The sequence below is a fragment of the Astatotilapia calliptera genome, chromosome 12 (assembly GCF_900246225.1).
Source record: "Astatotilapia calliptera chromosome 12, fAstCal1.2, whole genome shotgun sequence".
In the NCBI taxonomy this organism is placed as follows: Eukaryota; Metazoa; Chordata; class Actinopteri; order Cichliformes; family Cichlidae; genus Astatotilapia; species Astatotilapia calliptera.
The window spans coordinates 37591867-37852382 of NC_039313.1; the positions used below are offsets into that span (position 1 = coordinate 37591867).

The following is a 260516-nucleotide window of genomic DNA, read 5'->3' on the forward strand; positions in this document are numbered from 1 at the left end:
TGACAAGTTTGACGAGCATCTTGACTTTTGGTCTTTGGATATTAACAGTCCTGGGTATGTGACTTCTTGTTTAACAGAAATGTTACAGAGAGCATTTGCAGTGCAGCCTTTAATTGCTAGTAATTCACATGTTTTTAAGATTTAGACATAAACCAGATGCCTCAGAGAAATCACTAATAACACTAAGGGCTGGACGGATTGTTCTTAGAAAGGTGTCTGTTTCTCATAAAGCCTGATTGTGTCTCATCCATAATTGTGTCCAAGAACTCTTTCATTCTGTTAGCAAGTACTAAAGCCATAATCTCATAGTCATCATTGAGCAGACAGATGGGTCTCCAATTATCAATAAGAAGTAAGTCTTTGTTTGGCTTTGGAATAAGTGTTATGAGACCCTGAGTAAGAGTAGGAGGGAGGATGTTATTCTCTACACTTCCTATGAAAAGCTGCAGTAAGAACGGAGCCAGGAGATTAGAAAATGATTCATAAAACTCTGCAGTCAAACCATCTGTGCCGGGAGATTTGTTGGCCTTAAGTGCAGAAATAGGATTACAAACGTCCTCCACAGTCAGAGGGCTGTCACAGTGACTTCTATCTTCCACAACAATAGTTTTTAGGTTTTTAATATTATTGAGAAATAGCGTTGAGACATATATATTCTACTTTTCTAAATGATTGACTATTTCAATGGAGAACCTAAATGACACAGACCCGTGTTTGTTATTACATATCTCTATTTTGAATGTGACAAGTCTATCATTGCCTGTTATTCATAGGTATTCACAGAGTTTTTGGCCTTTTTTCCCTCTATAACAGTTAATTGACTCTTTACAGTGGCCTGCTATGGTTAATAATAACATGTTCAGTCATGAGTGAAATCAAAGCTTTTCTTCACTTTAGCATTTAACATTCCCAACAATATAATGTGATACCTTAATTAAAACACAGCTAATAAAACACAATTTTCTTAATGCAAACATCAGTGACTCAACATTAGCAACCAAAGGGTTCAGTCTGCAGCTCACACTCATGTGAAGCTACAGCCTCCCCCTTTAGTCTCTGTCATCCTTCTGCTCCTGCACAAACAAAGCAAGACAAAACCTCCACCCTTCTTCTACAGGCTGGGTGAATTGTTGTGGACATTCACTAATCCTAAAGTCGGCACCGTTTTTGTCTTAGTATCAAGTCTAGATCCTGGTTACCATAAAAATTGAAGGGGTCTACAACAACTACCATCCTCCTATCTTTATCCTGGTTGCAGCAGGGCCGGGAAATAACCCTGAAGTGATAGGTTACCAGGCAGGGTACACCCCGGACAGCTCACCAGTCTATCAGATAGAAACACACAGCCGTTTACATTCATGGATAATTTAGAATCATCAGTTAACCTAGCTCTAATAACTGCCTGACTTTTCCTCTCACACTGGAAACCAGAATACCCAGAGAGAAACCACTGCAAACTAGCCAGACTGTGGCCTTGAGCCCAGGAGCTTCTTACTGTGGAGCAACAGCACTAACCAGCATGCCAACAATGGAGGAAATACAGGAAAGCTATGATTTCCTGTATTTGATGCAATGAAGTTGAATTTCGTACAGATCTTTAAAGCCTGAGGCAATCGTGTTAAACACACGCGAGATGCTCACGTAAATCCAAGAGCTGCCCTTTTTTGTTCCTTTTTTTTCTCAGTGTGTTCCTCCTTCAGTTTGTCAATATAAAATTGTACTTAGCAGTCAGTATAAGCTTTGAGTGATATAAGTTTGCATGTGACAGAATACTGCATGATGACCTTTTGATGACTTAGATTTGATAAATTCTTCCTCACAGCGATAAAAGCTGAACCAGCTGTGATTATTTCACTCCTGCCAGGAAGAGGAGAGCTGGACACTTTATCTGCACTAACAAGAAGAGAACCACACACACACTCCCTACACACTAACATCCCTCTGCCTATGAATAGATGTATTCACTGTTGTATTACGTTTGTATATAAATAAAGACAAGTGCAAGAACAGAGCGCACATCACAGGCCCCACTCTGGTGGGAGCATCTGTGATCATGCCCTTGCAAGTAAAAGCTGCAGCGTCTGTGTGTTTCTACCTTTAGATTCTCAGCTGAAGAAGTGTCTTTAGAATAAATCTCTTGAGGAGTAAACATGACTTGGGATCTGATGATTTTTTTAGATATCTACAGATCAGAAATTATTTTAATCACAACTTAATTTGTAGAAACATTCTTATTACTAACCAAATCTGAAGTGCAAAGTAAAATTATTTCTAAATTATATAACAGCATCCGGCGGTGTAAAAACGACAGCACTCTGTATATTAAAGCGAAGTGGGAAAAGGAGGGTAATTTGACAATTACAGAGAAGTGTTGGGCTCACGCATGCAAGATACAGTGGGCTACCACTGGGTCTAATGTTTGGCATGAATTTAGCTGGAAAAGCATCATGAGATTTTTCATTACCCCTGCTCAACAAAGATATCGAGGACTTGGTGATAAATGTTGGAGATGTGGGGGAGACGGAGCTAACCATTTCCACATCTTTTGGGACTGTAAAGATATTCGCCAGTATTGCTCTCTAATCCATGATCATTTACAAAATGTTTTTTCATTTGTTTTTCCTTCAACTTTTGAGACCATGTTTTTGTGCAATGCACCAGTGGATAAACTGGATTCCAACGACAGAAGACTCCTGTACATCCTTCTGGCCGTAAGTAAAAAGCCTCTTACGAGAAGATGGCTTAAGCCTGAACCACCAACGATAGAAGACTGGATCCATTCTGTACAAGAGATCTATACGATGGAAAAAGTGTCATTTTCTCTTAAACTTCCAGGGAATATGGTCTAAATGGACAGACTATGTTAAGCATATGAGGTGTGATTTTGTGTACGATGTTACAACCCTGAGTACTACGTAAACCTGGCTGCCCTGCTGCCTCCTAACCCTAGTTTGTTTGTTTGTTTGTTTGTTTGTTTGTTGTTGTTTTTTTTGGGGGGGGGGTTGTTTTTGTTTTTGTTTTTTTCTTCTTTTCTTTTCTCTTCTCTTTCTGTTTCTACCTGTGGCTCCCTATGTGTGTTTTGTTAGAGTCTTCCCAGTTTAGGTTTTGTAGAGTTTTGTGTTCAGCAATAAAAGCTGCCATTTTGAGTTCAGTCTTGTCTCCAGTGAGTTTGCGTTTGGGTCAAATTCCTGCCTGCACACAGCCGATCATGACATTATTGACCAAAGATAAGCTCACATGTCACCTCATGACACAGACACTTATTTCCACAGCATGCACGAGGACTGACAATAAGTGTCTATAAAGCCACTTCTATCTGCCACACCTGTGCTTCTGTCATGGTTGCTCTCCTCTCACTCTGTCATTTATCCACAGTCTGCCTCCCTCTGCTCCGTCAGCTGACGTCCTCTCTACACCACCTGCTGTGTTTTATCCTGCAAAAACACATTTAAGAAGCGTTGCACCGAGTAACGGGAGGAACTGCTATAAAATCCATTTAAAGGAGGTGGTGCTGAGTGCTGTGACTGGGGTCCCACCACTGACATCACGGGTGGAGGACATGTTGGAAAACTGCTACAAAGTGCTGTGCAGCCAGCAGAGCTTACAGTCTGTCCTGTGTGTCATACAGGCTCTCACACTTAGTGTTTCTGTGACACATTGAAGAGAAGTTTGTGTTGTTCACAGTTGTGCTTGTACTGAGTGACAGCTGACATGACCTAACAGGAATAATGTGTCTGTGCTGAATGAGAAGTAACACACAATGAAGTCTTGATGCATCTCAATCATCCAGGAAAGTGAGTCTGTTGCTTCTGTTCATCTGGACGCAGCGTTTTGTGGGAGAAACGTGTCGTCATCATCAGGTGACGTCTTCAGTCTCAGCTGCAGGTTTCAGTCTTACAAACAGGACATTTGCATAAAGACTGAAAGCAGCTGCAGGAACGATGGGCTGGGAGCTCCGTTCCTTCATCTTAATTATGCAGATTCTCAGGACCATTGATCAACAACCACTGATCCATGTCCATGAGTCCCATTCACAGAGATGTGGGAATGGCTGCAGTCACAGCATGTAAGATGGAAAGAAATGAGAAGTGTTTAGCTGAAGTGGATTTGATTTATGTTAGTTCTTTTTTAACTTGTAGTTCTACATTGGAAGATTATTGTGATATTGAAATATAAAAATAAATTTATATTCTATTATTTTCTCAAAATAAGCGTCACACTCGTGGAAGCCGGTGTAGCCGCCGAAACGCCTGCATTTATGGAGACTTTCAGCCGGTAGAATCAAACTCTGTTGGTTCGTTTGCACGATAATGTTAATCACACACACGCGCGCACGCACGCACGCACACACACACAAACACACACAAACACACACACACGCATGTACGCACGCACGCACACACACACAAACACACACACACACACACACACGCATGTACGCACGCACGCACGCACACACACACAAACACACACACAAACACACACACACGCATGTACGCACGCACGCACACACGCACGCGCACACACACACACACACAACAATTCTCACACTGGGGTTTTTGCAAATGATATCAGTGACCACAACCAAGACCACAAACAGCTTTTAAAGGAGATTTGAAGCTTTTCTGGCAGCAAGCTTCATGATTTATGGGACTATAACTGGAACAGAATCTACCTGATCACCAATGGTGACACTCCAGATCAAACCCTGATAACTCATAACCTACATGGTAATTTCAAGTGTGGGGGATGCATTAATTGTCAATACACCAAAAATGTCAAATCATTCAAAGACCCTATAGGTGACAAAGCCATTGCCACAAAGGGCTTTATCACATGCAGAACTAAAAATGTAATCTACATGATACAGTGCCCATGCAATAAGATATATATAGGAGAAACATCCCGCCCTCTTAAAGATTGAATTAATGAACACAGAAGTTCGATCAAGAGGAATGATTCAACCAGCCCTGTTGCAAGACACTTCAACGATAAACATCCAAATTCACCATTATTTTTCCGGCATTGAAGCCATTAAACTAAACCAAAGAGGTGGCAACATAAATTTTATCCGGAAAAAAAGAGAAGCATCTTGGATATTCCGTTTTAAGAGTCTGCACCCCAGAGGTATGAATGAGCATTTTTCTATCAATGAGGTTTTATGAACTACACCTTTTTTAAAAAGAATTATTTTAATTTTTTTATCCTAATTTTATCAGTTAAATTACTCTCACATGAGTAATGTTTATTCAAGTAATCTTGTTAGTTCAGCCAAAGAAGGAGTAGCGTGCTAGACATCTCATCTTAAGTCTACATTTTAAGTCTAATCTTTAGAGACTTTACAATTTAGAGACATAAATAAGGTTCTTTTAACAAATGTGTTCCCATGTGATGATGTAATCGTGTTTTCTAATTCTAACGTGCTTTTACCATTAAAGACTGCCCCCCTGTTTTTGTTTTGTTTGTTTAAAATCTGTGTGTATATTTATAGCATCCTTCTTATGCATTTCATGCACGTGTTATTTTCAGACATATGGGGGTTATGTCCCCCCCTCCTCATCATTAATGATCTAGCCCAGTATTTACTTGGGCGGGACTTAACCAATTAACCAATACCTACCTATTATATGTCAGCTGACCTATCTATGAAGTTTTGACTGGTTAATTTGAATTTTTTTCTGTTTCCTGTCTTGTATTTAAGCAATTCTTTACAATGTTTTACTATGAGCGTGATGAAGGCCACAAGCCGAAACGCGGTGGTCAATTATTAAAGTTGTTCTTCTTCCCTCAAGTGTTGCTGGAGTTCCTGCTTTTTTTATATACAAGTTATATGCCAGACAAAGGAGGAGGTGATCAGTGCAATATAAGGTGCAATGTGATGGGTGGTGGTGCACAGTGAGTGTCCAGGGTGCGAGGGGTCCTTGAGGATGACATTGCCAGCATATAAATGTCTCTGAGGGAGGTTAGTGTCGGGCCCAGGGCCGCTCTGCTGCCCTCACCACCCGCTGCAGTTTCCTCTTGTCCTCCACAGCAGCTGAACCACAGCGTGCAGCAGAAGGAGCTCCATGGTAGAAGTTCATTAGCAGTTTGTGATTAGCATTCTTGGACATACGTAGATCTTGTGGAGATACAGAAATTATTTTTACTGCAATAATATAACCTGCATTATTAACATTGCCTTAATAATATTACTTACAGGATTGATATTGTATCAAAGATGTTTGCCATCATATTAACCTTTTTCATTACAGGTGTAGCTATGATCATTTTATACACATTGCATATTTGTGCTCATTCAGAGTTGATGTTCAGTCTATTAAAGGTCTCAAGCTTTGTGAAGCGCTATGTCTTCACAATCCATTGTGTGGGTGACCTGGAACATAGAAGGCCGCGTACACGCTTGCAAACACATATAATCTAGAAACTTGCCAGGCCAAAGGTCTGGAATTCATTTAGCTTCTAACTGCATGTTAGTCTACTTGGTAACAGATGACAGGAGAGCAGTTAAGAAAGGGATCAGTCTTCAGGGACCATGTAGGCTTGAAATGTATTACCATGTATGGCAGGTGTTATCAAAAACTGAACTTTTGTATCTCTTTTTACACATTTAAGATGTACCATTGACTGTAATCGATGTATTTTAATCTGTAATTGACGCACGAGGGGGCGTAAAACCCTGATGCTATGAAATCATCATCTTGTGTATTCTTAGGGGGAGGCGTTTTGCTGATGTGATGCTGTATACTTCTTCTCCTGCGTGTGTTTTAATAAACTCATTGTCTGATTGCACTCTCCTGAGCCTCTGCTGGTGTGTTCTGTTGCTCAACATTTTTCGAACTCGAAACAATCTCAAATTAAAAACCAATGATTGATGCAAAACTCATTTGTTACTTTGGGTTTGCTAGTTTCAGTTTATTTAATATGAACTTTTAGTTATGTCATTTCTTCTTCAAGTAATGATTCAAGACAAAGAGAAGGTAATAAGGCAAAGACGTGGTATTGGCCACTAGTGAAGTGTGTGACTGTCAGGCTGCCAAACAAACCTCTTCTCCAGCACGTCACACTTGTGGAGCTTCCTGGAAACTGTGACTGTAACAAGAGCAGAGATCAGATGTGGAAAGGGCTCATTCAAGTTTAATTCAAATGTATCTGCACCTTTAACTTTATCTGCACCAAGTCTGATCTGTGTGATCATTCACATGATCTGAAAGCAACTTAAAATTCAAACATAGATCTTGGGGAAGAAACACTGACTCCACATTCACAGGAGACTGAAGACACAAAAATAAAAGAAATGAATCAGCCAGTTGACCAGTGTGCTTATTTTAGGAACTGTTTAATATTAGATTTTTCATAAACTCTGAGACATTGTAAGTACATTTGTAAATACACCCTCTAGTGTAAAATTTGTGTTGATGAAGATGAAACAAGGGTTGACATTTCAGCAAACAATGATCCCAAACACAGCCAGCTGGTTTCAGAGAGAGAAACTAAAGCTGATAGAACGGCCATTGACCTGAATCCTCACAGTTTATAGAAGGGGCCCTGTTGATGTGGAGAAACATCTGAGCACATGTGATGTGCAAGTTAAGAGCATTTGAGCATCTCATGGTGGTTACCTCAGAGACTATCTGTCACTTTGTGTAGAGCCACGCCCACAGCGCACAGAATACATGTGTTCGACTAATTTGTCCACCAGGAGGCATCTTGATGCTGTCATCATACACAAAGGCTTTTGTACAAAGTGTTAAACAAACTGCAGCAAGTGTGTTCAAGACTTTTTCCCTGTCTTATTTCTCTTTATTACACATAATCTATGGAAACGTGTGGTTTGATTACTTTGCATGTGTGGATTTGATGGGTTGTTGCCACATCTGGTGAGATTTTCATGTCAACAGAACCTTCTGAAATATATTTCTTTAGAAAATTGGTGACATTCGTCCAATACCCGCTCTAGAAGAAGCCCTACAGTACAGAGATTCTAAAGACTGCGAGGTGGCATCAGCAGGTATTGAGGTAAGGACAGGAAGAAAGTGGAAGGCTGAGAAGGCAGTTGAGGTGGCGGAGTCACACCTAAGGCAGAAAACACTGGTGAGGGTCTTAGCAACAGGGGGAGCAGGCTTGGGGTACTTCCCAAAGGCCCAGGTCAGCAGGGCACAGGGAAAGGAGAGACACCAGCTACTCCAGGAAGAGGTCCGAGCAGGTGTGGAGGAGGGGCGAGTAAGTCGAGCTGTAGGCCTTAAGCGGCAGAGAGCATGGACAAGGTGGGAGAGCACCTTGCAGCGCAAGGTCACCTGGGCAAACATCATGCAGGCAGACTTCCACCGGATCCGATTCCTAGTGCAGGCAGTATACGATACTCTGCCAAGCCCAGCAAACCTCCATCTGTGGGGGAAGAGCGAGACACCTGTCTGTCCCCTGTGCTCTGGAAGAGGGACCCTAGAACACCTCCTTAGCAGCTGCCCAAGGGCCCTGGCCGATGGTCGGTATCGTTGGCGGCACGACCAGGTGCTCAGAGTAGTTGCTGAAAAGATTGCCTCAGCAATCAGCACCAGCAAGCATCATCATGCTCCGAGGAAGGCAATCTCTTTCATTAAGGCTGGAGAGAAACCCCAGGTGCGCCCGAATTTAACAACCGGCCTCTTCAACACAGCCTCTGATTGGCAGCTACAGGCTGACCTGGGTAAACAGCTACAGTTCCCTCAGAACATTGCAAAAACATCCCTCCGTTCAGACATGATAATTATTTCTGAGGCCTCAAAACAGCTGATCATGCTGGAACTCACAGTGTCCTGGGAAGAGCAGATCGAGGAGGCCAATGAAAGGAAACGAGGAAAGTACTAGGAACTAGTGCAGGAGTGCAGGGGAAGGGGCTGGAAGACTTTCTATGAGCCCATAGAAGTGGGTTGTAGGGGCTTTGCAGGACGATCACTATGCAAAGTCCTAGGCTGGCTGGGCATGGCTGGGGCAGCCAAGAAGAGGGCCATCCAGGCTGTGAGTGAAGCGGCAGAGAAAGCCACAAGGTGGCTGTGGATCAAGAGGGCTGATCCGTGGGTAGCTACTGGTACGCAAGTCGGGGCCTGATCACCCCCAGCTGGGTCGCCTGGGCGAGGGTGTATGATGTTGTGAGACCCGAAACACCTGATGACCCCAGGATACATCACTGAAGATGCGTACCAGTGCATCCCGGAGATGTGTCTTTATAGTCTTTTATAGTTATAGGAAAGCTTGGCTGAGGTTGGAATCTGCCACACATGGAGTTGAAATGACAAAAGATGAGACTGAGAAAAAAATATGAGAAAACCGAAGCAAAAATCCTCCTTATATATGACTTTAATTATCCATAAAATCATCAACTACAACTATTGAACAGCGTATAAGTTAAAGTAAAAGCTTTAAAACCAAGTTAGTACAAACATCACTAATGTCACATAACTTTGTCTTGGGCAGTTAAAGGTGAGTCTGTCACGGTTCTTTGTGACCCAGCATTTTAACTTGTATTTTATATTGTGCTTCTAAGTCCTTGGTTGTGCTGTTTTGTGGGGAAACAGGAGATGTATCACTCCTCCTGTTTCCCCACAGCGTTTACACTTCAACCTGCTGTTGGTGGCTTTTTTGCTGTGACATGTAAAAGTCACAGTGGTATAGTGTCTCTTTAAGACAACCCAAGTTGAGGGTTAATGTTGTCATCGGTATGCGCCACTGCCCTCTCTGTGAATGTGTGGACATGTGCTTGCACGCTAGTGCATGAGGAGGGACGGATTTTATGTTTTACCTCTCCAGACACCTTTCTTTTGCAACGTTATGGGTTGTACGAACACTGTGCTATGTTTGTAAACACTATGTTTGTTAAGCTGCAGCCGTTCAACCGGGCTTATATGGTTGCCGAAGAGAAGGTCGATCGTGGCTCAAGAGTTGGCAGTTCGTCTTGTAATCGGAAGGTTGCCGGTTCGAGCCCCGGCTCGGACAGTCTCGGTCGTTGTGTCCTTGGGCAAGACACTTCACCTGCTGGTGTTGGCCAGAGGGGCCGATGGCGCGATATGGCAGCCTCGCTTCTGTCAGTCTGCCCCAGGGCAGCTGTGGCTACAACTGTAGCTGCCTCCACCAGTGTGTGAATGTGAGAGTGAATGAATAGTGGTATTGTAAAAGCGCTTTGAGCGTCTCGAAAAGCGCTATATAAATGCAATCCATTATCAGGTGCATTAAAGGACACACTGTGGAATTCCCAGTGTGAGTGTGTATTCTCTCTGTACCAAAGACGCCTCGTCCCAGTGGCCCCCAGGATTACAGGCCCGTGGCACTGACCTCCCACATCATGAAGACCCTGGAAAGGCTCATCCTGGACCAGCTGCGACCCATAGTAAGACCACATCTGGATCCCCTTCAGTTCGCTTATCAGCCTCGTCTCGGAACAGAGGACGCCATCATCTACCTGCTCAATCGTGTCTACACCCATCTGGACCAGCCGGCGAGCACTGTGAGGGTCATGTTTTTTGACTTTTCCAGTGCTTTCAACACCATCAGGCCGACCCTCCTGGGTGATAAGTTGTCAGCGATGCAGGTGGATGCTTCTCTGGTGTCCTGGATTGTTGATTACCTGACAGGAAGACCACAATATGTACGTCTCCCACAGTGTGTGTCTGACAAGGTGATTAGCAACACAGGGGCACCACAGGGGACTGTCCTCTCCCCCTTCCTCTTCACCCTCTACACCACAGACTTCAGCCACTGCACAGAGACCTCCATCTTCAGAAGTTTTCTGATGACTCTGCGGTGGTTGGATGCATCAGCAGGGATGATGAGACAGAGTACCGGGCTGTGGTCGACTCCTTTGTCACGTGGTGTGAGCAGAATCATCTGCAGCTCAACGTGGCAAAGACCAAGGAACTGATCGTGGACTTCAGGAAGACCAGGAAACACTTGACCCCTGTTTCAATCCAGGGGGTTAGTGTTGACATTGTCGAGGACTATAAATACCTTGGAGTACACATTGACAATAAACTGGACTGGGCTAAAAACACCACAGCACTTTACAGGAAGGGCCAGAGTAGTCTCTATTTTTTGAGGCGACTGAGGTCCTTCAACAGCTGCCAGAAAATGCTGAGGATTTTCTACGAGTCTGTTGTGGCCAGTGCGATCCTCTATGCTGTTGCATGCTGGGGGAGCAGGCTGAGGGTCGCAGATGCCAACAGACATAAACTGATCCGTAAGGCCAGCAATGTTGTGGGGATGGAGCTGGACTCCCTCAAGGTGGTGTCGGAGAGGCGGATGCTGTCCAAGATAAAGACAATGTTGGATAACACCTCCCACCCACTCCATGACATGCTGGTCAGTCACAGGAGCTCGTTCAGTGAGAGACTGAGATTACCCATGATGCACCACTGAACGACACAGGAAATCTTTCCTGCCTGTGGCCATCTCCTTGTACAACGCATCCACTTAACACACTGTTTGCTGCTACAACTACACATGTTTCTTTTCCAACTATTTATTTATAAGTGACTTATGTATGTATGTGTCACGGCTGCACAGCAGTCGTGTGGTGAATTGAGAAAAGGATCCAAGATGCAGGCACTGACTGGGGTGCGAGTGAAAATTTATTTGCAGAGGTGATAAAGTGACAAAACAGGAAGAGCAGAGCGGGGAGTAAACAAACCTAAACTGGGAAAACTAAAGAACAAAACTTAAACCAGACACTCATGGGAGGAGGAGCGAAATGCACAAAGAGAGATGGCAGAGAGACGCAGAATGAATACCAGGTAACAGAATAATGCAGACTGACATGGAGTTAAACAGACGACGCGACAGAGAGCACATGAAAACACAGGGCTTAAATACATGGGGAGTAATCAGGGAATGGGCCACAGGAGGGAGACACAGCTGGGAGCAATAAGGCTAACGAGACAGGGGAGAGGTAAAACTGAACACACTGACATGAGACATGAACTTTCAGAATAAAACAGGAAACTAACAGACACAGAGAACCAGACCGGACACTGAACTTGACAGGCAGACTCATGAGCAGACACAATAACACCATGGACAGACAGAGGGAACACAGAGAAGTGGAAGCAGGCAGGCAAAGAACAGAAACCTAACAAATGGCAAAATCACAACAGAATACACACTCTGAATGAACAAAAGCACAAGGAACACAAAACACTGAGTCCTCAGACTCAGGACCATGACAGTATGTATGTATATATATGTATATATTGTACTATTCTTAGTTAGTGTATTGTCTGTCTTGTCTTAATGTTGGTTTAAAATGGAGCACTGTAACAAAAAATAATTTCCCCCAGGGATCAATAAAGTATTCTGATTCTGATTCTGATTCTGATTTTGACTATCCTGCTAAGTGTTTTTGCCGCCTCCTCTCAACCACTAAACACAACCCGACATTACAGACACTTAGTAGTAGAACTGACACACAAAACAAAACAACAACTACACTAACTATATACTCTGCAACACACCCAGTGAGCTTGATTTGAAGTGGGTTTAATAAACACATTGCAATGTGGAGAGAGCATCCCAGTGAAACACCAGGACCATCTCTGTGGCCACCGCCCTTACATCTTATATACAGACACACAGACAAAGAACATCCACAAACTTTCACATGCTCACACACATGTAAAGTGGAAACAAATAAATCTCCTTTCTGACAGTTTCAGCACATTTCTTCTTCTCTTAGCTGCTCCTATCTGTATGTTTCAGCCTGTATTTTTGTAAGAACTATAACAGTGTGGACAGCAGGACCCTATGATTGTCTGTTATTAACAGTATTGAGTCTGAACTCTGTGGGGAAAACGTAAGTTGGAAGAACATTGTTATTCAATATTTAACCCCAGTGCGTGCATTATGATAGAAATGGACAATGAACAGGACGCTGGACGCTCCTTAGAGGCACAGGCTGACACTCGATGATGTCTCAGACAAATCTGTGCTATGGAAACAAAGATCGGCATCATTCACTTTCAAATCAGCACATTTTTGGAACATTTCCTCCGATTTCAATGTCTGAAAAAGGACTAAAAGTGGGTGGAGGGACCATTTTAAAAACATATATAAAAGTATTTAAAGCAGAAAATTCACATTGTTATGAATATAAACATTTTCTACCGTATAATTTTCCTACCATGTTGGAGCAGGAGGGTGGGTGACCCACCATCCTGTATTTGGACCTACTACATCAGAGCATCTGCGTTAAAATAGTGATGTCGCTCTATAATGAGTGACTTTGAGTTTAGTGAAAGAAATGTTCATTCTAATTGTAATTATGAACTATGTGCAGATATTCTTGATGCCATTACAACTGCTGAGCAGTACAGGCAATGTTTAAATCGCCACGCCTCACTGGAAGTGTTTTATTTGTGTTTTCTTTTAAGTGCTTCACATGTTAACTGTGTTGTGTTTCATACATGACTTCTGCTCTTTTGTTTCTTAGAGTTCTCGTTTCTACACTGTGAAGCCTGCATCAGCATTAAAGGATTTCTTCAGCCTGCTCGAGCTGCAGGTTCTTGCTTGGCAATAATAATCTTATGGTCGCCCGCTCGCTGTGTGTGCAGTTTCTTTCTCACAGCTCATCACTGGAGTGAATACTCACTCACTACTTAAGTGCATGGACGGCTGTTTATGTGTATCATAGATTTCAGTTATAAACCACAGACTCGTTTATAATGAAGCAGCTTCTCTGGTTGAATCCTGTCATCCTCCTGAGGTATCAGATTTCTCCAGAGAGCCGCTGTCTTACAGCCTCCGACTACCTACGTGGTCTCCGTTAGGGGGGGCAGAAGAGGCCCCAGCCCTCCATGCACCAACAATCTGCAACAGCTGATCCCGGGAAACACAGACGTTCCCAGCATAGAGACAGAATCTGTCCACTGTGATCTTAGTGTGTGCAGTACTGCAGATTGTGGGATAGATGTGATACCAAGTAAATGTATGGCCAGTATTGCTGATACCAATGCTGATACTATAAAAACAGCTTATGCAGGGGAGAGCAGTGTATCATAACTTATGACATGAATCATAAGTTTGCAACTTCTGCAGACGTTTTTAATGAATCACTGTGATTCTGCAACACTGAGTTAATAAAAACACACCTGTGAGCTTTTCATTTGAAACTTTTTGTAGACCTGAAAGGTCCGTGTGCCTGTCTGCAGAGCACAATGTATGAAATGTGCCTGAGACCTGAAAATATTGCCTTAACTGTTCACCAAAGCCTGCTGTATGTGACAGTGAAAGAATGATATCGATGCTTCAAATAGATTTAGACTTACAAACCGTTGTTTGAGGGCAAGTCAAGGCAGTTCAACTCTACTCAGTTATGGTGCATTATAAGCCATATATCTTTAATAATTTATATTTTAATTATGAACTATCAACACTTGAAGATGCCCCCATCTCCTCTGAACAGAACGGTCTAAGAATGACCGCTCCAGCCCCTACGGTTAGGAAATTATGGCCAGTCGTTTGACAGGAATCCATAAAACCAGGAAGATTCAAATTGAATATTCAGAGTGGTTGACTGACATCCTGTGTGTCTCTGTGCATTTGTGTTTCCATATGTGCTCATATTTCTAATTGTGTGTATCTGCTGGCTGTTCTTTCGTGTGTTTTTAAAATTTCTGCCAGTTTTTCACAGTTGAACAACAAGTAGTTTTGAGTGAACGTCACCTTATTCAGCTTTTTTCAGCTGCTCATTTTCCAATATTTCTGCTTAAGTTGTTACTTTTCTGCTGAATTGTCGTGTTTCTGCTCTGTTTTAGTTATTATGTTTCTCTTAAGTCACAATATTTTTCAATATTCAAAATGAGCAGATCCAGTTTCACTGGCATAGATACACACAGGCCACACGCTTAATAAGATAAGATAAGATAAGATAAGATAAGATAAGATAAGATAAGATAGAACTTTATTAATCCCTCGGGTGGGTTCCTCTGGGAAATTCGACTTCCAAAAAAAAGCACAGCAACGACCGAAGTTACAGTTACAGAACTGTTATATATATATATACACACACACACACACACACACACACACACACACACACACACACATATATAAATACAGAGACAAATATAAATAAAATATACAAAGGGGATAAATAGAATAAATAGGAATAAAAATAAAAATACAAGTGAATTGCACATTTCAAGTATTGAGTCTATTGCACTGTTGACTATTTACAAAAGTATTGCACAAGGTATTGTACAGTGAGGTGCAGAGGCACTACAGCTTAGTTGTTCCCCCCTCCTTTGTCCTCCTGTTTCCCCTCCCTCTCCCCTCCAGAGAGGAGTTAAACAGTCTGATGGCGTGTGGGACAAAGGAGTTATTAAGTCTGTTAGTTCTTGTCTTGGGGAGAAGCAACCTGTCACTGAACAGACTTTTCTGGTTGTTTATGGCCGTGTGCAGAGGATGCCCAGCATTGTCCATAATGTCCATCAGTTTCTTTAATGTCCTTTTCTCTGCCACTGTCACCAGAGTGTCCAGCTTCATGCCGACCACAGAGCTAGCCCTCCTGATCAGTTTCTCAAGCCTGGATGAGTCCTTCTTTGCTGTGCTGCTCCCCCAGCACACCACAGCATAGAAAAGTACTCCAGCAACCACCGACTGGTAAAACATCCTCAGGAGCTTCCTGCAGATGTTAAAAGACCTCAGCCTCCTGAGGAAGTACAGTCGGCTTTGGGCTTTTTTATACAGGTGCTCTGTGTTGCATGACCAGTCCAGTTTATTGTCCACCCACAGCCCGAGGTACTTGTACTTGTTGACCACCTCCACCTCCTCCCCCTCTATCTGAACCGGCAGTGGACCTTCTCTGGACCTCCCGAAGTCCACAACCAGTTCCTTAGTCTTTGAGGTGTTGAGTTGCAGGTGGTTTGTGTGACTCCATGCGACAAAGTTCCTCACCAGACTTCTGTACTCCTCTTCCTGATCATCCCAGATACACCCCATGATGGCCGTGTCATCTGCAAACTTCTGAATATGGCATAATTCAGAGTTGTAGCAGAAGTCAGAGGTGTACAGGGTGAAGAGAAGAGGGGACAGCACAGTTCCCTGTGGTGCTCCTGTGCTGCTGACCACTGTGTCAGACGTGATGTCCTTCAGCCTGACGTACTGTGGTCTGTCGGTGAGGTAGTCGGAGATCCAAGCCACCAGGCAGGGGTCCACCTCCATCCTGTTCAGTTTTTCCTGAAGCATACAGGGCCGGATGGTATTAAAGGCACTGGAAAAGTCAAGAAACAGTATCCTGACCGTGCCTTTTCCCCCATCCAGGTGTGAGTGGGCTCTGTGTAGGAGGTACAGGATGGCATCCTCCACTCCGACACCCGCCTTGTATGCAAACTGTAGTGGGTCCTGGGCATGTTGTACCTGTGGTCGGAGGAGGTTGAGGAAGAGCCGCTCTAGAGTCTTCATAAGATGTGACGTCAGTGCCACCGGTCGGAAGTCATTCAGCTCATTGGGCCGGTTCTTTTTGGGGACCGGGACGATGCAGGATGTCTTCCAGAGGGCGGGCACTCTCCCCAGTCGCAGACTGAGGTTGAAGACTCGTTGTAGCGGCTCCCCAAGTTCAGCAGCACACGCCTTAAGCATCCTAGGACACACCTTGTCTGGGCCTGCTGCCTTTCTGGGGCGAAGCTTCCTCAGTTGTCTCCTGACCTGATCCACTGTGACACTGGGAGATGTTTGGGAGGAGGGGAGGGGGGGAGATGTCTTGCTGCTGATTGGAGGAGGGGGGTGTCATGGTGTCAGGAAGGGGGGGAAGCGAGGGAGGCAGGAGAGTGGGGAGAGGACTCTGTAGTGAGGGTGAGGGTGGGGGGGTTGTGGGCTGGTCAAACCTGTTGAAGAAGTTGTTGAGTTCGTTTGTCTTCTCCACAGTCCCCCCCCACTGTGCTTTTCTTGGTGTTGTGGCCTGTGATGGTTTTCACACCATTCCAGACCTCCCTCATATTGTTCCTCTCCAACTTCTGCTCCACCTTCCTCCTGTAGGTGTCCTTTGCTTCCCTCAGGCAGCGTTTCACCTCCCGCTGTGCTGCTTTCATCTCCTCCTTCACTTTGCTCCTGAAAGCCTTCTTCTTCATGTTGAGGACAGCTTTGACTTCCTGTGTTACCCACGGTTTGTTATTAGGATAACACCGTACCGTCTTAGCATGGGCGACTGTGTCCACACAAAAGTTGAGGTAGTCTGTAAGACAGTGTGTCGCCCCCTCTATGTCCTCACCATGTGGGCTCAGGAGCACATCCCAGTCTGTGGTGTCATAGCAGTCTCTCAGAGCATCCTCCTTTTCTGGGGTCCATCTCCGGATGGAGCGCGTTGTGACAGGCTGCCTTTGGACGAGGGGTGTGTATTGTGGCTGTAGGTAAACCAGGTTGTGGTCTGACTTCCCTAGTGGGGGGAGGGGGGTGGCTCTGTATGCATCTCTCACATTAGCATACAGTAGGTCAATTGTCCTGTTGCTCCTTGTGGGACAATAATAGTCCCTGTTCACTCTATGCTCTGTGTGTGCGTGTCCTAAATTAAAGGTAAGAACACACACTCTGACACACGGATGCAAATATAAGTCATCTTTATTTATATAGCACATTTAAAAGACATCAAGTGTCGGCCAAAGTGCTGAACAGAGGGATGATATGGTGAAAAGAATTAAAATAGATAAGATGAAAACATCATAGAAACATTGAGACATCCGTATATGTTTGTAAAAAAATATGTGTACATGCAAATATGCACATCCATATACAAAAATGTACACATTCACACTCAAGCACACATATGTGAACTTAAACTACACGTACACGTGTCTACACATGCAAACATCATCCAATGAGATAAAAGAGCAGAATAGCTGAAACACAATAACAGAGGTGTCAGAGAGATCCTTGGAAAATAGGAGGGGCTTCAGATTGGATTTGAAGACTTCCAAGGATGAAGAGGATTTCATGAAAGGGGGACGACAGCAATGGAGAAAGCTGTCACCTCTAGATTTGAACTGGGAGCGTGGAACTAATGACAGCATCTGACTGGAGGAGCGCAGAGTTCGAGTGGGGCGGTGTGGGCTGAGAAGACCTGAAATGTAACCTGGAGCCATAATAATAAACGCACACGCAGCTGCAGAACCCAGCATTACTGGGTTTCTGCAGCTCCTGGTTTCCTGTTTAATACATTCACACAAGCAATCAAACGCTATGAATCCTTCCACAATGTTTGCAGTCACTTTGTAAAAGTTGTACAAAGGCAGTCACGGATCAGCTCATGATCTGGATTCATTGTGGCTGCTACACAGATACTTCTGGGTCACTTCTCTCAGTTAGGAACCTTCCTCACCAAACTGACTGTTGGACCACACCCCTGGTTTCATGAGAAATTGTTTCAGCCATGATTTCTCTTCCTGTATTTCAGAGTAAAGACTGAAGTGACAAATGGAAGCATGTTTAAAAAACACAATGTGAGAGAGACGTTGAGGTCCTTAGAAGTTACCCTGGGTTTTTCTGTCACCCTGCTAGATGTTACACACCTTGTTATTGGACTGGTTTCTACTGCTGGACTACTCCTGCGGAGAGTAACAATACTCTTACTAATTAGCTCCCTTTCACAGCTTTGGGGATATTTATTTTTGTGTTTGCAGCGCTGTGAGCCAGAACAGCGAGAGAAAAATCTGCAGCAGCGACGAGCTGAATGCTTACGTGAATCGCAGCAGCTGCACATGTGCTACGCTGAATTAGAGGATATCTTTGCTCTGGATTTCTATTTCTACTTTTTCATTTCTATATGATTCTTCTTGCATCTAAACAAAGATGATTCAATTTGCTAAATGTTGATGGCTCTTCGTGCTCAGGTGTAAATGAGACGTAATATTTGCTCTTGGTTTGGTTCTCCTGTACAGAACCTTGCAGTACAACAGAAACCTAAAAACATTATTTGTAGTTGTTATTCTTAGTTGTTCTGCTGCCTAAATACCACAGGGTCTGATTATGAAGTTATTGAGCTGCACATACTTTACGACCTGCTTAAGTTCGAGGTCACAGCGTCTGTAGAGCAGCTGGAACATAATGAAGTCTACAAGGTTAAAGTTTTCTCTTCAGTTATTGTTCTTTCTGCTGCTTGGTTTGATGGATCTGAGAGCTTTTGTTTTTATTATTGTTATTATAATTATCATTAATATTTTACTCTCTAGAAGCTTTAAAATAGTGTTTGTGTTTGAAAAAATTGATTTAAGAATTGAACAGAAACATCTGTCCTTCTGAAAATGGCCCAAAGGCACGGAGACAAAGTCAAAGGATGCAACCTGTAACTTTCTCTTCCTTCATGTCAGGACCATCATCCATGATTTATATAAAATGCATATAGCAACAGTAGCACTTTAGTTTGGACTTTATGATTTCTGTAACTGGAAAATATTATTTTGTTTAAAGACAGAAGTGACCGCATAGTTGCAACATCAAAGGGAAATATTAATTAATTAGCATCAAGTATATTATTCTGAAGGCATATTTTCAGGAGACACAAACAACCAAAAAAGCAAATAGGCCTACTCAATATTGTCCACTGCAGCACCATGAATTCAGATCAAGCAAAAACAACATAATACAGTAATAGAAAAAACACTATACTGTACACACAAAAAATCATGACAACTGTGCATACGTGGGCTCATGGATCCCGCCGTCTGTTGGGGTCTGGCCACAGGACCTCATCGACATCGCAAGCAGTGTCTTCTCCTGCTGGGCACCGGGGAAAATATCCTCTTGCATGTCAAAACCATCCATGGATTGCTGTCACCTGAATGTTGCCGCAGGCCTGTTCCATTGCCTGCAGAAGAGGCATGCGGGCATGTGGTTGGCGGTCATATACACGCCATCTCCAAGCCTAAAAAAATCCTCTATAGGGTTTAAAAATGATGAGTAAGGGGGCAAGTATACCACTTCAAATTGGCTGTGGTTGGAGAACCAGGCCTGGACCAGAGCAGCCCGATGGAAACTGACATGATCCCATATCACCACAAACCTGGGCTGATCTGCTCTGTTCTGTACAACTATATCATGGAGAGCATCTAGAAATGTGAGTATGTGTTGGCTATTGTATGGACCTAGTATTGCATGATGGTGCAGAAGCCCTCGAAGGCTTATGGCGGCACACAATGTGATATTTCCCCCGCGCTGCCCTGGGACGTGCACAATTGCCCTTTGGCCAATTACATTACGACCCCGTCATCTTGTTTTGCACAGGTCGAATCCAGCTTCATCAATGAAAATGAGGCTGTGCAGCTCCATCCATGGCCAAGATTCTCTGTAAAACAAAGAGAACATATCACTGCACTACAGTGCTACACATACAGGACCCTCACCCATCACACAGGTACCTGTGGAGCTCTCAGGATGGATCCATGTGGTACTGATATGGTACATATTCAGCTGCTGCTGGACTTCACCAATACTGTATTGTACATGTAAAGGACAGTTACACGTACCCGTACATATTCAGCTCGAAGTCCTTTGACCCCGTCACTGGTCCTCTCGAATGGGACTCTGTAGAGCTGCTTCATGGTGATGCTGAGTTTTCCCAAGATGCGTGTGATGGTGGTGATGCTCACATGGTTTATGTTGTTGAACACTCGCCTGTCTGCAAGTATTTGCTTTCGTAGCTGGTGGAGACGGATGGCATTGTCTGCCCTCACTAGGTCCACGACGGCGAGTTCCTGCTGTTGTGTGAACAGGCGTTGGCGTCCTCCCTCAGAAGGTCTTCGAGTCATTCTAGAGAAATACAATCAGAATCAGAATCAGAATCAGAAAGGGTTTATTGCCAAATGTTGAGCAGGTTTACAACATTAGGAAATTGCTGCGGTGCTTCAGTGCAAACATACTGTCATAAAAATATAAAATAAGAATAAGAATTAAAAGTGCTAAGTAGATAGATATATACATGATATATACATGAGTGCAGGTGGTGATCAGTGCTAAACATGGAATGATGCAGTGAACACAGCGTAGGGTCATGTGTTAGTGGTGCCAACAGTCATGTGGTTATTGTTCATGTGTCCGACAGCAGAGGGGAAGAAACTGTTCTTATGGCGAGAGGTTCTGGTGCGAATGGACCGGAGCCTCCTGCCTGAGGGGAGCAGGTCAAACAGACTGTGTCCAGGGTGAGAAGGGTCAGCTGAGATCCGAGCTGCACGCCCCAGTGTCCTGGAGGTGTACAGGTCCTGCAGAGATGGGAGTCTGCAGCCAATCACCTTCTCAGCAGAGCGCACAACACGCTGCAGTCTCTGTTTGTCCCTGATAGTGGCTCCAGCGTACCACACGGTGATGGAGGAGGTGAGGATGGACTCGATGATTGCAGTGTAGAACTGCATCATCGTCCGTGTTGGCAGGTTGAATTTCTTCAGCTGCCTCAGGAAGTACATCCTCTGCTGGGCTTTCTTGATGACGGAGGTGATGGTGGGCTCCCACTTCAGGTCCTGGGTGATGGTGGTACCCAGGAAGCGGAATGAGTCCACAGAGGTGATGGGGGTGAAATACAACCACATACTGTCATCGCTTTGCTTATTTTCTTACACTACTTTACTGTATATACTGTATCATCCACTGTACAACACTGTACTTCAATATAAGTAATCATGGTATGTTTCACAGAAACTACCACTTTGGCTGCAAAAGCAGCATTAGCACCCTGCAGTACGCTGTACACTTGATATGGTGATATACTGTAGAACAGTGCTATGAAAACCATCTGAGTAGAGTAGAAGGCAGAGAGGTGAAGACAGACCTGCTTTCTAGTCTGAATGTTCTTACAGTTTTTTCTGATTGCTTAAGCACATTTTTTGTAACTATTGGCTAATTTTGCAAAACTCTTCACACAAATAAGAAAACCTGTCACCCAATCATCAAAACATTGTAGTTCTCTTTCAAAAGCAAACACAGCTAGATTAACTCCTCACACCTTCGTAAAAATGGTGTTTCCGTATCAAACAGTACACACAAGCCATCATCTACTAAGCACACAATGCGCCAACTGCACACTGATGGTATGAATACAAAACACATCTGGCTTTTGCTTTCTCTGTGCACAAGGTAGGCTATGTCAGTTTGAGCTCATACTTCTGTCATAGATCCATAAGCATGGAGGGATCCAAACTTCAAGTACTGCTGTTTATTCAAACACATCAAAACAAACACAAGTGTTTATTTCCAAGTATAGGATTATTTGCAATCACCATAATGACTATATGGGTTACTTGGTCTGCAGTGAACATGCTTCCTCTGCCCCAGCATCTGGTCATCTAGCAATTCTGTAAAGTAACAATTTCAGTATTTTTACATCAGTGGTATTGGTGTGTTTCTCATTGGCATATGGCAGTGCTACAAATCTTTGTGCGAAGTGACTGTACTAACCGATTCTCATTTCAAGATGTCCTTATGGTACTTGCTACAGTGTAGCGGCTTGAGTTAGGCTGGACCCGTTGGCCAGCTACCCTCAGGGTCATTCCACGGTTGATGACATGGTCCACTATTGTAGCTCTGATGTCATCAGCAATTCTATTTCTTACTCTTCCTACCCTTCCTCTCCCCCCTCCTCATCTTCCTCTCCCCCCTCCTCGTCTTCCTCTTGCTCCTCCTTGTCCTTGTCGTCCTCTTCATCCTACTTCTTCACCTCCACGTCCTCTTCCTCGGCCTCCTCTACTTCTCACTCTTTCTGCTCCCTCCATTGTACTCCACATAGACAGCTTACCTGTATTATAGTGCTTAGGCTGATTGCAAAGTGAACTAATTATCTAAAAAGGTTTTCACATGTGAAAGTGTGCCAGACAGTTGGCAAATTAGTGTTAATGATAGCCATACATGTGTATACTTTTGCTAGGAGTGTGTTGGAAATTTGGTAATTGAGTGTTGTGCAGTGAATTGTGCCTACAGTTTTGCAAAGTGTGTGTTACAAAATTGCAAACTGAGTGCAAAGCAGTTTTTGTGCTTTTAGTTTTGCAGACTCAGTGAGTGGTTTTGCTATAAGTCTGAATAGTTTTAGAGATTGTGCTACAGGAATCACAGTTAGGGTTTAAGCATTCAGAAAAAACTGTAAGTAGAAATTTCAGGTATCTGTACTTTACTCGAGTATTTTTTTCCTGACAATGTTTTACTTTTACTCCCTACGTTATCGGAGAAATATCTGTACTTTCCACTCCTTACATTTACAAAGCAGACATACTTTTGATTTTAAGGGGAGTTATTTCATCACACCTTCAAACATCAACCTGATTTGAGCCTCAACAGCAACACGTGAAAGGCAGTCCTGTTCGTGTATTAATCACCAGAGGATGTCGCAAAATGAGATGAAAGAGGCAAAACCGTGTGAAATAGTCTGGGATTAAAGTGGGCCACTGTTTTTATTTCTTTTTCTGCACAGCACCAGAATGACTGCAGTTGCAGTACTTCAGCATCTGCCTGGCCAGCAGTGAACATAAAAGGATCAGTATTTTTTAAGTGACTTCTATCAGTTCAACAACCATCAGCAAACACAACAACTGTTTGTTTGCAGTTTGTCTCAGTGTTGTTTAGAGGCTGCATGATAAACAGGTTAGTTTGCTGCACTGTGGTGGAGTTAAACAGTGTGCTGGACTGTTGCTCAGCGGCTGCTGTGCTCACGGTCAGAGTTACGTTACATCAAGTGTAGCAGAGATTAATATGATCATCACCGCAGGTTCTCATCCCGACACTGTGACAAACCGTCAGTATGTTACATGTTGGGAATGACAATGCTCTGGATCTTTAGCTGATGATGCTGAGATTCGTTCACCTTCATACCAGCTGTATAGTGTCTAATATAAGACAGTATAAAGAGTATACTGTCAGTGTAGAGGACAGAAATCAGCCAGACAATTCATAAAACATCAGCTGGCATCTTGTTGAATTCAATTCTTTACATCCACAAAGAGCCGTGAGCAGCAGCACCCTGGATCAGCTGATCACTGAAGCTCTCGATAGAGACGACTGAGTTGTGATTCACAATCAGTCACAACATCTGACTTTAATGTTCCCCCACTTGCTAAACCCTGACTGTGCTCATTTCCCTGTTTAGAGGCAAAGTCACCCTCTACAGTGCACGCAGCAGAAAACAGATCTGAATGAGTCCTTCTTTAGATTCTGCTCATGCTCCATCTGACTGATTCAAGCTGAGGACAAGTAGAATTAACACTTAAACTGAAATAAAGCTTTTATTCCATCTACTAATATTATTTTAATATTACATTAATATAGCACAAGGTTCATTAAACATTCAAGGAGTTACTTTGAGTACTTTTCAGAGCCTGTACTTTCTCACTTTGGTTAACACGAGTATCCGTACGGACACTTTAGTCCAGAACGTCTGCAGCCTCTGCCCATCTCTCACAGCAGTGCAGCTGCCTGTTTAACACAGGACTGGAAACACTGGGCTGACTAACAAACTTCAACTAGCAGGAGCTGATTTGACGGTTTTAAAGCCACGATGCTGTGTTTCATGCATTGTTGCAGTTGGCTTTGTTTCCCCCCTGCATTCATTCACCAAACACAGGACTCAAACAGGCTCACATAGCTTTATTGGACTTGTGGAGAGGAAGCGTCTGTCAGGAAGCTTTACAGGAAACTGCGTCATTTCATCAATGCACCAAAAACCAGAACATGGCCTCACTGGAGAACTGCACTTACATGTGTTAAATGTTAAGCCAGTTCATTTTAACAGGCTGTGACCTGCAAAGGTATTTTGCTGCATAAAGTTTCTTAAAGATCTCTTTAGAAATAGCTCCAAAGCCTCACACTTCCACTTCAGTATAACAAACACAAGAAATAAAGAGAAGGCAGAAAATATACAGAAAAACCCAAAAACCCTGAAGAGCAGATGTGTTGGTGTGTAAAAAGAACTTGGCTAAGGAGAGGAAGACCAAAATGATGAAGGTACAATTACTGAACAAACTTTCAAACAGAGACGATCAAGTGGAGAATACTTGCTCATGTCTTTGGCAGTAAGTTTGGTGAATACGCTCTCAAAAAGACAAATACTGAGCTTCATTTGAAGATCATCAGGCCGTCTAAGGATTTATAGGATTGCAGCTTACAGAGGGGGCAGCACATGCTGGACCACCCTGTAGGTGCTGGGTCCTTTTAATGGACTGACTACAGTGATCAGGGTCACATGGTTACCACGTGACTTGCAGCACATCACACCGTTTCACCTTCCTCTCCAGGCACAGTCAGTTTAATTCAAAACCAAAGCAGCTGCTAACCTTCACACTGATTTTACAGTCATTCAACATCCTGCTCTAAATATTACAAAGCACATTACTCCAGTTCACAGACACGCGCACAGCATTTGTTATCTGTGCCTCCATCAGGTCGACGCGGCTTGTACGCTGTGTGGTACGGTGTTGTTTGCTCCACAGTCGATGTACTCGTACGTCTCCAGGGACAGCTGCTCATAGCGGGCCAGGCAGAAGACTGTCAGAGATATCCTGCACAGAGATCACCGTGAAAATCAACAAGCTGGAAACTGCAGACCTTCACAGCTGTGCGTCAGCCCGAGTTTGAAGACACTTCTCCCTCACCGACTCCCTGCTGGGAGCGGAGAAGAAGGATGGCCTACACATTTCGTTGTCACGTACAAGTACCAGCAAACATTCATGAAGACCAAAGCAGACTCACTGCTCCTTCAGGACCATCTGATCTGGCTGCTGTTGCCACATACAGCCTTGTATATGCAGGTAATCACTGCTGGCTACAGTCGGGACATGTTCATACCTCAGCTGTGATCGGATCGAACAGCTTCTGTGAATCTCTTCATGCTTAAAATGTTCAGATTTCAAATAATGTAGAACCAATTAAAACAGCCAAGAGCAAAGACCTACTACACCACACTGATAATATAAGCTTGTTAACATCTAACTTTAAAACTTCTTTATTGTATTTTCTGCACAAACTGAAGAAGACTACGAGCCTGCTGAAACAAAAGCAGGAGGATGTCATACTTACTGTAGGTTCACATACAGAATATGGACAGGCAGCGACTCTTTCTTACAGTAGTTACTGCAGAGGGAAGACAGCAGAGGCAGGAGAATGAAATGTTTTAGACACAGAACAGAAACAAACTGTGCACCAGCTGCTAAATGAGAGCGTGACACAGCAGAGCTGGATCATTTCACAGTGCAAACCAACCTTTGAACAACATTCACCACTTTCTACATCACCTGTGCAGAATGTAACCTTCAAACAGCGGACTGACGAATACAGATTTAAGTCTACAGAGAAAGACTCAGACTTGGATGCTTCGTGTCACACATCTGCTGTTAGACAGCAAATGCATTAGAATAGATATGATTCAGTGACCTCTGACCCCCCAGTAACCGCTCTGACCATAAATTCGTCCCACTTAGGCTCACCTCAAACCAGGGTCTGTCAGCTGGATGGGTATCATGAAGGAGTACTGCGAAGAAAGAGAGATGCAGAGTCATTCCTCACTTACTGTGATACTTGTTGAACAAAGTCTCAACAACAGTAATCTTCCTTAAATTAAAAAGCACAAAAATAACAGAAATCAGATCCATCAGTGAGGAAACACCGCTCTGGACAAGTGAAATGTTTCAATGTTCATTTTTGTTTCGTGAACAAACCAAATAAAGCCCTCATCAGTGACTGGGATATGTGAAAATCTGTTCTGGTTAGATGGAGCTCTCTCCGAATGTTACAAACACGTCACATGAATACAGCTCAGGTCAAACAGAGCCAGCTCGCTGCTGCAGTTACAGACAAAGACATCAGCAGTGCTCCAACAGCCTGCATCCAATCGGTTATCTGTCATTCAGCAGGATTCATTAAAGCCAAACATCCTTCAAATAATACACGTAGACTTTTCAGCCTCATACATCTGTCTCACCACAGTAACCATAACAACTAAGCTCTCACTGGATGCAGAAAAAGCCTCTGACCACCTAACCTGGACATTTGTCCTGAAAACACTGGAGAAACATGGCCGTCGTTTATCCGATGGATCAAAACACTACGATAAACCAAAAGCAGCAGTTGTAACAAACACCTCAATCTCAACAAATTCACAGAGGTGCTACACGAGGAAGAAAACACTATGTTTGCACCTAAAACTCAAACACCCATATGGACTTACCCCGACTTCACTGCAAATGGAAAACACGTCGCACACCTCTGTCGCACACCTCTGTCGCACACCTCTGTCACATGTTTGATCACGATCATTTCAACAGCTCATTGACAGGAAACAGTTTCTCCAACTCAAACACTCCACCAAAGCAAAGTATCAACAACACTCAGCTGGCACAACATCGCTGCAAGACAGCGTCACTGAAACTACAAAGTCACCAAAAACACTGAATACACGAAAACCCTCTAATGACAATGCACCGCACACTCCAATCAACAAACAGCAAAACGACTTCAACATCCACACAGACAGTCCAATCTGCACTAACAGCACCAACAATTTAAAATACTACAGTCCGCACACAGCACAGGACGCACACCACGGGACCGACTGACTCAGACATCTGCACACATCACTGATGAGCACGTTAACACATCCTGGTCTGACCACCAATACACAACTTCTGGAAATGGTAAATGGCCTGTATTTATAAAGCGCTTTACACATCCAGTCATTCACCCATTCACACACTGGTGATGGCACACCACCAGTTGTAGCCACAGCCACTGTGGCACTGACAGAGGCGAGGCTGCCGGACCACCGGGCCCTCTGACCACCACCAGTAGGCAACGGGTGAAGTGTCTTGCCCAAGGACACAACGACCGAGACTGTCCGAGCCGGGGCTCGAACCGGCAACCTTCCAATTACAAGATGAACTCCCTAACTCTTGAGCCACGATCGCCCCATGGAAAGAAAAGAAAAAAAAAAACTACCAAAACATCCCAAACCCTCGACCACAACATCCCGCTATGCCCCTCCGTCTGTTTACATGGTGATCTGGAAGAACTAAACATAAACTCCAAACAGATGAAAACAGTCCTGGCTGTGGCCCCGACTATCACCAGGAAAACAAACTGGAAAAAGCTTAGACCTCCTCACACAGCAGTATCAATGGAACAACAATCAGCAATACATAAAACCAATTTGAACACTTCATTCAAATCTAAAAGCTGCTGAGCTAATGCCACAGCAGAAATCATCAGCAGGAGAAGGAAACACGACAAACTCGCTCTTATTTATCTGCTTTTCTCTTCTTATCCTGCCTCGCTGCACTTCTACACAGAAGGACAGGTGTGTGCTCCTTCCTCTCAGCTGTGGTGACTGCATCACATCTCACCGTTTTCATGGACAGAGGTCTGACAGACACGACGTTCTTAATGGACACCGTTCCCAGCACCGTGCCAAAGTTGAGTGCCTGTACTGTCAGGTTGTAGGCCTGCACCGCTGCAAAGTTGTTATTAGTGATGTTCAACACGTTCTGCAAAAGAAAGCAAAGAGCCATCATCCCGTCCGTCCCTGCACAGCCTGACTGCTCCGTTCATCACAGCCGTCCCTCTCTGCTCACCGTGATGTTAATCTGCACGCCGTCGTGAGTGAAGTAAACAGAGGATGAACTGACAGCTACTGGAGACAGAATCACGGAGCGCGGAAACAGGAAGAACAACACCAGGACGCTGACCAGGAGGCACAGCCCGACAGACGAGGCCACATACAGCTTCCTGAGTGAGGACAAAACATGAGAAACACAAATGCATAACACAACAAGCATCAGCAGCTCTCTTACGTGTGTCTGGGCCTCAGCCTCTGGTCAGTACAGGCAATGACAGCAACCAGCTTGCTTTCCTGACCTGCAACACAGTTGGAACAAGGTTCTTAGATTAGAGAAGAAAGTGGGGCAGACGTAACGTTGCTGGGTTATCAAAGCAAACCGTGACCGCTCATGTCTGTGTCAGCCCTGTGGCACACCGCTGACCCCACTGGGGGGCTTCTCACCCTGTGACAGTTTTTCACACTCAACATGTGGTTTCAGTGTCAGGGTTACAGTTGGGTTGAGCTTAGGTTTAGGGTCAGGGTCAGGCATTCATTGTTGATGGCCACGAGGATATCAAACCAGACATGCATGTGTGTGTGTGTGTGTTCACTACCTCTGGGTATACGCCCGGTGCCCTGACAGGTGGGACAGTGAACAGTGTCTGCTGAGCTGCATCTCCTGCTCCAGCTGGTCCTCTTAGTGCTGTCCTTCTCACCGATAGGCTGGTTGGAATCTTCCTGTCCCGCCCCGCTGGGCTGGACACAGTCCTCGGTGACACCCTCACACTGGCTTGGAGCAGCTCCCATACCTAAAGAAACAAAAGATTACAAAACACAAGCAAAAAAAAAACTACCACACACACACACACACAGTACTGTGCAAAAGTTTTAGGCAGGTGTGTAAACATGCTGTAAACAAAGAATGCTTTCAGAAACATAAATGACTGTTTATTGGCCCCAAACGTACACTACAGCAGGACAACGAGCCCAAACACAAAGAACGAGCACTGAAGTGACGGTCCGGCCCCCACAGAGCCCTGACCTCAACATCGAGTGTGTCTGGGATTACATGAAGAGACAGACGGATGTGAGGACGCCTACATCCACAGGAGATCTGTGCACTGATGGGATTTAGATTTCTCTTTTGTTCATGTAGTGCACAGGTGTCCAACTCCAGGCCTCGAGGGCCGGTGTCCTGCAGGTTTTAGATGTGTCCTTGATCCATCACAGCTGATTTAAATGGATAAATGACCTCCTCAACATGTCTTGAAGTTCTCCAGAGGCCTGGGAATGAACTCATCATGTGATTCAGGTGTGTTGACCCAGGGTGAGATCTAAACCCTGCAGGACACCGGCCCTCGAGGCCTGGAGTTAGACACCCCTGATGTAGTGGGTGCGTTGGGTGCAGCTGGCAGATTTTCCAGAACAAACCAGGAGCGATGGGAAAAACAGCCGTCATCTGTGACAGTCCTGTAGTAGCTGGACTGTGCATGTGAAATTCCACAGTTTCAAATCATTTTCTGAATCATAAGGAAAAACTACTCATGCTGTGGAAGATGGGACCAGTGATCTGGATGTGCCAGGCCCGGAGGCTCGAGGCCTGGAAAAAGATGTGAGAGTGGATCACGTGAATCAGAGTGGGTCACGTGAAACGGAGTGGGTCACGTGGATGTGTGACTGCGCCCGTCAGTAGTAGTTTTTCGCTCAAAGCTCAGTGAATCAAGTATCACAGCGCTGTGTGCTCAGTGACACAGACGTGTTTAAACGTTGCTGTGACAGGTTTGAACGCGTGTCTCTGATGTCTGTAAGCGCTGCGTGAAAACGTCCCTTCTTAATATTTGAACACCCGGGACGAGTGTGAACGAGACGCCTCCAGCTCCGGGGCCGCTGCTACGTTACACAAGCGGAGCACACAAACAGCAGCCGCCTTTCCCAGCTTCTACCCCTCCTGCCCGCGACAGCACCGGGCTCGGGACGTACCTGGCCGCCGTGGGTCTCTGTTATGAAGCAGCCCGTGTCTGTATGCGCATTCCTGCTGCACCTGAGCCTCGGTTGGCTAATGGTCGATCACGCCGCTGACGTAAACACTTCCTGTAGCAGCTGGCTGCACTCGTTACGTGGCCTGTTATCGTCCTCTTACGGTTCTTTTTTATCCCAGAAGCTGGGACCCCGTGTGACCGCAGTCCGGAGCGGAATGTCACCGACAGGTCACTTCCCGTGTTTTCATTCGGAGCCGAGTCTGTGAGAGGAAGTGCTCTTCGTCAGTCTGACGTCAGTCACTACTGTTCACCTTTGTCTTCGTCACTGGACGCTGTTGGTCAAACTGACTGTGATCACTGGGCCATAATAAATGTGTCAGTGCGATTCTGGCTTTGGCTCATTTCAGCTGGTTTCCTGGTATAAATCTGGCGTTAAGCACAGGAAATGCACTTTCTATGGGGTTGCTCCCTTATTCAGACTGGGTCGCCACAGGGTTGCTTTTCCTCTGTCTCCTCTCAGCTGTGAATCTTTGATTTGTTACGTAATGTGTAAATCGTTCACCCACGCAAACAGACCCTGTTAGAAATCTTTGACTGTCAGTAAACAGCACATGGTCTGATTCAGTTGAGTTCTTCAGCAGTAAAGTTTTTCAATGTGATGAAAACATGTTCTGTGGCTTCGTTTTCTTCACACACGCGTTTACTGGCCCACGCTTGCCCACAGTGGGTTAGGGTGGAACCCACACTTAGGGGCAGCTGTGTCTCAGGTGGTGGGCTTGGTCAGTGGTCTGATCTGTGACTCCTCCAGGCTCCTGAACCCGTAGCTGCCTCCAGCGTCTCCATCACAGTGCGTGTTGTGGTGTGAAAGAAGCTGCTTAAGCGTAGATAAAAGTGCAGTCCACTTACCATTTACCACTCAGGCCGGAGTGGGTGTGCCCACGCGGAGTCCGTTTTAGTGTCTAATGAACAATTAGTTTATTTGAAATGACTTGTTGTGTTTATCAGTGAAACGTGGCAGCGTGAGAACAAAATCTCCCAGTGTTCAGAACATTGTGGGCATCATGTGGCTGCATAAAAAAGATTTATGTCTAAAGAAGAGGATTATTGCTAAAATTGGGAAAGCTCAGCCCTGTTGTGGTATTCGAATAAAGCCTCAGCTTTGTGCATCTTTGACTGTCGGGTAGGATCATCACAGTCAGACTTTAACTCAATGATTCATGAACAGCTTTGTTTAACACGTATGTGGCACTACTCACACTGCAGGACATGCTCTTCTCCAGCATCTAGCCTTACCTGATGACAATGCTGAGTACATGCTTTCAGTGAGCACTGCTGTGGTTGCTCCTGCTGCTTCTGCCTCCCCTGGTTAAATAAGCGATGTTCCTACTGAAAGGCGGCTGTAAGGGTTTGGCTGTCCATAGAGAATTTTCCCACTTTTATGAGGCCGTGAAAGTCAAGATCTTATTTCAACAGAATTAAAAAATCATAATCAGAATAATCCCAGAGTAGTATTTGATGCTACCAGCAGCACTGTTCCTCCTCCACCTCTGATGGACGTGAGATCCAAACTCTCCTCAGTTACTCTTTTTCTCTCCTCCTCAGCCTAAACCCGCCTCTGTCAGAGGTCACTTCCTGTTTAAAAAGGAGCTACAGTGTTACAAGATACTTGCTCAAAGACGCTCAACAGTCCCATCTTTGACACTGTGAAAGATATATGATGACATTCATCTAGCATGTTTGTTGCTTCTATTTACAGGTGACATCACAAACGTGACCTTTTTAGTTGCACGTGATGCTTCTAACACACGAAGCAGAAGCCTCAGGTGGGTGTAATGCATTTAATTGGAGACATTGATTTGTACATCATACAATATTCATAAAGTGCAACACAGAAAAAAGCAAAGAGCCATCCCCCGTTTTTCTTCCCCCATAAATACATCTTCCCCAATTTGAACATATTTCATCCAACCACAGCTTCTGGCACACATGACGACTCATTTCAGCACGATGACACACGGCACACACCTGACCTTCATTTGAAGCAGGCCACACTGAACCTGTGGCAGGACACTTTTATTCTTACCTTTCAAATTAATTACCTATCCGAGAGGGTGAAACCCGACAGCATGATTTATGAAACGCTAATATAAAAGAAATAATGAATGCCTAAAACTGATGAAAAATCTAAACATCCGTGCGAGACGTCCGGAGCTGTTTGAGTCAAAAACGTGGCCCAGTGTGGGGGCTGTACCTCTGGTCCTTCAGGCAGCAGCAGGAAAGACAAAAGTTAGAACAAACACAGAGCTCATGCTGTTCTTTAAATCGTTTCAACCACCCAGCATGTGACCTGCACGTCTGCCTCAGGCTCCACCCACACTGTTGCTTTCCTGTTGGACTGCACAGACATGTTGCATCAACCACGCACCAGTGCAGACCGACACAGACAGGGTACCATGTGACGTGAGGTGTAACGGCATAAAGTATAGAAGCACGCAGCGTATCGCACCACACCAACAAAACATCCGTTATTACAAAGTATGAGACTAAAACTGCAGAGCAGCTTTAACTAGCACACCTAAAGACACGCCGTCAGACTTACAAACAGCCTTCAAGCAGTCAAAGCAGAACTTAAACTAACTCAGCCCACTACTTTACTAATGAAGTCAGCTCAGGGTCCAGCTACGAGCAAAAGGAAGGAGCAGCGACCTTACTGTGCACACCTGACCGAGCCCGCCAACGTCTGCAGCACCACGTGTGTCTGGGATTCACAACAAGCGTGGCAACGAGCCCCTCGTGACCCGCACACCTCTTTGGAACTTTCTCTAGTGGATGGAGGGAAATCCATTTCCAAAGGTGTTACTATAGCTACCAAACCTTAATGCTGAAATCAAGTCGCCATCACCCGGCCCCTCAGCTGACCCTAATGAGCAGACGTACCACAAACCGAACAGGCAAGCACGTCGTGCCCGCTCGCCGTCCGCCCATCTTAAATCCTTCATCTGATAATGAACTTCGTCTAAAGCCACAAAACTGCGTCTCCATTCAAAACAGCAGAAGCATGTAAACATGGGTGGGAAATAAGAAGATGGGACGCGCAGAGGACAGGAAAGGAAGAACGTACGCTGCTGCTCATCAAGTTTAGCTACGATCGCTCTATGCAGAGGAACTGGTGTGTTTCCACAGCAGCTCTGGGTAAACTGGTTCTCCGCGAGGTTGCAGCTCTGAGTGCTGAACAAACCTGGTTGATTAGCTAGTTAACCATCATGCAGTGGGACAGTGAAGTCTGTTCACCACCACTGACTCACAACAGCAGTAAATCACACACCAGCTAACAGTCCGGCTCAGTTTCAGCTACACTGAGTGGTTTCCAGTGACTTCTCTAAAACAGGTGATGCACACATGTTGTATTTAGTGTATATGAGAAAATCCCTTTAGTTTCAGTGATGGACTAAAGTTACAGGACAAAGGCAACGCGCAACCAAAACGGCACGCTGCAAAAAGCTCATCACACACGTCGTTACCAGCATGAAGAGCGTCACTCAGATGATCTGGGCTGAGCACGTGTGCGAGTTCTGGGAAACCGACTCAAAAAAGGGGGAATGTGTGTTTTGAATAGCACGGCTATTTAAACATCAAAGTACTTCATTGCATTCATCATCACAAGTCACATCAACACGAATGTGTCGCAGCAGTCCTGCTCCTCCAGCTGGAGCTCTGGAAACACCAAAGGGTCAGATTTTATACAGTAAAGCCTCACACACACTACGTTACCTGACCAGTTCTGCTTACCTACAGTCAGTGTGATTATTTACAACCCGATAATAAAGTTATTAGTAGCTGTTGGAACGGCTGCTCAAATAAAAGAGAAAGAAGCAAACCTGCAGCTGACACTGTGCAGACGAGCTGTGTGGGCCTGCTCTGGGACACAGGCCAATGATATCTAACCAAAGGAAATTTGCAAACAATGCTAGCTTCGTGAACAGCATCAGCTCACTACCAGTCGAGCTGCTTGTTACAGTCGTCACCACAATAGGCAGAAACATGCACCACCAGCTGGTGTGATGGAGCCGACTGGACGAGGCGAACGAGACTCTGAGGAGATGAGATGACTTGATGCCTCAGCAGGACCATCAGCACGAAGCTGCATTTTCCTTTAGCCCAAAGATGTTCTGAGCGAGCGGGTTCGGTAGGCGACCTGTGAGAGTCTGCTGCTGTGGACTTGAGCAAAGGAAACGCGTGAGGGTGCCGTCTGTAGCTTTTTGGGATCCCTGCAACCAACAGGAGCAGGTACAGCAACCGTGGAGTTTCTGCAGCCAACACAACTTTAGCTCAGGTTTGATGGAAGCGAATGCTTTCACGCTTCACACTTCGTTAAAATCCATGATGTTAGCATGTGGTGTGATTCACATCTGAAGACCTAGAATGCCTGTTTTCACCTTTCTTAGACAGATATGCAAAGAAAACCTGCAACTACCAAGATCTACGCTGAAAGTACTAAAACTACAGACAGTGGGTGGGTGATGGTCCGCTGGAGGATCCAGGGCTGCTGGAATGTCCCCTGACAAGCTCATAGTATAATCCTCGGTCCAAAAGGGCAAATTAGTGGAGAGCTGAAAAGAAGGAGGAAGAGTTTGGCCTCCTCGTCATCAGTAGCGTGTAGAGTACCAGTCATTGTCGGTCATCTGAACGAGCTCGTTGACCACGTCCAGCAGGTTGTAGTTGTGTTTCTTTAGCAGACGCTGGTTCAGAGAGCGGTCTGCAAAACCCATCTCCACCAGCACGGCCATCATGGTGTCCTGGGTGGATGCATCCACTGGAGGCTGGGTGGAAACAAGATCGGATCAGTCGAGCGAGCCAGCTACTGATTACCGCACAGGCCTGAATGAGTCTGTATCTGAAGTGTTTGAAGGTCTGACTGCTGACAACATGCTGTGTACAATGTAAATAAAAGCAGAGTGCAACATGTCACGACTGCGTGGCGTCCCCTCGTCAGGAACTGATCGAGCATCGGGAGCACCGTCTGATCAGGGAGCACCTTCGCCAGCTGGCTCCTGCTCTCCTGGATTAGGGATGCAGCCCCAGCTTAAAAGCCTTTCCAAGGTAGTGCAATTAGCTTTGCATTGGACTGATTAATGTAAGTGTAGCCCCACAACTGTGTCGCCTACGTGTTGCATCGCTATCATGCAGAGAAAAGAGTTCAAACCTGGGCTGTGACGTTTGCTTCAACACTGGAAAATAGGCTTGAAACTCCAAAACACACAAATGTGAATATGGGAGAAAAAAGCTGCTAAATGTGTCACCTGTGTGGGGCCTTGTCCGGTGAACAGGGCTTTGTAGGCAGAGGCAGCTACTGACAGAGCTCCTTTCACCAGGCCGCCGGTGAGGCCTTGCTGCCTGAGGAGGGCAAACATTTGGAGAGTTAATCCTTTTGTTCTCTCTTATCAGTGTTTACGATTCATGGATGTGAATTTATTTATGAGCTGTCTGCAAGGGGAAAGGTTACAGCAGCAAACAGAAACCAGAAAGCATCCTTGGACTTCATGCTGCCTCCAAACTGTTAGTGCTCGTCATTCTACTCGGGGGGCCAAAACATTATTCTGCTTCTGTCTTAGTTGGCAGCTGGGATTTAGAAGCACAACGATGGGCCAGGCTCTCAGCAGAGCCACGGTGAGACGACTCCTGTACGTATGTGCGTCTGAGCTGACCTTAACCTGACCTCAGGCTGACCTGTGAGGACTCTGCCTGCACAGTCATACTTCGAACAGCACTGCAGTTCAATCAGCTTCATTTGAACCTTTGTACATTACTAACTTCACTTTCTGAGCCTCAAAGGCAGCGAATCGTCCTGTGAGCCTGGGAAACTCGGACAAACAGCAGCAGGCAGCTGGACTGGCAGCTTGTTACAGTCTCACTACTTTAACATGAAGACATTATTTAGCTTTTATGTTAGCGAGCAGATAATCTGCCTCCCGTCTCCTGGAAGCCTGCGTTTGTCCGTTTCTATTAGAAGCTACATTCAAAGTGATCGGATGATGGCGCGACTCTGATGTCTGAGATTTGTAGTATCAGTGGTGTGCACGCTCCATACTGAAGAGCAGATACAGGAAGTTGAAAAACAAACTGAAAGAAGCTGCATCATGTAGGCTCTGCACGATAAACCAAACCTAGCCAACGGATGGATGGACGAATAAAAACGTGATAGCTTCATTGTGCGCGTGTGTGCGTGTGTGTGCGTGCGTGTGTGTGCGCGTGTGTGTGTGCGTGTGTGTGCGCGTGTGTGTGTGCGTGTGTGCGCGTGTGTGTGTGTGCGCGTGTGTGTGCGTGTGTGTGTGTGCGCGTGTGTGTGTGTGTGTGTGTGCGTGTGTGTGTGTGCGCGTGTGTGTGTGCGCGTGTGTGTGTGCGCGTGTGCGCGTGTGTGTGCGTGTGTGTGTGTGCGCGTGTGTGTGTGTGCGCGTGCGTGTGTGTGTGTGTGTGTGTGTGCGCGTGTGTGTGCGTGTGTGTGTGCGTGTGTGTGCGTGTGTGTGTGTGTGTGTGTGTGCGTGTGTGTGCGTGTGTGTGTGAGAGAGAGAGAGACCTGGGGTCCTCGGGGTCGTTCTTCTCCGTGTCAGTAGCTTCAGGATCAGTCTGAGCGCGCTCAGGAGCTGCTTCTGCAAGACAGAACGATGCGATCACCGTGGACTTCATCAGAGTGGTACTGTGACTGAAGTGACAGCGAGACCCAGTAAGGAGCCTACCGTCCTCAGTCTGGTGCAGTTCTGAACCCTGCGCTCCTTCCTCAGCGCCGGCATCCTCCTCCTCTCTCTCTGCGCTGCTCTCTGGGCTGTCAAACACAAACATGTTTGCTTCGCTCATTTACTGTCCGCACAACAACAACGCCTGTGCCGCTTCATTAGCTTCATGACTCGGCTCGCTGTATTTGAATCTTGTTTAAATGAAGGAAAAATGTTTTTATATGATACGGCACACCATCTAACATATTTTGGTAGCTATTTTGTGACTGACAGGTGATCATTTGTACACAAGCAGGAAAGAAAGCATTAGTAATCTCCTTTGCCTGATAAAGGTCTAGCCCTGAAACGCTGTAAATGAATGGCGCTACTGTGGTGCAGATGTGGTGCAGATGTGGTGCAGCAGTGGAGCGGTCGGTCTGAGGAAAAGACCAGCTTTCCTGAGGAAACGTTCTCATGCTTACTGTGATGTGACGACAGCTTGAGGCGGGGTGACTACTTCAGGAGTCAGCGGCTCATCGTCCAGCGTCTGGGATGTACACAGCATATCGTTGGCACTGCTGGCTCCTGACAGCTCCATTCCTGGAGCCGCTTCATCCACCTCGTCCGCCTCCCCCTCTCCTGCGGCACTGTCCCGACGCTCAGCTGAGGGGGTATCTGGGTCTGTGTCGGTCTTGGCTTGGACGTCTCCGGGCTGGGACAGAGCAGAGCTGCAGCGGGACCGAGAACAAAGAAAAAGTGAAAGCACTGATTACTGTCCCACAGCCGAGGGTTCTCCCACACACTCCAAAGCCACGGCTCCTACCTGTACATGGACTCTCCCAGGGGCCGAGTGGTGTCAAAGCAATCGGGGAGGATGATGATGTAATCCTCGGAGGACGTGGAGGAGGAGCGACTCCTCATTACATCCCTCTTCTCCTCCTCTTCTTGCTTCTCCCTCACTCTGGGCTCCACACAGATGCTCTCCATGTGCGACTCCTCAGCTTCACCTGTGATGAGACCAAGGAAGCAAACGCTGGGTGTGACTGGCTGCTGTGCACATGCTGGGACACATGCTGGGACACATGCTGGGACACATGCTGGGACACATGCTTCACTCCCACTCATGACACAGAGGTTCAAGCTTCGCTTCGACTTCTGTCGTGCCCAAAAATGGCGGCAGAAGCTAGAAACATAAAAGAGGACCTGAGGGTGTGTAGTGTGTGGACCTGATGCGTAGCTTGATTTTTAGAAAGGTGCACAAGGTTTTAACACATAAGCTAGCTGGAGCCTAGCTTAGACTTGAAGCAGGAGCAAGACCATCGCACTTCTAGAAATCTGGACAAATTTATTAAACCCCCCAAAACGGGGCTCTCCAGAGACTGAGTCAGCTCCCAGCCAGACTGAAAACAACTTAAACATAAAAGCATCACAAAGAAAGAACAATACAGTATCCACAACAGCACCAGAGAGTAAAGCAGAGAAATGTGGATTATTAAAGGTCCAGTTCAGTTTCATTTACACAGCACCAGATCACAACACAGTCGCCTCAAGGTGCTTAATATAGTAAGGTCGACCCCACAACAATACATACAACAATCATATGAGCCCCTATGAGCAGCACTTTGGCGACAGTGGGAAGGAAAAACTCCCTTTTAACAGGAAGAAACCTCCAGCAGAACCAGGCTCAGGGAGGGGCGGGGCCATCTGCTGTGATTGGTTCTTGATTCATTTAAAGGAACATAATCATTTCTGTTAGTACACGACTTAATAAATTGATCAACAAATCGAGTCTTTCTATTTGTGGCAGCAATTTTCCAGCTTATCAATCAACCAAAGACCAGACAGACTGGTGCTTAGCCTCGTCCCCCCCCAGCTGTAACACCAGTGATCACCTATCGTCCACCTGGGCCTTACACACAGTTTGTCTGATTTCTCGACCGACCCCTCCCCTCTTGTTTCCTTAGCGTCTTATGTCAGGTGCATGACAGCGCCGTGAGGAGTAGCAAGCCACAGAAAGTTGGGATTTGGAAAACAGATGGAATGGATTCAAAGGCAAACGCAGAGGCTGCAGTGTGGGAGCACTTTGGGTTTAAACTGAATGACCGTGGTGAAACCTGTGTGAGCCGGTTTGTCGCCTTTGTTGTCAAATAGTAGCAACTAAACTGCTTCCTGTTAAACCCAGAATTTAAAATGCTGCTCCTCACACACGAGCTCTTCAATAATCGGCCCCAGTCGTACAAAGTGTTGCAATTAGCTGACATTTAAAGCATAAACAGCTGTTCCTCGACAGAGTCCTCCTGTTTGTGGTGAAGGAGCTCCACACAGACCCTCAACTGTGCTGTCACAGCACATGTCAGCTGGCTGCCCGTTAGCACCGCTGCCTGGGGTTTCAGTGGCGCCCCTCCTGCTGATGCTAGCTGAAAGAGTTTCCAGAGCTCCTCCCAAACACTGAGCTGACCATAAGCTGCAACCCAGAGCTTCAAGTCTGCTCCCGTACAAACCAAGGCCGCCATCACACCTCACTGTCCTTGAATCCAGCCCAGTCATACGGTGACATCTTCACTCAAATTAGACGCCGCCTCCACTTTATATACAGTCTGCAAATGGTCAACGCTCACCCCCAAACTGGTGCAAACAGCTGTTTCTCACAGAGAAGCTGCTTGAGTCAACATATCAACTTAAAAATGTCACCTGTGGCGGTGTGTTCGGGCAGCGTGGCGGTCCCGGCTGAAGCGTGGAGCGGCCCCGGTGCTGAGCTCGGGCCAGGCAGCACGTTCAGGGGCACAGACGTTGGAGTGGGCAGGGAGGCTTTCAGTGGGGAAGGGATGGACGCCTTCAGACCAACGAGGGGTTTCATGGGAGTCTTGGAGTTGCTAGAGCAGCTGTCGGGACTCTCCTCCATTTTCACCGTTTTACTCAGACAGGACAGCGAGGAGGAGGAGCCCTGAGCAGCTGGACGTACCACTGAAAGGAAACACGAGGACCACAGTGAAACACCAGCAGATCACGCTGCAGTCTGACGTTCCAGCCAGAACAGACTGTATGTGAACATGGACGCGTTCCAGCCAAACAAATGATCATTCATTTAAACGCACGAGCCGGCGCCGAGGGCGTGTCACTGACCTTTTCCTGTTCCTGGGCAGGATCCTCTCAGAGGTATGTGATCAGGGGCCTCCTCCAGGGTCATCGAGCGAATCACAGTCTCACAAACAAACTGAGTACCGCTGATGTCATCCTCCCCTTCCTCCTGAGCTGGGACTCCGCCCCCTTCAGCTCCAGGTCCTACCCCGTGGGGGACATCTGAGGACCAGCAGCGAGACAACAAATGTCAAGACACGCCCATTTCATTTTTGAACACAGCTGTATCAGCAGGACAGCTGCTCACAGTCAGAGAGCCAACTGCATGGCTGTGAACAGCTGGACAGTCTTAGAAGAAAACCTTCACCCCATTGCATGCTGGGAAGCCAAACAGGGTTTTTCAAGGGACCTGAATCAAGTCAGTCAGGTGCGGCTTCTTTAACGAGTACTTGTAGTTTCAACAGAACCTTTAAATAAACTGGGAGAACACTGAGGAGGATTGGGACTTCATTACCCATGATGCTATTGATGACTTCAGTCTCTTCCTGAATCAGACCCAAGGAGGGGCTGCCCTTGTCCAGCAGAGGGCCATCTTGAGACAGAGGGGACATGCAGGGTGTGATGTCTGGAGGAGAAACACAGACAGCACTGAGCTCTTACAGCACGTGGACTTTTACAGCCGGCTGACAGAACGAAGACCGAATGGCAGTTTTTCCAAAAGTGTAACATTTGCGGTGGTTTTGAAGCCGACGTGGGGAACACTTCAGAGAGCTTGGTCACCTGCTCTGTGTCAGAGCACTGCGTCTGGAAGCTGAGAGCACCGGTCTCTGATGTGCAGACTGAAATGTTCCAGCCTCATTCGTCATTTATTACTCTCCGAGTGTTTCCAGTGAATCAGCTGTGGGCTGCAGACACACCAGTTTAGCACCTGAACTGCACAAAGCCACAGAAAGCGGTGCGTCTAACCAAACTCAGTCTGCAGCTTCCCCACTCGATCAGGGTCACAGCACCTGACGCTAATCAAACTACGAGGTCAAAGAAACATGAACGTCTATGAATCACAGACGGCCTCCGTCAGTGTGTCGGGCCGATGCTGCCACTGCTCAGAGGACGCTGTGCTCGCCGTGTCTGAAAGAAATCTGCTGTCTTTGCATGTTACAGTTTGAACGTCGGTATTTGTGGTGCAACAGATTGTATCTGACTATTTTATTGTTCACATAACTGACGTGCTTGTAGTGCACACACGTGTCTCTTAACCAGGACGAGTGTTCTGGCTGTTCTCTTCTTACCAGCAGGCGTGTTGGTGGGGGCGCTCTCCAACTCTTGGACGATGTTGATATCCAACAGCTCAAAAGACAGAAGATCCTGACAAATGAACAACAGGTAACAGATTACAAGGCTAGTCTACAGGTCACCTGACCTGTCTCCAAACCAGTACAATCCAAGGCAGAGCCCCAGTTTATAAATGAAGATGATGATGTTTCAAATCATTTGTAACACGTTTCTTGTTAACAGAGGACTCAACTTATTGCTACATAAGTGCAGGGTTGTTGAGTGCCTGAGTCACTTTGCTGTTAAAGTGCCATCCTGTAGTAAGTACGAGTCATAGGCCACACCCCTTTCCTTTATATTTTACTGGGAAATGAGACTTTGCATAACTTCAGTGAATTTGAAGGTGAATGACGGCTCTAATGGCTCCACACACGCCCTGCCACGCCGCCCTGCTGCGCCGGATTTTCAGTCCAGTTCCTGTGTAATCTGCAAACCTCAGCCTCTCCCTGTCTAAGCTGGAGTGGACGTGAGTGTTTGTGTTTCGCAAACCAATCCAGCTGTCAGCCAATCAGCATTTGGCCCACAGTGAAGCCACGTTACGCTGAGTTTTTGGAGGAACAGATTGAAAAGCCCCTCCCACAGGCTTGCATAGGCAATTACAAAAGCAAACGGGGGTTGGTGTGACTCAGGTGGTAGAGCAGGTCGCCTACTAATTAGAAGGTTGGTGGTTCGATCCCTGCCTGCACGGACCAACTACACTAACCCCACGCTGTCACTCAGACGTAGCTGTATCTACTAAAAAGCTCTGTCACCTCATTCTTCATTTATCGCATCCACAAACTTGGAGGATCGTGTCGCTCATTTATTCTGATGACAATAAATTTGACTAAAAGTCTGTCTCCATGGAGACACGTGGACTCTGAATGTGAATTTAGACGGAAGCAGATTTACAGTTGTTGCTCGTTTGTCACAGTTCATTTCAGCCTGTATCATAAACAGATTACTAGGGATGGGTATCGTTTAGGTTTTATCCAATACCGGTGCCAAACCGGTACTTTTGAAACGGTGCCGGTGCTTAAACGGTGCTCAAACCGGTGCTTAAAGAATGGAGAACACAAACTTTGTCCAAAAACCTCTCATGTTCAGCTGGTTTTTGTAAAAAGATAACAATGTTAGCCTTTCCTGCAGCTATGGGGCATATATGGTATCACTCTTGGCTGGAAGCAGTGCTTAAACAATGGCCAGGACTCTCCTCTTCGTGTTTTTGGGAGATGTTGCTAACTCCGGGTCCGATAACTGGCACCACACCTGCAGCAGATGTGCACGGTGTGAGGTCTCGCAGCAAGCTATCAAATACGGCGCATTTCTGGGCTTTTAAAAAAAACGCTATGCGTCGCCAGGTGTTTCATCAGATTTGAGGTGTTACCTCCTTTGACAGTATCACAGTATCAGCTTAAAGCACTTGTTGCTGCTGAGTTTGCATCTTTTGCTGTGAAGTACAGCCAGACTTTTTGCCTTGGACATTTTTAATCTGTAGCTCTGCTCTAAAAGAACGTACGTACCTGGCCCCGCCTACTATCCTCGGAAACGTAAAATGATTGGCTAGAAGTGTATCACAGCTCAGGAAAAAAAAGCACCGAAATAAAGCACTGAAATGTGCGCTGCTTTTCGGTCTGGTTACTACCGTTTATGTCAGAACCGACACCGGTACCCAGCCCTACTGATTACTATCAAAGACAGAGCAGCACACTGACTGCCAGTGTGGACCAGTCCCAGTCTTCACAGGCAACAAGTTTACACAGCTGCAGTTACTTTGGTTGTGCTATGATCTGTACAAACAGATGCTTCACTGCACATTCATGGACATTTGAATAAACAGATAAAATATGAGCTATTATTATTCCAGCTTCATGTCAGCTGCAGTATACGTACAGTAACGTGATGTTAGCATACTGAAGTTTAGCTGCTAGGATGGGGAGGAGCATCACAGCAGGTTACCTGTGCAGTGAGCAGGTCTACAGACGGGATGTAGTACTCTTCTTGGTCCACTGACAACAACGGCTGTTCCCTGGAAGCTGCACACGCTTTCCCATCCTTGGCTACTGGGTTCTTGCCCTGCAGGCAAACATTCACATCAACCTCATTTGTGAATTTGCACATCCAGAAATTTATTTCATTTTTAAACCATCTAAACTTCAATTTGTTTTGTATGAAATTTACAAACCAACCATCCTTGATCTCACCCCAACCCTCTCACACCAATTAGCTAAACTGCAGGAATGTCTTACAGAGTTAAAGTTTGAATAAAGGTTACATCAAATGATTTCAGCCTCCCTGAACTGCATTCGTCCTACCTGCGGTGTGACACAGGGTGAAACCAGGATCCCATCAGCCATCATGGCTGCTGGAGCCAGAGGGTCGACCACGATGCTGCACCACACTCTCGGTCCAAACTGCTCCCCAGCGTGGGCCAGACGCCAGTGAGATGTGTAGGAGCCCTCCACAGTGGGCGCACACAGCGCTACGCTCACTATGCCAACCTGCACGCACACACACACACACACACACGCTTGTTTCAGTGCTTCACGAGGACACGTGCCACAGCTCGGTGGGATGTCTCACACTCACCTGTCCCGGCTGCAGGAAGGGAACTGCCACTTCTCTCCAGCGGTCTCCAGATCCCACTGCCAGGTTTCCCCACATAAACTTCAGCTGCAGGAACCAAACAAGACATAATATAATGGTTCCTTAGTGGGAGTTTGCACAGTGGACCAAAGCCTCCCACAGGTGTTGAGGTCAAAGAGCAAAGTGACGCTCTGTGGTCAGTAAATGTCAGCACTTTGCTGCTAAACGTGATGGAATAATGTTTGACACTATTAACACTGTTAAGGAGGGATTGGTTGGTCACAGTGAAACAGGGTTGCTGTTTGTTTACACGAAACACAAAGCACGGCTGAACTAAGCCTGTTCAAACACAAAGCACCAGGGATGAACCTGAAACTCATGAGATGTGACGACGAGCGTGGAATTTGTGTTAGTCAGTGATGACATTTCACTACAAAGGTTGGGTAATCACGCCGGTCAGTGACGCTCATCACCTGGGATCATGAGTATAGCTGTTTCTATGGCAACCCAGCCAACAGTTACACTTCCCCCAAAATGTAAAAAGTACATCTAACGGTGGGTCGAATAATATAGTTGCGTCACTGTGGCCAGCACACCGTCAGGTCACGTCTGTGCTGTACACACATGGACGCGTCCATGATATTCACGGCTCTGAGACGGCGAGCAGGTCTCGTTCTGGTGTAGGTGCTCTCAGGAGAATCCAAGCTGTTAATGAGCTGCTGTTTGAGACTTTACCTTAGTCTCAGCACTCCAGCTGAGAGTCCCAGTGTTCCTCATCTTCCAGTACTTGATAAACTTGGTCCCAGGACGCAGACGCGTTCCGTCAGGAAGGTTTTCGTCCAAAAACGCTGCCGTCATGGCAGGAACCACCAGGGGACAGGGGCGCTTTGGTCGCCTGGGCAACAAGAGGAAAACCCCTTTATTCAAATTCTTCATCACGTCTCACTTTAAACTCATTCATATCGTCATTCAGCTCCCATCATCCCAGAGCAGCGGTTACAATGGATCGCCTTATTGACTGCTGCAGTCTGCTTGCCATATTTTCCCACAGTCTATTCACTTCATTGCACTATAACAACCTAGGATCACCATTCATCTTTAAATGTGCTTCATCTTTTGGGGAAGCCGTAGTAGGTGGACAAAAGCTTTCAGGCTCACAGAAATGCATTTCGTCCACACCGACCCCTGACGAGCTGATAGCGCCTCGCTGTGACTCGACTGTGTGAGCTGATGTTTGAATAAAGACAGACTTTGTTTCTGGAGCTACTCTGGAATCACACATGAGGAGATCGACACTGAGATATTTGAAGTGCGTCCTGCAGCCTAACTTGGTTGGGACCTACTCTGGGCTGTTGTGCTGTGTGGCTCGAGGCTGCAGGAGGACGGGGGAGGAGCTTCCGTCTCGATGGGACGAGCTCCACTGTATGCCCCGCCTCTCCATCCTCAGCTGCTTCCGGATTTCCTTCACCTCGGCTTTCAGCAGGCGCTTCTCGGCTTTCAGCCGCTGCTTCTCTGCCTTTCGGAAACTGCGATCCCCCCGCCTGTAGAACCTAAACAACAATGGATCGAGATGAAGTAACATCAGCATTATGGGAATGTCTACAGCCAGGTGTAGCATTTCATACTGGATTCAGACAGCCCTGCATCAGCTCACACTCATACCACATATCTTTAAAACAAACATTCATGTTTTTAAATATTTAGTGTGTAAAGCTGATAATATGAAGCTAGTTTGTGCTTTTTGGTAAATATGAACACGTGTTAAAGTCCGGTAGCTGTGTCACACCTGCTGTGGTCTGGGGCCGGTGATCCGTGCTCCGGGATGGACAGGGGAGTCCTGGCTCTCACCAGATTGTGACTGGGATCGTGGGAGAAGCTGCAGGGCTCGCACAGAGTACAAGAGGTGCACACGCTGTGGAGTGAAACAGCCCAGAGGGATGAGAGGAAACGTGAGACTGCATCTAAAAACTGACACCGTGATGAAGAGCACGCACTCAGCTTCACAATCTGCAGAACACAGCCCATAAAAAAAGCCACATAAAAAAACAGCTGCTTGTTTAAGTGAAAATACATTATTAGTGCAAAAAACCCATCAAAGTTGTGGAGTTGTAAAGTATTTTGTCTCATGTCAATTATATCGTCAGTTATATCGATATTGCAGATGTTCAAATGCGTATCGTGATAAATATTTTGGGGCACATCGCCCTGCTCTGCTTGGTAACAACGTTTTGCAGCTTATTCATTTGTACACTGACAAGTGTTAGAGTTAAACCCAGGCCTACTGCGACACCGGGACAGCGTCTTTCACCAACAAAGATAAATCAACAAGCAGAATCCAAAGACTGAACTTACTCAACAACACATACCTGCACTGATAGCCTCCTCCAGTAGTCTGCCCCCTGCAGGACGAGCAGGGAGGAGTTGAGGAGGACGGAGCTCCAGGCAGAGTGGAAGAGGACACCTCGGGGACCTGCTGGGTCTCTGCTCCTCCTACAGCTTCCACTCTACCTCCACCAGCTGCACCAGCTCCTCCTGCTGCTCCTCCTCCCCCTCCCAGGGGTTTGTGGATGCAGCACTGTCCTGAAAACTCCCGACAGATCTTTTCCACTGCCTCACGAACTACCTGGTCCTTAAACTGAATGCAGTAGCGAGCACTTTAGTCATCAGTCGTTTAGCGGAGTTACTGCTATGACACTCATCAGGACGTTCTTACCTTCTCCATGTAGGAGGTGAACCAGGCTGGAGGAGTCTTGTCTTCTTCTTTGGTCCCTTTTACTTCTTTCATGATCACCTGAGCAACAAAAGAACATCATCTATGTGCATGCAAACATATGGGCGCAGCAGTGGATAGATGCAGTAAGAATGAAGCCTGTGCTGGGCTCTTACCATGCCCTGTTCTGGCACTGCAGCCTGGACCTTGCGACTGACCACCTGAGCAAGTGAAGGGCAGTGCTGTGGGGGCCTGAAGCCCCTCTTGGGTTCTGCTCCGCTGGCCTTGGTGGTGGCAACCCTCGTCGGCTGGCCTCGAGTTTCGTACACATTCATGTGCAGTCGGTTCCCCTGCCTCACCGCACTCTGGAAAATAAACACGCCGTCAGTTTCTCCGCTAGATTCGTCACCGGCAACACAAATGCTTCACTTAAGAAGAGCAGTAAGCACAGCGATACTATATCATAAGGAAGTCTTTATTTTCATGGGTCAAATGTAACTGCACAAACCATGAACGAAGAGAAACACCAGTAGGCTATTATTACTTTATTTCTTTATCAATTAAACAGATCAAAGTTGTGGAGAAGCCTGGAATCAGGATTGGGAAAGCTGTGGCTATCGACCCAAACATGTGGCCAAATGATCTCAATATAAAAGAGATAATCACAGATGGTAAAGACACACCCTTCATATCACATCACAATGAAATAGAAGCTTATGGCGGATGATAGCATGGGCGGGACGTGAAAATATCCTCCGTAAATCTGGAGTCTTCTTCATACACTAAGAATAACTGTGGAGTTCCACAGGGCTGCATGTTAGACCCAGTTCTGTTTTCTATGCCTTGTCCATCAATGAAGGTGGATCTGTGCTATACACAGGTCAGGGATCTGTGCTGGAGCTGGATGTGAGGGGGTTCGATACATCTTAGCTGACGTTGCAAAGTAAACAGGCGCTGCTTACACAACGAGCTAACACAGCACTCCAAGACACCAGCAAACAAACACTCCACAGAAGCTTTCCACGTCACGTCTGCACTGTAAAGGAACAGGAGTGTGGAAGCAAGGACACCACACTAACACTTTCTATCCACAGGCTACTGAACCACTGCCTATGTCCAACTGTTTATCCATAACTGGAAATTTGCACTTTTCGTACATATATACACCCTGATATCGCTCTGTATATATTAGCACTGTGACAGTGTTGCAACTACTCGCACTCTAACTTCTGTTTACACCCACATATAAGCTGCAGGATTCACAAAGCACTGTTTTACTATTATTACTTTCTTGTAGTCGTGTGAAGGGAGCCTGCAGACTAAGCAGGTGCTCTGCATAACCGTCTGTGTTCTGCAGAGCACATGACAATAAACTTCTTGAATCTTTAACCGTGAATGAGCTCACCTTCAGAGCCTCCTCATACTCAGCTGGAACACAAGCAGAAATGACCAACGTTAACATGAGTGCACTTTTATTTGGACTTTGTTTAATGTGTAGCATCATGTGACTGCCCAGGTGCACTTACCTTGGCTGTTAATGGACACCTGGAGGAAGAAAAGGAGAAGACGATTACATAAATATGTGCTAAGAATGCGTTACATGGAGGAACTCCTGGAGTTCAAGGATCGCTCCTTCATACAGGGCTGCTCACTTGTTAGTGAATCCTGGTCAGAATGTGAGCAAAGTGTTATAGGCACAACTTACCACAGTCATTCAGCTAGGCTACCACATTCTACTGCTGTAGGTTAGCTGTACCTACTCACTAATCTCACTTTGTATGGCACTCCTCAGTCTCTTACCTCCTCGTTCTCCTCATCAAAGTAGGTCAGCTGCAGGCTGCACAGGCCAAAGGAGCGCTTGACCTGTAACAGACAGACAGATGTTGCCACATCCAAAGTCAACTCTTATTTACTTCTTCACTGTAAATCTCAGACGTGTGGTGCTACACAATAGCTCTGAATGGCTGCTCTGCAAAGCTGGTCTGGCCCCAAAAGCTGGTTCTGTTCATCTGGATGTTTTCAGACTCGTGGCCCCTGATCAATGATCATGACAGTTTGCATATCAATGGTCACAAACTGACCCCACTGTTCCTTCAGTGGTGCTAGTGTCAGTCATTATGCAAATGTGCTGTTTATAAGGTTGGAAACCTGCAGTCACTGAAAACAGAAACAACCTTTTGGGATTTGCTCACCTGGACGACTGAGCATGCATCAAGACAACTACTCAAAACATGTCATTACTTCAGGACTCGACGGTTATAATTCTCTTCTATAATTAGGCTGGAAACATCTGGACCTGACCCAGAACACTGTAGCAACAGAGAGCCTCCCCACACTGACTGCTTATGAATCCATTACTGAACTTCATTCCTGGTAAGTCTTGAATGATGAGCCCATCATATCCTGCAGAGCTGACAGCAGCACACACCCACAGAGGGCTGCTGCTTACTTCTGGTTCAAAGCCAGTCTTACACACAGTCCTACAGGGTGAAAGGTCACACACTAAAACTGTTTTACATAGAAGAATTGTTTTTGCATATTTTGCACTCAACCAATCACAGCTCGATCAATGCTCGAGCAAAAGCCCACGAACGTCACCAGATGGTGTTTCCTGCCTTGATTCAGTTAATGTAACACTTCAGCTGAGCTCTGTGCACTGACACCGAGTGTCTGCACCTCAGTCACATCTTCGGCTGCATGAGTGTTTGAACAAAACTGTGGATTTATCTCCTGCAGTTTGTGTTTCACCCACACCCAGGCCTCCCCAGACCTGCTGACCGTGGCTGCCCCTCCTGAGCCTGATGCTGTCGGAGGTTTCATCCTGTCAGGACTGAGCTCTCTGATTACGCTCACACTGTAACACAAGTGCTCTCTCTTGACATAACTGTTATTGTGGTGTTATAGCAAAACAATAAAATGAAGTGTATACTTTACACATCAGGCACAGAGTGAACACATTCAGATCCATGATTGTAAATGAGGACGACATCACAACTGTGTGTGCCGAGTGCTTCAGCTGCTGAGGGACTGAGGGAGGAGTTGTTCCTGTATGTTTACTATCAGGAGGATGATCCCTCAGCCACAGGGACCAGGTCACAGGCCTCCATCTACGCTCCTGCTAGCTGTTCACATGCTCTGAGCAGCACAGTGCATGCCTTTGACACAAACACATATAAGCTCGTACTGTTTCACAGATCGGCATCAAATGAAAAACAGTGAATGCTAAACCTGTTGCAACAGTCTCAGCAGCCAAACGTCTGTGACTCAGCAGCACTCACACCAATGATGTGCTCCAGGTACAGCCGACCATGCAGGGCTCCGAGCCTGTTTCACCTTCTTGTTCCTGACTTACTGCATTTCCAGTCCCAGTCATATATAACTGGGCTCTTGCTCAGGGCTCCGTTACTCTGCACTGCCAAACAGATCTACTGCAGCTCTGGATATCTGCATCCTTGCAGTGCGTAGCTGCATTTCTGAGGAGGTGCATGTCAGACTCACAGATTTAACACAGTACACAGTAATGAGCTGAGCTCTGTCATTCACATCTATATTATCCTATGGTTATTACGCCACACGCCGAAGTCCTACACGTGGCAAATATTAGAGAAATCTGTGCGTGTATCTGAATTAAACCAACACTTGATAACAGATATAAATAAATGCAGCCAGGCTTTCATCCTCGGATCTGTCACTGCGTTACTAAAATGCACCAGCTCAGTGGAAATGCTTCCATTTGTTCCATTTTCTGTGGCAACGTTAGGAAAGCAGCATAACGTTAGTTACACATAAGGAGCGTGTGCCCGTGTCGTGCTCGCAGTGAGGACACAAACACAGCTCCTGCACCCCCGCTGCGTGCTGCAGCCGTGGAGTATCTTTGTGGTTGTTTCGTCTGTTTACTTCCTGCACTCGGAGTGAACCACTGCGCATGGCGGTGAACTGGCTACGCTGTTGCTGGTGGTGACGTTAAACCGCTGGGCAGAAAACGCAGGAATGTGTACGGGCCTGTCTGACGCGTTGCCCACTGTGACCCACGCAGAGCCTTAAAGGTCACGCAGTGATTTTTCTATTATTCGGCGTGTTTCGCTCTGACATGCACAACAGTGTGGCTCAGTCTGGAGGGGCGAGCACGTCCTGAACAGCCTAGTGTCTAAGCAGGGATCACGGCCCGCCCGTGGAGCTGCTCGAAATGAGTGCGGCCCGTCACGAAGCGGGCCGGGACACAGGTCTGCGCGACGTGACGCACTCCCGGTACTTCCCGCACACTGTCGCCGTCACACCCGCTGGGCTGGGCCGCTCACCGTGACGGCTCGGGCTGGAGTAATCCTCTCCGTGAGCACACAGCGGCCCACGGCACCTCTCACACGGAGGTGTAAGCGTTTGCCCCGTGTGTCTGTCAGCACCTGTGGGCCCCCTGAACCCCCATCCCTCCGTGTGCTGCGTGAGCGCCATGCGTGTGGCGTCGTGTCTGACAGCAGGCCTGCTGCTCGTCTCTGCTTACCATGGCCTCCATCGACTCCCAGCTCTTGGTCTCGGATCCCGACAGCAGGAAATTCTTGGAATTTCCCCTGAAATTCACCTTCAGGTTGATGTAGAAATCCATGGCGCCCCCCTCGGTGCTTTAGAGCATATTACACGCGACGTACACGGAGGGTTTTCCGCACCGCCGACGACTCTTTCTGGGTTAACCTCAGCAGCTCAGTCCACCACGATTATCCGTCGAGCTGTGAGGCGTATTTTGTGTTTACATCAGCGCAATGAACACACCCACTTTGCACCACGTGTCCGGAACAATTTCTTCTTTAGGGTGCCTCTGTGCCTCTGAGTTGCGTTACTGCCCCCTCTGGTTTAACGCCGCCATATTGGCTTGTGTCCGCGATGCTGTGGGCTCCTCTAACGAAGATAGAGCCACGAACTGGTTTGGTTCTGGGCGATGGCTCACTGCACATCAGCACAAAGCAGTTTCAGATGTACAGGAGCGTCATTAGAAGCTTTTTGATATGTTATTATTAATATTATTATTATTTCAAAGTCTTTGGGCAAAAAGAGTGTTTCTTCCCTCCATCCATCCTTTTCAGGGTCACAGGTGGCACTGTAGCCTATCCCAGCTGGGCAAGACGCAGGGTACACCCTGGACAGGTCACCAGTCTGTGGCAGGGCTAATGTAACCAGTGTTCCTGCGTTGTGTCTGATAAAGAAAGGTAAACGAAATAAAGACCTCCAAGTTATTAACTTGCCCACTCCAGCTGCTCTCCTACAGGGGAATTGTAGAAAAGGGCCTGCATTTATTTTTTTACATTAAACATAAAGTACAAACTTACATTTGACACAAGATTAAAAAAAACCACCAACACGAAATCCGACATACCTGATAATGAATGGTAAATGGTAAATGGCCTGTATTTGTATAGCGCTTCTACTAGTCCCTCCTAGGGACCCCAAAGCGCTTCACACACCCAGTCATCCACCCATTCACACACACATTCACACACTGGTGGAGGCAGCTACAGTTGTAGCCACAGCTGCCCTGGGGCGCACTGACAGAACGGTAAAAGAAAGAAAGACAAAGTAATTAACTTGCCCACTCCAGCTCCTACAACCAAATGCAAAGTAGGGAAGAGGGTTAGCTCCACCCACCACAACTCCCAAGCTAGCAAGAATTATCTATTCACGCTAGCATTAACTGTGCCTATAACACATATGTGGCACACACGTACTACACATTTACATTTACAGCATCTAGCAAAGTCAGGCACAATGATGACAATAATTGAACTAAAGACACACAATCAGAAACATCAGGGTGGCTAAATATACATTATATGTGTGTTGTACGGTGTCTGGAAAGAAATGACACCCACCTCTCCCACAGGGGAATTGTAGAAGCGGGGAGAGGCCAAAGGGGGGCACTGTATTTATAGGGTTGCACCAAAGAAGAAGAAGAATCCATGATAGTGTGCGGTCATCACTCTTGCCAATGCTGTAGACGGTATCGACAGTATGGGTGGCCGGAGGTACAGCTCCTGTGTCCCCAAGAGATGTCACAGACCCATCCAGGTCAGACTCAAGGGGGCCACTGACAACGCTCACAGCAGGATGTGCAGCGTCGTCATTCAAAGTTGTGTCCAAGGGCAAAAAGTTAACTTGAAGGAGCAGGTTGCGATGCACCTTGTCTGTCTCTGATACAGCAGATATGAAGAGCAGGATCCAAGTCGACTACCGTGTACACAACAGGTTCCCATTTGTCAGGGAGCTTCCTTTTCATTCTGACTCCCTTGTTTGCCAACAACACCTGGTCTCCCAGTGAAAGAGGCAGACCCTTCACCTTTCTGTTGTACTGGTCAGACTGGTGTCTCTGCTCCATTGTGCTGAGTTCCTGGGCTTAGAGCATGGCAGAACGCAGGTCATCCATCAGTGACTTGACATAGGTATCATAGTCACAAATGTTGTCATCATGAAGGACATCCCGAAACATGAGGTCAGCTGGCAACCTTGGGACCCTCCCAAACATCAAGTAGAAAGGTGCACAGCCGGTGGTCTCGTGTGCCGTACAGTTATACACAAACGTCATGGACTGTATCATCTGCGGCCATTTCTGCTTAGATCTGGGGGGGAGGGACCGTAACATGTTTCCAAGGGTGCGATTAAATCTCTCTGTGGCACCATTACCCATGGGGTGGTATGGTGAAGTGTGAGATTTGGCAACGCCACCCAAAACCAGAAGCTCTGCAAGCAGCTCGCTCTCAAAACTAGCTCCCTGGTCCCTGGTCCCAAAGCTTTTTAGCAACTCTCTTAGCTGTCTGATCCTGGCATTGGAATGCATGTGCTAATTTTGTGACGTGGTCAGTGTTTACAAGGACATCCACAGACTTGTTGTTGCTGTCCTCAGCTGACCAGAAGTCAATCTACACAAATCTACCTCATAAATCTCTCCATAAACTGCAGTTGGTTCAAAACACAGCTGCTCGTATTATTTCCAGAACTAGATCCACTGAACATATAACACCAGTTCTTAAACAGCTCCATTGGCTCCCAGTTCACCTCCGTGTCAATTTCAAGATCCTGCTTCTCACTTTCAAAGCGCTTCATAACCTCGCTCCTCCATATCTATCCGATCTTCTCCACACATCCTCGCCCCTTCGTACACTCCGCTCTTCTTCAGCTTCCCTTCTGTCAGTTCCACCTGCTCGCCTGACTACCACGGGACTCAGAGCCTTTAGTTGTTCTGCCTGAGACTTTGGATGCACTTCCACTTGCTCTACAGACCACACACTGTCTCACCACTTTTAACTCACTACTCAAAACCCATCTGTTTAGAACTGCATACAACAGATCTGTCTTAGGCCATTTTTACCTTGCTCAGTTTTTATATTTGCTTTCATACTTTTATGGCTGTTTATGTCTAAATTTTATCTACCATGTTTGCTATATATACATTATTCTTATGTTTTTTATGGTATTGTTTACGTGTTACTGTAAGGTGACCTTGAGGGTCTGAAAGGCGCCTATAAATAAAATGTATTATTATTATTATTATTACAAGTTGCAGTGGAGCACAGGTCTCAATGCTTTCCAACAGGGCCCTAGCTGCTGGCTCTGGGGTCTTGTTGGGGTCTCACATGATTGCACACATCCTTCTCCATATCATACCAGAAGAAACGCTGACGAGCCAAGGAGAGTGTGCGAGGTTGACTTTGATGACCAGCGTTGTCATGTATGCCAGACAGCACCATTTGTTTTAAGGAGTCAGGTACCACAAACTGGAATCTCTTGTGTTTGGTCAGTGGGTCCCTCACAACTCTGTAGAGGACACCATTGAGGAATGTGAGCTTATCCCATTGTTTTAGAAGCTGCAATGTATGTTGGTTCTCGTGATAGCGCTCATGTCAGGAGGGCCTGCGCTTACGGTCAACATAGCAGGCTACTCTGGAGATCACAGGATCTCTCTTCCAGGAGATCAGCATGGGATATCAATTTCTCACATGATTGCGCACATCCTTCTCCATATCATACCAGAAGAAACACTGACGAGCCATCACATGAGAGACATCACAGTCAGGTGGACTAATGGAGGTCAGGTGAGCAGCGCTGGTGAGAAGCAGACTCCCACTCACAGAGGGAGGACATGATAGAAGAGACGTGATCAGTTGACAGAGACACATCAAGCACAGCAGATGGTGGAGCACTGCGTATCGACTGAGGCTGACAGGTCAAACAGAAGCCATCTTGGACACTGGCATCTTTCACATCACTGACTTGCTCTAGCAGCTCAAAGTATGGCTCCGACAGGAGCCGCTGGGCCAACGGCCTCACAAACGGTTCCCTGCTCAGGGTGTCTGCCACGATGTTCAGCTTTCCAGGAACATATTTGATCTCAAAGCAGTATGGTGCAAGCTTAGAGACCCAACGCTGTTCACAGGCATCCAGCTTTGGCTTAGTCAGAATGTATGTGAGAGGATTGTTATCAGTCCAGACAGTGAACTGGTGACCCTTGAGCCAGTGGCTGAACTTATCGCACACAGCCCACTTCAGAGCCAAAAATTCAAGCAGGTGTGCTGGGTATTTGGCCTGGCTGCGGCTGAGAGACTTACTAGCAAAGGCTATAGGTCTTGCTCTCTCCTCACCAGCTGGCACCTGGGATAAGACAGCACCCAGCCCATCCATGGAAGCATCAGTTGAAAGGATGAATGGCCTCTCAAAATCAGGATGTGCCAGCATCGCACAGCTGAGGAGTGCACCTTTGAGTTCCTCTCTCCCTCCCGCTCTGTTCCTGTGCTACTGTGAGTGTAACTACCGCCCTTCCCCCCTCTGCCCAGCGCAAAGCACAAGGCTCGCGTGCAGAGTGAAGCGGAAAAAAGGGTGAGAGAGGGTGAGAGAAAGGGAAAAAAAACCCATGGCTTGCATCGTTCACTTCAAAGAGTCGGCTCTAAGAGCCGTTTCGTTCGCGACCGACACATCACTACTGGTCATTGCAGCTAGAGGGCACATTCTGGGGAGACCGTGGCTGGGTGGTGCATGGAGTTAAGGGAGGACGTGATATTTTCCCCAATTTGCTTTGCTAAATCAGTAATCAAGCTGCTCAACATGTCAGTAGTGACAGCTTGGGTGTGTGTTTGCCATTTGCAAGCAGTTGGTGTGGAGCTAGCTGCCCATCCATGCGGGCACCAATACTGCTGGCCTACCCCTCCCAAAACACCTTGGAGCAATCTGATGACCCCTCCCCAAACCAAAAGTCACATTACTCCCCGCAGAGAACAGATCAGGCATAGTGCTATCCACAGTGGCTAAATATACATTATATGTGTGTTGTACGGTGTCTGGAAAGAAATGACACCCACCTCTCCCACAGGGGAATTGTAGAAGCGGGGAGAGGCCAAAGGGGTGCACTGTATTTATAGGGTTGCACCAAAGAAGAAGAAGAATGCGGGGGGCTCCAACTGATAAAGAATATAACTACAGGCTTGAAGGTCCTAAAAGTCATGTATAACAGGAACGGGAACCCAGGACCTTCTTGCTGTGAGGCAACAGTGCTAACCACCATGCCACCCGAGTCTTTATCCCTTTTCACTTTTTTTTCACGTCCCAGTTCAAATCATTGTCAACATGAGGTGGTAATGAGCAAGGTGAGTTGTCAGGGTTTGTTGGAGATCTTGTCCAAATGAATGAATTTCAGGATGGCAGCGCTCGCAGATACACTGCCAGTGCAGTAAACGCATACCTGGATAGAACAATATCAGTCATGGATTGGCCTCCCTAGAGCCCAGACCTCAACACTATTAAAGCAGTCTGGGATCATCTTGATAGAGAACAGAACTAAAAGCAGAAACATCCAAAGAAGAGCTTTGAATGTCCTTCGAGAAGTCTGGAGAACTGTTCCTGAAGATACTTGAATGACAAAGCTGCCTCAGAGAGTTCAGACTGTGCTGAAGAATAAAGGTGCTCTCACGCAATATTCACTTTCACATTCACTGAAATTGTACAAAGTTTGATTGTGCCTTCTTTACTGTATTTGCAGGTACACTATAATCAGTGTTAATAATAAAAAATAATAAACTCTTAACCATTCTCTTACCATATTTACATTATTTTCGTCCTTATATCAACTGATATGAATTAGTATTAACTGAACAGTTTTATATGCAGTAGTCCTTCAACCTGTCACACGTTCTGTTGTTCCAGGGGGCAGCGTTACAGTTGCCATGGTTACAGGGTGCCGCCTCTCTGACTGTGTGTTTCCTGGGTGAGAGAGCGCCTTTTTGTTGTTGTTGATGTTGTTGTGCTGAGCTAATAGGCAGAGTGTTACAGGCATCGCCCTAAAGCATGTAGCCTGATGGGCAGTGTAGTCCGTGCTGTAGGGAGGATGGACTGTCATACCCGTGATGTGTCTGTGAGCGAGGGAGGGAGAAAAAGGAAAAGTACGAGCTGTCATCGAGCAGAAACGGGAGCTGGAAGCATGTAAATATAATAATAACCACTGCAGCCAAGAAGAGTAAGTACACTATTAAGACTCGACTGTACGCTGTGTTCCTGTTTTCCTCCGAAACAATAAGTTCTGTTGCAGCAGCCTTTCAACGTCTCTCTCCGTCTCTCGCTGCAAACTTGACCCACACAACAAAGTAAAGCTAGTTTTCAGCTACGAGCCCGACATAAACCCGACGTATTAGTCAGAGGTCCCTTTACTACGGTTCGGAGCCGCAGACCTTCAGTAACAGTAATAAATCACATGAATAGCACATTCATGTAGCTGTAAAAAGCATGATAATATATTAAGTAATCCAAAGTATTCAGAATACGTTACTCTCATTGAGTAACGTAACGGAATATGTTACAGAATACATTTTGGGGCATGTAATCTGTAATCTGTAGTGGAATACATTTTAAAAGTAACCTTCCCAACACTGACTACAATGCCAAAAGTGTTCGCTCTTCTTCCTTCACACACACAAACCTGAGTGACATCAGGGTTTAACAGGACGTTGGCCCAACCTTTGCAGCTATACCAGCTTCAACTCTTATTGGAAGACTTTCCACAAGATTTAGGAGTGTGTTTCTGATCTTTTTCCCAGAAGCACATGTGTGAGGTCAGACTCTGATGTTAGATGAGGAGGCCTATTTAGCACTAAATGATCCCAAAGGTGTTCTGTCAGGACTCTGTGAGAGCCGGTCATGTCCGAACTCACTCATTGATGTCTTAATAGAAGTGCTTTGTGCACTTGTGTGTAGTTATGTTGTAGCAGGAAGGAGCGATTCCCAAACTGTTCCCACAAATCATGAGCATGAAATTGTCCAAAATGTCTTGGCATGCTGAAGAGTTCCTTTCACTGAAACTAAGGGGGCGAGCCCACGCCTGAAACAAAACATCACATCAGAATTCCTCATTCACCAAAGTTAACAGTTCGCACAATGCAGTCCGATAAGCACAGTCTCCTGGTAACCACCAAACCCAGACCGGTCACTGCAGAGAGCACGTCTGCACTGCTGTATAATGCAGCGGGGCGGTGCTTTACAGCACACACACTTTGCAGTACGCTGGGTGATGTAAGTCATGGATGCAGCAACTCGGCAATGGAAACCCATTCCACGAAGCTCTCTATGCACTGTTCTTGAGCTAATCCTTTACTATAACAACAATAAACAACTTCAGTGAACAGTCCAAAGATTTCATGGTTAAGGCCCAATATTGATCCTAGCAACATCCCTAGAAGGAAGATTTCTATACTGATGGCAGTGGGCTCTTCTGAAGGACAACACCCTGATACAGCGAATTGTATCAATGAATCAGTGATATGAACATGAGCACTCACTGTTTTTATGGGGCTCAGGTTGTCATGGAATAAGGTGGGGACCTGTCCTGATTACTTTCAGTCGCATCTTGTTTGTTGTGAAATCCACTGTGAATATGTAAATGTTAGGGTTCCTGGGTCGTTGACTCAGTGGTTTCTGTTTTGTACCCTTTATTTGTGTTCTCTTGGTTTATTTTTGTGAAGGTTCTGGTTTCTGTTTTGCATTTCTATTTTTCCCCAGCTCTTCTTGGTGTTTATGTTGTTCTCAGGTTCTGGTTTCCATACTCCCTCTATTCTGTGTCCAGTCAGAGTCTGTGTCCGCCCTGGTCCCACGTCTCTGTTCCCTCTGTTGCAGTGCCTGCTTGTGTGTCTGTAAGTTCAGTCTGTGTTTCCTGTTTTACTTTGAAAGTCCGTGTCTGATGTTAATGCGTCTGGTTTTACTTCCTTTGTCTCGTCAGCCCTGATTTGCCCCAGCTGTGTTTCCCTCCTGTTTCCCATTCCCTGATTGCTCCCTCTGTGTATTTTTGGGTCCTTTTCCTGCCTGCACATGACAGTAAAGAAGCAAAACCACACACACTGGGTCATTGCCTCACATGTCTCTGGTGCTGTGTAAGTGCCCCACAGTGACTTCCTGTGAGGGTTTAAATGGTAGATGGACTCCCTTTCCACTCAGTTTGACTTCTCTGAGTACTTTTTTACTACTAGCCTCATTCATATAAACACTTTCCCCCCTATGCTCAAGTACTTTTAACTTAACATCCGCACATACAGCACTGTGCAAAAGAAGATCTGTGCTTAGTTCTCCGAGATGTTTGGAGCAAACTACCCGCCGAGTAAAAACTGTGCACGTGGACCTAGAAGAAGGCAAAGGGTGGTTGCACCAAACACTGATGCGATTTCTTTGGTTCATTCACTGCATTTTGTTGATTGATGAAAGTAAATGATTCACACTGAAAGCACAGTGCTGTGTGTTTGTGTTTAGTTTATCTTCCCAGGGGTAACTCATCAATATAACTAGAAATGCCTGCAGGAGGAGCCAGAGATCAAGACAGCCCCCTCATTTGCAACCACGATTTCCACACATGACCCTAGAACGTCACGTCATTAGTCAGTATCCGCTTCCTGAACACCCTCGTGCACAAACTGTGAGCAGCTCTGGTTTCCTGCTCTTTGAGGGGCTTCTGTGGGAAGCAGTTGTGGTGAAATCGCCCCCTGTGAGCAGCACTGTTTGCTGGATGCTGAACAAAAGTCGAACTCGACACCAGTCCGGTCATCAGTTATTCCTTTAATATAAAACAGTAACAGAAAGAATGAGGCCACACCAAAGATGCAATCTGGTTGAAGGACATGTCATTATTGTCACTGCAGTTGTAGATGTCTGTAGAAATCAAATCTATGTTCAACATGTAGCCTAAGACTGAGGTCTGCCTACACAGAATACCAAACACAGTTTTACACAGCTGGAGCTACGGCAACAGGTACACTACTCCTGAACGCAGGAGACACAGCAACATGAACCAGGCAATGAGATGAAGATGATCCACGCTGCACCTTCAAACCTTCATTTCTTGTCTTCCATGACAGTGTGAGTAAGGGCGCGAGGGAAGGAAGCATGGCAGATGTTGTGTTAGAGCAGACGAGCTAATTTGTCATGGAGTTTCTGACACAGGGGGACACGCTGTACACATCAGCTTTCCAAGTAACAAGTCCTCCTTTTACGGAGTGGAGATGAGTTTGTGTTTGTGAGGATAGAAAAGAGGTTGGCAAGAGTATTAACAAGGTTTACAGCAGTGACACTGTGGGAGTGTGTGGAGGACTTGGTCATGCAGCTCCACCTGTACCACCTGCTGTAAGAGTAACACACTAGAGAATTGCAGCAGCACTTCTCACAGAGACTTCAGTACATGTGATGTGCTGCTGACAGGATGAGACTGAATCAGCAGATCCCACTGCTGAGCCCTGTGAGGAGCATTTGGAGTAACTGGAGGGAATACACTAATTTCATGTGCACAAACAGGCTTTGGCATTAAAACGTGGTCAGTCTGTCCCAGTGAGGGTTTAACTGTCGCTGTCGTCGTGTCCTGTCGTAGGATGGTGTGTTTGCTGCGGACTGTGGTGAAGTGCATGGCGAGGTCAGCTGCTCGTTGGGGGTCCTCTGCCCGGCCCAGGTCTGGACTCAGTCCTCTTTGGCTTGGTGCTGTTCACACATGGTGAGGACTGACATCTGGAGCTGAAGCTGCATCTGCACTCACCGGTTCTGTAGAAGAGGTGGACAGAAAGACTTGAGTCTATAGCAGTATGGTAATAGGAGGCAGTGGTGCCTGCTGCGAGCGGGAAAGACAACCCTTTGGATAAAGCAAACACAAATAGAGGTAGGGAAAATACCAGGTCTTTGTTTCAGCTGTGAGCAGTGAGGGCAGCAGCTAGTGGCTCACACTGTCACTGCAGGTCTGAATCACAAGCTGTTGCTTCCCTTTGACCCGTGCTGCGATGCTTCTGTCACAGGTAAGCCTCAAAGCCGTGTTTTTGAAAACTTACACACAAAGTAACTCATTTGAAACAGTGTTGCTTTGGTCACAGCTTGGATTTCAATCTCAGCTGTATTTAAAAAGAACTGAACATGAAGCCAGAACAGTTTCAACCACAGCAGTGGTTGCACACTGGCTGCTTTAATATGTCACTGCCTTGAGGCTGCAGGTTACATCCACGTCTGTTATACTGTATGAGGTGAAGCGTGTGGAGTAATTTGGCACTAAAGACTTTGTATATATATTTTATACTGACGCCATTATAGCAGAGTTCTTGCTAAAGGATGGCTCATAATTAGTTCATCAATTCTTAAGCCGTGGCAAAAGAAAACTAATTTTCATCACATTATCTGAAAGTGTTTGCAGTTTGAACCTTTGTCCTTCCTTCCAAACATGGTGTTTCCACGTACTGTATGCACACAGTGTTCAGGCTTTTTATTCTGGGTTAGTGAGCTCTGTACCTTTATCAGTTGTGAGAGTACACACCCCCTCCACCAGCTCTTTGGCTTCCACAGCCAGCTGGAAGGCTGGGTCAGGAATTGGTGATGGGATGTCGGGGCTTTCCGTGGCAGGAGATGACCTGTTACTCCTGATATAGACAGACACACAAGCAGAAGGACAGTTGGAGCAGGAACTCGACTGCAAAGCTGTAAGGCGCTTGTAAGGTGAAGGTCGCGCTCTCTTACCCCCCTTCTCCAAATAGGCTGGGCGTGGTCAGCACTTTGTGGACGTTCTGTAAAGAGAGATAATGTGACAGCTGTAAGGCCGAGCGCTGGCAGCAGTAACACACACCGGGTCTCTCTGTGCTGTCAGGATGAAGCGAACCAGAGAGAAGAGCTTGATTGCTGGACCTCGTCAGTTATTAGTGTTATCAGCCACAGGCTGCACCTTCCCCTCGTTGTGTTTTTCAAACTGGTTTCTATGCTGATGGCTTTGTGCACACCCCTGTGTCTGACTGGTTCCTGCACCTTGCATCCTTCCACCATCACTGATGGATATGAGGAAACATCCACCCACAGCCAATTCTCCTCAGACAGATGTTGGTGGAACAGCCTGTGCAGCAGCTGGTTTATGGCTGTGGACAGAGCTGTAGCACACTTCCATCACTGGGGGCAGACTGACTCCATCAGCTTATTTTCCTGTCACTAGATTTAAAGACCAGATCTGGAAATCTCAGAGCTGCACATGCAGCCTCCACATCATCTGCCGCACACCATGGAAGGAAACGCTCAAGCCTTTGGTCAAATAATGCAACAGTTATGTACAGCTCTATGCATTTTCCTACTCCATCTAATAAATCTACAGGTTCGCTTAAATAGTCTTAACTGCAAAATAAACCATCACATGCACAGTGGCTGACATGGGTCCCATAATGTGTTTTTCTCTGACATTTACACTTGAATGTTGTCCTGGGGGAAACACTGAGCTGTTAATAAGTTTGAATGACGACATCATTTCTGTACTGGCACTCAGTTACTAATAGCATTTTTGCCAAACAACCTTCAGTCTGTATGTGTGTGTGTCTGCAGGGAAGACCAGGAAATACAAACAGGTGGCGAGCACATCACTCTTGTTGATTAACCACAACTAAAGGGAAAGATGGCACAAACTGCATCCTTATTATCACGGAAGCTAACGTGTGTGTTTGTTTGACAATCAGAAGAACCGACGTCTGAGACCATTCTGCAGTTTTGTGTGGATGCTCAGTTATTGATCGTCTTCCCCCTAACGTGGGATATTTAACAGCTTTAGCACATTAGCAAAGAAAGGCTTTGATGGAGAGGGGACGTCAGCTCCCCTCTCCATCAAAGTGTGTGCATCTCTTATAACAAGTTGTTGGAAAAATAACCAGCGAGAATGTGGTGATTACACTGTCACCTGCTTCAGTGACTACAGTTGTGTAGCGAGCTGTTTTGCTGCTTCACCACCTTCACTTTTCAACGATATTGAATCTCTTTGTAGATGCTGACAGTTAACCACGTCACGCAGCGCTCAAGCCTTTCATTCAGCTGTTTCAGTTTTTATTCATATATTTTTATGCACTTTTTCCTGAACCTGTTAAAAGCTTCTATTTTAGAGATACACAGTCTTCAGCTTTGATAACTGAGTTCTTATCAATCAGTATAAGATTATATTCCCCACATTAACACTCTGTAGAATTTGTATTTTTATTAATACTTAAGGCTGAATTGAGTGTGTTGTGCAAAACAACTGTAGAAAGCTATGATAACACTTTGAGAAGAAGAAGCAATGTTAACAGCTTCGAATCGCTGTCCTGTCCCAGTTCGGACCGAGGTTTAGCTGTGAGACCAATACAACACTCTGGTATACAGAGTGGACTCAGTCTGCTTCCTGCCTGTTCACAGCTCTGTGTGCATCCAAAGGAACACCAGTACCTGAGCAAAGCCTAGCAGTTTCTTGTTGGAGATCTCCAGAGTTTTCCTGCTCAGCTCAGACTTCTTCAGCTGGCAGTCGATAGTCGTCAGCCTCCTCTTCAGCTCGCCCACCTCCTCCTGACAAACACACCAACACACTCAGCTTGTGTACGTGTGTCACGTAGACAACTCTTTGGGTGCATGAGTGCATCATGTATCACTATACAGTACAATGACCTTTGACCTAATGCCTGAACATATTGGATGTGTAAGATGTAGAGTACTGTGAAGATGCATTTAAAAATACAGACAGATGTTCAGACAGATGTTTCCCCAAATTTCAAGGCTGAAATGAGGTTTTCTTGCTCTCCTGTCAGTGGCCCTGAACAAGGCTGTGGGCCACGACTCTGACATCATTGTACCTGCATGGACTCTGCTCCCCGTCTTTGCTTCTTGGTGGCCAGCTGGCTCTTCAGGTCTCTGATCTCAGCCTCCAGCAGCTGGATGACTTCTTCATAGTCCTGCTCAGCACTGCCGGCCTGCCGATGCACCGCCTCAGACGCCTGCAGACGACTCTTCAGGCGAGTGTTCTCCTCTACAGTCAGACAGGCTTTCTAGGAGAAATGACAGAAGGATTCACTCGCTGCCTTCAGTCTTCGTCCATGTTTTCAGATGATTCAGCTGCCAGTGAGACGTATTTTACATTGCTAAATACAACAGGATGATCATATGAATATGTTATTAGCTATTTCATTTTACCAGCTGAGAAATCTTTACATTCTTGGTTCTCATACTTAAACTGTCCTACGACATCGAGAAGCTGCACAACAACACCATTTCTAATCATTCATCAACTAAAAAACAGCCGGCATTATCAGCAGACTCAGTTTGATTAGTTTCACTACAAAAATAATTTCCATTCAACTTTGACCCCACGCTCATATCCCACAGTTATAAAGATGTAACTTGAGACTGCGCGTCTCCACAGGCTGCAGGCTGGCCTCTGACCTCTGAGGTCTTCTGCAACTCCTCCTCGAGGGTTTTCTTGCTGTGTTCCATGTCCTTCAGCATCACCTGCCAAGAGAGGCAGCAGATGAAGTGGCAGCTTCCTGTATGACTGTTAAAGACCCCACCTTTCCATTCAGAGGACAGACACACAACTGTGAGGAGAAAAAGCAGCTAAATCTTGGTGAGGTTGGGACGTTGGGCTTCGTCTGTGGTTTTCCCACTGAGTGTGTGTTTGTTGGCTAAGTGTGGAAACAGGATTCTATGTGTTTAGTTTTAAACTGCAAAACGTATTCTCACTACTTCACTTGGTAGCCAAAGAAATGCCACCAAAACGCCCGCTCCAGCCCTAGTCTATGATCCAAAGAGATGACTGAGACTAAGAGTGTAAATGTGCCTATTAAACCATATTTCTGGGCACTGTTGAAGGAAGCAGGTTTAGCTAGCCATGCCGAGTCAACTCTGAGACGAGGAAAACTCGTGTTTCCTGAACTTTCCTCCGACTCCTCCCATCCTGTTTATTCTCCAAAGTGGCTGTCAGAGCACGGAGCGAATTCAACTGCAGATTTTTAGAAACAGTTAACCTGAGTGCTTTTACAGTCATTCTGTCATCAGTATATAAGAACAACGACAGTAATTATGTCACTCATTTATTATCAGCTCAGAATAAAATCCATTTTTTCCATCGTTCTAACTCTGTGACTAATGCAGCTGAAATGCTAGTGCCAGTTCTGTTACATTATACAAGCATACATTTACACTGCTATGCAGATGACACCCAGCTCTATCTGTGCATGAAGCCAGATAACACACACCAATGAGTTAAACTGCAGGAATGTCTTAAAGACATAAAGACCTGGATGGCCGCTAACTTTCTGCTTCTTAATTCAGATCAAACTGAGGTTATTGTACTCGGCCCTGAAAAGCTTAGAAATATGGTATTATTTGACTGTTGGAGTTTTATATTATTGTAGGGTACATCCTCTATAGTGAAATTAACAAAGTTTTACAGTTTACATCATATATAGTTAATCTCTGTAATATTCTGAATATTATTCTGAATATGAAGCTACTCTCATCCGAGAAGCTTCATCAGTTCTAAGGTCAAATGGTGGAGAGTCCCAGATATAAACCTAGTGGGAGTGACCCCCCACAGAGGGACAAAAGGACCCCTGATGATCCTCTAATCGCCTGAGCCAACGTGGGAAACTGGGTGTGGGTCCCAATCAGCCAGAGTTTCGGGTGTGTTCATTGTGAAACCTGGCCCCACCTTATCATGCGAATTCCTGAGGTCAGATGGCCCAGGATGTGAGTGGGCATTAAGGCGTCTGGGAAGGGATCTCAAAACTGGATTATAGATGGCAGACAGTTGGTGTCGTAAACCCCGCCTCTGTTCAAAGATGGTCGCTCACAGTGGACATAGATGCTTCTTTCACTCCTCTTTCAAACCATCTGTCCTCTCTGTCCAAAATGTGAACATTGGCATCCTCGAAAGAGTGACCTTTGACCTTAAGATGCAGATGGACTGCTGAGTCTTGTCCTGTGGAGGTGGCTCTTCTGTGTTGTGCCATGCGCTTGTGAAGTGGCTGTTTGGTCTCTCCAATGTAGAGGTCTGAGCATTCCTCGCTGCACTGTACAGCATACACCACATTGTTAAGTTTGTGTTTTGGTGTTTTGTCTTTCGGGTGAACCAGTTTCTGTCTGAGCGTGTTGCTGGGTCTGAAATGCACCGGGATGTCATGCTTGGAGAAAACTCTCCTGAGTTTCTCTGATACACCGGCTACATAGGGGATGACAATGTTGTTGCGTCTGTCCTTCTTATCCTCCCTCGCTGGTGTCTGGTCTTCTTTTCTGTGCCTCTTTGCTGACTTTAAGAACGCCCATTTAGGATAGCCGCACGTTTTGAGTGCTTCCTTTACATGTGTGTGTTCCTTCTTTTTCCCTTCAGGCTTAGAGGGAACATGTTCTGCCCGGTGGTGTAGGGTCCTAATTACTCCAAGTTTGTGGTCCAGAGGGTGATGGGAGTCAAAGAGGAGGTACTGGTCCGTGTGTGTGGGCTTCCGGTAAACTTCGATGTTGAGTTTGCCGTTCTCTTCAATGTGTACAGCGCAGTCCAGGAAAAGCAAACAGTCGTCCTTTGTGTCTTCCCTGATGAACTTTCTGTTTTTATCCACAGCGTTAATGTGCGCAGTGAAGGATTCCACTTCTTGTGTCTTGATTTTGACCCAGGTGTCGTCCACATATCTGTACCAGTGGCTGGGTACTCTTCCTTTGAAAGAGCCAAGAGCCTTCCTTTCCACTTCCTCCATGTAAAGGTTGCTGCAATAGGTGACACGGGGGAGCCCATGGCACAGCCATGTTTTTGTCTGTAAAAGCCTTCGTTGTACTTGAAATATGTAGTGGTGAGGCAGAGGTCTAACAGTGTGCAGGTCTGATCGGGGTGAAGCTGGTCCTGTCCTCCAAGGAGCTGTAATGTGCAGCCATAATAAACAGGAGCACTGAGAGCGCACTCAGCCACGACACCACTGGAGTTAAAATGTTTGTTACAGCTCTGTGCCAGAAAACCACCAGGACAATGCAGCAATCGTCTGTGCTCTTACTCACAGTGATACATTTCACTGTAAATTTGAATCATTTTGTCACCATTTTATCGATACACGGCGACACGTGTAGGTGCCGATCATGGGCATCATTTTATGTGAGTGTGCTCAGAGTGTGACGCCCAGTTTAACAGAGACAGCTCCTGACCATCATCATGATACTCATCATCTCTAACTGGGGCTTCGGGTTTGTCGAGCCAGCTAAGGTAAATTAGCCTGAGTGTGTTGGACTTCATTCTTAGTAAAGACCACAGGACAGATACGAAACAAGACAGTAGACATAATAAAAGACACTGTGGGACAGAGGGAGACACAGTCAAAGAAAAGTAAAAGTAAAGATACTAAGAGAAAACATAACAGCTGGAAGTCCTCACCACTGACCAAAGAGGGACAAACAAAGGTGTGTTTTCACCTTGAGCTGTTTCATCTGCGTCTGCAGCTGCTTCACCTCAGTCTGAAACTGCTCCATCTCCTCACTGCTGTAGCTGCACTCTGATTCATATGTCTGCACGCGCACACACACACACACACACACACACACACACACACACAGTTAGCCCTTCATTTCTGGGTGGAAATTTTAAAATATTAGATTAATTGTGACTGGAGTTTGTTTTAAAGCTTAGATTTTATGCTATTTATGCCTTTTTTGCTGCTCTTTTTTAAAAGTAATTCTTTTAAACTGTATTTATTCTTTTTAAACTGTATTGCTTCTTGCACTGTAGAGGCTGGTGAGGAACAGTATTTGGTTTCAGGCTGGGTAACATCATACAATAAACTTCTTGAGTCTTAATTAATTACAGAGTCTGCTGTTTTGTGTCTATATGAGCGGCTGTGAGAGCTGCTTACAGGTGAGTGGAAGGCTGAGGTATCCATCAGACTAGCTGCTTCATGGTAGGAGAATGTGAAGGGACCCGTCTCCAAGCCCAGCTCCTCCAGGTTCTCCTGGAAGATGTTCCGGGTTGCCTCCACAAAGTCTGAGCCATCACACCAAAACAGATGGGATTCATTGTTTTAACAGAAAAACAAGGAAAAGCAAACAATCAGGGTCATGTGCACACACACACACACACACACACACACACACACACACACACACACACACACACACACACACACACACACACACACACACACACACGTGTCCTTCTGGGGACATCTCATTGACATAATGCTAGCTGCTTACCCTAACCATCAATGAATGCCTGACCCTGACCCTACCCATAACCTCATTGTAACCCTGACACTGAAACCACATTTTGAGCCTTCAGCACTGTGGGGACTGGCATTTGGGTCCCCATAAAGAGAGACACACACAGACACACACACCTTACTGTATATGAAATTATAGACTGGCTTCAACAGTGTTACAGGCTCTGGACCCTTTCACGTCTGTCACATGGCTCAGGGTGAACCTGCACTCATCTGTTAAAACCACGGAACACCAGTGGTGGACCTGCCACTCCTGGTATTTTGTGAATAAATGCCAGTTGGGCTCCATGGTACCGTACAGTGTGCACAGCACCCACTAGAGGACATCCAGCCCTCTGACCACTCTCCTTAGGATGCATTCACACCAGCGGCCTGCTGCAGGTTATTTTGTAGCTCTGACAGTTCCTCCTTGCACGAAGGAGCAGATGCTGGTCTAGCTCATGGCTTATGCATGTCCAGCTCTCCTCGAGTAATCTCCTGTCTCCTGGAAGCTCCTCCACGCTCTTAAGAAACGTTCTGGAAACAGCACATATTGATGTGCCATCTTGGCGTATCCCCTCATGCTACCAGTAGTAACACTGAGTCTAGCCTAATGCGACACTAGTGAAAAAACAGTCAGAAAAGATGAGGAGAGAAAAATGTCAGCGACCTTCATCTGTAAAGTCACTACTGTCGCCCCTCTAGTGGACCTGTTGTTAATGTCAACGATACCAAAGCAGCTCAAACTGATGAACAACTGCAACATCCCAAAGGTTAAACTGTTGATGCTATACTCTGATTAAAAAGTGTTCCTTTACATTTTGGGATTAGTGTGTGTCACAAAAGCATAAAAGAAAAGCACTGACAACAACAGCGAGCCCAAATATCCAAAGACCCTCCGCTGGGTCAACGCTCCAGAAGCCAGACACGGGATCTCATGTTTGACCTGCAGTCTAAAGACTAAGCTGCCTGTACAGTTTAATATCATGCACACCCTTTATCATCCAGTCCTTTCTGTCAGTGAGCATTAACAGGTACACGCAGGTGAATTTAGCCCTACGATGTAAACGCTGGCCCTCCAAACGACTGGAAACATGTAGTCACAGCTGGTTACACAATCTGACATTTTACACAAGTGACACAACCAATAAGAAACATGCTGCTGTCACATGATTTGACAGGACCTCAGCACAGATCTTCCACCCAACAGCTGACACGACTACAAATGTGTGCGGCTCATATCAGTGAGTGTACGTGTGCTGCTTGCATGCACGTCACCTCCATAGGCCACGGTGCCTTGTGGGTCTGTGGTCAGACTCTGTCGCAGCTGCTTCTTCTTCTCTTCTGTGACATCCAAACCAAGGAAGGACAAGGCCTAAGAGAGACAGGAGCATGAAGCATGAAGCATTGTATGCTGTCATCAAACTGCACTCTGCATATCACACTTTGTTCTCCAAGTAAAATTATACTTCATTACAAATATTAGCCTAAAGTTACTTCACAAAGCATCTGCAAAGAGGACGCTTGTCTAGGAGACATACTGATACACCTGAGCAACCAGGACAGGATGCAGTAGAAGAAAGTACAAAAACTGCCTACATACACTTTGAGTAATGTGTTTTTCATAAATCGATTATAGAGTTCTTTAATTAGCAAATTCACCGCAGTCATAAAGCAGACACTGCTCTGTTCAACACGTGTGTAATTCCTTTGTTTTCAATAGAGTTTTGTACACTGCCTGTTCGTTTTCCTTTGCAGAGCCAACAAATCAGGACAGAATGTTGCCAGTGTTTAAACTCACTGTGTCTCTAATCCCTGGATCAACATGCCCAAGCAAAATGTTGGCAACATTAAAATCAACCTAAATAACAGTAACAACTGTACAAAGAGAGAGTCGTAAAGCTGAAGGGACAGAGTCTGCTGACAGGGTAAAAATAATCCACATGCAATGGAGCAGGCAGGGCAGGCCTGTAAGAGGGAGATTAATAACTGGATGCATAAAGATGATGGGCTGGGAGTACTGGGATACTGTGGGTCCAATCTGAAGTCAAATCTGGGTTCGGGCTGAGGCCAGTTTCTATTAGTTTCTGATGACTGAAAGTGATGAGTGCACTGCAGGAAGAAGCAGTGAAAAGGCGAAATAACATAGGAAAAGGTGCAGAGTGGGTGGGAGCTATACTGAGTAATACCAAAATCAGGAAGAGAATGAAGCTCACTGAGAGAGCAACTGCAGAAGATGAGAAAGGTGACGCCGTGGTTAACGGTGGTCCCTGTGGTAATCGGAGCACTTGGAGCAGTGACTCTTAAACTAGGCGAGTGGCTCCAGCAGATCCAGGAACGACATCTCTGCAGGGAGGAGCGCAGACTCTCAGGCCTTTGGTAGAGGGCCCAAGCATGAAGGATAAAGAGCACCCAGAGGGCAAGTGGGGGACATTAGTGCACACTAATCCATCCAAATCATCCATTATCCAGGTGCTCCGATCACTTCCATGGCCCAGGTGTGTACAATCCCGGGTCGCTCTCAGGAGCTCAGTGAATCCCAGCGTGCTTCCATGATAGGATGCTGTCTGCAATCATTTCCTCACTACTAAATATTCCACAATCAACTCTTAGTGGTATTACACAGAGGGGAACAATTGGGATAGACGGCAACTCAGCCACAAGCGGCAGGTCACGTAGAAAGTGCCTCTCTAGCAGCCAATCGCTTAAAGGACCAAAACGACCTCGGTCCACCACATCCTGCCACGGTGGTGTTTCTGCATGCAACGCTTAGCGTCTCAGCCCTGAGCTGCTGCAAATCAGACTCATAAGGGAATTTTCCAGGAAGCTGACATCACTTCCTAGTTCGTTTCTCACATACCTGCTGGTAGGTATTCAACACTGTCGACCAGGATCACCCACAAACCTCGATCCAGTTTCTGACTTCAACAACATACACCTTTCAACCACCAACCATATATGCCTTCACATGTGTCATCGCTCTCACATAATCTGTGTGATTTCTTTAGTATGAGTGTCCACTTAACTGTGTATCAGGCAGCATAGGTCTAAAGAAGCCTACCCGAGCAGGTCAGGACTCACCAAGTCTAATTTGTCTGATTTGAGGCGAATGTAAGGGTCCAGGGTTATCTTAGGTTTTGCTCCTGTCGGGGATCTCTGGCTGGTTGAACCTGGAGAAAGAAAATGAAGAAAAGAAAATCAGGACTGACTTTGGTTAAAAAGAAAAAAAAACGAAACCAGAAGTTTGGGTTGTTTAAAAAAATCCTTTCTTAAGTAGACTGCGTATATACACACAGATGTGTGGTACATAGAACAAGGAAGCACTAGCTCAGGGGTCGGCAACCTGCGCTCTTTAGCTCTGCGGCTCCACGTGGTTTGGAAAACAAAGTATTTAACTGAAGTGTATTTTATTTGTGTTAGTTCGTTTTTAACTTGTGCTTCTAAATTGGAAGATTATTGTGATCTTGAAATATAAAAATAAAATGATGTTATTATTTTTCATCTCTCACAATAAGCATCACATTCACATAAACCATACCAGCCGAAATGCTGTGCGTTTGTCGAGACTTTCAACCCAGGCAGGCCAAGTATGGATCCTCATGCATCCACATACGTATGTGAGCAGCTCCTCCATGAACTATGGTAACAACAAACACGCTCACGCCTCACAGACGACAGCTTACAGTCCTTTTTTACAGCTTTGTAATTCATTTAAAAGAGACCTTCACCTGGGTGCATCTCCTTTTTGCTGTATTTTTTAAGAGTTCAAAATGTGTTCATTACATAAATAAAATGTAATTTTCTCTGTAGCACTTCATGGATTTCATAAGCAACACACCTTAGTTGTCTATACAAAGCATAAAGGTAAAAAACAATAACAGTGTTATCTTCATTTTAGATGTCAGAAAGTATTTGCGGCTCCCAGTGTTTTCTTTTCCGTGGAAACTGGGTCCAAATGGCTCTTTGAGTGTTAAAGGTTGCTGACCCCTGCACTGGCCTCTTAACAGAATACTGAAAGTGTAATTAGGAGTGAGGAACAGCAGGAGAAATATCGTTATATAATCTGTCATATCAGAGTTGAATAGACAACCTGATGTCGGTGTTGCTGGTTTAAAGCAGGTCTTTGTGACTGTGAGCGATGGTACAGGGAAAAGCAGATGATTAAAAAGAGAGGAACTGAAGAAAAGTGGATGATTATGTAGACGCGAGGGGAGGGAGCAGCCAGCCATTCATATGATGCGTTTTTCTGTCCCAGATTTGAATGGCTGCTCTGCTCTTCTGACTTTAAACTCTGTTTACACTCATGTTACTGTTTTACATTGTCTTCATAGTGTGGAGTCATTTTGTAGATTAACTGATTTAAGAGGAGTATTTATCTGAAATGTTGTCACAGTGAACCATATTTAACCTGGATCATAATTCTGGAACATTATATTTTGTGTGTGCGCTCACCTCACTACAAAGTGCTGACATCTGTCACAGCTAGCAACTGGCTTAGAGGCTGGCAGGGAGTGAAATGATTAGAGTACCTAGAAAATAACCTTGGCTGGGTAATCCCAGCCAATTGGATTGGGAAAGGCTGTCCAGTGGCTTTCGGCCGAGAGCCACGAGCAGCCCTATGACACTACAGCTGCTGGTCTGAAGCAGTCCTTCAGTATGACGACAACTGGACTGCTTCAGATCGTTTTCAGTTTCCTTTGGCAAAGTGATGTTCTGCTGAGAGGCATTTGTTGCACCAGAAATAAAGAACAGCAGACATAACGCGAGCCAAAAATATGTTGAAATGAATATGAACTGTGAATACGTCCATTCACTTAAAGACTGCTCTTATCTGTGTTATCTAAATGTTTCTATGTAACATGCTGAGCCACCGCATGCATCAGTACAGCCTCACTGATGTGAGATCCAGTCTCCACTTCTCTGGCTTTACTTCAGGACTGAGACAGATGTTCAGCTGAACTGTGGTGACTGAAGTGCACTAATAAGAGTCACCATTTCATCATTATTTTCATCCTCACAAAACTATTCAGTGATCAATATTTACAATGTTTAAAAGTAGAATGGGAGGCAGAGCCTTCAGTTTTCAGGCCCCTCTTCTGTGGAACCAGCTTCCAGTTTGGATTCAGGAGACAGACACTATCTCTACTTTCAAGATTAGGCTTCAAACTTTCCTTTTTGCTAAAGCATATAGTTAGGGCTGGACCAGGTGACCCTGAATCCTCCCTTAGTTATGCTGCAATAGACGTAGGCTGTAGAGTGTTTCTTCTTCAGTCACCATTTTCATGAACTATGTATTGAATCATTAGTTGATGTTAATCTCTGGCTTTCTTCCACAGCGTGTCTTTGTCCTGTCATCATCCTCCAAACCCAGCCAGTCACATGTCCACCCCTCCCTGAGCCTGGCTCAGCTGGAGGTTTTTCCTTTTAAAATCAAGTTTGTCCTTCTTGCTCTCGCCAAGTGCTTCCTCTTGTTGGAGTTTCCTCTGTGTTAAAGCAGTTTGAGGCGACTCTTTGATGATTTGGTGCTACACAGATAAAACTGAACTGAACTGAATCAGGAACCCCCCCGCTGTGATCTAGCAGTACTAACCACTGACCCACTGTGCATATGAGTCAAATCAATAAATGACAAAGAAAAATCCCTCACGTGTTGGTGCTGGCTCTGTGCTCAATGTGCATATGTGGCTCCCTTCCTGATGCTGTCATCAGCTTCCTGATGACATTTGTTTTTCTGTCTTCTCGATACTTTTTCACACTGTGCATTCTTTTGCTAAACATTAGCCAAACATGTGTTTTCAGTGTAGCAGAGTTTTTTATTTCCAGAGTTTTTGTTGAACAGCGGAGCTCTTAGTCTTATACCAGAGGTTCCCAAAGTGGGGGTGGCGCCCCATATGAATTAAGAAAACGAACGCTTAGACACTGCTAGCATAATGGACAGGCTCCCGGGGGGGGGGGGGGGCCACAGCACTGTAGTCTGAGTGCAAACACAGAGGTCTCACCTGAAACATGAATATCTGGAGGACAGATGTCAGGAGAAGGTGAGGAAGGTGGGGCTGGCTCCTCTGCACAGATCTACACCAATAACACAAGGAAAATAGTTAAATAGAATTCCAATACTAATGACCAATGAGTTAATTAGTGTAGCTAATAATTTTGCTGTCCCAAAGGTGGATCCTGTTCATCTAGACGTAGTGTTTTCAGTGGGAGAAACGTTTCATCCAGGTGACGTCTTCAGTCTCAGCTGACTGCAGGTTTCAATCTTATAAACAGGACATTTGCATAATGACTGAAACCAGCCCACTGAAGGAACAATGGGCTGGGAGGTCAGTTCTTTGATCATTAATATGTAAATTGTCATGACCGCTGATCAATGGCCATGAGTACCATTCACAGAGAGTTGGGGAATGGCTGCAATCACATCATTGTAAGATGGTGACAGATAGACCCTTAGGCCCCCTCCTCGATTCAGAGATGGTCTTTCCCTTATTAGATTTATTAGATTTAGTAGCTGGTAGTAGCAGAACTGGGACTGAAGCTAGATGATGCAATGGTCTAGCTCCAGTTCTGGCTGTCTCTATATTGACATTAAACACAACAGTTCTAAGTTCTTTGTGGTAACTGTGGACCAAACTCTATAAATGAGAAAGTAAAGAAATGAATTTCTTCCAACTTTCTTTAACCTTCTAAGACCTGAACTCTTCCATGGCATGCATTTTAATTTCTCTTTGATATTTGGGCATATTGGGGCCCAATGAATGTAAAAATAAAGAATTACCAGATTTTTTTTTTACCTTATTTTTGCTTTTAAGAAAAATCAGAGCCACATCTGAGGATATTCGTTTACAATTGTGATAGAACAGCAGCAGCATAATGTCCTCGTAAGTAGATATCAGGCCCTTGCCGAGCAAAATTGAGTATTTTGGTCTAAATAACCCAAAATGTGATGTCCACATATGTGGACGCCAGGCCCTAGGAGGTTAAAAATCATAATTATTTAATTCAACATTTTACATGTCAGAGAGTTTGAACTGGCTACAGTTTCACTTTGTAAAATCACTCTGATGTTGACCCACTTTATGTAACATGCTATATACTGTGAGAAGTACAACTACTCTTTAGTCAATAACGGTTCATTAATCAGTGTGTTTATTGGACTATGTTTATTCCTCAGTTATACCAAAGTACAGCGGCCTTTTCAAAGTTATTTGGTTGATCTTTTAGCATTTTTTTGACGACATTAGTACAATATGAGACTTTAGCTCAAAGAATAAATGTAGTCTTAACCTGCAATTTTTGAAACAACATAATCGACTCAGCCAGCTGACACATTTAAGGACACCTGGTGTTTTTTGTGTTTTTGAATGAGGATAAATAGCAACAGTAACTCTGTTTCCCAGAGCTCAGTCAGGTTGTTTCTTTTATCCTGCAGTCGGTGTGCTGATATAGGTACAGAAGATACAACTCTAATCTTTCTTTTACATGGAAATCCTGCTTCTTCTGCAACTTCTGGTTTGCTGTGAGAATAACAGGCCACTTCTTCTATGAATGACCTGTAGGAGCCGTGTATGTGGTGGAGCTGACCTCGGGTGATCGGATGTGGACTTTTAAGCGTCCAGAGTTGTAGCTGTTGCCCGAGGCTCGCTGGAGCCCATTGTGAAGAGACGTGCTGCTGGGAAAAAGTCCTTTACCCGGGATGAAGGCTATGTCCACAGCAGTATCTTGGCTAGAGACAAACACATAAGCATGTGATCAGTGTTGGCACACAAAGCGTGGTCCATGTATGTGGGACATTTTGTTTACCCATTTACAAAAACACATTCAACTTTGGGCTTAAAGTGTAGTATCAGCTTTGACACTGTATTTACAGGTGGGTCTATGGCAGTTTGTGTAAAAGTCATTTGGTTGCAGTCTTTAACAAAGCTTAAATCAGGTTGCTTTTTCCAACCCAGGATCGAAGATGCTGTAGAAGATAATGTTTCCACAGTATGAAGGTTTCTGCACAACTTTATTTATTTAAGTATTATAAGTTATTAGCTTAAACTGTTACAAGAAAAACTGTTAATCCTAAAAGAGTGATATGAGCTTTTCTCAGTTTGAACTGATTTTAATGATCTACATGTAACCCAGTGAACTGGAGAGAGTGTATATCCATGCCATCACACTGCTTTATGTCTTTTACAGACAATGTTTTACACTTATACTCATCATAGTATCCACCATCCTCTTTACAATGTGTCCAAAACCGTGAGACTTTTTCTTAAGTCTAATCTGGCCTTGCTATTCTGATCACTGGTTTGTGAAGCTGTCCTGCAGTGCTGTTATCTAGCTGCTTGATGTAAAAGGCCACCACTCTTGCAAAAAAAAAGCCTTTTACATGGATTTCCGTGTAAGGGGAGGGATTTCATCCCTTCATATAATGTCAATCTCACAAATGACTTTTTGTTTTTTTTCATAGAATGTGCTAAAATCCTGAATCATGTGCTCTCACTGTCTGCCTGGTTTCCCATAATTTCATTGTATATGTACAATGACAATAAAGGGCTATTCTATTCTATTCTATTGTACTGAGATGTCTTTTGACTTTATGCTCTGTGCTTCCAACTGCAGGTGTCACACTTGGAGTCAGTTCCAGACCTTGGATCTTATTTCTTTATGAGGAAGCTTTGAAAATCTATCCTGCCTGCATCTGTCAGCTGTCTAACCCTGTGTGTAGGAATAACTCTGTTTCAGTGGGTACTGCAGTACTTTTGTTTGGTATATCTTTAAACTGAAACTGGGAAAACATTCATTATCTGACTCTAACTTAATATGTGTTGGAAAACAGTAAAAATAACAAAGAAATCATGTCAATGTCCAAAAACACACAGACACTAAGATCAAAACTGCTTATACTGTAGCACTGTGTATACACTGGCTCATTGTTCCACACTAGACTTTGGTACATTCATTTCTAACATGAACACCACTCACCTGAATTTCACTTTGTTTAGCATGCTTTTGGCCTCTTCATGTGTCACACCAATCAAGGACTCCTTGTTAATAGCAATGAGCTGATCTCCCGGTCTCAACCGTCCATCCTGCACAACAGGGAGACAGTTTTATTCCCACTGAGCAGGAGGCTACAAGCCCTGTTTCTCCTTATTTAAAAGTACAATAAACTGTCAGGGCCACTTCTAAGAATCAAAGTACTTATCCAAGTCTAGTCATTATCAGCTCTTTTCAACTGCAGGAACATAACTGCAACATGTATTTCAGTTCAATCCAATTCAATTTTATTCATATAGCACAAAATCATAACAACAGTTGGCTCAAGGCGCTTTGTTCTGTAAGGCACGATCAATAATACAGACAAATCAAAGAAAATTCCAACAATGATGATGACCCCCTAATGAGCAAGTGCTTTGGCAATTGTGTGAAGGAAGAACTCCCTTTTAACAGGAAGAAACCTCCAGCAGAACCAGGCTCAGGGAGGGGCGGGGACCAGATAGGGGAGAGGAGAGAAAGACAAGCTGAGGAAGAGAGACAGATATGAATCATAACTAATGATGAAATGCAGGGAGGTGTATAAACAGGTGATGAGTGAGAAAGGGTGAGAGCAGGAAAAATCCATCATGGGAGTCCCCCAGCAGCTTACACCTATTACAGCATAACTAAGGGAGGATTCAGGGTCACCTGGTCCAGCCCTAACTATATGCTTTAGCAAAAAGGAAAGTTTGAAGCCTAATCTTGAAAGTAGAGATAGTGTCTGTCTCCTGAATCCAAACTGGAAGCTGGTTCCACAGAAGAGGGGCCTGAAAACTGAAGGCTCTGCCTCCCATTCTACTTTTAAATACTCTAGGAACAACAAGTAGGCCTGCAGAGCGAGAGCGAAGTGCTCTAATAGGGTGATATGGTACTACAAGGTCATTAAGATAAGATGGGGCCTGATTATTTAAGACCTTGTATGTGAGGAGCAGGATTTTGAATTCTGGATTTAACAGGAAGCCAATGAAGGGAAGCCAAAACAGGAGAAATCTGCTCTCTCTTTCTAGTCCCTGTCAGGACTCTTGCTGCAGCATTTTGGATCAGCTGAAGGCTTTTCAGGGAGTTTTTAGGACTTCCTGATAATAATGAATCACAGTCGTCCAGCCTGGAAGTAATAAATGCATGAACTAGTTTTTCAGCGTCACTCTGAGACAGGATATTTCTAACTTTAGAGATGTTGCACAAATGGAAGAAAGCACCCATCCATCCATCCATCCATCCATCCATTTTCTTCCGCTTATCCGGGGCCGGGTCGCGGGGGCAGCAGCCTAAGCAGAGAAGCCCAGACCTCCCTCTCCCCAGCCACCTCTTCCAGCTTATCTGGGGGAAAACCAAGGCGTTCCCAGGCCAGCCGAGAGATATAATCTCTCCAGCGTGACCTGGATCTGTGCCGGGGCCTCCTCCCGGTGGGACATGCCCAGAAAACCTCACCCAGGAGGCGCCCAGGGGGCATCCTTGTCAGATGGCCGAACCACCTCAGCTGGCTCCTTTCGATGTGGAGGAGCAGCGGCTCTACTCTAAACCCCTCCCAAATGGCCGAACTTCTCACCCTATCTATAAGGGAGAGGCCAGCCACCCTTCGGAGGAAGCCCATTTCTGTCGCTTGTATCCACGATCTCGTTCTTTCGGTCTCTACCCACAGCTCGTGACCATAGGTGAGGGTAAGGGCGTAGATCGACCGGTAAATTGAGAGCTTCACTTTTATACTCAGCTCTCTCTTCACCACGACGGACCGGTACAGCATCCGGATCATTGCAGCCGCTGCACAAATACGTCTGTCGATCTCCCGCTCCCTTCTCCCATCACTCGCGAACAAGACCCCGAGATACTTGAACTCCTCCACTTGGGACAGGGTTTCATCCCCGACCTGGAGTGGGCACTCCACCCTTTTCCAGCTGAGGACCATGGCCTCAGATATGGAGGTGCTGATTCTCATTCCCACCGCTTCACACTCGGCTGCGAACTGTTCCAGTGCGAGCTGGAGGCCATCACCTGATGAAGCCAACAGAACCACAATATCTGCAAAAAGCAGAGATGAGATTCTGAGACCACCGAAGTGAAAGCCCTCCGCCACTTGGCTACGCCTAGAAATTCTGTCCATAAAAATTATGAACAGAACCGGAGACAAAGGGCAGCCCTGGCGGAGCCCATCACCCACCAGGAACAAGTCCAACTTATTGCCGGCTATGCGAACCAAGCTCTTGCAGTGGTCGTATAAGGACTGAATGGCCCATAGCAATGGGCCAGACACCCCATACTCCCGGAGCACCCCCCCACAGGACCCCCCCGAGGGACACGGTCGAATGCCTTCTCCAAGTCCACAAAACACCACCACCACCCCGGTCTGCCAGTCCACAGGTACTGCCCCTGATCCCCAGGCAACATTGCAGAGATGTGTCAACCAAGACAGCCTTACAACATCCAGAGCCTTCAGGAACTCGGGGCAGACCTCATCCACCCCAGGGGCTCTGCTACCAAGGAGTTGTTTAACTGCCTCCGTGACCTCGACCTCAGATATTGGCTGTCATCCCCCTCGTCCCCAAACTTCCGCCACGGAAGACGTGCCAGTGGGATTAAGGAGGTCCTCGAAGAATTCCTTCCACCGCCCGACAATTTTCTCAGTCCAAGTCAGCAGCGCTCCACCAGCACTACACACAGTGCAGTTGGAACACCGCTTTCCCCTCCTGAGTCACCTGACGGTTTGCCAGAATCTCTTTGAGACAGTCCGAAAGTTTTTTTCCATGGTCTCTCCGAACTCCTCCCACACCCAAGTTTTTACTTCCACCACTGCCCGCGCTGCATTCCACTTGGCCTGTCGGTACCTATCAGCTGCCCACAGGCTAACCAAGCCCGGTAGGACTCCTTCTTCAGGTTGGTGGCTCCCCTCACCTCAGGTGTCCACCATTTGGTTTGGGGTTTACCAAAGCGACAGGCACCAACCACCTTGCGGCCACAGCTCCATGCAGCGGCTTCGGCAATGGAGATGCTGAACATAGTCCATTCGGGCTCAATGTCCCCAGTCTCCCTCGGCATGTTGTTGAAGCTCTGCCGGAGGTGTGCGTTGAAGATGTCGCGGACTGGGGCCTCTGCTAGACATTCCCAGCACATCCTCACTGTACGTTTGGGCGCGCCAGGTCTGTCCAGCGTCCTCCCTTGCCACCTAATCCAACTCACCACCAGGTGGTGATCAGTTGACAGCTCAGCCCCTCTCTTTACACGAGTGTCCAGAACATATGGCCTCAGGTCTGGTGATACAATTACAAAATCAATCATCGACCTGTGGCCTAGAGTGTCCTGGTGCCACGTGCACTTATGGAAACTCTTATGTACAAACATGGTGTTCGTTATGGCCAAACTGTGGTTTGCACAGAAGTCCAATAACAAAGACTTCTGTGCAAACCGTCCGGCTCACTTTGCACCCGACCCCTACGGCACCTCCTCAGGTTAAGATCTGGGAAGCCGTTCCTCCCAATCACACCCTTCCAGGTCTCACTGTTGTTGCCCATGTGAGCATTGAAGTCTCCCAGTAGGACAACAGAGTCCCCAGGAAGAGCACCCTCCAGTGCCCCACTCAGGGACTCCAATAAGGCTGGGTACTCTGAACTGCCACTCGGTGCATAAGCACAGAAGGGAACAAACACTCTCGTCCACTGGGAGAAATCCCAACATACCAGCAGCAAGCAGAGGGGATACCAAGATACCCACCCCAGCCCGACGCCTCTCACCAGGGGCAACTCCAGACTGAGACAGAGTCCAGCCCCTCTCCAGGAGACTGGTTCCAGAGCCCAGGCCATGCGCTGAGGTGAGCCCGACTATATTTAGCCGGTACCTCTCAACCTCACGCACTAGCTCGGGCTCTTTCCCCACCAGAGAGGTGACATTCCATGTCCCAATCGCCAGTCTTGGTAGCCAGGGATCGGTCCGCCAGGGCCTCCGCTCCTGGCCACCGTCCGGCTCACTTTGCACCCGACCCCTACGGCACCTCCTGCGGGTGGTGGGCCTGCAGGAAGATGGGCCCATGTCCCTTTTTCGGGCTGTGCCCGGCCGAGCCCTATGGACTAATGCCCGGCCACCAGACGTTCACCCTCGGGCACCCTCCCCGGGCCTTGCTCCAGGGCAGGGCCCCGGTAACCCCATCGCGGGCAGGGTGAACTGTTCCCTTGATGGGGTCTTCTGAATCGCTCTTTGTCTGGTCCCTCACCCAGGACCAATTTGCCATGGGAGACCCTACCAGGGGACAAAAGCTCCCAGACAACATAGCCCCTGGGATCCCTGGGACACACAAACCCCTCCACCACGATATTCTCATTCTCAGAGGGGTGGAAGAAAGCAGTCTTACATATTTGTGTAATATGTGCATTGAAGGACATATCCTGGTCAAAAATGACTTCAAGGTTCCTCACAGTGTTACTGGAGGCCAATGTAATGCCATCCACAGTAAGAATCTGGTTAGATACCATATTTCTAAGATTTTCAGGGCTGAGTACAATAACCTCAGTTTGATCTGAATTTAGAACTTATGTTATGCCTTCTAATGTTACTGTCTCAGGGAAGCATGTATAATGTAGACATTTACTAGCCGGGACCACATACTCATTTTAGGTTTGACAGCATTTCTAGTAAACAATGAGAGAAAGAAAACACGAACGAACAGCTTGTAGTGGGGGAGAAGGGGGTCATGTATAGACAAAGAAGGGGTGTGTGTGAAGGTCCTGCTCCTGAAATTCAGAAAAATGATCTCCAAGAACTAGTCCTAGCAATGAACCCTGTGGAACTCCATATCAGTTTGGATCAGTTTGGTGGTGAGGATGTCTGGTAGTAAGGTGTTGAAGGCTGAGCTGTAGTCAAAGAAGAGCATCCTCATGTAGTGCTTCCTGTTCTCCAAATGGCTCAGCGCTCTCTGAAGGGTGATGGGAACAACATACTCCATGGACTAATTTGCACAGCAAGCAAACTGGTGGGGGTCAAGGGAGGGGGTACAGTCTCTGATTTGCTGAGACACTATCCGCTCAAAACACTTTATGACTAGTCTGCATATGCACGCCTCAATTTCTTCTTTCTTATTCTTATGGATAAAGCATGAGGAAAGCGGAAGAGCGAGGAAAAGGAGATTAAACGGTGCTTCATTTCTCCTCTTCCTCTCTACTCATGTTTCATTCAGTTATCTCATGGCCTTCCACTCAGAGATCAAGGAGGGAGGGCTCAAGCAAGCATGCTGAAACTGAATGTTGACAAAGATGATGGCAAAGTCTCACTGTAGGAGATTTGTTAGCTGTAAGTGTAGTTTGTACGTCTTGTTCTGCAGTTTGTGTAAAAAGAAAGGTGATAGGACCTTTAGCTAACACAAACTGTAACACAAACTGCGATTTAAATAAGCAAAGGCTTTGCTCCATGATGGCATGTCTTCCACTTCATCACACCGCTCATCTTTCCCTCTCATTGCACTTTAGGTTTATTTGAGGCTGCTTTCCTCTTTTCTTACCCGGTGACAGTCTCCTCCTGACAGGACCTCCTGGATGAAGACTGCAGGGCCGTCAGGCCTGTTGGAACCTCCTCCAATAGTGATGCCTAGACTGCCGGATCGTGCTATTGAAATAAGTTGAATCACCCCTTCACCTGGATGACTAAGAACACAAAGACACGGATAATCAATTCTGGAAGTTAGGAAAAGGGGTCTGTGGTACACCTCAACTTACAGGACCTGCTTCTAACAGCTGGGTGGAAGACAAGAACTAAAATTGCGTCCAGTGTTACTGGCAACTCGGAGGGTTTTTATTTAGCTTGAGTCCACACCTATAGCCAATTTAGAATGAGATCAACCTAACGTATAAGCCTTTGGACAGAAACACAGGGAAATGATGCAAATAACACAATAAAGGCTGATCGCAAGATTCAAGAGTGGATAATGGCAGAAGTAGTTCCATGGTTAAGAAAAACAGCTTAACATAGTTCAGGGACTCACTCGAGGATTTAGGTGTATCATTGGCAACAGTGTACAATCAAGAGATGAATGAATGAAATACAACAAGGTGCAAACCACAGGTTACACTGGAGGCCAGATTAGACTTTGACAGAAACAAGACTTTGCTCTCGAAATGGAAAAACAATGTCTTTGGACAGATGAAACCAGGATGAACTCTGATCACAACGTTTGAAGGAGAACAGAAAGGAGAACATGTGTCCATCATGGCAGAGGCAGTTAGAGCATTGGTATACATCAGAGTCAAAGCTTTGTTGTCAAAAACCATACGTACACATCATACACAGGAATTTGAACTCAGACAGACTGAGACTGATCACAGATAAGTGCAATTCATCTGCAATGTGTCTCTTTGCAGTAGGGGCTACTCAGATCAGCTGGTTATATTCTGGGTTTATCCCTACATAAACCAGCAGCTCTGTCATGATCTGTGGAAGAGTTTTGTCAGTTCTGTCTCCAGTCACAGCTTTCCTTGTGTGAATGGAGCCTAAACAATCTGGAAAAAGTCCTGCAGCTTCCCAAAACACAGATACGATTTTCTTTTTATTTTCTTGTTTCATTATTAAGATGTTCTGACTTTAATTACATTAGCCCTGCTGACATCTTCCCTTAATGAAAAGTGGTTCACTTTCAACCACTTTGTTCATCCCAACCTAACCAACCAGAACTCATTATTTTAGCTCCAAGACTTCTTGATGGTCGGGTTGACAGTGAGCCTGTATTAAATATGAACTCTTACCTGAGGGAGCGCAGCATGGGCCCACTGTTATTGTACATACTCTGAGAGCCTGCTGGGCTCAACAGCAAAGGACTCTGGGAGCGTGACGAGGAACCGGATGATGTGCTATCCAGGTAGCGACCTCCTTTGGATTTGAAAAACAAACAAACAAAAATTACATGAGAGAGATAACCCAGATTACAGTTATTTTAGGAAAGGGCAGTTAGCAGTCCAGACTTTCAGCTGCTCCATTTAGCACACAGCAGATCATCTGCCTCCATCTCACCCTATCCCAGCATCCTCCTCTGTCACACCGGCCCTCGGGATATCCTCCTTCACTACATGCATGAGTCTGTGAGGTCTTCCTCTTTTCCTCCTGCCTAGCAGCTTCATCTTCAGCTTCCTTTGTCCGATATATCCACTCTCCCTCCTCTGCTTGTTTCCAAAACCATCCCAAACCCCTGAACTCACTTCCACCCACTCCACCTCACTGCCTGTTGCTTTGGATGCTTGATCCCTGTATTTAAACTCACTACCTTTGCACCTTCATGGTGACCTTTCCACCCATCTCCCTCCATACTCCAGTATTCTGTCTGGCTTGTACAGACTTTCATTAGTCCAGTCTCCAGAGCATACCTCCACCTCTTAAGGCTCTCTTCCACCTGCTCTCTACTCTCAATTTTCTCTGCAAAAATCAGGATCACGTCTTAGTCAGTTTGCTCTTTTTAAATTAATTTCCATAAAAGTTGACTCGTAGTATGTCTTCATTAAATTGCCCCATTTTGCATTTTTTCCTTTTAGAACATTATTTCTACTTGAGTCGCTCTTAATTCCTATAAATATTTAACACGAGCAAACTGGTCTCATACTACGCATATAACAAAGTGTTCCCTGTTTTTAGAACGTTATTTTTCTTCTAGTTTGTACTTGAACCCTAGCTTAAAGACCTCAGTGCAATGTTTTAGCATCAGTGAGGGCTGTTTAGATTAGCACACCAGACACCTCACAATCAAATTTCTCCTCATAAACAAGTGTTTTTACACCAAGCGAGGAGTGGTCCATGCAGCCTACAGCAGCAAAGCCAACAGCATGGACCAGCTCATCACTGCTGTTAGTGAGGATCTTTTTCTCGCTGTTCTTGTGTCTCTAGAGAGACTTTCAGGCTCTTGCAGTATATTCCTGTGAACCATCCATACTAACAATTCTTAATGCAAACCACATTATAGTGCTATCTCTCTTTATTCTGGAGCTGAAGCCTGATGTGTCAGCAGCACTGCTCACATGCTGGAGCTCTGTTTAACAGCTCTGCAGCAGCTGGCTGCCTCCTCTCCAAGTCAAACAGATGTTGGTAAATGTGCACTTGTCGTAAGGCATTTTAAGGTCGACTTACTCCTTCCTGCCTATAGGCAGAGTACTCTGACTAAAATAGAACGGTTGTTTTCTATTTTCGTTTTCAAATGTTAAAGGTCATGTTGGTCTTTGCTTTAGAAATTGGACAACAGTTTGAAGAATATCTGAAAGTATACTTTTTAAACACAAACTGATCAGGAAAATAATACCAAATAATAATAAAATAATATTTGCATAATCAATAGAGTGAGACATGACTTTCTCATGGACTTTAAGGCCATTTTCCACTGTTTCCATGGTGTGACTGCTAACCAGGCTCCCTAAGAAACGGACAGCACTGTTGAAAAGCTGCATGTTAATCCAAACCACAACCACCAAACACCATCAAGTCATTGGTTCAGGTATGTGGATGACACCAGGGTGAAAATTGAATCTCAGGACTTACCACAATTTACTAGATCACATCATCTCAGTGGACCGACACATCAAATTCACCAGGGAGGATATGAAAAGTGGCAGGTTAGCCTTCTTAGACTGCAAGATTTCCATCAGTAATGGGGGACATCTAAAAGCTGATGTGTACCGTAAACCTACACATACGGACGCTACAACACAGAGCAAACACCATCCCCACTGACACAGCAGCCAGGGAGGCAGAAGAACATCAAGAAGGCCCTGAGTAAATGTGGTTATCCCAGCTGGACTTTTGTCAAAGCTGGGAAGGCTCCTAAAGAAAGCTCCAGCCGATCCAGGAGAGAAGGACAACCGCTGCCCAAGCGAAAACCTGTAGTGAGCCTGTATGTGTCAGGAGTATTGCAGCAGTTGATTTTCTCTAAAAGATGCATCTCTGTGGCTTTTAAACCCCAAAACATGCAGCAGTAAAAATCAGTCCACCCGGCACAAACAGAGTATGGTGTTCCTAGGGAGCATGGAAACAAATGGCCTTAATGAAAAAAGTCCATCAGAAAGTGACTTCTCAGTCTATTGATTATTGTTACCTAATGACTGAGCTTTCTGACAGAGACATAACAGAGAAAAGCTGTTTTGTCTCTGTCAGGAAGGCAGTTTGATCTACTGCAAAGACTGTACCGTGTTGTCTTCATCCAAAGCAGAGGGGCAGAGAAAAACATGCTTCTCTACATGCAAACACATTATTACAGCAATACTGTGTCACGTGCATGACAAAAACACTTTGTTCTAATGCAAATGCAGCAACAGCTTTCTATTAAGAAAGAAATGAAAATGAAAGTGGAAATCACCAAGCAGAGCTAAGCAGAAACATCCCTACCTTGCTGGATCGGAGAGTTCCGTGTTGATCCAGTGCTGCCATTAGATCCATATTTCTCTAGCAGATCAGCAAATTCTCTCCTTTTCAAGAGAAACAGATGTTGAGACATGACAGGATGACTGCATGTTACATGTTAAAGCCAATGATGTTGTAATGATTTGTGTAGACCTGGACAGCTTTGCTTTGGGAAGTGATATAGGTACATATAAGCTCTTTTAAGTCATATACTCCAGGAAAATCACAACATGTCAGAAACAATTCAAATGAATGGCAGGCAATCATTCTGCTGAGTACTTTTTGCAGCCCTTCTTTATACCCAAAAACATCAGGACACTGTGTAAAACGTAAATGTAAAACAGAATGTGATTATTTTTAGGCTTCATCAATACATATTTTATCAAAACATAAACATATCATATTTCCATTGAGAGGTTTTTATATTTCATGAACAATATGAGCACATACTAAATTTGAAGGCAACAAAACAACAAAGTTAGGTCAGGGTCACGAAATGCTGGACAACTCAAAAGAAACAGCTGCAGCTAATCATGTTAACTGGTAACAGGTCAGCAGCATCATTGTGTAAAGAACAATAGAACAATTTTAGAATAAGATTGCTTTAATGACACGTCACAGTTATATTAGTTAACCACAACTAAACTAAAAAACTAAAACTAGGTATGAAAAACAAAAATGAAGGCCTTCATATTTGAATACTGCAGCTATTAGAACAGCATTGCTTCTGAACTGGCCTCCCTGCAGTCCAGACCTTTCACCACCTGAGAACATTTAGAGCCTTATGAAATGAAAAAGACAAAGAGAAGAGCTGAGACTGTTGAGAATCCTCCTTAGCTCACAGACCATTATGGAAGCAGGGATGTTACACAGTAGTGATGTTCGATTCGTGAACGAATCGTTCAATACTCGAGAATCACTTTACTGACTCGTGAATCATGATTCACAAGCCCAACTGACTCACTGACTCATCCCTGTTGCTGTTAGCAAACTAATTCCATTAGTAGAAATATATCTAGCTTATAATTAAAATTGTGGGGGGAAAAACAACAGCCAGTTTCGTAACAAAAGCATTTCTGCTCTGAACTGGAAGAAAAAACCCTGAGTAGAAGCTCACATCAAGAAAATAGCTCCTCGGTTCAGAGTAGCATCGCGCTGCTAACATGCTAACAACACATTTGAGCTACTCACCCCCTCCCTTCCTGTGCTGAATCATAGAGCGAACGAATCACTCAGGACTCACTCACCCCCTCCCTCCTGGCTCACAGCTTCTTCTTCTTCATGGTTGGCAACCAATGTTAAGGGGCATTACCGCCCCCTGGCTCACAGCTCAGTGGACATTTAGATGAGAAAATATATATTTGACACACTTAAGGAAAATACTAATAAAATACAAATAAACAAAATAAATGTTTATTAAGCAATTCTGTGTCTCTGCATGTGCGTGCGTCTGCGCGTGTGTCTCTGCATGTGCGTGCGTCTGCGCGTGTGTCTCTGCATGTGCGTGTGTCTCTGCATGTGCGTGTATCTCTGCATGTACGTGTATCTCTGCATGTGCGTGTATCTCTGCATGTGCGTGCGTCTGCGTGTGCGTCTGCGCGTGTGTCTCTGCATGTGCGTGCGTCTGCGCGTGTGTCTCTGCATGTACGTGTGTCTCTGCATGTGCGTGTGTCTCTGCATGTGCGTGCGTCTGCGTGTGCGTCTGCGCGTGTGTCTCTGCATGTACGTGTGTCTCTGCATGTACGTGTGTCTCTGCATGTACGTGTGTCTCTGCATGTGCGTGTATCTCTGCATGTGCGTGTGTCTCTGCATGTACGTGTGTCTCTGCATGTACGTGTATCTCTGCATGTACGTGTGTCTCTGCATGTACGTGTGTCTCTGCATGTGCGTGCGTCTGCGTGTGCGTCTGCACGTGTGTCTCTGCATGTACGTGTGTCTCTGCATGTACGTGTATCTCTGCATGTATGTGTATCTCTGCATGTGCGTGCGTCTGGGTGTGCGTCTGCGCGTGTGTCTCTGCATGTACGTGTATCTCTGCATGTGTGTGCGTCTGTGTGTGTGTCTCTGCATGTACGTGTATCTCTGCATGTGTGTGCGTCTGTGTGTGTGTCTCTGCATGTACGTGTATCTCTGCATGTGTGTGCGTCTGTACGTGTGTCTCTGCATGTGCGTGTATCTCTGCATGTGCGTGTGTCTCTGCATGTACGTGTATCTCTGCATGTACGTGTGTCTCTGCATGTACGTGTATCTCTGCATGTACGTGTGTCTCTGCATGTACGTGTGTCTCTGCATGTACGTGTGTCTCTGCATGTACGTGTATCTCTGCATGTGCGTGTGTCTCTGCATGTACGTGTATCTCTGCATGTACGTGTGTCTCTGCATGTACGTGTATCTCTGCATGTGCGTGCGTCTGCGCGTGTCTCTGCATGTACGTGTATCTCTGCATGTACGTGTGTCTCTGCATGTACGTGTATCTCTGCATGTGCGTGCGTCTGCGCGTGTGTCTCTGCATGTACGTGTGTCTCTGCATGTACGTGTGTCTCTGCATGTACGTGTATCTCTGCATGTACGTGTATCTCTGCATGTACGTGTATCTCTGCATGTGCGTGCGTCTGCGCGTGTCTCTGCATGTACGTGTATCTCTGCATGTGCGTGTGTCTCTGCATGTGCGTGTATCTCTGCATGTACGTGTATCTCTGCATGTGCGTGTATCTCTGCATGTGCGTGTGTCTCTGCATGTGCGTGTATCTCTGCATGTGCGTGTGTCTCTGCATGTGCGTGTGTCTCTGCATGTACGTGTATCTCTGCATGTACGTGTATCTCTGCATGTGCGTGTGTCTCTGCATGTACGTGTATCTCTGCATGTGTGTGCGTCTGTGCGTGTGTCTCTGCATGTACGTGTGTCTCTGCATGTGCGTGTATCTCTGCATGTAATGTGTCTCTGCATGTACGTGTGTCTCTGCATGTGCGTGGTATCTCTGCATGTACGTGTGTCTCTGCATGTACGTGTGTCTCTGCATGTGCGTGTGTCTCTGCATGTACGTGTATCTCTGCATGTACGTGTATCTCTGCATGTGCGTGTGTCTCTGCATGTACGTGTATCTCTGCATGTGTGTGCGTCTGTGCGTGTGTCTCTGCATGTACGTGTGTCTCTGCATGTGCGTGTATCTCTGCATGTAAGTGTGTCTCTGCATGTACGTGTGTCTCTGCATGTGCGTGTATCTCTGCATGTACGTGTGTCTCTGCATGTACGTGTGTCTCTGCATGTGCGTGTGTCTCTGCATGTACGTGTATCTCTGCATGTACGTGTATCTCTGCATGTGCGTGTGTCTCTGCATGTACGTGTATCTCTGCATGTGTGTGCGTCTGTGCGTGTGTCTCTGCATGTACGTGTGTCTCTGCATGTGCGTGTATCTCTGCATGTAAGTGTGTCTCTGCATGTACGTGTGTCTCTGCATGTGCGTGTATCTCTGCATGTACGTGTGTCTCTGCATGTACGTGTGTCTCTGCATGTGCGTGTATCTCTGCATGTACGTGTGTCTCTGCATGTACGTGTATCTCTGCATGTACGTGTGTCTCTGCATGTACGTGTATCTCTGCATGTGCGTGCGTCTGCGCGTGTCTCTGCATGTACGTGTGTCTCTGCATGTACGTGTGTCTCTGCATGTACGTGTGTCTCTGCATGTGTGTGCGTCTGTGCGTGTGTCTCTGCATGTACGTGTGTCTCTGCATGTGCGTGTATCTCTGCATGTAAGTGTGTCTCTGCATGTAAGTGTGTCTCTGCATGTACGTGTATCTCTGCATGTACGTGTGTCTCTGCATGTACGTGTATCTCTGCATGTGCGTGCGTCTGCGCGTGTGTCTCTGCATGTAAGTGTGTCTCTGCATGTACGTGTGTCTCTGCATGTACGTGTATCTCTGCATGTGCGTGTGTCTCTGCATGTGCGTGTGTCTCTGCATGTACGTGTATCTCTGCATGTGCGTGTGTCTCTGCATGTGCGTGTGTCTCTGCATGTACGTGTATCTCTGCATGTGCGTGTGTCTCTGCATGTGCGTGTGTCTCTGCATGTACGTGTATCTCTGCATGTGCGTGTGTCTCTGCATGTACGTGTATCTCTGCATGTGCGTGTGTCTCTGCATGTACGTGTATCTCTGCATGTGTGTGCGTCTGTGCGTGTGTCTCTGCATGTACGTGTGTCTCTGCATGTGCGTGTATCTCTGCATGTACGTGTGTCTCTGCATGTACGTGTGTCTCTGCATGTACGTGTATCTCTGCATGTACGTGTGTCTCTGCATGTACGTGTGTCTCTGCATGTGCGTGTATCTCTGCATGTACGTGTGTCTCTGCATGTACGTGTATCTCTGCATGTACGTGTGTCTCTGCATGTACGTGTATCTCTGCATGTGCGTGCGTCTGCGCGTGTCTCTGCATGTACGTGTGTCTCTGCATGTACGTGTGTCTCTGCATGTACGTGTATCTCTGCATGTGTGTGCGTCTGTGCGTGTGTCTCTGCATGTACGTGTGTCTCTGCATGTACGTGTGTCTCTGCATGTACGTGTGTCTCTGCATGTACGTGTATCTCTGCATGTGTGTGCGTCTGTGCGTGTGTCTCTGCATGTACGTGTGTCTCTGCATGTGCGTGTATCTCTGCATGTAAGTGTGTCTCTGCATGTAAGTGTGTCTCTGCATGTACGTGTATCTCTGCATGTACGTGTATCTCTGCATGTACGTGTGTCTCTGCATGTACGTGTATCTCTGCATGTGCGTGCGTCTGCGCGTGTGTCTCTGCATGTACGTGTGTCTCTGCATGTACGTGTGTCTCTGCATGTGCGTGTGTCTCTGCATGTACGTGTGTCTCTGCATGTACGTGTATCTCTGCATGTGCGTGCGTCTGCGCGTGTCTCTGCATGTACGTGTGTCACTGCATGTGCGTGTATCTCTGCATGTACGTGTGTCTCTGCATGTGCGTGTATCTCTGCATGTGCGTGTGTCTCTGCATGTACGTGTATCTCTGCATGTACGTGTATCTCTGCATGTAAGTGTGTCTCTGCATGTACGTGTGTCTCTGCATGTGCGTGTGTCTCTGCATGTGCGTGTATCGGCTGCATGTACGTGTGTCTCATGCGATGTACGTGTGTCTCTGCATGTAACGTGTATCTCTGCATGTACGTGTATCTCTGCATGTACGTGTGTCTCTGCATGCTACGTGGTGTCTCTTGCATGTACTGTGTGTCTCTGCATGTACGTGAATCTCGGCATTACGTGTGTCTCTGCTATGTACGTGTGTTCTCTGCATGTACGTGTCACCTGCATGTGCGTGTGTCTCTGCATGTACGTGTTTCTCTGCATTTACGTGTATCTCTTGCATGTGTGTGCAGTCTGTGCGTGTGTTCTCTTCATGTGACGTGTGTCTCTGCAATGTACGTGTGTGGCTCTGCATGTACGTGTATCCTCTGCAATGTGTGTGCGTCTGTGGCGTTGTGTCTTCTGCATGTACGTGTATCTTCTGCATGTACGTGTGTCTCTGCATGTACGCGTGTCTCTGCATGTACGTGTGTCACTGCATGTGCGTGTATCTCTGCATGTACGTGTGTCTCTGCATGTACGTGTGTCTCTGCATGTGCGTGTATCTCTGCATGTAAGTGTGTCTCTGCATGTACGTGTGTCTCTGCATGTACGTGTGTCTCTGCATGTACGTGTATCTCTGCATGTGTGTGCGTCTGTGCGTGTGTCTCTGCATGTACGTGTGTCTCTGCATGTACGTGTGTCTCTGCATGTAAGTGTGTCTCTGCATGTGTGTGCGTCTGTGCGTGTGTCTCTGCATGTACGTGTGTCTCTGCATGTACGTGTGTCTCTGCATGTACGTGTATCTCTGCATGTACGTGTATCTCTGCATGTGCGTGCGTCTGCGTGTGTCTCTGCATGTACGTGTGTCACTGCATGTGCGTATGTCTCTGCATGTACGTGTATCTCTGCATGTGTGTGCGTCTGCGTGTGTCTCTGCATGTACGTGTGTCACTGCATGTGCGTATGTCTCTGCATGTACGTGTATCTCTGCATGTGCGTGCGTCTGCGTGTGTCTCTGCATGTACGTGTGTCACTGCATGTGCGTGTGTCTCTGCATGTACGTGTATCTCTGCATGTGTGTGCGTCTGCACGTGTGTCTCTGCATGTGCGTGTGTCTCTGCATGTACGTGTGTCTCTGCATGTGTGTGTGCGTCTGCACGTGTGTCTCTGCATGTACGTGTGTCTCTGCATGTGTGTGCGTCTGTGCGTGTGTCTCTGCATGTACGTGTGTCTCTGCATGTACGTGTGTCTCTGCATGTGTGTGCGTCTGCACGTGTGTCTCTGCATGTACGTGTGTCTCTGCATGTGTGTGTGTCTGTGCGTGTGTCTCTGCATGTACGTGTGTCTCTGCATGTACGTGTGTCTCTGCATGTACGTGTATCTCTGCATGTGTGTGTGTCTGTGCGTGTGTCTCTGCATGTACGTGTGTCTCTGCATGTGTGTGCGTCTGCACGTGTGTCTCTGCATGTACGTGTATCTCTGCATGTGTGTGCGTCTGCACGTGTGTCTCTGCATGTACGTGTGTCTCTGCATGTGTGTGCGTCTGTGCGTGTGTCTCTGCATGTACGTGTATCTCTGCATGTGTGTGCGTCTGTGCGTGTGTCTCTGCATGTACGTGTGTCTCTGCATGTGTGTGCGTCTGTGCGTGTGTCTCTGCATGTACGTGTATCTCTGCATGTGCGTGCGTCTGCACGTGTGTCTCTGCATGTGCGTGTGTCTCTGCATGTGTGTGCGTCTGTGCGTGTGTCTCTGCATGTACGTGTGTCTCTGCATGTACGTGTATCTCTGCATGTGCGTGCGTCTGTGCGTGTGTCTCTGCATGTGCGTGTGTCTCTGCGTGTGTGTGTGAGTGCGTGCGTGCGTCTTTGTGAGAGAGAGACATATTTAGGCTCAGTCACCTTCAGCTGGCTGTTGTTGTGATCTCAGAGTCATGGATTGAACTGAACTTTGGGTTAGTTTGTGTTGCCGTCTGTTCTCTTTCACTAAAACATGAAAACGTGTTTACAGAATGCTTCTCACAAAGCACAATGCTGCAGATGAAAAGGCTTAACTTATCAATAAGTGTTTTTCCTTTTAACTGTAATTTGCTGACGGTAAGCAAACAGCACATGCTGGGACACTTCTGGGTTGTATTTGTGTCGGTGTGGGGGTGTAGACAGATATAAAGATAGAGACGAATAATCCCGACTCCCAGTCCCCAGCACTACTGCTGTCTGCCCGCCAGCTCCTCTGGGCTGCAGGGTAGTTAAAGCACACAGTGCAGATTAACATACAATGCTCATCATCCAAAGCATCGTCTCCGTTAAGCTCTCCCCCTCCCCGACTCTGCTGTCACATCCTCTGCGCAGAACACAAAGAGATGGAGAAGGGAGGATAGAGTGGCTCAGGCAACCTCACTGCTGACACAGCTTGGCCTCAGAGAAATAGGTACTACACTACACACAACATTGTAATTCTACATATCCACCCTGTATATGAGGACTCTGCCAGTGATGACTTCAGTCTGGCATGTATCTTCTCCAACAGCCGAGGTATAAATCCCAACTGTCACGCTGTCTTCACTGAACACGCAGAATATTGCATTTTTAAGTAAAGCTCATGGCTGACACTAGTGTGCAAAGTCTCGCTGTTTAAATATGCAAATCCTCTACTACCTTTGTCACGGATCACGTTGTGTGCAGTGGATTTGAAGGGAAGACAAGGCCAATGCTGACAGCTGGCACTGACCTTGTTTTCACTCAGACTGGCCATAGTCAGATTAGAAAGCTGGTTCAACACTAATACTACCAGCCAGGAGTAATGCTAGTATGGTACTGTCAGCACAGTTCAGGCATCATGTGTTCCACTCATTTTGAGCTTGTTATTCACGAGTTGTTTGAGTGGAGCTGGTGTGTTAAACAAAAGGAATAAAAATGGATCCATCTTTTTTGGTGCTAGTTTGCTTTGCACATGTACCCCCCCCAAAGCAAAAACAAACAGGCCAGAAAACACTGCTGTTCAGGCTGCAACTGGAACACCCACAATTTCTTTTAGTTCAATGTCATCAAAAACTGTTTTTAGTCCATTAGATCTGACCCAAATTGAGCCCAAGACGAACGCCTTTTTTGGACATGTATCCCTAATGTAACCATAACTCTGTGACAACACTGGCAGATGCCTCAATAGTGAGACATGAAACCCACTCAAAGAAAGTTGTTCGTTGCTTCTACACCTAAAATTCATTTGGTGTCATTTGGTAGTGGTTGAGTTTGCTTCAAGATGCTGTGTGATTTCACTGATTTCTATAACGGATTCAATTCTGATTCACAAGGTCTCAATTTAATTCAATTTTCAGTCAGAAAGATTATAATTCTGATCATTTATCAGCACATATCCATATTTTATATCTATGTATAAAAAGAAAGCTGACACTGTGAGACTTTATCAGAGGTGTGAGCATCACAGCGGACGACATCCATCCATCCACCCATCCATCTTTTTCCGGTTTATCCGGGGACGGGTCGCAGGGGCAGCAGCCTAAGCAGAGAAGCCCAGACCTCCCTCTCCCCAGCCACCTCCTCCAGCTCGTCCAGGGGAACACCAAGGCATTCCCAGGCCAGCGGAGAGATTAAAATCTCTCCAGCGTGTCCTGGGTCTGTCCTGGGGCCTCCTCCCGGTGGGACATGCCCGGAACACCTCACCCAGGAGGCACCCAGGAGGCATCCTTGTCAGATGCGCCTTGAGGCGACTTTTGTTGTGATTTGGCATTATATAAATAAAATTGAATTGAAATTGAGATGCCCGAACCACCTCAACTGGCTCCTTTCGATGTGGAGGAGCAGCAGCTCTACTCTGAGCCCCTCCCGGATGGCTGAACTTCTCACCAACCACCCACCCAGGCCACAGCGGATGCCTTTGTGTCAAAGTAACTGATCAGACGAGATCGGGCGATCTCAGGGTGCTATGGCTGTGATCTCAGAAGCTAAGCAGCGTTGGGAGAGAAACATGAAGGCGACTTTCCTGGCCTGGCTTTTTTTTTAGCAGATAACCTTAAAAATATTCTGCAGTAGAACAAAAACTGAAGAAAAGCATGAACCAACATTTGAACATCACCTGATGCTGCTGAAGTGAAGCAGAGCAAAGTTACAGAGGTTTGATTAGAGACACAGCTAAGAGAGTTGCAACTTGGCATCATTTGTAAAAGTTTATATTTTTTTGGTATTGAACAGCAGAAATGAGACTTTCTTGTCAAAGGTCATTTAAAAAACAAAAAAAACAAAACAGCGGGCGACAACACTGCACACAACAGTAGACTGGTGCAGAATGCAGAAAACAGATTTTTGATGGTAAACTAGTCTTGAAGTACAGAGAGAGCTGTGCAGGAAGTGTGATTTCATTGTGGTGGAAGCAAAACAGTAAGAGAGAATTCATGATGATGGTTTTCAAACGTGAAGCGTAGTTTGATCTTCTTTTGCTGTTGGTTCAGTGAATTTTAGTCGGAGAGTAACGAAACCTGCTGTTAAAGTGAATTGTTAAATGCTGTCATTTTTATGCTTACCATCTCTACATTGTTTCAACTCTGTGATGAAAGGAATTCCTTTGTCCCCCTCCCCAGCCTCTCGAGGTCCCTTCACAAGCACATCCTTGTGAAGGGTTGTTTGATGTTTGGTAAGCTTCCTGCCCTTTTTATGGCTTCACTGTGTGAAGGAATTGAACCATATATTGGGTGTGGGGGAGATTGCCATTTTATGACTAAGGATGTTGTTAGAAACAGTTGGAAGTAGGAACACTGCGGAGGTAAGGAAGGAACACTGCCAGAGGTAAGTGACAGAAGTGACGGGAAAAGGTAAGCGACCCATGTTGTAGGTGACGTCAGACGCCGGAGATTTGGCGGAAAAAAAGCGGATGGTAGCGTAAAATTTAACAAAGTTTCTTTAAGCTTCAGTATTACCAAATAAACTAACCAATTGTCATATAACTAACAACATCTGTTCTATCATCTCTAACACCCTGGAGGACAACGGGGAGAGTTTAGACGCTCTCCAAGATTACATCGACCGGTGCTTCCAAGATTTAGTAATGAAGAAGGCCCAGAGTGCATCTTCTCCGGCCAAAATTGAGACGCCGTCATCGAAGAGATGTCGCCCGGCAGACTCCCCCAGCATAACATCACCTGCTGGCAAAGACATTGCAGACATCCTGGAGTCAACGCTACGGGAGTCGGTCAAATCTCTCACCAATAACGTGACCCAGTTAAACATAGAAAATAAAAAAATAAAAGAGTCCGTTATCGACCTACAAGCCCGTAGCATGCGAGACAACCTTGTGTTTTCTGGTATTCCAGAATCTGCCGGAGAGGATGGGGAAGCAACGGTGAAAAGCTTCATTAAAACCCACCTGAAGCTGCCAGAGGACACTGTAAAGAACATTGCCTTCGAAAGAGTGCATCGCTTGGGGGCCGTGAGGTGGGAGACCACGTCCAATTGTGGCCAAATTCGGCCAATTCAAACAGAAGGAACAGGTGAAGAGTCGCGGCGGAGCTGAAAGGAACGGACTTCAGCGTGAACGACCAGTTCCCCAAAGAGATCCTGGAACGACGCAAGGTCCTGTTCCCAGTTCGACGTAGCTTCATCCAGAGAGGCTCCCGCGCTGTCATCGCCGTGGACCGGCTCGCCGTGGACCGGCTCTACGTGGACGGACAGCTCTACCGCGACCCCGGCACCACTCCGTGGTTAAATTGACTGCACTCCAGATAAGAACCTGCTTTAAGAACTCTTTTCTTATTCATTCACACTCTCTCCTTTAACATGGGTTTAACCTAGTAATATCAGTATGATGTCATAGCAGATATAACATCGTCACCCTCCATCATTGCTTTAATTGGAATGTTTCCGTTTCTTTTCTTTTTTTTGTTAACGCTCACCGTTCTCGTGTTTTTTTTTTCCTTTCTCTTTTCTTTCACTGCTGTGATCACCTACTTCCCCACTCACCTACAAACAACACCCTCTATTTCTGCATATTCACACACCACGATCACGCAAACACATGCGCTCAACGGCAGCACATTTACACCAGCCTCACAGCGCACACAGACTTATAGGACACACACGCAAGCCACGCTTGTTCATATTAGTGAACATTCACACACATAGTCAGACTTATGGAGCCTTTCACCACACATTTTTCTTTCTCTTTCTATTTACAAACAAGGGATGTTTCCACATTCTCTCCACCTGTCTAAACGAAACACCCAGCGTACACACACAATTATGGGAACACTAAGGTTTGTCACATGGAATGTAAATGGAGCTGGCAACAGAGGAAAGAGGTTAAAGATATTTTACCAGCTTAAAAAACTACAGGCAGATGTTGTTTTATTAGAAGAAACTCACAGACCTGTCACAGGTTTAAACGAACTTAAAACACCTGAGTTTCCTAACGTGTTTGCAGCCTGTTATAATTCTAGACAAAGGGGAGTAGCAATTTTAATACATAAAAATGTTAATTTTACAGTACTCGATACAGTTATAGATCCAGAGGGCAGAATCCTTATTATTAAATTATCAATATTTAACAAAAAGCTATGTATTGTAAGTATATATGGTCCAAATGTTGATGATCCCTCATTCTTTCACGTTTTTTTCAGTGCACTCTCTGAACACTTAGATGGCACACTTGTTCTTGGAGGCGACCTCAACCTTGGACTAAATGAAGACATGGATAGGCTCAATACAGCAGTAACTCAGCACAATTGGCAGTCCACAAATATAATCAAACAGTATATGAGCGACTTTGGTCTTTGCGATGCATGGCGCTCCCTTCACCCCACCAGTAAGGAATATACTTTTTTCTCACATGTCCATCACTCTTACTCTCGTCTGGATTATTTTTTGGTCAGCAGCTCACTGCTGAGTGACATTTCAGACACTGAGATTCACCCTATAGCTGTCAGCGATCATGCTTCTGTATCTTTAACACTAATACATAAGAAGAACGCTACACCAAGTAAAAACTGAAGATTCAATACATTGCTGCTCAAAGATGAAGACTTTATCAAATATTTTAAAAAAGAGTGGACTTCATATTTAGACTTTAATGACACTCCCGAAACATCAGCTTCTGTTCTATGGGAGGCAGGGAAAGCTGTGATGACAGGTAAAATAATTTCTTTCTCATCACACAAAAAGAAAGAAGAAAACAAAAATATTCAGGAACTAGAAAAAAACATCAAATCCTTAGAAGAAACCTACGCGTGCGGCCAAGAATAAAGAAATAATGAACAAAATACGCAAAACAAAACTAGAATTAAATTAAATTATTAATAAAAAACACAATTCCTAGTACAAAGACTTCGCTTGCAGAATTTTGAACACAGTAACAAATCAGGTCGATTGCTAGCTAACCAGTTAAAAATAAATAAAGAAAAAAACTATATTGGGTGTTCAAGATTTATCAGGAAACACAATATATGACCCTGGAAGAATAAACAACATTTTTAGGGATTTCTATGAAACTCTATATTCACCACAAATAAACCCATCTAAAAATGAAATTGATCAGTTTTTTGAATGGCACTGGATTCGCCACTGACATCAGGTGAACTCCAGGAAGCCCTGATAAGTATGCCCAATAATAAGGCTCCAGGTCCAGACGGCTTTCCTGCAGAATTCTACAAAGAATTCTGGACAATTCTGGCACCAGTATTCCACGGAATGTTGCAGGAAATCAAGGAAAATGGCAGACTACCACCAAATATGAATTCTGCCAACATTAGTCTCCTGATAAAACCAGGCAAAGACCCTTTATTTCCCTCAAGCTATCGTCCAATATCCCTTATAAATGTAGACCTCAAAATAATCTGCATAGCTCTCTCAAAAAGATTAGAGAAAATAACCCCCCTCTTAATTCATCCTGACCAAACTGGTTTCATAAAAGGTAGGCACTCATCAACAAACGCATGTAGATTACTTAATTTAATAGACTACTCATACAGTAAAAACCCCCACTCTCCCCTTCACTGTTTGCAATTTTTATTGAACCACTAGCAGCAGCAATTAGACAGAATTCAGTAATTAAGGGCATAAAATGCAAGAACGTGGAACATAAAATCAGCCTTTATGCGGATGATGTGTTGCTTTTTCCCCAAAACTCACAAACCAACCTTTCTGAGGTAATTACTCTAATAAACTGGTTTTCAGGTGTTTCAGATTATTCACTTAACTGGTCAAAATCTACAGTTCTTCCAATTAACTGCTCCTTCCATAATTCTTCTTCTGCCCCACTACAATCTGGAAATATTAAATATTTAGGTATTAATATCTCTCCTAAGCTTTCAGACTTAACTAAATTAAACCACATCACACTTCTAAAGAAAGTAGAAGGCGATCTGACTAGATGGAAATCTTTACCCATATCACTCATGGGAAGGGTCGCCACTATAAAAATGATGAACTTGCCAAAAATAAATTACTTATTTTTAATGATCCCTAACAAACCATCACAAGATTGGTTCAGATCTCTGGATTCGTATATTTCTAAATTCCTTTGGAAAGATAAACCCCCGCGTATCATCTTAAAAACACTACAAAGAACCAAGGATAAAGGAGGATTAGACTACCTTATTTTCAACAATATTTCTTAGCCAACAGGCTTCAGTTCATCTCAGGATGGTTAAAACGTACCTTCTTAGATGAGCCCTGGCTAGATGTTGAACAGGCACTATGCAATGATCTAGAGATCTCAGACCTACCATTTATCAGCTCAAACATCAAAAGACATGAATGGTTCAAAAGCATCAACATCAGTTCTTCTCTGACAGCATGGTGGGAGTTTCTAAAAATAACGGAGTCTTCATTAATCCCATGCAAACGTACACCTATCTGGAATAACCAGATAGGCGCCATCACCTAGCGGGGGTGGGGGGTCATTGTTTGGTCCCGCCTTCGCCATTGTGGTTGATGTGGAGGTAGGGACGGGCTTAGGGCGTCTGGAGAATCCCTAGGGACGTTATCCCTGGAGGGCTTAACCCAGGGGTTGTGGTCATAACCTGGTTAGTGGCTCTGGTTGCTCTTAGAGGGTGTTCTCCTTGTGGCTGCGTGCAGCAGGGCTGGGGAGGGTCTGTGCTGGTGGACGTAGGTTACTGGCCTGGTAGCCTGGCTGCCCCTGAGTAAATCCGGGGCAGGCGTGGGGGCTTGGGGTTCGGGGGTGCTTCGCCTCCGTGCTGGGGCTCTGGCTGGGCCTTGGGGGCTTAGGTCCCTGTTGGTGTGTCGCCGAGATTGTGGGCGGGTGGGTGCACGGGGGCTCAGCCTTGGCGCAGGGGGCCTCTGGCGCATCTGCCTAACTGGGGGGCTCTTTAACTGACAGGGAGTTTGTTCCATCCTTGCAGGAGTCCACTCTGCAGGTGGGGGAGAGTATAGGAGAGGTGGGGAATAAACTTAACCTGGGTGTCTACTGTCTTGTGCAGTCTGGGAGATGATTAAATGTTAGGGTGGGTACAGTTTCCTCTGTGGTGGGGTCAGGTGGGCTGCCCCGGGTCCTGTGGGGTTGGGTGATCCTGCTGCCGTAGGCCCAGATCTTGATGGACGTGGGCTCCCTTGCCTTGGTGGGTGCCGAAGGACGGGGGTGCCTATTGGGGTCAGCGGGGGAGCTGGCCCCAGGGAGGGGCATCTTGCTCCTCCCTTCTTTTCCTCCCCATCCCAGGCTGCCTCCCTCTTCCCGCTCCAACGCACCCACCCACTCTAGTAGGGCCTTGGGGTGCGGGTGTGTCACCAGGGTGCAGGGGAGGCATCCCCCCCCCCCCCGTCCCCTTCTGGCAACCTGTGCCTCAATTTTATTCCACAACTCAGACATCCACATTACTCACAGTCTCATAACACATACATATAGGGCCTTGAGGGTGGGCACGTTAACGGTGTCCAGTGGACGGTCTGTGTATTCAACCCCACCTCTGGCGCCGGTGCCCACCTCTCAATTTTAAATCCATGTAGACATTGAGGGTTCTCGGGAGGGGCCGTGCTAACACCTGCTGCTCTCTGGCAGCAGCACCATGCTCTCCCGTGTTTTAAATCCACCTTGAGCGAGAGGGGGGAGGTATGGGGTCTTCACACACCCCTGTTCTCTGCTGGCCATCTGGGCGGGGGGGGGGGGGCTGGGAGAAGGTGTTGGCCGTCCGATTGGGATCTGGGATGCGGGGCCTCCCTGCTGCTGTGGAGCCTGGGGCGGTCTGCTTGCCTTCACCCCGGGGGAAAGGGTAACATCTCCTGGGTCTAGGTGCCGTTTCCCCCTCCAGGGGTGAGGGTACCTGGACCTGGGGTATAGAGTTTGTTTGGGGAGTGTGATTGTGTGTACAGTGTCCATGTATGTCTATCCCTACGTTGAGTGAATGCTGAGTATTTGTATATGTGTGCATGAGGGTGGTAATGCATGTTTGTGTCTGTGTGTGCCGGTTTGTCTGTGTCTATATGTCAGGTCGGGTCTTAGACTCCACCTCTCTGGGAACTCCCAGGCCCTCCAAGGCCTATCTCCCCTCACCAAACTCCCTGCCGGTAACTGATGCCCTCAGGGGTCGGTACGTTGGTGGTTCTTGGTGTCCGGGGCTGGGCGCTCAGGTATGTACCAGCTCACTCCCGGTGACTACTTGGTGGGGCCTGGTGCCTGTTGGTCGGTCAGGCCTCTTCCTGGGGCAAAGGGGGCCCTCGGGCCTCCGGGCCTGCGGCTCGGTTCACTCTGGCACAGCTGGCTGCCGGCAGGGCCGGCGGGCACGCCACTGCAGCCCCCTCTGGCTTCTGCTCCGTGGCTACTGGGTGACCCCTCATCTGGGGCTCTCCTCAGCTCTTCCCAGGAGGGTGGCACAGATGCCCCTCCGGTGGTCCCCCTTGGGCTCTCGCACTCTGGGGCCTCTGGATGTCTGGAGGCTGGATTGCCTCCATGCCTGCTTCATGCCCTGGGGGACGGGGCTATGGCTCTCTACATCCTCTAGCACAGTGGTTCCCAAACTTTTTTTTGCTGGGCCCCCCTTTGTTTTACAAGAAAAATGTTCGCGCCCCCCCCCCCCCCCCCCCCCGCGTGCAAGCACACGCACGCGCACACGCACGCACACATCCTCCAACCACACACAACCATATTTTGCTCCATTGCGGTTTATTTCACACCTCAAACATTTAGTAAACAATTAAGCAAATACAAGTAATCTGCAATAAATTACAGGTAGTAAGAAAATAAACTACTAACTCTTTTACGCTACGTCCACACCTACATGGGTATTTTTGAAAACGCAGCTGTTTCGTCCACATAAACGACGTTTCGAATCACCGAAAACTGAGATTTTTTTTAAAACTCCCTTTTTGCATTTACGTGTGGACGAGGAATACAGAGTCTGCTCTAGCAGACCATTACATGGGGAAACCTTTTGAATACAAGCGCGCTGATCCACACAAGTGTGCACACGGGTGTTCACTGTTCATAGACATAAACTACACCTCTATCAACAACATTCAGTATTTAGTATTTACTGCTGTTTACACTTAGCTAGATTAACGTGATGGTGTTGTGTTTAGTATGTTGCTCTGTTTTTTTTTGCTTGTTTTCTCTTCTTCTCTTTTTAAGTGCCCTTTTTCACTAAAAAAATAAATAAAATAAAAACGTGGATAAAAACTTCATCCTTAATAAAAAAGAAAAAAAAAGAAAGAAACAGTTGGAAGTCACTCACACAGAGAGACACACATTCTCACATACTCACTCAAATACACACACACACACACACACACACACACACACACACACACACACACACACACACACACACACAGTGCCTTGTCTTAGAACCATTTGGGGGTTTTACGGTGGGAGGTGCTTGTGTTGTATTGTAACTGTCATGCCAATAAAAGGCAGCAAGAGGAGGCCGTTGTTGGGGTCAGTCTACGGTAGGATTCAGAGAGCTTTCTGAGACACCGGCCGGGGCCTCCCTTGCTAGCAAGTAAAAGAAATTCGTCTTGTTTTTGTCGTTAACAAGAATACGTTTCTAAACTAGCGGGGCTTGTGGAAACACAGACCCAACACCTGCAGCATCAGAATCTGTGAGTAGAACGGGGGGGCTCCACGCTCTGTGTTTACATTTTTGAAGGGAACTTGTTTACCTGCTCTCATTTACTGTTTTAGCTGTTTGGTGATTGTTGAAACAGTTTTGTGAGCTTTAACCTGAGATTCTGGCATTTCTGGTAAAATACATAAATATTTAAAAATCGATTCAGGATTTAATGAATGCATTATTCAAAATGAAATCAGGGAAATTGATTTTTTAAACCCACCCCTAGTGACACCCGGGGCGATCGTGGCTCAAGAGTTGGGAGTTCGCCTTGTAATCGGAAGGTTGCCGGTTCGAGCCCCGGCTCGGACAGTCTCTGTCGTTGTGTCCTTGGGCAAGACACTTCACCCGTTGCCTACTGGTGGTGGTCAGAGGGCCCGGTGGCGCCAGTGTCCGGCAGCCTCGCCTCTGTCAGTGCGCCCCAGGGTGGCTGTGGCTACAATGTAGCTGCCATCACCAGTGTGTGAATGTGTGTGTGAATGGGTGAATGACTGGATGTGTAAAGCACTTTGGGGTCCTTAGGAACTAGTAAAGCGCTATATAAATACAGGCCATTTTACCATTTACCACCCCTGTCCACAAAGTGGATTTTTTGTTTGTTGACAGTATAAAAAAGGGATTCTTGATGGACCAGATACATCGGCCTGTGGCTGCATCACTAATCCAGCCACAAACCACAGGCACTTGCTCTGCATTGCCAGCACTACAGAAACGAAACTTTGTGGCTTAAGGAAGGATTTAATAATCAACTCTCAAACCTGCTGGGAGTTTGATTCCCTTTAAACAGTTGTACAGGTGCAAGTTCATGGTCTTTCTGTAGGCATCATGAAATGCATCCAAATACTCCACTGCTCGACTAGACAGCAAGGCCTGAGAACTGATCATTTAATAGCCTGGCTCCCTCACATCACTCACAGAACCTTTGGGCCCTCTACAAAAGCAGGACCTACAGTAAACCAAGACAGTACTCCTTTTTGAACAGCATTTAGGGGGCATTACTGCTGTTTAGGGCAAAAAAAATGATTTTGACTACCACACACAAGCTCATTTTTATAGTCTGCAGAGAAACAGTGGCATTAACACACAGGACTGTAGACAGACTTCTGCTTACTTTGCTTCCTCATCTCTGGCTACAAGAAGTCGCATGTGATTGGTTGCAGAGGCTGCTCTCAAGATATCCACAGCTCTGTGAAACACATGCAAACACATTTACACAGATTGTCTTCCAGCATCACTACTGTTAACATGAGAGCAGTGACTTTAGCAGATTACCTTTCACTTGTGACACCTACTAGGCTGTCCCCATTCACTTCCAAGATCTGGTCCCCTGGCATCAGGTTTCCTGTGAAAGGTTAAACACAGATTACATGCAAGTGCAGAGGGGAGCTGTCAGCTGGACAGCAGTGGTTCATTTTGGATGTTTCTTTCTTTCGGGTTGACCCCAAAACGTGTTATATCTTTAAAGAAAGTGTTGTCAAGAGAATGAGCTGCCAGGTTAGTTATATATAATGCAATATAATATTATATAATAAGCTCAAGTTATTCATGCTCAGTTATTTCTAAATCAATAACAATTATCCATTACTGTATCACGTTTGTGTAATCGAAGAAAACCTCCGTTTTGCTAGAGTTATCTGATTTTTACTCTTCTGCAAACGTCTTAGAGTAAGTTTAAAAAGAACATAGAAAACAAAATACAACATTGTTCACTTCAAATGAAATATTACCCAGAAAGTGAGCTGCTTGGCTGAGGTTTTCACTCTCAGAGTGAGTCCTTGTTCCATTATACGAGCTTCTTTCAAAGTTTTGTTTCGGTCATGGATTGGCCTCCCCAAAGCCCACACATTACTGAAGCAGTGTGAGATTATCTTGACAGAGAACAGACCAAAAGGCAAAAACATCCAAAGAAGAGCTTTGAATGTCCTTCAAGAAGCCTGGGGAACGATTCTTGAAGACTACTGAAAGAAATGACAGAAAGCTGCCTCAGAGAGTTTAGGCTGGGCTGAAGAAGAAATATTCCCAAATAGTCCCTTTCAAATTCGCTGGAACTAAATGAACTCTCTTTTTGCCTTATATCCTATAGGACCCATGAATGTGTCTTACAGAAAAAGGGATTTATGATATGAAGTCCATCCAGCCATGGGGGGTGGCTGTAGCTCAGGAGGTAGAGCAAGTCATCTACATCTACTTAGTGGTTTGATCCGTGGCTCCACCCTAGTCTGCAGGCCAAATATCCTTGTACAGTAAATGAGAACAAGAAGACTGTAGAGAGTTCCACTGGGATTAAAGACCATCCGTTTGATGCTGAGGACTTTGATTCTGCACATTGTGTGCCGTAGTCTGAACCTGCTCATGGTAACATTTATCTGGCCACTTCAAAGACTGTGTTCACTGAGTTAGATGTCTGACAGACATGCTGAATGGTTATGATGGATTTTTTTCCCTCTAGTGACACCAAACATGCTGCGTACCTCAGCTTTAAACCAACATGAGACTCAGTTATGAGTTAAACAGCAACATCTTGCACATTTTAGTGTGAACTCACTTGGAATTGACATGAAAATCTTAGTGAGGAGTCGGGGATGTGAACTGTGAGCTCAGCTCTTCTGACTGCAGTTTAAATGTCAGACTGGTGGGTCAGGAAGAGACCAGCACTGCGACAATACAGCAAAACCCTTTGATCTGTATACCAGCAACTGAAGAAGAATGTGGCCTAACTAAAGTCAAGCATATGTGGTGTTCTGGACAAGCTGTAAGAAACAAACAACAATTTTTACAGACACTTCTCTCTTTGCCCTATATCCATCATTCATGGTGCGATACACAAAAAGTAGGCCAAGACAATCTTGTGGTGTATATTATTCATGTTTTAATACTCACAGGAGATATGCTCCAAAAATACTTGTTCTCACTGCAAAGGTCTTCAGTCAGGCCACTGTCAACGTTCATTTCTATTCTTTGGCTTTTGGAGTCATTCACATGATCTTCATGAATGGGAAAATTTAGCACAAGGGCTCGCTAAATTTCTACATTATGTAGTAAAGGCACAAACAAAGGATTTGTGCATTTAAAATAACACCAGCACTGCTGCAGACTGCATGCTTGGTCTCAACAGACATGTTCAAGGTGTTGCTGTGAAATATCGGAGGAGATAATGGAAATGTCCACAAATAACTGCTGTACTGTTATGTGGCTTTTCTATAGGCCAAGCCAACTTGGTCCTCTTCACCTCTTTTGAACTTTCTGGGAAATATTCAGGAATTACCCATTCAGTAATACTGCTTCACATAGAGCCTATAAATGTTCAGTCATTCTCCAACAGAGATGTTGGAGAATGACTGAACATTTATAGTCCCACAAGTATTTTCTCTTTTTCTTATCGCCCCAATTCAGAGGCGGAAGTCGAAACTTTTACTGCCTTTGTTCTAGAAATATTATCTTCTGTGTTGGGGGTCAAAGTAACTAGTCTAAATTCAGACTGTGCTGTTCTAGCACAGTCTGACCAAAGGTTTCTGGATTTCAAGTCTTACCATCAGTTGAAGCAAGGCCACCTGGTAAAATCCGTTTGACGTAGACTCCAAACTCCTCTCCTGTTAGCTCCTTCACTCCACCTATCACTTTAATTCCTGTAGAGAGAGAGATAGAAAAAGAGTACTTTAATGGGTTTTCCAGTGTTTCTTTAATGATTTTTTGCCCTCCAGCCACTTTGTGCCTTGTAAAAAATGATGACAGTGGAGTCACTGCCTGGAAACAATGCATCATAGGGAACACTCTGATTTCCAGGTTAATGACAGTCCTGCAAAAACCTGCTCAAACACAACAGACAGAGGTTCATGTCTCCTGGCACACTGTTGTCAGATTTCTTCCATCTATGACCTGGTTACATTTCTTACAGCTCAAAGGGGTTCATTTGACTGACGGGCTTCCCTCTGCATTATTGTCTTTACCCTTGAGGTGACTGCTCTTATGATTTGGCATTATATAAATAAAACTTAATTGAATTTCTGAAACAAAACGAGCTGGTTGGACTGTGTGCATTTAGACTGTGTTTTCCTGTCTCTGAAACCTGTGCCACTGCAACCACTAAGCATAGAAGAAAGTCTTTATGACCAGATCAAGCTTTATGTAAAGCACTCTTACTTTAATGCACTTTCCCCCGTACACTAAATCACCACTCCACCACTATGTCACTGTTCCACACCATTTCCACAGTAAGAAGCAATTCAATTCCAAACAGAAGAAATGCCCCTGTGGGCCTGTGAGCTTGAGGGTCCTGCTCAGTATTTTACTGTTCCTAGGACAGCATCCTTCTGGACAGAGATCTCCAATGTTGTTCCTGGGATCTGCTGGAGCCACTTGCCTCGCTTGGGAGTCACTGCTCCAGTTACCACTGGAACCACTGTTAGCTTCACCTTCCACATTTTTCGAGTTCTTCTCTCAGCCGGTGGTACTTCTCCAGCTTCTTGTGTTCCTTCTTCCTGACATTGCTGGTATAGCTACTAGAGATGGACTGATCCGATATTACGTATCGGTATCAGTCCATCTCTAATAGCTACATCTATTACTGCGGCCATCTCTGGTTGTCCACCACTACTATGTCTGGTTTGTTTGCCATCACCAGTTTGTCCATGCGTATCTAGAAGTCCCACAGGATCTTAGCTCAGTCATTCTTGACCGCCCTAGGGTGCGTCTCCCATTTTGACCTTAGGACTTCCAGGCTATACTCGGCACTGAGGTATTCACTAAGCACGCGGTCAGTTCTAGTCATCTTCCTGATGTACTCGTGGATGTTCGTTGTCTCATCCTGGACTGTGGTTCTGACATTCAGTAGTCCCGGGCCTCCTTCCTTCCACTTAGCGTCTCAGGATGCTGGACTTGGGGTGAAGCCCTCCATGCCCGGTAAGGAGCTTCCCTGTCTTATTGTCAGTGGCTTCTATCTCCTCGTTTGGTCACCTTATTATCCCAGCAGGGTACCTGATCGCCAACAGGTTGTAGGTGTTGACAGCCTAGATCTTGTTCTGACCATTCAGCTGACTCCTCAGGACTTGCCTGACCCTCTGCAGGTACTTGGTGGTTGCAGCTTTCCTAGTCTTTCCCATTTGCCTGTGGGATCCCCAGGTACTTGTAGCTGTCCTCAGTGTCTACATGTTGCCTTCTGGTAGCATGGTCCCCTCTGACTACCTTCCTTCTCTTGTTACCATCAGACTACACTTCTCCAGTCTAAATGATGGATGGTGACTTGTGCTATTGGGTTGAAGTTGGCCTCTAGTGTTGTACACCACATCCCCATTGAGTTTCTGATGAAGGCTTTTAGGGTCCCGTTGATCTTATATAGTTCTAGGATCCATGTGTAGAGCATCGAGTCATAGGCCTTCTGGTAATCAGTCTCAGGTGACTGCTATGTCTACCAGAAGCCAGTGTTTCTCCTCTGGTATTCTTGCTCATGTGTCAAGCCATGTGCCTGTTTATCTTAGCTGCTATGATGCCTGACAGGAGCTTCTATGTGGTACCGAGGCAGGTTATTGGCTGGTATTTGGATAGGACCAGTCCCTTCTGGGGATCCTTGGGGATCAGGACCTTCCGGCCTTCTGTTAGCCATTCTGGGTGCGTTTCATCCTTTAGCAGCCTCATTGAGTTCAGTCAGCTTCTTCAGCCAGTAGGCGTGAATCATACTGATCAGATCAGCTGATTAGTCTCAGTGATGGTTGCAGTAGGGATTGTCTATAGTGCTGCATTCAAGTGCTGCTTCTAGTAGACCTTCAGAGGGTAACTTGTGTAATCTTTCTAACTGGCTACAGAGGACCCAGGTTTCCAGCTTCGGCATGATGCAAAGGAGCAAAACTCCAATGTGGATAGAAAACGAATAATAATAATTGTAATAATCTTATCACTACCAATTAAATGTAAATAATTTAAGCAACAGTAACTATAACTGAATCAGTGGACAAAATGATTCCACGTTCATGTGTTTTATGCACACTTTACACACACAGCTTCTACAGCTCCAACAGCCCATCTGATTCCTGCACGTGGATCTTTCATCACTGCACTCCACAGAAAATATAGTAGAGTTAACGCTGAAATCAGGCCTTCTTTAGCTTAAGGCTTCCACTGGCCTGCTGGAGCCAACACAGAGTGTTACAACTAATTGGGTCTGGAGTGAAGGGCTCAAGTTAATTATCGCCTGGTGGAACAGTGGGGTTTTAAAGTTCCTTGTCTCAGTCCTCCCATCCTTTTATACTCTTCTCTGAGGAAAACAGTTTCTTGTTCTTTTAAGCCTCAAAGCAGTCTCCTCCCCTCATCTATCATCAGATAAGAAAAACATGCAGCTGGAGCAAATATGAAAGACTTGCATCCCTTGTTCTTATTCAGCTTTGCATTTACTTTCCGAATCATTACTTCCCATTCACAATGAGTCAAGGGCATATTTCTTACACAAGAACTGAATGTCCCAGATCTAAATAAAATGTGGGGTTATTCAGTGTGATTACAAGAGGTTCTTAAAATGGTTTCTTATTCCCCAGATAACACAAGAACATGAAATATAAAATGTCTGTTGAGTAGGGAGAGTGAGTTTTGAAAACCGTCTTCTTTAAAGCACAAGCTGCAGATACTGCCAACATGTCAACAAAATGAACTGTGACGGACACGATTTTCACTGCAAACACCATCCCCTGCCCACAGGCTGATGCTGTGCTGCTTTCAGCTGCACTAACAGAGAGATTCAAAAGTGCTGTCCTCCATATGCGATTGTATGCTACAGTGTGTACAGCAGCCCTTCTCCCTGCTGAAAGCTACATGTGTGCACTAAGGAAGCCTTAAGACTTTAATATATGTATCAGAACACTGTATTCACCTGCATGTGCTCAGGTTGGATGGGAATTAGTTGCTTTGCTTCTCACCTGCGTGCACATATTGATACACAGGTTGGCTTTTACGCATCTTCATTCTTCAGACTTTTTGGCTTTCCAGTAAGTCAAAAAACCTTTGACACTGACACATATGTATAAATACAGCACAACCAATTACTTAAAATTACTGTTATGCCAAAAGCATAACTGGATAGAAAATAAAACCCTCACAGTGGCCAGTTCATGACCGATGGTTATGGACTGGACTCCTCAAAGCCCGGACCTCAACATTATTGAAGCAGTGAGGGTCATCTTAAGAGAACATCCAAAGAAGAGCTTTGACTATCCATCAAGAAGCCTGGAGAACCATTCCTGAGGAACACTTAAAGAAATGACAGAGTCAGAGTCATGCTCAGTCTGTCAGCTGCCTGAGAGAGTTCAGGCAGTGAAGAACAATAAAGGTGTTCACACCAAATATTCACTTTCAAATTCTCAGTAAATCACTGGACCCATTTCTCATTTTCCTAGCCAAATATATATTGCATAACATACATGTACGCACTTTACAAAAGCATATAAAATGCACACAAATTGTGTGCATTTCTTTTATTTGTCAAAATAAATGAGAAAACAGAGCTGCCCTATGTACTCTGACTCTCTGAATTCTGTTATTTAATATTTATTACTGCTTTAAATGTTACATTTCAAGAATAATTATAAACTGTATGTTCAGAACTTAAACATATTCAGTTTTATTTATATACTGCCAAATCACAAGTTGCCTCAGCAGTGCACACGTTCTTTATGCCATCAGCTTCTGCAAACGTTACTAAACATCAAATCATGTAAGACATCATCTTGGACATGTCAGCAATAATAGAGTAATACAGTTCTGTTCTGAGGAGATTTACACAACCTCATGAATATATATGTGTGGACGTATAAATATGGACATAAATATATCTATATAAAGCAGTTTTGCTTCACTGTGATGTTTGGCAGCTTGACAGTAGTTGCATTCATGGACATGAGTTGTTTTTTCTTGCTTAGGCACAAGTTGCAGCAGCACAGTGATAGTGCATAGTAGACAGTGGAAGTGGAGGATAAAAACAACAGCAGCTCCTGTATTCTTAACCCCACTCAGTTAAGTAGGTTATGGCTTTGACCTACTTCCCCTGCTTGGCAAACACAGTGATCTGTAGCATGATACCTACTCTGCAAATCCCTTTAAAACGCAGACTAATATTATTTAATCTACTCATTATCATGCTCCATCGCCAGTGGTTAGTGGAGGATGGTTGAATAAGGCTATGTAGATGATTCAGACTTGGTGTAAAGAACTGAATTCTGTTGGGTCCAAAATGTTGTTTTTTTATTAAATCCATGGCTTCATCTCAGCTTGTATGTGTTTGGTCAACTATTGGGTATAAAGTGTCAGACCACTACGTCCTGTGAGGGGAACAGTTTCTCTCAGAACTCAGGTTATGTTGACACACCTGCAGAAAGCACGAGCTTTATTCACGAGGACAAGTTTTTGTCCGAGTGTGTGGCCGAGCCTGAAGTGGATGTCGTGCTTGGAGAAGCTTCTCCTCTGATAAACCTGCTACACAAGGGATGACAATGTTTTTCCGTTTGTCGTTCAGTTTCTACGCAGCTGACCTTCTTTCCTATGCATCTTTGCTGATTTGACGAAGGTCCTGTTGGGATAACCACATGTTTTAAGAACTTTCTATCCATGCGTGTTCCTTTTCTTTCTCTTCTCTCTGGTGTTGCAGGGTCCTGATTACTCCAAATTTGTGTTCCACAGGATGTTTGGAGTCAAAGAGTAGGTACTAGTCTGTGTGTGTGGGCTTCAGTGTTGAGGTTTCCATCTTCCTCAATGCATACAGCACAGTCCAGAAATGGCAAACTATTATTCTTCTACTTCTTGGGTTTTGATTTTGACCCAGATGTCATCCACATATCTGTGCCGGTCTTTAGGGGCTGTTCCTTTGAAAGAACCAAAAGCTTTACTTTCCACTTCCTCCTTATAAAGGCTGGCTGCAATGGCTGACACTGGGGAGCCCATGGCACATCCATATTTTGATGTACAAACCCTGGTTGTATGTGGTGGTGAGGCGGGGTGAAGCTGATTCTGTTTTCTATGGCGCGGTCTTACTGTAGGTGTTGGTAAGTTTTTGTTTGCCATATGTGGAACTTCCAAAATCGTTCTTCTCCTTTAATGTCTTATGGAAATTGTGCTTTGTCCACAAACTAATGGATCACTAAAGTCAACGTCATTTCATGGACATTTTTTTACTAAATATGTTACAGTACAGTACTGGCTACTTTTTAAGTAATCACTATTTGAATGCGGATCCTAAGTCAGACGTGAGCTGTGTAAGCAGTCAGACAAGTGCGAGTGAAAAAAATGAAAGAACTTAAGTTGAGCATCTTATTGAAGTTAAAGAGCCAGAGCAACATCTACAAGCAGCAACACATGTGACCTCTGCAAACACAAAGGAGAGTAGTCGAGTGTTGAGGTGTGTGGGGACAGAAGTATGAAAAGACTTACCTAGGCCATTCTCACAGTCTGTAAACTCCATGGAATGAACAGCCCGGTCAACTCCGTATGGACCCATTAGTGTCCTGTTAGAGGTCAGTGGATAAAAAGGAAGCAGGAAGCAGGGAAAGGAAAGAGAGTGAGGGAGAAAAAGATGACGAAATAGGAAAAAAACCCCAAATCTAACTATTTTTTTCACAGGCTGCACTGCTACACAGTCAGAATCCATCCATCACATAGGAGAACTATAGTATTGGGAACTTAACCTCAGATAGCTTCTCCTGTCTAGGCCTGAGACTTTGTCACCACACACAAGGCAAGGAGTGTGTCTTCAGTGTGTGCTGCAGATACTTCATTGTGAAAATTAGTCTTCTATTCATGGTACTGTCAAAAATCTTTCTCAAATTATGAACACAAAAGAATTCTTTCCTCACACTGCTGTTTGAAGACAAGACCAAATACAGCTGTGACAGTAGCAGAGGAAGCAGAAATGAGACGGCAGCATTGGGTAACTCCAAAGCATCTTGGTAAGATCCCACACAGTGAGCAATTCTCTGAGAGATAGGGCTGGCACACATGTTGTTCGTCTTATGCAATAATGCTGCACAAGAGGACTGCACACTGCAGCTTTCCCCTTTTCCCTCTTTACTAATCCTCATCTAACACTTGCAAAGCATCCCTTTGCTTCCCTCATTAGACACTACTAAAGACAATGCAGAATACTGCAAATGAACAAACCATAAATGTCACTTTTTTGGTATCTGGAATGATGTCTTTTTAGCACTTTATTTTAGTTTGCAGTTCCCTTCCTGTCTACACCCAAATGACAAAAAGGACTATCAATATTTTAGCTGCAGAGGGTTCGCCACTGCTGTCAGTAACAACAATGAGGCTGAACTTCGAAAGAAACACTGGCTGATAACACAAAGATGCAACGTTCAGGATGGAGCTGGACCTTTCAAAATCATCTGTTAAGGATGGATATACAGTCTCACACTAGAACAGCGGGATTCACTGTTGATTTTTGTATTTTTGTGGTTTGGATTCATTTTACTGCTTTGGGCTGTCTTTGATTAATGGTCATGACAATTTGCATATTAATGATGAAGAAACTGAGCTCACAGCCCGTTGTTCAGTGGTGCTAGTTTCAGTTTTTAGGCAAATGTACTGTTTATAAGGTTGGGGAAACCTGCACTTGGATGAGTGACGAAACGTTTCTCCTACTGGAAATGCTAATTTGTATTTGTATTCCTTGGACCAGAGAGCGGGTTTCCACTTTGCTACAGTCCATTTTAAATGAGCTTTGGTCCAGAGAATCACTGATCATGTTCACATATGGCTTCTTCTTTGCAGGGTGGAGCTTTAACCTGCATGTGTGGACAGCACAGGAAGTGTTCCTGAGCCCATGCATCGATTTCCACCACACAATCGTGTCTGTTGTTAATGCAGTGCTGCTTGAAGGACCAAAGATCACACAAACAAATGAAAAAAAGAAAATGAAAAAAATTGTGAAACTGCACCACAGTTTGTTGGCAGTTTTTTCATCAGCCTCTCCACGACACTCTTTTCATACCCAGTTGTGTTACTTACTAGTTAACCTGATTAGCTGCTAAATGTTACTCCAGCTGTTTCTTTTGAGCACCACTTACTTTTCCAGGTTTTTGTTGCCCTGACCCAATTGTTTTGAAAGATGTTGATGCCATTTTCATGAAATACAGTCCTGAACAAAACTGTAAGACCACTTGAAAAATGGCAAAAAATCCTATTTTGCATGTTTGGATCTTAACGAGGTACCAAGTCGAGCTTCAACATGCAACAAGAAGGAATGGGAGTGACACAAAACATTTTTTTGAGCATGCAAACAATGCTTAAACTGAAACAGGCTGTTTTACAGCTGATCAAAGTTTAGGACCACACCTCCAAAAAACCTGTAAACCCACCAAAACAGAAATCAATGTTGCAAACATGAACTCAGTAATGAGTCGCTCCACAGTGATTGTTGATCACTTCAAAAATTCGTTGTGGCATGCTTGATGCAAGTGTTTCCATGAGGTGAGAGGGAACATTTCTCCAAGTGGTGAAGACGGCCGCATGAAGGCATCTACTGCCTGGATCTGTTGTCCGTTTTTGTAAACTTCCCATCCCCAAAGGTTCTCAGTTGGATTTGGATCAGGGGAACACACAGGATGGTCCAACAGGGTGATGTTATTGTCCTAGAAGAAGTCTCTTGTCCTGCAGCATTGTGTACTGTAGCATTGTCCTGTTGATAAACCCAGTGGTTACCACACAGACGAGGGCCCTCAGTCATGAGGGACGCTCTCTGCAACATCTGGACACAGCCAGCAGCTGTTTGACGCCCCTGCACCTCCTGAAGCTCCACTGAAGGAAAAAGCACCCCAGGCCATTATGGTCCCCCCTCCACTGTGGAGCGTAGAGAACACCTCGGGTGGGATCTGCTTGTCATGCCGGTAACGTTGGAAACCAACAGGACCATCAAGGTTAAATGTGTTCTCATCAGCGAATAAAACTTTCTTCCACCTTTCAATGTCCCATGTTTGGCGCTCAAAGTCCAAACAGTCAGTTCTGTGGCGTCCAAGGACACGAGGCCTTTGAAGACCTTTCTTGTTTTGGAAGCCCTTCAGTCTGAGATGCCGTCTGATGGTTATGGGGCTGCAGTCGGCACCAGTAATGGCCTTAAATTGGGTCGAGGATCTTCCAGTGTCTTGACAGCCAGTTGGATCCTTCGGCTCTGTGCTGGTGAAGTTGTTTTGGGTCTTCCACTTGACTATTTTGTTCCATAACCCTCAGGATCATTTAAGAAATTCCAAATGACTGTCTTACTGCGTCCCCACCTCAGCAGCGATGGCGCGCTGTCAGAGACCCTGCTCATGCAGTTCAACAACCCGACCACGTTCAAAAGGGAACGTTTTTTGCCTTTGCCATCAGAACGTCATGACAGTGAGACTACCTGACAGAAAATGATGAATCCACATTTTAACACAGATTTGGCCTTAAGGCATGTGGACCTAAACTTTTGATCAGCTGTGAAACAGCCTTTTTCAGTTTAAGTGTTGTTTTCAATAAATTGCATGATCCAAAAATGTTTTGTGTCACTCCCATTCCTCCTTGTTGCACGTTGAAGCTCTACTTGGAACCTTGTTAAGATCCAAACATGCAAAATAGGATTTTTTGCCGTTTTTCAAGTGGTCTTAAAGTTTTGCTCAGGACTGCAGTAAAATGTTTCAGCTGAAACATTTGATGCTTTCTCTATGTTCTATTCTGAATAAAATGTTTTTACACCACATCCCAACTTTTTTGGAATTGTAGTTGTACAAAGGTCACATTGGCCAGGAGTTGGAAAGCAGCCATGATGGTTCACGTAACATCTCCACATATATTTTAGAATGCAGCTGGTAAAATCCACAAAGAGCATTAAACCTCAGAACCAGCACGGGTCAGCTGATTAGTCATTTCCTGCCACTGAACAGCTACAAAGGTTCCCCCCTTTCCCCAGTCCCAGTTTAACCCTCAGGTCTACAGGTGTACGGCAAGCTGAGTAATTGTCCTAAAAAAATTGAGTGCACTGAGTTATATCACATTCAGACCAATACAGTGGCAAAAGCTAAACCCATAGGCATAACCACAGACAACATAAAAGATGGATGAGGCCAATGTGAAATCACCGACTGCTTGTTTCCAACCTGGATATGGCAGTGAGGGGTGGATCCAGCCATGAAACCACCCGCTCATTGGTTAATGCCTTGTGTGTTTCCAGAGGTGACAGCAGATTACCCATGTAACACTACAGGACATACAGTTTTTATGCAACTATAGCCGTTAACCCTTGCTGGCCTTTTGAAAAGAAAGGTATGATGGCGCCTGTGTTTGGCTCTGCCGCTGCCGGGTGCAGTTTGTCGCGCTCTGCTACTTTTGTGTTATTTTTTTCTGCTCTGCTGTTCTCACTTAGTTTTAACGATGTATTGGCTGCCTTGGTGTATGATCGTCTGGCTTTGCTATCCATCCAATCCTCTATGGTGCCTCACAATGTCTCTTCATCCTCCGCCGGTATTTTCCACCCGCCTCCATCAGCTGGAGCCTCGCTAGGCACTTTCGGCGGTTCCTCTAGACCACGGAGAAGGAGAGGGAGAAGAGGAGGTATTTGGGTAAAGCTCAGGCTTTACTGGCGGCGGGGTTTGGCTGGTAAGAAACGCCGAGCAGACCTTGTCTCCTGTGCTCGGAAAAGCTCCATGGAGGGGGACTTGTCTTCCACTTCCCTGTCTGAGGAGGGTTTATCCAGACTCTTCTGCCGTCTGGCCCTTTATTCCCTCGGTGAGTGGATTCTACGAGCGTGATGGCTCAAACGTAGATACTCAAAAGTAGTGATGGGATTTCCGGCTCTTTTTAGAGATCCGGCTCTTTCGGTTCGGCTCACTAAAAAGAGCCGGCTCTTCAGGTTGTTTTGTTGCTTTAATTAATTTATTATTAACAATAATATAAAATTATGCACAAAAGGAATTACTAACGTAAAAACAAGTGGTTTTATTTATATATGTTTATATATAAATATATGCGGTGGCCCCTAGAGACAAAACACGTACAAACTCCAAAACACATTTCTAGCATGAACTGAACTTCCAAAGCAGAGCTACTAGATCACTTAAATTACACAATTGAAAGCATGTGTGTATTGTTTGTATATTTATACACAGGCACTCATATATATTCAAATAATTTAAAAAAAAGTTCATTTACCTGTTATTACCACACACCAAATCCGGTCGTTGGTACTTGCTGGCTTGTGTAGCCACTAAGTAACAAAGGCTCAACACTGCGCCCAGCATCCTGGAGCACTTCTGTTGTCTTTTGTACGTGTTTTGAGTTTTTATATGCTTCTGAGTTTTTACGTGCTTCGGAGTTTGTACGTGTTTTTACGTGTTTTTGGAGTTTTTACGTGTTTTGGAGTTTGTACGTGTTTTTACGTGTTTTGGAGTTTGTACATGCTTCAGAGTTCGTACGTGATTTGAAGTTTGTATGTGCTTTGTCTCTAGGGGCCACCGTAAATATACTTTTATTTATTCACTCCACATAAAATGTAATAAATAAATCATATAATACAAAAATCAACTATTCACATTTCAAGTTTTAACTATTTAAATTTTCAGCTTTTTCCTTTCACAAATTTAAAGTGAAAAGAACACAAAACACTGCAAACCACAACACAATTAAATATAAATTATAATATGAAAACTAAAAGAACATGCATATTCTCTGTCATATGGACCTGCATGAATAAACTTTCTCAATCCTTTATCATCTGCAACCGAAAATAGTTGTGGATGATTACTATACCTTTCTAATGTTGTTGTCCCTGCCTCTCTTTTTCTCTCTCTGGCTCTGTTCCTGTGCTACTGAGTGTAACTACCGCCCCTCCCCCCTCTGCCCAGCGTAAAGCACAAGGCTCGCGTGCAGAGTGAAGCGGAAAAAAGTGCGAGAGAGAGGCTGAGAGAAAGAAAGAAAAAACAAAAAACCCACGTGAGGAGCCGGCTCGCGTCGTTCACGTCAAGGAGCCGGCTCTAAGAGCCATTTCGTTCGCGAACGACCCATCACTACTCAAAAGTATCTATGTCCTGTAACTCGAGCCCCTGCAAATACTGAGGCTTCTACCTCGCTGAATATGGCGCTTTTTAATGCTCAATCTCTGTCTAATAAATGCCAAAAATGAGCTCACTCCACAGAAACAGCCCTTCTTAGGGTCTCAAATGACATTTTGATGAGTAATGATGCAGGAAAATACTCTGTCCTACTTATGTTGGACCTCACATCGGCTTTTGACAGTGTTGACTACCACATCCTCCTTGAAAGGCTTCAACACTGGGTTGGTGTATCTGGAACTGCCTTAGAGTGGTTCTCCTCATCTCTACATCACCGATCCTTTTCTGTGATGGTCTCTGGTTTTAGGTCATCCTAAATTCACATGTGACACCATTGCTATCTCAGCTTCACTGGCTTCCTGTGGAATTTAGAGTCCATTTTAAGTTCCTGGTCTTGACATTCGGAGCCTTGCATGGACTGGCACCAGTCTACATCTCTGATCTGCTACAGCCATATGTCCCTAGCAGGTCCCTGAGGTAATCAGATCAGGGCTTACTTGCTATTAAAAAGACTAAGATGAGAACTAAGGGTGACAGAGCTTTTGCCACTGTGGCCCCGAGACTGTGGAACTCTCTCCCCCAAACATTAAGAACTGTGGACTCAGTCGTTGTTTTTAAAAAACAACTCAAAACTCACCTTTTTAACTGTTTTTGATTAATTTTTGCCTGTTTTATATTGTTTTTTTTCCTTTTATTATTTGTTATCTTATGTGCAGCACTTTGTGACACTGTCTAGAAAGGTGCTGTATAAATAACATTTTATTTATTTGTTTGTAAGGTTCATACAGTCTATGGGCATGACCGGAGTCACGAATACACTCGCTGAAGCTTGGTGCCATTCAAAAAACTCAGTGGTTGTGTTGTTAGACACACATGGATGAAGTATAACTTGTGGCATGAGAAACATATTGTAAACATAACTGAAGCAGCTCCACACTGCCGACTGCATCATTCACCCTAACGGATAAAATGTCGATGAGACAAGCTTCCAAACGTCTGTCAGTAAATGTTCCAACTTTGGTAAAACATGGATCATCAAATCAGCAACATTTACAAAATCAATGAGCCACACAGTAAAAGCACAGACTGAACATTAAATGTCCACAATGGAACCCGCTAATGAGAGCCGATAAAGTGCCTCATAGAGGCTCTTTTCAAAGGAAACTTGGGACGCACTTGGTCTCTGATGTGGAGCTCATCCGTTTGTAGCGCATGCAAGAAAGATCACTGCATCATTTCACGCGGAAAACTAGAACATATCGATAAGCCTGAGAGAAGAGCACGAAGCACAGCTCCGTGTGAGACACGAAGCAGATCCACGCGCCTGTGTTACAGACGGACAGTCAGCGTCACGGTTACCAGAAAAAGACCGAGAAGACACGCGGTGTGTTTGGTTTCCACGGGACAGAGTTATGGTTAGTAAACGCATCTCCGTGTTTCCAGAGTTCAGCTGTCAGCATCGTGTCACCGCTGCTGTCACACAGACTAACCTCTACCTGCACACGCAGCCGCTCGCCTTTACCTGCTGATGATCACCGCTCCTTTGTACATGACTGAAAACGTTGGCATGTTGACATGGAGCCCGGTTCTCCGGTGAGACAGGCGGAGGCTCGGTCGCAGCGTTCAGCCTTCAGCCAGCAGCCACATGATGGTGCACAGGCACTAATTCCAGCGAAGCAGCCTGTGCGCTCCAAACATCTCCACCTTCAGCCACACGGTTAATCTCTTACATAACTAAAGTCGGCGGAAAATGAAAAAAAAAAAACCCTCTGGGGCTGGAAATGATTCGGTGGTTTGTTTCGCACACATTTCTCACCCTACCTGTCATTTTCTCTTGCTGTGGCTGTGCAGCGGCTTTATTTGTTGCTGGGAACAGCTCCATTCAACGGAATCTGCCTTTCCCCCTCTCTCTGGATGTTTGTGCTACTTTGATGGTAACGTGTTTAATTGTGTTTGGCCTCGTTACGCGTGAACATGAGTCTTTCCATAGATTCTACCCACACTTCCATTTGTATCAACCACAGCTTCTTTTAAGACGATATTGGCCACTGCGCTAACAAGTTCTTGTTGAGCCAGAGAGGAGGGGCTTACGAGCCTTTAAACACATTAATGCACAAGTGCCCTGCTCTCCATTTAGGAACTGCAATTTAATCCCCAGATGACATCCATTACTCTGCCTTCATCTTTAGCATTCAGACCGTCTATGCTGTCATCTTCACTACTCAAACAACGATTCTTCATTTTGGCTTTATTTTGATCAGCTAATGTTACAAAAATGCGAGAAAGAAAAAGAAAAGTTACCACAGTGCTGTCTCAGCTCAGTGCTGCTAGGAAGCTTTTTTGTTAGAGACAGCCTCATCCATGATCCCTAAAATGAATTTAATGCAAAGACAAAATCAATCAATCAAATGGAGGCAACAGCGCTTAAAGATGCAACACTGGTGACTGTAACTGAGCTGTTTCTTGTGTGTTTCCACCCAGCAACATGACTGTGCCCCTCCCACCGGACACAGGTAAAACCTGCTGAACCTGCCTGTGTTTGAATTCACTGTTACACTACATTCATAAATGGGGGAGCGCTCCAGTGTACACTCTGTAGCTTCTTTTTGATTCAGTTTGGTGTGTAACTTTTCTAGATTTGAGGTGTAATTTTCTATCAGTAAAATATCCTCACTGGCAGGTACAGCACAAGTGGAGGTTTGAATAGAAAGAATACACTAAGTATATTTTTTAAGGTTCTTGCTTCTAGAATTTCCTGACATTGTTATTACATGTAGATCCTTACAGTGTCATTTGCAAATTGCCCAAAGGCACGTAATAATTAGAAAATACATAAACATTTTTCTCATATGGTAATTCTAGTTGCTGAAAGTTACCCCCCTACACGAATAAAGAAATGCATGGTGACTGGTCAGTAATTACACCATTATTTGTGTGCTGTATTAAAAAGTGCTGCCCCCAAATAAACGTTCTGAGTGACACGGGCGTGAGGCTGCAGGAGGTCTTTGACACAAACAATAAATAACAGGAAAATTCATAGGAACGTTTCCTGGAGCACCGGGTGCTGAGATATTCAGCTTCAGCCTGAGACACTGAAACAGCTGAAAACCTGAAAACCTACCTGGCAAATCCTAGAGGCACTTTGAGTCTTTGAAGCATGTCTGTGCTGTGGTGCAAAAGCCTGGATGTTAGCTTGTGGTTGTTAACATATGCTCTGCATATTTCCAATCACGATGCTCCGCAGCTGCCAGCAGATATGGAGAGTACCAATTGATGAAGTGATGATAAGCTTATGCACACAAATCCATACAGCACAAGCACGTGCTAAATATAGGCCTCTGTAAGAAGGCTGTTCAAATACTCCAGGCACAGATCAGACTGTATGACACACACGGAGTTGCTTACAGCTCAGTGGGGTTTTCTTGCTTTTGTCTGCTTTGCTTCAGTCTGTATGGCTATTACTTCACACTAAAGCTGCCCTAATTATCTTTACATATTTTCTCTTTCATTCCTGCTTCTTTACATTTTCTTCTTAACTCTTTGAGTTCTAGCTACTGTGCATACTAACGTTTATTAGTTCTTAACTTCACATCTGTCTCTGAGCTTCTTCCTTCTTCTGTTTTTGCATTTAGCTTTACTTCCTGCCTGTGACTGTGTTGATTGTGTGCACCTGTGTCTAACCACCATTAGCATTCACTTTATGTGTATAGTCCTGTATTTGCCTCAGTGTGTTTCATATACAACCTGCATGTCCCTGGAAAGTACATTTAAACTTTTAGTCTGTACAACATAGATTGTTTTGAGCGGAGTTTTGTCCATGTTAGCATCAACACAGCCCGGGTCCATGTTTATATCTGTAATTTTGATCAGAAATTGATTAAAACAAAACAAAAACAACAGATAAACTAAAGACACCCAGATTTGTTCAGCAAAAATAACACATTGATGATGTTTGAAGCATAAACCCTATCACTGATGTTACCATTACCAGCACTAAGCTGCTATGTTAGCTTAATGTCCCCTGTCACGGACCCGGTGCCGGGGACTCGGGGTTCGTGAACAGTGTGGACCTTTATTGTTATTAGTGTATTGGATGTATGTTTGCTGCACTGTGCTCTTGTGTTCCATGCTGGTGTGTGTGTGTGTGTGTGTGTGTGTGAGGCTGGAGGATGAAGGACAGCCACCTGCAGGCCTGATGGGTGTGGCCCTGCCAGCTGCTGGTCACGCCTAGCTTACCACACACCTGCTTCTGATCAGGATCGTCGGGGGAGCTACTTAACAGAGCGATGGAGCTTCCTCCGGCGCAGGATCGTTGAGTTAGACTCCATGTCAGTGTTTGTAGTGCTGGTCAGTGTATGCCTGCTGGAGTTGGTGCCATAACGACTGTGTCTGTGTTTTTTCCTCAGGAGAGTGGAACACAGGACTGCAAGACACACGGGGTGTGTGAAGGCACAGGGGCAGAGAGCACGGGATACCAGCACTTGGGAGAAGACACGTCACGGGAGTCGAGGGAGCACTTTTGGAGATTCAATGTGTGGTGTACATTTACCTCACTGTAAATAAACCCACTGTTCATTTCATTAAGTCCAGCGTTTGGGTCCTTTCTCCAACATCCCCCACGGTCTGCCCCCCAGACCGTGACAGTCCCCATTGTGATTCAGATGTCACTGATGGGGTAAAAAGCCAAGCTATGAACTAGAGTTTCACATCCAGGTCCATGTTTGAGGCTTGGCTGTACGGAGATCCCACATCGCCTGCATGGGTTCATTAGACACAGTAAATAGCTGTGCTCAGTGGGGCAAGCAGGAGCCCAGAGAGAACCAGCATGGCAAGTTTGACAAATGAACCCAGGTCTGTAACTTAGAAACAGTTATCCTTATTACTGGTGCAGTATGGGGACTAGCCTTCTCTGTGCAGGTGACTAAGATTTAAACCAGTCAGCTGATATTAGGGTGTGTTATAGTACAAGGTTCTGTCTGTCCATGAACAAAATGCCATAAACAAGCTAAATTTAAAACCAGCTGTCGAGCAGATTAATCTGGCGTGGATCCACATCATATTTTTTAAAAGGACAGCAGTGTGGTTATCGACCCTGACGCTCTCTGAATCCTGTTCAGACTACACGCTGGATTCATGAATTCAGTCCGTGCCGGTAAATCCAACTTTTAAGCTTTTAAAAAACTGATCCGAGCCCAGTCTGACTATCACATGGACTCGTATGTGATTACACATTTAGGTTTACAAGACCTGGTTAAAGATATTGTTATTAAAACAAAAAGGAACATTTCTGTTCAATCTATCAGTTTTTCGGTTCAATAAAACAAACCATTATTACAGTGACAGCGGAGATACAGTAAAAACAGTTCAAAACTGTTAAAGCAGTGAGTTGTCTAAAGCCAGGACAAGGTTTGTGATGTTTTCCAGTTGTTGGGATTAAAGAAGCTGGAGTCTTTCCAGGCCCTTACCAAACCCTGAGGTCTTGTACTGACTCCAGAGGCAGGCTTTGGGAGCACAGATGTAAGCTTGGCTAATGCTTGACTGCAGTCGTAGCCAACCTGAGATTTGTCTCCAAATGTGAAGCATCTCATCCTTTAGAGCCTGCACCAGGCAAGGCTTCACAGTCCCAGACACTTTCCACAAAACACAAAGAGACACGGTCCTATCCCAGTGAGCAAAGTGGAAATTGATTTAAGCAGCTGATTAAAGTAACAGGCTCTCATCACTAACTCCCCTTTCCACGCTGCACACAGTGTAAACCAGCGTTTCCCAACCACTGTGAGAAATGATCAGGTGTGCCGTGGAACATTATTAGTACTGGCCAACCTGATTGGTGCTCTAAGCGACGGCGTGAGTAACGGGCAGAACAATGACGTTCTCTTCCACTAGAGGGCAGTACAACCACCTGCTCTAATAAATGTGTTGCCAACCGGCAGTAAAAACAGAAGAAGACGAAGAAGAACTTAAATAACAGTCATGCTGTGAGACGATGTTTAAAAAGAAAAAGTGTTCAGTCTGACCTGGTCCTGGAGAAAACTCGACCCAGATGAAGGCCCTAGCATGAGTAGTGGTCAGAAGGAAGCAACAAAGGTATACTGGGACAAACCGAGCCAGTTCTGCTATATTTGGTGGAAGAATGATCCGTATGCTTTGTGTGACATGTCTGTTTGGTGGTGTGCTGTGGGATTTTTCTAATGTGAAATATGGGCCGTGGCTCCAAAAGCCTGGGAAACACTGGTGTAAACACACTGCATGCTTCACTAAAACATCCCATTAGATGCAAAGTTGCACATCTGAGTCATAAAAGAGCTGGGACATCACTGCACTTCTTGTTGCTTCTCACAGTGTTTTATTGGTTTCTTTTTTGCCTGGGAGCATGAGCAGCTGAGCGAGTATGTCAGCGATGTGCGCTCTCCTTTGTTTATACATACGCACACACTGTTGTGTCTCTTTGTGTCGTCGTTTCCCAACAAATGAACACAATGTGAGTCTACAGAAAAGAAATGATTTTATTTTGTGTTAATTATCTAATGTCTTTGGTTCCATCGTGTTTGTGTTCTTCTGTAACACCAGAATTAAGCTTTTACTTTATTATGTATGTCTCTTTATAATGCTGTGTAATGTTGCAGCACACATAAAATAGTATGTAAAGCCCCCACATCTCTCCCAGGAGTAACAAGGAACCTTTAAGCTTGACAGAAGTAGTTATTTGAATTCTATTTTTCATTACATGTATCTGTTTAAAGTGAGATAAGATATCACATAGCCTGTTCACCTGTGTGCAGGTCAGCTTTGTCAGTCACTTCCTGTCTTACTTTATTGTCTGGTGTTTTATTTCCTGTCTGTCATCGTCCTGACTGACTTCAGCTCCGAGGTTCCCCAGGTATCTCCACTTCCCTTCTTACCTCCTGTGTATCTAAAGTCACTTTAGGCTCAGAGTGTCTGTGTTCATTATCCCGACTCATGGCTGCTTTGCATAAGCTGTGGCACTTTGGATTCTATTTTTTGCCTTTGAATTTCTGAATTCCACCTTAATAAAGGTTGTTTTGTCATTGAAATAATAGCTCCAGGACAGAATAAACGATGGAAGACAACAGCAGCTCAACCCTGATAACTTACTGTAGCTCATTGTACCAGTGAAAGGAAGAGAAAAAAAATCATGGATGACCAAGGCCTTACATGGGACTAATCATCAGCACACGGAGGAAGTTGCATTGTTGTGTAGTTAGACGAGAGGAGGCTCCAAATCCAGGACATGAGGCCACGATGAGTAAAGAGCTTTAACCTGGCAGAAGCACAATCTAAAATGAAACAAAAGCCCAGTGTACAAACAGAGGAGCTTCTAACTAACACACAAAGTACGAGAGAGCAGTGGTGGGACCAAGTCATTGTTTTGCAAGTCTCAAGTAAGTCTTAAGTCTTTATCCTCAAGTCAGAGTCGAGTCTCAAGTCACTGGTGTAAAAGTCGAGTAAAGTCACAAGTCTGAAACTTTGAACTTCAAGTCCTTTCGAGTCTTTAAAAAAACAAAAGAAGAATGTTGCAGTTATGCTAAATGTAAATATTAGACCATGTGATTTTTAAATCTCTGTTTTTCTCAACACATGACGAAATAGTGAACTTAGAAAATATACACAAATTGTGAAATTGCACCTCTTTAAAATGCAGCTCAATTAAACCTAGCTCCAAGAATAATTTTCACCGACAGTTCTGAGATAAGCTGCATGTTATTCTTGGATGCGTCCGGCTTTAAAATAGCAGGACAACACACACATTAAAGTTAGTTGAGATCACAAAGTTAGATGAAGTCAGCTATCTCATCGTAGCCAAAGAGAAGCACCACCTACCGTTCTTTATGCAACTTCAACTGTCGGACAAAGTTGGAAGTTGTTCCATCTCTGTCTGTGATTCTCTTCTTGCATGTTTTGCATATTGCATTTCGTTTTTTTTTGTTGACTACTTCATAGTTTATGTACCTGAAAAAAAAAACTCTTTGCAACATTTTTGAGTGTTTTTTTTTTCTTCTTAAAAAAATCTGGTTAATTTGATTGGCTGTGCTACAGCTCACGCACACATACGTACGGAGTGCGGTTTGAATAAATGAATGAATGAACTGAATTAATGGTGCAGTTGGTTGTTGTCCCATCTTCACTGGGAAATGACTTGCCTGCTCTGGACTCTTACATTTCCTCTCATATCCATGTTTCATTGGTTTGTTTGTTTGTTTGGGTTTTTTTTTGCATATTTCTCAAATGGCAAAGCAATGTTTTGGGTAATCCACCTAAATGAGACTTGTTCACTTTCATCAGCAGCTGAATTGCATAACACATGGAATCCTGCATGTTTTAATCTAATAGCGAGAGCAGCTTAGCAGTTCTTCAAAGCATCTTCCAAAGATGCTTTGAAGAACTTCAGGGTTCTTTGAGCCACTGGACTAAAAGCAGCAGGCTGCGAATGGCTTTTGTCTGTTTGGTGAGTTTAATGTTGAGATTCTGGTTTTTTTTTTCATTACATTATTTGAAAAAACCTGTTAAAAGCAAACTTTTATACCTTTGATTCATAATGTTTGCACTTTCGGCATGTCAGCATTCTTTTGTCTTCCATTAGAGAGTCTGTCTGTTAACTGCTGGTGAGTTGAAGTATTAAAAGAGATTCATGCATGTAAACAAGAGGTCCAAAAGTGCCTATATTGTTCTTGGAGGAACTTTTCGAAGAACAGGAAGTGTCTCCCTTGTTATGTACAGCAATCAAGGATGATGATAACTGTTATAAATGTACATGTCCTCCTGAGATGAGCCTGACCACAGCAGAAACGCTGTGAACACTCACAAGGAAAACAGCCAGACTGCAAACAGACAAAGGTGAAACAGTGTTTGAGTAAAGAAAACTGGAACTCCAGACAGAGACCATCACAAAAAAAACTGAAAATGAAAACATGAGCTTCTATAAAAAGACGAAAATCCAACACTTTGTCCATCAAAAAGTTTGGCCCTCAGTCCTGAAAGCTAAAACATCTGACAATAGAAAAGTGAATTCAAAGAGAATTCATGTTGACAATACATCTCTAGCATAGATGCGTATGTTGATATCCATGCAACATTACATGTGACAGTTCTGTTCTGTGCAGCCACACAAACAGTTTCATCTTCTTTTGCCATGGCAACGACCATTTGCCTTGGAACTTTAATCACTAAATCCCCACAGTGGGTCATTATCAGATTAGGAGATTATCCAATCCACACTGAGAAATCAAACAGGCTGGACCCAATCACTGGGAGACATACGCACCCGTGCTCCACCACACATATTTGTACATCTTTTGTTATCATGATGGCATGTGCATGTGTGTTTATGTGTATAACAGACAGAGTGAGAGAGACAGCACGAGTGTATGTAACAGAAAGAGACAAGGAAAACTAAAAGGATGGTTGATCCTTGTCAAGTATTTCCAGTTACAAGGCTGCCCCCTACAGAAAGGGAGCTGCACTGCATTTTCTGGAAGATCAAAGTGTGGGAGGATACCATTACTGATGTATATGTTTGTGCAGTTGAGTGGCGTGCATGGCCGCTGTCACAACACCTACAACGTGGCCCTAAGAGAACCTTGAGGCATTTCACCAAGCAGCTCTCAGTGACTCTTTCTGCGATATTCATCCACATATTGTTTAAAAGTAAGCACACTGGCCAAACTACGTGTGGGGGACGTGTTATTAATGCTCATTAAATATGGTGATATCTGGTACACTATCTCAATGTGTGGCAGGGGGACAAGAGATAAAAACGTTTCCAGTCCCACATAAAGTGGGACACACACCATGTGTATACTGCACCTGCACACGTTTCCACAACAGCAACAAGAAGACATGCTGGTTTTCCATCATATATAGCCATCAGTCAACAGGAGCATACGGCTGATAGAAGAAACATATTCAATTACAGTGTTGGTCAAGTTTCTTGAAAAAAGTAATCAGTAACTAATTACTGATTACTTCCCCCAAAAAGTAATCCCGTTACTTTACTGATTACTTACTTTCGAAAGTAATTAATTACTTAGTTACTTTTTAAAAACATGATTTACAACCTGAGTAGGTGATAAAGTGATAGATCTTTCAGCCCAATTCTACTTCCTGCATAATCCATCATACAAAATGTAATCAAATGGAAAAGTCTCTTTTTTAAACTTGTTTTATCAGTTTTAATCTTTTAACTTTATGGATCAAGCAAACATTTAATTATATGCAACATTCTCTGACTTGAATAAATTAGTTTAACATTTAAACCTATTTTCTGCACATTCCAGCTCATAAAATAAAATATTTTTTGTGTTTACACTCAGTCTTTCAAATAGATGCAAGTGAAACACAGCAGAAAATAAATAAAGTCAAAGACTCAGCGGTCCTGTTGCTCTATTTTCACCTGTAAAGCAGGAGTGGGGCAGGCGGAGGTTTACCCTGGTGCAGGTGTGCCGCGGTCAGTGGAAGAATCCGCGAGTTTCTCTGTGAGTTTCCCATTACGTCGTAGCTACTCGGTGCTTGTTGGAAGTTTAGGGGTTTTTTCGCTGTAAAAAGAAGTTTTCTTCCCACGCACAACGGACACTAATGTTTTTGTCACTTTTTATGGAATCAAACTCAAAGTAAGGTCAGTACTTCCACGCTTTAAACGCTGCACGCTCATACTCTCTCCCACACTCGATATGTGATCCATTGTTGATCTGCACACAGCTGCTGTCACGAACGTCGCACTCGCTTACGTCACTGTCATGAGACATTCTCGCAAAAAAATCATGGTTTTAGTAACGCAGTAACGCAGCGTTTCTACGGGAAAGTAACGGTAATCTAATTACCGTTTTTGCAATAGTAATCCCTTACTTTACTCGTTACTTGAAAAAAGTAATCGGATCCATCTCTGTTCAATTCAATTTTACTTGTATAGAACCAAATCACAACCACACTTGCCTCAAGGAGCTTTATATTGTAAGGTAAAGACCCTACAATGATCAAGAGAAAACCTACAGAATCATATGAACCCCTAAGAGCAAGCACGTTAGCGACAGTGGGAAGAAAAAAAACTCATTTAACAGGAAGGAACCTCCAGCAGAACCAGACTCAATGAGGCACAGTGATCTGCCATGACTGATTAGGAGTGAGGAGAGGCAGCCAGGACAACAGACACAGCGTGGAATAGAGCCAGAGATTAATTATAACTGATGATCAAATGCAGAGCAGTGTTTAAACACATAGTGAGTGAAGAAGAAAGTGCAAAGTGCTCTGTAGGGGTGATAGGGTACTATGAGCTCCATTAACTGGCTTACTCGCTTTAATACAGATTTTACTTGCTGTCAAATTGTGTTTTTTTATTTTGTTGTTTGTGGTTGTAGTTTGCTGGTTTCTGTATTTTAATTTATTAGAATCTATTTTAATCTACTGTTTTATTGATGTCTTTTCTCTTTCTAAGGTGACCTTGGGTTTTGGCACCCTCAAATAAAATGTATTATTATTATTATTATTATTATCAATGTTTCATGGTATGTTACGTTTAACGCTAACATGAGGTTGATGTCTGGCTTTGAGTGTGTATGGCTGCTTGTCTGTGCTGCTGTGTGTGTTATATATGAATGAAACGCATGGATTCATAACTACAGATATGGGAGGCTGACCGGCCGGACTACGGAGGCTGGAAATTGATGGGTGCAGCTCTAAAACGAAACAAAAAACAAGGAGCACAAGAGTCCAAATACACAAGAAAACAGTTCAAGAACACAGGAAAATAGATCAAAAACAAAACCAAACTAGAGCTCAACAAGAGTCCAAGAAAAGTTCAGGGGGTCGACCCGGGGGTCGACAACACAAAGACAAAGACAGTTCTGGAGGCCGGCCGTGCACACGGCAACGGCGGGCCAACAGTTCTGGAGGCCGACCACTTGGAAGGCAGTGGTGCCCACTGAGCAGGTCCGGAGGTCGGCCAAGATGCCAGCGGCGGCGACGAACTCTTTCCGGAGGCCGTCCCTGAAGGCCATGATGCCAACTTAGAGGCCCGGAAAACGGCTGGCAGAGGCGAGGCGGAACGGGTCGAGCTGGCTCTGACGGTGGTGTGGCAACCGCAGGACCAGGCGAGGCAGGACCAGGCGAGGCAGGACCAGGCGAGGCAGGACCAGGCGAGGCAGGACCAGGCGAAGACGAAGGCGGAGCTGAAGCTGGACCAGACGAAGACGAAGGCGTGGATGAAGACACAGAGACTGGACCTGACGGCTGCGATGCTGCAGGCGGTGATGCTGCAGGTGGTGATGTAGAAGTCGCGGGGGATGATTCAGCAGATGACGGCTGAACAGACTTCCCCGGACCGTCAGCAGATGTGAGGATGTGCTGGCTGGGTCCTCCAGGACCCTCAGCTAACGAGGCGTGGTGCTTGGTGGGCTCCTCGGACCCTCCAGCAGACGTGGCATGAGGCTGGACGGGCTCCTTGGACCCTCCAGCTGACGACACTTGAGGCTGGCTGGGTTCTCCCGAACCCCCAGCAGACAAAACTTGAGGCAGCATGGGCTCCTCAGGCCCTCCAGCCGACGAGGCAGGACGCTGGCTGGGTTCACCTGAACCCCCAGCTAACATGGCTTGAGACTGGACGGGCTCCTCGGGCCCTCCAGTGGAAACAGACACTGAAGCAGCAGGTACGGAGATCTCTGCCAGTGTGGACACTGGCTGGGACTGAGCAGCACAGTGGCTAGAATCAGGCAGCAACAGTGGGATGCAGTCCTCAGAGGGCTGAAAGTGTTCCCCAATACACTCAGCAGAGGACGGAGGCGGACGGGTGAACTCACTTGAACTCTCAGGGGGTGCTGAGAGCTGAGACTGTTCTGGTGAGCTCTCCGGTGAGGCTGCTGGCGCTGGCGTCTTGACCTCTAGGGGTCCAGAGTTGGCTGGTGACTGACACCCAGCCTCTGGGAAGGCCCTTGAGGGAGCAACTGTCTCTGACATGGCCAGCTTAAGAGAACCAGCAGATATTGTGGTGAAGTGTGTTCCCTGCTTTGAATGAGACAGTGAAGATAGGGGCTGAGTAAATGAGCTGGCAGACAGCTGAACTGGTGGCGACAGAGCAATAGGCAGCGAAGCGGCTACAGACTGACCTACAGGTAGCGGAGACGATTGTAGTGGAGTCCTAATAAGTGGTGGAGTGGCTGACTGACCTGAGGGCAGCGCGGCTGCTGGCTGAATTGAGGGCAGCGCGGCAGGCCTGGCATTTGACTGGGATGGAAGCGAGGATGGGACAATGGAGCGGACACAGTCATAAACATGGAACGAGGGTTCAGAACAGGCAGTCTTAGAAGCTATGGCCATGGGTGAGAAATCATTGTTATCCTCAGTAGAAACACAAAAAATTGCCCCAGAAACCACAGTCACAGAAGCAACAGAGTCAACAAAAGTGTCCCTTTCACTCACCACAGCCAGCTGCTCTGACATTCTGAAATCCGGCTGTGGGGTGCCGCGCCGGCGGCACGAACATCGCTTCCTCCGTGGAGACGGCACGTCCTCCATTGAAGCAAGTGGGCGAGCAGTAGCGGCGGGGGGGGATGTAGGTGAAGCTCGTGGAGAACAAAATTCTGCACGAGCGGATGTAGAGAGTCCAATAGCAAGGGATAACCGGAAATAAGGTGTTGTAGGTTGGCTTCCACCGAGTAAAGAGAGGCTTCTCCCTCATGCTCTAACCACTGGTAAATTAATTTAGAAGCAGAGTCGATAACGGCCTCCTGAAGCTCCCTGGGTGGGGTGACTGCCGCTGGATCCATATCTGGCTGGTCCGTACTGTCACGGCGAGTGAGATAAGCCGTATAAAAATAATAAACGAGGACCCAATTGCAGGCAGTCGTGAAGATGTGAAGGTGGTTTATTGAATAAATGGCAAAGGAAAAAATGGCAAACGAAGACAAACTAAACTATACTGGAAAACAACTAAACTACAGAGCACAAACCTGAATGAGAACGAGCAGAGGAGAATGACGATGGACAGCAGGGAGAACACACGGGTGAGACATGGTGGCTACACAGACGGACCAGCAACTACAATGACAGAGGACACGACTTAAATACACAGAGAAACACAGGGGAATTACACACAGCTGGGAATAATCAACAAGACGAGACAGAGGTAAAACTGAACACACTCACATGAGACGCAGACCTTCACAATAAAACAGGAAACGAGAACACTACACCAAGACGCAGACCTGACACTGAGACAGACAGACAGAATGACACATGGAACCTGAACTAAACTAAACGTGAGATACAACCGGGAACAAATCCTTAAACATGAATAAACAGAAACATAGAATTCTAATAATAATAATCATTATAATAATAATAATACTCATAGCGCCCAAAACCACAACAAACATTCAAAAATAAACTAATCAATCAAAACTCAAAATACTGGGTCAAAACTGACCCAGAACCGTGACATTGTGCCAAAGTTTGGATTTTTGTGTTTGGTGCATTTTTGTATTCTTCTCTTGAGTTCTGTATTAGGAGTTTTAGTCTTCTTGACTTTCATAGCTGCTTTGATTTCATTGTGATTCCTGTTGTCTCTACCAACCTCAGTGTTCCCCTCTCGGTCTTGTTCTAATGTTAGCTCCTTTGCGTCCCAGGTTTCCTACTTCCTGCTCTGAGTATGCTCACATAAAAGAGGGCATTTGATTTGCATCTAATTTCTCTTCCTCACAAAATCAGTGACCTGAGCACCATCTACTCCAATCAGACACATTATCAAAGGAACGGGTTATGGGAATCTATTATAAAAAAGCAACACTTTCTGCAGTTAAGAGAAGAAAGCAATGCTGTGACCGTGTAATTCATGCATAATGCACCTTCTGTGTGCATGTATATGTATACATATGTATATTTAGTGTGTACATGTCTGTACTTATAGAATCTATTATGTCTTTGAGGGACGTACCACTCAACGGTTTCCATATATAAATGGCAATTATGCACTTAAAGCACACTGTAAATAAGAGAAGCAGTGCTTTTTAGACAAAGCTCTGAGCATAACTTGCAGCTTACCAGGTTATGTGTTCAGCTACATTACCAAGGTGATTTACCTTGTAAAAAGAGAGCCAGCTGCACCAAAAACAGACTTGAAGCTCCAACACAGTTATGAGCTGCCATGCTGTGCTCAATATAATGACCTTGACACAAGAGTGAATGAAGGACACATCTTACCAATGTGTCAGACAAAGATGATAAGACCAGGTGACTAAATGAGAGCATGTTGTTTTCCTTTGTCACAGCAAAGTGATGTCTGCTGCCACCAGGGGCCTGAATTCCACAGGACATGAGTTGCGAAACCTGTCAAAGTGCATCCAGTCACACCTGTCACAGCCTGGGGTCAAACTCACAGTGAAGATAGGGTGAAGGACATCAGGTCAAACAAACAACACAGAACTATATACAAAGGTTAACCAACAGCTTCTCTAAAATGAGACAACTTAATGATCAAATAACTCCTGAAGATTTTATTTGAATACATGATTTTCAACATCATCAGCATCTTGCGCCTCCCCTTTCTTCTTTATATTTTTCTTCCAAAAAGCCAGACTTTCTTTTATTTATTCTGAGTTAACTTCAGTAGTTCTCCAGCTGTTTGTAGTTTTCACAGATGTAATATTATCTACAGCTCCTCTTAGTACCATTGATGTTAAGTTAGACTCTTTTTCTCCAATTGATCTTTCTGAGTTAACTTCAATAATTACTTCCTCCAAACCATCAACGTGTCTTTTAGACCCCATTCCTACAAAACTGCTCAAAGAAGTCCTGCCATTAATTAATGCTTCAATCTTAAATATGATCAACCTATCTCTAATAATCGGCTATGTACCACAGGCCTTCAAGCTGGCTGTAGTTAAACCTTTACTCAAAAAGCATCTCTAGACCCAGCAGTCTTAGCTAATTATAGGCCAATCTCCAACCTTCCTTTATATCAAACATCCTTGAAAGAGTAGTTGTCAAACAGCTAACAGATCATCTGCAGAGGTTTATTTGAAGAGTTTCAGTCAGGTTTCAGAGCTCAGCACAGCACAGAAACAGCTTTAGTGAAGGTTACAAATGATCTTCTTATGGCCTCTGACAGTGGACTCATCTCTGTGCTTGTCCTGCTAGACCTCAGTGCAGCGTCCGATACTGTCGACCATAATATCCTATTAGAGCGATTAGAACATGCTGTAGGTATTACAGGTACTGCACTGCAGTGGTTTGTATCATATCTATCTAATAGACTCCAGTTTGTGCATGTAAATGGAGAGTCCTCTTCACACACTGAGGTTAATTATGGAGTTCCACAGGGTTCAGTGCTAGGACCAATTCTGTTTACATTATACATGCTTCCCTTAGGCAGCATCATTAGAAGACATAGCATACATTTACACTGCTATGCAGATGACACCCAGCTCTATCTGTCCATGAAGCCAGATAACACACACCAATGAGTTAAACTGCAGGAATGTCTTAAAGACATAAAGACCTGGATGGCCGCTAACTTTCTGCTTCTTAATTCAGATCAAACTGAGGTTATTGTACTCGGCCCTGAAAATCTTAGAAATATGGTATCTAAGCAGATCCTTACTCTGGATGGCATTACCTTGGCCTCCAGTAACACTGTGAGGAACCTTGGAGTCATGTTTGACCAGGACATGTCCTTCAACGCACATATTAAACAAATATGTAAGACTGCTTTCTTCCATTTGTGCAACATCTCTAAAATTAGAAATATCCTGTCTCAGAGTGACGCTGAAAAACTAGTTCATGCATTTATTACTTCCAGGCTGGACGACTGTAATTCATTATTATCAGGAAGTCCTAAAACTCCCTGAAAAGCCTTCAGCTGATCCAAAATGCTGCAGCAAGAGTCCTGACAGGGACTAGAAAGAGAGCAGATTTCTCCTGTTTTGGCTTCCTGTTAAATCCAGGATTCAAAATCCTGCTCCTCACATACAAGGTCTTAAATAATCAGGCCCCATCTTATCTTAATGACCTTGTAGTGCCATATCACCCTATTAGAGCACTTCGCTCTCGCTCTGCAGGCCTACTTGTTGTTCCTAGAGTATTTAAAAGTAGAATGGGAGGCAGAGCCTTCAGTTTTCAGGCCCCTCTTCTGTGGAACCAGCTTCCAGTTTGGATTCAGGAGACAGACACTATCTCTACTTTTAAGATTAGGCTTCAAACTTTCCTTTTTGCTAAAGCATATAGTTAGGGCTGGACCAGGTGACCCTGAATCCTCCCTTAGTTATGCTGCAATAGACGTAGGCTGCCGAGGATTCCCATGATGCATTGAGTTTTTCCTTTCCAGTCACCTTTCTCACTCACTATGTGTTAATAGACCTCTCTGCACTGAATCCTCCTTGTTATTTATCTCTGTTTTTTCTTACTTTTTATCTTTTATATATTTTTAAAATTCCCCTCTTGCCCCCCTGCAGGCGGACTTTATCCATCAAGCTCGGGTCCTCTACCAGAGGCCTGGGAACTTGATGATTCTGTGCAGTATCTTTACTGTTCCTAGGACTTCTTCTTCTGGACAGAGATTTGAATTCAATTGAACTGAAAGCCTTTATTATCATTATACATAGTATAACGAAACAAAAGTGCACACATGCTTTAAAACATTATAAAAACTATACAATAATTTAACTATACATTTAATATAAGTATAAATACACACTGCAGTACTGGATGACAGAGACAGACAGGCAGAGAATTGATGATATTTCAGTGCAGATTATTTTTTGTGCAAGTTTAAGTAGAGTATGGTGATAGCTTTAAGGAAGAAGCTGTCCCTGAGTCTGTTCTGGCCCGTATGGATCTGAAGCGCCTGCCAGACGGCAGTAGGTTAAAAAGATGGCAGCCGGGGTGGGTAATGTGCTTCAGGATGTTTCTGGCCCTGCTGAGACAAAGGGAGTTATAGATGGCAGACAAGGAGGGCAGAGGGCAGCTGATGATTCCTTGTGCTGTGTTTACTACCCTCTGTAGTCTCTTCCTGTTTGCCTCCATGCAGCATAGGTCAGCAGGCTCTCGATAGTGGATCTGTAGAAGGTCACCAGCAACTGGGTGTTTAATCACTCCTTCCTGAGCACCCTTGGGAAGTGTAGCCACTGCTGGGCCTTCTTGACTAGCGCCGTGGTGTTAGCTGACCAGCAGAGGTCCACAGAGATGTGGACACCAAGGCATTTGAAGGACTCCACTTGCTAATATGGTATATGGTAGCAACTTGAAGCATTTTCTTGGCACACTTTGTCCTCCGTAATATCAACGAAGCATTGTTTACATTCCACAGTCCGACCTGAGTGTTGCTGCTGACAGTGTATCATCTTCTGATGGCTGCTTCCAGCAGGATAACACACCATGTTAGAAATCCCATATCATGTCTAACTGGTTTCAGGAACAGGACGATGTTCACTGTACTCACATGGCCTTGAAATGTAGTGAAACTACAACAACTGTATGAATATCATCATCATCATCAACTATCAACGTGGATCAAATTCTCTGAGGAATGTTTCCAGCACCTGCAGTTCTGAAATTATAGCAAGAAACCTCTGACAGAACCAGGCTCAATCTGCCGCAACTCACTGAGGGTGAGGGGAGAACAGCACAAAGACAGACTGTGGAAAAGAGCCAGAGATTTATAATAACTAATTATTAAAGGCAGAGTGTTGTTTAAAAAGGTGAGTGAAGAAGATCAATCAGTGCATCACGAGAAACCCGCAGAAGCCTATAGCCGGTGCAGTGTAACTAAGGACGGATTTAAGGTCACGTGATTCAGCCCTAACTATATGCTTTATCAAAAAGGAAAGTTTTAAAAGTAAAGAGGGTGCCTGTCTCCTGAATCCAAACTGGAAGTTAATGTCTGAACTCACAGTACACAACTGTGAAACCATCCTTCCCCCCAAACAACGACGCATGAAGAACTGAGAGCGAGACCTGCACTTCTCACTAAGCAGGGAGACATTTATTTGTTCCATGTATAATCTAATATTGGATGTATTATCTCTATTTTTCAGAGATGAAAAATAGTCTTTTCATCTTTTCCAGTGCACCCATGGATTTTTTAAGTCCATCTCCTCTTTCCACAAGTTTCAGCTGTTTTTTCGAACATCCAGACGATTAAAAATGAAACTACCTTAAAAATCACACCTCCATCTGCCTGGTTCTGTGTTGGGGGACTTTAATGGGACTCAAACACTTTTTTTACTACTGAAAAAAAGGTTTGAGTCACCTGATAAAAAAAGGATACCAATACAAACCTGTAAAGGCCCCCTTGCATTATATCAGTGAGGCAGACATTGTGATATCTGAACAATACCAGCTGGATGTGTGTGTCAGAGAAAAAGTACCAAACATTAGTCTTGTGCTCAGCAGTGTACCATCTGTCTTAACATTCTGTTTCCAGGAGCTGCAACTGTGATTTACGCTCCATGTGCAACTCTTAACAAGACAGAAGCTTCAAACAGTAAGAGAATACAATTGGAATTTAATTAAAGCACCAATGCTGATAGGTAATCTGATTACTCTCCACAAGCACTTCAGCACTCAGCAAAAGCACTTTCGCCTGCATGACTGAACCTGCTGGTAACAGCAGTTATGTCACAAAGACAGCAGCCATAATGACAGCAGACTGCTGATGTCTTGGAGTCCTGAATGATGACAACCAGCGTTAATGATGTTCTTCTTACTTCATAACTTTATAAACAGAATTGACCCTTTGACCAAACGTATGCATACTCATGCACAACCAACTTTCCATGAAAATGACAAAATGACAACAGCTGCTGTTTACATAAGCACTCTCGTGTCTGTGATAACCAAGCAGATAGAGGGGTCTGTTTCAAATAAAGCCAGAGCTGCCGTCAGCCTCACCAATGTCCTTCTTCCTACAGCTTCAGTACGAGAAATGAAACTTGGTCACACAAAGGAGACACTACACTGATGATTACTGTCAGTACATGCTAAAGTACATGTACATGTGTGGATGCCAGCTGAAGACAAAAGGTTCAGCTCTAACCAGCTCAGTGACAGCTGTACCAAAATACACAATTTTCAGACGCTTGTAATATCTTAAAAAAACCACATAATTTTCACTGGAGATTTATATTATTATGATGATATAAATCATCAGTTGTTTCCTTTTAACATTAATTAATTTCCAAGCAACCCAGACTGACCGAACTCTGTCGTGGGAGCAATGTGAAGATGCGTTTTCCCTGCTTCTGTGAATACTTCCTCTGAGCATCACCTACCTGGTCTTAATGGTGGGGTTCATCCTGAGAGGAAACAGTCCCAAGTCTATGTCTTCGCTGTCAGGGTTAAACTCTAGTGCTCCTGAGACATAAATCAGAAAGTAGTCCCAGAGCTCAGGCAACTTCTGAGAGGAGAGAATCATGAGGGAAACTCGAGGGAGGCTCTGTTTTGGAGAAACAACTAGCTAAAGATGGGTGTCATCCAGAGTGGGGGGCCCACAGCAGCGTTCTATCACCTCCCTTCAGCTTGCATTTAAGCGTTCCAGCTGATCCAGCTTCAATGTCCACTCAGCAAATACATTTAGCTGACTGACTCCTTCCCTCGGGACATAACACAAGCACAAAATGAACCGTTCCTCTCCAAACTGCACCACGTCCTCCACAAACAGGACCGGATAGATATATTTATCTGCTTTCCTTTGGAAAACTCAGGAAAATGCTAAAGGTCCTTTTTATTTGGAATGTTGTATCAGTGTAGTCCAATATGACATCTGACAAAGAAAATAAAACAGTCACTGTCACCTCATACATGCTCTCACATTTCACCGAAACACACAGTGTACATGTTGTTAGTGTCTGCTTTGGCTGTTTACCTGTTTATTTCAGCTGCTTATTAAGGCTTTAATTAAGAGATAAACGTGACTATTCTCTGGGATTATTAAATCACAAATATATGGAGGAAGGATAAAATGTGAGGATTGTTTTCAAGGAAGCATCTGTTAGACTGGCAGGATGGCTCTACCTGGTCACACGACCAATACTTAGCTGGAGGACCAAATGAAATCATGCTTCTACAGTAATTTCTGATTATTTCAGGGAAAAAAAAAATCTCCGTTTAATGAGAAGCATCCATGAAGAGGACCGTGGTGATTTTATGTTATTCTGAAAACAACAGCTTTTCTTACCGTGCCTTCTTTGCCCCTGACAAGTCTGTGACTTTGACCTCAAAGCTGGCTTTTCAAGTTCTCGCGACCTTTTCTGGAATTTATTGTTGGAAATTTAGATTCACCTTAACGTCACTTGCCCGATCAGTAATGTTGTATGAACACAGGACAAAACTGTCGCTCGAGTCTTCACATTTTAGTGATGCGTTGTTCCAGTGTGAGATTGAACGCAGCGTAGGCGTGCGCGTCTCCTACCGTACTCTGCGCACAGGAGAGGCGCACAGCGCCCACTCTCTAGTCCGTGCCGGGTGCACACGCGCTTGTTCACGTACCAGTAAATGAGCGACAGTCCGTCGAAGCGCTCGAGCTCCCTGCCGCGCTCCTTCAGCAGAGACATGCTCTCCTCAGTGTGAGCCTGCGGTCCGTGCGCTGACTGTGGGGCTGTGTCAGCACTCACCCCCTCACATCAGTGGTGTGGACAGGTGGGGCTTTTCCTGCTGACTGACCGCAGCCCGTCTGTCTGACTGCTGTCCTGCATCTGTGAGTGGGTTCGACCCCTGCAGCAGTGACGCTGCTTAGGAAAAGTTGTCGGGTCGCCGTTGACGGGAGAAGTAGGCTAGCCGACTGGACCAGCTCACAGCAGTCAAATTACACACGTAATACATGAGCGTTGACAACTCTCTTTTACTTTTAGAAAGCCTTAACAAAGGCAGTCCAAAAAAGATGTATGGATATAAAGCTGAATTATTGCGTGGTTTAGATTTGCAGCATACCTTTCGGTTCAAAATGTATGTATTTTTTATTTATGTTTTAAGGTTAGAGCAGTGTCTCTTTTACAATATCAAAGAAAGTGCAAATATCCTGGAAATTAGGGCTGACGCTATCAAATTGTTTCAGTAATCAAGTATTCTACCAATTATTCCATCGATTATTCGAGTAACTGCAAAAAATACTTTTGACTTATTAATAAGCAAAAATTGTAGAACGATCAAGCGTTAGTTTTTGTTACAACGTTGCTTTATTGAGCGTGCAGTGACCAGTCAAAACACAACAACCCTGAAAACGGCTACATACTCTCACTGCTGAACAGCCTACTGCTGTAAAGTTATTGCAGATGACGTAAAGCTGCCGTACACCTTGGCTAACATAAACCCATATATGGCGATAATAAATATTCCAAATAGAAAAAACACAGGTCTTTCAAAATGAACTGCTCAGTGGTTTGCATTTTAGAAACTGCAGTGTTTTAATAGTTTAACTGCATACAGCATCTGTCAAAAACGAAACCATTTCATTGTAGTTACGTGCCATGTTAAAATGTAATTGTTTAAATAAAACATTTTCTCAAATACAAAAATAAATAAATAATCTAAAGTAATGTCAAATAAAATGTGCTGTACATGCAACCTAAACTTGTGCATAAAAAAGCTACTGTTTCAGTACCTCCACAAACACAAGTACAAGCTTAAACACCAGTGTTGTGCCAAAAAGTGAATGTGGGAATTTAAACAGTTATAAATATTTGTTGGCCTATAACAGGGCTGCCCAATCCCAGTCCTCGAGAGCTACTATCCTGCAGCTTTTAGATGCATCCCTACTCCAACACAGCTGAATCAAATGGTTTGATTACCTCTTCAGCATGCCATCGTGTTTGGCAAAGGCCTGATAACAAGCCATTCAGTTGATTCAGCTGTGTTGGAGTAGGGATGCATCTAAAAGCTGCAGGATAGTAGCTCTCGAGGACTGGGATTGGGCAGCCCTGGCCTGGAACCTCTCAAATATAGGACAAACATATCTCTCATGAAGGATATGAAGTCGTTTTGAGAACATTCCAATTGTAACCCATTCCTAGCAGGGTGAAGCCTGGAAGCGTCATGTCCCCGTGTCTCCCCGGCTGACTTTGTTTTTGTTTTGCTCTCCCGTCTCTTCCCTCGGCCGGGCCGGTGTTCATTGCGGGCTCCCGCCTCTGGCCCCCGCGCCTGCGCTCATCATCACATCTGCTGCCGATTCCAGTGGATTAAAGCACTACTTAAGATGGCAGACCTGTGTTATTCTTCGTTGTATCGTTGAGCTATCGGCGTCAGTCAACCTGCAGATCCGAAAATCTGAATCGTGAGTTTTGTGCGACTTTTCAGCCACCATTATAAGTATTACGAAACCAATATCGAAAACAGGCACATCCTTGAAGGGGTGAAAATCTCTGTCATTATCCACGGGGGTTGAGGGCCTCCGCTCCCATCTCCTCTGGGCCCTTGATGACTGGAGGTTGGCATCCCAAAGGAGGCGCTGAGTCCCAGGAATAGAAGGCCTGAATGTTCACGACATGAAAGACTCTCGCGTCTTTGACGATTTCAACTTAGCTAACCTGTAGTTGTCATGGCTATGTGCAGGCAGGCAGGGAAAAGGACCCAAAAGGACTCACGGAGGCAAGGGTGAAACTCAAAACAAACAGCTTTATTGCCAGTTGCAGATTGAACAGGAGACAACTACACTGGGAAAACATAAACTGATGGGCAGGCAAACAGGTTAACGGAACACAGTGAAGGCTCCCAGATGGAAAAGAAACAGGAAAAACTTATAAAAGACTTGCACCAGCTTTAGCTTGCTTCATATAATGAATCATATAAGGCTTATATGATTTACTCATGAAAGTTTCACACAAGACAGATACAAACTTTATAAGATTTATATATATCTTTTCCATATGGGTTGTACGACATGACAACGAGCAGGGGAAGACGCAGATACTAAATACAAGAGGTGAACAGAACTAAGTGGAAACAGCTGGGAGACACAGCTGACGCTGATTACACTGACGAGACAGGGAGAGCACAAACAGAACACACTGACAAAAGACACAAACCTTCAAAATAAAACAGGAAATGTACAGATTGGACTCAGAGATGCGGTACAGACAGAACATAGGGAACACATGGGCGGACACAAAACAGAGGGAGCGCAAAACCAAACCTCTTAAGAACCAAAGGGTGTAAACCCAAACGCACAATCAGCATAAACTACAACAAAGGATGATAATAACAACAACAAAATAATAGTAATACAAAATAAACACAAAACGCTGGGTCAAATGACCCAGTACCGTGACAGTAGGTGACCTCCCTGAGCTTCTGTGGCTGTTTTGAGATTTGTTTGTGGATGATACGCCGTACTGAGGCACTGGGTTCACCCAAGAATGGAGAGAACAAGCTCAAACAGTTCACTGATGAATGGTTAACCTCTGTAGGAGTAACTAACTAGTAACTAACTAACTTGAGCTGTCATCTCCCAAACTGCACATACCTCAATCCACTTAGCAATAGTCCACGAACACCAGTAAGTAGACATTACCCAAAATGGTGGAGGAAGTAAGCCCACCCCTGTGGATACCCGCTGGCTTACTGTGACTGGGCTTGATGAGTTGATAAACTTGGCAAGACGTGACGTAGCCCTTGCACCGAAATCTTAGACCAGAAGAAACAAGACTGCATTATGGCTAAGGTTTTAGAGATTACCAGATGACAAGTGGTGGGGGGTCATGATAGTAACCACACAGTTACCCAGGAGAATCATAGAAGCATAAAGCTTCAGTTTTGGACAAAGGTGCGAGGTGTCATCCAAGTTCAGACGAGGCGACAACTGCAGGTCTCTGAGCCTCTGTTCTGTCAGAATTTCCATAGGGGCACCCTCAGGAGCAGGCAGACGGTTGCGAGACACAGCATCTGGCACCCTTTTGTGCACGCCTGCCTTATGTATAATGGTAAAGTCAAAGTCTGTGCCAAGAACACTGGGCCAAGTGGTTGATGTTGTTGGGGCTTGCCATCAGGTACCTGAGGCTGTTGTGGTCGATGAAGACTGTGACATGAAGCCCCCTGACTTGGGTTAGAAGTGCCCCAAGTGCCCTACTTTTTGCATAAATTAACTCCCGTACACTGCTGCTGCTTCCCTACCATCAGCATCCTTCTGCATTAAGGCTACTCCTAAGCTCAGATCACACACATCTGTATGGATCAAGAAGGTTTGGGTGGAGTCGTGAAGTGACAGGATGGGCACTGTCATAATGCTCAGTTTTAGCAAGTCTACTGACTTCTCACACCAGTCTGTGTCCTCCCTGTTCAGAGCATGCCCTGCTGTGTGATAACAGCAGTGTGATAACTCGTTAGATGGAGAAACTGTCATATTTGCTTCACTGAGGATGGGGTTATAAACTCTATCACAGAAATGTGGGACTGAGAGAGACACTGAAGTTCAGGCTTTCCACTCCTTACATCTGATAGAGGGTGAGGTCTTAACAACCAGCCCTTCATGTTTAAAATGTCAGTGTGATAACAGAGTGTATCTGTATTTGCTCATTGTAAATCATCTTCATTCTTAACCAAAAATATAATAAAAAGATGTTGTCAATACATCCATTAAACGTGATTTGGCATGAAGTGATGTAATGGTTCAACACAGAACCATAATTCACATGTGATTTTGCTGATATTGTAGCTAATTATGCTTAATCGCTTACTCCTGATCAATATAAAATCATGTATGAATTCATCCAGTATGTTAACTAAGAAAATATAATCCATGAAATCACTGAGAGGATGTAGGATGGGAGGGAGTGAGCTAATGTTCATATGTAATGTGATTTTCTATGACAAGAATAACATAGAAAAAAGTACATGCAATGAAGTGATTTGAAAGTTTAAACGTTTGTTTCATTCATGTACATGGAAAAGTCAGGTGGTAAGGTTTGGCTGGACATTGGGTGATTAGATGTCAACAGCATGACTGGACGTCACAATGGGTGAGGCCAGATGTCACCTCTGAAGATGTGATGTCGAGAAAGAGTGACCAGATATAAAAGTCAGGTGAAGAAGGACACAAAAAGAAACAGATTAAATAAACAAGTGCCTAAGAATTAGAAACATTCCTCTGAACAGGTGGCTTGTTGTACGTCTCCAAAATGAAATTATGTTGTCATATATTTTTCTGCTGTGACTGGCTTCTGGCTTCAGTGGTGGGATGATACTCAAAACGTCCTCAAAGAGATACCACAGTATGTCTTAGCAAACTGGCCAGAAGAAGCTGCTGACCCCAGTTATGTGCATGCAACAGACCTCAATATGTGTTTCCTTGTACCTGTGATGACACCTGGGTAGAGGTCAGCACTACACACCTTCACCAACAACTTCAGGACTTTTTTACAAACTTTCTGTGGCTGTGGTTGCTGTCTGTCGATGAGTGAAACAACAGACATTTAAACGTTTGGGTGGGGGGTTGTTTCTGTATTAAAGCACTCACAGGTCAGAATTTGTATCCTCACAGTGGATGGAATTGATAGCACATCTTTGGGTATCTCCTGAACTGTTTTCCTCCTCCGTCCTTGCACTCAGAACATTCTCCATACATGCACTATATGTTTTCTATGTCACATGTGATTTCTTTCACAAGGTCATCCAGATTGACAGTGGTGTGTCATGGTGCGGGGAAGTGCGGATTTTTTCCACAGTGCTGGGCTCCACCTTCAGGCGGAGACTCCAATCAGCCTTCACACCTGACTGCAATCAAGTCACCGGCATTTAAGACCAGCACTCACAACAGACCTCTGCCAGATCTTCAGCTAACCTGTGTCAGTGCCAGGCCGTCAAGCTCTCATGATGAAATCCTTTAATGTTTGCAATTTTGCTCATAGTGTTTTCTCTCTGCCATAGTTACCTGCCTGGTCATCAATACAATACATTCCATCCATCCATCCATTTTCATCCGCTTTGTCCGGGGCCGGGTCGCGGGGGCAGCAGCCTAAGCAAAGAGGCCCAGACCTCCCTCTCCCCAGCCACCTCCTCAAGCTTATCCGGGGGAATACCAAGGCGTTCCCAGGCCAGCCGAGAGATATAATCTCTCCAGCGTGTCCTGGGTCTGCCCCGGGGCCTCCTCCCAGTGGGACATGCCTGGAACACCTCACCCAGGAGGCGCCCAGGGGGCATCCTTGTCAGATGCCTGAACCACCTCAGCTGGCTCCTTTCGATGTGGAGCAGCAGCTGCTCTACTCTGAGCCCCTCCCGGATGGCCGAACTTCTCACCCTATCTCTAAGGGAAAGGCCAGCCACCCTTCGGAGGAAGCTCATTTCTGCCGCTTGTATCCGCGATCTCGTACTTTCGGTCACTACCCACAGCTCGTGGCCATAGGTGAGGGTAGGGACGTAGATCGACCGGTAAATTGAGAGCTTCGCTTTTACACTCAGCTCCCTCTTCACCACGACGGACCGGTGCAGCGTCCGCATTACTGCAGCTGCAGCCCCAATCCGTCTGTCGATCTCCGGCTCCCTTCTCCCATCACTCGCGAACAAGACCCCGAGATACTTGAACTCCTCCACTTGGGGCAGGAATTCATCCCCGACCCGGAGTGGGCACTCCACCCTTTTCCGGCTGAGAACCATGGCCTCAGATTTGGAGGTGCTGATCCTCATTCCCGCTGCTTCAAACTCGGCTGCGAACCGCTCCAGTGCGAGCTGGAGGCCCTCACCCGATGAAGCCAACAGAACCACATCATCTGCAAAAATCAGAGATGAGATTCTGAGGCCACCAAAGCGAAAGCCCTCCGCCACTTGGCTGCGCCTAGAAATCCTGTCCATAAAAATTATGAACAGAACCGGAGACAAAGGGCAGCCCTGGCGGAGCCCATCACCCACCAGGAACGAGTCCGACTTATTGCCGGCAATGCGAACCAAGCTCTTGCAACGGTTGTATAGGGATCGAATGGCCCGTAGCAATGGGCCAGACACCCCATATTCCCGCAACACCTCCCACAGGACACCCCGAGGGACACGGTCGAATGCCTTCTCCAAGTCCACAAAACACATGTAGACTGGTTGGGCAAACTCCCATGCACCCTCAAGTATCCTGGAGAGGATAAAGAGCTGGTCCAGTGTTCCGCGACCAGGACGAAAACCGCATTGTTCCTCCTGTATCCGAGGTTCGACTAACAGACGAACTCTCCTTTCCAGCACCCTGGCATAGACTTTCCCAGGGAGGCTGAGGAGTGTGATCCCCCTGTAGTTGGAACACACCCTCCGGTCCCCTTTCTTGAAGATGGGGACCACCACCCCGGTCTGCCAGTCCACAGGTACTGCCCCTGATCTCCACGCAACATTGCAGAGGCGTGTCAACCAGGACAGCCCTACAACGTCCAGAGCCTTCAGGAACTCGGGGCGGACCTCATCAACACCAGGGGCTCTGCCACCAAGGAGTTGTTTAACTGCCTCAGTGACCTCGCCCCCGGAAATTGGCGGGTCATTCCCCTCATCCCCAGACTCTGCTTCCTCCTCGGAAGACGTGTCAGTGGGATTAAGGAGGTCCTCGAAGTATTCCTTCCACCGCCTGACAATTTTCTCAGTCGACGTCAGCAGCGCTCCGCCAGCACTATACACAGTGCAGGTAGAGCACCGCTTTCCCCTCCTGAGACGCCTGACGGTTTGCCAGAATCTCTTCGAGGCAGCCCGAAAGTCTTTTTCCATGGCCTCTCCGAACTCCTCCCACACCCGAGTTTTTGCTTCAGCCACTGCCCGAGCCGCATTCCGCTTGGCCTGTCGATACCTGTCGGCTGCCTCCGGAGTCCCACAGGCTAACCAAGCCCGATAGGACTCCTTCTTCAGCCTGGTGGCTCCCTTCACCTCTGGTGTCCACCATTTGGTTTGGGGATTATCACCACGACAGGCGCAAACCACCTTGCGGCCGCAACTCAATGCAGCAGCTTCGGCAATGGAGATGCTGAACATGGTCCATTCAGACTCAATGTCCCCAGTCTCCCTCGAAATGCTGTTGAAGCTCTGCCGGAGGTGTATGTTGAAGATCTCGCAGACTGGGGCCTCTGCTAGACGTTCCCAGCACACCCTCACTACGCGTTTAGGTGCACCAGGTCTGTCCAGCATCCTCCCCCGCCACCTGATCCAACTCACCACCAGGTGGTGATCAGTTGACAGCTCAGTCCCTCTCTTTACCTGAGTGTCCAGAACATATGGTCGCAAGTCTGGTGATACGATTACAAAATCGATCACCGACCTACGGCCTAGAGCGTCCTGGTGCCACGTGCACTTATGGAAACTCTTATGTTCGAACAAGGTGTTCGTTATGGCCAAACTGTGATTAGCACAGAAGTCCAATAACAAAACACCGCTCAGGTTCAGATCAGGGAGGCCGTTCCTCCCAATCACGCCCCTCCAGGTCTCGCTGTCGTTGCCCACGTGAGCGTTGAAGTCTCCCAGCAGGACAACAGAGTCTCCAGGTGGAGCACCCTCCAGCACCCCACCCAGGGACTCTAAGAAGGCTGGGTACTTTGAACTGCCACTCAGGGCATAAGCGCAGATGACAGTCAGGACCCGTTCCCCGACCCTAAGGCGCAGGGAACAAACCCTCTCATCCACTGGGAAGAACCCCAACGTACATGCAGCAAACTGAGGGGATATTAGAATTCCCACCCCAGCCCGCCACCTCTCACCAGGGGCAACTCCAGACTGAGACAGAGTCCAGCCCCTCTCCAGGAGACTGGTTCCAGAGCCCAAGCCATGCGTAGAGGTGAGCCCGACTATATCTAGCCGGTACCTCTCAACTTCACGCACAAACTCAGGCTCCTTCTCCACCAGAGAGGTGACATTCCATGTCCCAATTGCCAGTCTTGGTAGCTGTGGATCAGTCCGCCAGGGCCTCCACTCCTGGCCACCGCCCGGCACACAATGCACCCGACCCCTACGGCACCTCCTGCGGGTGGTGGGCCTGCGGGAGGATGGGCCTGTTACCTGTGGTAATGCAATTTATAATTTATATATTCTGTATTCAGTTATGAAGGCTCTAATTGTTGCTTGCGAGCTGCCGTTTAGATGCTTGTATGTGCCCGGGGCTCTTGATGGGTCTGTATGCAATGATGAGCGTAGCTGCGGGAAGTTTATTGGGGTTTTTTGTTGATGAGTGAGTATAGGGGTGGGATTTAATAAGTTTAGTAAGTTTTCTTCGTCCCACTCCTTTTTCAGGCAATTTTTGTTTTTTGTTTTGTGCATTTTAATATAGGTATTTGTTGTGCCTGAAAATGAACAAATAAATGAATGAAAAATGAATGAATATGCTCTGTCAAGGACATGTAGCCTAATTGGCCAGCGAACCTGAACTGTCTGAGGAGGTCAACTGTTTCTTTTTGATTAGCTTCTAGGTTTGCCTCCACAGCTCCAGCAAAGGTTCTAGTAAGCAGTAGCGGTTTTTGATACGGGTGACACGGGCGGTTGCCCGGGGCGGCATCGTGGTGGGGGGCGGCATCACGGGCATCGGCAAAAAAACTAAAATAAAATTGCTCGTACTCATGCCAGCGCATACTGGGGATGGCATAGGCACCGATCGGTTTTCTATCACCCATCTGCTGGCAGTAAGGGAGCCCTCCATCTGCGAGGTGCGCCTGCTGCTTGCGGTACAGGGAGGGGAGGGCAGGGCGGCGGGGGATTTTCTGGCTGGCTGGAGCAGCATCTAATAACCAACTCGCAAAATAAAACAAAATAAAAACAAACCAACAAACACGAAAACACCTAACATTATGATACAGAGGGAGTGTTCACCCAGGGCGCCAAACGGGCTAGGACTGCCACTGCTAGTAAGTAAAGGACCATAATGGCATTTACCTTGCCAAACAGATCAGGCTGTGCAGTCCTCTTGCCCCTCCGGTCTATGGTTCTCCAGGGGATGTGGATCGTCAAAGAGGCCTTAATCATACAGCCCCTCCCTAAGAAGTTGCCATCATCCAGCTGCTTCAAAGCCCTTTTGCAGCTCCGGTGACTCTTCTAAGCAGACTTTTAAGCTTCCAGACTTCTGCTTGTAAGTTTTCTGCTTTAAGGTTAAGGCCAGTAGGGGAGGGATGATTGTCAGGCTGGCTACCTCAGCTTCAGAGTCACCATCATCGTCCTCATTCTTCTCATTATGAGCTTCTCTCTCCCGAAGATCATTATGGCGGAGTGGAAAGAGCTTTCACACAAAGTGTTTTTGAACCCTCAGATGCTTTCAGGTCTCACAATAATGTCCCTCTTTATGAATGCTATCAAAGTCACTAGGGCTCGACTACATTTGTGGCCACAAGGATCATATGGCTACAAACGGAAGTACTCTTCTGTAGGCAACCGTTTTAGGCACAGACTGACGCTCTCCCAAGCATCTAAATATTGTCATCTTCGCAAAGTGTTGCACAGAGGTGGGAAGTTACAAAGTACAAATACTTTGTTACTGTACTTAGTAGAATTTTCAGGTATCAATCCTAAATCATTTCTGTTTGTGTAATAATGACCAGGGGATGTCGCATAAAAAGAGTAAAAAGAGGGTTTTTTTAAATTTTCTTGCAGTAACACCAGAACAACTGCAGGTGTCCATAAGTTTCGGTTGCAGTACTTCAGCATCTAGCTAGCCCTACAGAAAACAAGCAACCATGCAGGCAATAATGCCTTTTCAGTGGCAGGTAATTTCAAATGGAGCAAACACACAAACTGTTTGTGTGCAGTTTGTCACACAGTGTGTTGCAGCTAAAGGCGCAGCTGCTGTATTTCACAGGGAGAGAAAAGACAGAGAGCTAACTTTTGACACAGATGGAGAAAGATAAAAAAGCCAATATTAGAAGATGATTACCATTATGCAAATGTACTGTTTAAAAGGTTGGAAGCCTTCCATTTAGCTGAGACTGAAGAAGTCACCTGGAACAGTGACGAAATGTTTCTCCCACTGAAAACGTCCAGAAGAACAGAATCAACTTTTGGGAAGGCTGAGGGAGCTTTGCACATGGAGCCCTGTCAGCTCTGTCGGCATGGAGGGATGCAGGAAAGCGTAAAAAACATCACAGTTCTAGAAGCATACAAAAAAGGACTAGATTGATTATGATGTATGTACAGTAATGCAGATGTAGCATAAGGACCTGACAAACTCGGCATTGCAGAGTAGTGAATGTTTATTTGCACCATTTCTTTGTCAGTCTTTGTTAGCTCAGCATTCAATACCATCGTTCCCTCGAAGCTGGACAGGAAACTGCAGGATCTAGGACTGAGCAGCTCCCTCTGCAGCTGGATCCTTAGCTTCCTGTCTGACAGACGCCAGGTGGTCAGACTGGGCAGCATCACCTCATCCCCCATCACACTGAACACTGGTGCTCCACAGGGGTGTGTACTGAGCCCTCTCCTGTACTCACTCTACACCTACGACTGCACAGCCACTAACAGCTCCAACATCATTGTGAAGTTTGCGGACGACACTACAGTGGTGGGTCTTATCACCAACGGTGATGAGACGGCTTACAGGGAGGAGGTCAGCGCCCTGACCAACTGGTGTCAAGACAACCATCTCACCCTCAACGTCGCAAAGACAAAGGAGTTGATAGTGGACTTCCGGAGGTGCAGAGAAGTACACACCCCCATCACCATCAACGGCGCTGCTGTGGAGAGAGTGAGCAGCTTCCGGTTCCTTGGTGTACATCTGGCTGAGGATCTTACGTGGTCAGTACACACAAACAAAACAGTGAAGAAGGCGCAGCAGCGCCTCTTCTTTCTCAGGAGACTGAAAAGATTCGGCATGAGCCCCCGCATCCTCAGGACCTTCTATCACTGTGCCATTGAGAGCATCCTCACTGGATGCATCACCACCTGGTATGGCAACAGCACCGCCTACAACTGCAAAGCTCTCCAGCGAGTAGTGCGGTGCTCTGAACGGATAATTGGAGGTGAGCTTCCCTCCCTCCAAGACATCTACAGGAAGCGCTGCCTGAGGAAAGCGGGGAGGATCATCAAGGACTCCAGTCACCCCAGCCATAAACTGTTCAGACTGCTTCCATCAGGAAGGAGGTTCTGCAGCATCCGGTCCCGTACCAGCAGACTGAGAGACAGCTTCTTCCATCAGGCCATCAGACTGCTGAACACTTCATAGACACCTCAGCTTCACTACTTGAACTTCAACATTATGCACTCCATACTGTACAGTAATGCCACTGTTTTGCACATATTCAACTCTGTATATTTTATATATTTTATTATTATTATTATTATTATTTTATTTATTTTTTACTATTTAATTTGTAAAAATGTGTATATACACACACACACACACACACACACACACACACACACACACACACACACACACACGTAGGAAAATATTTAGTATACACATCCAGAAATGCATACACTATTATATATTGTACATATATTTATTAGTTTCAGGTTGGCCATTCTTGTATTTTGCTCGTTTGTGTTGTTGTGTTTGCACATCTCTGTTGCTTGTGGGGCTCGCACACAAGAATTTCACTCGCTTGTGCTGTGCCAGTGTGCCTGCACATGTGATGTGACAATAAAAAGTGATTTGATTTGATTTGATTTGATTTAGTGTAGCTAGTCAGCTGCCTTCTCTTGCTTAGATGATGGAGATCCCCTGTGGTGGTCAGCCTCCCCCAACACCACCCCTGAACCCACTGCTCCACCCATCCCCTGTAACTGATCCACAAATCACACCCTGCCACATACCCCCATCATCTCCCTCAGGCCAAAGAGCCATGCAACCTAACCTATTACCCACCCCCGCAAGCAGGACAGGAAATCAGCCATGACCCTCTGTAGCCCTGGCCTATGGACCACCTTGAACTTAAAAGGCCAGATATCACCGGGGTTCCCCACAGGGAGTTTCTTCACCTGCACGAATGCCACCTGGCTCTGCTCTGTCCACCGGACCAGATCTGGGGCACCATTTCAGCTGAGGGCAGTCAAGGGGCTGGTAAGTGCTGTGAAGTTTTTGGCTTTAGGAGATGGATAGGATGTAATGGCTGTTGTTTTCTTCATATGAGGGTGCACCTGCCCACATCCAAAGAGGGACCCCTGGCACTGTACCTCCCTCCATCCAACCACACACTTCTCGGGTTTGCTAAAATGTGGTTCGACCTCTAAACAAGCTGAACGGAAGTGTGACAAATTGGTACAAACTGTAGGCCGTTCTTTTCCTCAGACATCGGAGACAAGGGAATCTGCCAGTAGCTCTGATTTTCCATGTGCCCTCTAACTGGTTCTGTGTACTACTGTGCAAAATATGTCCCATGGCCAAATGACAGAGATATATAGTTGTTTTTTTCCAGATCAAAGAGACATTTTATTGACTGAATATTTCCTGAAGATAAATCAGCCTGGTCTCTCTTCTAGCAGTTGCAGTTCCTGCTATTTAAAACATACTGGCAGCAAATTAGAACTGAAAATAAAAATCTTTATAAATTTTCTACATCAACAAGTTTATTGTTTCTATGGAGCATATACCACTATTCCACTTAAACTCTGAAACTTTCCTTTCCTTTCTGGGGCGATCGTGGCTCAAGAATTGGCAGTTCGTCTTGTAATCAGAAGGCTGCCGGTTCGAGCCCCGGCTCTGACAGTCTCGGTCGTTGTGTCCTTGGGCAAGACACTTCACCCGTTGCCTACAGAGACTGACGCTAATGCCCGGCAGCCTCGCCTCTGTCAGTGCGCCCCAGGGTGGCTGTGGCTACAATGTAGCTGCCATCACCAGTGGGTGGATGACTGGATGCGTAAAGTGCTTTGGGGTCCTTAGGGACTAGAAAAGCGCTATACAAATACAGGCCGTTTAATATTTCCTGAGACCAGCACACAATCCCAACTTTGTCGCAATGCTCCTATTTGTTTGACCACATGATTCCAGATCTCAGTATTTACATGAACTATTGTTACTAAACTTGGACTGTTTGTCTTATTGTCCATTCATTTACCTAAGCTTAAGTCCAGTACTTCTGTTATATCTGCAAAGATTAGGAGTTAAGCCTCAACCTATGAGGGCACAGGATGAGGCTCGCATGGGATTCATGAAGATCAAAACTAAACACACTCAATGAGTCTTAATGACATCATTCTGTCAATCATCACATGTTTTGGAGAAATCGTCGTGCAAACAAGGAAAGAAAAGTAAAAAGACTGTTAAAGACAGCAGTGTGCTGCTCAGTGTGCTTCAGAAAAATCTCTGTTAACATTTGTGTTGCTCACAACAAACCGATGTATAAGGCAAAGCATGCAGAGGAAGGTTTACTGTAATAACCACACAGCTGTTGTTGGACTCACCTTTGTTTTTTGCTCAAAGATGTGAAACTTTGCACGTGTTTGGTTGACTTTTAAGCTTTCTAGGAGTTTCTCAAGCAAAGCTAGAAGCTGGCATAGAATAAGACTTCTTTTTTTTTTTTATTTTTTTATTTGTGTCCCGTTTGGATCTTTAGCATCAGAATTGTTGTCTTGAGGCCAAGAAAGATGCCAAGCGGATTTATTTTACCAAGTGGATCATCATGGCCTTGCCATATTGGTCCATTTGTTTGACCTTTATTATAATTATGAATTTATTTTATTTTCAGTTGCTACAAACGGGACAGACGTGACTGGGGGATAGGACAGGGAGAAAGAATGAAAGAAAGAGAGGGAGAGAAAGAAAACCAAAGGGGAGAAGAGACGGTGAGAAGGGGGGAAGAAAGAAAACAAACAAACAAAACACCTGGATCACCTGTATGGAGAAAAAAAACCAGAAGAGAAAGCAAACAAAAAAAAGAGCAACATAATAAAAAACAGCACCATCACAAGACTTCATTTTTTATAAATTTAAACATATATATTTAAATGAAAAGACTATATGTGTTTTCCTTCTGTTTATCACATATTTATGGGCAAATTCAGACCAATCGCATGCATGTTTAAATGATCCCCTGCTGAGCAGCCTCTGAACTATAAAGAAACTTGATTTTATCCTGCTGTGGATTTTGTATCTTGTAACGCTGGCGTGATGTTTTACTGTGAGTCTGGAGTTTTGGTCATAGTGAACCTGCATAACTCCTGCTGTTTGTGAGATACTCGCACCAGAAGCATCAGTGGGAATAAAAAGGAAATGGAAAAACATGTGTAATGTGAATTGAATTGGGTCGCGTCTAATTAATTTTATAGCTTTTCACAGTATGCATGTATTCCTTATGGTGGCACAGTGTGTGTCGGGGGTCTAGTGAGGATGAAGTCGCTGGAGCTAGTGATGAGCGATACCACTGATTTCCTTTCCAATCCGATACCAAGTAAAAATAAGGGTGGTATCGACGATACTGATCCAATACCGATACTTTGTACAAAAACGTATTTTATTTATTTATTTATTGTATCTTTAATTGTATCTCAAATCATTGTGATTACAGGACATCAGATTACTTGTTCTTATCATTTAATAATGCAGAATTCATCATATAGAAATGAAAAAACTGAAGTTGTGCCTATCTGAACACGTTGCCTGCCTGCAGCACTAAAGGACTCCGTGAGAGACGTCTGTCTCGCCCTGGCAGCACCTGTCCCTGTCCTCCTCTTCAGTTCGCCTCAGCATACGCTCGTCTTATTCTGTGATATGATTTACTGTGAGGTGTTTGACGAGGTCAGCGGTGTTGCCACAACACTTCACTTTCTTGCCACATGTATCACAAACCGCGTCTCGGCTGTTTGTGGAGGTAAAACACGTCCACACATGACTCCGTTTACACTCAGCCAGTGTTGTGAGTGCGCACGCCAGAGGCTGCAACACATTTATGCAGCCGTGTTTCACACATGACTATGAAAGGTGGAAGAGGACGTAGTTCCTTCCAATGCAGACAATCCGAATGTTATAGTTTCTTTCCGCTGTGTTCCTGTTAATGATAAACTACAAATTTACTAAAATATCGATATTTTAATGTGAGAATCGATTCTAGAACATAAATGACTGGTATCAGAGGAATCGATATTTCAGTATTGATCTGCACACCACTAGCTGGAGCACCAAATAACATTTGATGTTGAAAGCAGTGTGTGGCTCTCTCTCTCTCTGCTAATAGGAGTGAATGGAGATCGCCCAGCAGTCTCTGTCTGTCTCACGTTCTCGCAGTAATCATTAGAATAAGATATTTATCTGGTATTGATATATCTATATAATGTTTATTGACTCTTCACAGTCCACATCAAAATTAATAATGAGATATTGAGGATACTGTTTTCCTTCCAAAGCTGTCATTCAGTGCTGACGAGGCCAAATGACTCCGGATAATAAACAGTGAATCCTTGCGCCTGGCTCTACAAGAAGCAGGAACCTAACCCTTGTCTGGTCGTGGTCACGTGGCCTGGGTGTTTTGACCCACGCCTTGAGCAGTGTTTGCCAGATCTGCGCTTCTGACGCTCGTGACAGTGTTAAACGTCTGTTTCGAGGCTGCCGGCCTCATGCCCGGATCAAGGCAGCCAATCCAAGCCTTCAGTTTCTGTACCACGTGATTTTGAAACGCGGAAAAACACCTAAGACCTTTGGTTCCAGTCTCGGAGCGGAGGTCCGGAGATGATGAGGCGGGCCGTGGTGCACGTGTCCGTGGGCTTCCTGCTGTGTGTCGGCCTGGTGAACACCGGCCTGTTCGCGGACGTTGACGTGGACCTGAGTTCCGAACACTACGCGGAGAGGCGGGTCGACGGTCTGCCCGCGTTCTTGGCGATGCCCTGTAACTGCGTGGTCAATGTGGGTTACGTGTGCGTGGGGCTGTACTGGCTGCTGTGGCGCGGGGACGGCGCTGAGTCGGAGCGCGCCCGCTACCTGAGGCACGTGTTCGCCCTCATGGCCGTCTTTTACGGCCCCGTACAGTGGACGCGCCTGGCCATGCTGCGGCGCGCTCCAGCCGTTCTCGACCAGTGGCTGACTTTACCGATCTTCGCGTGGGTGCCGGTGTGGATCGACTTTATCGAGAGGCGGACCGAATGGCGCGCGTCGCACGCGGCGACGCTCGAGCTCGGCTCCGTTCTCAGCTACGGACTGGCGATCGCACACCGACGCGGCTTCGACACGGCGCTCGCAGGTCACGTGCTCTTTGCGGTGTACAAAGGGGTTGACGTGCAGCGGACGCACGGAGATGTGCGCACGCGCAGACACCTCGTGCTGGCTTTGCTGTCGTGTGCAGGCTTCGTGCTCCTGAAGCTGCTGGATCACCACCTGGCTCAGTACCGCCTGTTCCAGCGCTTCACCGGACACTTCTGGTCCAAAGTGTGCGACGTGCTGCAGTTCCACTACAGCTTCTGCTTCCTGACCAGGCTGACGAGCAGAGCGCGGGCCAAGACTGAGCCGCAGCAGCAGTGACAGCCACGCAGCATCCACGCAGCATCCTCCAGCTGGGAGTTCATTCTGTCTCATTCCACACAAGACCACATCTTCACCTCAGCATAACTCTAGATTCTGTTCAGCTTCAATACTTTAGTTCCACATAAATATTGATTCTCCCTGAGCTACAGGAGCAGCTGCAGCATTCGATGTGCCCCAGCCACGTGGCTCCAGCTCCAATCAGCTGTATCTAATAATAGAAAAATGAGCAGAATGATGCCAGTGGGAGGGCAGAACAAAGAAAACCGCTGCTCTCAGGAAAAGGACCACCAGGATAGCCCCCCGGACTTTTGTGGACTCTTGAGACCAAAGATGACCACTGCAGTGTAGCTGAAGTAAACATGTGACATTAAGCTTCACCACCCCTTAGGGCTGCTCTGCTGGAGGAGGGGTGAAGGATTGCTGCTTACTTACAATGTTCAGTGGTGCACATGTGCAATCTGAGTTAAAATAAAGAAAAGTACACATGTCTGTGTGTTGTTTAGTCTGACTGTGACTTACAGACCATTAGTACCTACTCGGATCGACTCGGCATGGTTCGGCTCAGTTTTCAGGGTTTCCCATTATGTCACAGTATGTGGCACCCCTCCTCACAGGGGCGGATCTACAGGGGCAGCATGTGCCACCCTAGTTTTGCATATGTCAGTGTTGTTCATTAAAATAAGATAGCACCCCCCACCACCACTTAAAATGGTTCAGCCCAGAGCCTTTTCACATCTTACACTGGGGATTGATTGCGTGAGTGTTATTCACCCTCCGGGGGCAGCTATTGGTGTAAATGTACCATGATTTGGCAGCACCTGTGATTTGGTTATTTAGGAAGAGGGGAAAGTTTTGGGACAGTGGCGAGAGAGCGATATCGACAGCGACTTTTGAGTTGTGAGAGATTTGTGACGTTTAGCATGTAGTTAGTGTGTAGTGTAGTCATGAGCTTTGTGTGTCAAAACAATGAGGAAAGCCACCAAAGGCAGACGGCAGTGGAAACACTGGACTGATGCAGCAGCTTTACTCCTGTGCTGTTCTCCTCTGTCTTGTGGCCGACAAACTATTTTTTGCACTGGCACAAATAATTTGTGGGGCACCTTATTGTGACAACTAATTGTTCTCTAATTTTAGTGTTAGTAGTATTTTTAAATAGCTGTACAAAAAAATGCCAGATGTATTATTTTTAGGTAAATGGTTAAATATAACTTTATTTCTAACTTAATCTACAATTTATATTTGCATTTCAAGTTATGAAAATAATTCAATAAACATGTCTGTGGTTTTTACAGTAAAAATAGAACTTTCTCCTACTCGGTTTTTATATTTTTATGTGATTTCAGATCAATTGTGTTAGTACAGTATGTCAATGAAAACATTACTGTAAGTTCAGACGTGAGATTGTGCTGAAAAGAATGATGCCACAGAAGGCACGAGAAGAAAATTTAAAGGTGAAATACAAAGTAGTGAAAAGTGGCCAATGGTACCCTGGACCCCAGAGGTTTAACCTGAAAAGTCAGGTTTCTGTTGATGACAGCGCAGATTTAGAGGTAACTTTGGGTTCCCTCTTCTTCCTCTTGCACAAAGTGCAGTTAGCTGCAACATCTTTCTAAATTCTTCTTTTACTGTCATTTTCTTAAACTGACAGCCCATCAAATACGTGTGTCTACTGTCCATTTTTATAGTTGCATACTATCCTAATAACAGTTCCAAAGTTATTTCTACAGAGAATTTACTGAAAATTAGAAGCTCTATTGTGCCACATCAAACCTACAAAGGCAAAGTCATTCATTACTCTGTTAAAGACTCGTACTGGGAGACATGGTCAGTGCAGTTTAATGTCAGAGAGATATTCCTGAAACTGCTGGATAAACAGACACTCACTCAAGAACGAGTAGCACAGTTGAGGTCATAAAGGGCAGGAAGTTAAACATCACTATACCATCTGACATGCTGGGGAGGGGAACAGAAACAAGGGAATGTCTTCGATCATGCTGTTTAGGACAAGGCTTACAACTTAAAGCACAACAATGGCAACATTTAATGAAATCACTCTAAAATATAAGACATTGTAACAAAAAAGAAACATTGATGAAGCGTCCAAAAAGCCCCATGGTGAGTAAAATCCCAGAGAGAGCGCAGCTTTCACACCTGATCAGCGTGCAGCGTGCTTGTATGAGCGAGGCTTGTTGTGTAAAGCACTTTGATTTCTCCTGGAGAGTAGAAAGGTGCTGCATAAGAGTCAGTCCATTTACCATTAAAAGATGTATGGATGTTCTGCTTTGTCATTTCATAGACTTGGTCACTGGTACTTTCTTATTATAAGGATGCTCCTGCTCTGCTCCCATTCTACCTGCTGGCTCTTTAAAACGTGTGGGAAGTTTTGTCTTTGGTTCCAAGATTTCTTCCTTCTGTCTGTCCCCAGAGTTGGAAAAAGAGCAGTGAGATTTGCAGGCCTGCCCTCGTGCAGCATCAAATAAAACTTAATGAGCTAGTCTTACAAAAAGAATTGTACAGATTTATTTAACAAAGCTTGTTTATTTCACAAATTAATAGTAAGACACAGAAACTCAGTATTGATATGGATTAAACCTGCGAGAGCGAGTTACTCACAGCATGCATTACAAAGCGAGCACCTCATTGTTGATGCTGCTTTGTTTGGTGACCCTGTGTTTGGTTGGTGAGTAGGTCTGTAGGCCTTTAGACTGCAGGGTGACTCAGGGGAGAACCACTGATAACGCATGTTTGCATTAGGACTCCAGCTGCATTTGTTGTTCTGTTTTTACATTTTGTTATCTTTAAAAAGTAACCTCATTGGTTTTTGTGCTGTAATTAGTAATGTGAGTATTTGGTAACAGAAACAGAACTAATGCAAAGTGAAGCTTTTTATTGATGAGAATGCACCATGAGATATGTGTGTGTGTGTGTGTGTGTGTGTGTGTGTGTGTGTGTGTGTGTGTGTGTGTGTGTGTGTGTGTGTGTGTGTGTGTGCTGGTTTGGACACACACTGTGACTGTGAGCACTAATGGCTCTGCAAGGCTTAGTGCTGTGAACTGACAGAGCAGCAGTTTCCTGACTGCAGGGATTTACCCATGCTAGCAGGGCTTTAGGGGTCTCGTTCTCTCACCCTCTCTCTCACACACACACACACACAAATATCTATATCCAGTTTGTATTTCCTGAGAAGGCGCCTTGATATTTTCTTGATGTGTCTCTTGCAGTCATGCTCCATTTTAGTTTTGACTGAAAGAAACAGGGGCTGCAAATTGATATGTTTCTTTTTTGGAGTTCCACAGGGTTCAGTGCTAGGACCAATTCTGTTTACATTATACATGCTTCCCTTAGGCAGCATCATTAGAAGACATAGCATACATTTACACTGCTATGCAGATGACACCCAGCTCTATCTGTCCATGAAGCCAGATAACACACACCAATGAGTTAAACTGCAGGAATGTCTTAAAGACATAAAGACCTGGATGGCCGCTAACTTTCTGCTTCTTAATTCAGATCAAACTGAGGTTATTGTACTCGGCCCTGAAAAGCCTAGAAATATGGTATCTAAGCAGATTCTTACTCTGGATGGCATTACCTTGGCCTCCAGTAACGCTGTGAGGAACCTTGGAGTCATTGTTGACCAGGACATGTCCTTCAACGCACATATTAAACAAATATGTAAGACTGCTTTGTTCCTGTCTTCCTGACAGGGACTAGAAAGAGAGAGCAGATTTCTCCTGTTTTGGCTTCCTGTTAAATCCAGAATTCAAAATCCTGCTACTCACATACAAGGTCTTAAATAATCAGATGCCCTCACCCGTTGGTGCATTGATGGTTCTCGGTGTCCAGGGCTGGATGTTCGGGTTTGTACTGGCTCACTCCCGGGGGCTGCTTGGCGGGGCCTGGGGCTTTCCTCAGCTCTTTTCTGCTTTTAAGATTAGGCTTCAAACTTTCCTTTTTGCTAAAGCATATAGTTAGGGCTGGACCAGGTGACCCTGAATCCTCCCTTAGTTATGCTGCAATAGACGTAGGCTGCCGAGGATTCCCATGATGCATTGAGTTTTTCCTTTCCAGTCACCTTTCTCACTCACTATGTATTAATAGACCTCTCTGCATTGAATCATATCCGTTATTAACCTCTGTCTCTCTTCCACAGCATGTCTTTATCCTGTCTTCCTTCTCTCACCCCAACCAATCACAGCAGATGGCCCCGCCCCTCCCTGAGCCTGGTTCTGCTGGAGGTTTCTTCCTGTTAAAAGGGAGTTTTTCCTTCCCACTGTTGCCAAAGTGCTGCTCATAGGGGGTCATATGATTGTTGGGTTTTTCTCAGTATGTGTTATTGTAGGGTTTACTGTACAATATAAAGCACCTTGAAGCGACTGTTGTTGTGATTTGGCGCTGTGTAAATAAAGTTGAATGAAACTGAAAACTTTTTTATATATGAGGCTGTTTGTATTCCTTGCTTTTTTATACTTTCCCAGAAGTTCTCTAGTTTATTGTTTGAGTTTTGTATGTTGTTTCCTATTGCAGTTGCATTTTTATTCTGTTCCCTCAGCACTCCCTATTTAATGCTTTTGTCTCATTTCCCTGTTTAGGTCATGCTGTATCTTAAAAGCCTCTGTTTGGATGTGTTCCTTGTTGTGTTGCGCTGTGTGTTCCAAGTGTTTTTCCCGATATTCCCAGCCATGGAGGGCCCACAAGCCTATATATTCTAAGGGGGAGTGGTCAGTGATGATTGGAGCAGACTTCAATGGACTGGTGAAGAGAGCAGAGATGAAGAGGCATTGTATCAAGGACAAGAAATGCAAAAGGACAGATGGAGTGAGTGGAATTGCATCTGCGATCTGGGAGAGGCAGTTCAGAACACAAGTCATGATCAGTAAGCAGCAGTATGGCTTCATGCTGAGAAAGAACACTACAGATAGTAGAACAATATGAAGAACCATACGTATGAACCCCTTTACTCTACACAGGCCTCTGGGCTTCAGTGTCAGACGTTGCATCACTTGTAAAAGGCCTCATCGGTTCATGCTCCTCGTTAAAGTCTCGTACTTACCTCAGTTTCTTTGTGCTTTTAGTCACCTCGTCCTACCATCACCACTCACCTGCAGCTCAAGATCCTCTGAATGCTGGTGTCCACAGCAGGGCTCTGGTTTTGTTGCTGATTCTTCACCTCTCAGGTTCACACCATTCACCATTTCCACCTGCATGTCCTCCTGACACCGTCTCTTGTGGATCTCTGGAAAAACAAGGATGGAATCTTCTCACTTGCTCAGCACTCTAGGAGCTCACCTGGCTATTCACCTGCCCCAGAGCCTTTTACGCTTCACCTGCCAAGTAAGACTCCAATATCACCTCTCCAGTCTAGCTCCCCCTGCATCATCTCTAACCACACTCTCCCTCTGTTCACAGCTTACCACGCTCACTCCCTCGCCCTGTGTTTGAGTGAATAAAACTAGTTGAAGGTCCGTAGAAGCAAGACAGAATACATGAGAGGGAGACAGATGTACCAGCAAAGAGCACAGGTAGTGAATAATTTGAATACGTTTAAAAGCCTGAGATAATCCAAAGCAACAGACAGTGCACAAGAGACGTGAATAAGGGAACGTAGGCAGGGTGGAGTGGGTGGAGATGGCTAAAGGATAGCAGCAAGAAGGAAAGGGAAGGTAAGAGGCGGGAGTGAGCATGATGGATAGGATTAGAAATGAGTCCATCAGAGGGACAGCTCAGGTTGAGATATTTCGAGGCAAAGTTAGAATGGCGAGGCTGAGATAGTTTGGACGTGTGAAGAGGGGGGAGAGGGGGTACATCAGACAAAGGATGATGAAGATGGAGCTGCTAGGCAGGAAGAAAATCTCAGATAAGACTCATGGATGTAATGAAGGAGGACATTCAGAGGGCTGGTGTGACAGAGGATGCTGGGATAGGGTGAGATGGTGGCAGATGACCTGTTCGTGACACCTAAAGGATTTACGGCAGTAGGACAGCAGCTGAAATACAAGTAAGCAAACTGTTTCCTTCATTACACTGTCTTATTAAAAGTTATATGAGGTTCTTAGAGTCAGTTAAAAAACAGCTGCAATTATCAACAGAATGTGAAGAAATATGAGAAATCCTATAAAGACTTGTGTTTTGACTGAGAGCAGACTGGGAGTATGTGGTGAGTCTGACAGAAAGCTGAGCAGACACACAAATGGCCTCTTTCTTCACTTTTAAAGCATATTGAGATACATGAACAACACAAAGCTGGGCACTGTGTGACATGGCTAACTGTAAAGTGGATGATTCAAAATATTAATTCAAAATGAAGGTGGTATATTAGCACAAACGCTGGTTAAAGGCAGTGGCGTACATTCAGTCAGTCGAGTGATTTGTCATAGAGGCTAATCTGGAAGCGCTGCTACAGGCGTCCCTGCTCACCTTTGTCTGTGTGAGTAAACAGGAGTGCCCGTCTCCATCATCAAGGCTTTCTTTGTTAATGTGCTAAACAAATAAAGTTTTTACACTGCACTGTCACTCCTCTACATCACACATGTTGGCCAAGGCTAATACGTAAACTTTGGCTACAGTGAAGCTTGTTTCTTTGCTAATGCTAGTCCTGTTTGCACACAAAGCACAGATAATAACTGATCTCAGAGCTGTGAAAGTAGAGCCAGTGCCAGCTTGTCATGCACTGCACAGTAGTCTCCCATCAGCCCCTGTCAGAGACCAGAGGATTACAAACCAAAGTCAGCTTGAGAAGCTTCACAGACGCAGCTTTACTTCTAAGCACTGCTTGCAGCCACAAGATGGCAGTAAAGTAAAAGATGGATGCAAATTGGTGTGTAGCTTTGAGGTGAAAGGAAAGAGACTTTCACTGTTGTATGTTTAAAATGAGAGCTGAGTAGCTTTAGTTTGAGAGGGCCATCTGCTGCTCAGGAGGTTGGCAGTTCAATCCTTGGCTGCATCAGTTGGCCTGCCAAAGTATCCTTGGGCAAGTGTAGAGGTGGGAAGTGATGAAGTACAAATACTTTGTTACTGTACAGTCAAATTTTCAGGTATCTGTACTTTTCTTAAGTGTACAGATACATTTACTCCCCACATTTTAACACAAATATCTATCATTTCTACTCCAAACATGCTCGTTACCTTTGCTTTGACACATTCGAGAGGAGTCATTATTCCAAGTCACATCAATCTAAGCCTAAAAGGTAACATGTGAAAGGCAGTCCTAAAAGTGCATCAATCACCAGGTGTTATTGCATACAAAGTGATGAAAGAGGCAAAAACATGTCATTTATGCAGCACCACCAGTGCCTTTTTGGCACAACACCAGTACGAATGTAGATGTCCATAAGCTGTCACAGCACTGCAGCTTGCCCCACAGAGGAGGAGCATAAAGGGAGTAAGGGAGTCACAGTTTATATTACCATTTACTAATATAGTCTCATCACATTAATAAAACACATATTTGTCATTGTGTTGCTATGTTGCCTGATGTGCTAATCTGATGCTGATCATTACACTAATGGAGACAGGAGGAATGTTTACAGAGAGGACCACATATTTAAGGGCAGGGTGGAGTCACCTGGTTCCCAACAGACTATTTGAATAATGCGAAGCAGCAAAGGGTGGAGCAGAGTTTTGAAGTGCTTCAGTGTGTCTGTGACAATAGGAATAGATGTGTAAGTGAGCATGTTTGCTTAAACCTGAAAAGTGGCACACCCCTGTCCCTGATGAGCTGTAGCTGCACACGCCCATCACTGTGTGTGTGTGTGTGTGTGTGTGTGTGTGTGTGTGTGTGTGTGTGTGTGTGTGTGTGTGTGTGTGTGTGTGTGTGTGTGTGTGTGTGTGTGTGTGTGTGTGTCAGAGACAGCAGACAGCAGAAAGTGTCACAAAGTTTCTCTGTCTGTGTCCCATTCTGGAATTCAGATGGGTGTGGTTTCATCTCTCTGAGTATCGGGACAGGGTGAGGTCCCACTTTTTGCACTTTTATTTCATTTTTGATGCATTTGTAACCCCTGATATGATTTAATAAAAAGTTTACTTAACTGGTGTATGTATATATATATATATATATATATATAGGGAGTACAGAGTTGGGAGTTTGCCTCGGAAGGTTGCTGGTTCGAGCCCCAGCTTGGACAGTCTTGGTCGTTGTGTCCTTGTCCTTGTGTCGTTGGGTCCTTGTCCTTGTCCACTTCACCCATTCTTATTCTTATAACAGTTGATGGGTACATGCTACTTCGGTAGTGCTGTCACGGTCTGTGGATGCAGACTGTGTGGAGGTGAGATGGAATCTAATAAGGCTGGTAGAAAAAAATACAAAACAAAGTGCAAAGGCAAAACTAAACAAAACCCTAAAGTGGATAAACTAAAATTAAACACAGAAACACCCTGAATGTGAATCCTGGACCTGAGACACGGACTCCTGGAACATTAGTCATGGGAAACACACAACCTGACATTGAGAGACAGAGGACTTAAATAGACAGAAGGGAAACGAGGGAAGTGAAAACACATGGGGAACACAGCTGACACCGTGTTGGTCAAGTTAATGAAAAAAATAATCAGTAACTAATTACCGATTACTCCCCCAAAAAAGTAATCCCATTACTTTACTGATTACTTATTTTCAAAAGTAATTAATTACTTAGTTACTTCGTTACTTTTTAAAAACATGATTTACAACCTGAGTAGGTGATAAAGTGATAGATCTTTCAGCCCAATTCTACTTCCTGCATAATCCATCATACAAAATGTAATCAAATGGAAAAGTCTCTTTTTAAAACTTTTATAGTTTTATTAGTTTTAATCTTTTAACTTTATGCATCAAGCAAAAATTTAATTATATGCAACATTCTCTGACTGGAAGAAATTAGTTTAACATTTAAACCTATTTTCTGCACATTCCAGCACATAAAATAAAATATTTTGTGTGTTTACACTCAGTCTTTCAAATAGATGCAAGTAAAACACAGCAGAAAATAAATAAAGTCAAAGACTCAGCGGTCCTGTTGCTCTATTTTCACCTGTAAAGCAGGAGTGGGGCAGGCGGAGGGTTTACCCTGGTGCAGGTGTGCCGCGGTCAGTGGAAGAATCCGTGAGTTTCTCTGTGAGTTTCCCATCACGTCGTAGCTACTCGGTGCTTGTTGGAAGTTTAGGGTTTTTTTCGCTGTAAAAAGAAGTTTTCTTCCCACGCACAGCGGACACTAATGTTTTTGTCACTTTTTATGGAATCAAACTCAAAGTAAGGTCAGTGCTTCCACGCTTTAAACGCTGCACGCTCATACTCTCTCTGCACTCGATATGTGATCCATTGTTGATCTGCACACAGCTGCTGTCACCAACGTCGCACTTGCTTACGTCACTGTCATGAGACATTCTCGCAAAAAAAATCACGGTTTTAGTAACGCAGTAACGCAGCGTTCCTACGGGAAAGTAACGGTAATCTAATTACCGTTTTTGTAATAGTAATCCTTTACTCGTTACCTGAAAAAAGTAACGCGTTACTGCCCATCTCTGGCTGACACAAATCAACACAACACCACAGGGAAGCAAAACTAAACACACTGAACATGGAACACGAGACTGTCAAAATAAAACAGGAAACGCAGTGAGACGTAGACTGTGACAACACGAGGTTGACAGAGGGGTCGAGGGGACACGGGAGACAAAGACACGACTAAGACACACAAAGAACGAGGGAGACTTAAGCACGACAGACACGACCGACTCACACACAGTGAAGACATGGCATAGACAACAACAAGCTAAACCGACAAGAACTAAACCGGGAAACCAAACTTAAACACAGAGCTAACTGAATCCTAAGATATGTAATTATATAAATTAGAACATAATACAAAAAAGGCACAAAACTCTAAATATTGGCTCAAAATGACCCAGAACCATGACAAGTGCACCCTTCAGTATAGAAAACACAATGACCATAAAAGGTCCTTCTCCTAGATCTGTGACAACAGGGCTCAGATTAAAAAGCTCCCAAAGCAGGTGTTACATGAAGGCAAACACGGTGATTGTTTTCAAATGTTCTGCTTTATCATTATTATGTGAAACCAAACCTTGACAGTGGTGGAAATATTGACATGAGTACAGAGAAAACATTTGCCTTTTACTGTAATGTGCTGACTACTACCAATTTACCAACATTACCAGAATTTATCACCATTTCTCTACTGTGCTGTGTTCTCGATCCGTCTGTGTTTTCCACACCTGAGTTGTGACGTACTTCTGAAGTAACACCCACACCCTCAGTTTACAGGTTCCTGACTGAAAAAGCCTCCTGGTTATCCGTGCAGGGTGGAAGCTGAAGTAGCCAGGTGCCTGGACCCTAGACCCCAGGGTGCTCCCAGAAGACACAGGTTCACCGCCATCCGCTGGTTTATTCAGTGGAATTGTTTTAGGAATGAATTCATTCATTTGCACTACTATGAGTGGTGAGTCCAACTTTATTACCCATGTCGTTGTCCACGGGAAGACAGCAGGACTCATGAGACGCAGGGTTGGGCCCCAAGGACAACTTCGCCTGTGCTGCTGGCTCCGTCATGATCGCCATCTACCTCTGAGCAGCAAAGCACTGATGTCATAATGAAAAAAGCAAATAAACAATAAAATATACAACAAATAATTTATAAAGCAGCCTTTAAAAACTATCAAAATGATAAAACCACAGTCTACACTTCTTAAAAAGAACACCTCACCACTGCATGGCACCACACCTGGCTTCACCCACGCATTTGAAACTCTGTTGGTGTCATACCTGTCATTCCAGCAGAGCGCCACCCTTCCTGAATGTGACAGCCATACACACCTGAAAGTGTCACACCTCTCTGGGGAATGTGGACTGTGGGCCTGACAAAGGCATGGATGTTTTTCCTCCTCATACCTGCAGTGCAGTGTGACTGCAATATAAACTGTTTTATCATTCAGCGGGTCAGGTTTCTGCTTTCTTCTCAAATCTCACTTGACTTAACCATGCATGCTTTGTCATCTTGGTTTGTCATGCTCATTTAATAAGGCCTGGCCCTCCTCTGTCTGTTACAGCAGTGTTGAAGAGCATTCAGTTCTATGTAGCAGCATAGTTGGGCTCATGACTTAAACTGGTCACAGAAATGCAGGTGTATTTATTCCTGTACATGGACACATCCTCTTTTTCCTCGCTATAGTCAGCAGAACTGAACCAAATGTCTTTATATATGCAAGACGTATGTATTAGAATCCTGTGAGTCAGGTTGTGCTGTGTGAGGCAGCAGGGTAGGACCTGCAATACAAACAGATGCAGGGCTGAACTCACTGCAGCTTTGTTGCTAAACTTCCAGAATAATATAGAACTAAAGCTGCAGACAATATATGCACACAGGAAATCAGGGCAGAGAGGAAACGCCAGGGGAACACGGCTGGACATAATCTAACTGATGAGACAGCAGAAGCAAAACAGCATGATGCACAGAGGACAAATGGCTATCAGAATAAAACAGGAAGTACGAGAAACACACACTGAGACTCAGACACACGACTTTACGTGGGAAGACAATAGCACATTTGGCAGACCGAGCCAAGAGACCGAGAGCAGTAAGAGAAAGTGAGGGACAGGAAGAGAACGACAGAGGCAGACACGAAAAGGAAGCAAAACAAACATGAGACAGAGAGGGAATAAACAGAGCAAACAAATGAACCATTAACAGGACACTAGACACAGGAGGACAGCGAGCACTGAGGGAAGATATATGTCTGTGTATAACAGAAAAAGACTACGACAAACCATCCAAACACCAACCAGCTGTAGAATTCATAATAAAAAAACTGCACTACAGCGGTCCCTCGCCACAGTTATGTTCTCAAAGTAACCTGCAATAGCTGAAACCTGCACAGTAGACAACGTTTTTTTTTTTTTTACAACTATTATAGATGTTTTAGGCTGTAAAACCCCTCACTACACACTTTATACACTTTTCTCAGACAGGCGTGAACATTTTCACACTTTTCTCTCTTGTTTAAACTCTTAAAGTTCAAACCGTTGTAGAAAAATAAGTCCAGTATTATAGAATGAAAGCAAAGGCATGAGCTGTTGCCTTTGACGGTGCAAAACTTTTGGTCAACATTGTTGTTTGTTGGGGAGGAAACATACAAACATACGGTGCAGCACTTCAGAGTCACACTGCTGGAGATCGAAGCTTGAATGAAGACTGGCGACGGAAACGGAGACCCTCAGGCGGCTGGTATATTTACTTTGTGCTTTCAGTGTTTATATACCATTTGCATTACTTTTAATGAGACTTTTGATGAGACTCCATATATTAAAAAGCTTCAGTTTTTACTTCTGCTCTCTCAATAAATGGTAAAGAGTCCCAAACTAGCTTCTCGTCCTCAGCAGACTTGGACGAGAGCTGCTCTCTCGCAGCCGGCCTGAGATGAGGAACCGTACAAACATCTGTCACCTGGCTGAGGTGGCGACAGAAAAGCAGGATGGATGGAGGACACTGTGTGGACTGCTCTGTAGAATATGAGAGAAGCAGCTGTTTTATTCTCTCCTTCCTCACAAAGGTCAAAGGTCAGATAATCAGGTGATTCAGTAGTCAGAAACCTGATGTAGCTGAAAACCTGCTGGCATGGGGGTGTGGTCTCTTTCCTCACCTAGCCTTTAATAATAATAATAATAATGGATTGGATTTATATAGCGCTTTTCAAGGCACCCAAAGCGCTTTACAATGCCACTATTCATTCACTCTCATATTCACACACTGGTGGAGGCAGCTACAGTTGTAGCCACAGCTGCCCTGGGGCAGACTGACAGAAGCGAGGCTGCCATATCGCACCATCGGCCCCTCTGGCCAACACCAGTAGGCAAGTAGGGTAAAGTGTCTTGCCCAAGGACACAACGACCAGGACAGAGAGCCCAGGGATCGAACCAGCGACCTTCCGGTTACAGATGCGATTCCCAACCCCCTGAGCCACGGGGGCGACCGTGGCTCAGGGGGCGACCCCCGTTTAGCAGCTAAGCAAATACATGCGGCTAAGCTGACCCTGAAGCTTAGTGTTTCCCCGGTGCTCAGTCACACGTCTCTCCTGACTCATGCCTGTGCATATGATCAGAATGCCGTTGTCCCAGTCCAGCAGCTTAGACAGACATTCCAGTCGTGGGATACTACAGCATTACGCCCTGCTGGGATCCTGCAACTCTTTGGATACTTTAGCAAAAGCTACGGGTCATTTTCAAGGACGTACGGTGAACATAATCAAACCACGACAGAAATAAAGGACGAGACCTCTGAAATAAGATGTGTAATGCTGCACAGATGCTCGTTAACAAAACACACCTGATAACAACACAATGCATCACGTGTCAATGCTTTTACAAGCAAACTATGAAAATTGCAACTTCAGAACTGTTACTCTATCATTTATCTTTCAAACATCTCTGAAGAGAACATTTACATTTTTACTTCACTTCCCAAGGCTGGGGAGACCTGCTGCTGTGTGCCATGACATCAGCACGAGACCAGAATAACTAACTGAGAAACATGGAGCCCGGGAGAAAGATCAGGGAGACAGAAACAACCATACATGATGGACCACGCAGACTGGAATGAACAAGACCTCACAACCAGGAATGATGAAACCAGGAAGAACAAGCAAACTAAACAATACTAAGAAACGTAGAAACATTCGGATGAATCGTTGATTGACTCTTGGAGTCATCTTGTTAGTCCGGACTTCGCTGAAGAGGTCCACCACTGTCCCAACTTTTCTTCTTGTGTGGATAACGGCTCTCCTGTGGTTTCCTGGATTCTTAAAGCTTTACAAAGGGCTTTGTAATTCTTTCTACCCTTACAGATGTCAGTCACTTTATTCTAGACTTTTCTTCAGATAGTGGCATGATGTGCTGCTTTTAGAAATCTTTTAGCCTTTTAGGTCTATTTAGGTGATTTCATGATTCATCTGGCAGGAATCTGGCCTGGGTGTGACTGAATTTAGCTTTCCAAAAAAATGTGGTTAATCTCACACAATTCATGATTTAACAAATGGGGGAATTCTTTGTTCCACACAGGACAGGAGGTTTGTGTGGGACGAGCTTCTGTCCCTTAATGAATGACATCATTAATTTGGGTTGTCTTTGTGCAACGATGATCCCAAACATGTAAGTTTGACAGATATGCAAAAAGCCATGCTGAAGGTCACATTCTGATAAAGAAAAAAGATCAAATGAACTGGACAGACTGGCCTAACAGCTGAAGGCTCTGCCTTGTCTAGGAACCACAAATAAACCAGCAGTCTGAGAGAGAAGGGCTCTGTTTTAGATAATATGGTACTATGAGGTCTTTGAGATATGACAGGAGCAGGACTGTGGTCTTGGACATACTAATTCTCATTCCTGCTGCTTCACACTCAGCCCTGAACTGGAGGATGGTGGTGAAAATGGAAACTTTCCATCTAGGAAATCTGTCATAAGTCATGAAAAGTGACACTGTAAGGGTTTTTTTTTTTTTTACAAAGAAACTTTAACAAAACACACTGAACATTTCAAGAACAATAAAATCAAACTGAAATGAAAGTGAAAAAAGAAACAAAGAGAAACCAAATAAACTCAGCAAAAATTAATGAAAAATTTAATTACTGAAGGGAAGACTGAAGATACTGTGAGTTCAACTCATACTCCCAAAGTTATGAATATGGCTCTTATTTTACATTAATCAGTGCAACTCTTAATCTGTGTCTCGGAGTCAACAGGCATATGTCCTTCAATCTGCGTAAGGCAAATATGTTTGTGCGATGTCTCTAATAAGGAATATCCTCTCACAGCGAGCTCAGAAAACTAGTTCATTTACTTCGAGGCTGCACTGCTGTCATTTGTTACTCTCAAGATGTCCTAAACACTCCTCTTATCCACTGCATGTCCTTGTCCTGTTGTCCTCCCTTCATGCCCAACTGCAGCAGATGGCCCCGCCCCTCCCTGAGCCTGGTTCTGCCGGAGGTTTCTTCCAGTTAAAAGGGAGTTTTTCCTTCCCACTGTCACCAAAGTGCTTGCTCTTGTTGGTGCTTTCTCTATATTGTAGGGTTTACCTTACAATGAGGCACCTTGAGGTGGATATTGGTGTGATTTAGCTCTACATAAATAAAACTGAATTGAATCTTTGAGAATTTGAGCCTCCTTCAGTCAAAGCATCCTTTAAACTGAGGCTCATTTTATGGAAGAACAAGAACTCACATGATGGCAAATCTGGCAAAGTCACAGTATAACAAAGTCACAGTATAACTCATTTTCAGTCTCACACTGGGGGTTAAATTCACATACAGGAAAAAGGTCAAAATACATTTGCTTCTAGTCAAATTGCTGACCCGACTCGCCATCTTCTACTTGGAACCCTCTACGACTGAAACCAAACTGCTGGTCTTTATCTGAAGACTCTGAGAGAAGCTATGCAAGTGTGGTGGGGACCCAGGGCGCTGGTGGGAAATGGACTACTGGCCATCAATTCCATCATCTCACGTCCAAGACGCCGATTGACATTGCAGCGTGGAATGTCAGAACTGGTCACCATGTTGGGCAGAAGGAGATCATCGCCCGTGAACTTTCAAAACTCAACGTCTCAATAACGGCCCTATCGGAACTTCGGCTGACTGGAACTGGCACTGTCTCCTTCGAAGTGCCAGCCATGGACGAAAAGATGACGTTGTATTACTCGGGCAGCGACAAAAGAGAAACCGGAGTCGGCTTCATGGTACACCATCGGTTCTCTGCGAGCGTCGTGGCCTTCCAACCCATATCTGACCGTATCGCCGTCCTAACTGTCAACGGTACAATCAAGCTACACATCATTGCGGTCTATGCACCGACCGAAATGAACTCCGACGCATCTAAAGATGATTTCTATGATCGCCTGCAAGACGTCCTGGACTCCCTACCTCAAACCGGCATGATCATGATCGCCGGCGACATGAACGCCCACGTCGGAGAAGACCGCACTGGCTGGAAATCGACGATGGGAAAGTTCGGCCATGCAAAAATGAACAACAAAGGGCTACGATTGCTGTCATTCGCCGCCGCCAACAGACTGGTCCTCGGGAGCACGCTATTCCAACACTCGCTCAAGTACCGTCTGACATGGCGCAACCCAAGAGGAAACGACTCGGCGCTACTCGACTATGTGCTCATCAACACCCGGTTCCGATCATCCTTGCAAGATGTCCGGGCGATGCGCGGACCCGACTGCGGCTCTGATCACTATCTTGTCCGTGCCAGAGTGCGCCTGAAGCTCCAACGAGCGAAGAAGCCGACACCCAAACTGCCCAGGCTGGGCTGGCATCACCTCAACAACAATGACCGCTGTCAAGAATTCCAGATCGCATTATCGAACCGCTTCGCCCTCCTCCCCCTGAGCGACGATGCCAACAAAGAAGAGCAAACAATATCGGAAGTCATCTTGGACTGCGCCAAGCCGCTGTGCCCACCCGCCCGGCGTCGCACACAACCGTGGATCTCGGACAAGTGTCTCGACCTGGTCGTTGAATGCAAGAAGGCCAAGCTAACTAACTTTGAAAAGTATCATCGGCTAAACTGTGAGGTGCGGCTGAAGATGAAAGCAGACCGTGAGGCGTACTGGAACAAAGTCACCGAGGAACTTGAAAATACGGCTGAACGACAAGACTACAGGGTGTTGTACCAGACAATACGTAGTCTCAGTGGCAAGTGCAAGACGATGAATGATAACATCAGGAAGGTGGATGGCTCGTTTGTAAAGTCAACTGCAACGGTGGAAAGAATACTTCAATGAACTCTACAATCAAGATCCGCCCCAAGGTCCGGCTGCAGCGCCGCCCATCATCGACCCTCCTAAGGTGCCGATGTCTGATGCAGAACCAACGGTAGAAGAAGTCAAACTCGCAATCCATTTGCTAAAGAACAACAAGGCCGCTGGCCTTGATCATGTGGCGGCAGAAGCCCTCAAAGCTGGAGTAGAAGTCCTCGTCATACATCTACACTCGTTATTCAAACTGATCTGGACATCAAATATGATACCAGCAAATTGGAAGAAGGCGGCTGTCATTCCTATCCTAAAGAAAGGCGACAACCGAGAATGTAAAAACTACCGGGCATCAGCTTACTGTCCATCGTCGGCAAGGTCCTTAAGAAAATAATTCAATCACGCCTTCAAAAGCACTGTGAGATGACCAGCCGGGAAGAACAGGCCGGGTTCCGACCCGGACGAGGCTGCAGCAACCAGATCTTCACCCTACGTCGACTCATGGAGGAACGGATCAGATGTGGACGCCGAACAGTCATCATCTTCATTGATTTCAAGTCTGCGTTTGATTGCATCGACCGGCCAGCCTTGTGGAGGGCTTTGGCAGCCGAACACATACCCGTGAAGATCATCGAGCTACTACAAACCGCCTACGATGGCTCGACCAGCCAGGTACGTATTCATGATGAAGTGTCCGAAGAATTCCCCATCATGACAGGGGTCCGGCAGGGCGATGTGGTGTCACCACTGTTGTTCAACATCGTCATCAATGCGATAATGCGCAAAGCATTCAAGGGCCGCCGCGGAGTCCAAGCCTCGACCGATCGATTTATCACCGATCTAATGTTCACTGACGATAGCGCCATTTTTGCCGAAGATGACACTGAGGCAACTCACATCCTCTATGACATCGCCCGGCACTCCAAACTGTACGGCCTCAAGGTTAACGCCGAGAAGACCAAAGTCCTGACCACCGACAGCTCACCAACGATCGTCCACCTCGACGTTGTGCAGATCAAACAAATCCAACAATTTCAATATCTGGGGTCCTTCGTCGAGGAGAAGAAAGTGGCATCATCAGTAGAGATACACTCCAGAATTGGGCAGGCGGCGGCAGCATTCGCTTCCCTGCGCTGGTGCGTTTGGAAGAAGAACAACATCTCATTGGCGACAAAGATCCACCTTTACCGAACCCTGATCCTGCCCATTCTACTTTACGGCGCAGAAACGTGGACAATGCTCAAACACGACCTGAGCAAGCTCGAAGTTTTCCAAATGCGTTGCCTTAGATGCATTCTCGGCGTTTCCCTTCGTGACCGTCATTCGAATGATACCATCCTCACCAGCTGCGGCAGCCAACCGACGATCGGCGACCTAATCCAGCACTGCCAACTCCGTTGGTTTGGCCACATTTGTCGAATGGACCCGAGCCGCTACCCCCATGGCCTACTCTGGTTGACCCGCCCCACCGATTGGAGGGTGCATCGAAATGCACCAAAGAAGACATGGATGAAACAAATCCAGGATGATTTGAAGGCCCTTCGACTTGACCTCGAGCAGGCAAGAACCATCGCCTTAGATCGAAAAGCTTGGAAGATAATCGTTGGTCAAGCAAGAGAACCTACGACACCTACAGCAGCGTAGTGGTTGCGCGGCAGACCACCGCCGCTGGTCGCCCGCTAAGGACAAGAAGAAGAAACTCTTACTGGAGCATCTGAAATAATGCCAAGTGTGGTCGTTCACCCTTTTTCTTGGTTTACAATAAAACATGCTCAGAAGGCTGCTTGAAATGGACAAATTAATGAGATCCACCCAGCTGTCAGAGTGCTTCCAGGTTGCATTTTGCACTAGAGGTGTAGTTGCAGGAAGAGCTTGACATGTTGTTCATGTTTAAGCGTCTCTGTCTCTAACTCTCACCCTGTCAGCAGAGGAATGCTGTGGTGACGGGGTGTCAGACGGGTTAGTTAGTAGTTAGTTAGTCAGGTGTGGAGGAAGTTGTCAGAGGGTGAGTTGGTGAGGTCCCAGACAGGAAATGGGCTCACAGGAGTAACATAGAGCAGACAGTCTGGTCAAAACTGAGTCCTGGAGCTGTCCTTACGTACTGGCTGCTGCTGAGGATGGTGAGGTGCAGGTGGTCTGACTGAAATGTGGGAGGTCCAGGCTCCACCCAGGGGTGGGGCAATCCCTGCTGGACTAAAAATGTTCACACCTCAGTAACATCATTATGAAATTACAGCCATAGCCATGAATGAGGTCATACATTTTTGTTACACATGTAATCTACCTGGCATTGAGCGACTGAAAAGAAACTACAGTGCAAGAAAGACAATGGGTCACGCAGAAATAAATAATCTAGGGAAGGTTCAAATGATAACTTTGCATCTAACAAATGATATTACAAAACATGTAGCAGTACTGCCCCGTAGCATGAAGGCTCTGCCTTTGCACCTGATGCTCATGCTTGTCATTTATGGAGCGAGGGTGACGGGTCTCTCTGTGTTAGCCCTGTGAAAATACTGGATGGAAACTGATAAGTAATTCATGATTAATTTCATCTGTAACATGAATGGAGGTGAAAAGAGGAAAAAAAGGCTGTAAAACATCAAGAGTCAAGAAAATATGATTGTAAACATACAAATGATTTCATCTTACTTGAAGTATTCTGGAACTGGAACTCCGAGTTTATGTAAAATAGAATAGAATAGAATAGAATAGAATAGAATAGAATAACCCTTTATTGTCACTATACCTGTACAAGGAAATTGTGGGCACTCCACACCAACTGTACAGGAATAAGCTATAAATAGTAAGACAGCAGGAATATATACAAAACACGGGGAATATGTACAAAACAAGAGAAAGGCCCACAATAGAAGAACAGGTTGAAAGGATTTGGTCTGAGGCAAGTCTATGTGTGAGTGGCCTGAATGATAGGGGTTACTGAGGCCATGGCTCAGACTCATGGGTGGGCAGCGGTGGGCTGTGGGGCCATCGTGTTTGTTAAGAATCTAAACGGCCCTGCTTGTGAGTGTGTGGTGTGGGGCCTGATTATGAGGGTGGGGTCCATTATGAGTTCTTTTGTTTTAAGGATTGTGGGACTGATGCTGGAGAGAGAGAGGAGGTGTGTCGGGTCATGTTTACTGTCCAGTGGATTTCCAAACATGTCAGTGTGACACCTGTGGGTCATTTGCCACATCAAGAGAAATTTGGCAGTTTTCATGAAAGGGAAGAAGTGTTGAGGAAAATGACACACACCTACACACACACACACACACACACACCTACACACCCACACACACACACACACACACACACACACCTACACACACACACACACCTACACACACACACACACACACCTACACACACACACACACACACACACACCTACACACCCACACACACACACACACACCTACACACACACACACACACCTACACACACACACACACACACACACACACACACACACACACACACACACACACTTGTTTAGGACCACATACTCATTTTTATTGATAACAGCTTTTATTTTCCAGCCCAGCAGAGGAACGACACGTCTTCATTCCAGAAGGATGGAAACACCGACTGTGTTTGAACACTGTGCAATCCTTACAAAGCTTTAAACAGGAAAAGACTAAAGTGACAGTGTTAACACAGGCCAGGACTACATTCAGCTGATCTTCACAAGGCAGACTGTCCATAATCCCAGGTAAAATAATACTTGCTATTTCAGGTGAGTTACTGCAGGTTCTAGATCACATGTGTAAGTGAAAGCAAACGTCTTTTGCTCTCTGGGTGCAAACTGTAATGTACTAAAAAGGTGCATGTTACTGATGAGCTGATAAAGCTTTCCATCTGAGAACACCTTTGGTTCCTGGCCAGTGAAACTTGAATCAATGTAAAGGCTAAGGCCATGCTAATGTTCCTGTTACCACACAAAAGTTACAAACTTACACTACAACAGATGAGAACACGTTATCAAACCTCTGAGCTTTTACAGCCAAACTATGAAGGGAACGATACTTTGTTTCAAATAATCCTGCACAAACCATTACAGCTACTTTACTGGCTCTTTTGAACATGTAATGCAAAGCAGAACTATGCTAAAGACTAAGACAACATTGTACTGGTTCTTAATGATCACTTTTCTACTCTGAGCACTCAAAGCACTTTACACAACATGCCTCAATCACACAAGAGCTGTCATCTATAGTGCTTCCTATCTCACATTCACACACACTCATAGCACGATGGATGCATCAGGGAGAAACGTGGGTTAGCACCTTGCCCACGGATATTTGGCACGCAGACTGGAGCAGACAGGGATCGACTCACCAACTTTCCAATTAGTAGGTGACCTGCTCTTACACCTGAGCACACCTCCCACATTGTACTCCATTATTAAGGAGTATTATTATTATTAAGGGTCAAAACTGCTGCTTCAGCCTTTTCCAGGTTTTCAGTTATTTTAATCTTTCACTTAACTCCCAGAACTTTATTGTAGTGCAATTGAATATTAGCTTCAGCCACAGAGTGCATCTGGGGTGGTTGTGCCTCAGTGGGTTGTCTACTGACAGATAGATAAGTTGCTTAAGTGTAGAAAAAGCACTTGTATGTATGCGTGTGATTGGTACTTTGAGCGCTCAGTTAGGGTACAAACGTATCGTCCATGTACACAGTGGTAACACTCTGGCAACATCTAGCATCTGTCTTGTTGGGTTAGTTCAGTTTTCCAAAAAATGAGCCAAACGTACAGTCACGTAAAAAGAAAGTACAGGACATAATGACAACCCTTTATTCCTTAGTGGGCTTTACAATGACGCAACATCAAATGAACAACAGCACCTTAACAGCGACTTTTACTTTTAACCACTTTAAGGCAAAACGAGTGTGTGAAAAACTAAGGCTGTACAATGCTCGGAGAAAAGGCCAAAATCCAAAAGCTGCATGTCACAGTCTTAATGCCTAAAGGTTAAAGTTCATGACAGTATGATTAGAAAGATACCAAACAAGTACGGCTGTTTGGAAGGGCTTCCAGGAAAAAGCCTCTTCCCTCTGAAAGGTGGCAGCAGGATTACCTTTGCTATGCACAAACCTGGACACCAAAGTGGAATTGTTAGTCTCTGATGCACAGAGAGAAACTCAGACTGCTTCACTGGTTGCCCATAGAAACCAGGATCAACTTTAAAATCTTAGTTCTCACGTTTGCATCCATAACCTTGGCCCTCTATCTCCGCTGTTTCCTGCTCTCTCAAGTCTTTCACTCATCTTGTTGTTCCTTCTGCTCGTCTCGTCACTGTGGGGCGCCGAGCTCTCACTCGCTCTGCTCCTCGGCTGGAGCTCGCTTCCTTCAGTCTTAAGAAATATAGATTCCCTTATTTAAGTCACAGCTCAAAACCTACTTGTTTAAACTGGCTTACTCGCTTTAATACAGATCGTACTCGCTGTCAAATCTTGTTTATTTGTTTTTTTCTTTTTAATTTGTTGTTTTTTGTATTTTAATGTATTAGAATCTATTTTAATCTACTGATTTATTGATGTCTTTTTCTCTTTGTAAGGTGACCTTGGGGTTTTTGAAAGGCACCCTCAAATAAAATGTATTATTATTATTACCTAACACCACCTGTCACCATGATGGAGGAGGTGCAGCCACAGGACCTGGGAAAGCAGTAACTGAGTGGACCATGAACTCCTCTGTATAACAAAGTATTCTGTCCCACAGCCAAAGCTCGGACCAACCTAGGTCACCAACAGGACGACGATCCTGAGCTCAACAGCAAACCGACTGAAAAAAGTCAGGGTTTGGCAGCAGTCCAGACGTCAAGCTGACTGCAGACAGCTGTCCATAAATAAACACCTACAAACCTCCAACAACTCACTGGAGGTTGTATTCAGGAAAAGGGAAAGGTGCACTTTTTTCTATAAAACTGGATGTCAAACAGAAAACAAACTAACAAATAAAGTGAGCTGAATCAAAAAGTCGAAAACTAAAGTGTGGATGTTGAAATGCCTTTACTCTGTATCTGAATTCCTGCAGTCACACTGTCACTGTCGCACACACAAACACAACACAGCAATCACACAGAGCACAGTGTCAAGTCTGACTGGTTCAGCCAGAGCTGTCCTAGCTGCCACACCCAGAGCCAGTCATGCACACAGGACAGGTTGTATTTTCAGATACATACTCTGCAGGAAAAGGCAGTGAACAGAGATCCAGCTGTCTGAAACTGGCTCTGATTCGCAGTGACCCCAATACTAAGGTCACTGAAACGACCTGTAGCAGCTGGGGCCAATGATCAAACCTGCACATGCCACTTGGCCAGAGATCTGCAGAATATGAAGAAACACCTTCAACTTTGATGTTCCACAAAGTATTTCCAAATAGTTTTTGCTTTATAAAAGGGAACATTGTGCTGCTAACAGAGGTCACTCCCCTAACACCCAAGCGTGGCTGCTATGAGTCAAAGCTAAGATTTCCCAGCACTTTAAATAACTTGTGGGTGTGCCAGGCCTGCAGGTGTGCTGCTGATGTTTATATGAAAGAAAGAAATGAGAAACCTGACCAGGACACCCCGCTTTTACACAGGCCCGTGCTGCAGTGGCCATTCTGCAGCTGGCACTGAGCTTTGATACAGCAGCTGGTCTGCTGCATACCTGAGGCAGCCGTGCTGGTGTTACAGGTGCAGCACACAAACTGCTGATTACTCCCAACTGAAACTTTGAAACGGACGCGCCTCGTTTTACTGTAGAATTCATTCACTTTTTCAGTGGAACACACAACGTGTTTGCGTGGGTGTGAGAGGGGAAGGCTATGAAGGCGGGGCCTCGCTCTTTGGACCCTCCCACCCCTGGCTGCTGACAGGTAGAAGGTCAGGCTGGAAGCGCTGACTTCATTGGCTCTGGTACTCTGAGCTGGGACGGCACGCTCTGATAGTGAGAAGGGCGCGTGGACATATCTGACTTTGACACACAGCGACGCAGCGAGCGCGCGCAGCCGAGACTCACCTGTACTGCTGGGTCTGTTTCTGTGGAAAGCCGCTGACAGGTGACCTTCATCATGCTGAAGAAAAAGACCAAGTCCACCACGATAACGCAGCCGAAACAGACGTAAGTAGGAGCTTGTTCCTCTGCGCTCGAGCCGTTCAGAGCGGCTCGCGAGCTTCATCTGTCCTAACTTGTAGTGATTTCTACACGATCAGCGGACTCACGCCACATCTCAGACAAAAGGATGGTTAAATGATCACACCGGGGTGAGCCCGGCTGTGCTGAAGCTCGGAGTTTATATGCGCGTATCGTATTACTTGTTTGTGCACACAGAGCGGTCTTAGCGCAGCGCTGTGCGCTAAACCAGCAGCAGATGGAAAGAACGCGGAGCTGTCCGTCCAGGCGCTTTAACACAGGCTCGGATCATTGTGTCCTGATGGATCGCGGGATGTAAACGTTCTGGTGGTGTCTGTATGAGCTACAGTCAGACGGGCAGGGCCGAAACTCGGCGTTAGACTACATAGTTTGTGCATTAACTGGAGAGTGGGTGTGGCCGATAAGCCCTGGTTAGTTTGCGGTAACTGGTTCGATAAGTTTTCTGCTGCCCTCCTTAGAAACACAATGTGAGAGGAATTCCTTGCAGCCTCGCCCATAATGTCACTGCACCAGGGCCAGTCACTTCAGCTGTTGTACTGGCGTGGTCCAGGGTACATGCCGTGGTGAAAGTGAGAAAGTGAGCGTGTTAAATCATTACAGAGCGCTGGCTTAGAAACAGCACAGCCAAGCAGCAGGTATCGGTGAGAGATGTTTGTCCTGCTGCCACACCTGCGCCAACAGCAAAGGAGTCTTTGTTTTGGTGTTGTGGCGTCATGTTCGTGTGAAGCATGTGTTTACACCAGCACAGTGATTCGTCCGTCTTAGTGCATATCGTTCATTATAGTCACTCGTGCCCTGTGATAACCACCAACAGATTGCAATGGAATCTGAGTAATGCAGCTCCACCCCTCTTCATGCTGCTCTTCTTGTTCAGGTGTAGGTGTGCGTGTGTGAAGGATGAGCCAGGTTTTAAGCCAAAGCCCAGCAAACAGAGACGACTGTAAAGGCGAGGCGGCGGAGCTGGGGCTCAGACCACCGACCTTCCAGTTGGTTAACAACATGCTCAGCACATCTCAGTGTACACACAGAGAGGAAAGGGCTCGGGGTTTGCAGCGATGCTTTAGTGTTAGCAGCAGGCTTCCACACCCTGTGTGACCTAATGCTGGAGCGTTCTGGTTCTGATTTAACCAGCTCCCTGTGGAAACACGTGAGTTGTGTTTGTTGAGCGCCAGATCCTTTTCAGAACTAACACAGCCTCAGTGAGAACACTGTGTTAAAGCCAGCGACCTCCCCAGGACCCAGAAACACACAAAACAAAGCAGAGCAGCTTAAACTGTTGGAGCATTGCAGATCAGCACAGCACTGCTTCTTGTTTGGTGATCTGACACTGTGCACTCTTTGGTGACCACAGCAGGGTGAGCTCACATCTGTTCTGGATTCACAATGAAAACAACGCTCCACTTTTACACAAGTTTTATGCAACAAGTGGTGCCAATCATGCAGGAGCACAGTACAGACAGTACAGGCGTTCATGTTCCTGTGTTCTCACGTATTTGGTGTTGTGATGTTTAGAAGACGAGTGTGTAAAGTTGTAGATGAGACGTCTTCTTCATGTTTGTCACTACAGTCAGAAATCCCCCTCAGTCTGTTGGGTGTTGTTTTGGATGAGCTTGCCCAGAACAGCTCGACAGTGCGCACCAGTTCAGACTTGTTTGTGTTAAAGTAAAAATCAGCTCAGGTTTGAAAGTACTGCATCGAGCATTATGTAACGTGTGCGTGTGTGTGTAACAAAAACTCGCTGGGCTAGTTTCCCCCATTTTAGGGAATATGTCAGCTACCTAATGGCAACTTATCCACTGAGATCGGAGATTCACAGCATTCACAGTCAGACTCATGAGCTCTGATGTTATCAATCAACACACTTTATTAATCCCTCAGGAAACGATGTGACTATAGTTGCTCCAAGACAACAGCAGTAACAGACTGGACTAAATTAAATAATCCAACTTATTACAAAGTTACAAGTATGAGAAGTGGCTCTAATATATGAACAAACGGCTCAATTATAAGCATCCAGAGTATTGAAGAGATTAACTTTATACGACTGACGTTTTACTCTGAACTGTAAAACTTTCTTATTTTGGTGTTTTCACCGTAGACGATGTACAAACAGGTGTAACTATCGCACTGTGTGCTACAGTGATGGATGCCTCAGATGGAGGAGCTGTGCAGGGAGATGACCACAGGACTGATTTCCTGTGTTGTTCAGTGGTGGCTAACGTTTGCGCCGTACTGTAGTGAGTTGTGCTCATTTTCACCCAAATTGTCACCGGTCATTGATTGCTGTCTGACACCAGGTGTGATGGAAACATGCAGTGAGATGATGACTCGTTATCACTCTGTGTAATGAACAGCACAGGTACTGTACAGAGTACTCGCTGCTTTCCACTTAAATCCACAATTAAATCTATCGAGAAGGTCAGCTGGGTCCTGGATCACCTGTACGAGTAACACGATGTCAGTTTCTGTACAAACATGTCGCTGTTGAAACTAACAGTGCACAGCAAAGAAGTCCAGTACATTTATCCTGCATTTGTTGCCCCATTCAGAACTCTGACACTGACTACATTTGAACTCTTTACATGCCTTGGCACTCTTTGCTACTCGTGATGGGTTCCCAGTTTGTCAGATCTGCTGGTTTAGTTTTAAACCACGTGCTCTGCACTTCTCTGATGCCTCGTTAAAGTACTAACCCTGGAGTAGTACTTTAGTGATGGGGCTTGCAGTGCTGAACACTGACTGATCAGTTCTTGGTGTTTTGTATTTCTGAAAGCGTCGAGCTGCTGTTCTGCGGCTCATAATCGAAGGGGTTGAGCTTGTTACGAAGCCGCTATTTTCAGCTTCTGCAATTATGATATATGTTCCATCGAGTGTTACAGAGTTGCTTCACAGGGATCCAGAAAAGCCTGTGTGTGACGTCATTAAGGATGTCTCTGTGTGTCGTCTCTCAGTGCTCCCAGCACAGAACTCGCCACACTGATCGAGAAGCTGCAGAAGAATGCTGACAAAGTGGAGAAGAATATCTACGATGTGGAGCAGAACCTCAACAAGGTAGAGTGCTGCAGCAACGCTCATGTCTCCAGTCAGTCCAATCAGCTTCATGTGTGCTGTCAGCTATAATTACATATGTATCAGCCTCTTTGAGAAATAGACCACAGCTTATTTCAACATGGAGCATGTTAGCCGTCATATAAAAACCACCGCAGCCACACGTTAGTGCCCATCTGAGCTCAGAGCCACAGCACTGTCATGATACACTTTCAGCTTCTGTCTATTCAGCTGAAAGGCTGGCAGTGTTTGGCTAACTCCACATGACTGACTCTTTCCTCACAGGATGTGAGCAAGATCAATGAGGGGAAGCAGCCCCTGTATCAAGAAGACACCAACAAGAGACTCCTCAATTCTCTGGAGCTGCTGAGTGGCCTGGATGAAGACGTCGTCAACGCCAGACGCCTTCAGCATCCGCAGGCTGAGATGATCGCACAGGAGTGAGTGAACGCTATTTCACGCTACGCAAACCACCTTAGTTGTGCCTGCTAGTGCATGATGCACACAAAAGCTTAATGTTAAGTCATGAATATTCACGAAGACCTGAGGAAGACCTGGTTACTGTTACCTGCTGGCTCTGTTACCTAAAATGTTGTGTTCGCGTTTCTGTGTGTATTCAGCATGAAGCAACTGCGTGACAGAGTGACGAAGCTGAAAGAGGAGCACGGCCACATCTACCACCTGGTCCGCACTGAGGGCAAGCCCAGCATCAACTGGGGCAACATGATGGATGAAAAGCTGGTAAACAAAAACCCAGCAAACATGAATTCAAGCCACAGTGTGCAGCACTCGCTGCTAGGTCCAGCACGGTGTTACAGAGGAACGCCTCGTTAGGTCTTTATGTCAGTGCAACAACTGAGAAACTTTCAGTTACTGAGGGAACACAAGCACGCCTTAGCTGTGTGTGCACATGGTGCTTACATGCAGCAGGTGGCTCGCACGCTGCAGATCACTGTCACTGTGGGTTAGCAGGAGTCCTGCTTAAACAATGGAGTCAGGTATTTGTTTGTACAGTGCACAGGTGAACACAATAAAAGTATTCCATGTCTGCATGGCAGAAATTTCACATCACATGTCTGCAGAGGGTGTTAGACATAGGTCACTTTTTAGACGTTTCATTTCAGAAAAGTGGAATTCATTCATGATGCACACCATGTGTCTCTGCTCAGGACAACCTGCAAAACAAGGGCTTTGGCCAGGACCTGCCCTCTGTGGAGAACGAGGTGGAGGAACACAACATCTTCCACAGTGAGGTGGAGGCTCTGGCTCCTCACATCTCTGCCAGTGGAGACAAGGTGACATGATGTCAGAATCAAAGGTTTGCACAGTTGGACGTCCTGCGTCGGTTCCTCGCTGACCCTCTGTGTGTCTGCTCTGCTTTGTTCTGCAGGAATACGTCAGCAGCCTTCAGTCAAAGTACAACAAACTGCTGGTAAGTGTTCGTTTCTGTGTGTATGATATATGTGCGCTTTTGTGTAGTTTCACTGTGATCCATGGTGAGTGCGGTGTATGCACACAGCATCCAGCCGGCTGACAGTAGGGCTGGGTATCGTCACTGATTTCTAGAATCGATTCGATTCGGGAAGATTTTGCCTCAGACAGTCAGAAATATTATAATTCTGATCACTTATCAGTACATATCTATATTTTTATATCTATAAAAAGAAACCTGACACTTGTGAGACTTTATCAGAGGTGTGAGCATCACAGCAGAGGCCTTTGTGTCAAAGTAACTGAGGATGAAACGCAGAACAACATGAAGGCATTTTTCCTGGTCTGTGTTTTTATAGCAGATGACCTTAAAAATATTGTGCAGTCAAAAACAAAGCGAAGCAGAGCAAAGTAACAGAGGTTTGATTGGAGACATCGCAAAGCATTTTGCAGTTTTGCATAATTTTAAAAAGTTTTAATTTGTTCAGTATTGAACAGCAGAAATGAGGCTTTCTTGTCGGAAGTAAGAAAAAACAACAACAACAAAAAGCAGCTGCCAACACCAGCAAAACAGCAAAGGTCAGAGTGAATTGGTAAATAAATGGTAAATGGCCTGTATTTATATAGCGCTTTACTAGTCCTTAAGGACCCCAAAGCGCTTTACATATCCAGTCATCCACACATCCACACACTGGTGATGGCAGCTACATTGTAGCCACAGCCACCCTGGGGTGCACTGACAGAGGCGAGGCTGCCGGACACTGGCGCCACCGGGCCCTCTGACCACCACCAGTAGGCAACGGGTGAAGTGTCTTGCCCAAGGACACAACGACCGAGACTGTCCAAGCCGGGGCTCGAACCGGCAACCTTCCGATTACAAGGCGAACTCCCAACTCTTGAGCCACGATCGCCCTCATGACGACGTTTATGTGAAGCGTAGTTTGGATCTTCGGTCAATATTGTTTGGAGAGAGATAAACTAACTGCTTCAGAATCAGCGCAAAAACGACGTAAACACAAAACGCCGATGCTTCAGAGTCAGCGAGCTGTCGGCTTTCAGCCCCGACGGCGTGTCCCTGTGCGTGCCGTCGGGTGAGAAAGTCACATCTCACTGATTCTGATGCGTCGGCGTTTTGTGTTTACGTCTTTGTGCAGAAGCCGTGTTCCTGCTCTCATTTACTGTTTTGTTGGTGGTTGTTGAAATTTGGTGAGGTTTAACCTGAGATTCTGGCATTTTGGGCAAAATAAATTTATATTAAAAAATCGATTCAGGATTTTAATGACTCAATATCACGTTATCCAGACCAGAATCGATTTTACTCGATAAATCGATAATCAAAACCCAGCCCTAGCTGACAGTAGTGCTGCTGACACACCAGCCGGTTCTCCACTGAAGTGTTTTATCTTTAGCAAAAACATGAATTTGTTAACAACTCAAGAACTTGATTTTACTACATGAAATCTTTTCAGCACCTAGTTTTTGAAAAGATTAATAACAAGTAAACTCTGACTGTAGCACAAGTTGTTATCATTCATACAGGCTGGAAAGGCCACTTACAAAATCAAGCTCATCAGATTCATGCTAATTATATTAAAACACAGAATCATATCGTTTGAATTCAAACGCAAACAAAACTTTCCTTGACTCGTCCAGGCGCTTGTAAAAACCTCAAATAAAGCTGTTGGTGACTAAGCTTCCTGTTCCTTCGGCTAGGCTAACTCCAGCGCTCGACAGCGCAACCTGATGAGCCTGCGAGACTACATGCAGCGCTGCACCAACGAGCTGTACTGGATGGACCAGCAGGCAGAGGAGAGGATCAAATACGACTGGAGTGACAACAACCTGGACTACCCTGCCCGGCAGAGGCAGTACGAGGTAGCTGTGGAATTCACACACGTGCACGGCGAGTGAAACAAGCTCAGCTCGCTCAGCAAATTTGTCTCAACCAACAGAATTTCATCAGTAAATGTCTGGAGTCCAAGGAGGGCACTATCACCAAGCTGAACGATGATGGAGAAAAGCTGATTGCCTCCGACCATCCAGGGAAGAATGTTATGGAGGTACCCACCATCCGCACACTTTGACTCTTTCATAGTGCGTTTCTGCCTGGGCCCTGGGTCCACGGGAGTCTGCGGTAGAGCAGGGTCATGTTTTAAAGACAGCGGGGCTTCAAGGCGCTTTTCAGTCCTCACACAGCAGACGGATGATGCGCTTCTCGTTTTGTCTAAAAACACTGTTTGTGGGTTGGACCCAGTTGGCATACGAGCAGCTCAGGCAACAAATGAGCTGCTTCCACTTGTTATCTCACAGTCTGTTATGGGCAACGTAAGACGTTCATCCTTCAGATGGATGTAAAAAGGGGGGAAGAAGCCATACTGGTGCTTCTTATTGTCTCATTATTAACTCTGTTGCCGCACATCTCTATAATGTTACGCATAAACCACGTTGTTGTCAGGCTCATATGGAAGCAGTCCACGCTGACTGGAAGGAACACCTGAACCTGCTCATCTGTGAGGAGAACCACCTCAAACACATGGATGAGTACCACAAGGTCAGTGTGACAGGTGACATGCACAGAGACGCATTTAAAGAGTGAAGCTCATCTGTACGTGTGTGTCTGCATGCAGTTCCACAAGGAGGCGCGCGACACTCAGGACCTGCTGAAGCGTCTGGACACGGAGATCAGCCAGAAGTACAACCCCGAGTTCAAAGACATGTATCAGATGGAGGGCCTGATCAGGGAGCTGGACGTGAGTTCTTTTATCTGCACATAGACCGTAGCTGATAGCATCACTGACTGCGTACGGTGACGACACGCTTGTGCGTTTCTTGTGTGCAGGATGAAGCCAAGGCCATCGAGAACTTTGACGAGCGGGTTAAGGCTCTTCAGAAGCGCAGCCTTCAGGTGTTGCCTCTGAAGTACCGCAGGGAAACACCCCAGAAGCTGATCCCTGTCGAGGCTCTGTGCGAATTTGACACCGATGACGTACGTACTGCGTCCTTCACACGTAATACTGAGACGATAGCGGCGTGATCCAGTGACGCGTTCTAACTGTTTCCCCGTGTAGGGTCAGATCGTGCGGGGGGAGAGGTACACTCTCCTGCGGCAAAATGGTTCCAAATGGGACGTGAAGGATGCGGCCGGACACAAGATCACTGCCCCGGGCATCTGCTTCATGTTCCCCCCCACCGACCCGGAGGCTGTGGCCATCGCCGACAAGTGAGTGTGTACAAAGGGCTTTCTAAACTCCTTCGGCCGATGAGGGCATCTACAGCTGTAACAGTATGTCGTGTGTGTGCTGCAGCCTGACCGGACAGCAGAAAGCTATCAAACAGAAGATGGCAGCCACCAAGGGAAGTCTGCAGAAACGCTTGGACGAGCTGAAGAAGACGAGCGGAACTGCAACCGCTACAGGTACGCATGACGCACAATAATATATTAGCACCACAATTAGCCAAGTTAGTTGGTTATGACAGACCAGCTGATTTCTAGTATAACCTTCCAGTGTGCTGGTGCCTCTGACTCACACTGTTTGCTGCCAGTACACTCAAATATATGCAACTGCTCTGCCTTCCCTCCAGGTGAAAGGCTGCCCTGGTTCTTAGAGTTAATGACGTTGCTCTGTTTGTCACAATAATCCTCACACTAGGAAACTCGCATAACCGCAACATGCTCTGTTTTTCTCATCTATTCAAGCAACTATGTTAGTGAAACCTTCACCAAAAATATGTTGAGTTTTTCTCAAATAATAAGATGACGTTGAGCCTTTGTTTCTTCATAATTAGGACATAGGATCATGAGGAACGTGCAAACAGACAGTTTGTAGAAATATTTGGTGTGAGCACCGCTGAGCACAGCCTGAACTCTCAGCTTTCTATCCAAGCATCTTCAGGAACACTTCTCCAGGCTTCCTCAAGCTGTTCTCTCTCCTCTCTACATACAATAATAATTTAATCACTGCACTAGAGCTGACTGATGTTTCAGTCCAGTTCTCTGCAAATTTGGATGATTTCTTGCTCAGAACACCAGGACAGAGTGGGGCAATCCAGATGTGGTTTACCGTCTGCTTTTGTGTTCGCCTTGTTTCTTCTATGACACATTTGTTTTTCTCACACACAGTAAATCTGAGCAGGCTACATACAAAAAGGACACACACAGAATAGACATGTTGCCTTCATGACACAGTGATATAAACTGTTGTTTCTGCCACTTCTTTTCCATCTGTTAGTCGAAACTTTGGGTTCTTGAGTTACTCAGAAGTAACTCAAAACTTCAAGTTGCTCATTAAGTTGAAATTTTGAGTTTCATAACCATGAAGCATGAAAAGAAGCTACTATAAATCTAAACGTGCTGCTGGCTGGAAGATTTCAGATCAAGTGTGCGTGTGATGAATATGTTTCCTGCCCTCTCACACTGCTGCATGTAGCCTCAGACAAACAGGAACAGCAATGCCGCCAGCTGATGGCTGGTCTGGATAAGGTTGTCAGTGACCTGGACAAACAGGAGAAATCCATCTATGCTCGAGTGCGCCCTCCGCTGGAACAGAACAGGACACTGCAGGACAGTACTGACCGCCTGCAGGACATGAAAGTAAGAACGTCGGCTTTGTTCTTTGGTTTGATATTAAAGCTGCTTCTCTCTGCTCGGTTTAGCCCACCAAGCAAAGAGTGTGTTTTTGCACTGTGCAACTCACCAGTACACGTTTCTCTCCAGGACATTGCTGCTGCTGTCAGAAGGATTGAACCAGAGAAGTCTTCTAAAGTGCAGGAAGCACAGAGCTTCTTGGTCTCAAACCCAAATTGTGCCAGCACATCTCAACTTCACAGCAAGGTGGATGAGGCCAACAAGAAGTACACCAAGGTGGAGCAGCTTCTTCAGTGCTCTCAGGAGAAGTATGTGACCTGGTTATTGCTTTCAAAGTGCCATCAGTGCAGCAGCATGCCTCTGCTTTTTCTGTTTTCAGTGTGCTCAGTGACAGGCATTTTTGAACTTTGCTTTAGGCTGAAGAATTCCAACCAGCTGGAGTCATCTCTGCAAAATGGAAAAACCTTACTCTCCACCTACGAGAACAAGCTGGCCAGGGAGGAGGTTGCTCCTGCTGACGTCTCTTCAATGGAGAAAACCCAGCGGGAACTTGCAGTAAGATGGTCTTATATCAGAACAGAATTTATTCACTTTTATATGAACTGAACTGAAAATTGTTGTTACTGTTTCAGTTTATGTTCCTTCATGTCCAAACTGCCACACGTTCACAGACAGGTGACGTGACTGTTTACTGTAGGTTGTCTCAAGCAGTTTGTCTTTTGCTGCCCTGGCAGGATATCGGAGCGGACCTGCGGTCACAGAGGACACTGGTCTCTGACACAGAGCAGAACCTGCGTCTGGCCAAGAGCAGCTGTGAGAACATGGCCAACAAGTTCCAAGAGCACTGCCCTGACATCGAGAGGCAGGAAGCTGATGTCCAGAAACTCAACAAGAGATACAACAACCTCAACCAGCAGACTGACTCGAGGTAAGTTGGGCAGGAAAGCACGTCAGTAATATGTAAAGCAAATACAGCGCAGGACGTCATCGACAGCCAGAAATGTCTAGCACAACATCACCTGCCCAAGGTGCATGGAGATAGCGTGAAGAAGCACTACAGAACAACTGTATTACCTGACCGACGCTCTGGCTTGTGACCATCAGGGTCCCTGAAGCACAGACGGTCATTTCATATGTAAAGACAATCTCTGATGATATGTTTTGGTTTGTTTGTGCAGGGCTCAAAGCTTGCAGAGAGCCAAGATGGCGTACAAAAACTACCGCAATGATTATGACAATTTGAACAGCTGGCTCTCTCGTGTTCCAAATTACGAGCCCCGTGACACTGATGACCCAAAACAAGTGGAAACGAAGCTGAGAAATCAGAGGGTATGAATGCTGAGCAATAACTCTGCATATTTCTCGTTACACATGAATGTTAGTGGCACTTAACTCTGCTCTTTTCTACAGAACCTGTTATCTGATATAGCGAGAAAGGAGTCTGATTTAAACAATGTCTCCAAAAATGCCCAGCTGTACCAGCAAGCTGTCAAAGTCAGTTTTTCTCCATTGATTTTTTTTTTTCTTTATCATATGATCTTTTAGAAAAGTTAAAGGTTTGATGTTGGTTTACTGATTTACTCTTCAGGACTATGAGACTGAAGCTGAGAAGTTCAAATCTATCCTTGATCTTGAGGATGGACTTGTACCTCAGACATACAAGAGGAGCAGATTGGAATCACCTGCAGCAATAGTCAAGGCAGAGGTAAGGCACAGCATGCACGGTGAAGTGAAAATACACAGCACAGTTTAAACTTGTGTTGCTAACTGCTATGACCAACACAAGTCTTCTAGCTCAGAGCTCATTTTCAGCTGGGATACAAATTAAAACAATGAATAACCAAAAGCAAGAGAACCTGATATATCCTGAAAGAATCGTGACCTCAGAAATGTTCCAGTCTTTTATTGGATGCATTTCAAACTACAGTTTTCTCTGGTACTCTCAAACAAGCGCTGAGATTACCCTGATGACGCAGTTATCGGGTTGTTTAGACAAGCTGAGTTCGGACACAAACATGGTCAAAACAACAGTTAGTGGGGATAGGTTAACTGATTAATCCAAATTGTCCATCGGTGTGAATGCGGGACTGAATGGTTGTCTGCCTCTATGTGTTAGCCCTGCGACAGACTGGCGACCTGTCCAGGGTGTACCCCGCCTCTCGCCCAATGACAGCTGGGATAGGCTCCAGCAGCCCCCACGACCCTGAAAAGGATAAGTGGAAGCGAATGGATGGATGGCATCACAAAACAAGGAGCTGGTGATAGACTTGCAGTTGTGCAGCACCTGTGACGATGCTAAAGCAGCTTAAATAATGTGCCCTGTAATAAATTTGAATTGAATCCCAGCCTACAGCATGAGCTGAGCTGTAGGCCTGCATTAAGATCAGCTGATCTGCTGGCATTGTGTTATTAAATACTAGAAAACACAGATTTACCAATAACAAACACTACACAGTAGCCTGCACAATCCGAAATGTTCAGGATTAGAGAACGGTAAGATGGGTACGATTAACATCAAAGTGTTCCACTTACCTGGATTATATCCATCCATCTATTCTCCTCTGTTAGGGTCGTGGGAGGTTGGAGCCTGTCCCAGCTACCATAGGGCGAGAGGCAGGGTACACCCTGGACAGGTCGCCGGTCTATCACAGGGCTAACACACAGAGACAGACAACCATTCACACTCACATTCACACCTACGGGCAATTTAGAATTACCAATTAACCAAACCCCACTAACTGCATGTTTTTGGACTGTGGGAGCACCCTTATCTTTATAGGCTACTCTGTAGTGTCTGTAATTAGTAATGTTTTCTGGTAAAGGTTATTTAGGGCGGGGGGGGGGTGTGTATTTACAGTGGGAGCCAAGATGTTTTACACTGGGACTTGAATGCATTTTCCATTTGTGGATCTGGCAGCGTTCAACTTGTCTCAAAACCCCAAGTTGGCATGCGATGTGATCTGTGTACGCATAGCAAGGTTATCGAAAAGTAAAATCATCTGATTCAAGACGCTAAATGATCTGAATGTTTTTGTTTGTATGTACGCATTTGTAAAATTGTTCGATGTTTGGTCAAACGTAGCACACTCATGCGAGTCCTCAAAAGGTTCACAAAATTATTGTACACATTTGCAACCCCTTTGAGGAACATTTCTCTCCGTGTAGACAGTATTGCCATTGCTGCTGTGACATCCATTGGTTTCCTCAAGATGAATTTTTTCACTATTGCCATCTTGGTTTAAAAAAAAAAAAAAAAAAAAAAGACAGATGTGATAAGGAGGGTCATGTCTGACTGAGAATCCATTTCCTCATTGACATGTCAATCACAAGCTGTACAGATAATCATCCATTCTGAAATGCGGTGTGGCCAATATTTACGCACAAATATAAATTGTTGAGGCACTTTGACACCGGCCAGAAGCAACATCAATATTTATACTGTCTATGGGCAAAAGGTATCTACAGGAAAAGAGATGCTTCTTGACACAAACAGACTCGTGCAAATTAACAACCACAATCCTCAGCTTAAGGGCATAAGCCAAAAACCCCTACAGAAGTTACTGTATATGATTTTCATTACATGTTATTTTATCGTTTGCAGGAAGCAGCTATTGAGGCAAAGTTTACTGAGGTGAATGCTGTAAATAAGCAAAGACTGCAGAATCTGGAGTTTGCCAACAGTCTTCTGAGCCAGGTAAACTATTTTACATATCATTGCTACATAAACATAAAAACTACAGTAATAATAATGATTATTTTCTTTCTATAGCAATCTGAGACTATCCAAGTTACAAATGTCAAGTCGGTCCAAGCCAATGCCCCTGGTGAAGAGCCGTGGAGAATAAGAAAACAGCTAGACGATGAGATCCATAGGCGGGAGCAACTAGAAAAAGAAATAGAGACCATTCAGACTGACATTTATATGCTTGAAGGACAAAAGCCCCAGGATACAATTGTTAAGAAGGAGCTAATTAAAAAGGTTCCAGACCCCCAGCTGGATGAAGAAGTCTACAAAGTCCAGCAGAAGTTGTCAGAGGAGCGCCGCACTACCCATGTCCTGGAGAATGACCTTGAGGTACTAAAGTTGAAGCTGCGTGGCCTTGAGACAGAGGTCAAAGAAGGGGCACAGCAGTACACAGTGAAGGAGGTCTTGCGTATAGAAAGAGACCGTGGTCAGGAGGAGGCGGTCCGAAAGCTTCGGGAGGAGCTGGAAGAGCTAAAAAGGCAGAGGCTGATGAAAGACAACGAGCTCATTGAGATCCAAAAACATGTGACACTCCTGGCTGAGGAGAAGAACAAGGAACAGGAGGTAATCACTGAAGAGGAGGTGATCAAAGTCCAGAATGACCCCCAACTTGAAAGTGAGTACAGGGTGCTGCTTGACAGGAAAGAGAAGGAAATAGAAAGCAGAAGGCAGCTGGAGGATGAGTTGCAATTTCTTCAAGAAAAGCTTCGAAGACTGGAGAAGGAGAAATCAATGGCTGAGGAAAAGATTTCCATCAAGGAAGTGCTGAAAGTTGAGAAGGATACTGCCTTTGAGAGAGAGGTAGAAAACCTTAGGAGGCAGTTCGAAGATGAGAAGGCCAAAAGAAGATCATCACAGCGGGAAAAGACTGACCTCCAGAGGAAAATTGCAAGCCTGGAGGAGGAGAAGTCTAAGGTTGTGATTCAAGAGAAAGTACGAGAGATTGTCCGGCCCGATCCCAAGGCTGAGAATGAAGTGGCCAATCTCCGTCTTGAACTTGTAGAGCAACAGAGGCGGTATAAAGATGCAGAGCTCCAGTTGAGATCTCTGCAGGATGAGCTGACCATGCTCAAGAACAGAGGGCCTCAAGTGGAAGTTAAAGAGATCATCAAAGAAGTAATCAAATATAAGATAGATCCACAAACTGAAAGAGAGCTGGAGAGACTTCGCAATGAAATTGTAGATAAAAGCCACCAGACTGAGAAATCTGAGCTAGAAATCCGCCAGCTTCGAGATGAAATCGAAAGATGGAAGAATACCAAACCCCAAGTGCAGACCAAAGAGGTTGTCAATGAAGTGCTGCAGTACAGAGAAGATCCAAAGACTAAGGAAGAAATTGAAATGCTAAAGAGGAAGCTGGCTGATGAACAGCAGAAACGCCTGGACCTTGAGAGAGAACGGACAGAACAAGAAGAAAAAATTAGACTAAGAAAGATGGATTTGTCTCAGGTTCGTGAGAAGATTGTTCAGCAAGAAGTGGTCAAGATGGAAGAGGATCCTCTCCTTAAGTCAGAATGTCAAAGCTTCTTACAGAACATCAACAATGAGCAAAAACAGAAGGAGAGCCTAAAAACAGAGCTCTACCAATTGCAGAGACAGAAGACTGACCTGGACATGCAGCTGGAAGAACTGGAGCGTGAGCGCAGGGCAAGGCGTGATGCAGAACTAGAGATCCAGCGGCTTCGGGTTAGACTTAATGAGCTAGAGATCCGTGACAAAGAAAATCGTGAAAAGGTGACAGTCAAACAAAAGGTGGTTCTGCAGCAGGATCCTCAACAGGAGAAGGAACACTCCATTCTCAAACTACAACTTGATGAAGAGCGTCACAAACGCACCCTCCTTGAGAAAGAGTTGAATGTCCTTATTCAGCAGCAGATCACCCTGGAAAAGGTAGATGTGAAGGAAAGGGTTGTCCGCACTGAGAAAGTCCAAGTTGAACGGGATCCAGAGGCAGAGATTGAGATTGAGAACCTAAAGAGAACTCTGGAAGAGGAGAAAAGGAGAAGGCGAGAACTTGACCAAGAACTATCCACCCTCAATTCCAGGCTCTCTGATATGGAGTTTTCTAACACCAAGTCTACCAAAGAATTGGACTACATCCGTGATGAAAGTAGCCGATTGCAGCAGGAAAACCAAAGGCTGCAAAATGAGATTCGCAAGTTTCGGTCAGAGATTGAGATCACAAGCAAAGAGACTCGGCTAATTACAGAGTCTGCGCCAAGAGAGGATTCAAAGAACTTGGAGTTGAGGCTTGATTCATTACAGAAGGAATTGGCAGAGCTGAGGGCTGTAACAAACCAGAAGGATGAGGAGATAGAGAAGCTTAAAAAGAACCTGGCAGCTGTGAGGATGAAGAGGGAACAGAGGGAAAGCCATCTCCGCAGGTCTATTGTCGTCATCGACCCAGATACAGGCAAGGAGATGCGACCAGAGGAAGCCTACAAACTAGGGCTGATCGACTGGAAGATGTTTGTCAACCTGCAGAGCCAGGAGTGTGACTGGGAAGAGATCTCAGTCAAAGGGCCGCAGGGAGAATCCTCTGTGCTTCATGACAGAAAGTCAGGAAAAAAGTTTTCCATCGATGATGCACTGCGCCTTGGACACATCACAAATCGCCAGCTTCAGCAGTACTTAAATAAAGAAATCTCCATCCAGGAGTTTGGTGCATTGGTATCGGGCAAGAACAGGGGGCTTTAAAAGATACGCTTTTGATTTTCATTCTAAAAAAATCTGTTTTGACTGGTCTTCCTAGCTTTTAATATATACTTATATTCTCACTTTAATATTGTGGTGACCCTCAGTTACTATGTGTTTTACCTACGAGTCCCAACTACACCATGTATTAATTTTCTTATGCATATCTGGCATGAATACATGGACTCATATTACCATCATCACAGCCAGCCACATAAATTTTTGATGCTGAAAAGTTCGATCTTTAATTTCTTTAACTTGGTGGCAGGGTTAAGAATGTATCTTTGAAATATTGTCACTAAAACTCACAAGAGTACTAAGTGTTTCATTTATTTATGGGCTTTAAACAGGGTTGTCGGCTGTGTGCTTTCAATAAAAAATTCAAACAAAATGTAATGTCTTGTGGGGTATTTTATTGTGGAAAACGTATGGAATTTATGGTATCAATATTCAATTTTATTTATGTATCACTGAATTACAACAATTGCCTCGAGGCAGTTTATATTGTAAAAAGTAAAGACCCTACAATAATACAGGAAAAACAAACAACAATCGGATGCTCCCCCACCCCCTATGAGCAAGCACTTTGGTGACAGTGGGAAGGAAAAAACTCCCTTTTAACAGGAAGAAACCTCCAGCAGAACCAGGCTCAGGGAGGGGCGGGGCCATCTGCTGCATGCAATTGGAGAGGAGGGAGGAAGACAGAACAAAGACATGCTGTGGAAGCGACCCAGAGATTAATAATAACTAATAATTAAATGCAGAGAGGTGTATAAACATACAAGTTAATGGCATTACAGGAAGCTCCCAGCAGCCTACACCTATTACACTGTAAATATGGAAGGGAATCGTTACTAGTTAAGGTTAAAGGGATGGTTGCCTCAACAGAGCTCTAACTTTGTCAGCCTGTCTACAGTGCTGAAGAGAAACCTGGGGTTGTTCTTACTATGCAGGCTCCTTCTGCACCCTGCACAGTTATCCAAGGGGAGTGCAAAGAAGGAAGACAGTCCTGCGGCACTCATTACTGTGTCTAACAGGTTTGAGGTGCTAGGTCCAGAAGCCACAGGTCCCGAGGAAAGTCCCCGGTACCACCTCAGAGCCCATAAGATTTCACACATGACAGGTGACAGCTCTCATTACTGGTGACTCAAAAATGAGAAACGGTAAAACAAGCTCAGCATGTCAAAGATTCTTGGGCAAGATACGGAATTCAGAGCCACTCCTGATACGTTCATCGGAGTATGAATGTGTGAATGTTAGACAGAAAGATGTCCTTGAATGATGAATAAGACGTGTAAAGCAGGGGTGATTCTAGGATCAGAGGTTTGGGGGTGCTGAGCACCCAGAGCTGCTCAGCCAGGCAAGATCAACTTTACTCGTCACGATGAGACTTCTTCTTCCTTAAATGTCTCCAGTTGTCCCGAGTTCCCTCTGACTGTCTCCTTGGTGCATTTAAACCTGTTCCTCCCTGTCCTCGTCTCCATTATCAGTCATCATAATTTTACCATCTCTGTGCAAGTCTGCAAATTTCTTTATTAAATCATAAGATTCTTAAATTCATCAAGTCTCTCTGTGCCTGGGTCCTCGTCACAAAACATGACATCACTGCTTTGTACATTTTAACCCAATTTAATCCCACATTTGTGAAAGAAAAGCAAAATACTGCAACAGTCTGTAACAAAACCATCAAATCAGATAAAGGTTATTTAAATGCTGCAAAAGAAGAATGGATTGGAATAAAAAAAAAACACATCCTAAACTTAATTACTTTACTGGGGGAAAATGATGAATGGGGATCATAGTGAGTATTAAGTAAACAGAGTGCATTTTTTGGACAGAGATTCACTTTTAAGGTGTGTGTGTGTAATACAATACAGATACATGAAAATAGACTCCAAAAATAGAGTCATTGAAATGTACAAATTATTGATAAAAAAAAATAAATTATAAAATTGGAGGCAACTTTGCCTATGGTACAATGTATGAAAGTATCTTTACTGCAGATACTACTATGGCTCTGCAGATTTATTCCTTTCATTTTAACCTGTGTCGCCTCACCTTGAAGTTGGAAAATACTTTTGGTGGTCAACTCTCTCAAGCAGTTTAACAGTTTCTGTTGTGCCTGTCACTGCTCCCTCTCTGTGTCCTTACCTAGTTCTTCCTGACCTTGCACTTTCTCCTCACGTTCCCCTCTTTCCTCGCTCCCTCTTTGGACTGATAATCATACACAAATAGATTGTATTCAATTAGATTAAAAAATTACATTAATATGAAAAAAATATTAAGATCAATAATAAAAAAAAGTCCTCTCTCAGTGTACTTTCAACCAAAAGGCAAATAACCAAACCACATGAACATCTAATAAAAGATATAAACATTGAAGCACTGATCCAACATTATCCTTTATTGACGGATCCTTTGTTCTTACACTTTTACCTGAATGTGGCTCCTGGGTTTAATCTTGGCACATATGACAAAATAAGCAGCTTCTCTCACTCCATTTCAAACAGGACAGTGGTAACAACAGCAGGCTACGGACAATTTTAAGTTTTAGATTTTAAACAGCCTGTATACATTTCAATGGGAGCAACAGGACAGTCAAATGTCGCTGATTTTACTACAGAGCAGGACGGATTGTAGAGTAGCAAACATCGTCGGGAAACACGTTTCAACACTGCAGGTTACCTGGTGTAATGTTTTTCAGCTAAAAAGAAACATGGCCTGACTCCTACCAACTATATAAAGAGTAACTGAAGGTTAAATGCAGCTAATATGTCCTGTTTTAAGCCAGGCACTCACACCTCCGCTCCGCTGCGTCTCAGCCACCATCGCTCTGGCAGAAAGAGCGCTAGAGCCAGAGCAGGGGAGAGCTGGAACAAACCATTTTGGGAGGGGGTGGGGGGGGTATGTATACTTTTGTTGTTAAAATATTACGTCTCAACCAAGTACTGTATGTTTTTTATATTTTTAGTAGTGTATCACACAAACAGCAAGTGTTGTCAAAAAAAAGTAAGAAATCTTTGGGGGTGCTTTGATTCATTTTGCTGAAGCACCCCCAAAAATGGGCTAAAATCGCCCCTGGTGTAAAGTGTTTTGAGTGCCCACGTAACGTAGAAGCAGTTACTGTCACCGCACACCTGTGTAGAACAACTTGAATCCACCTGCAGTGCTCCTGCTCTCCCTCCACACACCCACACCCAGCGCCTCTCTCCCACCCTCCCTCCTTCTTGTGTGTCTTCAGGCAGCAGCAGAGTTGGCCGACCCTATGTGGAAAGCGCATTTTTGTAATAATGGCCGTTTGATTCGGCCGAGGCTTTGTGGCGGATCCCCTTCCCGATGTAACCTTCCCCGTTTCTGCCGGCCTGGGACCAGCGTGTGGCTCCCCGTGGCTGAGTCATTATTGTGGGTTTATATCGTTATGTATGGAAGATATGCTGTAGATATTGTGCACGCTGCTGTTGCTGCTGCTTGAAATTTGTAGTAAACAACAGAGCGACGGATGTGACGTACGAGAAAGGGGTGGGGCTGGCCTCACATGTGATTAGTGGGTGTGTGTTGTCTTTTCCTCTCATTCAGTGCGACGTTTTATTAAAGTTGTAAGATGGCGACGGTGCATCTGAGGATCGGGGATCTAGTGTGGTGAGTAACCTTTAGACAAGGTTGAGTGCTCCGGTTCCTGTCTGCGGGCCATAGAGCAGCGCTGCATTAGGACGTGTGGCAGTGATGTTTCTCCGTGCCGTAAACCAGGTGTAATCCTTGCAAGTGTTTCCCGTGCTGGGTTAGTGGATAGCCGACCCAAACAAATCGCTAACCGAGCTGACTCAGCCTGCAGCCGACGCTAGCTGCTGGCTAGCAAACAAGCTACAGTAACGGTTTAGACCCAAACTAGGCAGCTGTTTTTCCCCATGCAAACTTGTCTTTGGAGATCATTTTATTCCCCGTCGTGTGTGTGTGCGTGCAGACCTACGTTACACGGGCTCAGTGCCTCGGCTCGTGGAAATGTTGTGGTCTGCGACGATCTTTGCTAGCAGCGGAGCCTGAGCGGATGTCTGCGCTCGGCTTCCGTGTTACTGCGGGCGGGCACATTTGCAAGTTTTTCGTAAAGGCTTGATTTCCACACATTTGCGCATTTGTTTGTTGAGACCGTTACAAATGCACCGCGGGAAGGGTGGCAGACGACGCAGTTAGCAATCTGAGTGAAACCGGGCCGAACAAGTGCTGAGAAGGCGAGGGCAGTGTGCGGAGGCACGGCGACAAATCCCACCGAGCGCCGCGAGCTGAGCACGGGTACTGATCAGTACCAGCCGTCTGCGAATCCTGCTGTTAGCGCTCAGACTGCTGGCTCAATACTTTAGTACCGAATCAACACCGCGGGGGGTTGAGGCGGGCAGCTGATGCCACACAGACCTGGGAGTGATCCGCGCTTGGCCCAGTTTCTCTTTATCTGACAGTTCATGGAGTCTGACTTTCACTGATAATGTTAGCTGATGTATCGCGTCGCCAAAGCTCATTGTGGGACTGCTGAGCAGAGAGAGTACAGTGAACTGTGAAGATCGCGGGCTCGGTGCTGACTGTGTGGTCTTATTTCAGGGGGAAGCTCGGTCGTTACCCACCATGGCCAGGAAAGGTAAGGAGCCACAGCTTGTCCATGCCTCTGTTAAATTAAGAAAATGACGGTAACGTTACACCAAAACACTCTCGTTTCAGATAGTGAGCCCCCCCAAGGACCTGAAAAAGCCCAGGGGCAAGAAATGCCACTTTGTGAAGTTCTTTGGAACAGAGGACCAGTAAGTATGGATCATCAGCTTCATGTTCTGGCCAAGCATGCTGTGCCTTCTCCAGCTGATGCGGGAGAGTTGTGTGTCTGTGTGTCTCCAGTGCCTGGATCAAAGTAGAACAGCTGAAGCCGTACCATGCCCACAAAGAAGAGATGATCAAGATAAATAAAGGAAAGCGCTTCCAGCAAGCTGTTGATGCAGTGGAGGACTTCTTAAAGAAAGCAAAGGGGAAAGAACAGGTGAAGCACGACACCTAACACCGAGAAGATGCAGAAAAATCACAGTCTGCTTAGATGTAACCCTGTACGTGATGACTGGAGGTTTTAAATTCATAGCAAGCAGCACCACAGTAATTTGCCTAATTAATGCTGAGCCTTTTGCTCAGTGTCTTTATTCACATAGACTGTCACAAACAGGTGTTTGTTTTTCTTTGTTTTATTTCTTTTTCTTAATCGAGAACATTAAAAGGGACTCGTGTGCTGTTAATGGTCAGAGAAGTCTGTGGCCACGTCCCCACAGAGCCCAGGACCCACAGCTGTGGTGCTGCGTGCTTTTTTATAAAACTGAGTTTGTATGTGGAAATCTTCACATGCTGATGATGACGATGGGGCCTAGTAATCACACTAAAACAACAGGAGCAGCAGGAGTTCAGTGCAGCCTGCTGCCCTGCAGGTTGCTGTTTACAGAGCATAAACCTGTAGCTACAGAATGCAGTGGTCGCACAGGACAGTGAACGCATCGCTGGTCCTGGTCCCGCCTCCTCCTTACCCAGGTTTATGGAGATGAATCAGTCTGTTAGATACGATGCTCCTCTGGATATCCAGTGTACCTGCCGTTCTCACCCTCGCGAACCGTGTTGCGCATCACGTCGACTGGCTCGAGCAGTTCTTTGGGATTCCTGCTAGCTTTTTCCAAGAGAAGGTTTTACCAGTGATACAGGAAAGATGCTACAGACATTTTCTTTTACTTGCCCTGAGCTCACCGTCTCAACAGCTCTGACTGTTTGCTTGTATGGGAGTTACTCGTCCTCTTTGCATGCAGCCTCTGTGTTGGTCTGTTGATGATGTGGATGCCCAGGTTCTTGGACTTCTCCACCACATCAACATCCCACAGGTGGTGTATCCTTCCTCTTCCTTTTGAAGTCAGTCAGCATCTCTTTTGTCTGATTCACATCCAGAAGGAGATTCCTCCCGTAGTCCAGCACTAGTACATCCAACCACTGCAGCTTTGTCACAGTGTCTGTAGGTGGCGTGACCCAGAGCTGTACTGAGAGTCTGAGGTGTGCACGATGAACCGCTGTCAGTAATCCACAGGATGTAGGGCTGTAGCTTCTCCGCTGAGAAATCAAAGGTGATCATCACCATGGAGATGGGAGTGCACTCTGTGTGTTATGTATGATTACATCATTTCCTCTGACATTTGTTTTTGTGTCTTTGTGAGCAAAGACTAGTCTCTACATCACCTTCATCACATGAGATGTGAGGGTCGGTGGATGACGTTTGGGCTGGTGTGGCTTGTAAATGCCCGATGCACTGAACAGCAGGTCTACTGCTCTTCTGTCTACAGCTGAAATGTTGTTGGCAGGTTGCTAATGTTTTATTCGGTGACATGCGATTAATGTTGTTGGTAATAACAATAAAGCATTAGGCTGCCATGTAGCAGGGGTGCTACTGTGGAGTGTGCAATGTCACATGCTCCCTCTGCATAGCTGCTGAGTGTAGATGTATCTCATGGGTCATGGATGTGTAAATGGAGCAGAGGTTGGTGCCTCATAGATTCAAATCTAAACAGTGTTTGAAACTCAAAACTGAAGTGCTGCAGAACGTACTGCACACTGTTCTCATCATTTCCTTCTTCAGTGTAACAAATACCAACATGGAGCACGTATGGAGAAAAATGAGCCTCAGTGGTTACAGCACGAGCCACGTGCAGTGAGTTGTGTGTAACCTTTGAGCACATGCTTCAATCCACACACAAATATGAAGCCATCTGACCACACGTAAAACTATCCGGTTGTTCAGTCTGACGTCACTAGCCGTGTCTGGGCCTAAACTCCGCTGCAGGTCCATATATCAAACGATCACTATGGCATTACTGAGAGTTGAAAAACTGTCTAAAGTCTTTCATCTTTAATAAAATGATCAGCGTTCTGCTCTACCAGGTGTAACAATTGAGTTTAACATCCAGGCATCCATGAAAACGGAATTTATGACATTTAAAGGAGTTAGAAGTTAGCAGGGAGTTAGCTCGCTAGCTTCTATCTAAATACAATATAGCATGTCCTGACTGCGGGGTTTTGGAAACAAATTCAAACGTACAGCTCTGTTATCACTTCCAGCATAAATGAAGACAGAAAACTAAACAGCAGTGACGTTTGTAGGGTTACTGAAGTTGGGCTAGCTGGTATATAATGATGTGCTACGTGACCGCTAGCGACACAGCTATGTTAGCATGATATAAACAAGCTAACTTTTTTTCCACTCGATAAAAGTTAACGTGAGTGTTCTCGGTGGTCAGGAACAAATGTAATCGCATGGCAGGATGCTGTAAAAGGACCAAACTTCAGCCAGGAGAACAACTGAGATAATCCATCCACAATACGAGGTTAGTCATTCATATACTGCTGCATGGGCTGGGCTGTAGTTACATCCTAAGGTTTTAAAAACTGAGCTTAAATAAATGATTAGCGGTAATAAAGGGAGGTCAACAGGGATCACTGACTGTTTTAGGAGCTTTTTGAGATCAAATAGAAGAAAATACAAAACATTAAACATGTTAACAACACAAAAATCATATTAAACGCAGACTACTTTAGACCCGGAAGTAGGATTCGTCGCGTCATCCCTGAACAACCGGATATGCTGATCATTTACGCACAGTTTAGGAAGTTCAGCTTCACAAATGGGATGCGTTTGTCTTTCTCTGCATCCAGCTGTCTACTGCATGCAACGTTCCTCTCCATCACTTACAAACCCTAAAATATGAGTGCACCAGTCGGCTGATCCGCACAGATCACATGCCTGCGTCGGATTCTGAGACAAATTTCATGCTGCCAGCTTCACACAGATCACACAAATGTAAGCTGTGTTCTTGTCCCAGTTCTTCTTCCTATTTGGATCGATTCACCACAGATCGCCGTGACTCGACTCGGATCGACTGGTTTTCCGTTACAATCTGGTTCTACTAACGTGCGTGGTTGTCATCATAGCAACATGGCCGAGCATCCCGTGGTGAAATTGATATGTGACATGGATTCCACAAAAAAGGTGGACATCGTTGTTGTTGTGCTTGTTACCAGTTTCAGACACTGTAAAAGATATTTGATTCGAATCTTACTGTTATCTAATAACAGCAGGCTAACACTAATATTAGCTTAATGACTAACCCTGAACATGTTAGCGTGTAGCAGCAGCTTATTTAAACCATAAGCTAACCTTCACAGAGTACTGTGTGGTGTCTGTAACCATAAATCTGTCCTTTGGTCGTTCTGTTCGTTTAGAATAAGCCCAGATGTCCCAGTTTTACACTGGGTCTTGAATGCAGCTTACATTTGTGGATGTGTGTGAAGCTGGCAGCATGAAATCTGTCTCCCCACGCTGCCATGTGATCTGTGCATAACAGGCAGTTGGTGCACAGAGAAATGTTGCATGTGGCAGACATTTGTACGCACAGAGAGAGTTTTGAATGAGGAAACTGTCCGGACCTGAACTGAAGAAGTGATCAGTGTGTACGCCTTTGTATAGTAATAGTTTTACTGGTAGATACAGTTTGGAGCTGAGCTTCCACACAACACATGGATCCTCGTGGTGTGGTGCAGAGGGGGGTTCGTGGTGGATTAGGTTGGGGCTGCAGCTATCGAAGGTTTTAGTAATCGAGTAATCTGTCCTCGGTTCCATCGATAAATCAAGTAGAAGAATCCTTTAATTGTCACTAGGGCTGAGCCATATTATACAGTTTACGGTAATACCGGTACAATGTTAGGCAACGATGAGAAAATGAAATATCGCGATAGAATTTGGGTAAAACGCGCATGTGCAGTGCCTTTGTTGTCATACGCACATGGCCGAAAAAGCATGGCAGATTGAGTAAAACGGATGAACCAGAATTGGTTTGTAAAAATGGTGCCACTTGGAACTGGTTTGGTGTTTGTCCGGCAGATACACAACAAAGCACAGTTTTTTTTTGTTTGTTTTTTTTGTTTGTTTTTTTGTAGAACATGCAGGCGGCCGTCGTTATTGCCGTATTTGTCGCACTAAGGTGCTCGTAAATCAGAGTAATCTGGGTCCTAAACTCCGTCCCCTTCAGGTCCCAAAGTCATGAAGTTTAACATCCAGGCATCCATGAAAACAGGATTTATTACATTTATCAGAGTTAGAAGTTAGCAGGAAGCTAGCGGAAGTTAGCTCGCTAGTTTCGCTAGTTACCTAAGCATGATATAGCATGTTCTGACTGAGAGATTTCTGAAAACATTCAAACGTACAGCTCTGCTATCACTTCCAACATAAATGAAGACAGGAAACTAAACAGCAGTGACGTTTGTAGGGTTACTGAAGTTGGGCTAGCTGGTATATAAGGATGTGCTACGTGATCGCTAGCGACACAGCTATGTTAGCATAGCATAAACAGTGAAGCTGGAGGACGAACACTAACACTTTTCCCCTCAAAAGTTAACGTGAAGGTTCCTGATGGTTAGGGACAAATGTAATCGCATGGCAGGATGCTGTAAACGGACCAAACTTCAGTCAGGAGAACAACTAAGATAATCCATCCACAATACGAGGTTAGTCATTAATATACTGCAACAACATGGGAATAGAGCCGCTGTGATAGAATACAGCATTAATGACTCGATGGCACAGAAGTGGAGGAAGCAAGAAGAATGAGTTTAATAAAGTTTGATTTATCTGACTGCTTTGTTTCTTGTGTCTTATAATCCCGTGCACCTTATGGTCCGAGAAATACATATTTGACTTTTTTATTTGGCACACTGCAGTTTAATGTTGCAAAGCACCTCTTTTTAACTTCAGTGGATATTATACATGGTTATGCTCAGGATATGTCAGCCCATTTCTACTGGAGATGCCTTTTGGTTAAACTGTCAGCAAGGAATTTGCATTTGCACTGTTAAATTTTTATAAAGCTTTAATGTACATAAAAACAGCTGCTTGTTTAAGTGAAAATAAATGGATGGGTTTTTTTTTGTGCTTGTAAAGTTGTTCATGTTTGAGTTTGTGTGTAAGCCTCTAACACGGTGGCTGCAGTGAAGAAGCCAGCGTGTGCTTGTGTTAATTCAGTGGCTCAGAGTTTTACTGGTACATTTTATTGGCTTGTGAAAAATCTGAATCTAATTTAACGAACTCAGCATTTGATATTATTTCACGTTGAGTCTGAAACACGGAGCAGCTACAGAGGTTGCTTTTCCTCACGTCGGAGTTTGTTGATCAGCTGTTGGGATGAAGGACTCGCGCTAGCTTTTTCCGGCTGTTTTGGAAAACACATTTTCTTTTGGCTCCGCCTCTTTGCGTTGAAATGTCCCAGTGTCACCATCACTGCTGCTGTTGGGTCTGCGTGGGCTCGTTGTTGTCACTCTGTATTGGTTTGCTGCTACCAACTATGTTTCCACTGCACGTCTGTTTGTCGTGGCAAATGTGCACTCACGTTTCCATGGTGACAGTGGTGAGAGCCGCGTGTTAAACAAAGCATCGAGTCGAATTTTTCATTTACAGAATTACTGGATGAACGGCTGCAGCCCTGTTTGTTACTATTTTCAGGCAGATTTCTCTCCATAAACGTAAACACGTCTCATCACTGAGACTTTTCTCACGACATGTGAATAAACACATTCAGTTTGGCAGCTCAGTGACACTGTGTGTGTTTTTGAAAGAACTCAGATGGCAAAGGAGACTCAAAAGGAAAGAAGACGCCCAACAAGCCACTAAAAATTCTGGATGAGGATGATGAGGACCTCAGTGCCCTAAAGGACCCCTCTGAGAAGGTCAGTTCAGACGCTAACACCACTGTGAAGATGACTGTATTTTATTGTAAAGGTTAAAAACGGTTCCCTTCCTGTCAGTGCTTGTCTAAAATATCAGAATCAAACCTGCTTGGACTGTTTTTGAAATATTATTATAAAACAACACCTGAGTTACATTTTGTAGCCACAGAAACAAAGAGTGTGGAGGACTAGTGAGTCAAAGTGAACCACATCCAGCTTCCATTGCTGTTCACAATTCATCTGTTTCCTGTTAAGAATGTGTGATGGTTTAAACAAACCAAAGTAAAAATAATCCAGTCGAGTCTCCTGCACATGATAGAGACAGCGCCCCCTGCAGCAGACACTGACCTCTGCAGATTTCTCACTGATTTAAAGGTGAATATGTGTCTTTTTTCCTCCTTAAGGACTTAGCTGACTCTGACCCCGAGCCATCCACTATTGAGAGGCTGGGGGCTGGACCGGGCTCAGGATTCAAATGGGAAAGCAGCGTAGGTGAACGCCCCCTCCCACCAAGCCTTGTCTTGACTTCTACCTGACCTTAATCTTTGGCTTTAATTCACCAGCAACTGCAGACCTTTCCCTTCTGGCTTGTTTGGTGCTCTCTGTGACTGCTCAGATTGTTTGCTGTGATCTTGAAATGGTCAGCAAGGCTGCGTGCAGGGCTCAGTGCCACATGGAGCTTTGATTAGGGCTGGGCGTTTTGACTGAGAAATATTATAATTCAGATCATTTATCAGCACTGACACCACAGCAGAGGCCTTTGTGTCAAAGTAAGTGAGCATAAAACAGAAAAACATGAAGCAGATTTTCCTGGCCCGACTTTTTACAGCAGCCTTAAAAATATTCTGCAGTAGAACAAAAACTGAAGAAAACCACGAATCAGCATCTGAACATGACCTGATGCTGCTGAAGTCACAGAGGTTTGATTAGAGACACAGCTGAGAGTTTTGTAAAAGTTGACATTTCTTCAGTATTGACAGCAGAAATGAGGCTTTCTCGTCCAGAGTCGTTTTTGAAGTTTTGCTGTACAAATAATGCAGAAAACAGAGATCTGAGACTGGAAGCTGTTCCTGAAGTACACAGAGAGACAGAGCTGCGCAGGAAGTGAGATCTTATTGTGGCGGAAGCTAAACAGCCAAAGTCCGAGTGAATTAATGACGATGTTGATCAAACATGTAGTTTGATCTTCTTTTGCTGCTGGTTCAGTGAATTTTGGTCCGAGTGATGAAACCTGCAGCATCAGAGTCTGTGAGGTGTCGGCGTTCAGCAGCGACGTGTCTGCACACGTGCTGTCGGGGCTCCATCCACGCTCCGTGTTTACATCTTTGTGCACAATCCGTCTTCCTGCTCTCATTTACTGCTTTAGCTGTTTGGTGGCGGTGAAATAGTTTCGTGAGCTTTAATCCAAGTTTCTGGCAAAATACATTTATATTTAAAAATGGATTTAGGATTGAATGAATCGATGTGGCTTTATTCAAGCTAAACTCGATTTGAAACCGAAAATCAATTTTTTAAACCCTCCGTAGTTTTAGTTTATTTGGCTGCCTGCTCCCTGACCTTCACTGACAGGTTAGGAAGCAGGCAGCCTCGGAGGTGTCATGAGGACCGAGCTGGTCCTTGGTTACGGGATGTGACCGCGCTGAAATGAAATGCCCTTTGACAGGTTTGTATGTGTACGTATGCAAACGGCTCACCCACCAAAACAATGCAGACAGTAACAGTTTTTATTTGTCAGTAAACATTTGGGTGGGTGAAGGTGTCCAAACGTCAGCCTGCTACTGCACGTTACAGCTAATTATTGTCCCAGGAAGCAGTTCAAGCCCCCGTGTTAGTGCAGTGAGAGCCAGCGGCTCCTCAGGCTGCTTCATCACGCTTCCTTGTTTTAGTTTCCGGTCTATGCAAAACATCCATTTCCTCTTTGTCCGTCGTGTTAGGCAGAAATAACTGCACGTTCCTTTAGTCATGTAAAGCTCGTTCAATCAGTTTTTGGCTAAAATGGAGCCGTGAAACCAGTCTGTAACTGGGGCCTCGTCACTGGTTTCTACTTTTATAGAGAAGGACAGTGAACTTGTGGGGTCACCAGCCAAAGTCCGAGTGAATTAATGACGATGTTGATCAAACATGTAGTTTGATCTTCTTTTGCTGCTGGTTCAGTGAATTTTGGTCCGAGTGATGAAACCTGCAGCATCAGAGTCTGTGAGGTGTCGGCGTTCAGCAGCGACGTGTCTGCACACGTGCTGTCGGGGCTCCATCCACGCTCCGTGTTTACATCTTTGTGCACAATCCGTCTTCCTGCTCTCATTTACTGCTTTAGCTGTTTGGTGGCGGTGAAATAGTTTCGTGAGCTTTAATCCAAGTTTCTGGCAAAATACATTTATATTTAAAAATGGATTTAGGATTGAATGAATCGATGTGGCTTTATTCAAGCTAAACTCGATTTGAAACCGAAAATCAATTTTTTAAACCCTCCGTAGTTTTAGTTTATTTGGCTGCCTGCTCCCTGACCTTCACTGACAGGTTAGGAAGCAGGCAGCCTCGGAGGTGTCATGAGGACCGAGCTGGTCCTTGGTTACGGGATGTGACCGCGCTGAATGAAATGCCCTTTGACAGGTTTGTATGTGTACGTATGCAAACGGCTCACCCACCAAAACAATGCAGACAGTAACAGTTTTTATTTGTCAGTAAACATTTGGGTGGGTGAAGGTGTCCAAACGTCAGCCTGCTACTGCACGTTACAGCTAATTATTGTCCCAGGAAGCAGTTCAAGCCCCCGTGTTAGTGCAGTGAGAGCCAGCGGCTCCTCAGGCTGCTTCATCACGCTTCCTTGTTTTAGTTTCCGGTCTATGCAAAACATCCATTTCCTCTTTGTCCGTCGTGTTAGGCAGAAATAACTGCACGTTCCTTTAGTCATGTAAAGCTCGTTCAATCAGTTTTTGGCTAAAATGGAGCCGTGAACCAGTCTGTAACTGGGGCCTCGTCACTGGTTTCTACTTTTATAGAGAAGGACAGTGAACTTGTGGGGTCACCTCATTTTAATAGAAGTATCAGAGTTCAATCTGCACTTTGTGGCGCAAACTAACACACATTTCCATGTTAACGTTGTCCTGCTTTGTAACTCCAGTATGCTAACGTTCACAGACAGAAGAGCTGCATCGTCCTCTCGTAATTAACCAAAGTTATGAGCGCCAGCTAGATGCATGCAGCATGCAGCACTTGTTACAGATCTGAATCTTATATTTCTATTCATTTCAGATGGTGTGTTTTCTTTTTACCCCTTTAATAAGCCGTACCAAGGGCCACCTTAAAAACCAGGGCCACGTGTATGTTTGCATCACAGATCCGCTGACGGCTGCCTCCATAATAACAATTACAGCACTGTGCAAAAGTCTGGAGCCACCCTTTATTTCTTTAGATTTTACTACTGAGGAGCCTTTTCAGAGCTGTTCGCCCCTCGGCTGGCTGATAAGGTTTTGTTGTCACCCTGTCGGTTGTGCAACGGCGACTCCTTGTTCCTAGAGTATTTCAAAGTAGAATGGGAGGCAGAGCCTTCAGTTTTCAGGCCCCTCTTCTGTGGAACCAGCTTCCAGTTTGGATTCAGGAGACAGACACTATCTCTACTTTCAAGATTAGGCTTCAAACTTTCCTTTTTGCTAAAGCATATAGTTAGGGCTGGACCAGGTGACCCTGAATCCTCCCTTAGTTATGCTGCAATAGACGTAGGCTGCCGGGGGATTCCCATGATGCATTGAGTTTTTCCTTTCCAGTCTCCTTTCTCACTCAGCATGTGTTAACAGACCTCTCTGCATTGAATCGTTAGTTATTATTAACCCCTGTCTCTCTTCCACAGCATGTCTTTATCCTGTCTTCCTTCTCTCACCCCAACCAATCGCAGCAGATGGCCCCGCCCCTCCCTGAGCCTGGTTCTGCTGGAGGTTTCTTCCTGTTAAAAGGGAGTTTTTCCTTCCCACTGTTGCCAAAAGGGCTTGCTCACAGGGGGTCATCATCGTTGGCGTTCTGTGTTATTGTAGGGTCGACCTTACAGGATAACGCACCATGAGCCGGTTGTTGTTGTCATTTAATGCTGTATAAATAAAATTGAATTGAACCAAATATTCTCTTTCAGGCTCATTAGAGTAGTACAAACTTACATACTGTACTTCATGTCTGTTTACAGCTGTTACACCTACTTCTCATTTTCCTAAGATAAAATGAAGGAAATAAGGTGTGGCTTTAGACTCGTTGCTGCTTCCCCAATTAAGCCCGAAATTCATAAAATCATAAAACTGGTGCTCTGCAAGAGTGTATCTCTAAAATGTCCATGTGTGAGGCTGCAGGTGAGATCATTACAGGCGTGGCTGTGGGAAGATGGCATGATGCAAACACCACCGCGCCTTAATGTGCTGTGTTGATGTTTACCTCGAATGTTTTCTTTTAAAACACTGTAGAGTGCAGACAGGCTGCCAACATTAGCTTTTAATGCAGGAGCTTTAGAACATGATTGAGTGGCTCTAACACTGTAACCTGTCAGATCACTGCACGTCTGTATGAACACTCATCCACTGCACTCTGTGTTGTAGCCTGTGAAGGATGATCCACATTTTCACCACTTTCTGCTCAGCCAGTCTGAAAAGGTAAGCAGGAACATGTGGTCAGAGGTTTCCATATACTCCGCATAGGCATGAATGACGGCTCATTTAAGTTTCTAATGTTTTTTACAACAACAAACAGGAATATGGTTTCCATTTATCTAGAATGTTCTCTGATTCGCACACCTGCACCAACACCAACATTTGGTTGCATGTTCTGGAGCCATCAGCACTCCGGAGTTCGGTTAAATTGGTTGGTTTGGTTTCTTGGCATGGACCAGTGTTTAATAGGTCTGAGGTCGGGCCTTTGGGAAGGACATTAGGCTGCTTTTCAAAACCAGTTTGTGGTGTGTTTGGGATCATTGTCCTGTTGGAAAACCCAATCGTGTCGGAGGTTGAGGTTTTTTATTCCATTCACTCTGTGCAGTGTGCCAGTGTCGATGCTGCCTCCACCGTGTTTGACAGGTGGTACCGTGTTCTTCATTTTGAAGGCCTTAGATCTTTGTCTCATCTGGACTTTAAAGTTTGTGCAACAGCAAACATGAGTTTAGCTTGAAGGTCAGTTTTGGATCAGGGGCTTCTGTCCATGGTGACTCGCTGGGACTCCACAGTTGTTGGCATTAAGATGTTAGTAGGACATAATCTCCACTGGAGAAGAGTTGTTTTTAACATCTCCAACACTTCAAACCTGATGAAATTCAATATCTGGTGTAAGATTTGTTTCACTGACACATTGTTTCTTATTGCAGCAACCACCAGTTAGTCTGCAACACAAACTTCACTTCTACACTCACATGTTTTCATGTCTAAGTTGGTCCTCTAATAATTCAGTTAATTAGATGAATTAAAAATGATGAAGTGTGTTTATAAAGCTTGCTGTAGTGGCAGCTGGTGACACTGTCAGTTATGTACCAGTTACTTGATGGCGTATGATGATTCCCGGTTCTGTAAGGAATGTGATGCAGATTATCTCCTCAGTCTGTCCACTTTGCTGCTTTTAGCACTAACTGATTATCGATTGGTGTGAAATGAAAACATGTTGTATGAATTACAGCTCGTTAAAAACGACTCGTTTTAAATATAAGTTGCATTGTTTTTACTTTGTCACCTCTGCGCCCACAGCCAGCTTCGTCAATGGAGCCCATTAGCAAACGCCTGAAGATCATTGAAGAGGTAAAAGCAATAATGTAGGCTGCTTTGATTTGCTTGAAATGATTGTTCATTGGCAGGAACAGAGACTTGCATGTGTGCACGGTGCATACCAGGCAAAGGACATGTGATTAATTTTTTCATTTAGTTCCCGTGAGTGTGATTTCTATAGATTTGCCTCTGATTGTGCAGGTCACGGGGTCAACATCTATCCAAGCAGCAGACAGCACAGCGATCAACGGCAGCATCACACCCACAGATAAGCGGTATGGCACATCCTCGTCACAGGGTTACACAACACTGTTGCTAAATTGATCACAGGGCTCGTTTTCATGCTTTGATCTGTATGTTCTCGGCTTCTGCTCTTCAGAATAGGCTTCCTGGGTCTGGGGCTGATGGGTAGCGGCATTGTTTCCAACCTGTTGAAAATGGGTCATGTCGTGACAGTGTGGAACCGCACTGCAGAAAAGGTAAACGCACTCATGGTCAGCCAGTGGCTGCTGTCTCTAACACGATCACATTCAGTCAGATTATAGGTTCAGCAGTATTAAAGCGCCCAACGTGGACGTGGTTGGTTGAAAGGGGGTGTGGCTTGCTGCTGATTCCTCCCTGCTATGTTTCAGTGTGACCTGTTCATCCAGGAGGGGGCACGGTTAGGCCGCACTCCTGCAGAAGTGGCCTCCATGTGTGACATCACCTTCTCCTGTGTGTCTGACCCTAAGGCTGCCAGAGACGTGAGTACGCTGCACCGTGGCATGTTCAACACCAGTCTGCAAATAACAAGCTAACGACAGAATAAACGTGAAGAAAAATCAAATGGATCCATGATTTCATGCATTCATCAAGTGCACAGAGAGTGAGTGGGTGGGGATTGTCATGGGTGAAGTGGGCGGGGCTATAAATGAACAGAAAGGTGCTCAGACTTTTTGAGTCACTGGCGCCAGCTGGTGTTTCACTGTAAGGAACATGGGTGTGAACGCGGCTCTTTGATGGATGTGACAAAGTTGTTCATTGAACAGGTCGTTGATATTTAACTCTGAATCACACCAACAGTTATCGTGTGAGGCAAAGACACTAATGCAGATCAATCACATAGCTCTATATTCACATTTCTGTCTTTTATGAAGTTGGTGTTGGGACCCAGTGGAGTCCTACAAGGAATCAGACCGGGCAAATGCTACGTAGAGATGTCTACAGTCGATCCAGAGACCATCACAGAGCTCTCACAGGTAAACACCAGCATGATCCAGTAAATAAAATGATTTTAAAACTGTCTCATGCTGCCTTCATCTCGGTTAGAAGTACCTACAGTAGGAGCAGCTGAGTGTATCAATAAATTCTTATTCAGTATTTGAATGTCAGGTGATCACGTCACGGGGCGGCCGCTTCCTGGAAGCTCCGGTGGCAGGAAGCCAGCAGCTGTCCAACGACGGGATGCTGGTCATCCTGGCAGCTGGCGACAGGACGGTCTATGAGGACTGCAGCAGCTGCTTCCAGGCCATGGGCAAGACCTCGTTTTTTCTGGGTACGGAAAGATCGGCGTCCAGTACACTCAGCAAGGCCCACGCAGAAGACGGATGAAGTGTTGGGCTTTAGACATCCGAGGGGACACACATGCAGCAAAAGGAACTTGAGTTATTTGTGTGCCTTTGTCTATCAGTCTGCACCAGCCCATATCGACAAGATGAAAACATGAGAACTGCTCCTTTGTTATTAATCCGTGGCTGTCTTCCTCAGTGTCTCTCTCCCATCTCTCGCCCCTCCCTCAGCCTGCTTCTGTGGGAGGTTTCTTCTTTCCTTCCTTTAGCACCTTGTTGTGATCTGGTGCTATGTAAATAAAAATTGTAGTGAATCATTGTAGCCAGTGCAGACTGATGGCACAGAGGATTTGGGCCAGATTATAACTCTGTGTGTGTGTGTGTGTGTGTGTGTGTGTGTGTGTGTGTGTGTGTGTGTGTGTGTGTGTGTGTGTGTGTGTGTTTGTGTTTTAAGGTGAGGCAGGGAATGCTGCAAGGATGATGCTAATCCTCAACATGGTTCAAGGCAGCTTCATGGCCACTATTGCAGAGGGGCTAACATTGGCACAGGCCACGGGCCAATCACAGCAGACCTTCCTGGACATCCTGTGCCAGGGTCAGATGGCTAGCACCTTTGTGGACCAGAAATGCCAGAGTAAGTCAACACAGAGTGTGACGTCACTGCTCACTTTGATTTGTTGTCATTAGGGCTGCCATGATTAGTCGACTAGTCACGATTACGTCGACTATCAAACTCGTCGACGACTGATTTAATAGTCGACGCGTCGTTTGAAGCTTTGTAAGATCACAAAAGACGCAGGAATAAGTAGCAGGATTTAAGAGTGTAATAACGGACTGAAACAGAAGATGGCAGCACTGCATGTACAAGGATGCCAGCTGCCGTTAAACAACAAGAAGAAGAAGAAGCAGCTGTGTCCGGTATTGTAGCTGTGTCCAAATTCAGGAACTGCATCCTCCTGTGCCCGCATTAGTAGGCCGGTTACGTTACAGCGACACGACGAAGACGGTCCAAATTTGAAGACTCCGACAAATGAGCCCTTCATGTCCCCAGATTTGAAGGATGGGTGGGGTGTATACTTCGTGGCCCAACCTATCCCAGAATTCATAGCGCAGCCCAGCTCAGTTTCCAACAATGGCGGCAGCTAGTTAGTGTTAATATTACTCTTATTATTCTTTCTGGGTCACAAAATAAACGTTTAACATATTTTCAGGCGAGAATGTAGCTGTGGAAACATCAAATATCGGCTCAGTTTATCAGGACACCACATATTTTCAAAAGCGCTCCGACGTTTTCAGAGACGTCTGTTACCCACTAGCTCGATAGCGAGCCGGGGGCTAGGCACTTTTTTCAGTGTTTTATTTGTTCCTGAGTAAATCGGTTTGGCTGAGATTAAAGTTATAGTTTTTACACAGCTGAATAAACATCAAGCAGACAGCTGATTATCAGAAGTGTGAGATGCTCGAGGATTTACTTTATATTTTAGATAGCAAGAAGTTTATTAAACTTCACCAAAACAATTTGCAGATTTCATTAAAATTTAATAAACTATCATCTTGTCTTTATTTTTAATTAGCACAGACCTTGAACACTTCAAGCTGTAAGCTAATGATAGTTATATAAGAGCAGAGCTGCTGGTGCAATAAGCTGTACGTTTTACGCCCAATGGATGATGATCTGATTAGTCGACTATCAAAATAACCGTTTGTGGCAGCCCTAGTTGTCATAGTGTAGTGGCTTCGCCTAACAGTCAAAGATCCGTGGTTGAACTGGGGAACGTGCCAAATCGAGACTGCAGCTTATTTTTTCTTCTTCTTTTTTTTAGTCTTAACTGGGACAAAAACAAGTCCCATGAATATCAGGAGGTCCTACTGTAACCTAGCCTGTAATGACCGTCTTCCTGCCCCTTCCAGATATTTTACAGGGCAACTTTAAACCAGACTACTATTTGAAACACATTCAGAAGGACCTAAGGCTAGCCATCTCCATGGGCGACATGGCCAACCATCCAACCCCGATGGCTGCAGCTGCCAACGAGGTACAGCTCTCACAGCTTTCTTCTCTAAATTTCTGTAATTCTTTGTGGTAAAACTTTTCTTCTCAGAAATGAAGTGTTTCCTGCTCATGTTGCTTGTCCTCTAACATATGAGCCTTGGGGCAGCAGAAACGTTTTTTTCTCCGTTGTCCAGCCGTTGTTTTCTGTTTTGCAGGTTTATAAGCGGGCCAAGGCACTGGACCAGTCGGACAATGACATTTCAGCAGTTTACAGAGCCTACATTCACTAGAGCGAGGTGTGGCCTGGCCTGTGGACCACACAGTCTTTGATCCCTCCTTTTCTCCCTTTGTCATTAAAGGTTTTTTGTTTTTAATTTGAAACTTTTATTTTATTTTTCACCCCAGTGCCAGCCGCGTTACCTGCCCGCAATTCCGGGACTGTAATTCCGTGTTTTAGAGGCAACATTAAGCATTGCACTGACTGTACTGTGGGAATTTTATGCTGTAAGAGTGCCAGGAACGAGGCTGAACTACTGCACTGCTGCAGTTTGCCGTCAGAGGGGCGCTTTGCCTCGTTCCTGACATCGTTGTTATAAAACAGTATGAGTAATGCTGGGCGCTACTGTCAAGCTAAACAAATTGCCATGTGGAATCAGAACCCTAACATATTTGAGTTTTCCCCCTTTTGTTTAATTATCTGTGTGAGCTCTGCTCCAGAAATCCATGAGAGTAAGCAACAGAACATGCCACTGCATTGCCTTAATATTGTAACCCCTCGGGTCCTTCGACAATACACGTATTTATTTATGCCTCTTTTAAGGTCTTCTTTGTGCAGTTGGCTTCTTCCCGTGTGTAACCACAGAATTTAGGCTTTTCCATTAGTGTGATTTTGTTTGAAACAAGTGGAGGACAAAGCTGCAGATGTGCCGAGGCCTTAAAATGCAGATGTTTCTCCTCATGGTTTGAGATTTCCACTTTTGAAACGCTTCGGCCTTTCTCGTGGAAGACTTTGTTTTTCCTCTTTAAATATATGAACCTAGATCGATCCCGTTTGAGCTGACAGCTCAGTGTTGAATCGTTGTTAGGCGCTAGCGTTAGAGCCAAGCTAAGGCCAGAGTGACACTTAAACTGTAGGCCCTGTAGACTTTAGTCAAAGCAGACCAACACACAGGTCGTTTTAGACACTATTTGTTACATGACTGTGTTCACTCAGTCTGAGTCTCAATGCTTGATATTGATTTGGTCGGCTGGCCTCAATAAAATTACGAGCAAACAAAGTGGGCGGAGGTTTGACTGTAAAGGTCATCACAGGCTGGCACAACACAACTGAGCAGTGAGGTTTGTGGCCCAGCTTGTGACAGATGATCATTAAAATGAAATCCCAAAGAGATGTTGGAGGTCTCAGTTATAGTAGTTTATCTACAATATGTTACTGAGTGTTTCATGTATTTAATGTTTGGACTCAGATCTTTGTGATTGCAGCATTGGCTGTGTGTGTTGGCCCTGACAGGCTCCAGCCACCCAGATAAAGACAATTACTGAGATGGTGAGGGAACAACACGGCCCAACACTGTATGAATCCATCACAGGCCCCGTGGGCCAAGCTTTGACTTCCCAACATGATATGAAGCCAGCTCACTGGTGTCCTCACAGGGCTTAGTGATTTTAGTCTTATTGGTACCCATGAAGACCTCTGCTATGTAGCATCAAACGTACCTGCTATCAGTAAGACAGCGTATGCAAGTACAAATGTGGCACAGTAGTGAGGTTTTCTTCTTCTCTGCTTCAAACTCAAAGATGCGACATATCTTCTAAGACTGACAGGGCTCGGCCACCAGTCAACCAAGGGGATTATTCTGATACTTTAGGGTGTCGGCGGCGTCGTGTTTGAAGTCGTTAGTCCAAGTTTATTCTGTCCCATATGTTCAGGAAGTGCTGCGGCAGGCCTACAAACATGTGAGGGTCATTTTTATTTTCAGATTGAACATTGAAACCAAATGGCTTTTGAAAACGTGCGTCTGCACCACCAGGTTGGTCTACTGTATCTTATCCAGTATGACATGAAGAAACCAAAACGGGCCGATCACCCACCAGTTCATGGTTTTATCATCTGAGGCTACACGTTTGTCGAAACGTAGTTACCAAGCGATCTGTGAGAAACATTTTGTTAGCCAAGGTTAAGTTTTTAATTTTGGTTTGTCAGACACGCTCTAGACTTCAAAGAGCTGTTTTTAGAAGATGTAAATAGCACATTAGGATAAGTAGGGTTCCTTTTCTATCTGCGGTAATCAGGATTAATGAAGAAGCTACTTTTGGTTTTGACTCTACAGAGCGAATGTCTAACATCTGTGTCTTAATACTGTAGATTGCTCAGTTCAAATGTAAATGGTTTATAAATATATGGCTTATATAATCTGGCTTATTGTGATGGAATAATGACTGGGATCCCATTGATGCAAGGTGGGAGGAACTTTGGGGCTATTTATGATTTTGTGTACATGTGAAAATATCAAGACTTTTGTGCTGTTTAATAAATCCTAAACTCCTAATTGCTGATGTGTACGTGTGCACTGACTGTTTATCTCCTGCTAGTAATATCACACTGTTCATTTGAATATGCTTTGAGCAGTCTGAGAGGCCAGAAAGCACAGCTAATGGTTATGACCACAGTGTGACATCGCTGGATGGTAGGGTAACACACCGTGTCACACAGGTCCTCTCACACTGGTTTGTTGAACCTGGCACTGTTCACTGTACTCACATGGCATCCAGTCATCAGATCTCAGCCCAAAGGAGCACCTTTAGCCACTGGGGATTCATTCCCCTAAAACTAGGTTTGTATTGAGAGGTGCTGGGGTTTCAGTTGGGACTTGGATGCCCTAAAAACATCAAAAACATCTTAGTTGAAACAGTTGGACTCTGTGTATGAACTGCTGAATCTCCGACTCTTCTCCAGTCCCAATCTTATCAAAAGTAACTATAGTAATCACAGTATGCAAATCCTGTATAGCAGCTAGCCTAACACTTCAGAGCATCAAATCCTCATAAATATGAAAACTACAGCTGTTCCTCTGTAATAGCCACTGAATTCTGACACATCATCTAAAACTCTAAAAATACATTTTTGTGGTCATTTCACTTCATCAGGCCTCAAACAGGTTTTGAGCCACCAGAGGATGAACTTGTCCTTTCAGAGCTAAATGTAACTGATGTGGGCACATCCATCCATCATCTTCTGCTTATCTGGGACCGGGTCACGGGGGCAGCAGCCCAAGCAGAGAATCCCACTCGCCAGCCACCACCTCCAGATGCCCGAACCACCTCAACTGGCTCCTTTCGATGTGCAGGAGCAGCGGCTCTACTCTGAGCCCCTCCCGAATGGCCGAACTTCTCACCCTATCTCTAAGGGAGAGGCCAGCCACCCTTCGGAGGAAGCTCATTTCCGCCGCTTGTATCCGCGATCTCGTTCTTTCAGTCACTACCCACAGCTCGTGACCACAGGTGAGGGTAGGGACGTAGATTGACCAGTAAATTGAGAGCTGCATCACTGCAGCCGCAGCACCAATCTGTCTGTCGATCTCCTGCTCCCTTCTCCCATCACTCGTGAACAAGACCCTGAGATACTTAAACTCCTCCACTTGGGGCAGGAACTCATCCCCAACCCAGAGTGGGCACTCCACCCTTTTCCAGCTGAGGAACATGGCCTCAGATTTGGAGGTGCTGATTCTCATTCCCACTGCTTCACACTCGGCTGCAAACCGTTCCAAGGCAAGCTGGTGGCCATCACCTGATGAAGCCAACAGAACCACATCATCTGCAAAAAGCAGAGATGAGATCCTGAGACCACCAAAGTGAAAGCCCTCTGCCACTTGGCTACGCCTAGAAATTCTGTCCATAAAAATTATGAACAGAATTGGTGACAAAGGGGCAGCCCTGGCGGAGCCCATCACCCACACCCATACTCCCGGAGCACCCCCCACAAGCCCCCCCCCCCCTCCCGAGGGACACGGTCGAATGCCTTCTCCAAGTCCACAAAGCACATGTAGACTGGATGGGCAAATTCCTCCCACACCCGAGTTTTTCGTATTCCGCTTGGCCTGTCGGTACCTATCAGCTGCCTCCGGAGTCCCACAGACTAACCAAGCCCGTTAGGACTCCTTCTTCTTTCGGCAATGGAGGTGCTGAACATGGTCCATTCGGACTCAATGTCCCCAGTCTCCCTCGGAATGCTGTTGAAGCTCTGCCGGAGGTGTGAGTTGAAGATCTCGCGGACCAGGGCCTCTGCTAGACGTTCCCCGTCACCTGATCCCACTCACCACCAGATGGTGAGCAGTTGACAGCTCAGCCCCTCTCTTTACCCGAGTGTCCAAAACATATGGCCTCAGGTCTGGTGATACGATTCCAAAATCGATCATCGACCTGTGGACTAGAGCGTCCTGGTGCCACGTGCACTTATGGACACTCTTATGTTCGAACATGGTGTTCGTTATGGCCAAACTGTGGTTTGCACAGAAGTCCAATAACAAAACACCGCTCGCATTCAGATCCGGGAGGCTGTTCCTCCCAATCACACCCTTCCGGGTCTCACTGTCGTTGCCCACGTGAGCATTGAAGTCTCCCAGCAGGACAACAGAGTCTCCAGGGGGGGCACCCTCCAGTGCCCCACCCAGGGACTCTAAGAAGGCTGGGTACTCTGAACTGCCACTCAGCGCATAAGCACAGACGACAGTCGGGTACTGTTCCCTGACCCAAAGGCGAAGGGAACAAACCCTCTCGTCCACTGGGAGAAACCCCAACATACCAGCAGCAAGCCGAGGGGATACCAAGATACCCTCTCACCAGGGGCAACTCCAGACTGAGACAGAGTCCAGCCCCTCTCCAGGAGACTGGTTCCAGAGCCCAAGCCATACGTTGAGGTGAGCCCGACTATATCTAGCCGGTACCTCTCAACCTCATGCACTAGCTCAGGCTTCCCCACCAGAGAGGTGACATTCCATGTCCCAATCGCTTGTCTTGGTAGCCGGGGATCGCTTCGCCAGGGCCTCCACTCCTGGCCGCCGCCCGGCTCACTTTGCACCCGACAATGTGCAATGTGATGTGGGCAGAGTGAATGCTAAATATCTTTGAACCTGCTATTGTTATTGATGCTGTCATATCAAACTCATTACTCTCTTGCAGTAAAACTGACAAAAGACTGACCCTCTGTCACTCAGCTGCAAATCCAGATCCTGTGTGGAAATGCATGGCTGCTTCTGCTTTTACCTCACACTTGGAAAGGCACTAGGATCAGAGTTAAATTATGGAATGTTGGATTCATTTATCCACAGGTTCAAAGGAGGCTGACTCCAAATTGTTGCCACAGCCTCGAAGGATCGCTGATGAGTATAAAACACCCAATCACACTGGTGCAGGATTCACACTGTGGCTTCGTTCTTTGAACATGATAGAAAATGATAAAAACACAGAGTGAATAAATAACATTTATTATGTCTCCAAAAGTTGATTCTGTTCATCTGGACGTAGCGTTTTGTGGGAGAAACATTTCGTCACTCATCCAAGTGACTTCTTCAGTCTCAGCTGACTGCAGGTTTCAATCTTATGAACAATACATTTGCATAATGGCTGAAACCAGCCCACTGAAAGAACAATGGGCTGGGAGGGTCAGTCCCTTAATCTTAATTATGCAAATTCTCATGACCATTGATCAAAGCCCACTGATCAAAGCCCACTGATCAAAGCCCACTGATCAATAAGCATGAGTCCCATTCACAGAGAGTTGGGGAATGGCTGCAATCACAGCATTGTAAGATGGTGACAGATGTACCCTTAGGCCCCCTCCTCCATTCAGAGATGGTCTTTCCCTTTTCACGTAAATGGCCTCCTTGACTCCGCCCTCAAACCAACGTTCCTCCCTGTCCAGGATGTTACATCCTCATCATTGAAAGAGTGTCCACTGGCCTGTAGGTGTAAACAGACTGCAGAGTCCTGGCCTGACGAGGAGGCTCTTCTGTGTTGTGCCATCCGCTTCGCCAGAGGTTGTTTGGTTTCCCCGATGTATAAATCCTGGCAATCCTCCTGCACTGAACAGCGTACACTATGTTACTCTGTTTGTGTCGGGGACCCGATCCTTGGGGTGGACCAAGTTTTGGGGTTTAAAAGCCACAGAGACCCGGTGTTTAGAAAAAATGCGTCTCAACTGCTCCGATACTCCTGACATGTACGGGATCACTACAGGTGGGCAGCGGTTGTCCTTCCCTCCTGGATCGGCTGGAGCTTTCTTTAGGAGCCTTTCCTGCTTTGACAAAAGTCCAGCTGGGATAACCACATTTACTCAGGGCCTTCCTGATGTTCTTCTGCCTCCCTGGCTGCTGTGTCAGTGGGGATGGTGTTCGCTCTGTGTTGTAGCGTCCTGATGACGCCCAGTTTGTGCTCCAGTGGATGATGAGAGTCAAACCTTAAATACTGATCTGTATGTGTAGGTTTACGGTACACGTCAGCTTTTAGATGTCCCCCATTACTGATGGAAATCTCACAGTCTAAGAAGGCTAACCTGCCACTTTTCATATCCTCCCTGGTGAATTTGATGTGTCGGTCCACTGAGTTAATGTGATCCGTGAAATGTGGAACGTCCTGAGATTTGATTTTCACCCAGGTGTCATCCACATGTCTGAACCAATGGATTGGTGGTGTTCCAGGGTAGGATAGCAAAGCCCTCTTTTCCACTTCTTCCATGTACAAATTGGCCACAGTGGGTGAAACTGGGGAGCCCACAGCACACCCATGTTTCTGCCTGTAGAACTGACCCTTGTATGTGAAGTAGGTGGAATGAAGACACAGTTCCAAAAGCAAACACACTTGGTCAATGCTGAAACATTTATTATGATTCTACTAGACATGGACTTCAAGCTGTATGAGAGCAAATGGATGTGACGAGTCTCATGACGTGGCAAAACAGAATGGCATAAAAGCAGGCGTGTGTGTGATGTATGCTGTACCTTCATCCCTAACAATACTGCTGTAATGGCACTAAATTAGAAACACTGGTTGATTGATTTAAAGATAAAGTTTAATGAAGATGTGTCACACCTTAACAACAGCCCCTCACAAACAAACAGCTTCATTTAAATAAAGTTTTAAAGCTCCTTTTGCAGGTGAACAGCCAATGATATTTCATATTTCCAGGTTATGATGTTTCACTTAGACTCTAGTTGTGATCTGATATTTTTGGAAGTTTTCCCCTTATATTATTACTGCAGAATGTCATACTACAGGACTGATAATCAAAAGAGTGGAGACTCGGATGAAGCAGGTAGGTGGTGAGGATCCAGAGAAACGTAGAGACATCATTTGGGGACTAGGCAGCCCTGAGTATGCTTAAACATTTGAACTTCTTCTGCCTTTTATTGTAATTTTGTAACTGAGAAGATAACTGTCCAGATTTGTCCTGCCTGACAGGGAGGCAGAGCACAGGCTTCCTGTCACACCTGGCTGGGAATCCTGGAAGGATGAGTCAGAGGATCTGCACGAATGGGATTGACACCTGACGGTGTGAACAGAGGGATTTGTTAGAAATACGTTTTTTGATCAAGTTTCTTTTAATATTAATTGCAATGTATGCTCATAATTACACTCCTCGTTAGAAGGATAAGCCCACAGTGTGAAGGGTTAACACAGAGAGTTGAGTGTTGAAGGTAAATTGCGACATGCTTACACAACACTATTTCAGACAAGGAGAGGCTGCCTTGGCCTCGTGTGGGGGTACAACATGCTGTTCCAGCCATGTCTGGTAACAGCTGTAAGGTAGGGAGGCGTGTTCTCACACAGAGCCCTGACTGGAGGTCAAAGACCATCAGGACAACAAATCAGAGAGAGCATCTCCCCACCAACAGCCAATAACAAATATTTCCTGTGTTCATATGTCTGATATATGCTTTGAGTGATGAATTGTACTTCCCTTGTCCATGTGCACTGCTGTGCAGCCCGAGTCTTTGCCTGATAATAAAATAGTGTGAACTGCTCGAGTGTGTCCTGAATGTCTGTCCTGATTCAGTCTTTTCAGACACAAGATTCAGGTCAGGCTTGTGAACGCCAGGATCTCTCTATATATTTGGTAAAAATGAAATGTGATCATTTTTAATCCAAAACAGAAACACACTGTATTATTTCAGACAAATCTGGAATGTTGTCTGCTAAAGGGCAGAAGGCTGAGCATTGTCTCATAGACCAGCTTGAACCAGGACACAAATGCTATGCGTGAGGCAGTGATGGGTGCGTCTTAAATGTCATGGTGTGAGATCAGTTTGCAGAGGCTAATATTAGCAGTGCTGACAGACGATGTTAGAGCATCTTTAAAGCTGCAGAGAATCGACAAAATATGAACAATCAGTGGAAGCAATGTTACTTGTACCTAAAAATAAACTTCATTCCAGACAAAGTATTCACAAGAGCAACAACAGATCAGTTCAACCAAAAAATGCCACGACAGCCTGACGAAGCTAAGCTAACGTAGCCTAAGTCCAGTGGAAGCTTCTGGTATTCCCTTAAAGCAAAATGTGAGCTGGGGTCTCAGATCTGTCTGATGCTGGTTCTCTCACATTTAGCTTTCCTCAGTTTTTCCCTTTAGTCTCACGTGTTTCCATTGTTATGTTAAACATGTTAGCCTTGGTTAACAGTCTCAGTCAGTAGTAGAAACCAGTCACTCATGTCTTTCTTTTAAAACCTGCTGCATTTTACCACACACACACACACACACACACGCTTGTGAGCTCACCTCCAACTGCAGCCATGCAGAAGATCCAGGTCAGCATCTCATCCTGTCCATCGGGCTCGGCTCCATGTGCAAATGAACCTTTTTGTTGTGCAAAAAGAGACGATTTCTCCAGGCTGCCATCAAAACCAGCTAATGTAAATAATAATGTATTTGCAATCCACGTTTTACTTGTATATGTGATGTTTGATTGCAGTCAGTGAAACACTTGATGCATTGAAAACAGAGAAATACTTTCATCTCCACAGACCAGCTGCTCCTTCCTCCCTCCAGTCTTTGCAGCGTGCTTTCAAGATTGAAAGGTTTGGTTGGAAAGATGACACGATATCAGTGCTATTCTTAAAATCTGACTTTCCTCCTAAAATGTCAACACATTTTACATTGTGTCATACTCTGAACCTACGCTTTAGAAAATCCAAAAGAAAGATGTGCAACAAAGTTTTAATTTATTTATTGTTTTACTCATAAAAGTGTTTCAGTATCATCGTATGGTGCAGGTTTGAATCCTGTCATCTAAGGGTTATGTTGGATTTTGGTTTCCATCATAGTTACATCATTTTGTTCTCAACACTTTACACAATGTACAACTGTGATTGAACCGTTTGCCTCGTTTGGATCAGCACATTATGAAGTCGTACCTCTCTGTGTCACAAAGTACAGACAAGGGAAATGAGACTGACGTGAAAAAGCAGCCCTTAACTCAGCGTGGGGGCAGGACGTCGGAGCATTTCTTAGCTATTCTGGGGGAGTCCTTTGCACGGCCTTGTCTTTGTCATTCTTCTCTCTGGTCAAATATTGTGGCAGACAGCTCGAGGGCCACATGTATGTTATATGTTATAAGTGTGTGTGTAGGTTCTCAGTCCTCCAGGACATGGTAATCTAACGAGCGACTGGACTTCTTTAAATCTCTTGAAGACGTTTCATTCAAAAAGATTTCTCAGTTCTGAGACCAACTGGTGGACAGTCCCAGGTATGTGAGCCTTCGTGGGAGTAAGAGGGTCATTGACCCACTATTGATTATGTGCCTCATCGCATGAGCCGAGGTGCAAAATGAATCAGCAGAGGTTTGTCACATAGTGAATATATCACATATCGTGTGGCAGACAGCTGGTGTCTCACAGTGGTGTTCAAAGAGTGACCTTTGACCTTTAGATGCAGACTCATAGCAGAGTCCTGTGGAGGTGGCTCTTCTGTGTTGTGCCGTGTGTTTATAGAGTGGCTGTGTGTGCTCGGAGCACTCCCTGCTGCTCTGCACTGCTTACACTACGTTGTTTAGTTTGTGTCAGCATTTGTGTCCTTGGGATGAAGCAGTTTTTGTCTGAAGCATCCAGTTCTACTGCACTTCAAAAAAACAAAAAAAGGAAGATCCAATACTGGGTCACCGACCATAGTAAGGAACACGTCCCACTAGCTGGCTTAAAATCTGGGACTCTCCACCAGCTGGTCTCAGACCTTGGATAAGAGCTGGAACATCTTCAAGAAACAGAAACAGTCCAGTCACTTTCTTTCCAAGCTCCTTACATGAATATGTTATAAGTGATGGCTAGACTTCAGCTCATGTGTGTCACGTGAGAAGAAGTGAACAGGATGATGGGAGCTTCAGAACACGTGCACAGGAAGTGATTTAACTCAGATTATTTGGACACAAGCTGTTGTTACATAGTTCAACCTGTAGTTTAGAGCAGTACATGTTTATTTAACTAGTATTACAAAATGGATTTTGTCACTAAATATACACACATCAGCTCGTTTCATGTTTTCATGAATCCAAACCACTTTGTTGTCCAGAAGGAAAGATCTTTTTCAAACCTCAGCAGGTACAAGTACGACACAAGAAGCTCTCAGGCCTGCACGTCCTCTCAGTCATTGTATGGTCAGATAAGGAATCAGCGCACACTGTGTGTGTCTGCGTGTCATATTCAGTAAACGATTTATTTGGCTGCTTTTGTAAAGCTGCGCTCCTCAGATGTAGACACAATACTGTAGTAGAAATGACTCAAAATAAGGGCGGATGATGGGGTTGAGTTTGTTGCTGTTGTTTGTCGTGAGGATGCAGCTGTGCATCCCAGCGCTCCTACGTAAACATGTATGTGAAGCTGTTGGAAGCTCATCCAAAGCAAAATACTGACAGAGCACAAACACAGCTGATCAGGAGTCGAGGCAGGAGCATGGTGCACAACACAGTGTGACAGCTGAGCGACGTCAATCACACGTTGTGCATTACTCATTATAAACTGACTTCAATGACGTGTATAAGAACATGACTACACTGTCCTTTTTGGTTCATGTCCTGACGTAAACTCTGAGTGAAATTTGAATAAATTAATAAATGCTGAGTTAATCTGCAAATACCTGCAAAGGGCACGGTAATCAGGACTTGGAAGTGAGTGTGGTGATGTATAAAAATAGATTTTCACTTAAGCAGCGAGTCAGACTGATAAGAAAACCATCCGTTTATCATGCCACCGTAAAGTGTTTTTAAAAGTCTCTCTCTAAACTAATAAAAGTGGTATGTTAGAACAAGCGTGCTGGATCATGCTCCGATCTTATTTACATCAATCAAATCCAGTATTGTGTTAATAATCTTCCATTCAATCTTCAACAAGCGCACACACACACACACACACACACACACACACACGCACATATATATATATATATATATATACACACATATATATATATATATATATATATATGTGTATATATGTATATATATATATATATATATATACATATATATATATATATATATACATATATATATATATATATATATATATATATATTAGGGGTGCAACGATACACAAAATTCACGGTTGGGTTCGGTTCGATACTTTGGTGTCACGGTTCGATATTTTTTCGATACAAAAAAATGTTCAAGCATTTTTAATTTGTCGTTTATTAAAATTATAAATATACATTTTAACTCAAAACTGCAGTTTTTAAATTTAACCCTAACCCTTGTGCATGTTTTTTATTGTGACAGCGAATGCACACCTGCGGACCACTTATGTGCAGCCCTGGTTATTTAGCTCGTCATATTGCAGCCACAGAAATTCTTTTGTCCATGAAACCATAAAGCTGCACTTTCTTTTTGCCTTATAGTCTGATTTGTCATAACTTCTCCGTTTTGTGGTAAGCTTTTCTTTGGCTGTCACTTCTTCACCCTGACCTGTCTTATTTGGCTCAGCAGAACTGAAATGCTTTTACACGCTCACTCACATAAGCTCAGCGATTCTCTGCGCGATCAACCTCTCACATGTTTAAGCTGCGGGAGATTTCACTTGTCATGTTTGCATAGTAAGCTAACGATTAATAAGACGATGTCAGAGGAATTGGTGCACAAATTATCATCACTCACAGATCAGTGCTGTCGCTCTCTATACACAGTTCGCACGATTGCAAAGTGAAAGCAAAAAAACAAGCGCAAATTCAAACGCGACTTCAATATGTCACATATTGACAGTGGCTCACCGATGCCAATGACATAATTACCCAGCTACATTTCCGAAAGAATGCAAAAGCATTGACATATATTTTTCCTACAATAGCCCGACGGGCAGGGCAGAGATAGATTTTGGTAGCCCGACTGGAAAAAATCGCTAGCCCCAGGACGTTGGACTAGCGATATTGCGAGCCCTGTATCTGATTGAGGAATCACTCATCTTTGGAAAAGAGAGTTTATTACAGAGAAATGGCTCTTTCCAAAATAAAAGCTATACTATCCGCTTCTTCTGGGCTATATTCTCAGCAGCATAAGGAGAATCATGTGCTAACAGCTGTCTAAATGACTCGGCTAAAGTTAGTAGCATGCTTGTTGTTTTTGTCTTTGCACTAGGATGATGTCGGCGTAAATGTGCAGTCATATTCGCTGTGTTCCCACTAGTGCTTTCAGGTTAATCTCGTTGAAATGACCTTAACACCACAACACGGCAAATCTCCGTTAACGAGCTACCGCCGATCGCCCCGTGCATGGGGCTAGACGGCCAACACGTTAACGAGCTAACTGTGCTAACACACTAGTTCACACCCATGTAATTGAGCATTGCATGGCACATCCAACATACTGTTTTACTTTAGTCCATGACTCGCTTACCTTCAGGGTCATACGTCACATGAAAACCAAAATAATTCCAAACGCCAGATCTGAATGAGGGTGGGGGAGGTCCATGTGTCTCGCTAGCTTGCCCTGCGCTCTTCCTTCTGACCATGCTGTCTGTGTTGAGCGCTCAGTGAATCTGCGTTCGACTACTCCGCCTAGGCTGCACTGTCGAGCCTAGGCGGAGTAGTCGAACGCAGATTCACTGAGCGCTCAACACAGACAGCATGGTCAGAAGGAAAGTTGATAAAATAAATTAAAAATGTTGTATTGTTCGATACATATGCGTACCGAACCGAAAGCACTGTATCGAACGGTTCAATATCGATACGAATATCGTTGCACCCCTAATATATATATATATATATATATATATGTGCGTGTGTGTGTATATAAATTTTGTTGCCATATTCAGGACAATCACAAATAGATACAAAATTGCCAATTTCTGCTCCCTTACTTTTAAGAAAGGGGAACACAGTCAGCAGAAGTGAACAGATGAAAATAAGATGCTTCTGTGTATTCGGACACTTCACTGATGTCAGTGGTTCATGGTGGTTATAATAATCATCGCAGCAGTGACAGCAATAAATGAAATAAGTCCAGATTAAAAGCAAGTTCTCAAACAAACACGAAATTGATTTAAGAATATCTCTTCAATAAATAAATTACATCAGACACAAACTGATTTAAATAAATAAATAAATACATGAATAAATAAATGTATTCATGTCCAATGAAGAAATGCTGAAGAACACCTAAAAGGAACCGATCTGTAACAAAAAGGCAACTAAAAACATGCATGCTCTACATTGTTCGTACAGTCGGTCCGTTTCACCGTCGTCACTTAGAAACAAGCAGCCACATTTAAGCAACATTTGTCACAAGCAAACGGTGGCTGACGCTGATACGTCTCTTCAACCAGCGAGGCAGGATGGAGGCTCTCTGTCAGGGTGGAAAACGACTCTCGGATTCTTTGGCTTACGGGGAGCTTTTGTCTTTTATTACCTACTGTATGTACTGTAGAATCAAACACTGTAGTAGTTATCGCTTCAGCGGTCCACAGCCCTGGTCAGTGTTATGCTGCTCACGTTACAGTTTACAGCTGATGTCGACTGGGTCAGCGGGGTTTGGTTAGGGTCGGCATACCTACACCTGTCTGCTTCTGCTCCTGTCTTTAGGAGGGGACCCGCGGGATTCCCAGTTACTGATGTCATGGTTACCAGTGTCATTTTACAAACACAACCAGTGGCCAGAAGAAGGCAGCTTAGAGCCCAGTTTGGACTGAAAATGTGAAACCTCATTCATGCTGTTTGTTTTTACAGCAAATGATTTCTCTGACTGTGGCTTAGTGGCAACATTTCTCACCAATGAGACTTTGTTTCTACTGGACATTGTTCTAATAGTTTAAAGTAGTTTTGAATAGTTTCTCTGATTTGAACACCAACAGCAACCCACCTGCATTCACTGCCTGAAAGTAACCTGGCTTTAGCAAACTGCACACAATAAATAAGTAGCTTCAGTGAGCTCAATTTCAAATTCAGACACTAAACGTGACACTCAAAGTTCAGGAAGTCAAACCCCTTTACTGAACTTGTAATTCACTTCTATTCACCATTTCAGACACGAGCATCATATCGTCAGCAGACTCTCTCAGCGTGTCTCCTCCAGGCCTGTAAACTACACCTGTGTGCAAAAACTGTAGAAAGGAGCACAAAACCAAATGGACACACCGGAGTGCAAACCCCCCAATCAAACCAAACGTGAACAGATGTGACTGTTTGTTTGTGGTTTCTTATTACTTTAGTTTTCAGGAGTGGTGACTTTATTCCGAAATGATGGGTCGCTCCAAGTCCACAACGAACACTTGACACACACAAAGGAGAAAAAGAGAGATGTTCCCATCCCTGTCGTCACTGACTGAACTGGTCTTGTTTTTTCCAGCTGGCATGTGGTGTATGGTGCGATGACATATGGCTTTCCCGAAACAAAGAAAACTGAAGCGCCAAATACTTGTGAGAAAAAGAACGAATAAAGCGTTTATATTACACCAACTGATGGGTTCAGTCTGAGATGTCACTCCTCGTGGTGTTGAGGACTTACACTCACTGCTTTCACCATATACAGGATGTTTACGGCGTGTGACCGCGTATGTAAGTTCCAACAGCTAAAACACATCAATCTTTCCATTTCTCTTATTTCCCGTGTTGCATCTGCCCGTCACTCGCTTCAGTATCCATTAAGTCAACACTATCAGAGTCTTTGAAGATGCGCTCTTCTCTGTAGACAACAGCCAGGAAAAAAACTTGCTCTGAGACGAGATGTTACATCAAACTCTTTGCTCCAGCATCTCCTCAGATACCATCCCATTATCGTCCCGGTCTGGCACGTACCATCGTCTGAGTTCCTTCCTCTCTGTCCAGCTGTGGGTCAGTCTACTCAATGGAGTGGTGTGGAGGAAGACGGGCTGGGTGTAGGGTCAGGTAATGAGCAACAGTGTTACAAGAGGAGCAGTTAGCATTTAGTATAAGAGTGAGAAAAACAGGAAGTATGGTGGTCTGTCAGTCATGGGCCTTATTCGATGACCATGCAGTGAGGCAGGTGCTGCGAGTAGTATTTGAAGAGCTCAGCAGTTGCTCCGGGGCAGTTAGTCAACTCCAGCTCTTCCAGCTCGTGTAGCTGGATGAGGCCTGACAGACCAGTGGTGGTCAGCAGGGGGCAGCCTAGGAGAACAAAGCAGAAGAACACTTCAGCTGTGGGCTTGCTAAAGAAAAGCACTGATCGCTTCTCTCCGGTGATTAATATTTATTCCATAAAAAGCCTGTCAGTAGTGAAAATGATGATATTTTCTAATGGCTTGTTATGTCACAGCGACAGCACACAGCCTACATTTACGATCACATAATCATACAGATGCTCAAAATGTGGAATCAGGAACAACATACAGACAAAAGAGCAGAGGAGCACACTGCACGTGTGCACTGGCTGCACACTCCTATTCTGTTAAAGGATATTTCCTCATTTAGTCCTTTGGTTATTCTGGTAAATGGTAAATGGCCTGTATTTGTATAGCTTTACTCGTCCTTAAGGACCCCAAAGCGCTTTACACATCCAGTCATCCACCCATTCACACACACATTCACACACTGGTGATGGCAGCTACATTCTGGTGGAATAATAAACGACAGATGCTTAACACATCGAGGTTGGTTGAGTTGTTATAATATTGAAGCTAGTCCTTTAGATCTCCGTTTTTATTAAGTGGTAACAGGACTCCCACATGCCCTCCCAGGGACTGTAACTCCCAGAGAGGACATTTGGATTCTTAGTCTAGAAGAGTGGAACAGCTGTACACCAGTTACTCCTGCAAGAGTGCCGCTAACATACAGATGCTTTCATGTCTGTGTGCTGCAGATGACAAACTTCACGACTTCTTTGCAACTAAGTTCTTGAAATATGTGACCCCTGCATATATTTCATTTCAGAAGACTCTGTAGCAAACAAAACCGAGTATTGCACTCAACTTAACTAGCTGTGTGATTCTGCACCTTTTTTAATATTACAGTGTCAGTCAAAACACTTGACACATTCAGACACTTTGGACTGGCACCGTCGTTGTTCAGCCGGCCGGCCACATCCAATCCTATTGGCTGCCCCTGGCCAGCCTGTGTGAGGTCAGCAGGAAATTAGCATAATAATGAGACATCATGCATTTTGACCCATTTCAGTGTATAAATACTCTTTGATAAACTCTCCATCACAGAATAGCTAACTGTTGTTCTGGGAGAGCAGAAAAGTGCTGTATAAGCACCTGTGCATTCACCATCCACTGCCCACACACGATTTCAGATGGAGCTGCTCGATGTTTCTTGTCTGATGAAGAGCAGGTGTGTTTGAAATGTCACCAGATGAAACCATAAAGGAATCTGGAGGCCTGCAGTGTGCCATGGTTAATCCTTTTTTATTTGGAAATCAGTGCCTTCTGTTTTTATTTCCATATATTATATTACAAACAGGGTTGTACGCTGAAAGCATGTCACTAACTCAGATACAACAGACCCACATTATAAAGGACTTTATTTGGGGAAAGATGGATCAAGATGATCATACCTGCAAGAGACAGTAGGCGAAGACTTCTCATGCCAAATAAATGCTGCAGTCCAAAATCTTGCACCTGCAACAACGACAAATGACATTCAAAATTCCAGAACTGCTTAGCCTGGATATAATATGTTAGAAGTAAGATCTGTATGGTGTCAGCTACAGTCTGTTCCTATAGCTGCACTGCAGCATGTACAGATGCTGTATCTTTAACGCTGCCTTGTTTTTTCTTTTTTTAAATTACAATTCCAATAAATGTCATGTTTTTGTTACCTGACAGCACCAGCGCAGATAGAGACTTCTTAATGATGACATGGTAGACAGGTATCCCAGGCCTGTGTCTGTGATCCGTACACACCTAAAATCACACACAATCAGCAACATTACACCTTCATCTAATGACGCCACGTTTGAGTGGAGGACTGTGTGTAGACGTGGTTACACAGGACTTTCTTATTACAGCGTGCTCTCAGAGAGCAGATCATGACATTTATTTTTGATGTTGACGAGGTTGTAAAAGAGGTCAGAAAGAAGCGTTTGTATTCATGCTATTTGCCAAACAAAGGAAACCTGGCAGAATTTAAAGAAGCAAAACTCTATCTGTCAAATCCATCGAATTTAGAAACAAAACACTGAATTCTGACTGTGATTCAGGCAGTGAGAGCTGATGCTTGATTGTATGTTTGCTTGTCTTTTTGTCTTTGAGTCCCTGCCTACCAGTATGGAAGGAGACAGTCTCAGAGGTCACAGGTGAGACTGAAGTCGGAAGACTGATGTCATGGTTTTCAAAAATCTAGTCAGCTAGGGATCGGGATGGAGATACATCTGCTTTCTCAAAACAGCAGTAAACACACTTCCTAACCCTGGCTGACTGTTTCACTGACGCGATGTAAACAGAAGCACTTATCAGTTACAACTGGAGGCATTCGTTGCTGAGATGTGAAATACTTTTTCAGTTTGAGATGATGTGTCTCAGTAATTCACTATGAGAACTGGGAAAGTCACTAGGGATGGATTTACATCCTTTTTGTTGTCATGCTGTTTCGAGGAAGTTGGAGGTGCAGCAGGATGTTATGGAAGAGATGCAATTGTAGGACATCAAACCGAAAATCTATATCTGCAAAAGTCTGCGAAGTATTTTATCTTTGGTACGGTATCTGGCATATACGGATATTGTAAGTTAGAAAACACAGCCAAGGAGTGGAATGATGGGCCAGCTGGAGAACACACAGGACAGTCTGAGACTGTGACGAAGAGCTGAGTGTGTGGTCCAGAATGGTTACATTTAAATAAATACATTTTATTACAGAGATTAGAGCATGCTGCAGGCATTAAAAGTACTTGTGGCAGGGCGCGGTCTGCGGTGCCGTTGCAGGGAAGGTGGACGCACCTGCACGGCATCCGCAATCATGACCCCGCCGGCTTCAGAATGGGAAAGAGGGTCTGTGTTGTGTTTGTTGCTGTCAGTGTGTGTGGCTAGTGGCGGGAAAGCTGCAGCCAACTGTGTGTAAACAGCAACCGAAGTAAAAGGAGACTGTTAAAGAATGCTGAACCATGGTTGTGCTGCAGTGGTTTGTATCATATCTATCTAATAGACTCCAGTTTGTGCATGTAAATGGAGAGTCCTCTTCACACACTGAGGTTAATTATGGAGTTCCACAGGGTTCAGTGCTAGGACCAATTCTGTTTACATTATACATGCTTCCCTTAGGCAGCATCATTAGAAGACATAGCATACATTTACACTGCTATGCTGATGACACCCAGCTCTATCTGTCCATGAAGCCAGATAACACACACCAATGAGTTAAACTGCAGGAATGTCTTAAAGACATAAAGACCTGGATGGCTGCTAACTTTCTGCTTCTTAATTCAGATCAAACTGAGGTTATTGTACTCGGCCCTGAAAAGCTTAGAAATATGGTCTCTAAGCAGCTTGCATTCTGGAAACAGACACCATGTCTTCTTGACAGAGCATATAGTTAGAGCCTGAATCTTCCCTTAGATTGGCTTCCTGTGATTCACTTAGCATTTCTCCTTCTCTTACTATCTTTTCACTCACTGTCTGTTTTTACACCTCTCTGCATTTAGTTATACATTATAATTCATCTCTGGCTCTCTTCCACAGTGTGTTATTTATCCCATCTTCCTCCAGTCACACCCAACTGGCCCCGCCCCTCCCCGAGCCTGGTTCTGCTGGAGGTTTCTTCCTGGTAAAAGGGAGTTTTTTCTTCCCAGTGTCGCCAAAGTGCTGCTCATAGAGGGTTGTCTGACTGTTGGTGTCATTTGTATTATTGTAGGGTCTTACCTAATAATAGTGAGGAGAATGTTGATTCTATACAAATAAGATTGAATTGAATTTAAATTAGAAAATAACAAGTGAGCTTACATGAAGTGTCAAGCCCCACAGCACAAACACATTAGTACCCCAATGACATAATCAAGCTCACACTGGTGACCTGTCCAGCCTATACAGCTGGGATAGGCTCTGGCCCCCTGCCATCCTGAGTCAGAACATTGATGGAATCCAAATGTACTTCCTGTGTTACTGAAGTTTAGTTTTCACTGAAATTGTGTTATATTTAATATTATTTATCTAACTACAGCAGGCTATGATACAACAGCAACAACATGTTGTCATTGTTACATGAATAATGAATGAGTAAAGGTGTTTACACACTGAGCATGTTGGGGGAAAGTGAGAAGAACTTCTGATTTTTCAGAGGCAAACTTTCAGTGCGTTGTGTACACACACACTGAAAGTGTTCTTACAAATCGTCATCCTCAAAAACACACTGTGAAAAAAACAAAGTTGACATTAGGCGATGATGAGCTGTGTTTCTGAATAAGAAAAGGAAGAGAGTGAGATTCTCGGTTCATCCATTTCCCAGGAAAGGCGGCAGCGGGGAGGATTTCACGGTTTGATCCAGGAGTGGAAGCTGCTTCACGACTGCGTTTGTGCATATTTCAGGATGTGAGTGGGGTAGTGTGAGCTCTTGTTGGGAGAGTTGGGACCACATCTGAGGAGGCAGAGAAATCATTTCAGAGAGCCGACTGACCCGGAGCAGCATCTACCTGCGTGTCTGACGTAAAATAGGATTACTGTTTCCATATAGTACCAATGTGTGTTTTAAATTACAAGTGCACTTGTTGCCCAATCAGATTGTTCAGATATGCTTATAGTTCTAAAAAATGAAAGCTGCAGATTCAGTGTGAGTGGCTTTATTATAGATAGATTTTATGCGTGTAGTGTGTAAAGGCCTTAAATGAAAATGTTTCTTCCTGTCCCAGAACATTACTGCACTCGACAAACGCTCCTCACACTGACAGCAGAGGAGCTCAGTGCCTTGCCATGGACACTAACATGTGGCGCATAGGTGCTGCCTTCAAATGTGAGGACTGAAATAGACACTTAAATATTAGAAAATCACTTGATGCACACTAAATCCTCACTGTGTTAAAGATAAATTGGCCAAGTCTACAAGTTCTTGCACCAATAAAACACCAGCTGCAACTCAGGCTGTAGAGCAGGTTGTCCACTATTCAGCTCTCACAGACAGCAGGCCCTCCATGTATTAAAGTGACCTTAAGCAAAATAAGTTCATGCTGGCTGCAGATTAGCACTGCTAGATGGATGAGAACACAGCACACACCTCCACATCTGTAACCTTTGCCCAGTAAACATTTTATCCCTAACCTTAATACCTGCATGAGCATGAGTTGTATCTTTATTGCCACTGAAGCGGATTAATTATCGTAACTTCCTTTTGTATGAATATGACCTGATTACAGACTCCGTCTACGTGCGCAGGACGGCAAAGAACACTCACCTGTCCAGCACCAGTTCTTCCAGCTTGTGCAGGTCGCAGGCAATGTACTCCAGAGCCATGTCCGTGATCCGAGGGCACCAAGACAAGTCCAGGCTGCGGAGCTTGCGCAGGTTCTCAGCGACCAGCTCAACACCATCATCTGTGATCTTGGAGCAGCCAGAGAGACTGAGAGAAGTCAGGTTTGGCAGGCTATGGACCATGTTTACCACACCATGGTTGGTGATCTCCCAGCACGAGTGAAGCCGCAGAGTGTGGGTGGTGTAGCCCTGTGGAGGAATTTTACTTTTTTAATTATGTCAGTAACTAGTAAGGAATTAAGAAAGATGAAGCCAAAAAAGTTGTTTGGATTCTAAGAAGTCCAATATAGAAAAAAGCTTGAGTACAGCTAAACTAGGCAGCACTTTATATCATTATTATTTTAACTTCCTACCTGCTTGGCAGTAAAGTAGGCCATGGCTGTGTCAGTGACATGGTAAGCCTGCAGGGTCAACTCTGACAAGTTGGGCAGGAGCTGTGAGATAGCAGCAATGGCATCATCCGCCACATTGATGCAGTCACTGACGCTGAGGGACGTGAGCCGAGCGTTGAGGCTCGACCAGAGGCCAGCCTCTGTGAAATCGTTGCAGCCTGACAGTTCGAGATGCATCAGGCCCTGCATTTGCTCCAACATAACCTGAAACACAAGAAATAACATGTGAAATGTAATTATACCCACAGACACTGTAAAGTCTCCTGAGCCAGTGCTGGACAGCAAACATTGGACAACATATTATCTAAAAAAATGAATGAATGAAATCATTGTATGAGGCTACAGAGCGAGGAGAGAAAGTCCTGAGGTCATCACTATCAGACGTAGTGTCTGACATGCAATAAACCCACAGGTTTTATGGTGAGCTCACTGACACCAGCAGTCATGCAAATCTTTCAGTTCATTTTATATATTTATACAGCGCCAAATGGCAACAACAGATGCCTCAAGGCTCTTATTATAAGGTAAAGACCTGCAATAATACAATCTACATCTGTGCTCAGATTAATGAGATGGATGAAAAGAAACTCAAGCCCACAATCTTTCATTCTCAATATACCATGTGTTAGAAAGCTGTGATTGCTATTACTGACACACTGCCACAGTGGGGACTAGCTAATCAATAAGAGTGATCAGGAGAACCATAAATTCTGATCTAAAAGCCAGTTTTAAAAGATCTAGTAATCATCCAATCACTGTGGGGTCCTCCCACAGGACAGTGAAAGGTGTGAATGTGAGTGTGTATGGTTAGCCCTGCGTTAGCCCCACGCGTTAGCCCCACGCGTTAGCTGGCACAGGCTCCAGCACAAACCTAAGCTGACCATGAAGTGATCAGCTGTCTACTTTCTGTGTTCAGAAACCTAAACTGGCACTCTGTCAGCAGGACAAAGACCGTCGATCAATCAAGCTTCAGTGATCAAGGTGACAAATCAGCTGTCTGAGCTAACACATATACGCAAATACAACTGAAACATTTTTATGCAAAATCCATCATTGCTCTCATTACTGACACATCAGTCCCATGTTTCATGCAACAGTTGTCACTGGTTATATGTCCTTTTATTTTCCGCAGAAAGAGTCTAATTCACAGACTTTTATAATATTGTTGCTGCATTAGTGTCATCAGCAGTGATGCCTTAAATATCAGGGCTGAAACTGATTTAAAGACAGAAACAGTTTGGGTAAAAGTACAACAGCTGCCAGTTATTTAAAATCTCTGTTTTGCTGGTTACATGTCACCAGTTTGTCTCAGCAAAATACACGTTCTACTGTTCACTGTGATAAAAACTCACGAGGTTTGTGTCAGGGAAAGTGAGCCAAAGGTGGTTTCTCTGTGCTTCACGCTGTGCTTCAGAAATGAGAACAATGAATGAATGAAAGTAATGTGCGTGCTAACAGGTGAAACCAGGTGTCTGGAAACAAAAACTGTATTCATCTTCAAATAAGGGTGCAGTATGAACTAAAAGAGGAGAAGAAAAAGCAGTTCATAAAGATCAAACACAAATGCAATTTAAGACACGGGGAAGTAGAATCTACATTCTTAATGGCTCGATCCACAAATAGTGATAATAAATTGGTACATCAATGGTGGTGCTTTCATTGCTGATGAAACTGCGAGGAAGAGCTTTTGCAGGTATGGCTTGGACTGAACGTTTTATTCCAAACACACTGCAACTTACCTCCAAACCAGCATCTGTGATTGTGGACCTCTTGAGGCTGACTGACCGAACACCCTTCTTGGACAGCGGGTAGTTGTCAATGAACTCACAAATGTCAAGGTCTGAAACACCGACTAAACAGAACGACTGAAATCCACGCAGAGCAAAGGCCTGGAGGCTGACAAACTCCTTCTCCCCATTGGGCAGTAAGGTGTACAGCTCTTTAGCATGCAAGATGGGTGTCACTCCTTCCCAGAACTTAGGCTGGTACAGCACCTTGCGCCACGTCTTGCACACCTGCGCCAGTACACATTTCTCCGCTGTGGTGAAGTACCAAAGCAGCCGGTTGAGCAGCTTCTCATCCAGAACGAGCTGGCGCTCCAGCAGTACAGGTTTGGGCAGGGTGAGAGGAGGAAGCTGGCAAAGAGATGGTTTCAGACCCACCAGAGGTTTCCCAGGCTCAGAGGGCAGGAGAGGAGCTGCAGCGTGGGGCATACCTGGACCATCCAGGTGGTGATGGTGATAGGATAGAGAAGATGGTGGAGGAGGAAGGATGGAGGGTACAGAGGAGGACTGACACAGGCGGTTCTTGGCGGCAGGCGTCCCCTTGGTGATGCTGGCACTGCCCAGGCCGTTGGGCTGGCTGGGAGGCAGCTTCACCATCCCGTTACGAGTCACACAGGAGGACTTCAGTTCACTCGGTGTGGACATGTTCAACATTGGGAATCTGGTGAAAGAAAGCAAATGCAAAGAGCGCCGTTAAACACTGAAAGACAAAACTGGAGACAAATTTACAGAGGAATGAAAAATTACTATTCTAACACATTTCTGTGGAAAATATTATGAATTTAGATTTAAACAATTTGCTGATTTGCAGGACTAACACATCTGAGGTCATTTTAAACTATTCAAACTGATATTGCAGATTTATAATTTCTTTAAATCTCTGCTTTCATGGGCGCCGGTTTAGCTTCCTGGAATGAGCAGACGACCACACGCTGCACAGCTGAGCCCGCGGCCTGCACGTCTTCCCCTCTTTCTTTCCCGTCAGTCTTCACTATCCCTATCAGAAATATGGCTACTTTCATTAGACCACTGTGAGCAGATCTGATGCTGTTTGTCTAAATATATTGTTTCATTTATTGTGCTTCCAGCTGGGCCTTCCAGGAAGAGCAGAGGTGCTGAGGCGTGCGAGGGACAGGTGTGTTTCCTTTGGCGTCGTGCTCTTGATCTAAGCCAGTAACTACAGCTATACTCCTAAACATTCGTTTCATACAAATTATAGTAGCTACCATAAAAGTTAACCAAACTGCGTCCACTGTGAAAACTCTGACATCTTATTTGAAAGCTATTCTACCCACATGATGTTGTAAATTTTCATAAACAGAAGCTTGTTGTGTCCAATATTTTGAATTTGCTGTGTGTTTAAAATGGCACACATTCTGTATGTAGGAGTCATGTAGAATTCTTTACAAGTCCTGTTTGCTGGAAACAGAGCTGCTTCACCTTCAAAGTAAAGGCTGTGCCTTTAGCAGCAGCTGAATAACAAAGTCCTTCTGTTGGTCCAGGCTAGGGTTGCCAACTCCCTGAAAAATAAATAAGGGACACCTCGTGGCCAGGGCCGGGCAACCCAGTTGTCTTCACCCTTCCCAGTGTGGTGAATTTTCTAGCTCTTTTTTTGTGTGTGAAATTATTTTTTTAACCATTTGACTTGAAGTTGATTTAAGTAGATGCATATTCTATTCTTTGTGATATGAACACATGGGAAACAAATGATCATTTAGCCATTTATTTTTAGCTCAAAATGACAACATTAACACATAAAACAGGTCTCTTTCTTAAACAGAAGCCTGTCATGCTTAACTTTTGAGAATATAAGTAAATCTTTCTTTAAAAGAACTCTGTCCTGCTTAACTTAAAATAATAGAAAACAATAGAAAGAAAAATATTCTTGTAACAGTGCACATATAGTGCATTTAGTACAATTGGCTTCAGTTGAGGTATTATTTCAGCTTTTCTAATGCTAATCAGCTGCTCCTGTTTGTAAACCCGCTTGTTCCCATGATTACGCATCATAACTCATCATCATTATTCATCTATGTATTACTTTTATGTATTAGTCATCTATTTGTTGTAATCATCTATCCTTGCAGTTGTTTATTACACAAAATAAATTATATTATCACACTTCTGGCCACATAGCGCTGATATTCACTGCACATGCCCATATTAACTTTTTCCAGCCAGGTGTTTTCCTTTTCCCATTCTTCCCTTTCTCTGAGGGGAACAAACATTGCTGCTCTAATGCTGGGCTCACACTGTGCGGTTTTTGGCCCATTTTGAGCCGATTTTTGAGTGATCGGACCGATTTTGGCCTTCATCGTGCGTCGTGTAGTATACGTGGGGTAACGAGAAGTGATTAACACCTCACGACCAGCTCCCGATCATCAATCGCTCGTGAGGGCGGAGCAGCACGGCTGTGCAGCGTGTGATCTGGACACAAGCGATGGAGGCACAACTTGTAGAACTTTGGAAAGCTCATCCGAGCCTTTTCGATGTGGCATCACAAAATTATCACGACCACAACAACCGTGAAAATAGTTGGATCTACACTGCTGCTCAATCACAGCTGCCTGATCATGTTTTTCATTAGCAATTTAGCAAAGTTGATGGTGGTGGTGTGTCTGTGTGAGTGAGAGACGGAGAGAGCGAGCGACAGATTTTCTGTTATAACCTTCATTTTATGGAGGCACAGTGTGAGCACTCAGGTCGCATCAGAGCATCGGGCGGTATAGTGTGAGACCTGCATCGTGACCTACCAACTGCGAGTCAATCGTGCAGTTTGAGCAGGAGCTGAATAACGTGACTGAAAAAATCGCACAGTGTTTGCCCAGCTTTAGGTGTACTGTCGTCCGAGACTTGCACCGCAGTGTCGGCGTTTGTTTCCCTGTTGGCCATGCTTCTTGTTGTGGTCATCTGTTGTCTTCCGGTATTTTCTCCGCAAGCGACCTTTCCTCGACCAATGAGATGAGCGGTAATCTGAATTGTCATAAGTGTGCTGTCAGCTCATTGGTCACAAAGCAGGAGAGGGGCTGGGAATTATGTTTTCAAACAAAGTGTTAATTCCATAAACATTTATAGACTACTTTTGATTCTCACTGTATTACGGGACAAAGTGCGTCCCTTATTAGCTCAATACGGGACGTGTTCTTTTGTTTCTAAATACGGGACGATTCCGTATTTTAAGGGACGGTTGGCAACCCTAGTCCAGGCAGCAGGCCCCTACGTCTCCCCAGCCTCCTCCTCTGGCTCCTCTGGCAGGACATCATAACATAATCTCAGCATCTACCCTGGTCTTCCCGTCTGTTGTGTCCATCTGGGGGCACTGTAGTTAGACACCTTTACTTCACTGGCTCCTTTCAGTGTGTCTCTGTATCTGGGAGAGCTCAGAAACCAGAGGCCTATATCTGTCATCTCATTCTTTCAGTCAGTACCCACAACATTTGAAGAGCTAAATCCACAGCTTTGTTCTCTGTTCACCATGACAGGCTGGTCCACAGCGCTCCTCACTCCTTCCCTCACTGCTTAAGAAGACCCAGAGATAATCCCACAAGTATCGCTGCCCAGTCCATACTGCACTAGAAGCTCGTGGCCTTTCTGTGGGCGGAGGGTCCACAGGAGGATTGACACATGTAGCTGTCCCCAAGACCAGGCTCCAGGGTGGGGCCTGGATAACCTGGATCCAGGTGAGTTAACATGTTTCAGTGTGATTCACACTTTGCTGGCCAGGACCAGTCTGCCATCAGAGAACCTACCAGGGCTGGTATTACTGTAACATCTGTTATTGGAGGTAAGTCAACTGTAGCTCAGGAGGTCAGGCTGGTCATCTACTAATCAGAGGGTTGCTGGTTCAAACCCCATCTGCTGCCAGTCTGTAGTCTTGTGTGAGATAGTAACCCTCATGTTGCATCGTTTGGAATGTGTTAGGTAGCCCTGACCCCGTTATTTGAACACTCGGTCTTCTTGCTAACGTTAAAAGAACCTGACATGATATCGAAGTAAAAGACAGCACAGTGTAAAGGAGTGAGGCCTGTTCTGTGTGCCCTCCCTGTATCAGTAGCATGAAAGCTCAAACCACTCAGTTATATAACATGGTGACTGTGGTGCTCAGACGCACAGCACTATCTCCCTGTCCAATTCTATTAACACAGCTAGATGTGATGCTATATGCTATATGTGCATGTATGCACAACAAAGGCACTTTTCAGTATGAACACATTGTGCATTTTCTCACTTTCATGTCTTGTCAGCTCCTCAGCAGACTGGCACTGCCTCTGCAGTAGCATAAACAAGGTTCATCCATTACATAATACGCCAGTGTTGTCAGCAACTGTGGCTACAGCGAGCACAATGAAATGTTTCAGAAAGCAAACACTTCAGAGTAACGTCAGGAGAACCCATCAGAGCAAAGACAGCTGGAACAGTCCCTCTGATATCACAGATGCAAAGTTTACCATAAAGACTACACAGATAACACAAAGTGATGCTACACACAGTCTGCTGTGCCACGTAGCAGCAGTGCTAAACACAATTTAGCTGATTCACATGAAATAGCCAAGTCTGTGTAAAAAAACCGAGATTTTTGGCCCCGAGGGTTCACAGAGGGTTCTTTAATTATCGGGGGCTTCTCTGTGTTATTGGAGTTTTTACAATATTAAATGTTTTTAAGGTGACTGTTGTCACAGTTTGGTGCTATTTAAATGAAACTGAACTGAATTAAATTGTCTTGATTTTTGTCCCATATTACAGGCTTCTCTTTCTTTAAGCACTAAATCAGAATCAGAACAGGAAATGATGCGGGTTACAGTTGCTCCAAGACAGTAACTGTAACAGACTATTTAAATAACACATTGTTACAGATGTAACAAGTTTAAGGAAAAGAACTAATACAGGGAAACCACTCAATGAAATCCAACATTCCCGAGTAGAGGAAACACATGTACACATACAATATTGTCATTAGCAGGAAATATCAGTAGTCTGTTCCCTCACATGTGATTCTTACTCAGCATTATGAACTGTGGGTGCAGCTGTGGAGTGTCAGAGTCTGTTTCCCACAGTGCTAGCTGATTAAAAAAATAATAGTTCATGAAATATTGTATATTTGAAACAACTGCAAAGAGTTTGTGTGAAATAATTCAGGCAATCTATAAAGCACTTTTAAGTAGAGATGGACCGATCCGATATTACGTATCGGTATCGGTCCGATACTGACCTAAATTACTGGATCGGATATCGGAGAAAAATAAAAAATGTAATCCGATCCATTAAATATCACGAAAGCACCTCACAAAACTTGCAACACGCCGTAACTCACCTCAGAACGTTAGCACGTCGGAGCAGTATGCATCACGTGATAGAGCGGCTGTGGCATGCAGGACCTGTCGGTGGTCTGGATAGCATGTGGAGCTTCGCTAGCAACCTGGCATTTCATCTCCGACAAAGTTATCCCGAGAGAAGTAAAGCAAGTGTGTAAGTCCATCTCTGAATGTTTGTAAAGCATTCCTGCGTTAAGCTTACCAAATGATATATGGAGCGACTGCCTCCTCTTGCTGCTACTTCAATCATGAAACTGCTTAATGATCAGCTGATCGGCTTTTCTGTGGCGAGTCCGTGTCTCTGGTTTGTTTTTGGCCCACTTTGCACCAGAAAGAGGAAACCATCGGCTGAACAACAGCAGCACGTTTAAGCTTGATAAGCTGTTGTTAGAATTTATTTATTATTACTTTCTACTCGAGGATCTTTTTCTTATCCGAATCTTACACCCAAAGTTTTAATTTGATGTAAAATGTATAGAAGTCAATTACTGTATATAGTGACTATTAAGTCTAATATATATACCCTAGTAAGCTATAGTACTTTTTCCTTTGGGAAGGTACCATCTGTGCAGTCTGCAATTTTGTTGAAGAAAGATGTTGAATCTATTTAATATTTCTTGAAAAATAATTGATTTCTGTGCATTTTTTTTCACACTGCATCAAATTAAGGTTGATTACGTCGATTAAGCATCATGAGGTGGAGCGTGAGGGGTGGTTCCCTATTTTTTATTTATTTATTTTTGTTGTTGCTGGGAGTTGGAACCCTATTAGTTAGGTTGCTTAATATTTACGCTAAGTACTCTTTAAAATACCAGAATAGGGAGGATGGTGTAGGTTTAAGTTTATTAGATTGATCAGTATTGCTGAACTATGAAATATTTTTTTTGCATACAGGTATAACAGAATAGCTTTAGTGTAGTTGTTGTTTTAAACTTGAGTATGAACTTATACAAAATGCAGCAAGATATTAAAAAAAAAAACAGTTTTGTTGATTAAAAAACACTATATCGGATTCATATCGGTATCGGCAGATATCCAAATTTATGATATCGGTATCAGTATCGGACATAAAAAAGCAGCTGTTTGATTTTGTGATATATAAATAAAATTGACGTGAGCAGTGGTTAGCCTGTTATCCATCAGTTAGCCGGGGCCTTTCTGTGTGGGTTCTCCTGTTAGCCTTGCACACACTGATCTGTCCGGGGTCTACCCGACCCTCCACCCTGTCACCACTGATACAGGCCCATCAGTTTAGAAAGTGATGGATGGCATTCATGCAAAAACACAGAATAAAATAAATGTCTTTAACCCAAATTGTGGAGTAGTATTAAAAGCAGGGGTGATACAAAGGCATCCAATCAGCAAGCCAGACAGAGCACATAAAGACTGGGCAAGAAGGAAACCAGAAAGCCAAACTACACTGTAAATAAAAATATTAATACATGACAAAATGACTGGGAATAAGGCACAAATATCAGTTTCAGGCTGACCGCCTGTTGCTGCATTTCTTAGAGGGTCCTGCTGCTATCTCTATTTTTCCTTTAAAGAATAAATCTATGTGCCAAGCATATACTCCATGAGGTACACCCGCTCATCTGCTTACTAACACATATATCTAATAAGTCAGTCACCTAGCAACAAGTCAGTGCACTTAGACAAGGTCGAGGTGACCTGGTGAAGTTCAAGCTGAGGACCAGAATGGTGATGATTTGAGTGAATGTGGTTGGCTGGTGTTTGAGAAACATACATGACGTCACAGAGATGGTCTGAAAAAGAGAAAATATCCAGTGCTGTGGCTCTCTGGGAGAAAAGGTCTCGTTGATGTCAAAGGTCAGAGTACAACTGCTAGCATGCCACTCCTATCAGCTAAGACCAGGATGCTACAGGTCAGTAATCTGAGACTGTCCGTGATACCCACACGACCACAGCAGGAGCTGAGACGTGCTGCTTAACTCTGAACACTATAAGGACTCCCCTGAGCCACAGGAGAGGCTAAATGCACCTGCACACATGTGTATGTATGCACTGTGACTTTAACTAGAAAGGCTTTAAGAAATTCAAAGAGCTGAAGGAAAGTAGTGCAAAATTTAGATTCGAATAAGGCTTTGGTTGTATGACAGTGTGTACTGTCTTAGTGTGTTTTTGTTATGTTTGTTTGTTGTTAGACATTAAAATAAATCTAGATATTTCAGTCCCTGGTTGTTGTGTTGACACATCTCTATAACATCGCATGGCGATGGGGGGCAAGACTCGAATGGACCAGACCCCCGAGTACATGGGGGGGTCGCACTCCTCAGCCTCTCTGGGAAGGACTATGCCAGAATACTGGGAAGGAGAACTTGTCCATAAGTCGAACCTCAGATACGTCCGTGTTGTGGGACACTGGACCAACTCTCTGTCCTCTCAAGGAGATTTGAGGGTGCGTGGGATTTTGCCCAACCAGTCTGCATGTGCTTTTTGGACTTGGAGAAGGCATTTGACCACAGTGCTTTGCGAGTATGGGGTCTGTGGCCCATTGCTACAAGCTGTACGTTCCCTATACAACAATTTGAGAAGCTTGAAATCAGTCAAACTCATGGTGGCAGCTGGACTCTGCCATTGCTGCTCTTTGTCACTGATCCTGTTCATAATTTTAGAAGAATTAGAAGGTGCAGGAAGGCTTTACTTTGGTGGCCAGGATTTCTTTGCAAGTGATGTGGTTCTGTTGGCTACATGGGGTGGTGGCCGAGTTCGCTCTGGATTGAGGCCACGACTGCAGTGATGCAGATGCTGCATGTCCTTTATGGTAAAGAGAGAGCTGAGCATGGCAGCAAAGCTCTGCCCTCACCCATGGTCACAAGCTCTGGGTAGTGACTGAGAGAACGAGATCCCAGATATAAGTGGCAGAAAAAAGGGTGGCCGGCCTCCCCCTCAGAGATAGGAGAAGTTCCTTCATTCGAGACGGGCTCAGAGTAGAGTCGCTACTCTCCAAGGATGCCTCCTGGGTGAGGCGCTCTGGGTGAGGCGCTCTGGGTGAGGCGCTCTGGGTGAGGCGCTCTGGGCATGTCCCCCTGGGAGGAGGCCCCGGAAGAAGTAGAAGGAAATGGATGGATAATAATAATAAGCAACAAATATAAAACTTTACAGCAGTTTTACAAATGAGAGATTTTTATCCACCGAGGGACTGATAATAATTTTAATGAGACTTTACAGAAAGTAAAATGACTTCAAATAAATGTTACTGTTATTAATTTAATTGGCTACCTGTGCAGCTCCACCACGCTGTTGTAGAAAGAAGTTCATCTTGCTTGCTTATTTTCAGTTAAAATATCCTGTAGCAGCAAAAAGGAAGTGCTGAAATTAACTAAGTGAATATAATATTGTTAAATATTCTTCTGGAAACAAAGGCCCTGCGTTAACATTAGTTATATCTGTTATATCCCAGTGATTCTGGTAACTTCAGTCTATTTATTACTGCCATACAACAACTTTTTACATTTTTTTCACAAATGTAAAAAGTCCATCACAATGTTTGACTTTTTTCCTTTATGATACTTTTTTGAGGTGCGGAGCTGTTTGTTTGTTGGAAATATCTGTTATAAATCATTTTGACACCCACTGTAAACTTCACTGTCAGTCAAAATATTGTTTATGCCTATCTTTGAGTATCACTATAGGGAATATATAATCATTTACTTTTCACTAACAGGGTTTGATGATCCCTTCTGACTCAGCTAGCCTGAAATACCCAAATCTGACCCGAAGCCCTTTTTATATTCATCTGCTTTACCACAGTGGAAACTATCACAACATCACAAATAAACAACTGGATAATATTGTCCTGAGCGAGGCACAGGGGACAATCATGTTTGATGCTAGTTTTTTATTTTTTAATAAAAACAAACCAACTGTGTGCTTTTAAATGAAGCCACAGGTCCAGACCAGATCAGCTTTATTTATACAGCACGTTAACATGAAACCAGGCTTCACAAAGTGCTGTACATATACAAACAGGATAAAGAAAAATAAAATCAAACACGTTGAAACAAAGTCAGTCGACTCCTTAAAGAGTGCCAAAGGCCTGCCTAACATGCACGGTCACCTCTAAAGTTATACTTAGTTTCTGGTGCCGAGCTGCTGATTGGCCGACCTAAGCTAGCGGGCAGGTGTGTATATGTTCAAACACTTCCTGACAGAGACCCTAACCCGCTCACAGGGCTAATCTTAAGGCTGTTCTGTTTAAAAAGGGATTAATAATAAATATTACCTAATGTCATGAATATCTCTGCTGAAGATGTTATAAAATACAAGATATGATTTAACAATCGTTCTTATATTTCCGTACATGTCATTTTAGTTGTGAATCTTTTGCATTTTTCATACTGATTTTCTGTGCTGTAGTGAAAACAATCCACAGAGGTCAATGTTATCTAATTGTATTATAAGGAACCAACAGGGAATGAAGGGGAGAGGACAGACGGCTCTGAGAGGGAGAGCATGCCTGACTTACAGACTACTTTATGATATATTCAAAAAGTTCAAACCATGTTTCAACAAGTCTATCAGAGCTGTCCATACAACACGTTAAACTTTGTTATTGAAGTTTTACTTCAATATTAAATATGATCAGTTTCTCTTTATTAGTCTATGTGGAAGTCTTTTAAGGGTGTTGTCATTACAATATTCCTTAAAAGCCTTTACTTGTCCCAGCTATCTTCCAATTAATCAAAGATGCATTTCGGCTGCTGTCAATCAGCTACAGAAATCTACACGAGTACAGGCGACGGGCGATCGTCTTACGGCCTCTAACTGTGAACATGTCTCTGCTGCGGTGAGGTCCTGTTAGGCCTCGATGCAGGATTCAATACCATTAATGACTAAAACAAACTGCTGTTATTAAAGGAAATTCATTGCACTGATAAATTCCAGTGTATTCATGTAAATGAGTCCACGAGGTTCTGTACTTGGACCGATACGTTTGACATGATATATTCCTCTCTCAGGACGTATTTTTCAAAAACACTGCTGATGATCAGAGGCTCAAAACCAACTAGAGAAAAGGTTGATTCTGTTCATCTGGACGTGGCGTTTTCAGTGAGCTTTGATCAATGGTCATGAGAGTTATATTAATGATGAAGGGACTGACCTCCCAGCCCATTGTTCCTTCAGTGGGCTGGTTTCAGTCATCATGCAAATGTCCTGTTTATAAGACTGAAACCTGCAGTCAGCTGAGACTGAAGACGTCACCTGATGATGACGAAACGTTTCTCCCACTGAAAACATCCAGATGAACTGAATCAACTTTTTTTGCTTACCTGCATGATTGAGCGTGCACCAAGACAACTAGAGAAACTATCAAAACTTCTAAATATTTTTGTTTTCATTTCTTATTCTTACACTTTATTTTTTTTTAATTTATACAGCTGAATCCTTTAAGATGCTCTGCTAAACCTTTACTGCAGCCACTGTCAGCCACTTGTTTGTGGTCTCTCTCCTTCAGTTTGCCAAAATATCCTTGGGTAAGAGACTGAACCTCATATTTGCTCTCTGGGCAAACTGCATCCCTGGAGTATGAATGACTGTGAATGTTAGATAGAAAGCACTTAGGTGTAGAAAAAAGTGCTTGTGCAAATGAGGGAATGGCGCTTGTTGTATAAAGAGTGCTCAGACAGAGTAGAAAAGCACTATATAAGAACCAATCCATTTACCATGGATTGGTTCTTATATGCAGAGTCACCGATGACTCTGTTGGGTAGAGCCAACAGAGTCATCAATGAAATGAATTATCTGAGATTAACCACATTTTTTGGAAAGCTGAGTTGAATTTCATATGCCACACCCAGGCCTGACCTTCTGTCAGACCTGCTGAATCAAGAAATCACTTAAATACAACCTGCCTGAACAGTAAAGTAGGTCACTGACATCTGTAAGTCTGGAAAGAGTTATAAAACCATTGTAAGGCTTTAGTAAACCACATGGAGAAAACCTGGAACAGTGATGAACCTTTCCACAAATGGCCAGACTAACAAAACCAGTCCAAGGCCGCATCAAGAAATCACACAAGAAGTCCTAAAAAAGCCCAGATCAACATCTAAAGGACTGCAGGCCTCACTCGTCTTAGTTAAGGTCCGAGGATAATATTTTAGCCCAAAGCACAAAGACGACCAAAAACGGTTACAAAGGTTCATCTTAGATTTGCCAAAGAAAAAAAGACTTTAGGGAAAATATTCAGTGAAACTGAACTTTTTGGAAGGTTTGAGTCTTATTACATCTGGTGTAAAATTCACACAGTATTTCATAAAAAGAACATCATGCCAACAGTGGTAGTGTGATGGTCTGGGGCTGGAGCGCTAGCTGCAACTGATGGAGTGGTCTCGTCAAAGACTTAAATCTGATCGAGATGTCAAAGCATCTCAGGCTGTTCGTGCGAGAAAACCCTCCAATGCGGCTGATCAAAGTCGCATGTTTCATTTAATCATGTTATCTCTGTCTAATATTAAAATTTGTTTGATGACATGAAACATGGCAGTGTGACAAACATGCAAAAAGAAAAGTTCAGGAAGGGGCAAAGACTTTTTCACAGAACTGTAGCCATGTACACCTCAGAATCCATCGTGCTATTTCTATCAGTACTCATCAATAAACACCGGTGACCCAGGTCCACTGAAGTGTTAGATGCTTTTTCTATCCTGGCATTCCTGCACTGACAGTGGTTTGCATCGTGTTGTAAGCCTTTCATTCATGCAGACATGTCTTGATTGTAGACTTTGATGGTGACATGGATCAGTGCTACTGGCTGGGATTTTGTAAAGACAGTTTTCTTATCCAAGGGAAGAAGTGTGAGATCATTCACTTTGATTATCTTCTGTGGTCTTTGTGCATTTCTTTTTCTTAAGACTGTGTCAGATTGGTGACCTGGCATGAATTTCTCTAACAGTTTTGGTTGGTATTTCTTGTGATGGCCTTCTTAGCACTGACGTCTCTTTTCACCACATATTGAGAGCTTTGGTGAACAGCTATAAAATATGAGTTCAGCATCTTCTCTCTCCACTCTGCGTTGTGTCCTCATCTCTCTATCTCTCGCTTTCCTCTGAGCTGCCAACTGGTCAGAGTAGATAGCTGTTCACCTTTTAATATGAAGAGAAGGAAACAGATGTGCTAATTCTGCTTTGGATCAAAAAGCTACGATATAAAAGAATACACATGATCATATTCAAAGGCAGATGGTCTATGAATGGCTTAAGACCTTTCATCACCATGTAAATATGTATGTTTGCATTTCTCTCATGTTCATATATATAGACTAATGCAATACTTTTGTTATGAAGGATGTTATTATCAAAAACTCTGGTAAAAGCACTACAATCTGAAAGTTGTGACAACATGGGCAGCCAGAAGACCAATGCAGGCAAAAGAGGTGCAGCACAGAGACAGCGGACCACCAAAGGGTCGGACGTTTTTTAGGTAGAATGGGGCTCAAGAAGAGCCAGCCGTTTGCTGCATGCACTTGGAAAAGAGACGCCAGAAATAAAGATCAAACTGGAAAAAACACCAAAAAGTGATGGCAGAGAGTATTCAATCACATTCAACAGCTGCATGTAAAAGCCTGGGATGTATAAAGAGAAATGGTAAAATGGCCTGTATTTATATAGCGCTTTACTGAAGTCATGGTGGGAAGTTCCCGATGCGGCATGAGCCAATAGCAGCATTTTTAGATCAACTAAGAGACGGCGTGTTGGAGCAGGACAGGAGCCGGCTGAAAACTCTGCTGCCCGTTGCGCGTTTGTGAACTCTAGAAACTATAAGTACAAGCTTCTAAGAGCTCTGTTTGGGTAATATAGTAATAACATATATATTCTGGTGGGGCGCACCCACTCAGGAGAGTTTATGTGAGGAGAATGATTTGACATTCAATTCTAGAAGCCAATGAATTGAAGAAGGGGTTGACTTTTCCTCGAGCTACATGATGACAAACCTGCCATCAGCATTTGGGGTTTTTTGTCTGCTTGCTTTTAAATGAATAGAAAAATGATACATGCAGGGTCAAAACTATGCATAAAGTACACAATCGGCACTTTTCTAATTATTCTAAATATTCTTAACTATTTAAACATCTTTCAGTATCCTGCTCTGTCTGCACACCACAACCTGAGTTTGCCAGGTATCTGTTCTTTAATTTTAATAACGGTACAGTACTCTGTTTTGGTAACTATTGTCCATGATGTAAATATGTAAAGACTGTGTGTGCTTCTGTTCTGTGTCCTGTTCTGTTTGTTTACGTGTGTTTTTTGCTGCTGTTACAACCAAATTTCCCCCGGTGGGACAGTTAGAGGATTCTTCTATTCTAAAGCACAACTTAGATCTGGTCAAATGTCCCTTTGGTAAGTTTCCCTCTAAATACATTTTCAGTAGCCGAGTTTTTGGATATGTTAGTTCAGTTTAAATGATTGTAATCCCTGCACAGACTTGATTTTTTTAAGTACTGTTGGGTTTAGTTTTTTTAACCTTTATTACGACAGAATAGTTGAGAGTGGACAGGAAAGGAAAACTCGGGTCTCTGCTGTACCTTTGTGGCATATAGCTCGCTTGCTCAACCTTGTGAGCTACACAACCAGTTTCATTTTGGAAAGGTTATTCCACAACTTTAGCGTGCCTTGCTCCACAGCAGGTGTTTCTGCCTTGCTGATGCATGTATCATGCCTAGCAGCCGGTACAGTTTTCTCCAGGTTGAACGACTCACCTCGACTCCTTCAAACATTCTCACCATAAAGCTTCCCTTCAAAAATGACGTTTCTTTGTTCACATGATCACCTATAAACTTTATAAAGTGTCAGTTTTAGATGGTAGCCTCTCATTTAATGGTGATGTAAAACTTGGACAGTGGAAAGTGACACATGTTTCCAGTTCATGCCTGGCATGTGCAGACTGGTTTCTGGGCTGGATCTGAACCAGCATCTTCTCCACTGAGGCTGACAGTTTGGGCCTTTGTCCAGTGGCTCCTCCAACTCTTTAATAGCAGCTTCACACTGAGACCGTGCTGACCTGAGTAAACCTACAATTCTGTTTTTCACATTTGTTCATGCAGAGAAAAGTAAGAGAACTTCACCAGGAGGCAGACATTGTAGAATCAGTGCCACTAAATTCTTATTGCATGTTGATTTTTGTATATCTTTGGCCTTGTGTTCCTTTATGGGAAAAGAAAACCAAATAATTACCATTTTTAAGCGCTGTCTAAAGTGTGTGCTGAGCATTCACTGTAGAAAAAGAACAACTCAAAGACCAATATAGCCAAAACATTTCTATCAATGATGAGCGTAACTTAACAAAACTACTGTTTTGTGTTGCTATGTGCGAATGAAGTCATGTGACACATCAGGAGTGACCCCTGCCTGAACAGCAGAATCCCTCCCAGTGAAGCCTGCAATGGTTTAGTTGTTGTCAGATTAAAGGAAAGGAGCGCCAGCCTGAAACGGGCTGTATATCACTACATGTAATATATCACTATTTGCCATCTCGAAACAACCTGTTTTCTGGTGAACCCTCATGATACCACTGATGGTTTTATTCGATAACATACACAAGTGAAAAACTTGCATGGGTGTGGATTTGAAAGGATGTGGCCCTTTACCAAGAATGACCTAACAACCATCCTGAACTGCATTATTAAAAGATGTCCCACACATTTAAATTCGAAGCGAGCTCTTGGTAGCAGGCTTTCCTAACATACTGCTTTTTCTCAATTTGACCTACTTAAGGAGCCTTTAAAATATGAAGCGCAGAAACGCGTAGCGGGCCCACAGAGAATGAAGAAGAGCTGACAGAGCATCATGGGTGGAACCGGGAACAACAGCAACACAAAGGAAACATTGCAGTCCAAATGGATTCCTAAAGCCTGTTTCACTGTTAAACAAACAAGAACGAAAGAGCGTGCGTCATTGACAGACGTTGACGTCATTGTGTTTGTTAACAATACGCAGCTCGATGCGGTTGATCAGCTCCGGCTCCTGAAGGCCTCACGGTGCACACAAAGAACTAAAACATCCACCGCCATTCACCCACATCACCCTCTTCCTGCAGTCTCCTCTTTCTCGCTGTGCGCGGAGGAGCTGCGGCGTGGATGCTGCTGCCATAAAGTAACGCCATCCATCCATCCCCGCCACACACACCTACACCCTGCGATCACGGACACATTTCCCTCGGCCGGCCCTTTCCGCAGTTTACCTTGTAGATGAAAAATCACTCGGGCATTAATCCATGATCAGCACGTCGCTGTCGCTGCCTCGATCACGGTTCTTCCACCGGTGCGGCGCAGAATGGGCGAAATAAATAATTATTACGAGCTGGTCCTGCGTCCAATCGCCGAGCTAAAGATGCGCCATAGACAGAAAACCACATTCGGCTCCTCTGCAAAGTCGTTCGCATCCAAGCGCAAGAGCTTGTCTATTGTGTTTTCGATCGCCGAGTCCTACAGTGGCCCTTTCTGTCTCGTAATTTCTCCTCCACACACACATGCACACACGCAGAGCGGAGAGGCTCAGTCTCATTTAAAGAGATAGGCGAGGGCAGCTGGAGCAGCGGCGTGCACAGAGCCACCGTGTCTGCTTCTTATGTAACCCGAGGAGCAGCAGCTTCTGCATGCTGCACACCCCGAAAACCAAACACCAACAGCTGCTTTACCTGTGCCCGTGTGTGTATGTGACTGCTACCTGAAGCAACAGCGCACGTCATTCTCCACTCGTGACAGACAGCAAACTTCACTGAACCCCCATTACTGTGGAGGACACACAAAACTGTGTGTAGGCCGCTCATATGATGCAGAAGTTGGAGCAACATTAAACAATTTGCTCATGAATAAAGAAGCGAGTTATTTAACTCTTCACCAACTGGGTGACTCCGCATGCTCCGACTATTACAGCATTTGTAAACATGCTCTGTGAAAAACTGGTGTTTGACCTTAAGAAAGAGTTCAGGCTGCCACAGTTATCCAGATGTAAGGTCAGCAGCATATGCAGATTCTCGTTTTGCAGTCTTCTGGTCACCGATTTTGGGAAATGCACTGATCCTTGGAAGTTTTTACTTTATGCACTGAGGGATGTACTAAAACGATTATCTTCAAAGACAGCACGGACAGGGGGTGAAGAAGAAAAACAGAAGAGGGATGCTAAAAAGTGGCAGACATATGCAGTCCTACTTTTAAACTTGATTCTTTTAAAACTCTTTGTTACTATAGCAACACAGTCTTAGTTCAAAGGAAAACTACTTGAAAAGTAAGCCAACAGAGCGGGGACAATACACCTTCATTAGAAGTTATAATAAAATGTAGCAAGAAAGGTGCACAGCTTATCTGACCAATGGGCAAACTCCTGCCCATAGCATCGATCGTTGTGTCATTTCTATGATATTATGATTTATTCCTTAATATTCCAGCACACTTGCTGCACAAATTAGCAGGCGGCAAAAACTGACTCTTCTACTTGCCACATTGTTCTCCATCACCTCAAACAATATGCAACACATTTAAAGCAGTTATTTTCCTCCTGCCTGTCCTGCCTTAGATATTGTCATACTATACCACATATAATGTAATAACTTAAATAACACAAATATAACTGAATAAATAACAGGACAAGATAAAGAAGAAAACATACACAAAATTAGATGATCTTTAATAAAACGATGGTTAAAAAAGTCTGTAGGATTTTATTTGCTCTCTCACATTTCAAAATGACATGACTGTGCAGTATGACAGTAATCTCTCAGTGTTACACATTCCCACAAACTCACACTGAAAGACTATTTGCACACACAGTATGAAGAATGATAAATAATCTTTGTAGCTTCTAAAGAAATAAAAAGTCTGTCTTTGTTGTCATTCAGCTGGTATCAGACGAATTCAACACAGGAATGGAGTACCAAGGAGATCCTGACGTGAATCCTGATGTGAAGAACAGCCAGGCAGTCAATGAAGACTATAAACACTCTGGTTATACCAGAGGCCACCTCGCCCCCAGTGGTCACCAACAGACAGAAGAAGCCAAAAAGGCTACCTTCACCCTGACAAATATTGTTCCTCAAATGAAAAAGTTCAATAACGGTCCCTGGAAAAATCAGGAAGAAAGGATGGCAGAAAGACTTAAAGTCTGCACATCAAAAATGTATGTTATCACTGGAGTCATGCCTTATGAGAAAGATGAACCCAAGATCAATAACAGGGTGACTGTTCCTGAGTACTTTTGGACTGCTTACTGCTGCCCAACGTTCACAGCTGGACTGCAGGAGTACTTTCCTACTTTTGCTGCAGTGGGAAGAAATGATCCCAACAGTAAAGATGACATTGTGAAAAAAAACACAGAAGATGGCCATGATGTGATGGAGATGTCCTTGGAGGACCTGGAGGAGATCCTGCAAAAAAGGCTAAAGATGCCTAAAATGAGTCTCTTTAAAAATGAATGTAAGGAATAAAAGTCTTTTTTTGCTTTTGGTTGAACTAAAAAAATCAAATACTTAAATGTGTTAAGATAAAAGTGAAATAAATGAAATGAAATAAACAATAATAAATAAAACTGTAATGTTTTTATCATTAAGTTAAGACAAAACTATATTTTAGAAACATAACATATCTGAGTTTCTTCAAAAAAATGAAAACATCGTACAGCCTTGTGCTGCAGGACGGGTTAAATAATACATTTGTAAAAAACTACCTATTTTCCTTTATTTTCATAAAGTATAATATTTTATTATATTTTTCACATTATATAGAGATGAAGTGATTAAATTTTGGTGGTGAAAGAATGCTCTTTGGAGGGTTTACACTCAATAAATATTCAAAAGGATAATTTAATGAGATGATGATGCTTACATCCAGGGGCGATTTTAGCCCATTTTTGGTGCTTCAGCACCCCCAAAGATTTCTTACTTTTTTGACAATATTTGCTGTTTGTGGGACACACTACTAAAATATAAAAAGCATACAGTACGTAATTGAGATGGAACATTTTAACAACAGAAATAGATAATCCCCCCCCTCCCAAAATGGTTTGTTCCAGCTCTTCCCTACTCCGGCTCTGGTGCCCCAGACGCAGCAGAGCGGAGGTGGAAGCTCCTGCCTTAAAAGAGGACATATTAGCTGCATTTATTGGCTCAAAATGTGGTCATAAATATTTTGTACTTGTAAATCGGTTTTGTATGTGTAAAAAAAAATTGTGTGTGGACTTAGCCAAAAAAAACCCTGCAAGTTACAAGTACGAATTTTGACCCTATTTTTCTTCCTTTCATCTGATTGGTCAATGTCATGTCAATCACAAATGTAACAATCCAATCAGAGAACAGATGGGTTTGGCTGTCGGACAGATGTCAGTTTGGCTTATATTTTATAAGTTATATTTTATTGTGTTGTGGTTTGCAGTGTTTTGTGTTGTTTCACTTTCATTTGTTTAAAAGGAAAAAGCTGAAAATTTAAGTAGTTAAAAGTTGAAATGTGTTTTTGTATTTTAGAATTTATTTATTACATTTTATGTGGAGTGAATACATAAAAAGTATATTTACAGTGTCCCTTAGAGACAAAGCACGTACAAACTCCAAAACACAACAGAAGTGCTCCAGGATGCTAGGGGCTGTGTTGAGCTTTTGTTACCTCGTGGCTACACAAGTCAGGAAGTACCAACAATCGGACTGGGGGTGTGGTAGTAACAGATTAATGAAGTTTTTTTTTTTAATTATTTGAATATATATATGAGTGTTTGTGTATTAATACATGTTTCATCTCTAGGGGCCCCCATAAATATTTATATATAAACATATATAAAGAAAACCACGTTTCTTTTTACATTACCAATTCCTTTTGTGCATAATTTTATATTGTTGTTGATAATTAATTAATTACAGCAACAAAACAACCTGAAGAGCCGGTTCGGAGCCGAAAGATCCGGTTCTTTTTAGTGAGCCGAGCCGAAAGAGCCAGTTCTCTAAAAAGAGCCGTAAATCCCATCACTAATACTTTCCCTATTTCAGTAGTGGCTGGGCCGGAGAGAAGGGAGGAGCGGCTACAGCGGAGGGTTGGAGCAGAGTGCACTTCAAAGTGCCGAACCTCAAAGTTAAAAAAGCTAAAATTGACCATCCTGAGTCTTGTCAGATCCTTCAGGGTTACAGTCACAAGCCCAGAGTTCTTTTTTATCATTTTCAATTCTGTGATTAACCCCTGTGCCACTGATCCTGCTGCAACAGTCACAATGGTGTGGTGTCTCTTTAATGTAACATAAGTCAGAGGTTTATGATGTCATTAGAAGTGTTGGGCAAGTTATTTTGAAAAAGTAATTAATTATAGTTACTAGTTACTTCTTCAAAAAAGTAACTGGGTTACAACATTCTAAAAGTAATTAATTACTTGAAAAATAACTATTACGTTATGTTACTTTACGTTACTCTAAAAAAATGCTTAACTCTGTAGGGTCCAGGGTATAATTGCACTCAAAAAACAGATTCAGGTCCTTCTTTCAAAGAACACATACAAATTTTGTTAGTTGTTCATAAATGTAATTAAAAAATACCAAATTAATTTGATTTTCTTTGTGTAAATTTAAAATTATTCTGAACCAGCTGATTCTGAACACAAAATGAATGAGTTTGTTGGGGCACTGGGGGTAGGGGGAGTACATTTTTGCACTTGCGCATTTGTAAACTCAAAAAAAAAATTCAAGCCCCTCTTTAAGCTTAAACATTTTTTTTTCTCACTCAACGCAAATGTAGCACTCCAGCATTACTGCAATTATTATTCGTGTGGTAAACAAACTCCAAAACACTTGCAAATTCCAAAACACAACGGAAGTGCTCCAGGACGCTAGGGACAGTGTTGAGCTTTTGTTACCTAGTAACTACACAAGTCAGGAAGGACCAATGACCGGATTTGGGCTGTATCCCAATTCAGGTCGATTACGTCACAGCGGCGCGACGAAGGCTGTCCCAGTTCAAAGGCTGCTCGAAATGCGGCCCTCAAATGCGTCCTTCATTTCCCTGAATTTTAAGGATGTGGCGGTGTAGCCTTCATGGCCCAACATATCCCAGATTTCATAGCGCGGCTGTGCGTGTGGATAATTTTGCCGAAAAAAACGGCGGAAGCGGAGCCGCCGAAGAGTAAACTTTCAGAAGCAAGTACTGAATATTATGTCACTTATTTATGTGCAAATGTTTAATAATGAAGAACATTAAAACATTACTGTTGGCCACATGTCGGCAGAGTTATGTGACGTTAGCGATGTTTGTACTAACTTGGTTTTAAAGCCTTTACTTTTAAATATACGCCGTTCAATAGTTGACTTTAATCTCACAGAGATGTGATGATTTTGTGGATAATTAAAGTCAGTCATATATCCACAAACACAAAAGTCAGTGATGCTGCTCGGTTTGCAGTCCTGAACATCACGGCACAAGCAGCAATGGCGTGTCCAGCGGGGTGGCCTGGGGGGGCACAGGCCACCCCCCAAACCAGACTGGCCACCCCAGGTGCCACCCCAAAGGCAAAACAATAAA

At 44.9% G+C, this 260516-nt stretch overlaps 8 protein-coding genes and 2 long non-coding RNA genes across 22 annotated transcripts; 5 read left to right on the forward strand and 5 right to left on the reverse strand.

Moving 5' to 3' along the window:
• Nucleotides 1–24550: 24550 nt before the first annotated feature.
• LOC113033033 (transmembrane protein 106B-like) lies at nucleotides 24551–32053 on the reverse strand. 4 transcript variants are annotated; one of them, XM_026186299.1, is made up of 8 exons: nucleotides 31783–32053; nucleotides 29125–29319; nucleotides 28764–28827; nucleotides 28545–28698; nucleotides 28317–28457; nucleotides 26406–26449; nucleotides 25999–26052; nucleotides 24551–25481 (listed from the first exon to the last, which is right to left on the reverse strand). In XM_026186299.1, the coding sequence occupies exons 1-8, from the start codon at nucleotides 31802–31804 to the stop codon at nucleotides 25361–25363; spliced, it is 795 nt and encodes a 264-aa protein (XP_026042084.1). In that variant the 5' UTR covers nucleotides 31805–32053; the 3' UTR covers nucleotides 24551–25360. The 4 variants fall into 4 exon arrangements, with proteins under 4 accessions (XP_026042084.1, XP_026042085.1, XP_026042083.1 ...); XM_026186300.1 differs by lacking the exon at nucleotides 31783–32053 and adding an exon at nucleotides 30491–31023; XM_026186298.1 differs by lacking the exon at nucleotides 31783–32053 and adding an exon at nucleotides 29942–30431.
• Nucleotides 32054–32312: 259 nt separating this feature from the next.
• nbr1b (NBR1 autophagy cargo receptor b) lies at nucleotides 32313–51661 on the reverse strand. Of its 3 annotated transcripts, XM_026186273.1 has the most exons (23): nucleotides 51383–51660; nucleotides 48685–48747; nucleotides 48411–48429; nucleotides 48290–48312; nucleotides 47061–47249; nucleotides 46888–46965; nucleotides 46541–46809; nucleotides 45961–46086; nucleotides 45518–45724; nucleotides 44910–45069; nucleotides 44178–44261; nucleotides 43904–44089; nucleotides 43548–43664; nucleotides 41567–41642; nucleotides 40792–40902; nucleotides 40323–40499; nucleotides 39891–40163; nucleotides 38023–38206; nucleotides 37682–37927; nucleotides 37224–37309; nucleotides 37064–37136; nucleotides 35790–35883; nucleotides 32313–35309 (listed from the first exon to the last, which is right to left on the reverse strand). In XM_026186273.1, exons 1-23 carry the CDS (start codon nucleotides 51482–51484, stop codon nucleotides 35136–35138), a joined length of 3117 nt encoding a protein of 1038 aa, XP_026042058.1. In that variant the 5' UTR covers nucleotides 51485–51660; the 3' UTR covers nucleotides 32313–35135. The 3 variants fall into 3 exon arrangements, with proteins under 3 accessions (XP_026042058.1, XP_026042060.1, XP_026042059.1); XM_026186274.1 differs by lacking the exon at nucleotides 35790–35883 and having other exon boundaries at nucleotides 35203–35309; nucleotides 51383–51661; XM_026186275.1 differs by lacking the exons at nucleotides 39891–40163; nucleotides 40323–40499; nucleotides 40792–40902 and having other exon boundaries at nucleotides 51383–51661.
• An 8268-nt stretch (nucleotides 51662–59929) lies between these two features.
• LOC113033025 (syntaxin-binding protein 4) lies at nucleotides 59930–123031 on the reverse strand. Of its 4 annotated transcripts, XM_026186277.1 has the most exons (22): nucleotides 121213–121397; nucleotides 120434–120645; nucleotides 113273–113346; nucleotides 107398–107493; nucleotides 105140–105209; nucleotides 104979–105053; nucleotides 86724–86803; nucleotides 84107–84230; nucleotides 82870–83011; nucleotides 77334–77440; nucleotides 75945–76086; nucleotides 74363–74435; nucleotides 71445–71533; nucleotides 69642–69738; nucleotides 68022–68149; nucleotides 67585–67677; nucleotides 64576–64641; nucleotides 63990–64181; nucleotides 63589–63705; nucleotides 61879–61925; nucleotides 61654–61781; nucleotides 59930–60921 (listed from the first exon to the last, which is right to left on the reverse strand). In XM_026186277.1, the coding sequence occupies exons 2-22, from the start codon at nucleotides 120478–120480 to the stop codon at nucleotides 60866–60868; spliced, it is 2043 nt and encodes a 680-aa protein (XP_026042062.1). In that variant the 5' UTR covers nucleotides 120481–120645; nucleotides 121213–121397; the 3' UTR covers nucleotides 59930–60865. The 4 variants fall into 4 exon arrangements, with proteins under 4 accessions (XP_026042062.1, XP_026042063.1, XP_026042064.1 ...); XM_026186278.1 differs by lacking the exons at nucleotides 120434–120645; nucleotides 121213–121397 and adding an exon at nucleotides 122033–123031; XM_026186279.1 differs by lacking the exon at nucleotides 121213–121397 and having other exon boundaries at nucleotides 64576–64629; nucleotides 120434–120490.
• A 45-nt stretch (nucleotides 123032–123076) lies between these two features.
• Nucleotides 123077–123495, forward strand: LOC113033051 (uncharacterized). Its single transcript, XR_003273992.1, has 2 exons — nucleotides 123077–123239; nucleotides 123318–123495. It is a non-coding gene; the product is annotated as an uncharacterized LOC113033051 (long non-coding RNA).
• A 32699-nt stretch (nucleotides 123496–156194) lies between these two features.
• Nucleotides 156195–157708, forward strand: tmem187 (transmembrane protein 187). The gene has a single exon (XM_026186305.1). The coding sequence runs from the start codon at nucleotides 156431–156433 to the stop codon at nucleotides 157214–157216; it is 786 nt and encodes a 261-aa protein (XP_026042090.1). The 5' UTR covers nucleotides 156195–156430; the 3' UTR covers nucleotides 157217–157708.
• A 9528-nt stretch (nucleotides 157709–167236) lies between these two features.
• On the reverse strand, nucleotides 167237–167948 carry LOC113033053 (uncharacterized). The gene is made up of 3 exons (XR_003273994.1): nucleotides 167920–167948; nucleotides 167675–167795; nucleotides 167237–167595 (listed from the first exon to the last, which is right to left on the reverse strand). It is a non-coding gene; the product is annotated as an uncharacterized LOC113033053 (long non-coding RNA).
• Nucleotides 167949–180839: 12891 nt separating this feature from the next.
• Nucleotides 180840–197004, forward strand: ppl (periplakin). The gene is made up of 22 exons (XM_026186272.1): nucleotides 180840–181072; nucleotides 184057–184156; nucleotides 184439–184593; nucleotides 184774–184894; nucleotides 185323–185448; nucleotides 185544–185585; nucleotides 187298–187459; nucleotides 187537–187644; nucleotides 188040–188135; nucleotides 188212–188334; nucleotides 188424–188570; nucleotides 188653–188804; nucleotides 188890–188999; nucleotides 190012–190175; nucleotides 190299–190477; nucleotides 190586–190724; nucleotides 190904–191097; nucleotides 191348–191498; nucleotides 191580–191663; nucleotides 191758–191874; nucleotides 193771–193863; nucleotides 193939–197004. The coding sequence occupies exons 1-22, from the start codon at nucleotides 181023–181025 to the stop codon at nucleotides 196609–196611; spliced, it is 5286 nt and encodes a 1761-aa protein (XP_026042057.1). The 5' UTR covers nucleotides 180840–181022; the 3' UTR covers nucleotides 196612–197004.
• A 3093-nt stretch (nucleotides 197005–200097) lies between these two features.
• On the forward strand, nucleotides 200098–219198 carry glyr1 (glyoxylate reductase 1 homolog (Arabidopsis)). Of its 4 annotated transcripts, XM_026186285.1 has the most exons (16): nucleotides 200098–200247; nucleotides 201199–201235; nucleotides 201316–201395; nucleotides 201487–201625; nucleotides 207271–207381; nucleotides 207786–207869; nucleotides 211959–212012; nucleotides 213090–213140; nucleotides 213309–213382; nucleotides 213487–213586; nucleotides 213740–213850; nucleotides 214244–214345; nucleotides 214479–214641; nucleotides 215109–215288; nucleotides 216566–216690; nucleotides 216863–219198. In XM_026186285.1, the coding sequence occupies exons 1-16, from the start codon at nucleotides 200210–200212 to the stop codon at nucleotides 216935–216937; spliced, it is 1524 nt and encodes a 507-aa protein (XP_026042070.1). In that variant the 5' UTR covers nucleotides 200098–200209; the 3' UTR covers nucleotides 216938–219198. The 4 variants fall into 4 exon arrangements, with proteins under 4 accessions (XP_026042070.1, XP_026042071.1, XP_026042072.1 ...); XM_026186286.1 differs by lacking the exon at nucleotides 211959–212012; XM_026186287.1 differs by lacking the exon at nucleotides 207786–207869 and having other exon boundaries at nucleotides 200102–200247.
• A 10674-nt stretch (nucleotides 219199–229872) lies between these two features.
• fbxl16 (F-box and leucine-rich repeat protein 16) lies at nucleotides 229873–255662 on the reverse strand. Of its 2 annotated transcripts, XM_026186290.1 has the most exons (7): nucleotides 255213–255659; nucleotides 239656–240361; nucleotides 237878–238120; nucleotides 237448–237713; nucleotides 233891–233975; nucleotides 233627–233690; nucleotides 229873–232239 (listed from the first exon to the last, which is right to left on the reverse strand). In XM_026186290.1, the coding sequence occupies exons 2-7, from the start codon at nucleotides 240352–240354 to the stop codon at nucleotides 232091–232093; spliced, it is 1506 nt and encodes a 501-aa protein (XP_026042075.1). In that variant the 5' UTR covers nucleotides 240355–240361; nucleotides 255213–255659; the 3' UTR covers nucleotides 229873–232090. The 2 variants fall into 2 exon arrangements, with proteins under 2 accessions (XP_026042075.1, XP_026042076.1); XM_026186291.1 differs by lacking the exons at nucleotides 229873–232239; nucleotides 233627–233690; nucleotides 233891–233975 and adding an exon at nucleotides 235827–236637 and having other exon boundaries at nucleotides 255213–255662.
• LOC113034060 (endonuclease domain-containing 1 protein-like) lies at nucleotides 247249–257453 on the forward strand. Its single transcript, XM_026188354.1, has 2 exons — nucleotides 247249–247431; nucleotides 256869–257453. Exons 1-2 carry the CDS (start codon nucleotides 247249–247251, stop codon nucleotides 257451–257453), a joined length of 768 nt encoding a protein of 255 aa, XP_026044139.1.
• The last annotated feature ends 3063 nt before the right edge of the window (nucleotides 257454–260516 follow it).

Bases quoted from the DNA above. Each gene is read 5' to 3' on its own strand.
- nbr1b (XM_026186273.1), bottom strand. From the start codon at position 51,484: ATGGATTTCTACATCAACCTGAAGGTGAATTTCAGGGGAAATTCCAAG. The intron at 46,966-47,060 runs GTAAGAGCCCAG...TTTGTTGCTCAG, and splicing joins CAGTGCCAGAACAGGGCATG to GTGATCATGAAAGAAGTAAA. The intron at 38,207-39,890 runs GTGACATTTTTA...GTCTCATCACAG, and splicing joins GCCCGAACACACCGCCACAG to GTGAAGCTGAGGAGTCGCAC.
- LOC113033033 (XM_026186298.1), bottom strand. From the start codon at position 30,002: ATGCACAGTCCAGCTACTACAGGACTGTCACAGATGACGGCTGTTTTT. The intron at 29,320-29,941 runs GTTTGTTCTGGA...TTGTTTCTTTAG, and splicing joins TGTTTTTCCCATCGCTCCTG to GTATGGGAGCTGCTCCAAGC. The intron at 26,450-28,316 runs GTGAGATGTGAT...CTTTCTTCGCAG, and splicing joins GACCTCTGTCCATGAAAACG to TACTCCTTCATGATACCCAT.
- fbxl16 (XM_026186290.1), bottom strand. From the start codon at position 240,354: ATGTTGAACATGTCCACACCGAGTGAACTGAAGTCCTCCTGTGTGACT. The intron at 233,976-237,447 runs GTGAGTGTTCTT...GTGTGATTTTAG, and splicing joins GAAGAACTGGTGCTGGACAG to GTGTGTACGGATCACAGACA. The intron at 233,691-233,890 runs GTAACAAAAACA...TCGTTGTTGCAG, and splicing joins ATCTGCGCTGGTGCTGTCAG to GTGCAAGATTTTGGACTGCA.
- tmem187 (XM_026186305.1), top strand. From the start codon at position 156,431: ATGATGAGGCGGGCCGTGGTGCACGTGTCCGTGGGCTTCCTGCTGTGT.
- LOC113034060 (XM_026188354.1), top strand. From the start codon at position 247,249: ATGGGGGGCAAGACTCGAATGGACCAGACCCCCGAGTACATGGGGGGG. The intron at 247,432-256,868 runs GTGCGTGGGATT...GTTGTCATTCAG, and splicing joins CCTCTCAAGGAGATTTGAGG to CTGGTATCAGACGAATTCAA.
- glyr1 (XM_026186285.1), top strand. From the start codon at position 200,210: ATGGCGACGGTGCATCTGAGGATCGGGGATCTAGTGTG. The intron at 201,236-201,315 runs GTAAGGAGCCAC...CTCTCGTTTCAG, and splicing joins ACCCACCATGGCCAGGAAAG to ATAGTGAGCCCCCCCAAGGA. The intron at 213,851-214,243 runs GTGAGTACGCTG...TCTTTTATGAAG, and splicing joins ACCCTAAGGCTGCCAGAGAC to TTGGTGTTGGGACCCAGTGG.
- ppl (XM_026186272.1), top strand. From the start codon at position 181,023: ATGCTGAAGAAAAAGACCAAGTCCACCACGATAACGCAGCCGAAACAG. The intron at 184,157-184,438 runs GTAGAGTGCTGC...CTTTCCTCACAG, and splicing joins TGGAGCAGAACCTCAACAAG to GATGTGAGCAAGATCAATGA. The intron at 187,645-188,039 runs GTACCCACCATC...CGTTGTTGTCAG, and splicing joins CAGGGAAGAATGTTATGGAG to GCTCATATGGAAGCAGTCCA.
- LOC113033025 (XM_026186277.1), bottom strand. From the start codon at position 120,480: ATGCCAACGTTTTCAGTCATGTACAAAGGAGCGGTGATCATCAGCAG. The intron at 105,054-105,139 runs GTAATCTGCTAA...TGTGTTTCACAG, and splicing joins GTAGGTGTCACAAGTGAAAG to AGCTGTGGATATCTTGAGAG. The intron at 64,642-67,584 runs GTGAAAACACAC...CTCTCTTGGCAG, and splicing joins CGCAGATGAAACAGCTCAAG to GTGATGCTGAAGGACATGGA.